Genomic DNA, 288,358 nt, shown 5'->3' on the forward strand with positions numbered 1-288,358 from the left:
CCAAATGTTTCAGGTCTGCTGGAGTCAAAAACCACCGCTAGAAATCCTACACAACCATTGCATAGTAAATCCCTAGCCCTTAATACAGAAATAAACGGGATCCGAGACCCCTGAACTGACCCAACATAAACAAATGGATCTTCACCTTCCGGCTGAAAAGTCACTATTTTTCGCCTACAATCTATACTGGCCGAATACTTGGATAGAAAATCCATTCCCAGTATAAGGTCAAACTCAATTAATTCAATTCTATGAGGTCAGTACTCAATTCCCTATCTTCGATCCTAATTGGCATAGACCTAATGCTCCTATTAGAGATAACCAATTCCCCGCTAGGCATTAGGGTTCCAAACCCTCTTTCTAAAATATCAAAAGGCCTACCCAAAAGATCAATTACTCTTGTAGCCACATATGAACGTGTAGCTCCCGAGTCAAATAATACTGTAAACAATAAGTTGTTGACGGGAAGCTGACATGTCACAACAGAAGGACTGACTGCAGCATCAGCTTGGGTAATGGCAAACACTCGAGCAGGAACCGGTTTCGCTTCTGCTTTCAGCTCCTCTTTCTTTGCCTGGGGACAATCTTTCTTGAAATGCCCCACCATGCCCCACAGGAAGCATGTCTTCCAGTTACACTCTCCCGGATGATGTTTCTGTTGGAATTTATTTTACCAGGATCTTAGATCTACTCACAAGTATGTTTATTAACATCCTAAATATGAACTTTCTAAAACGATGAAATAAACACATATAAAGTTTAGGAAACCTTACATTGGGTGCAGCGGAATAATATGACTCCTTCCGTTCAGATATCTAGCCCTTGATTCCTTTCTGTAGCAGAGCATTATCAATATCTGAACCTGGATCTCTTTCTCTGAATCTTTGATGCTGAATCTCCTTTGCTGATGATCTTTCTTCACGATCTTCCTCACTATGATTGAGGTATCACTTGATGTGTGTGGGCACTACTCTAATCACTAAGAGAGGTTCGAAATATTGAGGAAGAAAAGAGAGAGAGAGAGTGGCGGCTAGAGAAGAGAGTGGAGGCTCAGGTTTTTCTGATTCAGAAAGTGTGTTTTTCCTGAAGCCTTCACTATCTATTTATAGCATTCCTCTAGGGTTTGATTTGAATTATATGGCATTAAAATAATAAAAAAAAATCATTTAAAAAAGCTACAAAGGTGGCCGACCATACACTTAATGGATTGGGCCTTGGGCTTTGCAATTTTGCAATTTTAACACCTTTTGTATCTGATTTTCTCAAAAATGCCAATTTCCTAATTCAATCATTTAAATGCCAATTCTAACTATTTAATAACTATAAATAATTATTAAATAATATTGTCATTTATCATATTTATTAATTGAACCATACAAAGTATCATAATTAACAAATATGCCCCTATAAACTCTTTCTTTACAATTTCGCCCTTACTTAGTGAAAATTTCACAAATAGACATAGTCTAACTTGTGAATTATAATTGATTAATCAAAACCAATTACATGAGTCTTACAAGCAATATTATCTCAACTAGTGGGGGGACCATGGGTCTATATAACCGAGCTTCCAATAAGTAGATCAAGAATTTAGCACTAAAATTCACTAACTTATTAATTCTTCGTTGAATCCACGCATAGAACTTAGAATTGCACTCTCAGTATATAGAATGCTCTATATGTTCCACCATATAGACACATCATTAGTTATCCATTGTTATAATCCTAATGTGATCAATGATCCTCTATATGAATGATCTACACTGTAAAGGGATTAAATTACCGTTACACCCTACAATGTATTTATTCCTTAAAACACTTGACCCCGTATAAATGATATTTCAGCTAATGTGAAATGAGTACTCCACCATTTATGTTCGTTTGGTCAAGCTCGAAGGAGATCATCCTTTGCTTACTATTCGCCAGATAGAAGCTATAGATTCCATGTTTATGATAGCGCTCCCACTCAATTGCACTACCGTGTTCCCAAAATGTACGTATCACCCTGACCTAAAAGTAGGCTTAACTAACAAATCAAAGAACACGAATAGCCTTTCAAGATTGAGCCTAATCATATCAGAATTAAGATCATTTGATCTAGGATCAACTAGGCGATATTGACTTGAATAGATATTACGGTAAGTTTAATAAATCTAAGTCAAAGTTCAATATCGGTCCCTTCCGATGCATACTCCATGCATCCAACCTGAGCTTTACTTTAACCAATGTTCTGGAAAGAACATAGTATTTCTCCAAATACAAGTAAACTCTGTTGTAGATTATCATATCAGTAAAACCCTGTGTCTGATAAATCTAGGAAACTTTATTCACATAGTCATGTTTACTTTCCAATGTGTTGACGGCACAATAAACAGGATCAAGTATGTGAAAAGGGTTTCAGATGAATTTATACATTATGTACATATAATCATGAAATAAATCATGTGAACCATGCAACATTAAATGTTATTTCTGATCTATATTAATAAGTAAATCTGATTATATTGAAATGAGTTTTATTTAGGGCATAAAACCCAACAAACTCCCACTTGCACTAATATAAAACAAAAAGTGTGTTTCAAATAATCTCAACACCTTGATATACAAATCAAGTGTAGTAGTAGTAAACTCCTCGTAATAGGATCTGAAAGGTTGAATTAACCACAACCTTTTCTCCACCATTACTCTTCCTTTAATCACAAAATCATTGATAATGTGAAATTCCTCTCTATATGTTTACTCTCTTGGGATACTGGATTCTATACCTTTGGCAACTACTTTTGGTTAATCAGGAAATTAACACTAGTAGTTTAAGGCAATTTGGAATGGTGCCAAAGATGTATAGAACTTTCCTTAGACTGAATAAGTAACTTTCCTGCAGCTTTAACATTCAGTCCCTTTCTGGTAGACCTAGAGACTTCAGATAGGTTTTTACACTTCTCCAAAATCACTATTCCACCCCCGGAGTAACCACCATCTTATCAGAAAGATTTACTAGCACATAGGCAAATTTCGAAATCTGATATGGTGTAGTCTAAGAGTTTTAAACACACCCTTATAGACTAACATATAGTTCCTCTTCTTTATCTTAAGATTTACTTGATTGTCTTCCAATGTTCTTCTCCTGGATTAATCTGATACCTACTCATTACTCCCACTCAACAGCAGGTGTCTGGTCTAAGGCATACAAAAGCATATCTAAGACCTCTCACTGTTGATATAAGAAATTCTTTCATGGCTTTATCTTTTCTGGAATAGTTGAGACTTTTCCTTAGATAAATAAAATCTATGCCTAAGAAGTTGTGAAGCTTCTCTAGATTGCCATTAGAAAGAAAATGCTTCAGCATCTTACTAAAGTAAGTTGCTTGCATTAGAGTAAGTAATTACCAGGTATACCACAAGCCATAGGTTTAGATAAACTCAAACCTATAATACTAGGAACAGGAAGTTTTGTTAAGTCCATTGAATGGACTTATAAACGAAAATTTCCTTTTATGTCCTTGTAATAGAAAACTTTAGGTTACTCCATGTGAATGGATTAAACCATAGTTCTATTGGCTTTCTTCTTAGTTTCTTATCTTGACAATCCATTACTTGTTTAAACTCACAATGGATTTTAATCACTTGTGTCTCCCAAGTCATAAGAAGGTGAGTTCCTAGAAACTCTCCCACTACGACAAGGTACTGTGAATTATGTCGAAGAAAACTAAATGGTATTGATATCTTCGGTTGTGACAAGACAACAGAGGCAGTGGGATCATCATATGTTATATAAGATGATAGAACACTTTTGGAATCAAGAATAAATATCTCCTTTATTTGCTACTTGTGTTTCAGACTTAGTCATTTCCTTAGAAAAGTAGTATTTGTTTGAACAAACACTTTCTTATCTATTGACAATGGGATGGTCCACCCCTAATCACTTAGAAAAGCTAACAAACCATGGTTAATAGTTCTAGCTTTTCTTAAGATTTTGATTAGGTCATCCATGAATCTAGTAATGATTTACATTAAGTATAAAACCATTACATCATTCTGAAATTGTATTACCATAGAAGGATTTAGGTAACGACTAGTAACTAATCATCAACATGCAACTCGAAATTTCTGGGGAGGTAAGTTTGGATATAATTCAAAAATCAATTTAATGATCTTTGAACTGCATATCTACTAACTATTTCTCCACCCCTATCAGTTCGCAAGATCTTTAACCACTTACCTTAATGGTGTTTAACCATTGCTAGAAATTAATGAAATTTTTCAAACATTTCAAATTTCTTTGCATAAGGTATAATCTAGAGTTATCGTTTTAAGAATACAACGAAGAACTCATATCCACCCCTGAATGTACATTCATCTGCGAATGAGATGAACTACTTTCAGTGGATATAGGCATATTAACTCTTTGCAGAGATTGATCTTGTCAAATCCACTATGAACAAGATACAAATGCCATAGATTAAGAAAATGTGGTAAAGGTTCTATGATGACATAGGTTTAGTTACATCAAAGAGTTCTTAGAATACTTCAAGTGGATCCTGGTCACGTAATCACCTAACTCACATTCCATACGGTTTTTAATCCATTAATAAAAGATGGATATTAAACACTTGAGAAAGTGTAAGCTGTATTGTATTACGGAATTAGAAATTTAAGAAAATTTCTATTTGGAATCTAAAATTAAAGTCAAAGACTTAAATTCAACCAAATTTAATGAGTAATTCTTTCTTGGACCACCACTACTAATACAAACTCTAAGTCAGATTTGCCCATACAAGTAGGAAATTTCTAAGATTGAGGATTTATATCAATTGGGAATAGAATTTCGGGATTATAATCATATGCGTCATATAAAATGACATGAAATGATTTATAGACCATTCATCCAATGATATGTTTTGAAAGCTAATTCGAAATGAATAAGCTAAGAGGAATTAGGATAATTTCGTTTAAAATAAGAATCCAACGATGCTTCGATTAGCGAAAGTCAAAGTAATCTTATTTATATAATCTTCTTGTTTCATATCGTAAAAATACTAGTCTAAGGTGTCATCAATTGATGAACAGCTAGATGTCGCATGTACAATATTTATCTTTCGAAATCTAACACTATTATGTATGTCTAATGGTGAAAATCCACTAGGGATTTATCTCATTAGATAAACAAGCCAAGTTAGACCAACAATGAAGATTCGAAATTAAACTACAACTTAATAACAGAAAATAACATGGTTCAATATAAATTCATACACAATTCAGAAATTATAAGCATATAGCAAGTAGGAATGACAAGTGAAAATACTAAAACTTACAATCCTAAATAATTTCCAAGGTTTTCAACAAAGGCGATATCAGTGTCCCGTTTAGGCGAGAGTCAAAGCTACCATTCATTGAATAGAGTTGTCAGCTCGTCTAAAATGTTAAACATTCTAGCAACCTTTTATTCGATCAAGATTGGAATTCAGCGTTGTCCCGTTTAGGCGAGAGTCAAGGCAATTCTATCTTATGAGCTTCCACCATTGTTTCATAATTTGCAAGTCAAGTATGGTCGCCACCATTAGGGTGATCTATACCATACAAAACACTTACAAACTACTTATCATGCGAGGTTAAACGGTGCGAAATTGCTAATGAACGTTCCTCCATTAGGGAGGATTACTCACTAAAACAAACGCGGTGTAAAACCCACAATGGAGATCGAATGTCTCTATAATAAAGCTCATTATTTGAAAAGAGTTGTATTTTCTTTTATTCTCTTTATTTATTCTATTTATTTTAAAAATATATTTATTTAATTAAAATTTCCAATTTAGAATGAAAAATTCTAAATATAAATTTTAATTTAATATTTATAAATTTTACTTAGATGGATATGAAAATAACATGAATTATTTCCATCTTAGTAATAATTTCCAATAAATATTTAAAAAAAAATATTTAAGTTGTTACAAAATTAATTTAAATTAATTTACAACTCAAATTTAATTTTCTATAAATATATATTGCATTTCGAAAAATTAAAGTATATAAGAATACAATTTTCGAAAAATGCATATTAAAATAAAAAATAAATCCTGGAAAAATTATTCTAATTTAATGTTGGCCCAAAATTAATTAATAAAATTAATTTACAACAAAAAATATAATTTCCTATTTAATTAAATATATATAAGAAAAATTACAAATATTTAAGTATGATGATGAAAATCAACTTAAATATTAATTTTCTATTTAATTAAATACACTAGAAAAATACTTCAAGCAAAAATATCACCTATCTAGATTTTCCTTTGACTAATTAATTCTATTTCTAATAATATACTTTAATTCAATTTATTTTAAATTAATCAATAAATGAAAAAATCATTGATTTAAGTTGATCCAAGAATTAATTAAAATAATTAATTTACAACTTAATCTATTTTTCAAGATAAAATTCGAAATTCTAGCATTTAAGAAATACAATTTCGAAAATTGATTAATAAAATAAAGAAAAAATATATTTTGAAAATTATTTAAATTTAGTTGAAAAAAATAAATTTCAACTAAAAATAATTTTCTATTTAATTAAATGTCATGAAAAAGAAATATTTAAGTATGATGATGAAAATCAACTTAAATATTAATTTTCAAATTAATTAAATGTATTAAATTCAAGAAATAAATAATTAAGTGTAGAGAAGGCTTAATTATTAATCTCTAGTTTAATACTAGGAAAAAATATATTTAAAATAAATTGTACCAAAATTAATTAATAAATAATTAATTTTACAATTTATAATATTTTCCTATTTAATATTAGAAATAATAAGTAGTCTATAAATAACTATCTAGAAAATATCTTATTTGACTAAGTATCTTTTCCACAAAATTTGAAAAAATATCTAATTTAAGTTGTACTAGAAAAATCTAGAACTTAAATATTTTCAAATTTAAATTTAATTAAATATCAAAAATTAAGTTGTAACCACTTAATTTGAAAATATTCCATTTTAAGTTAATATTTGAAAAGATATTAACTTAAAAAAATATCTAAAGAATCTTAATAACCAATGCCTAAAATTCCTCAACTTAATTTTGAAATTTTGAATTCAAAAGATATTCAGATTTAAGTTGGTTAGTTGAAGATAACTAAATATCAACTTAAATAGGAATATTTAATGAAAAATTTAAATTAAGTTCCAGAAAGAATCTAGATGGTTATAATTCTATATTTAATTAAATACAAGAAAATACATATAGTTTAGCTTAGAATATAAAATTCCTTAAACTATATTTTTCTTAAATTAATTTCAAAATAAATGAAATTAATTATGTTGCTAATCAATTTTATTAGGTTAAACTAGTTTAATTAACCTAGTACGATCATTCAAATCGAGCAAATGGGCCTTCACAATTGGGGTGGTTTGTGTGAGGGGAGTCTTTGGGTTCGGTATGTCGTACCCACTTCTATGGCTCCCAACTCTCACACAAGGCCCAAAAGAGAGGAATTTAACCTTAATAAGAACAACTGTTATTAATTGAATAAGCCCAAAACTAAATGGGCCTAAATAAAATCTATCAATGACTATGACATTTTATTTAGCAACATTAACCTATATGCATCTATAATAAAATTAAACACATAGGCTCACACAGGCACACTTTGGATGGGTCCTATCATGTTGCTAGGTCATACACAGATGAAAGAAGATTGTAAAATTTACCTGTTACAAATTATTAACTTGACCAAGGGAGCCATCGGAATCATTAGATGCGGCAAAAAGTAACCATGGCTATTTGCAATCAAGTAATAATAGGTTTTAAAAACTTACACATAAGCTAAAACACATACTCCTGCAACAAGGTTAGTTGGATAGTTGGATGTAGGATTTATTTAATTTTAAATTAAATATTTAATTTCGAAAATAATTAATTAAATAAAAAAATAATTTTTCGAAAAATTTAAAAAAATTTGAAAAATTCGAAATTTTTTTTTTTTTTTTAAAAAAAATTAAAATTTAAAATTAAACCTACAATTTTTGAAAAATTAGGTTTCAACCAACCTAAATATCATTTCAAAAAAAATTTGCTAACTACTTTTAAATTTTAAATGTTATTTTATAAATAAAAATTAAATAAAAAATTAGAAAAGATAAATAAATATCTTTTTCAAATTTTAAATTTAATTTAAATAAATAAAATAACAAAATTTAAAAAAAAATTAGCAAAATATCTTATATCATTTAAAAATTACATAATTATAAATATCTTATTTTTAAATTTAAAATAAGATAAGATATAATCAAATTTTAAAATAAGATAGATTTTTAAGCAAAAAGATAAAAACTAATTCTATTCGAATTCAAATTACACTAATATCTTGAATTAATTTAAAAAAATTAAATTAATTCAAAATGATAATTAGAATTGAATTAGGAATAGTAATAGTATATATACAAAACCATACAAAAAATTGGAAGTTAATTCCATGAAAAAGTATGAAAAATTGAAGAAAAAGGAAAAAATCCGAAACTGTACGGACAGTTCTGCGATCGCAGTGAAACTATCGACAAAGCCGATTTTGTCAAATCTTCAAAAAAATCATAACTAATTCAAATAAAATCCAAATTGAGTTCTGTAAAAGGCTAACTTGCTTAATTTTTTCCATACTATCCAATAAAAATAATTCCAGAAACGAAATCACAATTATTTTTCACGAAAATTTCACAAACATCAATCAATCAACAAATAACACTCAATACAACATGATACCATCCAAAGAACATACAAACAATCGTTTTAAAGTCCAAATTTCTTGCAAGTAAATCAATTACCATGGCTCTGAGGCCAGTTGTTGGAATTTATTTTACTAGGATCTTAGATCTACTCACAAGTATGTTTATTAACATCCTAAATATGAACTTTCTAAAACGATGAAATAAACACATATAAAGTTTAGGAAACCTTACATTGGGTGCAGCGGAATAATATGACTCCTTCCGTTCAGATATCTAGCCCTTGATTCCTTTCTGTAGCAGAGCATTATCAATATCTGAACCTGGATCTCTTTCTCTGAATCTTTGATGCTGAATCTCCTTTGCTGATGATCTTTCTTCACGATCTTCCTCACTATGATTGAGGTATCACTTGATGTGTGTGGGCACTACTCTAATCACTAAGAGAGGTTCGAAATATTGAGGAAGAAAAGAGAGAGAGAGTGGCGGCTAGAGAAGAGAGTGGAGGCTCAGGTTTTTCTGATTCAGAAAGTGTGTTTTTCCTGAAGCCTTCACTATCTATTTATAGCATTCCTCTAGGGTTTGATTTGAATTATATGGCATTAAAATAATAAAAAAAAATCATTTAAAAAAGCTACAAAGGTGGCCGACCATACACTTAATGGATTGGGCCTTGGGCTTTGCAATTTTGCAATTTTAACACCTTTTGTATCTGATTTTCTCAAAAATGCCAATTTCCTAATTCAATCATTTAAATGCCAATTCTAACTATTTAATAACTATAAATAATTATTAAATAATATTGTCATTTATCATATTTATTAATTGAACCATACAAAGTATCATAATTAACAAATATGCCCCTATAAACTCTTTCTTTACAATTTCGCCCTTACTTAGTGAAAATTTCACAAATAGACATAGTCTAACTTGTGAATTATAATTGATTAATCAAAACCAATTACATGAGTCTTACAAGCAATATTATCTCAACTAGTGGGGGGACCATGGGTCTATATAACCGAGCTTCCAATAAGTAGATCAAGAATTTAGCACTAAAATTCACTAACTTATTAATTCTTCGTTGAATCCACGCATAGAACTTAGAATTGCACTCTCAGTATATAGAATGCTCTATATGTTCCACCATATAGACACATCATTAGTTATCCATTGTTATAATCCTAATGTGATCAATGATCCTCTATATGAATGATCTACACTGTAAAGGGATTAAATTACCGTTACACCCTACAATGTATTTATTCCTTAAAACACTTGACCCCGTATAAATGATATTTCAGCTAATGTGAAATGAGTACTCCACCATTTATGTTCGTTTGGTCAAGCTCGAAGGAGATCATCCTTTGCTTACTATTCGCCAGATAGAAGCTATAGATTCCATGTTTATGATAGCGCTCCCACTCAATTGCACTACCGTGTTCCCAAAATGTACGTATCACCCTGACCTAAAAGTAGGCTTAACTAACAAATCAAAGAACACGAATAGCCTTTCAAGATTGAGCCTAATCATATCAGATTTAAGATCATTTGATCTAGGATCAACTAGGCGATATTGACTTGAATAGATATTACGGTAAGTTTAATAAATCTAAGTCAAAGTTCAATATCGGTCCCTTCCGATGCATACTCCATGCATCCAACCTGAGCTTTACTTTAACCAATGTTCTGGAAAGAACATAGTATTTCTCCAAATACAAGTAAACTCTGTTGTAGATTATCATATCAGTAAAACCCTGTGTCTGATAAATCTAGGAAACTTTATTCACATAGTCATGTTTACTTTCCAATGTGTTGACGGCACAATAAACAGGATCAAGTATGTGAAAAGGGTTTCAGATGAATTTATACATTATGTACATATAATCATGAAATAAATCATGTGAACCATGCAACATTAAATGTTATTTCTGATCTATATTAATAAGTAAATCTGATTATATTGAAATGAGTTTTATTTAGGGCATAAAACCCAACAGTTTCTTGCACCGTGGACACTCAGGGTAAGAGTAACCCGGGCGTCCTCCTCTACCTTGGTTCCCACGGAACCGCTTATTTTGCCACGAGCCACCAGAAGCTGGAACAACTTTTCTTTTCTGCTCGGTGGTGGAGTCACCACCATCCCTACCAGAAACAGGAGTAGGAACAGTGGGGGTCCCACCAACACTCGGAGTCACCCGGGGCTCCTGAAGAAATTTCACTGCACCCTCGGCTCTCAGAGCCTTTTCAACCATCTCTGCATATGTTGTTGCTTCAGTGGTAGTAATCACTAGATCATGCCGAATCTTTGCACTCAAACCCGCCAAATATTTTTCTTTCTTACTGAAGTCGGTTGGCACAGTTCCCGCCGCAAGCTTGGCCAAACGGTCAAACTTTGTCGTATACTCTGTAACCGACATTCCATCGGTTTGAACTAGTTCAGTGAACTCCTTCCGCTTTGCACTGCGGACTGCTTCATTGTAATACTTGGAGTTAAACAACTCCTTGAATTCTTCCCAGGTCATCAGCGTGACGTCTCGAGTGAGGGTTATCAACTCCCACCACACGAGAGCGTCTTCCTGAAACTGAAAAGTGGCGCAGGTCACCCGGTCATTTCCAACCACTCCCATGAAATTGAGAATACGATCAATAACTGAAAGCCACTGCTCGCTCTCATCACATCAGGACCTCCCAGGAACACTGGAGGTGCCTGTTTCTAGAATCTTTCATACAACGGCTCCATACGGTTGCCAACAACAAGTTGTTCTACTGGCACCGCAGGCACTGCAACGGCCTGAACCACTTGAGGAGGCACGACAGGAGGACCCTGCTGCCTCAATCTTTGGATCTCTTCATCTTGCTGGCGGATTCTATCTTGCATTTCAACAAATTTTTGCTCCCAATCAGGAAGAGCTTGAGGTGGATTTACAGGGCGACCACCCTGAACTCTGCCACGGCCACGACCGCGACCACGAGGATTTTGAGGATTCCCCTGACCACCTCCGGTCTCAACCATGCCACCCTGACTTCTTGTATTTCGCGGGGCGTCCATTTAATAGGACTTAGCCTGCGAATCCATAAGCCAGGCAGGTTAGACAGCGATCAAAACTTAACACCGCTCTTAAAGACTTAAAGGCAACACTTTTTTTTTTATAATTAATTAATTAAAATCTAATATGCTTCCTAACATGCTTTCACATTCACATTTATTTAAAGTACTAAACAAGTACAGGCTTACTGAACCGTGAACCGAGCTTTCTCTGATGAAGATTGTACATGTCATAGCAAGCTTCGGTAGACAAACCTGGCGGCTCTGATACCAAAATTGTAACGCCCTAATGCTAAGGCACGCTACAGTACTTTTTCAATTATTGTGCAATCTTTGCTAATCAAAGAAATTTCTCGAAAAACGTGTCAAATTAAAACTTTTGCATTAAATACTAATGTAACACCCTAACTAACATAGGTGTATTACGTGATTTTTAAACATCCTGTGCAGCTCGTTGCTAATCAACGAGGTTTATGGAAAACGTGATTAATTAAAATTTTTGCTTTTTAATTAAACTTATAAAATATTTATACAAAAGACTCGAGATCCCGATTACAAAAACATTTACAAAAGTTTACTGTTCATACAAAATAATTGTCGCATAGCGACTAGTTACAAAAATTAGCCTTGCTGTCCTGAGGATCGTACGCTCCAGGCCTAAACGCCTCGATATGTACAATCTTCATAAGCTCGTTCACGGTCCATCAGCTTTAGCCTTGCCTTTACCTACACATAAACGTAGCACTGTGAGTCGACAGACTCAGTAAGAAAAGCATAATAATACTCATACATAAATCCCGGTCATGATCAGACGCCCATACCCCTGATCATAACCCTAACTGCCGTGTCCAACACGATACTGAGTCCCCCTAACTGTCGTGTCCAACACGGTACTGAATTCTGAACGTTCATAGGGACGGTACTATTGACAAGTAACAGCCTGATCGGTCGAACCGGTCAGACTCCGGCTGCTGGTCATACTCCAGCCTGTACTGACGTGTTACAGTATCCACCTGATCGGTGGAACAGATCATACTCCAGCTGCTGGTCATACTCCAGCCTGTACCGACGGGATACGTCAATAGTACGGAACCACCAACCTAAGTGTCAGCCTGATCGGTCGAACCGGTCATACTCCGGCTGCTGGTCATACTCCAGCCTGTACCGACGTGACAGGGTTGGATGGTTCGAAGCCAACATACATAACTAATGTAATCTAACAGGCTTCCTACATGCACGCTAAACATGTAATCTACATATGCATACTGTTATACTAATCTTACCTGGATTCCGAATTCAGGTGTGCCGGTCAACCTGACTGGAACTTAACTGCGCGGCGGAATACAGGCTCCTAAACCATAAAAATCACAACACTATAAGTGACACGCTAAATCACTTCCTGGGGACTTAAACTAGGAACTAAAAGTTTCCCTATCGATAAAAAGCATGGCAATACCCCCAAAAACATAAAATCGAGGAACTCTAGGGTTCCTGAATTTTCCCCAACAGGTAGACCGGTTGCCCAACCGGAATTCCAGTTCTGGGAAAATTTCAGAACCCCATCCGGAATTCCAGATGCACAACCGGAATTTCGGTTCCTCGCAGGCAGCAACAATCAAAATTTCATATCTTGCTCAAATCAACTCCAAATCACATGAAACCTTCCAGACATGTTCTATATATCCCCTAGAACATTTCTAAAGCTTCAAAACCACCCAGATTTCACATAATCAAAAATCACCATTAAAAGCTCAAGCTTTGAGTTCTAAACTCAAACTTGAGCAAACCTAGCTAACATGCAATCAAACCAACATAAATCTACTTAATCATGCATAATAAACCCTCTGAAAATGAAATCTACCAACTACAGCAAGCAAATAACAGATTCACACATTTCTTTAAAAATCAAAGCTTTTGCACAAAATTTCCCAAACTTAAACCAAGCAACTAGCATGCATGAAACCTACTTAATTCCATTCAATTCAAGCATAGAAAAACACAGAAAATAACCTAAAACTACAGCAGCAATAACATCAAAATTGAACATGCATAAGTCATATTTTCATCATTTTTTTCCAAGAAAACAAAGGAAGAAAGTTAGGGAGCACATACCACAACAAGAGATCACTAGAGTTTTGCAAAATAAAGCTTGAATCACCAAGGAAAATGGCTGGCTTTTGATGCCCCAAGAGAGCCGAAAAAGAGAGAGAGGTTTGAGAGAAAAGCTTTCTAATTTTTTCTATTTTTTAAACTTTGTAATTTTTTGTAAAATGAAATGAAAGCTATTTAACATATATCAATCTTATTTCAGCCAAATAATAATACCAAATAAACATATAATGCCACTAATAAAAACACTAGAAGACAAAATACTAATGGGGCAAAAAGACCATTTTGCCCCTCCACCCTAAAACCACATAAATAACACTAAAGGGGTATTTTTGGGAAATTCTAAATTCCCGGCCATTCCCGACATTCCCAATGTCTAATAAACCGTCCCAAACTACTAACATACTAAGTTGTGATTTCTACTGAGCCAAACACCGAGTTCCAAAATACCGGGCACCGGAAATGCAAAAATATGAAAACTACTGAATGACATAGAAATGCATCTCTGAATTCAATAATAACAGTATAAATAATTATTTAAATAACTATAAATAATTTCATAAATAAATGTGATTAACTGCTAATTTCCAAATTAAACTAAGCGGTCTTTACAACTATCCCCTTAAAAGGATTTCGTCCCCGAAATCTAACCTGAATAACTCTGGATATTGAGCTCTCATATCTGACTCTAGCTCCCAGGTGGCTTCCTCCACCTTCCTGTTTCTCCAGAGAACTTTGACCAATGCTATGGTCTTATTCCAAAGGACTTTATCCTTTCTATCCAGGATCTGCACTGGCTGTTCTTCATAAGTCATGTCTGGCTGCAGCTCAAGGCTCTCATAACTGAGTATATGAGAGGGATCTGAAACGTATTTTCTCAACATCGAGACATGGAATACGTTGTGAACTGCTGATAAAGCTGGAGGCAATGCTAACCGGTATGCCACTTGACCTATCTTCTCGAGAATCTCGAAAGGTCCTGTAAATCTAGGGCATAACTTGCCTCTTTTCCCGAAACGTTTGATCCCCTTCATCGGAGATACTCGTAAAAACACATGGTCCCCTACTTGGAACTCAACATCTCTGCATTTCGGATCTGCGTAACTCTTCTGTCTACTCTGTGAGGCAAGCATTCTAGCTTTTATCTTCTCTATTGCCTCATTGGCTCGCTGCACTGACTCTGGACCTAGGTATTTTCTCTCTCCTGTCTCATCCCAGTGAATGGGAGATCTACACTTTCTACCGTATAACAGTTCATAGGGAGCTATCCCTATCGTACTCTGATAAATGTTGTTGTAAGAAAATTCTATCAACGGTAGATATTTATTCCATGAGCCTTCAAAATCCATAACACAGGCTCGCAACATGACCTCCAATATCTGAATTGTCCTTTCGGACTGACCATCTGTCTGAGGATGGAATGCTGTACTAAATTTCAGCTTTGTACCCATTGCTCGTTGCAAACTCTGCCAAAATTTGGAAGTGAACTTCGGATCCCTGTCCGAAACTATAGACTTCGGTACCCCGTGAAGTCTTACTATCTCACGGACATACAACTCTGCCAACTGATCCACTGTAAATGTTGTTTTAACCGGCAGAAAATGAGCAGATTTCGTAAATCAATCCACCACTACCCAGATGGAATCAAACAAACCCGTGGTCCTAGGTAATCCGACCACAAAATCCATCTTTATATCTTCCCACTTCCATTCTGGTAGGGTTAAAGGCTGCAACAACCCTGCTGGTCTCTGATGTTCAGCCTTAATCTGCTGACAAGTGAGGCATCTCGATACGAATTCTACCAAATTCTTCTTCATACCGCCCCACCAGAAGTACGGTTTCAAATCTTGATACATCTTAGTGGTGCCGGGATGCAGAGAATACGGGGTAGAATGAGCCTCCTCAAAGATCTCATTCTTGAGTTCCACACTATTCGGAACACAAACCCTAGCTTTATACAGAAGCATCCCGCTGTCTGACACTGAAAAGTCCTTGGCTTGACCAGCCAACACCTCATCTCTAATCTTCACTAACTCTGGATCCGTCATCGGAGCGACTTTTATTCTTTCCAACAGATCAGATTGCAGCGTTAAGTTGTGAAGCTGACCTACCACAAACTCAATGCTGGATCTAACCATATCCTCTGCTAGCTGAGGTGAGATCTGAACCATACTAGCTACTTGCCCGGGACCCTTTCTGCTCAGGGCATCGGCCACTACATTGGCCTTCCCAGGGTGATAGAGGATCTCACAGTCGTAATCTTTCACTAATTCCAACCAACGTCTCTGTCTCATGTTCAAATCCTTCTGAGTAAAGAAATACTTGAGACTTTTATGGTCGGTATAGATTTCACACCTTTGTCCGTAAAGGTAATGCTGCCAAATCTTCAATGCGAAAACCACTGCGGCCAACTCTAGATCATGAGTCGGGTATCGCTGTTCATAATCCTTAACTGACGGGAGGCATAAGCGATAACCTGATCGGCTTGCATCAACACACACCCCAAACCCTGTTTGGATGCGTCACAATACACTACAAACTTCTCGTTGTCTGAAGGCAAAGCTAGCACTGGAGCGGTAATCAACCTTTGCTTCAGCTCCTGAAAACTAGCTTCGCACTTGTCTGACCAAATAAATCGCTGATTCTTCTTTGTAAGTTCGGTTAGGGGCACTGAAATTTTTGAAAACCCTTCCACGAACCTACGGTAGTACCCAGCTAAACCCAAGAAGCTTCTGATCTCTGTCACTGTCTTCGGTCTCGGCCAATCCCTGACGGATTCAATCTTCCCGGGATCCACCTTGATCCCATCTTTGCTCACAATGTGCCCTAGGAAGGACACCTGAGATAGCCAGAACTCACATTTCTTGAACTTGGCATAAAGCTTATGTTCCCGAAGCCGTTGCAGTACCATCTGAAGATGTAATTCATGATCCTCTTCTGATTGGGAGTACACGAGGATGTCGTCGATAAACACAATCACACAGATATCGAGGAAATCCTTGAATACTCTATTCATCAAGTCCATGAATGCTGCAGGAGCATTGGTTAGTCCGAACGACATAACCAGGAATTCGTAATGTCCATATGTAGTGCGGAAAGCCGTCTTCGGAATGTCCTCCTCTCGGATTCTCAACTGATGATAACCCGAACGGAGATCAATCTTAGAAAAGACCGTCTTTCCCTGAAGCTGATCGAACAAATCATCGATCCTAGGTAATGGATATTTATTCTTCACCGTCAGTTTGTTCAATTCTCTATAGTCGATGCACATCCTCATAGATCCATCTTTCTTCTTGACGAATAAAACCGGGGCTCCCCAGGGTGACACACTAGGCCGAATAAATCCTATGTCAAGCAACCCTTGGAGCTGAATCTTTAATTCCTTAAGTTCAGCTGGAGCCATTCTATATGGGGCTTTGTAAACCGGTTCCACCCCTGGTGCCAAATCTATCACAAAGTCAATCTCCCGCTGAGGTGGTAACCCTGGAAGTTCTTCGGGAAAAACATCTAAAAATTCCCGAACCACCTTAATGTCCTCTGGCCGAATGGTATCTGGCCGAGTGGTGTCCACCACCACGGCCAGAAACCCTAAACAACCGCCATGCAATAAATCTCTAGCTGACATGGCCGAAATCACCGGGATCCGAGATCCCCGAACTGAACCAACAAACACGAATGGTTCTTCACTTTCCGGTTGGAAGATCACCATCTTCCTTTTGCAATCAATACTCGCCGAATATTTAGATAGGAAATCCATTCCTAAAATAATATCAAACTCTACTAGACTCATCTCTATCAAGTCAGCACTTAACTCTCTACCATCTATCCTGATCGGCATAGACCTAATCCACCTGTTGGAGATAACCAACTCTCCGCCAGGTAATAGGGTTCCAAACCCTGATTCATATCTATCGTACGGTCTATCCAATTTACTAAAGACTCTGGCTGCCACATAAGAATGTGTAGCCCCAGAATCAAACAGCACTGAGTAAAGCGAGTTATTAACAGAAAGCTGACCTGTCACAACTGATGGGCTGGCATCTGCATCAGCCTGAGTGATGGCGAACACCCTGGCTGGAGTGGGTATCGCCGGAGCTCTCGGTGCCTCTGATCGGAGTTGGGGACAGTCCCTCTTGAAGTGTCCGGGCATGCCACAGTGAAAGCATCCCTGACCTTTGCACTCACCCCGATGGTGCCTTTTGCAGCTAGGGCACTCGGGATAGGAGAATCGGGTCTCAGTACCACTGGAACGACTACCTCTATTCTGGTTCCCCCGGAACCTCTTGTTCTGACTCGAGCCACCGGATGCAGTGGGTGCTCTCTTCCTCTGATCAATGGCCGAACCACTACTCCCCCTGCTAAAGCCTGATGCAGGAGGGGTAGGAGCCCCGCCACTCGCCGGAGTACTAGCTGACTCCGACATACACCCAACTGCGCCCTCAGCTCGCAGTGCCTTCTCCACCATCTCAGCATAGGTGGTGTGGTCGTCCGTGGTGATCATCAAATCGTGTTTGATCCTTGCATTCAACCCATCCAGGTACTTCTCTTTCTTGCTGAAGTTGGTTGGCACAATTCCCGAGGCTAACCTCGCCAACCGATCGAACTGAGTAGTATACTCAGTTACGCTCATATTCTCACGCTAGGTCAGGTGAGCGAACTCTTTCCTCTTGGCGCTTCTGACCGCCTCATTGTAATACTTGGCGAGACACCATGTCCCACCAGACCAGAGCGTCCTCCTGGAACTTGAAAGTGGCACACACCACTCTATCATTACCAGTGACACCCATGAAGTTCAGGATCTTGGTAATCACTGTCAGCCACTGTTCGGCCTTCATCACGTCTGGACCTCCCAAGAAAACCGGAGGTGCTTGCTTCCGGAACCGTTCATACAAAGGTTCCAATCTATTGGCCGACACCACTAACTCGGCCTGCGCAGCAGGGGCAGGTGCAACTGGAACTACTGGCACCGGAACTGCAGGAGCACCCTGCTGTCTCAACCTCTAAATCTCGAGGTCTTGCTCTTCTATCCGGGCTTGCATCTCAGCAAACCGAACCTCCCAATTCTGGGCTCCCTGATCGGCTGGGGGAGCCTGGGCAGCCTGTGGCGGGTTCTCATCACCCCGACCACGAGCCCTGCCCCGGGGACCTCTACCTCGGCCCCTAACTGGCGGGGGAAACTAAGCTCCCTGTCCTTGATTCGACCCCACTAAATTGCCCTGGCTCCTGGTAGTCCGCCTGGCGTCCATCTAGTCAGAACCGCCTGCGAAACCAAGAGTCGGCATATCAAGTCGTATTCAAGGAGAGCTTACTAATGCCGTTTAATTTGGAAATTAGAAACGAAACATGCGCCTACTCTACTATCAGGCTACTAACATGCTTCCTAACAGGCTTTTCTTATTCATAAATAAATATATAATCTACTAAAGCAATAAAGGCTTACTGAACCGTGAAACGAGCTAACTGCTGATGATGATTGTACATGTCGTGACGATCTTCGGAAGACAACCTGGCGGCTCTGATACCAAATTGTAACACCCTAACTAGCATAGGCGTATTACGTAATTTTTAAACATGCTGTGCAGCTCGTTGCTAATCAACGAGGTTTATGGAAAACGTGATTAATTAAAATTTTTGCTTTTTAATTAAACTTATAAAATATTTATACAAAAGACTCGGGATCCCGATTACAAAAACATTTACAAAAGTTTACTGTTCATACAAAATAATTGTCGCCTAGCGACTAGTTACAAAAATTAGCCTTGCTGTCCCGAGGATCGTACGCTCCAGGCCTAACCGCCCCGACATGTACAATCTTCATAAGCTCGTTCACGGTCCATCAGCTTTAGCCTTGCCTTTACCTACACATAAACGTAGCACTGTGAGTCGACAGACTCAGTAAGAAAAGCATAATAATGCTCATACATAAATCCCGATCATGATCAGACGCCCATACCCCTGATCATAACCCTAACTGCCGTGTCCAACACAATACTGAGTCCCCCTAACTGCCGTGTCCAACACAGTACTGAGTTCTGAACGTTCATAGGGACGGTACTATTGACAAGTAACAGCCTACTTGGTCGAACCGGTCATACTCCGGCTGCTGGTCATACTCCAGCCTGTACCAACGTGTTACAGTATCCACCTGATCGGTCGAACCGGTCATACTCCGGCTGCTGGTCATACTCCAGCCTGTACCGACGGGATACGTCAATAGTACGGAACCACCAACCTAAGTGTCAGCCTGATCGGTCGAACCGGTCATACTCCGGCTGCTGGTCATACTCCAGCCTGTACCGACGTGACAGGGTTGGATGGTTCAAAGCCAACATACATAACCAATGTAATCTAGCAGGCTTCCTACATGCACGCTAAACATGTAATCTACATATGCATACTGTTATACTAATCTTACCTGGATTCCGAATTCAGGTGTGCCGGTCAACCTGACTGGAACTTAACTGCGCGAACCATAAAAATCACAACACTATAAGTGACACGCTAAATCACTTCCCGGGGACTTAAACTAGGAACTAAAAGTTTCCCTATCGATAAAAAGCATGGCAATACCCCCAAAAAAATAAAATCAAGGAAATCTAGGGTTCCTGAATTTTCCCCAACCGGTAGACCGGTTGCCCAACCGGAATTCCGGTTCTGGGAAAATTTCAGAACCCCATCCGGAATTCCGGATGCACAACCGGAATTCCGGTTCCTCGCAGGCAGCAACAATCAAAATTTCATATCTTGCTCAAATCAACTCCAAATCACATGAAACCTTCCAGACCTGTTCTATATATCCCCTAGAACATTTCTAAAGCTTCAAAACCACCCAGATTGCACATAATCAAAAATCACCATTAAAGCTCAAGCTTTGAGTTTGAAACTCAAACTTGAGCAAACCTAGCTAACATGCAATCAAACCAACATAAATCTACTTAATCATGCATAATTAACCCTCTGAAAATGAAATCTACCAACTACAGCAAGCAAATAACAGATTCACACATTTCTTTAAAAATCAAAGCTTTTGCACAAAATTTCACAAACTTAAACTAAGCAACTAGCATGCATAAAACCTACTTAATTCCATTCAATTCAAGCATACAAAAACACAGAAAATAACCTAAAACTACAGCAGCAATAACATCAAAATTGAACATGCATAACTCATATTTTCATCATTTTTTTCCAAGAAAACAAAGGAAGAAAGCTAGGGAGAACATACCACAACAAGAGATCACTAGAGTTTTGCAAAATAAAGCTTGAATCAACAAGGAAAATGGTTGGCTTTTGATGCCCCAAGAGAGCCGAAAAAGAGAGAGAGGTTTGAGAGAAAAGCTTTCTAATTTTTTCTATTTTTTAAACTTTGTAATTTTTTGTAAAATGAAATGAAAGCTATTTAACATATATCAATCTTATTTCAGCCAAATAATAATACCAATAAACATATAATGCCACTAATAAAAACACTAGAAGACAAAATACTAATGGGGCAAAAAGACCATTTTGCCCCTCCACCCTAAAACCACATAAATTACACTAAAGAGGTATTTTTGGGAAATTCTAAATTCCCGGCCATTCCCGACATTCCCAATGTCTAATAAACCGTCCCAAACTACTAACATACTAAGTTGTGATTTCTACTGAGCCAAACACCGAGTTCCAAAATACCGGGCACCAGAAATGCAAAAATATGAAAACTACTGAATGACATAGAAATGCATTTCTGAATTCAATAATAACAGTATAAATAATTATTTAAATAGCTATAAATAATTTCATAAATAAACGTGATTAACTGCTAATTTCCAAATTAAACTAAGCGGTCTTTACAACTAAACTTTGTAATTTAATAAAATATTTACAAGTGCCGGGATCCCGTTTTTAAACTTTATAAAATTTACTTTTCAAAATATACATTCCAAAATACACAGATTTACAGGTCGCACAGCGACTTTCAAAATATAACTCCCAGATGTCCCGAGACCGAACACTCCAGGTCGCGCTGCTTGACATGTACAATCTCACCCGAGCTCAGATTCACTCCTGTTCAGCCTTCGCATTTCCTTACCTACACATAGAAGCAGAAACTGTGAGTCAACAGACTCAGTAAGAAATGCATATAACATACCATATAATTTCCGACCTGTAAATAGGTGCCCATACACCTATTTACAGAGCTTAACAGATGAGTATGAACGTTCAATACCAGGGTACAACCACTATACCACATACACATCGTACCTCACTGTACGAGTGTTGGTAGGGTTTACCCCAAACACTGAGTAATAGTGAGTGATGTACCACACACCTTAGTATTTTCCCGTGCCCGTGCTGGTATCACTGTAACGTACTCACAACCACAATAATCACTATACCAATGCACTCTATAACTTATTCATACAAGTGTTGGTAGTGCTTAACATAATTCAAGCATGCATATATAAACACATATACACACATTCATATAATCATATCATACATTATACACAGTTCTTACCTGTTTTCCAAATTCAAGTGTCTTTGGCCAGGCACGAATTCGAACGGAAATCACGTGCTAGATGGATGCCCTAATCACAATAATTGCAACACAGATGAGTGACTCGCTAAATCACTTTTCGGGACTTAAACTTGAAACTAAAAGTTTCCCTATCGATACACCTCATGGCAATACCCTAAATATCTCAAAATTGGTCCAAACTAGCGTTCTGGAAATTCCCCCAACAGGCAGACCGGTTCCCAACAAGAAATCCGGTTCTGGGTCATCAACCGGTCGACCGGTTGCCACAGGTCCCCCAGAACCGGTCGACCGGTTCTGTGCTGGGAACACAAAAATCAACCCCCTTAACTCAATTCAATCCCAAACCTTACCAAACTCTCCAGTATACCTATACAATGCATACACAATAAAATCCAGGCAGTAATTCGCAGAACAAACCAATAAATCAAATTATGCCATTAAAGCTGAAAGCTTGAGTTTCAAAACTCAAGCTTGCTTAGAACAAACATCAAGCATCAAAACCAGTTGCTAGGGACTTAGATTAACTCAAACTAACCCTAGAAATTGAACCCCAAACATTTCAAAACCCAATAGCCACTAAACCTAGAAATTTCATAGTGAAACTAAACTACAACTTCAAAAACTTAAGGGGAAAAGAAACTAGGGTTACCTTGTCTTGATTCCTCTTGAATCCTTTGCTGAAAAACACAGAATTTCAGCTCCCAAAACCCCTTGCCTCAGCTGGTTTCGAAGAGAGAGAGAGAGAGAGAAGGAAAAGAGAGTTCTTCAATTTTTTGATATTTCTTCTAATTTTCCAAAAATGAGATAAATGAGATAGCTAAATTGATTCTTTGCTGAAATAAAGGCCACTTGTCACCTCCCTAGGCAGCCACTACACCATTCCTTAAAAAGACTTAAATGCCCTTAAGGTTAAACTTAGGTATTTTCCAATATAGGGGTAAAATGGTCAAATTTCATAACCCCGCTCAACCCCGATAATTTATTTTCTCTAAAATATTTCCCACTATGAAATAAGGTTCTAAAATTATCCATGTGATCAATCTAACCATCCATCGCATTTTCCGTTGTCGCCGAGCAAAAATTACAAAAATAACATATTTCACATATAAGCTAAATAATACCCCTATAGTTTAATAAAATCTCCGGAATTGAGAAATTATAACTCTAATATTTATTTCTAAATATCGGGGTCCACAATTAAATTAATTCACAAATAATAATAAAATAATAAAAATTAGTGCTAATTGCCTTTACTAATCCACATTACTAGAGCGGTCATTACAAGCATCCCATAGTCATTAGATAAGAAAGTGTTTGTTTAAACAAGTACAACTTTTCTAAGAAAATGACTAAGTCTGAAAATAAAGTAACAAATAAAGGAGATATTTTTTCTTGATTCCATAAGTGTTCTATCATCTTATTCGTTGCAAGATGATCCCACTGCCTCTGTTATCTTAACACAACCGAAGAGGTCAATACCATTTAGTTTTCTTAGACATAATTCACGGTACCTTTTCGTAGTGGGAGAGTTTCAAGGAACTTTACCTTCTTATGACTTGGAAGACACTAGTGATTAAAATCCATTTTGAGTTTAAACAATTAATGGATTGTCAAGATAAGAAACTAAGAAGAAAGCCAATAAAACTATGGTTTGATCCATTCACATGGAGTAACCTAAAGTTTTCTATTACAAGGACATGAAAGGAAATTTTCGTTAATAATTCTATTCAATGGACTTAACAAAACTTCCTGTTTCTAGTATTATAGGTTTGAGTTTATCTAAATCTATGGCTTGTGGTATACCTGGAAATTACTTACTCTAATGCAAGCATGAGATGCTGATGCATTTTCTTTCCAATGGAAATCTATAGAAGCTTCACAACTTCTTAGATATAGATTTTATTTATCTAAGGAAGAGTCTCAACTATTCCAAAGAAGATAAAGCCATGAAAGAATTTCTTAAATTAATAGTGAGAGGTCTCAGATATGTTTTAGTATGCCTTAGACCAAACACCTGCTGTTGAGTGGGATTAATGAGTAAGTATCAGAGTAATCCAGGAGAGAAACATTGGAAGACAATCAAGTAAATTTTTAAGATTAAGATTAACATTGGAAGTCAATAAGGGTGGTTTGAAACTCTTAGACTACACCACATCAGATTTCGAGACTTGTGTTTGTGCTAGAAAGTCTGCTGATAAGATGGTGATTACTTTGGGGGTGGAGTAGTGATTTTGGAGAAGCGTAAAAACCTATCTGAAATCTCTTGGTCTACCAGAGAGAGACTGAATGTTAAAAGTTGCAGGAAAGATACTTATTCAGTCTAAGGAAAGTTGTATACTTTTGTGGCACTGTTCCAACTTGCCTTAACTACTAGGGTTACTTCCTGAATAACCAAAGAGTAGTTGCCCAAAAGTATAGAATCCAGTATCCCAAGAGAGTAAACATATAGAGAGGAATTTCACATTATCAAGGATTTTGTGATTAAGGAAGAGTAATGGTGGAGAAGAGGTTGTGTTTAATTCAACCTATCAGATCCTATTACGAGGAGTTTACTACTACTGCACTTGATTGGTATATCAAGGTGTTAATGATTATTTGAAATGCACTTTTTGTTTTATATTAGTGCAAGTGGGATTTTGTTGGGTTTTATGCCCTAAATAAAACTCATTTCATATAATCATATTTACTTATTAATAAAGATCAGAAATAACATTTTATGTTCCATGGTTCACATGATTTATTTCATGATTATATGTATATAATGTATGAATTCTTTTTAAGTCCAGAACATATGAGTTGGTTAAAGATTATAGAGCTGTCAGCATAGTGGAATATAATCTTTATTATATGTTCAAAAGTTTATTCCCTGATTTGTCAGAACACTGGATTTAGACTGACATGGTATAATCAGCGATAGGTATTCTTACACCTTGGAAAAGTGTTATGTCCTTTCCAGGACATTGGCAAAGTTTACCAGTATCGTATCGGATGTATGGAGTATACATCGGAAGGGACCGATATTGAACTTTGATTAGATATATTAAAACTTACCGTAATATCTATTCAATTCAATATCACCTGTTGATCCTAGATCAAATGATCTCAATCCTGATATGGTTAGGTTCAATCTCAAGAGTATTATTCGTGTTCTTTGATTTGTTAGTTAAGCCTAATTTTGTGTCAGGGTGATACGTACATTTTGGGAACATGGTAATGCAATTGAGTGGGAGCGCTAACATAAATATGGAATCTATAGCTTCTATTCAACAAATAGAAAGTAAAGGATGCTTTCCTTCGAGCTTAACCAAACGACGATAAATGGTGGAGATCTCATTTCACTTAGCTGAAATATCATTTATACAGGGTTAAGTGTTTTAAGGATAAAATACATTGAAGGTGTAGCGGTAACAGTATTGCCTTTTCAATGTAGATCATCTATATAGAGGATCATTGATCACATTAGGGTTATAACAATGGATAACTAATGACGTGTCTATATCGTGGAACATATAGAGCGTTCTATATGACTGAGAGTGCAATTCCAAGTTCTAAGTGTGGATTCAATGAGGAATTAATAAGTTAGGGAATTTACTTGGTAAATTTGGTTCGACTTATTGGAAGCTCGGGTATATAGACCCATGGTCCCCATACTAGTTGAGACCATAGTGCTTGTAAGACTCAGTTAATTGATTCTAATTAATCAATTATAATTCTAAAAGTTAGACTATGTCTACTTTATGAATTCTCACAGTTTAAGGATTAAATCGTAAAGAAAAGGGTTTCTAGGTTTAATTATTAATTGAGAGACTTTGCATGTCTAATTAATAATTATTTTAAATGACAATATTATTTAATAATCTATTTTAGTTGTTAAATAATTAGTTTTGGCATTTAAATGATTAGAATTGGGAAAATGGCACTTTTGGAGAAACTGAAATAAAATTGAGGAAACTGCAAAATCCAAGTGAGGCCCATTTCACCCTATGGCCGACACCTCTTTGTGTGTTTCCCAATTATTATTTTCAATTTTAATTGCCATGTAATTTCTAATCAAAGCCTAGCAATAATAGGAAAGTAGTGGATCACACTAAATAAGGCAGTTAATCAATTACACAGTAAAAGAGGAAACTGTTTATTTGGAAAGTTGTGCTCTCCCTTCTCCCTATATAAAGCAACCTTTGTTCTCTTCTCTTGTATGCTTCATAAGACCACGAAATTAAGAGAGAAAAAGAGAGAAAATTTCGAAATCCTTGTGTGATGAGTAGTGCCCACACACATCAAGTGGTATCTCAATCATAGTATGTAAGACTATGGAATTTCTGCATCAAAGAAGGAGAAAAGAAGATCCAGGTTCAAATCTTGGTGATGCTCTGCTACAGAAAGGAATCAAGGGCTAGAGATCTGAACGCAAGGAGTCATATTCTTCCACTGCACCCACTGTAAGGTTTTCTAACTTTATATGTGTTTATTTTCATTGTTTTAGAATTCATATTAGGTTGTTAATCCAACATACTTGTTATTAAATCTAGATCTCGGTAAAATAATTTCCAATAGCGAGCTGGGCCACGTGAGGATCAGATGCATTGACCTTTCGCATCATCAGCTTTGTCCAGGCCATCATCCGACTTCTGGACGAACACTGGTGTGAATGCCGGGCAACTGTAACAACAGGAACAACAATAGGGATGTTGAAGTTACCCGAACATGGACAGCCAACAGGAAGAGTGTCAGCAACACCTGGGCGGACAATATATGTCCAGTTGGACGGGAGATAATGCCTCCAACCTTTCTTCAATTCTAAAATGAAGCGGTCGTATCCCTCTCCGCCGATATGCTCGGAGTAACAATGGTGTTGAACTATGGGTTCTGTGTTGGAATTTATTTTACCAGGATCTTAGATCTACTCACAAGTATGTTGTTTAACACCCTAAATATGAACTTTCTAAAACGATAAATAAACACATATAAAGTTAAGAAAACCTTACATTGGTTGCAGCGGAATAATGTCTCCTTCCACTCAGATCTCTAACCCTTGTATCCTTTCTGTCGCAGAGTATTATCAAGATCTTAGCCCGAATGTCCTTCTCTTTGTGTGTGATCCTTCATAGTCTTCCAATCTATGATTGAGGTACCACTTGATGTGTGTGGGCACTTACTCTATCACTGAGTGTAACACCCTAACTAATTTAGGCGTATTACGTGATTTTTAAACGTACTGTGCAGCTCGTTGCTACTCAACGAGGTTTATGGAAAAACGTGATTAATTAAAATTTGCTTTTTCATTAAACTTATAAACCATTTTACCAAAAAGTCTCGGGATCCCGATTTATAAAAATATTTACAAACGTTTTTACTATTCAACTTTTACATCAAAATAAGGTCATCTAACGACCGTTACAAAAATCTCAGCCCTGCTGTCCCGAGGATCGTACGCTCCAGGCCTAACCGCCCCGACATGTACAATCCCATAAGCTCGCTCACGGTCCATCAGCAACTGCCTTGCCTTTACCTACACATGAACGTAAACTGTGAGTCGACAGACTCAGCAAGAAAAGCATACTAATATCATACATAAAACTGACTGCCGTGTCCAACACGATACTGAGTCCCGCTACTGCCATGTCCAACATGGTACTGAGCACTACTGCCATGTCCAACATGGTACTGAGTTTTGAACGTTCAGGGGACGGTACTATTGACAAGTATCCTCCTGATCGGTCGAACCGGTCATACTCCGGCTGCTGGTCATACTCCAGCCTGTACCGACGGGATAGGTCAATAGCACTGAACCACCAACCAGTGTCAGCCTGATCGGTCGAACCGGTCATACTCCGGCTGCTGGTCATACTCCAGCCTGTACCGACGTGACAGGGTTGGGTGGTTCGAAGCCTAAATACATATCTAATGTAAACTAACAGGCTTCCTACATGCACGCTAAACATGTAATCTACATATGCATACTGTTATACTAATCTTACCTGGATTCCGATTTCAGGTGTGCCGTCAACCTGACTGGAACCGAAGCTGAACGGCGGATTACTGGCTCCTAAACCATAAAAATCACAACGCTATAAGTGACACGCTAAATCACTTCCCGGGGACTAAAACTTGAAACTAAAAGTTTCCCTATCGATAAAAAGCATGGCAATACCCCTAAAAACCCAAAAACGAGGAAAACTAGGGTTCTGAAAAATCCCCAACCGGAAGACCGGTTGCCCAACCGGAATTCCGGTTCTGGGAAAATCTGAACCCCCATCCGGAATTCCGGATGCTCAACCGGAATTCCGGTTCCTCGCAGGCAGCAACCAAAAATTCACATATCTTGACCAATTCGAACTCAATTGATCCCAAACTTTCCAGACCTGCTCTATAGGTCCCAAATGACCATTCCAAGGCCTCAAACCTACCCAGAAACCTCACAAGCAAATTTCACCATTGAAGACCAAGCTTTGAGTTCAAGAACTCAAACTTGGTTAAACCCACTAGCATGCACCCTAGCCGAGTTAATTCTACTTAACTAAGCATTAAAACACCTCTGCAAACTAACAATAACATCCAAAGAAATATACAGAAACAAAACATGGCATTTTCTCACAAAAATCATCAATTTTCCCATATAAATTAAAAGCTTGAACAACCTAGCTACTCATGCTTCAAATAACTCATTTATCATCAAAAATCATGCTTTGAATCCATAAATTAACAACAAAATTACAGCAGCAAGAACATTTCACAATCACATGCATTTTCAACACTTTTCATCATTTTCTTGAATAAAACACAAAGTAAGGTTGAGAACCACTTACAAGCAACTAAGGATCACCAAAAATCAACACAAGGAAGACTTGAATCACCAAGAAAATTCCCCCTCCTTGCTGCTCAAAGATGGCCGAAAGAGAGAGAGTGTTTGTGTGTGAGTTTTTGGAATTTCTTTTTCAAAAAAACTAAGTGTTGAAAAAAAGAATAAAAGTCATAATATATCATCTTAATAAATCCATTTCAGCCAAAAAGGTTATTTAAAAAAATAACATTAAATTCTTTTATTAAATCAAATAAGACAAAACACTAATGGGGCAAAAAGACCATTTTGCCCCTCCACCATAAAATCACATAATTCATACTAAAGGGGTATTTTTGGGACATTCTAAATTCCCGGCCATTCCCGACATTCCCAATGTCTAAAACCCGTCCCCAAAATACTAACATACTAAGTTGTGATTTCTACTGAGCCAAACGCCGCGTTCCAAAATACCGGACACCGGAAATGCGAAATATAAAAAAAAAACTGCTGATGACATAATTATGCATATCTGAATTCCATAAATAACAATGATAAATTATTTAAATAGCTATAAATAATTTCCTGATTAACATAAATAACTGCTAATTTCCAAATTAACTAAGCGGGCTTTACAACTATTCCCCCCTTAAAAGGATTTCGTCCCCGAAATCTAACCTGAATAACTCTGGATATTGGGCTCGCATATCTGATTCTAGCTCCCAGGTGGCTTCTTCCACCTTACTGTTTCTCCAGAGAACCTTGACCAATGCTATGGTCTTATTCCGAAGGACTTTATCCTTTCTATCCAGGATCTGCACTGGCTGTTCCTCATAAGACATATCTGACTGAAGCTGAAGGCTCTCATAACTGAGTATATGAGAGGGGTCTGAAACGTATTTTCTCAACATTGAGACATGAAATACGTTGTGCACTGCTGATAAAGCTGGAGGCAATGCTAACCGATATGCCACTTGACCTATCTTCTCGAGAATCTCGAAAGGTCCTGTAAATCTAGGGCATAACTTGCCTCTTTTCCCGAAACGTTTAATCCCCTTCATCGGAGATACTCGCAAAAACACATGGTCCCCTACTCGGAACTCAACATCCCTACGTTTCGGATCTGCGTAACTCTTCTGTCTGCTCTGGGAGGCAAGCATTCTAGCTTTGATCTTTTCTATTGCCTCATTGGTCCGCTGAACTGACTCTGGACCTAGGTATTTCCTCTCCCCTGTCTCATCCCAGTGGATAGGGGATCTACATTTCCTACCGTACAACAGTTCGTAGGGTGCCATCCCTATCGTACTCTGGTAACTGTTGTTGTACGAGAACTCCACTAACGGTAGGTATTTACTCCATGAACCCTCAAAGTCCATAACACAGGCTCTCAGCATATCCTCCAATATCTGAATTGTCCTTTCGGACTGACCATCTGTCTGAGGATGGAATGCTGTACTGAATTTTAGCTTCGTACCCATTGCCCGTTGCAAACTTTGCCAAAATTTGGAGGTGAATTTCGGATCCCTGTCCGAAACTATAGACTTCGGTACCCCGTGAAGTCTCACTATTTCCCTGACGTACAGTTCTGCCAACTGATCCACTGAAAATGTTGTTCTGACCGGCAGAAAATGAGCAGATTTCGTAAATCGGTCCACCACTACCCAGATGGAATCATACATACCCGTGGTCCTAGGTAACCCGACCACAAAATCCATAGTAATATCCTCCCATTTCCATTCTGGTAGGGTTAGAGGCTGCAACAACCCTGCTGGTCTCTGATGTTCAGCCTTGATCTGCTGACACGTGAGGCATCTCGAAACGAATTCTACCAAATTCTTCTTCATACCGCTCCACCAGAAGTACGGTTTCAAATCTTGGTACATCTTGGTGGTGCCGGGATGTAGAGAATATGGAGTAGAATGAGCCTCCTCAAAGATCTCGTTCCTCAAGTCCACACTGTTCGGGACACAAACCCTGGCTTTATACAAAAGCACTCCACTAGCTGACACTGAAAAGTCCTTGGCTTGACCAGCCAATACCTCATCTCGGATCTTCACTAACTCCGGATCTGTCGTCTGAGCAACCTTTATTCTTTCTAACAGATCAGATTGCAGCGTTAAGTTGTGAAGCTGACCTACCACAAACTCAATGCTGGATCTAACCATATCCTCTGCTAGCTGAGGTGAGATCTGAACCATGCTAGCCACTTGCCCGGGACCCTTTCTGCTCAGGGCATCGGCCACTACATTGGCTTTCCCGGGATGGTAAAGAATCTCACAATCATAGTCCTTCACTAATTCCAACCAACGCCTTTGTCTCATGTTCAGATCTTTCTGAGTAAAGAAATACTTGAGACTTTTATGGTCGGTATAGATCTCGCACTTCTCACCATACAAGTAATGCCGCCAAATCTTCAGTGCAAAAACCACTGCGGCCAATTCTAAATCATGAGTCGGGTATCGCTGTTCATAATCCTTTAACTGACGGGAGGCATAAGCGATAACCCGATCGGCTTGCATCAATACGCACCCCAAACCCTGTTTGGATGCGTCACAGTAGACCACGAACTTCTCCTCGTCCGAAGGCAAAGCTAGTACCGGAGCAGTAATCAATCTCTGTTTCAGTTCCTGAAAACTAGCTTCGCATTTATCTGTCCAGATAAATCGCTGATTCTTCTTTGTAAGCTCGGTTAGGGGCATAGAAATTTTGGAGAACCCCTCCACGAACCTACGGTAATACCCAGCTAATCCCAAAAAGCTTCTGATCTCTGTCACTGTCTTCGGTCTCGGCCAATCCCTGACGGATTCAATCTTCCCGGGATCCACCTTGATCCCGTCCTTACCCACAATGTGTCCTAGGAAGGACACCTGAGACAACCAGAACTCACATTTCTTGAACTTGGCGTAGAGTCTATGTTCTCGAAGTCGTTGCAGTACCATCTGGAGATGTAACTCATGCTCCTCTTCTGACTGAGAGTACACGAGGATGTCGTCGATAAACACAATCACACAGATATCGAGGAAATCCTTGAATACTCTATTCATCAGGTCCATGAATGCTGCAGGAGCGTTGGTTAGTCCGAATGACATAACCAGAAACTCGTAGTGTCCATACCTAGTGCGGAAAGCCGTCTTTGGAATGTCCTCCTCTCGGATTCTCAACTGATGATAACCCGAACAGAGATCAATCTTAGAAAAGACCGTCTTCCCCTGAAGCTGATCGAACAAGTCATCGATCCTAGGTAATGGATATTTATTCTTCACCGTCAGCTTGTTCAACTCTCTGTAGTCGATGCACATCCTCATAGATCCATCCTTCTTCTTCACGAACAAAACCGGCTCCCCAGTGTGTCACACTGGGCCGAATGAACCCTATGTCAAGCAACCCTTGGAGCTGAATCTTTAACTCCTTAAGTTCAGCTGGAGCCATCCTATACGGGGCTTTAGAAACCGGATCCACCCCTGGTGCCAAGTCAATCACGAAGTCAATCTCCCGTTGAGGTGGTAACCCTGGAAGTTCTTCGGGAAACACGTCCAAAAATTCCCGAACCACACTGATGTCCTCTGGCCGAATGGTGTCTGGCCGAGTGGTGTCCACCACCACGGCCAGAAACCCTAAGCACCCACCGTGCAATAATTCTCTCGCTGACATAGCCGAGATCACCGGGATCCGAGATCCCTGAACCGAACCCACAAATACGAACGGTTCTTCACTTTCCGGTTGGAAGACCACCATCTTCCTCTTGCAATCAATGCTCGCCGAATATTTAGATAGGAAATCCATTCCTAAAATAATATCAAATTCGACTAAGCTCATCTCTATCAGATCAGCGCTCAACTCTCTACCATCTATCCTGATCGGCATAGACCTAATCCACCTATTGGAGATAACCAATTCTCCGCCAGGTAACAGGGTTCCAAACCCTGACTCATATCTATCAAAGGGTCTACCCAACTTACTAAAGACTCTGGCCGCCACATAAGAACGTGTAGCCCCAGAATCAAACAGCACTGAATAAAACGAGTCGTTAATAAGAATCTGACCTGTAACAACTGATGGGCTGGCATCTGCATCAGCCTGCGTGATCGCGAATACCCTGGCTGGAGTGGGTATCGCTGGAGCTCTCGGTGCCTCTGGCCGGAGCTGGGGACATTCCCTCTTGAAGTGCCCGGGCATGCCACAATGAAAGCATCCCTGCCCCTTGCACTCTCCCCGATGGTGCCTCTTGCAGCTAGGGCACTCGGGATAGGAGAAGCGAGTCTCATTACCACCAGGACGACTCCCTCTGTTCTGGTTCCCCCGGAACCTCTTGTTCTGACTCGAGCCGCCGGAAACAGTGGGTGCCCTCTTCCTCTGATCAATGGCCGAACCACTACTCCCCCTGCTAAATCCTGATGCAGGAGGGGTAGGAGCTCCGCCACCAACCGGAGTACTGGCTGAATCTGACATACATCCCACTGCGCCCTCAGCTCGCAGTGCCTTCTCCACCATCTGAGCGTAGGTGGTGCTGTCGTCAGTGGTAATCATCAGGTCATGCCTGATCTTGGGATTCAACCCGTCCAGATACTTCTCCTTTCTGCTGAAGTCGGTTGGCACAATTCCCGAGGCTAACCTCGCCAACCGGTCAAACTGAGTAGTATACTCAGTGACGCTCATGTTCTCCCGCTGGGTCAGGTGAACGAACTCTTTCCTCTTGGCGCTTCTAACCGCCTCATTGTAGTACTTCGCGTTGAAGAGTTCTTGGAACCTCTCCCAAGTCATGGTGGTGACGTCGTGAATCTGAGACACCATGTCCCACCATACCAGGGCATCCTCCTGGAACTGAAATGTGGCGCACACCACTCTGTCGTTGCCGGTGACACCCATAAAGTTCAAGATTCTGGTGATCACCGTAAGCCACTGCTCGGCTTTCGACACATCTGGACCTCCCAGGAATACCGGAGGTGCTTGCTTCCGGAACCTCTCATACAACGGTTCCAATCTATGGGCCGCCACCACTATCTCGGCCTGGGCAGCAGGGGCAGGTGCCACTGGAACTACTGGCACTGGAACTGCAGGAGCACCCTGCTGTCTCAACCTCTGAATCTCGAGGTCTTGTTCTTCGATCCGGGCTTGCATCTCCGCAAACCGCAACTCCCAGTTCGGGGCTCCCTGATCGGCTGGGGGAGCCTGAGCAGCCTGTGGCGGGTTCTCATCACCCCGACCACGAGCCCTGCCTCGGGGACCTCTACCTCGGCCCCTAGCAGGTGGGGGAAACCGAGCTCCCTCTCCCTGATTCGACCCCACTGAGTTGCCTCGACTCCTGGTAGTCCGCCTGGCGTCCATCTAGTTAGAACCGCCTGCGAAACCAAGAGTTGGCATATCAGGTCGTATTCAAGGCGAGCTTACTAATGCCGCTTAATTTGGAAATTAGAAATGAAACATGCGCCTATTCTACTATCAGGCTACTAACATGCTTCCTAACAGGCTTTTCTTTTTCATAACTGAATAAAATAAACTACTAAAGCAATAAAGGCTTACTGAACCGTGAACCGAGCTAACTGCTGATGATGATTGTACATGTCGTGACGATCTTCGGAAGACAACCTGGCGGCTCTGATACCAAGTTGTAACACCCTAACTAATTTAGGCGTATTACGTGATTTTTAAACGTACTGTGCAGCTCGTTGCTACTCAACGAGGTTTATGGAAAAACGTGATTAATTAAAATTTGCTTTTTCATTAAACTTATAAACCATTTTACCAAAAAGTCTCGGGATCCCGATTTATAAAAATATTTACAAACGTTTTTACTATTCAACTTTTACATCAAAATAAGGTCATCTAACGACCGTTACAAAAATCTCAGCCCTGCTGTCCCGAGGATCGTACGCTCCAGGCCTAACCGCCCCGACATGTACAATCCCATAAGCTCGCTCACGGTCCATCAGCAACTGCCTTGCCTTTACCTACACATGAACGTAAACTGTGAGTCGACAGACTCAGTAAGAAAAGCATACTAATATCATACATAAAACTGACTGCCGTGTCCAACACGATACTGAGTCCCGCTACTGCCATGTCCAACATGGTACTGAGCACTACTGCCATGTCCAACATGGTACTGAGTTTTGAACGTTCAGGGGACGGTACTATTGACAAGTATCCTCCTGATCGGTCGAACCGGTCATACTCCGGCTGCTGGTCATACTCCAGCCTGTACCGACGGGATAGGTCAATAGTACTGAACCACCAACCAGTGTCAGCCTGATCGGTCGAACCGGTCATACTCCGGCCGTCGGTCATACTCCACTCGTACCGACGTGACAGGGTTGGGTGGTTCGAAGCCTAAATACATATCTAATGTAATCTAACAGGCTTCCTACATGCACGCTAAACATGTAATCTATGCATACTGTTATACTAATCTTACCTGGATTCCGATTTCGGTGTGCTTGGTCAACTCGACCGGAACCGAAGCCGAACGGCGGATTACATCGGCTCCTAAACCATAAAAATCACAACACTATAAGTGACACGCTAAATCACTTCCCGGGGACTAAAACTTGAAAATAAAAGTTTCCCTATCGATAAAAAGCATGGCAATACCCCTAAAAACCCAAAAACGAGGAAAACTAGGGTTCTGAAAAATCCCCAACCGGAAGACCGGTTGCCCAACCGGAATTCCGGTTCTGGGAAAATCTGAACCCCCATCCGGAATTCCGGATGCTCAACCGGAATTCCGGTTCCTCGCAGGCAGCAACCAAAAATTCACATATCTTGACCAATTCGAACTCAATTGATCCCAAACTTTCCAGACCTGCTCTATAGGTCCCAAATGACCATTCCAAGGCCTCAAACCTACCCAGAAACCTCACAAGCAAATTTCACCATTGAAGACCAAGCTTTGAGTTCAAGAACTCAAACTTGGTTAAACCCACTAGCATGCACCCTAGCCTAGTTAATTCTACTTAACTAAGCATTAAAACACCTCTGCAAACTAACAATAACATCCAGCAAATATACAGAAACAAAACATGGCATTTTCTCACAAAAATCATCAATTTTCCCATATAAATTAAAAGCTTGAACAACCTAGCTACTCATGCTTCAAATAACTCATTTATCATCAAAAATCATGCTTTGAATCCATAAATTAACAACAAAATTACAGCAGCAAGGACATTTCACAATCACATGCATTTTCAACACTTTTCATCATTTTCTTGAATAAAACACAAAGTAAGGTTGAGAACCACTTACAAGCAACTAAGGATCACCAAAAATCAACACAAGGAAGACTTGAATCACCAAGAAAATTCCCCCTCCTTGCTGCTCAAAGATGGCCGAAAGAGAGAGAGTGTTTGTGTGTGAGTTTTTGGAATTTCTTTTTCAAAAAAACTAAGTGTTGAAAAAAAGAATAAAAGTCATAATATATCATCTTAATAAATCCATTTCAGCCAAAAAGGTTATTTAAAAAAATAACATTAAATTCTTTTATTAAATCAAATAAGACAAAACACTAATGGGGCAAAAAGACCATTTTGCCCCTCCACCATAAAATCACATAATTCATACTAAAGGGGTATTTTTGGGACATTCTAAATTCCCGGCCATTTCCGACATTCCCAATGTCTAAAACCCGTCCCCAAAATACTAACATACTAAGTTGTGATTTCTACTGAGCCAAACGCCGCGTTCCAAAATACCGGACACCGGAAATGCGAAATATAAAAAAAAACTGCTGATAACATAATTATGCATATCTGAATTCCATAAATAACAATGATAAATTATTTAAATAGCTATAAATAATTTCCTGATTAACATAAATAACTGCTAATTTCCAAATTAACTAAGCGGGCTTTACACTGAGAGTCGAAATTTAGAAGAGGAAAAGAGAGAGAGGTTTGTTCGGCTATAGAGAGAGAGGGAAGGCTCAGTTTTTCTGAAAAGTAATTTTCTGACAGAAAGCTTGTTGAAAACTTTTTATTTGACTGAGCCATCACTTTCTATTTATAGGCAACAACTAGGTTTAGGTTAGTAATTATTTGGCATTAAAATAATGAAAATATTAATTGGAAAATCTTGCTTAAGTGGCCGGCCAAGGTGTGTAACGGGCCCCACTTGGTTTTTGCAGTTTTCACCATTTTTATTTCTATTTTCTCAAAAACGCGAATTTTCCAATTTTCACCTTTTAAATGCCAAAACTAATTATTTAATAACTAAAATAGATTATTACAAAATATTGTCATTTAATTTAATTATTAATTAGACATATAAAGTCTATTAATAAATAAATAAACCTAGAATCTCTTTTCTTTACAATTTCGCCCTTGCTTAGTGAAAATTCACAAATTAGACATAGTCTAACTTTAGAATGATAATTGATTAATCATAAATCAATTATTGAGTCTTACAAGCAGTATAGTCTCAACTAGAATGGGGACCATGGATCTATATGCTGAGCTTCCAATAAGTGAACCGAATGTACTAAGTAAATCCCTACTTATTAATTCTTCGTTGAATCCACTCTTAGAACTTAGAATTGCACTCTCAGACTTATATAGTTCATATTATATGTTCCACGATATAGATTGATATGCTATCTCATTTAACCATTGTTATAATCTTATTGTGATCAAATATCCTCTATATAGATGATTTACATCGAGATGGGTTAATTTTACCGTTCTCACCCCTCAACGTATTTTGCCCCTTAAAACACTTAGCTACCTGTAAATGATGTTTAGTGATCTAAGTATTAGTCACTTAAACAAGAGCTCATCCATTTACTTTTATTTAACTAAGCTCGAGGGGAATACCCACTTGACTTCTATACACCAGTAGAAGCTATAGATTCCATATTTATGTTCAGCACTCCCACTCAATCGTACTATCACTTTCCCAAAATATACGTATCACCCTGACCCAAAAGTAGGCTTAACTAATAAATCAAAGAACATGAATAGTACTCCTGAGTTGAGCCTAAGCATATCAGGATTTAGATTCTTTTAATCTTATGATCAACTACTGATATTGACTTGGAAAGATATGACGGTAAGTTTATAATATCTTAACTAAGTTCAATATCGGTCCAGTCCAATGTATACTCTATACATTAGAAACTAGTATACTTTACCAATGTCTTGGAAAGAACATAACACTTACTCCAAGTGTAAGTACACATCATCGCTGATTATCATATTAGTGTAAATCCAAACACTGATGAAACAGGGACTTAGTCTTTTGATTCATATAATCACAATCACATTCCACTGTGTTGACGATACTGTAATTGTGAATAAACATATGATCTGGACTTAACAGATTTTGTGTGTAAATGTAATAAACATATTAAACCATTAGCATGTAAAATTCATGCAAACATAAATCACTTCAAATTTCTTATATTGATAACTAATCAGATTGTAAAGGGTTTTATTTAGGGCACAAAACCCAACAAACTACCACTTGCACAAACATAAAACAAACTGTGCAAATAAATTAATCTGATGTCTTGATCTTCAGATCAAGTGTAGTATATTTGAATCCACCCAAACTTCTGGAAACTAGTTCATAAATACATTTATGAAACATCCTTTACTATATGCTTTACTCATCAAGGGATACTGAAATCCTAACTGTTTTAAAGTACATCTGAATAAACGGAAGACATATCTCTCATATTTTAAAATATGAAATTGAGATAATACAGTGTAGACTTTTCTTCAGTAAAATAACGTTCTGGTAATTTCGAATTTACAAAGTTATAAATCTTCTCTGGTAGAGCTTGAATTATTATAGAATAACTCCTCCAGCCCCAGAGTAACCACCATCTCATAATCTGAATGAGTTGGGGTAGATACAAGGATAACTGATAAACAGTTCCTTAATATCTAACATATAGATCACTTTCATAAATCTTTCTTGAATATCTTCTAACGTTCCTTATTTGATTACATCTCAGATAGCTCCCACTCAATAGCAGATGTCTGGTTAAATAATACTTTTAACCTCTTTATTGTTTGGAGAGTTATCTAGTTGTGACTTATTGTATTAGTCTGAAACTTTAAGTTTCTTTTAAGACTAAATCATCAACATAGCAGACTAGTATTTGAAGTGAAAAATACTTGCCAGAGATTAAGTAATCAAAATTAAGATACCATAAAATGTTATGAGGATTAAGAATTCTTGGCTCAAGTCATTCGAATAGACTGAACTAGAGTTCTTTTATCTTATTCTCATAATTTTGATAAGTTATATTTATCCACATGAATTGTTAGATTTGCTTTTCAGTAGTGTTCTTAAGTTCCTATCACATGTGTCAACCTAATGAAGATGGGTAAAGAATTTTAAAATTATCCCACTCAATTAAGGTAGTGTGATACATTATCAAAGAACTTTTATAGGTATCATTATTTACTACAATAGTAAAGTTAAATTGGAACATACAATCAAGATCAAGGATTTATATTGATAATAACTAATTCATTATATTACTTTCATGTTTAAAGAAAATATGTGTTACATAGGGTATTTTGGATAAATTCCACCCCTAAGTTTATAGAGATTATGATCCACCCCTAAAGGTTATAAAGATCATGATTCTCTAAGTGTTATAGAGATTATGTGGACTTGAATACAATCCAGAGTTCATTAGATATAAAGGATCGTTGAACTGCATAGTTTTCTTAACTTTTCTCCACCCCTATCATATCAAAAGATCCTTTTATTAAACAAATTCTCAATAATTGTATTAGAATTAACAATTATTAATAAACATAGAAATAATGTCTAGTGTTTATTTAATATAACTCTATGAAGAGTTGTAAATATTATAGAATTTGTCTCAATAATAAAAACACTTACACATACAAATATATACATATAATGTGGTAATTGTGGTTTAACATAAAGTAAATGAAGTTGAATCTCATATATTGCAATTTGTTTGAATTAGAAAATAAAATATTATTAATAATAAATAATAATAAAAATATGTATTGCAACAATATGAGAAAAACAGGGATAAAAGTCCCTAACTAAAATTCGAAATCCAAATTGTCTTTAAACTAAAACAATTAATTCAAAAATAGATAAATGAGCTTCATCTTTATCTTGGACGATCTTCACCCTTTTGTCCAGCTTTCGGATCCAACTCATGAAGATAGCATCTGAGTTCAAGTAGCTTGGCCTATAAGAAGAAGAAAAAAATAAACAAAGTTAGTCCAGAATCAATAATCCAATTGGATAATAATTCACTAAAACTCTTAAAGTTTATAGAAAGAAATACCTTGTTTCTTTGCAAGAAGTTTAGGACATTGGGCTTTCCAATGACCTTTCTCATTGCAGTAGAAACACTTTCCTTTGAGTGCATCACCAGAAGTAGCAGCCTTTTTGTTTTTCATGGCTTTGGCACGCTTCTTGGTGTTTCTCCACTTCTTCTTAGATTTGGGTTTAGAAGTAGAGGCAACATTTGCCTCAGGCTTCACCGTCCCATTCCCATTCCCAGAATTTTGAGGTTTACTCCCTTTCTTCTTGGGGCCTCCAATTAAATTTTCATATGTCTGAAGGTCATTGACTAACTCATGAAAGTCTATGTCCTTTTTATTCATGATATAATTTGATGTATAGGACAGAAATGATGGAGTTAGACTATTCAAGATAAGGCTTACTTGAGTAGTGTGATCCATTTCAGCACCATGATCCTGGGCTTCTTGGAAATAACTTGCAATGAGGAGAACATGATCACGCACGTTTTAATGGGGTTCCATCCGTGCATTGATGTATTTCTTAGTCGCGTCAAAGCGAGACTGAAGAGATGCCCTACCGAATAGCTCAGTTAAATTCGTCACAACTTCAGCAGCCTTTTCGGTTTTAGAAAACCGAGTTTGAAGGGTGTCAACCATGTTGGAAAGCATGAAGTATAGAGCTTTGTCGTTAGCTTTCTGCCAACGCTCATACTCTTCTTTCACAGCTTTGGTTGCATTGTCCCCTGGCACTTCTGGACACGGCTCAGTTAACACAAATAAGGCACTTTCTCCGATGAGAGCAATATTAATGAGGCTTACTTGAGTAGTGTGATCCATTTCAGCACCATGATCCTGAGCTTCTTGGAAATAACTTGCCATGAGGAGAACATGATCACGCACGTTTTGATGGGGTTCCATCCGTGCATTGATGTATTTCTTAGTCGCGTCAAAGTGAGACTGAAGAGATGCCCTACCGAATAGCTCAGTTAAATTCGTCATAACTTCAGCAGCCTTTTCGGTTTTAGAAAACCGAGTTTTAAGGGTGTCAACCATGCTGGAAAGCATGAAGTATAGAGCTTTGTCGTTAGCTTTCTGCCAACGCTCATACTCTTCTTTCACAGCTTTGGTTGCATTGTCCCCTGGCACTTCTGGACACAGCTCAGTTAACACAAACAACGCACTTTCTCCTATGAGAGCAATATTAATGTTCTCATTCTATTTTGGAAAGTTAGATCCATTTAGCTTATTTTTGGTCAAGAGTCATAACATGGAATTCATCATGGTTATACAGGATACTACAAAATAATAAATAGAAATCAATAATGGTTTAACACAAAATCCAATTCAGAAATTATAAGCACATAGCATGTAGGAATGATAAGAGAAAATACCAAAAAAAATTCAATCCTAAATAATTTCCAAGGTTTTCAACAAACTGATATCAGTGTCCCGTTTAGGTGAGAGTCAAAGCTACCATCCATTGAATATATTTGTCAGCTCATCTAAAATATTAAACATTCTAGCAACCTTTTATTCGATCAAGATTGGAATCCAGCGTTGTCCCGTTTAGGCGAGAGTCAAGGCTATTCTATCTTATGAGCTTCTACCATTGTTTCATATTTTGTAAGTCAAATACAGTCACCACCATTAGGGTGATCCATACCATATAAAACACTTACAAAGCTACTTATCTTTCGAGATTGAACGATGCGAACTTGCTAATGAACGTTCCTCCATTAGGGAGGATTACTCACTAAAACAAACGTTATGTAAAACCAACAATGGAGATCGAATATCTTAATAATAATAAGCTCATTCTTTAAAATGTATTTTCTTTATTATTTATAATAAAATATATATTCATTAAATTTCGAATTTAGAATTAAAATTCTAAATTAGAATTTAATTTAATATTTATAAAATTATACTTAGATGGTGATTGAAATAAATTGAATTATTTCCATCTTAGTAGTAATTTTTATATATAAATATTAAGAAATTTATTTAAGTTGTATTAATTTAAATTAGTTTGCAACTCAAATTAAATTTTCATGAGAATATATTTAATGTATTTTGAAAAAAGAAAGTAAAAAATCTTTACTATTTCGAAATACTAAATAATAAATACTTAGAAAAAATACTTCAAGCAAAAATATCACCTATCTAGATTTTCATTTGACTAATTAATTCAATTTCTAATAATATATTTTAATTCATTTATTTTAAATTAATCAGTAAATAAAAAAATCATTCATTTAAGTTGGTCCAAGCATTAATTAAAACAAATAATTAATTTACAACTTAATCTATTTTTCAAGATCAATTCAAAATCATCTTGCATTATGAAATGTAATTTCGAAATTGATTAAAAAATAAACAAATATATATTTTGAAAATTATTTAAATTTAAGTTGAAAATATAAATTTCAACCAAAAAATAATTTTCTATTTAATTAAGTGTCATGTAAAATAAATATTTAAGTATCATGATTAAAATCAACTTAGATATTTAATTTTTCAATTTAATTAAATGTATTAAATTCAAGAAATAAATAATTAAGTGTAGAGAAGGCTTAATTATTAATTTGTAGTTTAATACTAGGAAAAATATACTTAAAATAAATTGCACCAAAATTAATTATTTAAATAATTAATTTCACAATGTATAATATTTTCCTATTTAATATTAGAAATAATAAGTAGTCTAGAAATAACTATCTTGAAAATATCTTATTTGACTAAATATCTTTTCCACAAAATTTGAAAAAATATCTAATTTAAGTTGTTATAGAAAAAATCTAGAACTTAAATATTTTCAAATTTAAATTTAACTAAATATCAAAAATTAAGTTGTAACCACTTAATTTGAAAAATATTACATTTTAAGTTTAAAACTAACTTAAAAAATATCTTAAGAATCTTTAATAACTAATGCCTAGAATTCCTCAACTTAATTTTAAATTTAAAAAAAAAAATTCAAATTTAACTTAGATAAGAAAAATCAGTTAAAGTAACTAATTTATAACTTAAATAGGAATATTTAATTAAATAAGCTTTAGAAAGAATCTAGTTAGTTAAAATTCTTTATTTAATTAAATACAAGAAAAATACAAATAGTTTGTCTAGAAATAATGTCTAAAAACTAAGAGTGTTTTTCTTAAAATTAACTTTAAAATATTAAAATGAAAATAAATTTTATATATTTTAAAAGTTAATTATGTTGCTAATCAATTTTATTAGGTTAAACTAATTTAATTAACCTAGCACAGTTATTCAAATCAGGAAAATGGGCCTTCACAATTGGGGTAGTTCATGTGAGGGGGAGCTGGGTTCAGTATGTCGTACACACTTCTAATGGCCCCCAACTCTCACACAAGGCACAAAAGAGAGGAATTTAACCTTCAAATAAATAACTGTTATTAATTGAATAGGTCCAAAAACTAAATGTGCCTAAATAAAATCTATCATGGTGTGACATTTTATTTAGCAACAACCTATATGCATCTATATAATAAAATAAGCATATAGGCTCACACATGCACACATTTGGATGGATCCTATCATGTTGCTAGGTCATACACAAATGAAAGAAGATTGTAAAATTTTACCTGTTACAAATTATTTACTTGACCTGTCGTCAATTGAACCATGGGTTAAAATCAAATCATTGGATCTATCAACAAGTTAACCATGACAATTCAGATCAAGCAATAATAGGTTTTATAAAACTTACAAACAAGCTAAAACACATACTCCTGCAACAAGGTTAGCTGGATAGTTGGAAGTAGGATTTATTTAATTTTAAATAATTAAATTTCAAAAAAAAATAATTAAATAACAAAAAATATTTATTTTTCGAATTTAATAAAATAATATTTAAAATTAAACCTACAATTTTTGAAAAATTAGGTTTCAACTAACCTAAATATCATTTCTAAAATTTGCTAACTACTTTTTAAAAAAATTAATGTTATTTTATAAATTAATTATTCAATAAAATTAAAATAGATAAATAAATATATTTTCCAGATTTTATAGTTTAATTTAAATAAATAAAATAACAAAATTTAAAAGTTAGCAAAATATCTTATTTCTATTCAAAATATCATGATTATAGTTATCTTATTTTAAATTTAAATAAGGTCAAATTACAAAAATATTTAAAATTTTAAAAAAAAATTTAATACCTGACCATAAATTTAAAAATAAGATAAGATATAATCAAATTTAAAAATAAGATAAAAAATCAAGCAAAACGATAGATATTTACTTGTTTTCAAATTCAAATTACATTAATATCATGAATTAATTAAAAAAAATTAATTAATTTAATTATGATATTTAGAATTGAAATAGGAATAGTAAATGTCTAAATACAAAACAACACAAAAAATTGGAAATTAAATCCATGAAATAACATGAAAAATCGAAGAAAAACGAAAAAATTGCGAGCTGTACGGACAGTATGCTGAGCATACTGCCCGCGCGCGCGCAGGGAGGTGCACTGCCGAGAAACCTCGGCGCAAGGGTGAAGCTGCAGCATATCCGCGCACGGAGAGGGGGTTTCACACACCCCTGGGCGTGTTGCTCGGACAAAACCTTGTCCGAACACGCGTCTGACCGAGGATCACTCGGTTCCGCGCGCGTGAGTGGGTGCATCATCCTGATATTTTTTCGAAACTTCAAAAAATCATAACTAATTCAAATTAAATCGATTCTGTAAAAAAGTAAATTGCTTAATTTTTTCCATACTACCTAATAAAAATAATTCCAGAAACAGAATTTCAATTATTTTTTACGAAAATTCACAAACATCAATCAATCATCATATAACACACAACACAACATGAAACCATCCAAAACACAAACAATCATTTTAAAGTCCAAATTTCTTGCAAGCAAATTAATTACCATGGCTCTGATACCAGTTGTTGGAATTTATTTGACCAGGATCTTAGATCTACTCACAAGTATGTTGTTTAACACCCTAAATATGAACTTTCTAAAACGATAAATAAACACATATAAAGTTAAGAAAACCTTACATTGGTTGCAGCGGAATAATGTCTCCTTCCACTCAGATCTCTAACCCTTGTATCCTTTATGTCGCAGAGTATTATCAAGATCTGAGCCCGAATGTCCTTCTCTTTGTGTGTGATCCTTCATAGTCTTCCAATCTATGATTGAGGTACCACTTGCTGTGTGTGGGCACTTACTCTATCACTAAGGGTTGAAATTTAGAAGAGGAAAAGAGAGAGAGGTTGGTTCGGCTATAGAGAGAGAGGGAAGGCTCAGTTTTTCTGAAAAGTAATTTTCTGACAAAAAGCTTGTTGAAAACTTTTTATTTGACTGAGCCATCACTTTCTATTTATAGGCAGCTACTAGGTTTAGGTTAGTAATTATTTGGTATTAAAATAATGAAAATATTCATTGGAAAATCTTGCTTAAGTGGCCGGCCAAGGTGTGTAATGGGCCCCACTTGGTTTTTGAAGTTTTCAAAATTTTTATTTCTATTTTCTCAAAAACGCCAATTTTCCAATTCTAATCTTTTAAATGCCAAAACTAATTATTTAATAACTAAGATAGATTATTAAATAATATTGTCATTTAATTTAATTATTAATTAGACATATAAAGTCTATTAATAAATAAATAAACCTAGAATCTCTTTTCTTTACAATTTCGCCCCTACTTAGTGAAAATTCAAAAATTAAACATAGTCTAACTTTAGAATTATAATTGATTAATCACAAATCAATTATTGAGTCTTACAAGATGGATCTATATGCTGAGCTTCCAATAAGTGAACCGAATTTACTAAGTAAATCCCTACTTATTAATTCTTCGTTGAATCCACTCTTAGAACTTAGAGTTGCACTCTAAGACTTGCATATTGTATGTTCCCCGATATAGATATGCTATCTCATTTAACCATTGTTATAATCTTATTGTGATCCAAGATCCTCTATATAGATGATTAACATCGAGATGGGTTAATTTTACCGTTCTCACCCCTCAACGTATTTTTCCCCTTAAAACACTTAGCTACCTGTAAATGATGTTTAGTGATCTAAGTATTAGTCACTTAAACAAGAGCTCATCCATTTACTTCTATTTAACTAAGCTCGAAGGGAATCATCACTTGACTTCTATACACCAGTAGAAGCTATAGATTCCATATTTATGTTCAGCACTCCCACTCAATCATACTATCATGTTCCCAAAATATACGTATCACCCTGACCCAAAAGTAGGCTTAGCTAATAAATCAAAGAACATGAATAGTACTCCTTAGTTGAGCCTAAGAATATCAAGATTTATATTCTTTTAATCTTAATATCAACTACTGATATTGACTTGAAAAGATATGACGGTAAGTTTATAATATCTTGACTAAGTTCAATATCGGTCCAGTCCAATGTATACTCCATACATTCGAAACTAGTATACTTTACCAATGTTCTTGAAAGAACATAACACTTACGCCAAGTGTAAGTACACATCATCGTTGATTATCACATTAGTGTAAATCCAAAACATTGATGAAACAGGGACTTAGTCTTTTGATTCATATAATCACTATCACATTCCACTGTGTTGACGATACTGTAATTGTGAATAAACATATGATCCGGACTTAACAGATTTTGTGTGTAAATGTAATAAACATATTAAACAATTAGCATGTAAAATTCATGCAAACATAAATCACTTCAAATTTCTTATATTGATAACTAATCAGATTGTAAAGGGTTTTATTTAGGGCACAAAATCCAACATTCTGGAGTAGGATAACGATCCCTACTCACCTCCCAATCTTCAAAGCTTGAGTTAGAAAGTCCGTCACTCGAAGAGGACGAACTGGCACAAAGACGAGGTTGATCTTCGTGCAAAAGTTGAAGCAAGTCCTAGTCGATTCGGTGTTCGTTTCCCCAAAACTCACCAGGGTTCATCTACAAAAGACAACACATGAGATTAGTGTTTGGTCGGGATATCGAACAATAAACAGGAAAATATGCCGACCAGAAGTACTCAATAGATTACAAGGATGAAATGTAGAAAAACAAGTCAAAACCCAGAAATTTGAAATTTTTTGGGTTTAGGGTTAAATTTCACGAAGCTTCAGATGAGCAAGGTCAAAGACGAACAATGTGCGATTAAAGGCAAATGTCGTGAACTGTGAAGCTATACACACTATTACAGAGAAAAATCACAAAGTTTTGAGCCTAGATTTACTAACTATCTTCTACAACAAGTCGAGAACGCATGTATGAAACCTAGAAATTAAACATGCAAAGTAAAAGTAAAAAAAAGAAGAGGGAGATTGAAAACTCACTCACTGTTCGACGTCTAGGTTCAGTCGAGACAAAGCTGCTCGGATACCTTTGGTAAGAATCGCACGACAGACTTGAAGTAAAAACCCTTTTTTGCTCTGAATTTGTTTGATAGAGAAATTAGTAAAAGAAAAGTTATGAGGAAGGCTCAGCCTTATTTATAGGCAGAGTGGTGAAAAAGGTAATCTTTTCAAAATGCCTTTAGACGCATCGGTTCCGTCCTAAAAGCAAATATTTGGAAATCAAATGCAATCATGTGTAAACGTCAAAATGTGATGTGAAATACTGGGTTTTGAGGCACTAATTAAGTCAGAGCATTAATTAGCCGAAAACTGAAGAGACGCCTGGTCAGCCTCATATGAAATCGCAAATAGACGCACCTAGCACGTGTCACCCATTCAAAGTGCAAAGGTAGTTCGGATGAAGTCTACACGCGACTTCAAAAGTCCCGTACAGATTTGGGGGCAAATGTTATCCCATTTTTGGCACTCTGACGAACAGAACACCACATATATTTGCACGAACAAAGCCTCCTTAACCAGGCAGTGGGAGTCTGAACAACATGCCAACACTTAGCAATTTCAACACTCGCATCGTGAATCACAGAAGAAATCCCTATAATTTTGGGATCATATCACAGAGATATGGTAAGCTGTCCAAATCCCCTAATCAATGTATTCTGTATTTAATGTGTAATCTTGCCAATTATATCCATTGTAAACAAAAGGGAAACTTTTCCCTCATAGCTTATAGCCCTATAAATAGTGATCTATTCTCACTGGGCAAAGGGTTGAAAATCTTGTCTAAGAATACATATTCATTCTTTGTATTCTTTGTAAAAGCTCTAAGAAAAGGAATCATTGCATTCTTTGTTCTTAAGTCAATACAAATTAAGGGGAGTAGGATATTACCGAACTTCTCGGGGCTGAACCTCTATAAAATTCTGTGTATTTATTTATTTCACTATATTACATATATATTATAGTACTTGTCGCTTACAATTAAGACTCATTGTCATTGGCTAAAAGTGAAGTCAACAAATATTATATCTATGTCTTATTAAAAATATGTTTTATAGAGATTCGGTGGTAGTAAATTCTGAATATGATCTAGAGTTCATTGTAAAAGATCTTTGAACTGGATAAATAAATTACCTCTCCACTCCTATCAGATCACAAGATCTTTTATTAAACAAAATCATAACAATTTCTTAAGAAAAGACAATTATTCATAAACATTGAATTTAGGTTCAAGTGTTTATGTGGTAGTCTGCAAATATCCTGTTCAAAACACCATATGAAAAAATGGGGCTCCAACTAAAAGATAAAACCCCCTGTCTTCAGCCCGTATACGGTTTCTCCGGCCAGAGTGTTGCAACTCTAGGGCAAATTCGGCTACCCTCACTGTTGGGAAAGCTCCGAAGAGCATAACTTTAATGGCACACTTTTGATATTGGATGTTCCATCAGCCTTTAATGTCATGTTGGGCCGACCAGCCTTATACGACCTAAAAGCTGTTACGTCGATATTTCATTCGTGCCTTAAGTTTCCAACGAAGAATGGGGTCTGTTGCCTGAGAGGAAATCAGCAAGTTGCACAGGAATGTTATAACCTTGCCCTAACTAAGGCTCGAAAGGAAGAATCCTCTAGTCATAGTTCAGGAAAGGAAAAAGACATTGCCAAATAGAGAACTGCCCAAGGTGGGGATGAAGATGTGGATCCCGGACTTGGGGAACCAAATACAAATGTTGGGCCAGTGGAAGAACAAGAAGAGATTTGAATCGACCCAAATGTTCCGACCAGGAAACTCAAAATTGGAAAAGGGTTGCTACTCGAAGTAAAATCAGCATTGATAAAATTTTTAAGAGCAAACCTAGACATTTTTGCATGGTCACATGAGGACATAATCGGAATCAATCCTTCTATAATTTCACACGCCCTAAATATTGATCCTAATATTCGTCCTGTTCAACAAAAAAGAAGAATGTTGGATAAGGAGCGATCCATAGCACTAAAAGAAGAGGTAGAAAAGTTGCATAACAACAATTTAATAATTGAAGTTTTCTACCCGACTTGGGTGGCTAATCCCGTACTAGTACCCAAGCCAAACAAAAAATGGCGAGTGTGTATCGATTTCACCGACCTCAATAAGGCGTGCCCCAAAGACTGCTTTCCACTTCCGAGGATAGATCAACTTGTGGATTCAACAGCAAGGCACGAGATTTTAAGCTTTGTGGATGCTTTTGGGGGTAAAATCAAATCAAGATGCATCCACTGGACGAAGAACATACAAGTTTCCAAATAGATATTGGTCTGTACTGTTATAAAGTCATGCTATTTGGTCTCAAGAATGCCGGAGCTTCATACCAAAGATTGGTAAATATAATGTTCAAAGACCAGATCGGAAGAAATATGGAAGTGTATGTGGATGACATGCTTGTCAAATCCAGGAAAGCTGAGGGGCATATAGATGACCTGGACGAATGCTTCAAAGTCCTCATGAGGTACAACATGAAATTCAATCCCCTAAAGTGCTCCTTTAGAGTCAGCTCGGGTAAGTTTCTAGGCTTTGTCATCAATGCCCGAGGAATGGAAGACAATCAAAAGAAAATTCAAGCTCTCCTGGATATGAAATTTCCAACAAAAACCAAGAAAGTTCAAAGTTTGACTGGTCGAATTGCCGCACTCAGCAGATTTTTTTCAAAGTCAACAGACAAGTGTGTCCCATTCCTCAACATCCTACGAGGAAATAAGCAATTTTAATGGACAGAAGAATGCAAAAAAGCCTTTCAAGAGCTAAAAATGCAACTCCTAGAACCTCCTATACTCTCAAAACCTCTTGATGGAGAAGAATTAGGTGTTGGGTTTTGTGCCCTAAATAAAACCCTTTACAATCTGATTAGTAATCAATATACGAAAATTGAAGTGATTTATGTTTGCATTCATTTTACATGCTAATGGTTTAATATGTTTATTACATTTATACACAAAATCAGTTACATCCAGATCATATGTTTATTCACAATTACAGTATCGTCAACACAGTGGAATGTGATTGTGATCATATGAATCAAAAGACTAAGTCCCTGTTTAATCAGTGTTTTGGATTTACACTAATGTGATAATCAGCAATGATGTGTACTTACACTTGGAGTAAATGTTATGTTCTTTCAAGGACATTAGTAAAGTATACTAGTTTCGAATGTATGGAGTATACATTGGACTGGACCGATATTGCAACTTAGTTAAGATATTATAAACTTACCGTCATATCTTTCGAAGTCAATATCAGTAGTTGATCTTAAGATTAAAAGAATCTAAATCCTGATATGCTTATGCTCAACTCAGAAATTCTATTCATGTTCTTTGATTTATTAGTTAAGCCTACTTTTGGGTGAGGGTGATACGTATATTTTGGGAACATGATAGTATGATTGAGTGGGAGTGCTGAACATAAATATGGAATCTATAGCTTCTACTGGTGTATAGAATTCAAGTGATGATGCCCTTGAAGCTTAGCTAAATAGAAGTAAATGGATGAGCTCTTGTTTAAGTGACTAATTCTTAGATCACTAAACATCATTTACAGGTAGCTAAGTGTTTTAAGGGGCAAAATACATTGATGGGTGAGAACGGTAAAATTATCTCATCTCGATGTAAACCATCTATATAGAGGATCTTTGATCACAATAAGATTATAACAATGGTTAAATGAGATAGCATATCTATATCGTGGAACATATAATATGCTCTATATAAGTCTGAGAGTGCAATTCTAAGTTCTAAGAGTGGATTCAACGAAGAATTAATAAGTAGGAATTTACTTAGTAAATTTGGTTCACTTATTGGAAGCTCAGCATATAGATCCATGGTCCCCATTCTAGTTGAGAATATACTGCTTGTAAGACTCAATAATTGATTTGTGATTAATCAATTATAATTCTAAAGTTAGACTATGTCTAGTTTGTGAATTTTCACTAAGTAGGGGCGAAATTGTAAAGAAAAGAGATTCTAGGTTTATTTATTTATTAATAGACTTTATATGTCTAATTAATAATTAAATTAAATGAAAATATTATTTAATAATCTATTTTAGTTATTAAATAATTAGTTTTGGCATTTAAATGGTTAGAATTGGAAAATTAGCGTTTTTGAGAAAATAGAAATAAAATTTGTGAAAACTGCACAACCAAGTGGGGCCCATTACACACACCATGGCCAGCCACTTAAAGTGGATTTTCAAATTGATATTTTCATTGTTTTAATGCCAAATAATTCCTAACCTAAACCTAGTAGTTGCCTATAAATAGAAAGTGATGGCTCAGTCAAAATTACACTTTTCATTAGTTTTCTGTCAGAAAATTTTCTCTTCAGAAAAACTGAGCCTTCCCTTTCTCTTCTTTGGCCGAAATCATTCTCTCTCTTTTTTTCTTCATAAATTTCGAACCTTAGTGATAGAGTAAGTGCCCACACACAGCAAGTGGTAACTCAATCATAGATTGGAAGACTGTGAAGGATCACACACAAAGAGAAGGACATTCGGGCTCAGATCTTGATAATACCCTGCGACAGAAAGGATACAAGGGTTAGATATCTGAGTGGAAGGAGACATTGATTCTGCTGCATCAATGTAAGGTTCTGTTAACTTTATATGTGTTTATTTATCGTTTTAGAAAGTTCATATTTAGGGTGTTAAACAACATACTTGTGAGTAGATCTAAGATCCTGGTAAAATAATTTCCAACATTAGGAATATACTTCGTTGTCACGGAACATGCAGTAAGTGTCGTACTGATTAGAGAGAAGAACAATATCCAACACCTGCTCTATTACATTAGCAAAAAACTCATTGAAGCTGAAGGCCGGTACCCATTGATAGAAAATCTCACCTATTGCCTAATCCTAGGAACAAGAAAGCCAAGGCCCTACTTTCAAGCTCATCCTATTCGGGTATACATTGACCAATTATTACGTCAAGTATTGCAAAAATCGGATGCCTCTTGACGGTTGCTCAAATGGGCAGTGGAGTTGGGCCAATATGAAATTATCTTTTAGCCCTGAACAGCGATTAAAGGTGAAGCCTTAGCAGATTTTGTGGTTGAATGTACGGGTAAAGAAAAGAGCACTCCAGAAAACAACCTAGAGCCAGTACATGTACCTCAGCCGAGCAATAGTGAAGACAAGCCAAGCTGGAAGCTGCATGTAGACGGGTCGGCTACGGATCAACTGTCCAGTGTAGGAATCACGCTAGTCACGCCTAGGGGGCAGCACCTGCACGACGCATTCAAATTTAGATTTAAGGCATCTAACAATGAAGTAGAATATGAAGCCCTTATTGCCAACCTAAAACTCGCTCAGGAATTTCATGCTGAAAAAAGGCATTAAAATTCGAAAGTCAAAGAGGAATAAAAGAAAAGAGTTAGAAAGGACATACCCATGAAAGTTCCTTTCGAACTCCTCTGAAGACCAACTCCAACGACAAGTCATTGTCTGCCTCAGTCAGCTACTCATTCACCTCTGGCTCACATAATGGTTGAGCATGTCTCTTCCTGTCTTAGTCTCCGTGCACAATACCAAAGGTGGGGCAGGGGCCCTAATTTGTTCAGATTCGCTCTTGAACAGCTCGTAGCCAGCCTTAGCTTGCTCAGGTCCATCTAAACTCCCTCCTCGGGAACTTTTGGACTTTGTGACTTTTAAGGCAAGAGGGTCCACAGCAGGTTGTTCCTCAGAGAGATTAATGACCTCTTTAGCTGCTGCCTTCTCTTTGGACAGAGTCTCACCGCCCTTAGACTTATTTGCCAAAGGGGATAAGCCTGAATTATCTTCTGAGACATTTCTGCACGGAATAAAAACAATACAGTAAGAAGAAGGTATAAAATATATGAAGGCATGAAAATCAAGAAAAATAAGTGCAAGATGAAGTACTCTACACACTGGCAGGAGCATTTTCCCGAACAAGCACAGATGGGGCGTCATCATCCAAAGAGTCTTCCTGCTCCTCTAGGACGGCTTTCCCTTTTCCCTCTACAAGGGTTGACGGGCGAGCAGGTACACCAGGCTCCCTTAATCGGATAGTATGTTCTATGGGCCTCTGCTCAGTCAAGAGGGTTTTCTTCTTCTTGATTGGCCTCACCTGCTCTGAATATTCTTGTGCCTCCTATTCCTGCTCAGAATATTCCTGAGCATACTGCTTGGCTCTAGCATCACCCTTCAACTTAGCCTCAAGCTTAAGTTGAATGAGCTCCTTCTCTTGCTCAACTCCCTCAACTCAGCCAGCCCTGGACAACTTCTTCCTCCCCTTCACAGGCTGGGGTATAAAGTCTGCCGGATAAAGCTTGTACTTCACAAAGTTGTCCTGCGAGGTCAATAAAGAGATATTCTGAGCAGCATCCGGTAGCTGGAGCATCTTTTGAGCCCTGTCCCTAAGTGCCAATGTGAAGGGTGGACATCATTACATTGGGATTTTTTGAAACCGAGTATAGATGGTATCCATGCCTTCCACGAAGTAGTACTCATCAACAAAACCCTTGATCTTGCTAACATCCTTGTCCACGGTGCCCGTCAGCCACTTGCAATCTGACTGAGAGAGGTAGAAGTATCCCGAGCTGCTCTACTTAGGGGTAGACTTCAAGTCAAAAAGCCTGTGAACCTCGTGGGGGGACGGCACACCCCATCCTTGAATGGCGTAGAGGACGAACAGGGCAGACAAGTACTTAATGCCCTTGCGAGTCAACTGGGTCGGACAAAGGCAAAAATAATCCACAACCTTCTTGAAGTACGGGTGCAAAGGCAGTATCGCCCCTTGCTTGGTGTGGGCACCAGAACAGGCACAAAACCCTTTCTTTGGGTTAGTTTCTCGGTCGTTCGAAGAAGGGACGTAACACTCAAGTCCGCCCAGATACCCAGCTTTATCCAGGCCCCTCATGCGTGCCTTGCTTATTTTGGACAGAGGGCACTCCATTAGGCCCCTAAAGCACTTTGCCTCCTTTGCAGGACTGCTTACGTAAACTCCTCCGTGACATAGTCTTCCCCTTCGACCAAGACGTCACCCTCTGCAGATACTGGCTCCCTGACCTCATTATACCCTCCAAAATTTGGAGGTTCGGCCACTCCTTCCTCCTCAACTTTGGAAGGGCTATTAGGACGGTCGTCGTCCTGCTCCTCTTTCTCTTGGACCTCAATGTCCCCCCTCACGATCCTCCTCATTCATAGCGGGCAGATCCTGCTCGACACTTGGCAATGTGGCAAGCTGGGCCACATGAGGGTAAGACGCACTAACTTTCCGCATTGTCTGCTTTGTGCGGGCCATCAACCTTCTCCTGGATGGATACTGATGTGTATGACGTGCAACAGTTACGGCAGGAATAGCTATTGGGCTACTAAAGTTACCAGAACTTGGACGGCCAACGGGAAGAGTATCAGCAACACCTGGTCGGACAATATACATCCACTTGCACAGAAGATAACGTCTCCAACCCTTCTTCAGCTCCCAAATGAAGCGACCGTACCCTTCTCCTGCAATCTATTCGGAGTAAGAGTGGTGTTGCACTTCAGGTTTTGGAGTAGGAGAAGGATCACTACTCACTTCCCAATCTTCAAAGCAAGAGTTAGAAAGCCTGTCACTCGAAGAGGACGGACTAGCGTGAAGATGAGGTTGATCCTCGTACAGAAATTGAAGCAGATCATGGTCAATTCAGTGTTCGCCTCCCCAAAACTCACCAGGGTTCATCTACAAAAGACAACACATTAAAAGGACAAAAAGCGCACACAAATTAAGTCATGACCTAGGAGTTTTAAATTTTTGGGTTAAGGGTTAAATTTCACAAAGCTTCGAATGAGCAAGGCAAAAATTGAATATTGCGAGATTAAAATCAAAATGTTGTAAACCACGAAGTTGTAAGAACTATTGTAGAGAAAACTACAAAGTTTTGAGCCCAGATCTTCTACAACAAGTCAAGAAAAAATGTATTTTCTACAATGGAAACCTAGAGATTAAAGATACAAAGTTAAAAGAGAAAAAGATTGAATATTTACTCACTGTTTGAAGTCTAAACATAGTCCACACAAAGCTGCTCGAATGCCTCTGCTAAAAATCTCACGACAGACTTGAAGGAAATTCCTTTTCTTCTCTGAGTTTTCTTTGTGGAGAAAATGGGGAAAGAGATTTCTGAAAAAGTTCCAGCCTTATTAATAGGTAGATTTGTGAAAAGAGGTAATCATTTCGAAATTCCTAAGACGTTTTGATTTCCCCCATAAAGTAAATATTGGGAAATAAAAGGCAATCAAGTTCCTCAAGGATAACCGCCAAAGCGTGCAAAGGAAATCGTGTATCGAGGAATTAATTAAATCAGAGCATTAATTAGCCGAAAACTGAAGAGACGCCTTGTTAGACTCACATCGAATTACAAATAGGTGCATTCGATACGTGTCACCCATTCAAATGTAAAGGCAACTAAGATGAAGTCTCCACGCAACTTAAGAAGTCTCGTACAGACTTGGGGGCAAATGTTATCCCAATGTTTGCACTCTGACGTGGCATCACATGCTGGTGACTCGTGGAAGTGATTCCCTACATCTGCTTGAAGGAGATGTTCTAAGCCGAGCACCACGTATACCTGTACGGACGAGGTCCTCTCAACCGAGCAGTAGACAATCTGAACAACATACCAACACTTAGCAAATTCAGTATTTGTATCGTGAAGCACAAGAGCAATCCCTATAAATTTGGGATTATATCACAGAGATATGGCAAGCTATCTAAATCCCTCAATCTGTGTACTTTATATATGTAATGGCTAATCTTACCAATTACAAACATTGTAAACTGTTGACTTCGATTTTAGCAAACGACAATGAGTCTATTTTATAAGCGATAAACGATATGTAGTAACAGATATATGATAAAACAATAATAAGACATAGGAATTTTATAGAGGTTCAACCCCGAGCAGTTCGGTAATAGCCTAATCCTTGTTATTTGTATTGACTTAAGATCAAGGAGAAAGATTCCTATTCTTATAGCTCTTACAACAGTATCTCTGAATATATAATTCTTGGACAATAGTATAGTCTTAGCTTAGTTGCTTTTTGACCGATCCAATGCCTAGTGAATATACATCACTATTTATAGGGCTAGGAAGCTTAAGGAGAAAAAGTTTCCTCTCTCATTACAATGCGTATAAACAGAAAGATCGTGGGATCAATGCTGAATGCAAGGATCGTGGGATTGAGGCTGAATACACTGATAATGGGATCGTGTGTATACCATATCCATGTAAATCGATCCCTGAGTTATAGGGATTGAGCTGATGACTCATGATGCGAAAGCTGAATTCGCTAAGTGTTGGTTGCCCTGCGCAGATCGTTGAATATCTTGCTCTGGGCATGCCAACGAGACATCCTGCTCGACCTATCTTTCCGAGCGGATGTTCCAAGTGGACTCCACGTGTGACCATTCTTGTGATGCCATGTCAGAGTGTAAAATTTGGGATAACATTTGCCCCCAAGTCTGTACGGGACTTCCAAAGTTGCGTGTAGACTTCATCCGAGCTGATTCTGCCTTTGGATGGGGACACGTGTCGAGTGTGACCGTTCGAGACTCGATGTGAAGCTGACTAGGCGTCCCTTCTGTTTTCTGCTAATAAATGCTCTGACAATTACTATTTCAAAATTTGACTTTCTCTCTCCACGGCTGACGGTTGCACTCGATTACTTTTGATATCCCATATTCGTTTTTAAGGCGGGAAGTTGAGGCGTCTAAGGATTCTTTGAGACAATTACCTATTTTCGTGACTTGCCTATAAATATCCACAGCAGTAGCACATAAACTCATTTCATCACCCTTCTTTACTAAGTAAACTTCAGAGCGAAAAGAAAATTTCTTGGCTTCAAAGTCGCCAAAGTGCCTTCGTACAATTGCTGGTTGGATACACGTTGCTCGAACCCAGACACTTGAATCTTGAGTAAGTTTTTGATTTTCTTTATGCTTATCTTTGCATGTTTACATATCGAATGCAACTTCTACTGTGCTGTAGAAAAATGTTTACGAAACCCTAGGGTTAGAAACCTCTGCGATTCTTCTTTATCATGTCTTCATGCGGGTTTACAGCCATAATGCTTGTTTTTGAACTACATAACGCCCGTCTTTCATCTTGCTCATTCTAAGCTTCATGAACTTTTTTGCCCTAACTCAAATTTTTTTTGACTTCTTGAGTTCTGACTTTTCTTTAAACATAGTCGTTCTTTAATCTGTTGAGTACTCCTGGTCGGCATATCTGCTTGTTTATTGTTTGATATTCTGACCAACACTCATCTCGTGTGTTGTCTTTTGTAGATGAACTCAGGCGAGTCTTGGGAACTCGAACATCGAATCGACCAGGATTTTCTTCAACTTCTGCACGAGGATCATCCTCGTCTTCGTTCTAGTCCTCCTTCTTCTAGTGAAGGACATTCTTTTGGCCTTGTACCCAGCCATAGGATGATGGCTTGTACAAAGAAAACCATGCGTCTGGCTGTCGCAATTGATCCTCGAGTGGCTCGGCTCGCCACTTTGCCCAACACTGAACAAGATCCGACTGTCCAGATGGAGGAGGATCGTGAAGGGGATGCTAAGGTCCAGGAGATCGAGGAGATGGACGATGTGCATCGTGGCAATCCCTCCGAGGTGGAGGAAGAGGAAGAGGTTGAACCCCGAAATTAAGGGGGTACAATGAAGCTGGGTAGCCAGTCGATGCTGACGGAGACGTCCTGGTTGAGGGCGTGGACTACGTCAGTGAGTAACTTGCCACGTCAGTTCCTCATAAAAGGCAGGGTGCCTTGGGTGCCAAGTGGGTAAGTCCTCCGTCCAAGATTACGGAGGCGCGCCTTCGAACTCTTGACCAGGGCGGATACCTGGGCGAGCTGGACTACTACATTCTCGCCCACAATAATCTTGCCACCAACCCTGACAAGGAGATGTGCACCTGGTCGGGAGCCTATGGTCAGCAAGGAGTGCTGATGCCCTTGCATAAGTACTTCAAGGATGTGGCGGACTTCTTCGGTCTCTGCCCACCCTAGTTCACTCCTAAGGGCATTGAGTATTTGTCTGCCCTCTTCGTCCTCTGTGCTTCCCAAGGATGGGGTACTCCTTCTCCTCACAAAGTTGCTTGGTTCTTCGATTTGAAGTCCACCCCCAAACAAGATAGGTCGGCGTACTTCTATTTCTCTCAACCAGGCTTCAAGTGGTTGACCGGCACGGATGACAAGGCCATCAACAAAATAGAGCATTTTGCTGATGAGTACTTCGTGGTAAAGGATGCGAGCATTACCCGGACTCGGTTTCAGCAGATTCTGACATATAACCGTCCTCCCCTCACTCTTGCTCTTAGCGATAGAGCTCAAAAACTTGTTCGGTTGCCAGGGGAAGACCGCAATATTATCCAGTTGACCTCTGATGATAATCTTGTGAGGTACAGGCTTTATCCCAAGGACTTTACTCCTAAGTCCGTGGCGGGGAAGAAGAGGAAATCTGATGCTGTCCGGACCGAATGAACTCATCCAGAGAATGAGTTGATTCAACTGAAGCATGAAGCTAAGTTGAAGGGAGGTTCCAAGGCCAAGCAATATGCTCAAGAGCCATTGGATCCTGAAGATGAAGGTGAGGAAGAGCAGGTGACTCCACTGAAGAGGAAGAAGAAACTCCCGACCTCGCCCAAGCCTTTTGAACATGCAATTCGCATAAGGGAGCCCATTTCACCTGCTCGGCCATCTCCTCCCGTGTTCGGAAAAGGGAAAGCTATCATGTCTGAGATAAGAACGATGTCAGGTGATGATGGACTTCTGAGTCTTGTGCAAGGTGGTCACCTTGCATTTTACTTTATCTTGCTCTTGAGCTTCTTGATTTTCATGCCATGTGTTTCTGATGGCTGTCTTGTAACCATACTGGTTTTGTTCTGTGCAGACATGTCTCGGCAGATGATAGATGTTCTGAGGAAGAGAATGGGCGAAAGCTCTAGCGCCTCTCCTCCGGCCAAGAAGTCTAAGGGCGGTAAGGGGTCTTCTTCAAAGGAAAAGAGACCTTTCGAGGAGGTTATTGATCTTTCCGAGGAGCTGACTGCTGCAAACTCCTCTGCCCTTAAAGCTGCCATGTCAAAGGAGTCTAGACCACCAAAGTCTGGGTCTGAATTGGTCAGGAGTGATCCAGAACGGGTGCAGGCACCAACTCCACCTTTGCTAGTGCTTCCAAAGGCCAAAAAGGGCAAGGAGATGCTGGCCCATTACATGAACCGGCTGGTTGCAGAGGTCAGTGAGCAACTGGCTGGTGTTGACAATCACTCTTATTTGTATGTGCTGGTGGGCGGAGTCTTGAAGGAGTTCACCAAGGTATGTGTTTTTTATACTTCCTTTTAATTTTCCACACATAGATTAATATGATAAAGTTTTTCCTCTGTGCAGGGAGGTCTAAAGTTGGCCTACACTTACTCCTGGGCTAAGTCTACTGCTTCCAAGAATGTGGCTTTGTTTGACACCTTGAAGGTGAAGGCGGACTTGGCCAAGAAGGAAGCTGAAGAAGCGAGGGCGAAAGCTGGAGCTGTTCAGTTGGAGTTGGGCGAAGCCAAGAAGAAGTTGTTTGCCGCTGAGAAGAAAATAACCGTGTTAACTAAGGATCTCGAGGTTGCTGACCATTTTGAGGAGACCATCAAGATTTTATCTGCTGAGGTAAACAGTCTTCCAGATGAGAGGACTTCTCTACGAGCAGTTCTTCATCAGATGAAGGAGGAGAAGGATGCCAAGGAGGGGGAGCTTTTGGCCGAGGTGGACAGGTTGAAGGAGAAGGTCAATGCCTTGGAGACAGCCGGTCTCGAGCTCTTTTTTTTTATTTTTGGAAGGCTAATCCCCGAGCCAACTTCGACTACTTGGGCGAGGCTAAGGACATGTACCTTGAGTACTGCGCGGCCCAAGTGGCTTATGGTGGAACCGAGGCGGCTGCTTCAACCTCCGATCAGGCTACTGATGCTCCTCCCATTTAAACAACGATTCCTCCTGCTCCAGTTGGCCCAAAAGAACCGAACTAAGAGCCTTGGACTCCAGCTGTTTAAAAACTTCTTTTTATATCATTTTTTTTATATATATCTTATTCGGCCTTAGGGACTTTTCTAAGACATCCTTAATGAATTTCATTCTCTGTTTATAATTGTCATGCAATTGTGATTGTTTTATTTTTACCAAATGCTTTGTACAGGTATAGGTGCCCCCTAAGTGACCGAGCAGACGTATGACTCTTGGTCACTTGTCTTGTACAAATATATTGTTTATCTGTTCGGTGTTTTGGGTTTGACCAAACCTTTTGTACACATTGTATGGTACATTATAAACATGCTAATTTTTTCGACTCAATTGAATTTTGAAATACTATCTTTATTCATTTATTGATCGAAAAGTGTATTTATTATCGTAGTAACTTGCATCAAAGCTATTTGATCTAATCTGATCTTTTAGCTTAACGTGAAATAAAACAAATTGCAGACATAAGAAAATGTACTTTCACATGGTCACTCGACTTCAGTACTTTGTTTCTTTTATCAAAACATTTGGGCGTAGTTCGCCCAGAAGGCCATTCACTTAAAAGCAAATGTTCATTTAGTACTTAAAGTGGTCACCCAACCTGGTACTTTATTGGTAGTATTTTCTTAAATGTTCTCCATTCCAGAACCGTTGTACTAGAAAGAGTTGCATTTTTTCGTCATACTTACCTAATTTGTATGCTCCGGAGTCGAGAACTTCGACCACTTGATATGGTCCTTCCCAATTAGGTCCTAGTACACCTACCATCCTGTCTTTGGTGTTTAGGAATACCCTTCTCAGGACCATATCTCTAACAAAGAATTTCCGAGCTTTCACTTGTTTGTTGAAATACCGAGCTACTTTTTGTTGATGGGCCATCAACTTTAAGTTTGTAGTTGCTTGTCTTTCTTCGATTTCATCAAGTGATTTTGCAAGGAGTATGTGATTGGTACCTTGATCGTACGTCAATCTTCTGTGGGAAGGTGGCTCGAGTTCAACGGGCAGCATAGCTTCATAACCGTACGCCATTGCAAATGGTGTCTGACCGATTGCTATTTTTTTCGTTGTAGGGTATGACCATAGAAGTTCGGGAAATTCTTTTGGCCAGTTTCCTTTGGCATCTTTGAGTTTCTTCTTTAGTGTATCCTTCAAGGTTTTGTTGACTGCTTCAACTTGGCCATTTGCATGAGGATGTGCCACGACAGAGAAACTTTTGATGATACCATGGTTCGCACAGAAATCAGTGAAGGATTGGCTGTCGAACTATTTGCCATTGTCTGAGACTATTTCGTACGGTAGTCCGAACCGACATATGATGTTCTTCACAATAAAGTCTTGAACTTTCTTTGATGTAATGGTTGCGAGTGGCTCGGCTTCAATCCACTTAGTAAAGTAGTCAATTGCTACCACTGCGTACTGCACTCCGCCTTTACCTTTAGGTAATTGCCCGATCAGGTCAATTCCCCAAATGGCAAAGGGCCACAGACTTTGCATCTGTGTTAACTCGTTGGGCGGTAAGAAAATAAAAAGAACATCTTATCACTACTAGAAAAATGGGTTTTAGTTACCCACATTGAGTAACTCTAAAACTGTATAGTGACACTTCAACGCGTGTCACTAATAAGGGTGACTGGAAAAACAGTTTTTAGTGACACTTCACACGTGTCACTGAACCCTTTTACATTTACTTTTTGCGTGTCACTATAGGCATATAGAGTCAAGTTTTGTCAGACTAAAAAAGTAACAGCAACACAAATAAAGTGTCACTATATCTTTTTTTTTTATTTTTTATTAATATTTTTAGAGATATAGGGACACACAAAAAGTTCCACTACATTAAATAATTTTCTAAAAAAATAATATTTAATTGTTTTAATTCAAATTTTTATATAACTGGTTATTTTTTATTATATTTTTTAAAAAAAATCAATTTGTTTTAATTTTATATATAGGGGTCACGGAAGCTACATACATATAAAATTAAATGGGTACATATATTTTTATATATAAAAATGATAATTTAATTTATATTACTGTAGCAAAAATAATATATTTAGATTAAAAAAATTGAAATAAATACATGATTTTATTTTTATAGTTTTCTTTTTTTTTATTTGAACTGGGATTAGATTAATAATCAAAAATTTAAAAGATAAACATAAAACTAAAATTATGTAGAAATCTGTGATTCTAACAGTACAAATCTTTTACCTAAAATATTCATAGAAAAATGTATTAACATTCATTTAACCCAAATAAATAAAAAAAAAAACCTGAATAAAAATCCAAAATGAGCATGAACACATCTGCAAAAAAAAATTACACATCTGTAAAAAAAAACACAAATATTTCATCACAAACAGAGAGCCGGCGTCAACCACAAAGCCATAGTCACTGGCGACCACCGACTCGGAACCAAGAACTCAATTCCATCTTCGACCACCAGCCCATAACCACGAATGAAGATCAAACAGGGAGATCCAGAGCCAGCACGTCAACCGCGAACCCAACGTCGTCGTCGACCGCTACATGCACAGATCAGAGAGAGAAAAACAACAATACATAAACAATGGACTGAATCACCTGTTTCGACGGAGGTGGTAGCTGATCCCAACTTCATCTCCACCACTAGCGTCGGCGTCAGCTTCGACAAAGGGAATCGACCAAGAGAGTAAGAGAAACTTAGAGAGAAAGAGGTGGATCTGAAGGTTTTTGGGGTAGGGATATCGATTTGGACCACCTGCCATTGGATTTTCTTAGGATAAAAGAGACAGCAAGAGGGAAGAAGGTGAGGAGGCTTAAATGAATAGAGAGAGAGCTGAGTATAATAGCTGATGAGAGGATTTTTAGGAGAGAGATTAGGTTTAGGAGGTTTTGAGACCCCCTGCCTGCAACCGGTGGTAGAGCCCAATCGGATGATGTAAGGCTGGATGGTCGGACTGCTGGTGGAGGCCAAGGCTGCGTATGAACTTCAGAGAGAATGAGAGGGAGGCGGAAGAGAAGAGAGATAGAGGAAAAGTGATTTTGATTAGGGTTTTTTTTTTCTTTCTTCTTATATTCATTTATTATATTTTATTATTTATTTATAATAATCAATTAAATTTTGTTTAATTAATGAATCAGAAACAAAATATAAGCAGGTTTTTTTTTAAAAAAAAAAAATATATACGAAACTTTTTGCATAATTAATGAAAAGATGTAGCTACTTTTTTTCTAAAAAATAAAATATATTTAATTATTACACAGAACTTTATTTGTTATTTTTTTAAAAAAAAAATAGTTATGATATAGTGACACGCTAGGAGTGTCGGTAAACATTTACCCAGTCACGCTTGGCACGTCACTATAAGTTAATATTTTTTTAAAAAAAAATTATAGAAATTGTATGATTTACCCTATAGTGATGTTGGGTTTTATGCCCTAAATAAAACTTATTTCAATATAATGAGATTTACTTATTAATATAGATCAGAAATAACATTTAATGTTGCATGGTTCACATGATTTATTTCATGATTATATGTACATACTGTATAAATTCATCTGAAACCCCTTTCACATACTTGATCCTGTTTATTGTGCCGTCAACACATTGGAAAGTAAACATGACTATGTGAATAAAGTTTCCTAGATTTATCAGACATAGGGTTTTACTGATATGATAATCTACAACAGAGTTTACTTGCATTTGGAGAAGAGCTATGTTCTTTCCAGAGCATTGGTTAAAGTAAAGCTCAGGTTGGATGCATGGAGTATGCATCGGAAGGGACCGATATTGAACTTTGACTTAGATTTATTAAACTTACCGTAATATCTATTCAAGTCAATATCACCTAGTTGATCCTAGATCAAATGTTCTTAATCCTGTTATGATTAGGCTCAATCTTGAAAGGCTATTCATGTTCTTTGATTTGTTAGTTAAGCCTACTTTTAGGTCAGGGTGATACGTACATTTTGGGAACACGGTAGTGCAATTGAGTGGGAGCGTTATCATAAACATGGAATCTATAGCTTCTATCTGGCGAATAGTAAGCAAAGGATGATCTCCTTCGAGCTTGACCAAACGAACATAAATGGTGGAATACTCATTTCACATAAGCTGAAATATCATTTATACGGGGTCAAGTGTTTTAAGGAATAAATACATTGTAGGGTGTAACGGTAATTTAATCCCTTTACAGTGTAGATCATTCATATAGAGGATCATTGATCAAATTAGGATTATAACAATGGATAACTAATGATGTGTCTATATGGTGGAACATATAGAGCATTCTATATACTGAGAGTGCAATTCTAAGTTCTATGCGTGCATTCAACGAAGAATTAATAAGTTAGTGAATTTTAGTGCTAAATTCTTGATCTACTTATTGGAAGCTCGGTTATATAGACCCATGGTCCCCCCACTAGTTGAGATAATATTGCTTGTAAGACTCATGTAATTGGTTTTGATTAATCAATTATAATTCTCAAATTAGACTATGTCTATTTGTGAATTTTTCACTAATTAAGGGCGAAATTGTAAAGAAAGAGTTTATAGGGGCATATTTGTTAATTATGATACTTTGTATGGTTCAATTAATAAATATGATAAATGAAAATATTATTTAATAATTATTTATAGTTATTAAATAGTTAGAATTGGCATTTAAATGGTTGAATTAGAAAATTGGCGTTTTTTGAGAAAATCAGATGCAGAAAAGATAAAACTGCAAAATTGCAAAAAGTGAGGCCCAAATCCACCTTGCATGTACGGCCACTTTTATAGGGTTTTTTCCTCTGATATTTTCAATATTTTAATGCCAAATAATTCAAACCTGACCCTAGTGGAATGCTATAAATAGATAGTGAAGGCTTCAGGAAAATCACACTTAAATTTTCTATTTTTCCTTCAGAGAAAAACCTGAGCCTTTCTCTCTCCCTATATTTAGCTGCCACTTCTTCTTTCTCTTCCCTCTTGAATTTCGAAATTCTTAGTGTATGAGTGGTGCCCACACACAGCAAGTGATACCTCAATCATAGTGAGGAAGATCGTGAAGAAAGACTTTCAGGAAGAAGGAGGTTTCAGCATCAAAGATTCAGAGAAAGAGATCCAGGTTCAGATATTGATAATGCTCTGCTACAGAAAGGAATCAAGGGCTAGATATCTGAACGGAAGGAGTCATATTATTCCGCTACACCCAATGTAAGGTTTCTTTAACTTTATATGTGTTTATTTCATCGTTTTAGAAAGTTCATATTTAGGATGTTAATAAACATACTTGTGAGTAGATCTAAGATCCTGGTAAAATAATTTCCAACAACTGGCCTCAGAGCCATGGTAATTGATTTACTTGCAAGAAATTTGGACTTTAAAACGATTGTTTGTTTGTTTGTTTTTGGATGGTATCATGTTGTATTGAGTGTTATTTGATGATTGATTGATGTTTTTAAATTTTCGTGAAAAATAATTGTGATTCTATTTCTGGAATTATTTTTATTGGATAGTATGGAAAAAATTAAGCAAGTTAGCCTTTTACAGAACTCAATTTCAATTTTATTTGAATTAGTTATGATTTTTTGAAGATTCGAAAAAAATCGGAGCTGTGCTGAAATTTTCCTGCGATCGCAAAAACTGTCCGTACAGCTCACAATTTTTTCGTTTTTCTTCGATTTTTCATGCTTTTTCATGGAATTAACTTCCGATTTTTTGTATAGTTTTGTATATATACTATTCAATTCTAATTATCATTTTGAATTAATTTAATATTTTTAAAATTTAATTCAAGATATTAGTGTAATTTGAATTTGAATAGAATTAGTATCTATCTTCTTGCTTAAAAATCTATCTTATTTTTAAATTTGATTATATCTTATCTTATTTTTAAATTTAAGGTCAGATTTTATATATATTTTTTAAATTAAATCTTTTTTAGATATTTTGACCTTATTTAAATTTAAAATAAGATAATTATAATCATGTAATTTTAAATAGATGTAAGATATTTTGCTAACTTTTAAATTTTGTTATTTTATTTATTTAAATTAAATTTAAAATCTGAAAAAGATATTTAACTTATCTTTTCTAATTTTTATTTATAAAATAACATTTAAATTTTAAAAGTAGTTAGCAAATTTTGAAATGATATTTAGGTTGGTTGAAACCTAATTTTTCAAAATTGTAGGTTTAATTTTAAATTTAATTTTTTTTTAAAATTTCGAATGATTCAAATATTTTTTAAAAATTTTCGAAAAATTATTTTTTTATTTAATTAATTATTTCGAAATTAATTATTTAATTTAAAATTAAATAAATCCTACATCCAACTATCCAGCTAACCTTGTTGCAGGAGTATGTGTTTTAGCTTGTTTGTAAGTTTTCAAAACCTATTATTACTTGATTGCAAATAGCCATGGTTACTTTTTGCCAGATCTTATGATCTGATGGCTCCCTTGGTCAAGTTAATAATTTGTAACAGGTATATTTACAATCTTCTTTCATCTGTGTATGACCTAGCAACATGATAGGACCCATCCAAAGTGTGCCTGTGTGAGCCTATGTGTTTAATTTTATTATAGATGCATATAGGTTGCTGTTGCTAAAATAAATTATCATAGTTCTTGATAGAATTTATTTAGGCCCATTTAGTTTTTGGGCCTATTCAATTAATAACAGTTGTTCTTATTAAGGTTAAATTCCTCTCTTTTGGGCCTTGTGTGAGAGTTGGGAGCCATAGTAGTGGGTACGACATTAGGAATGTCAGTCGGGCCGGGCCCGGCCCGGCCCGCCACAAACCCGGCCCGGCCCGACATCACTTTGGCCCGGCCCGGCCCGGCCCGACTCCTTCTTTTGGCCTAGAGGGTCAAGCCCGGCCGAGATAATTGGGCCGGTTAGGCCCGACCCGGTTTTTTTTTTTTTTTTTTTTTTTTTTAAGAATACTTATTATTTTGTTTTGTTTCATTTGGGTATTTAATTTTGGTGGTGGTTGAGACAATTCATTATAGACACCTTTTTTTATATATTATGTTATTTTAGAGAGAGAAAATTTGATGAGAAAATAGATAATGCATCAAAACCCACCATTGATTATTATTATTATTTGTCCTTTTTTTTTTTTTCTTTCTAAAAATTATTATTATTATTATTAGGAAGTGGTTAGTTATAACTATTATACTATTACAATATGACATGCCTTATTAAAAGGGATTTCTTTTTTCTTTGGTTTTGTCTTGTTTTGAGTCATGGGTAATGGGAGAACTATTATGTTGTTTGATTATGTTTTAAAATCAATATTATAATAATTATGTAAGTCAATTTATTTTTAATGAAGAGAATTATAAGGGTGTGATGGTAATGTTTTTTTTTCAATTTTACTTTAATAATAGATAAGGTTGGAAACTAAGGTTTTCAATGAATAATTGCATTTTTGTTATAATGAATAAATGAGTGATTCAATTATGCATAATAGAGGAAAGTTTGAGATTGTACTTTTGTTACTAACAATGTTTAATACATCAATAATAACTACCAACCATAAACTCAAATATAATAACTAGCAACCATAAGTACTAAACACTACAATTTGTTCTCATCCATGTCCTCACTCATATACTAAAAAGAACAATGTACTCTCTAATCATCAAGATCAACTACGTAAGGCTCCTGCAAAAAAATAAAAACAGAAAAAAGTATTAATAACAAAAATAAATAATTTATTTGATAAATTACAAAAACTTAACTAATTACCATTGTTGGATCAACATCATTATCTTCATCATTCACTGTTGCTGTTAAAAAAAATAAAATAAATATTAATTCTAATTAAGAAATAAAAAAATGTATATAAATATATATTTACAATTGTTAAATAATATCTACCTTTTTTGTCAGTCTTCAACCAATTTTGTGTACATACTAATGCTTCTAATGTAGAAGGATGAAGTCTCGATCGATGTGAACTCACGTGCCTACCACCAGTGCTGAATGTAGATTCCGAAGCAACAGTGCTAACAGGCACAGCAAATACATCCTTGGCAATCATACTCAACAAAGGGTATTTGAGGCCCGTCACCTTCCAATAGTTGCATATATCAAATGACTCTTCAGTCCTAGGTATCAAGTTCTCCTCTAAATATAAATCCAGTTCAGACTTCATATTCTCTACTCGATAGGAAGCTCTAACAAATCTATCAAAGTTAGAAAGGGCATCCAATCGGCGTGTTGAAGACGATGTTGATACATTTTCTTCTTGAACCCTTCTTTCTCTCAAATGAGGAAACTTAGACCCGTACTCCTCTAGTAGCTCGCAACAAAGCTCACGAACCTTCGCAATTTCAGTTACATATTGCTCATCTCCATAAATTACAGGGAAATAGTATTCGAGCAACATGAACTTGTACCTCGGGTCTAAAACAACCGCCACACACATAAGCCCGTGAATCTCTCGCCAATATTTCTGGAACTTGGACATCATTTGAGTTGCCATGTCCTTAATAAAAGGCACCTCTGATAACATCCATGATTGAATGTTGGTCTTAATTTCACATATTTTTGGAAAAAAATATTGGCGGTAGGGTACTTTGTTCCAGAAATTAATTTGGTTACTTCATGAAACAACTCTAACTTATCACACAATTGTTGAGCATTTTGCCAATCAATTTCTGAAGGGGCACACCTCAAACGCAACTCCCGCAGCCTTGCACGTTCAAATCCTGTATTGTAGGATAAAGCTGTGCTAAGCATTAGAAAAGTTGAATTCCACCTCGTTACACAATCAAGTGATATTTTTTTGGTGTATGGTACTCCAAGTTGACGAGCAGTGTCTTCAAATTTTTCATGTCTTTTTGGTGTGCCCGACCAATAAGCAACACTGTCTCGAATTTTGTCAACACTATCACCAATGACAGATAAGCCTTCTTTGACAATTAGATTTAAAATATGTGCACAACAACGCACATGTAGCAACTTTCCCTTCAAAATAAAAACTGTCAGGCTCAAATTGTCCTTTCAAAAGATCAATCATGGAATCATTGGCAGTACAGTTATCGAGAGTCACTGTACTGATCTTGTCTTCTATTTTCCAATCATTAAGACAAGATCTTAAGGCCTCAAGTAGTGCTGGAGCATCGTGAGGACACGGAACATACTTAAAACTCAATATCTGATTGTGTAAGTTCCAAGACTCATCAATAAAATGAGTCATCTGACCATATATCCCCTCTTCTGATGATTTGCAGTCCACAGGTCCCTGGTTATGGCTATTCTGCTCCTACTTTTTTCCAAATTGTGCACACTTTTCTTTCTCAGTTTTATACATTTTCATAATGTCTGACCTAATTGTATTCCTTGACACCATTTGAAACATGGGACATAAAGTGCTTGAATATTCTATAAACCCGCTATGCTCAACCATAGACAAGGGATATTCGTGCTTAACGATCATTTGAGCCAATTTGGTCCTTGCTAAATCAGGATCAAAATTAAAAGAAACCGAAGGGCTTGCAGTTGCACTAGGATTGGCGGCAAGTTGGGCCTTTCTTACAGGACACGTTTTCACGTGAGAATTTAAATGCCTAGTCCCACTAGAACTTTCTCCCACCAGCTTACGCTCGCAATACTTGCAAACTGCTTTAATTTTTCCATCAATTTTTTCCCGTGTGAAATGATCCCATGCACGAGAAGTTCTTTTTCTCTGATTCTGAGTTTCATCTATTGTATTGCTAACAGATTGTACTTCATTTGTAGTTGATGGCACAAAATCAACATCATCCTCAAAATTAGAATCAATTTGACCAGACATTCTATTTTAACCTACATTAACACCATATTCTCATATCTATCAATTAATCCATGCAATTGCTTTAAAACCATGATAAACATATCTACGAAAAATCGGGCAGCATTTTCCCTATTTTATTAACCTAACCATCTATCAATTTTAACTATAAATAATCAGATAACACACAATTTATCATCCTTATATCACCGCAGCACACAAATTTCGCAGAACCTACTTCACTATGGATGAATATATAAGATATTCAAACTCTTCTATAAAATTATATGTAATATAATAAAGCAATTATAAAAAAAAAATATATACCTCCGATGAATCGAGATTGAAAGTTCCACTTGACTCAAATTCTTTTCAAACACTTGCAAAACGCCAAAACCTATAAAAAAAATATAAAACAGAGTAAATCAAATGGAGCCAATAATTGATGTTTGAAGACCACATAATATAGTCAGATTGCAAAAGTAAAATATAATTAAGGTCATATCCTTTACTAAAACACTAAGATGCAGTACTAGACTGATGATATAAAATGTTTGAGGATTAAGACGAAAAGTTATTTAATAAATAAGTGAAGCCAAGAACAGAAACTGTGAAATTTTATTTGAATATGTATAAAAACCAGAATAAATCGTCAACACATTGTTCCAACCAGAAATAAATCAATTTAATTATTTTATTTTATTTTTCAGTTAGCAAGTCAACAAGTGGGGAAAATTTTTCGCCATAACACTGGAGTGCACGACTCAATCACTAAGAATCAAATACATATAACTATATATACATGTATATATATTAAGCAAGTTGATTCCAACCATGAAAAACAGTGCTATTGGCAGTTACACACCCTTACCAACGTATGCATAATCTCCTTAGTACATAGGTTTAGATATTTATATATGTATATATGCACAAGAAGTTACTCATTTGAGTATTAAAACAGACAAGGAATTGAACACACGAAATTGCATAGAAAAATTCATGTTCCCTAAATCTAAACTCAAAGATATAAAATTGACCCATATGGTACTCCGATGTTTTTTTCAAAAAAATCAATGATACTTCTAAATCCAAATTGAAGCAGAAATCTATTTGAAAACAGAATATAGAAAGACCTGTGAATTGAATATTGATTCAGCAAAAGAAACCATACCAAGAAGATGATGCTCGAGGTCTTCAGAGTCGCCAAGAGAAAGCACATAAACCCAGCCCCAAGACGCCTGTGTTGCGGAGCAGTAGAGAGATACACGACCACGCCGCTAGTGCGAATCGCCGGGTCCTCTGCTCCAGTCGTGGCAGAGTTCTTCCAAAGCTTGGGCTCTGTCGTCGGAGAGAGAGAAGTCGAAGGTGAGAGTCTGAGATTTAGGGATTTTTTTAGAATTTGGGATTTTTTTTTAGGGTTTTAGGTTTTTTTTTTTAATATTTAAAACCGGGCCGGGCCGGGCCCGACCCGAAATAATATATACCGGGCCGGGCCGGGCCGGGCCATAAGCCCGATAAGAGCCCGAATAATTCGGGCCGCGGTCGGCCCGTCGGGCCGGGGGCCCGGCCCGGCCCGCGAAAATAGTCCAGATTGACATTCCTATACGACATACTGAACCCAGCACCCCCTCACATGAACCACCCCAATTGTGAAGGCCCATTTGTCTGATTTGAATAACTGTACTAGGTTAATTAAACTAGTTTAACCTAATAAAATTGATTAGCAACATAATTAATTTCATTTATTTTGAAATTAATTTAAGAAAAATATAGTTTAAAGAATTTTTTTATTCTAAGCTAAACTATATGTATTTTCTTGTATTTAATTAAATATAGAATTATAACCATCTAGATTCTTTCTGGAGCTTAATTTAAATTTTTCATTAAATATTCCTATTTAAGTTGATATCTAGTTATCTCTAACTAATCAATTTAAATCTGAATATCTTTTGAATTTCAAATTTCAAAATTAAGTTGAGGAATTTTAGGCATTGGTTATTAAGATTCTTTAGATTTTTTTTAAGTTGATATCTTTTTGAATATTAACTTAAAATGGAATATTTTCAAATTAAGTGGTTACAACTTAATTTTTGATATTTAATTAAATTTAAATTTGAAAAATATTTAGGTTCTAGATTTTTTCTAATACAACCTAAATTAGATATTTCTTTCAAATTTTGTGGAAAAGATACTTAGTCAAATAAGATATTTTCTAGATAGTTATTTCTAGACTACTTATTATTTCTAATATTAAATAGGAAAATATTATACATTGTGAAATTAATTATTTATATAATTAATTTTGGTACAATTTATTTTAAGTATATTTTTCCTAGTATTAAACTAGAGATTAATAATTAAGCCTTCCCTACACTTAATTATTTATTTCTTGAATTTAATACATTTAATTAATTTGAAAATTAAATATCTAAGTTGATTTTTTATCATCATACTTAAATATTTTTTTTCATGACATTTAATTAAATAGAAAATTACTTTTAGTTGAAATTTATTTTTTTCAACTAAATTTAAATAATTTTCAAAATATATTTTTTCTTTATTTTATTAATCAATTTTCGAAATTGCATTTCTTAAATGCTAGAATTTCGAATTTTATCTTGAAAAATAGATTAAGTTATAAATTAATTATTTATTTTAATTAATTCTTGGATCAACTTAAATCAATGATTTTTTCATTTATTGATTAATTTAAAATAAATTGAATTAAAATATATTATTAGAAATTGAGTTAATTAGTCAAATGAAAATCTAGATAGGTGATATTTTTGCTTGAAGTATTTTTCTAGTGTATTTAATTAAATAGAAAATTAATATTTAAGTTGATTTTCATCATCATACTTAAATATTTGAAATTTTTCTTATATATATTTAATTAAATAGGAAAATTATATCTTTTGTTGTAAATTAATTTTATTAATTAATTTTGGGCCAACATTAAATTAGAATGATTTTTCCAAGATTTATTTTTTATTTTAATATGCATTTTTCGAAAATTGTATTCTTAAATACTATAATTTTTCGAAATGCAATATATATTTATAGAAAATTAAATTTGAGTTGTAAATTAATTTAAATTAATTTTGTAACTACTTAAATTGAATATTTTTCTAAATATTTATTGGAAATTATTACTGAGATGAAAATAATTCATGTTATTTTCATATCCATCTAAGTAAAATTTATAAATATTAAATTAAAATTTATATTTAGAATTTTTCATTCTAAATTGGAAATTTTAATTAAATAAATATATATTTAAAATGAATAGAATAAATAAAGAGAATCAAAGAAAATACAACTCTTTTTAAATAATGAGCTTTATTATTAAGATATTCGATCTCCATTGTGGGTTTTACACCGCGTTTGTTTTAGTGAGTAATCCTCCCTAATGGAGGAACGTTCATTAGCAATTTCGCACCGTTTAACCTCGCATGATAAGTAGTTTGTAAGTGTTTTGTATGGTATGGATCACCCTAATGGTGGCGACCATACTTGACTTGCAAATTATGAAACAATGGTGGAAGCTCATAAGATAGAATTGCCTTGACTCTCGCCTAAACGGGACAACGCTGAATTCCAAACTTGATCGAATAAAAGGTTGCTAGAATGGTTATCATTTTAGATGAGCTGACAACTCTATTCAATGGATGATGCTTTGACTCTCGCCTAAACGGGACACTGTATCAGTTTGTTGAAAAACCTTGGAAATTATTTAGGATTGTAAGTTTTAGTATTTTCACTTGTCATTCCTACTTGCTATATGTTTATAATTTCTGAATTGTGTATGAATTTATATTGAACCATGTTATTTTCTGTTATTAAGTTGTAGTTTAATTTCGAATCTTCATTGTTGGTCTAACTTGGCTTGTTTATCTAATGAGATAAATCCCTAGTGGATTTTCACCATTAGACATACATAATAGTGTTAGATATCGAAAGATAAATATTGTGTATGCGACATCTAGCTGTTCATCAATTGATGACACCTTAGACTAGTATTTTTACGATATGAAACAAGAAGATTATATAAATAAGATTACTTTGACTTTGGCTAATCGAAGCATCGTTGGATTCTTATTTTAAACGAAATTATCCTAATTCCTCTTAGCTTATTCATTTCGAATTAGCTTCAATAACATATCATTGGATGAATGGTCTATAAATCATTTCATGTCATTATATTTTCTTAAGAAATTAATGACGCATATGATTATAATCCCGAAATTCTATTCCCAATTGATATAAATCCTCAATCTTAGAAATCTCCTACTTGTATGGGCAAATCAGACTTAGAGTTATATTAGTAGTGCTGGTCCAAGATAGAATTACTCATTATATTTGGTATAAATTTTAAGTCTTTGACTTTAATTTTAGATTCCAAATAGAAATTTTCTTATATTTCTAGTTCCAGAATACAATACAGTTACACTTTCTCAAGTGTTTAATATCCATCTTCTATTAATGGATTCAAACTGTATGGAATATGAGTTAGGTATTCTGTGACCAGGATCCACTTGCAGAACTCTTTGATGTAACTAAACCTATGTCATCAAAAGACACTACCACATTTTTTTTTAATCTATGGCATTTGTATCTTGTTCATAGTAGATTTGACAAGATCAATCTCTGCAAAGAGTTATTATGCCTATATCCACTGAAAAATAGTTCATCTCATTCGCAGATGGATGTACATTCAGGGGTGGATATGAGTTTTTCGTTGTATTCTTAAAACGATAACTCTAGATTATACCTTTTAGCAAGAAATTTGAAATGTTTGAAAATTTTCATTAATTTCTAGCAATGGTTAAAACCATTAAGGTAAGTGGTTAAAAATCTTGCGAACTGATAGGGGTGGAGAAATAGTTAGTAGATATGCAGTTCAAAGATCATTAATTTGATTTTTGAATTGTATCCAAACTTACCTCCCCAGAAATTTCGATTTGCACATTGATGATTAGTTACTAGTCGTTGCCTAATTCCTTCTATGGTAATACAATTTCAGAATGATGTAATGGTTGTATACTTAATGTAAATCATTACTAGATTCATGGATGACCTAATCAAAATCTTAAGAAAAGCTAGAACTGTAAACCATGGTTTGTTAGCTATTCTAAGTGATTAGGGGTGGACCATCCCATAGTCAATAGATAAGAAAGTGTTTGTTCAAACAAATACTACTTTTCTAAGATAATGACTAAGTCTGAAAACAAGTAGCATTAAAGGAGATATTTTTCTTGATTCCAAAAGTGTTCTATCATCTTATATAACATATGATGATCCCACTGCCTCTGTTGTCTTGTCACAACCGAAGAGATCAATACCATTTAGTTTTCTTCGACATAATTCACGGTACCTTGTCGTAGTGGGAGAGTTTCTAGGAACTCACCTTCTTATGACTTGGGAGACACTAGTGATTAAAATCCATTGTGAGTTTAAACAAGTAATGGATTGTCAAGATAAGAAACTAAGAAGAAAGCCAATAGAACTATGGTTTAATCCATTCACATGGAGTAACCTAAAGTTTTCTATTACAAGGAAATAAAAGGAAATTTTCGTTTATAAGTCTATTCAATGGACTTAACAAAACTTCCTGTTCCTAGTATTATAGGTTTGAGTTTATCTAAACCTATGGCTTGTGGTATACCTGGTAATTACTTACTCTAATGCAAGCAACTTACTTTAGTAAGATGCTGAAGCATTTTCTTTCTAATGGCAATCTATAGAAGCTTCACAACTTCTAAGGTATAGATTTTATTTATCTAAGGAAAAGTTTCAACTATTCCAGAAAAGATAAAGCCATGAAAGAATTTCTTAAATAAACAGTGAGAGGTCTTAGATATGCTTTTGTATGCCTTAGACCAGACACCTGCTGTTGAGTGGGAGTAATGAGTAGGTATCAGATTAATCCAGGAGAAGAACATTGGAAGACAATCAAGTAAATCTTAAGATAAAGAAGAGGAACTATATGTTAGTCTATAAGGGTGTGTTTAAAACTCTTAGACTACACCATATCAGATTTCGAAATTTTCCTTTGTGCTAGTAAATCTTTCTGATAAGATGGTGGTTACTCTGGAGGTGGAATAGTGATTTTGGAGAAGTGTAAAAACCTATCTAAAGTCTCTAGGTCTACCAGAAAGGGACTGAATGTTAAGGTTGCAGGAAAGGTACTTATTCAGTCTAAGGAAAGTTCTATACATTTTTGGCATCATTCCAAATTGCCTTAAACTACTAGTGTTAATTTCCTGATTAACCAAAAGTAGTTGCCAAATATATAGAATCCAGTATCCCAAGAGAGTAGACATATAGAGAGGAATTTCACATTATCAATGATTTTGTGATTAAGGAAGAGTAATGGTGGAGAAAAGGTTGTGGTTAATTCAACCTTTCAGATCCTATTACGAGGAGTTTACTACTACTACACTTGATTTGTATATCAAGGTGTTGAGATTATTTGAAACACACTTTTTGTTTTATATTAGTGCAAGTGGGAGTTTGTTGGGTTTTATGCCCTAAATAAAACTCATTTCAATATAATCAGATTTACTTATTAATATAGATCAGAAATAACATTTAATGTTACATGGTTCACATGATTTATTTCATGATTATATGTACATAATGTATAAATTCATCTGAAACACTTTTCACATACTTGATCCTGTTTATTGTGCCGTCAACACATTGGAAAGTAAACATGACTATGTGAATAAAGTTTCCTAGATTTATCAGACATAGGGTTTTACTGATATGATAATCTACAACAGAGTTTACTTGCATTTGGAGAAGTGCTATGTTCTTTCCAGAGCATTGGTTAAAGTAAAGCTCAGGTTGGATGCATGGAGTATGCATCGGAAGGGACCGATATTGAACTTTGACTTAGATTTATTAAACTTACCGTAATATCTATTCAAGTCAATATCACCTAGTTGATCCTAGATCAAATGTTCTTAATCCTGTTATGATTAGGCTCAATCTAGAAAGGCTATTCGTGTTCTTTGATTTGTTAGTTAAGCCTACTTTTAGGTCAGGGTGATACGTACATTTTGGGAACACGGTAGTGCAATTCAGTGGGAGCGCTATCATAAACATGGAATCTATAGCTTCTATCTGGCGAATAGTAAGCAAAGGATGATCTCCTTCGAGCTTGACCAAACGAACATAAATGGTGGAGTACTCATTTCACATAAGCTGAAATATCATTTATACGGGGTCAAATGTTTTAAGGAATAAATACATTGTAGGGTGTAACGGTAATTTAATCCTATTACAGTGTAGATCATTCATATAGAGGATCATTGATCAAATTAGGATTATAACAATGGATAACTAATGATGTGTCTATATGGTGGAACATATAGAGCATTCTATATACTGAGAGTGCAATTCTTAGTTCTATGCGTGGATTCAACGAAGAATTAATAAGTTAGTGAATTTTAGTGCTAAATTCTTGATCTACTTATTGGAAGCTCGGTTATATAGACCCATGGTCCCCCCACTAGTTGAGATAATATTGCTTGTAAGACTCATGTAATTGGTTTTGATTAATCAATTATAATTCTCAAATTAGACTATGTCTATTTGTGAATTTTTCACTAAGTAAGGGCGAAATTGTAAAGAAAGAGTTTTAGGGGCATATTTGTTAATTATGATACTTTGTATGGTTCAATTAATAATATGATAAATGACAATATTATTTAATAATTATTTATAGTTATTAAATAGTTAGAATTGGCATTTAAATGGTTGAATTAGAAAATTGGCGTTTTTGAGAAAATCAGATGCAGAAAAGATAAAACTGCAAAATTGCAAAAAGTGAGGCCCAAATCCACCTTGCATGGCCGGCCACTTTTATAGGGCTTTTCCCTCTGATATTTTCATTATTTTAATGCCAAATAATTCAAACCTGACCCTAGTGGAATGCTATAAATAGATAGTGAAGGCTTCAGGAAAAACACACTTAAATTTTCTATTTTTCCTTCAGAGAAAAACCTGAGCCTTTCTCTCTCCCTATCTTTAGCTGCCACTTCTTCTTTCTCTTCCCTCTTGAATTTCGAAATTCTTAGTGTATGAGTAGTGCCCACACACAACAACTGATACCTCAATCATAGTGAGGAAGATCGTGAAGAAAGACTTTCAGCAAAAAGGAGGTTTCAGCATCAAAGATTCAGAGAAAGAGATCCAGGTTCAGATATTGATAATGCTCTGCTAGAGAAAGGAATCAAGGGCTAGATATCTGAACGGAAGGAGTCATATTATTCCGCTGCACCCAATGTAAGGTTTCTTTAACTTTATATGTGTTTATTTCATCGTTTTAGGAAGTTCATATTTAGGATATTAATAAACATACTTGTGAGTAGATCTAAGATCCTGGTAAAATAATTTCCAATAAGTGACACTTCATATCTTTAGTGACTCAGGTTATAGGACACTAATACTAAATTTTGAGTCTTTTTATGTATGTCACTAAGCTTACTCCTAACCTTTTAGCGACCCACACTTTTTGTGCATGTCACTAAATAATGTCACTAAAAGGTAAGTTTGTGGTAGTGTATTATAAGGGGCTATTTACAAAAATATGGAAAAAAAAAATATAAGTTATGATATATATGGCATAAAAACTTAATTATACTAAATATGGCATTCTTCTAAAAAAAACGTTAAAATATGGGAAAAAATATGGAGGAATGCCATACAAAAACTATAAATTGTGTTTCCCTTTTTTTGTTTATTTTTTTTTCTTTTCTTTCAATAAAAAATAAAACATTGTAATAAAGAAAAAAATTATCTCACCTGAGGTTTTTTCTTTATAGAAACTCAAATAATATTAAAATAATTTTATTAAGACATTAAATTAATTAACTAATTAATTCTATATAATTAAAAATTAATTTTTGAACGAAAAAAACTAGTTACAAATACTAAAAGTCATATATAAATTTTACATGTTTCTTAGAAGCTCTAAGACTTGACCTCCAAGCCACTACCAAAACTAAAATAAATACAAGACCAAATTTAAAACCAGTTACAAGTTTTCGAGAAACTCCAAGACTCGACCATCAACCCACTACACAAAACAATCACTGTCTACAAAAACAAAATATTTGCCACAATAAAAGTAGAAAATAAAATGAGAACATTCGATAAAATTGCTATCATCGTTACCAAAAAGTCATCGTAGTTAGACATCGAAGTTGTCACCAATGTTGGACGTTTGAGTTGTCATCGGAGTTGGACCTTTGAATTTGACAATGAAAAATTTTATCAGCTAATTAAAAATATGACACCAAGAAACTAGTTATGTAGATTAACCAAATTAAAAACTAAACCTTAGAATCAGTTATGTATTATAACAAAAATAATAATTTAATACAGAAACCAATTTCATATTACAATTAAGTAAAAGGTGAACAAACATATGAAGCCTAAAGTAATAAAAAGATATATTAATTATAAAAATCAGTTACTTAAAAAAGAAAAAATACATACCATAAAATAATTTTTAACGATAACTTATAAACTAAATAACAAAAATCTGTTACAATAAACAATTTAGCAAAAATCTAATATAGAGAAACCAGTTACGTAAAATAATTAAATTAAAAATTAATTCATATAAACCAATTACCTAAATAACTAAAATCAAAATTAAATATAGAAACCAGTTACTTAAAAATACGCTAATAAAGAAAAATAAGCAATAAAAATACAAAAGCTCAAAATGATTACACAAAACAAAAATAACTTACGAACGATAAAACTATAAACAGAAAACCTAAAAACAAGAAAAATCATAGAGGAAGAAACCAGTTTCTTTTGATAAGAAAAATTACCAAGGGAGCAGCATCAACTTGAGTCTCACTCTTCTTCTTGCCATGGGATTTAGAAACTGGTTTCTTTTTATCTTTCTTAATGACATTAACCAGTTTCTCATCATCAGCAACATTAGATTCGCGCACTTTTTCCTAACAAATATAAAACACAATTCAATTAAAGGAAATGCAAAAAAAAAAAAAAACTATTAAAACAAACAAAGAGATCAAAATTCATACAACTAAAAAATAAAATTTATTTAAACAATACAATACACATATCAATCAAAAAATATAAGAAAACAACAAGACATACCGAATTAAAATCCTTCATAGCGGCCTTAGTTTTACTCTTTTTTGACGCACTAGCGTCATCATTACCATACTTCTTTTTTTTGGTTGCAACAACTTCCGAGACAACCTTCTCAGTGTAAAAATTATCATCATCGTCCGCTTGATGGACATTAGAAGCCTTCTTACTATGGTGTTTCTCAGTAACAAAATCTGGATCATCAACTTTAACTTCTTGTTTATCATCCTGAAAAAATAAATAAAAACAAAATAGAACAAATTAATAAATCATAAACAAAAACAAAGAAAAAGAATAACAAATTACTGAACACAAAAAACTGGTTTCACATAACATACTCAAAAACAAGAACTAACATATAAAAGATAAAAACCAATTTTGGTGGAACAAAGACTTGGAAAATTTAAACAAAATACAATTAGGAAACAATAATGAAACATAAAAAAATGCAAAACCGGTTTCAGTAAAAATTTAAAACATACATTAAGTTTCCAGGGAGATTTCTTTGTTGCTGCTTTAATGGCAATTTCTTCTTCAACAATAGCACCCTTAAACAAACCAAGAAAAAATCAGTTTCGTCCAAAAAAATTCATAAAGGAATAAATGAATAAACAACAAAAACCAGATTCAATAGAAACATAGAACATACTTTAGATTTACGGGGATATTTCCTCGTTTGAACTTTATAGTGTTTTCTTCTTCAACAGAAGCATCCTAATAAAAAAATTTAAAACTAGGTTTCATGAGAATCAATAAAAAGAAATCAAAATAAAACTTAAGATTAAAAACCAATTTTATTAAAAACATAAAACATACTTTAGCTTGCCGTGAAGATTTTCTCGGTCCACCTTTAGCCTTGATAGAAGAACAAAGGAAACTTTTGATTTTAATTTACTTTCCATTTGATAGAGAATCAAAGTACAAAAAAAATATTAGACACAAAGAACTTATCAATCATGATAACAAACATAAAAACCAGTTTCACAAAAAACCGAAACAAATCAAACCAACAAAACTAAAACATAACACATGATTTGGGCAAAAAACAAAATGATAAAATAACAAAAATTAAAACCAATTTGAAAAACAACCTAAAAAATGAAAATCATAAATATGGGCTAAAGAGGGATACTAATAATAAAGTCTACTAATGAAACTTGAATGAAAAATTAAAATAAAAATAACACATAATGAAAATGTCCAAAAATAAACAAACAATGAACACAAAAAAATTCGAAAAAATCGAAACTACCTAAATCAACAAATAAAACACAAATTGAAAACTAGTTTCTAGTATTTACAAAAAGTTTATACCTAATACCAGCACAAATCATACCCAAAATAAAAAAAAAAAAAAAGTTAAAAAAAGACAACAACAACCTGATGCTTAACAAAAATTAAAAAAAATTAAAACTAAACAACAAAATACTAAAACATAAAACCAAACTCAAAACAAAAAATACTCAAAAAATCCATTATGAACAAATACAACAACACACAACTCACTTCGGATGAAACATTTTTTTAAAAAAACAACAACAAACTAAACACATTGAAATACTAATCACTTAAAAGACATACAAAAATGAACTAGGGAAAATTGTATAACAACAATGAAAACTTCAAAAAAAACAAAAAAATGAAGATGAAAATAAAACCTAAAATCAGTGAATATAAAAAGGAAAAGAAAGCATAAATACCTTGAAGAACACACGAGAACTGCCCACTCTTACTCGAAGCACAATGTCACCATTGTCGTCCAAAAACCGAGAGCAGAAAAAAAAACAGAGCAAGAACAAAGAATGGAGGAAGAAAGGGAAAAAAAAAAGAAAAAACAATGAAATGAGAATAGAGAGAGAGAGAGAGAGAGAGAGAGAGAGAGAGAGAGAGAGAGAGAGAGAGAGAGAGAGAGAGAGAGAGAGAGAGAGAGAGAGAGAGAGAGAGAGAAGTATTTAGACGGTTTAGTATGAAATTAAAACTGAAAAAGTAAGTGTAGAGGGAGAAGCAACTATCAAATCGTAATGATTACATGCAAAACCATAAAAAAAAAAATAGTTATGTAAAAAAACTGATACAAAAATTTGAAAACATAAAATAACTAAAATAACCTACAGAAACTACAAACAATAAAATATGAGCTCTTTAAACATACATTTCATATTTATGGGCTTTAAAAGCCCATAAAACATGCCCAAAGTTTAAAATAAGCATAAAAAGTATTCAAACTAAACTATGTCATATTTATCATAAAACATTTTAAAAAAACCATAACGTAATTTTCACTATTATAAGAAGTGGGTTGGGCTTATTGGGCTTGAGTCCATCATCCTTTTTCAATATTAACATACATGACATTTTGTTTAGCAAAAAAAAAAACATACATGACATTTTAACATCGGAGGGAGGGAGAAATGCAAACAACTTGTCCAAGTGAAATCTTTGGTGAATTATACTTCCATGATTAATCTGCCAATGTTGCTAAAACTATATAAACACCTGGTACGGACACGTGGTAATGATCAAAAGGTTGAGAGGGGATTTGGTGTGAAATGGACGGAGGATTGGGGATTAGGAATGAGGAAAGGGGACATAGACTGAGTCCGCTTGTGGCGGATCTGATCTGATCAAAGTGAGTGCAGTTGTGAATACACAGTGTGGTGGCACATTTGGTGGAAAAAGGCTGACACGGACGTTGACCTTATTGTACGGAGTGTCTACATTATAGTCAGAGACATTAATCATTTTCTTTCTCATTCTTATGATAATGTTTGTCACAAATTTTTTAAAAAAATATAATAATATATACTTTTCCTGTTTTCACATAAAAGGGAGAGAAACCCCTGATACGATTTGGTTTGATGTATTTTTTTGTTAACAGCAAATTTGATTTGATATTAATATATTATTATTTTATTTTAATTTTATTTTATGGCTGACAAAAAGATACCAAATCTCCAGTGTAGTAAGAGGCTTGATGAAGCCCTTTTCAAGACTTGGGCAACCACCAACATTTTCTTGTTAGACCTTTATTTGTATAGACTAAAACATACATGATTATGAATAAAGTGCAGAATTAATAAATCATATATGCACTATAATTTAAGGATCGAAATACCTCCAGTCATTGAATCTTTAAGCTTTAGTCCCACATAAGCATGATCTGCAAAAGAAACCGATTGATGTGGGTAATCGGGCTTCCTCGCTCTCTCAACTCTCTTTAGATGGAATTTTGCTGTTATGAACAGAGTGAGTCAGGAGCTCGGGGACCGAGACCCTATATTTATAGGTGAGATACTCCATCAGTATCTGCGCCACATTAATTGTCAGAATATTTTGACAATTAATTTAAGAAATCAAATCAGGTAATGAATATAGAAATCTGACCATATATAGAATATTACATAATTGATTTTGTCTAGATTCAATGAATATAAAATATTCATTTATCAGAAAATCAATTATTTATTTATTTCCTTAAATAGAAATTTATTTCTTAAATAGAAATATATTTCTTTAAATAAAAATATTCTTATATTCTCCCACTTGGTCAGCATTTAGACTAAAACATTCAAACCCAAACGTTCCTCATTATATAATAAACATACGAATCATAGCGACATGTCCTCATTATAAGTCGAGTATTATCTTCCATGTATTACGATATATTTATTATATAAAATGTACTTTATGTGGCAATGTACTTAAGTGAATAAACCCTAACCCTTATGTTTATTCAGGTCCTCTTACGATAATTTTCTCAGATGAAATTAAGGTGCACATAAATATGAGAAAATATCGAAATTAGAGTTTCATTGAATAATTTTTGGTTGCACAAATATAAAAACTGCATATAGGTTAACTGAATCCCATATTTACTTTATGATCCTGAATTTGTGTTGCGGCATGCCTTTAGTCAAGGATATATGTGATCACCCAATTCAATTTGCGTGATTAATGACCACTTATCACGCCTTTTTATGGCTAAATACTTAATGTCGATATGCTAGCTTCGACCAGTACTCTTAGAGTTATTAGCCATAAATATTGTAGCTGAATTTATCGCAAAATTTTCTTAATGGCCTAATGAACCGTAATTCGAACTCTAGGCCTACTATGAAACTCTATAATACATCATACGAGATGTATCCTCAAAACAATAAATGAATCTGACTTCTATAGTGGAAATAACAATCAAGATTCTCTACAATATAACTTACTGGTAATCTTAAGGACGTAATAAAATATTGATTTACGTGAATCAATACAACCAGTGAAGTATGTTAGAATCTAATTGGTTAACTATATTTTCAGATGGTCAATTCATCTTAAAATATGTATGAATATAATTTTTAGTATCTTAAAGACACCTCATCACTTTGTATGAAAAATAGAGTGGTCTTAACTTTAGTTATTCTGATACTACTTAACGATCCTGAAACAAATGTAATGCAAAGTCTTATTCAGACTCTTAGGCATACATTAGGCTTCTAAAATAGAAGCAAATGAATGTTCTTAATTTATTCTCACTCCAGATCATTTTTCGAATCTTTGGTTCGAGTTGAATTTATCACACTTAAAGATAAAAGTTATATCAGATGAATAATACATAATTTTATTTAATCAGAGATGCTGTGGCTACTCTCTAATTAATTAAAATTATATATATTATTTATATGCATTATCTCAAAATAATAATTTGAGATATGAATTATTTCAACTTATATAGAAAACTTTTATCATCATTTGCAAGTAACATATTGTCTACGTATAAAACAAATATTACTCCCACTAACCTTCTGGTATATAATTATTTCCATAATTCTCTTTTCAAACCTAATAAAGGAAGATGATATAATACCAATTTGTGAGATGTTTGTTTTAATCTATAGGTAGACATCTTAAGCTTGCATATGTTCACCACTATTAGAGAAAAATCTTTATGGCAGCTGTATACCTTCTTCTCTAGTTCACTGTTTGGAATTGATTAATGAATTGAAACGACCAACAAATGCCAAGGTCTATAATAGAATCTTTTATAAAAACAAGTGAGAATGTAAATCTCCTTTGTTATTGATTCTTAGTTCAAAATGAACTTCTTAGCAATGAATATTCTTTTATATCTTTATGTTTCTCAATGTTGCCTAATGAATATTATTGGTGAAAAAAACCTATGCTTAATTAATGTTTTCCACCCCATTAGGCAACTTTACTAAAGATAAACTTTATTGCTCTCTAAGATATTCATTTCTTCATACATGGCATATTGTACTACAACTTCAATTCTTTATCATTTTATAATTTAATCTGTGTCTCAAATTAATATTGTAGTTGAACTCTTATTGTACAAAATGTAATCACTAGAAAATATTGATCTTATTATTCTAATAAGTCATCTTAAGGATGGACCAACAAACTCTTAAAAGAGCAAATGTTTCAATATGCATGTTATTTTAGAAATTATAAGCAATTACTAAATAACATAACTTATTAGAATTTTATCAATGACTTGTAGATTATTAAGTTATGAATTCTCAATAACCATTAACCTTAAGGGTTGTTGTGAATCATAATTAATCTAACACTTGAGGTGGAAGTTTGAGAGAATATGAATGATCTTTCTCAGAAACTAGGTTCCTAGATAGATCACTCCCACTGATCAAGTCAATTCTTAATTCTACAGTTCTAGTGTTGTGAGATAGATAATAAAATATGTAACCCTTAAACGTTATAGCTTTTCAAATGAAATATGCTCATTTATGGTTTTGGGCCCAGATCTTTTCTTTGACAATTGTACTCTAACTATATATGGGTATTTATAAAATGTCTACATGTCATCAAGTCGGTTTTCAACCTTATCACAACTCAAAATATGTTTGAGAAACAACTTTGGTTAGAACACGATTCGATATGTACACCCCATTGAAGAGTATCAATAGACAAAGATTTAGGAAAGATTGGAATTTGCTATGTAGGCTCCACCCCATGTCCAAAAAATACTTAGTTTCTTAAATCTGTCACACACTATGATTTAGGTGTACCAGGCATATGTATCGGGCAATGAACCCATGCTTTTAAAGAAACTTTGCAAATAGACTGGGAGTTTATCCATACTCACAAATTTTAATGTAGTATTCTCCATTTTATATTTGATCTCACTATCTTAATATGCAAAATGCACCATTTCTCTACTTAAGATTTAAATGTCTTTGAAACATATAAATCTATACTTTTGTAGAAAAATTATTTATGTGAGTAATCGTTAAAAATGAGATGCAAAATTTGAGTCCATGTCTTCAAAATTAATTGACTTGTATGATTTCTAATATGATAGAATTCTAGTATGCACCGATTTTGACTTGTTGGAATACATATTCTTAATGAAATTCACACAAGTTCTAAATAAAGTTAGTAAAATTAAGTGTAATGAATATCCCCACCATTTACTAACATTTATTCTATTTATGGAGATATGTTCCATAATCTTTGGTGCTATAATGTAGAAGAATTCTTATTGATAACACATTTCTTATTGTCAGATTGAACTTGCATATCTTTATGAGTGACATCATTTTGTAGTAAAGACCTCTAAATGTGTCTAAATCAAGTTTCAATAGAATCTTGGAACATAAAGGTCTTTGCCAATTTTAAAACAAAGTCACTACTATATTGCTTGTTCCTTAAACTTCTAAATGTGAGAACTTATCTTGTCTATGGATAAGATTTGCTCACAGTTACTGACTTTTTGAGGTTTATTTGTAAACCTTGGAAGAAATTATGAATGTGGAATAACAATTTAAAATAATCCACTATGTGTTAATAATCACATTAACTATATTAGAATGAATTCATACACAATAAATTAAAATTTATTGGTGATAATAAAGTGTGATTTATTTTTCTTAATTATACAGTAAAAACTGTACATTTTAGATGAAGTTATCAGAATAAATTTTTGAAATTTCTACTCGTATAGAAGAAATTTATGAATAGTGATGTAATAAAATTACAGATAAAGTTTTGAGGTTTAAATGAATCATGTTTTTACCAATGAATAAACATGCTTAAATATGAAATCTTATTAAACAAAATTGCCTGTGGGCTAAATTTTAATTTAATAAGATTAGATTTAGATGTAGATTATGATAGATTTACACAATTTATGAGAAAACTTTAAGTTTAATATTTCTATCTCAATGAAAGGTGTGAAACACTTAATTATTTATAAATGTTTTAAAATTTTATACTTTATGATAAAATTATTAAATTAAATCTACATAATTTCCTGTGGGATAAATTAAGAGAATTTAATTTAACATATTAATCGTGTAAATATAATAAAATCCTTGTAGGGTAAGATTATTATGTTCACATAATTCATGTCCATTATGTGATCTTAATTCACTTAATATATATAATTTTATATAATTAAGGATGCTGTGGCTACTCCCTAATTATTTAAAATTATGTGGTTCACTAGACACCAAAGTATAAACTGAAGATTAAAATTTTACTAAATCTAAAATTGCCTGTGGGCTAAATTTTAAATTTAATAAAATTAGATGAACCTTATGATAGATTTAATTAAACAATTAGTTTAGGAAAATGAAGGTTTACTATCTATCTTTAATTAAATTTGTGATAACACTATTAAATTAAATCCCCATAACTCCCTGTGGGGTAAATTAAGAGAATTTAATTTAACATATCATCCTAATTAATTATACAAATATAATAAAATTCCTGTAGGGTAAAATTATTATACCTATATAATTAATTACAAGTTATGTCCATTAAGGTGAATTTTAATTAATATATAATTTTATACAAATAAGGATGCTGTGTCTACTCCCTAATTATATAAAATTATATTTTCACTTTGACATTAGGTATTGGGCTCTACCTAAAAGTAATTTCGTTATTAACATAATAAACAATCACTGAGATTAGTGCTCCTAGTGTGGTCGTCCGAAGATCATTAAAAACCGTTCTAGATATGAGCATTTGTCCAAAGTTCATGTTTTCTTATGTCAAATCACAAAATTACTTACATTTTATTCATATTTTATTCATGTTAGGAAGTTTTATGAATATTTTATGAATAATTTTATGAAGTTTTATGAAACTTAATGTGCTATAATAAAATATTCAACCTATCTTAATGTTTGAATATTGCTAAATATATCTAGCACTATAAAAGGAATTTATGTATAGCATTTAAATCATACAAATAATATTTAATTGTATTAAAAATAAATTTACCAAATAAATACAAATTAAAACAATTATTGTATGATAATAAATTAAATGCTTAATTCCATGACATGTAATTAATTATGCATTTATAACCATATAATATCTTAAATATTTGTACTAATAATCAATTTGTATAAATAAGGTAAATATACAAATTAGTACAATTAATTATATGATATGAATTAAATGCAAAATTAAAGAATATACTTAATGGCTGATTTTTTTCAACTTTTATTAATTTAAACAATAAATTATATAAATTTGGTAATAAATAATTAAATGCACAATTATTACATGCCTAAATAAATCATGTAATTAATTACCAATTTAAAACAAATTTCCATTTTCAATTTATACTAAATAACATATTAATTCTAAATATATGTATTAAATTAAAAATGGAAATTGAATGAATGTAATTTATTGACTAAATTAATACAAAATAGGAAAATAATTAATATTCCAAATAAATAAAAATTTATAAAAATTTGGAATTTTCCCTTTTTTTTTTGAAAAAACTGCCCCGACCCAAACCCGAACAGGAAAACGAATTCCAACGATAAAAATTCATGGAATCACTCCCATTTGAATCTCCATGCATAAATAAAGAGATTCATGTCGGTTTTAGGCAATTAAAACACGTAAAAATTGGACTTTAATTTTAATAAAACATTTCTAGTCCGTATGAGTTCTTAAAAAATAAATTTTTAAATTTCAATGATTTTTCACATGTTTAGATCGATCTATAATACTATATGAATATAGTGATGTATATAGAATTTGAAATAAACACCGAAAAAAGAAAAATGAAATAAAACAACCAACGGACCAAAAACTCTAATTTTTTTTTATGTTTATATATACATGTATATAATGTATATACCGCATAAAAACATCATAAACATATCACATACAATTTTTATGCAATAAAATCATATATCGTACAATATATATAAACATATATAAAAAAATACATACGTATATATATACAACAATACTTACGTATATATAATATATATAAACAAAATTAAAATATGAATATATATATATATATATGTATATACGTAGATTGAATTAAATGTATATATATGATCGGAATTATATGAATATGAACATATATATAAATTAAGAACCGATCATATACATATATATATTATATATATGAAGATGTATATGAATATGAATGTATATATATGTATAGATAAAAAATTGAGTATGAATATATATATATATATAATCGGGATTATATAATATGAAAGTATATATATATAAAATATATATTATATTATAAATGACAAACCCCGTAAATGTATGTATATATATGAAACTCAAAATAAATCAAGGCAGAGATATATAATCCGCTCTGATACCAACTGTTAGACCTTTATTTGTATAGACTAAAACATACATGATTATGAATAAAGTGCGGAATTAATAAATTATATATGCACTATAATTTAAGGATCGAAATACCTCCAGTCATTGAATCTTTGAGCTTTAGTCCCACATAAGCATGATCTGCAAAAGAAACCGATTGATGTGGGTAATCGGGCTTCCTCGCTCTCTCAACTCTCTTTAGATGGAATTTTGCTGTTATGAACAGAATGAGTCAGGAGCTCGGGGACCGAGACCCTATATTTATAGGTGAGATACTCCATCAGTATCTACGGCACATTAATTGTCAGAATATTTTGACAATTAATTCAGGAAATCAAATCAGGTAATGAATATAGAAATATGACTATATATAGAATATTACATAATTGATTTTGTCTAAATTTAATGAATATAAAATATTCATTTATCAGAAAATCAATTATTTATTTATTTCCTTAAATAGAAATTTATTTCTTTAAATAGAAATATATTTCCTTAAATAAAAATATTTATATATTTCTCTCTTCGTTATATGATTAGCAATGAGAGAGGAGAACCGCACTTCATATTTTACAAGTGGACACGAGAAATGAATTATGTTGTAGTTTGGACAAATAAAAGGCTGTCAAAATTTATTTTGCTTGTTGGAAAAACAAGTAAATGTCAACTTGACTCTGTCTTGCTAGGTTTGCTCAAAAAGATTTTACACTTCGCTTTATATATATATATATATATATATATATATATATATATATATATATATATTATATAATATATATTTTTGGAGGGCTGAAGCTGATCTACATATACATTTGTCAGATGGAGATTTGAATTTAAAGCATGGAAGGAATGTAATATCTTTTTTCCAGCTGTTTGATTAAAGATGGAAAACCCTGATTCGATAATGCATCAAACATCTTTTGTTTGATCCTCTTCTCTGTTTCCTTTTTTGTAAAAAGGCTGTTTGGAGATCAAACAAATGTTCAGTGTTCTAATAAATGAGTTAATGGACAATTTTTACATAGCAAACAAAAAGGTTCATTATTACACTCACACAGGATACTCCTACACATAAATAACAGCCCTTAATTATCATACTTGCAAGTTGCAACTTGCAACAATATGAACATCAATTGCAATTCTTTAAAGTAAATAGGTGAAACTGGAATCTACAGTCAAGGCGGCAGCAATGATTGGAAGGTGATATTGCTCATCTTACAAACGTTACATACCTAAATTCTCTACTTGCTAACTATACACACAAAATTTAAAATTGTACACGTGGTGGTTTAGTTCGATCGTTCTAACTAAGCAAAAGGAAATAGGTAAGAGAAATGGCTCATATAATCTGTAGATTATATTCTATAAGGACATGTTAAATGTCAAGGAGAGGAAAATAAATGGAGGGCAAAAGAGACAACGGGGTTAGAATTGTCTTGAAGTTGTACTGGCTGTCCCGGAAGCCTCCACATCTCAACTGATTGAATATATACATGGATGAGGGAAGTAGGAACGAAGATGGTCCAAAAACTTGCACCAACCTTTTCTGATCTCAAGTTGGTGAGCTGTGGGTAGATAGATAGAGAGCACAAAAGAGAAATGACAATGCAAAAAGCCAAAATTATATATTTGTGTGGTCCCAAAAAATCGACTCCTACATAAAACAGAAGGGTTTAACTCCGTAACTCAACTATGAAGCATCCTGCGGAACTAATACATACATCAATGCAATATTGTACAAAAATAAAGAGTTCTGTCTTGAAGAGTGTTGTGACAATTTTTTTTTTTCTTTATAAAAAAAAGTACGCATTTATATATATGGTTAACTATTTGATGGTTATATTTTGATTGTAACCATTATGGTTACATTTTTTTTTGACTTGTAATAGCAGTTTACTAATAGGTAAACATTTTTTTTTTTTAGAATTAATTAGTTATAATTAACTATTTTCTTAAAATAATTAATTAAATATTTAACAAGACATCTTTTAGCAATTAATATTTATATATATTTTTTTATTTATAGTTAAATTCCTATTATAATTATTTTAACAATTAAGTCATTTAATTATAATATTTACAATAACATTTTATTTTTTTATAAAAATTAAAACTTTTTTACACAAATTAAAATTCTCTTCTTATAATAAATTTTTAAATAATTAATTATTTTTAAATGATATTTAACTTTTTTTGTTACAATTAAATGAACTCACTACAACAGTTTTGGTCATTAGCGGCGGGCCACAATGTCCACCGCTAATGGTGGCCGTTCATATTTTTTTTTTATAAAAATATTATTAGCGGCGGGCTGTCCGCCGCTAATGCCCGCCGCTAATACCCCGCCGCTAATACCATGCCGCTAATAAACGGGCGGAATTTTTCCCGCCCATACAATTTGAATACTATTAGTGGCGGGGCATTAGCGGTGGACCCTGCCGCTAATGGTATTATATAAACCCCATCCGAACCCTTTCCCCCATTTTCTCTTTCTTCTCTTCAAAATCCAAAATTTCATTTCCCCCCATTTCTCCACCACCCCGACCCACAGCGCCACCATCCCGACCCGTTGACGACGCCACCACCCCGACCTCTGACGGTACCACCACCGCGACCCACCGCGCCACCATCCCAACCTGTTGAGCGGCCATTAAAGGTAATTTTTCTCCAGTTTTTGTAAGTTTTAAATTTTTATTTTACATTTGGGATTATATAGTTTTTAGGTTTTAGATTGATATATATATATATTACGTTTTATATAAAAACCTATATTTAAGGTTTTAAATATTTTTATAGTTGTATAAATTATATATTCTGCATAAATCATTAAATATACAGATAATATTAAGGTTTATAAATTAATTTGGGTATTTATTTTGAAATATCTGTGTATATATATTAATTTGTGTATGTTATAATATAATAATATAAATATAGAGGAAATTAGTATACATTTGTGTTTATTAAAATATATATATATATATATATATTTGGGTACAAATTTATATATATTTGTGTATAAATATATATATTTATATAGATAATTTTAGGGTTTATATGTTTAGGTATTTTTTTTTTATTTGTGCGTATAGAAATTTTTAATTTGTACATATATATGTTTTATTTATATATATGTGTATTATTAATGTGTAGATGTTCTAAATATATATATATAAGATTGATATTTTTTTTTTATTTATGTATGTATATGTATATATAAAATATATAGTATATATTAATGTGTATATAATTTATATATATTGTATACAGTGATATATATATTGTATTGTGTTTATTTGTAGCTTTTTTAATTAATTTTAGTAATTGATAATGTGGTATACTCTTTGTTTTTCAGATTAAAGAAATTTTTTTAGCACTTTGGAGAAGGTGTACACAAAAGTTCTTTTGTGAAATGTGTATTTGTTTGTTTTATATTAGATTTTATTTAAATTAAATAAGTTTGTTGGTAAGTTTAGTAAAAAATTGAAAAGTAAGTTTAGTAAATTTAGAATGATGAAAAAATTTTAAAAATTAGAAAAAGAAATATATTAGTTTATAGTTTAATATGTAAAATGAATTTTTTAATAATAATAATTGTTTTCATTAAATTATTAATTTATATTTATATAATTTTAAAAAGTATAGTAATTTTTTAGTTTTTGAATAAATTATTAAATAATTTAAATATTAAAAATTAAAAAGATTAATTAGAAGAATTTATTTATTTTTTTTAATTAAAATAAAAATTGCAATTAAATGAATACAACTTTTATTTAAATTTTTAAAAAATAATTGTTATTGTATTTTTAAGGTGGTATAAAAAAATTAAAAATAATGAATAAATAAGAAAATGGTAACTTTTAATGAATTTGTTTTATAAAGATAAATTTATAAATTTAGGAATTAAGTATAAAATTAGTTTAAATTTTAATAACTAATATAAAGTTTTTAAATAATAATAATTCATTTAAAAAAACTAATTATTTTATATTTATTTAAATTTAAAAATTAAATTTGTTTTTATATAAATAATAAATAACTCAAAAATTAAAAAATTAAAATTAAAAAATTAGTAATTTAATGAATAAAATTTTTATTTAAATATATTTTAATTCATAAAATATTCATAAAATTTTATAATTATAAATAATTATAAATGGTTGAAAAGAATATATCAATGCTTTGGTATACTTATAAATATATACCATAGCTTTGTTATATTTAAAAATTATCATAGCTTTTGTATAGTTACAAATAAAGTCTAGAACAAAATTGTTCTTCCCTTTTTTTCAATATGCAAGAGCGATGGATATACATGGCAAAATTTTTATTCATAAAATTTCATAACACTTTACAAATCATTCAAACTTTTAATACTTCATTTGTCGCCTACATTGTAGATGTCGACAATCGATAAGTCTTGGACCAAAATAAAAAATCGTGGTTGTCATGAATTTTGGAATGGTCTACATGGCTTTTTTAGCAATGGCATCAGAACATAAGGATTGTGACGGAAGAATTCGATGTCCTTGTGTGAGATGTATAAATAATAGGTTTGAAAAAATAGATAGGGTTAGAGCACGTGTATTTGATCGAGGTTTTATGCAAGGATATAAGAAGTGGACTTATCACGGGGAGCCTAAGGATGCTGTCGATGATGTAGCAGTTGGCGATGTTGAATCAGAGGATGAAATGATTCCTATTCTAGAATACTTCTTTCCTTCGACAACAAAGGATATACAAGGAGAAGATGAGCAACCAACCACAAACCCACATTTTGATGACTTATTTGAGGAAATTGAAGCTGAATTGTATCCCGGTTGTGATTGGATTTTGTCTCTCAACTTTTTAGCAAAGCTATTGCATTTAAAAGTTAGAGGAGAGAAGCAAACACTAACCTTGAAAAAAAAAAGGAGAGAAGCTGGTAAGCCGTTAGCGGTTGAGGTGGATCTTGAAACTGGCAAAGTTGTTGGCACTGAAGCAAGCAATTATCTTCGATTTATGGGCCAGCAAGTAACCATGTTGTGCTCAGGGCATCATTTAAATTTTTCTGATGTACCCCAACAATGTAAGGATCAAGTGCTCAATCGAATAAGAGTGAGTGATTTTTAATTATTCATGGTTGTAATTATTGTATATCCTTATTTGTAAATTAATATAATTTTTAAATTATTTTATTACACAATACTATTTTGATATCGATGGGAATCCCCACCGAGACCTACTTATGTTCGGAGATGGCGGAGAGGTATAGTGAGCAAAAGACATTCACACACAGGCATTTTAAACAACATTACAAAAAACCAGAAGACTGGAAGCAAGTTCTGGGATTCCCTCCTGACCACTTGAATACCGAGACTTGGAAGCCGATTTGTTAATTTTTGTTAGCGAAATTTTTTTGAATCCCTCAAGTAAAAATAAAGCGAATCAGCATCAAATAAAATATCCAACAACGTAAGACACAAAATTGTTGGCTTCCATACGCCACGGAATGGTATATATTAATTCTTTAATTGTTAATTATATTTTTTATTTATAATAAACTAACTTAATTGTTTATGTTCGTATAGGGGGGTCCTCCCGGAGAGCATGTAGTTGACGCATGGAAGGAGGTTCATGTGAAAAAGCCATCTGGCACTTTCGTTAATGAAGTTGCTGCAAAAGATTATGTAAGTGAATAAAATGATTTATTATTAAAATTTATAGTTTATATTTATTATATAATAATTTTTATTTAAATAGGAGGAATTGTTGAAGGAGCTTGATAGGAAAAGACTTAAACGACAATCCCAGAGCGATCCGTCTGGTACTGAATCTGATACTGGTTATCAGTTTGACGTTTTGAAAACAGTTCTAAGCGAAAGATTTGACTATCAAAGAGGCGTGGGTAAAAGGCTCAAGGGCAAAGGAAAGAAGTCATTCACTCAAAGTCAATCGACGGTGCCTCCTCCACCAACTCCTGAAATGATGAGCACTGTGGCAGAAATATTCTCAACTATGCGTGCCACTTGGGGGGTAATTTGACGCCTGAACAACGTGCTCATTTATATAACCCACGATTTGAGAACTTTATTCAAACGTATAGTCAGTCGTAGTCGCCTGGTGGTTCGTCTTCTCAGAGTTATGCCGCTCCTCCACAACAACAACAACAACCTCCTCAACCACAACAGTCGTCTTCGCAACAACAATTCTAAAATTTATTACAGCAGCAATTTGAAATTTTTTTGCAGCAGCAACTCCGATCTTTTACTCAGCAGTAACCCCAATCTTTTCCCCAGCAGCAACCCCAATCTTTTTCTCAACAGCAACAACAGTCTGGTCCGCCATTGGGAAATCAGTTCTTATACCGAACACCATTAGAGTCTCCTCCGCTCGGCTCAAATTTTGCTGATTTTTGATTATTTGGGAGTTCATCGCAGGAGAACAAATTTTATTCGACTCCCATTTTTAACCAAGCTGAGCTCGGTAATTTAACACTGGGTTTATCATCAGACCAAGCATATGTGCCTTCTCCGCCACGGGCTTCGGGGACTCGTAACGATAATAATCTGGATCAAGATTTTATAATTGGAGACCTTAATGAAGATGTTAATGAATAATTTATTTATGTTTATTAATAATTTAGTTTAACTTTGAGACAATATTGTATTAGGATTAATGTTAAAGTTATTTACTTTGAGACATTTTTAAATTATTAATAAATTTTAGTGAATTATTATAATTATATTAATTGGAATTTTATTTATTATATATTTATATATAAATAATTATTTATATATTTAATATTAGGAAAATATTTTATTTTTGTTTTTATACCTTTTAGCGGCGGAGCATTAGCGGCGGGACCCGCTAATAATATTAATAGCTCCGGACCCCATTTTCGGCCGCTAATAATATTAATAGCGGTCAAGCATTAGCGGCGGACCAATAGCGGCCGATTTCCGCAGCTGATACCCTATAGCGGCGAAGAGAGAGGGTATTAGCGGCGGATTTGTCCCCCGCTAATGCTATCAAATGTTGTAGTGACTAAGTATGAGGCCTCAAGCTAGTCAATCGATAACAAAATTTGTATATCTATCCATCAATCTATATATCTATATATCGATATAATTTTAATTTTCTAACATCTCATTTTTTCTCCTTTTAAACTTAATACATACATTCATTGCCTAGTTTATCATTAATGGTTAATCTATTCGGTAATTTAATCTTATCAGCTCCCTAGCTAGATGTTATTCTTACTAAATCTTTTACAGTTTGAAAGATTTGTCAAGTTTTCACTTGACCATAATTTACAAAAGTTTGAAATGATATTACTTTAAATTTATTTATTTATTTAAAGATTATTGAGTATTTTTCTTTCTCACATCATATGTCTAGACAAAATCTCTTCTAAGCACAATGTAGTTGAACCATCACTCTCACATTATTTTCTTCATGCTTTATGCTAACTTTAAGATTAATTCAAATATATATTGAAATACATAATTTTATTATATACTTGATTTAATTCAAGATTTTCACCTTGTTAGAAAAGTTTATTAGTTATTTTTTTAAAATACTATATACTTACTGACATATTATGGGGAAAGCTTTTGTGAAGCTATGGTTTACTTTTTCCAAGTAGAATATATGCGTAAAGGCTTCAATTCTCAAAGAATTTTGTAACACCCTAACTACCATAGGCGTATTACGTGAGTTTTAAACATACTGTGCAGCTCGTTGCTAATCAACGAGGTTTATGGAAAATCGTGATTAATTAAAATTTTGCTTTTTAATTAAACTTATAAACAATATTACAAAAGACTCGGGATCCCGATTATAAAAATCATTTACAAAAAGATTTAACTGATTAACTGTTACAAAAATAAAAGTCGTCTAACGACCAGTTACAAAATCAGCCTCGCTGTCCCGATGATCGTACGCTCCAGGCCTAACCGCCCCGACATGTACAACCTTCATAAGCTCGCTCACGGTCCATCAGCACTAGCCTTGCCTTTACCTACACATCAACGTAGAACTGTGAGTCGACAGACTCAGTAAGAAAAGCATAATAATACTCATACATAATTCTAACTGCCGTGTCCAACACGATACTGAGTCCCGCTACTGCCATGTCCAACATGGTGCGAGCCACTACCGCCATGTCCAACATGGTACCGAGTTACGAACGTTCATAGGGACGGTACTATTGACACGTAACAACACGATCGGTCAAACCGGTCATACTCATGTTGGTCATACTCCGGCACTGTACCGACGTGTTACTATATCCTCCTGATCGGTCGAACCGGTCATACTCCGGCTGCTGGTCATACTCCAGCCTGTACCGACGGGATACGTCAATAGCACGGAACCACCAACCAAGTGTCAGCCTGATCGGTCGAACCGGTCATACTCCGGCTGCTGGTCATACTCCAGCCTGTACCGACGTGACAGGGTTGGATGGTTCGAAGCCAACATACAACTAATGTAATCTAATAGGCTTCCTACATGCACGCTAAACATGTAATCTACATATGCATACTGTTATACTAATCTTACCTGGATTCCGAATTCAGGTGTGCCGGTCAACCTGACTGGAACTGAAGCTGAGCGGCGGATTACTGGCTCCTAAACCATAAAAATCACAACGCTATAAGTGACACGCTAAATCACTTCCCGGGGACTTAAACTAGGAACTAAAAGTTTCCCTATCGATAAAAAGCATGGCAATACCCCTTAAAACACAAAAACGAGGAAAAACACGGGTTCTGAAAAATCCCCAACCGGTAGACCGGTTGCCCAACCGGAATTCCGGTTCTGGGAAATTCAGGACCCTCATCCGGAATTCCGGATGCACAACCGGAATTCCGGTTCCTCGCAGGCAGCAACATCAAATATTCATATCTTGCTCAAATCAACCCCAAATCACCTCAAACTTTCCAGACCTGTTCTATACCTTCCCTAGAACATATCCAAGGCATCAAAACAACCCAGAAACCTCAAACACGAAAAATGCCATTGGAGCTCAAGCTTTGAGTTCTAAACTCAAACTTGAGCAAAACCACCTAATCATGCATTTCACTAGCTTAATTCTACTTAATCAAGCTTATCTAAGCCTCTGAAAACAATTAAAAACAACAGCAACATCACAGAAACAGATTCACACTATTTTCACCAAAAATCACATTTTTGCATAGAAAACTCAAAGCTTTGAACAAGGTAGCCTATATGCATTTCTAACAGCTTGAATCACCTCAAATTAACATGCTTACAATCCAGAAATTAATACAAAATCACAGCAGCAACCATATATCAAAATCATGCATGCATTTCATCAATTTTACTTAAAATTCAAGAAAACACAAAGGCAAATTAAAAGTGATCAAACCTTGGCTAAGATTACACAAATATGAGTTGAAATTCACAAGGATTTGAGGAGAAAAACCCAGCTTTTGAATCCCATGCACAGCCGAAATAGAGAGAGAGAAAAGAGAGTGTTTCCTTTTCAAGATTTTCTATTTTATTTTTCTAAGTGTTGAAATGAGAAAGAAAAGAGTAAATGCCACATATATCATATTATTTCAGCCATCAAATAACACTTAAACATTTATTTTTCCATTTAATAAACTCACATAAGACAAAACACTAATGGGGCAAAAAGACCATTTTGCCCCTCCTCCATAAAACCACATAAATCAAACTAAAGGGGTATTTTTGGGACATTCTAAATTCCCGGCCATTCCCGACATTCCCAATGTCTAAAACCCGTCCCCAAACTACTAACATACTAAGTTGTGATTTCTACTGAGCCAAACGCCGAGTTCCAAAATACCGGGCACCGGAAATGCAAAATATGCAACTACTGAATAACATAACCATGCATTTCAGAATTCCATAAATAACAGTAATAAATTATTTAAATAGCTATAAATAATTTCTTAATTAATCATAACTAACTGATAATTTCCAAATTAACTAAGCGGGCTTTACAACTATCCCCCCCTTAAAAGGATTTCGTCCTCGAAATCTAACCTGAATAACTCTGGATATTGAGCTCTCATATCTGACTCTAGCTCCCAGGTGGCTTCTTCCACCTTACTGTTTCTCCAGAGAACCTTGACCAAAGCTATGGTCTTATTCCGAAGGACTTTATCCTTTCTATCCAGGATCTGCACTGGTTGTTCCTCATATGACATGTCTGGCTGAAGCTGAAGACTCTCATAACTGAGTATATGAGAGGGGTCTGAAACGTATTTTCTCAACATTGAGACATGGAATACGTTGTGCACTACTGATAAGGCTAGAGGCAATGCTAACTGATATGCCACTTGACCTATCTTCTCGAGAATCTCGAAAGGTCCTGCAAATCTAGGGCATAACTTGCCTCTTTTCCCGAAACGTTTAATCCCCTTCATCGGAGATACCCGTAAAAATACATGTTCCCCTACTTGGAACTCAACATCCCTGCGTTTCGGATCTGCGTAACTCTTCTGTCTGCTCTGTGAGGCAAGCATTCAAGCTTTTATCTTCTCTATCGCCTCATTGGTCCGCTGAACTGACTCTGAACCTAAGTATTTCCTCTCCCCTGTCTCATCCCAGTGGATAGGGGATCTACATTTCCTACCGTACAACAGTTCACATGGAGCCATCCCTATCGTACTCTGATAACTGTTGTTGTAAGAAAATTCTATCAACGGTAGATACTTACTCCATGAGCCTTCAAAGTCCATAACACAGGCTCTCAGCATGTCCTCCAATATCTGAATTGTCCTTTCGGACTGACCATCTGTCTGAGGATGGAATGCTGTACTGAATTTCAGCTTTGTACCCATTGCCTGTTGCAAACTTTGCCAAAATTTGGAGGTGAACTTCGGATCCCTATCCGAAACTATAGACTTCGGTACCCCGTGAAGTCTCACTATCTCCCTGACATATAACTCTGCCAACTGATCCACTGTAAATGTTGTTCTGACCGGCAGAAAATGAGCAGATTTCGTAAATCGGTCCACCACTACCCAGATGGAATCATGCAAACCCGTGGTCCTAGGTAACCCGACCACAAAATCCATCGTAATATCCTCCCATTTCCATTCTGGTAGGGTTAGAGGCTGCAACAACCCTGCTGGTCTCTGATGTTCAGCCTTGATCTGCTGACACGTGAGGCATCTCGAAACGAATTCTACCAAATTCTTCTTCATACCGCTCCACCAGAAGTACGGTTTCAAATCTTGGTACATCTTGGTGGTGCCGGGATGCAGAGAATATGGAGTAGAATGAGCCTCCTCAAAGATCTCATTTCTAAGTTCCACACTGTTCGGAACACAAACCCTGGCTTTATACAAAAGCATCCCACTGTCTGACACTGAAAAGTCTTTGGCTTGACCAGCCAATACCTCAACTCGGATCTTCACTAACTCCGGATTTGTCATCTGAGCGACTTTTATTCTTTCTAACAGATTAGATTGCAGCGTCAAGTTGTGAAGCTGACCTACCACAAACTCAATGCTGGATCTAACCATATCCTCTGCTAGCTGAGGTGAGATCTGAATCATACTAGCTACTTGCCCGGGACCCTTTCTGCTCAGGGCATCAGCCACTACATTGGCTTTTCCGGGATGATAGAGGATCTCACAATCATAATCCTTCACTAATTCCAACCAACGCCTTTGTCTCATGTTCAAATCTTTCTGAGTAAAGAAATACTTGAGACTTTTATGGTCGGTAAAGATCTCACACTTCTCCCCATAAAGGTAATGCCGCCAAATCTTCAGTGCAAAAACCACTGCGGCCAATTCTAGATCATGAGTCGGGTATCGCTGTTCATAATCCTTTAACTGACGGGAGGCATAAGCGATAACCCGATCGGCTTGCATCAATACACACCCCAAACCCTGTTTGGATGCGTCACAAAGAGACTACGAACTTCTCCTTGTCCGAAGGCAAAGCTAGTACCGGAGCAGTAATCAACCTCTGTTTCAGCTCCTGAAAACTAGCTTCACATTTATCTGACCAGATAAACCGCTGATTCTTCTTTGTAAGCTCGGTTAGGGGCATTGAAATTTTGGAGAACCCCTCCACGAACCTACGGTAGTACCCAACTAATCCCAAGAAGCTTCTGATCTCGGTCACTGTCTTCGGTCTCGGCCAATCCCTGACGGATTCAATCTTCCCGGGATCCACCTTGATCCCATCTTTACTCACAATGTGCCCTAGGAAGAACACCTGAGACAACCAGAACTCACATTTCTTGAACTTGGCGTAGAGCTTATGTTCTCGAAGTCGTTGCAGTACCATCTGAAGATGTAACTCATGCTCCTCTTCTGATTGAGAGTACACGAGGATGTCGTCGATAAACACAATCACACAGATATCGAGGAAATCCTTGAATACTCTATTCATCAGGTCCATGAATGCTGCAGGAGCATTGGTTAGTCCGAATGACATAACCAGAAACTCGTAATGTCCATACCTAGGGCGGAAAGCCGTCTTTGGAATGTCCTCCTCTCGGATTTTCAACTGATGATAACCCGAACAGAGATCAATCTTAGAAAAGACCGTCTTCCCCTGAAGCTGATCGAACAAGTCATCGATCCTAGGTAATGGATATTTATTCTTCACCGTCAGCTTGTTCAACTCCCTGTAGTCGATGCACATCCTCATAGATCCATCCTTCTCCTTGACGAACAAAACCGGGGCTCCCTAGGGTGATACACTGGGCCGAATGAATCCTATGTCAAGCAACCCTTGGAGCTGAATCTTTAATTCCTTAAGTTCAGCTGGAGCCATCCTATACGGGGCTTTGGAAACCGGATCCACCCCTGGTGCCAAGTCAATCACGAAATCAATCTCCCGCTGAGGTGGTAACCCTGGAAGTTCATCGGGAAAAACGTCCAAAAATTCCCGAACCACTCTGATGTCCTCTGGCCGAATGGTGTCTGGCCGAGTGGTGTCCACCACCACGGCCAGAAACCCTAAGCAACCGCCGTGCAATAATTCTCTCGCTGACATAGCCGAGATCACCGGGATCCGAGATCCCTGAACTGAACCAACAAATACAAATGGTTCTTCACTTTCCGGTTGGAAGACCACCATCTTCCTTTTACAGTCAAAGCTCGCCGAATATTTAGATAGGAAATCCATTCCTACATTAATATCGAACTCGACTAAACTCATCTCTATCAAATCAGCTCTTAACTCTCTACCATCTATCCTGATCGGCATAGACCTAATCCACCTATTGGAGATAACCAATTCTCGCGAGTAACGGGGTTCCAAACCCACGATTCATATCTATCATATAGTCTTTCCAATTTTCTAAAAACTCGTCCGCATACATCAGACATCCTTGACCTAAACACTCATCCATAGGATGCCTCTTACTAATGAGACACTCCAGTAGGAATAACGGGTCTCAATACTACCCTGACGACTGTCTTGATTCTGGTTCCCTCGGAACCTCTTGTTCTGCCTCGAGCCACCGGATGCAGTGGATGATTTCCTCCTCCAGTCCATGGCCGAACCACTACCTCCCCTGCTGAAACCTGACGCAGAAGGGGTAGGAGCCCCGCCACATTCCGAAGTCCTAGCGATTCCACATACATCTAGTTGCGCCCTCAGCTCACCATGCTTTCTTCGCCATCTCAGCTTAGATGGTCTTATCGTCGGTAGTGATCAAAAAGTCATACTTGATCTTCACCTTAAGTCCATCGAGATATTTTCTTTCTTACTGAAATCGGTTGGCGCAAATCCCGAGGCTAACCTCGCCAACCGGCCGAACTGAGTAATATATTCCGTCATGCTCATATTCTCTCGCTGGGTCAGGTGGGCGAACTCTTTCCTCTTGGCGCTTCTGACCGCCTCGTTATAACATTTAACGCTGAAGAGTTCCTAAAACCTTTCCCAGGTCATAGAGATGACGTCATGGATCTGAGACACCATGTCCCACCAGAACAGAGCGTCTTCTTAAAACTGAAAAGTGGCACTCACCACTCTGTCATTCCCGGTGACACCCATAAAGTTCAGAATCTTGGTGATCACCGTCAGCCACTGCTCGGCTTTCATCACGTCCGGACCTCCCAGGAAAACCGGAGGTGCTTGCTTCCGGAACCGTTCGTACAAAGGTTCCAATCTATGGGCCGCCACCACTATCTCGGCACAGGCGGCGAGGGCGGGTGCCACTTTGGAACTACGGGCACGAGGCTGCGGGGAGCACCCTGCTGTCTCAACCTCTGAATCTCGAGGTCTTGTTCTTCTATCCGGGCTTGCATTTCCGCAAACCGTAACTTCCCAATTCTGGGCTTCCTGATTGACTTGGGCAGCCTGCGGCGAGTTAACATTACTCCAACCGCGAACCCTGCCCCTGGGACCTCTACCTCGGCCCAAAACACTTGAGGGGAACTGAGCTCCTCAACCTTGATCTGACCCGACTGAGATGCCCTGACTCCTAGTATTTCATCTGGCGTCCATCTAGTCTGAACCGCCTCGAAATCCCGAGTTGGCACTTCAGGTCACGATCATCGAGAGCTTACTAATGCCGCTTAATTTGGAAATTAAAAACGAAACATGCGCCTATTCTACTATCAGGCTACTAACATGCTTCCTAATAGGCTTTTCTTTTTCATAACTGAATAAAATAAACTACTAAAGCAATAAAGGCTTACTGAACCGTGAAACGAGCTAACTGATGATGATGATTGTACACGTCGTGACGATCTTCGGAAGACAACCTGGCGGCTCTGATACCAAATTGTAACACCCTAACTACCATAGGCGTATTACGTGAGTTTTAAACATACTGTGCAGCTCGTTGCTAATCAACGAGGTTTATGGAAAATCGTGATTAATTAAAATTTTGCTTTTTAATTAAACTTATAAAAAATATTACAAAAGACTCGGGATCCCGATTATAAAAATCATTTACAAAAAGATTTAACTGATTAACTGTTACAAAAATAAAAGTCATCTAACGACCAGTTACAAAATCAGCCTCGCTGTCCCGATGATCGTACGCTCCAGGCCTAACCGCCCCGACATGTACAACCTTCATAAGCTCGCTCACGGTCCATCAGCACTAGCCTTGCCTTTACCTACACATCAACGTAGAACTGTGAGTCGACAGACTCAGTAAGAAAAGCATAATAATACTCATACATAATTCTAACTGCCGTGTCCAACACGATACTGAGTCCCGCTACTGCCATGTCCAACATGGTACTGAGCCACTACTGCCATGTCCAACATGGTACTGAGTTCTGAACGTTCATAGGGACGGTACTATTGACACGTAACAACCTGATCGGTCAAACCGGTCATACTCCGGCTGCTGGTCATACTCCAACCTGTACCGACGTGTTACTATATCCTCCTGATCGGTCGAACCGGTCATACTCCGGCTGCTGGTCATACTCCAGCCTGTACCGACGGGATACGTCAATAGCACGGAACCACCAACCAAGTGTCAGCCTGATCGGTCAAACCGGTCATACTCGGGCTGCTGGTCATACTCCAGCCTGTACCGACGTGACAGGGTTGGATGGTTCGAAGCCAACATACAACTAATGTAATCTAATAGGCTTCCTACATGCACGCTAAACATGTAATCTACATATGCATACTGTTATACTAATCTTACCTGGATTCCGAATTCAGGTGTGCCGGTCAACCTGACTGGAACTGAAGCTGAGCGGCGGATTACTGGCTCCTAAACCATAAAAATCACAACGCTATAAGTGACACGCTAAATCACTTCCCGGGGACTTAAACTAGGAACTAAAAGTTTCCCTATCGATAAAAAGCATGGCAATACCCCTTAAAACACAAAAACGAGGAAAAACACGGGTTCTGAAAAATCCCCAACCGGTAGACCGGTTGCCCAACCGGAATTCCGGTTCTGGGAAATTCAGGACCCTCATCCGGAATTCCGGATGCACAACCGGAATTCCGGTTCCTCGCAGGCAGCAACATCAAATATTCATATCTTGCTCAAATCAACCCCAAATCACCTCAAACTTTCCAGACCTGTTCTATACCTTCCCTAGAACATATCCAAGGCATCAAAACAACCCAGAAACCTCAAACACGAAAAATGCCATTGGAGCTCAAGCTTTGAGTTCTAAACTCAAACTTGAGCAAAACCACCTAATCATGCATTTCACTAGCTTAATTCTACTTAATCAAGCTTATCTAAGCCTCTGAAAACAATTAAAAACAACAGCAACATCACAGAAACAGATTCACACTATTTTCACCAAAAATCACATTTTTGCATAGAAAACTCAAAGCTTTGAACAAGGTAGCCTATATGCATTTCTAACAGCTTGAATCACCTCAAATTAACATGCTTACAATCCAGAAATTAATACAAAATCACAGCAGCAACCATATATCAAAATCATGCATGCATTTCATCAATTTTACTTAAAATTCAAGAAAACACAAAGGCAAATTAAAAGTGATCAAACCTTGGCTAAGATTACACAAATATGAGTTGAAATTCACAAGGATTTGAGGAGAAAAACCCAGCTTTTGAATCCCATGCACAGCCGAAATAGAGAGAGAGAAAAGAGAGTGTTTCCTTTTCAAGATTTTCTATTTTATTTTTCTAAGTGTTGAAATGAGAAAGAAAAGAGTAAATGCCACATATATCATATTATTTCAGCCATCAAATAACACTTAAACATTTATTTTTCCATTTAATAAACTCACATAAGACAAAACACTAATGGGGCAAAAAGACCATTTTGCCCCTCCTCCATAAAACCACATAAATCAAACTAAAGGGGTATTTTTGGGACATTCTAAATTCCCGGCCATTCCCGACATTCCCAATGTCTAAAACCCGTCCCCAAACTACTAACATACTAAGTTGTGATTTCTACTGAGCCAAACGCCGAGTTCCAAAATACCGGGCACCGGAAATGCAAAATATGCAACTACTGAATAACATAACCATGCATTTCAGAATTCCATAAATAACAGTAATAAATTATTTAAATAGCTATAAATAATTTCTTAATTAATCATAACTAACTGATAATTTCCAAATTAACTAAGCGGGCTTTACAACTATCCCCCCCTTAAAAGGATTTCGTCCTCGAAATCTAACCTGAATAACTCTGGATATTGAGCTCTCATATCTGACTCTAGCTCCCAGGTGGCTTCTTCCACCTTACTGTTTCTCCAGAGAACCTTGACCAAAGCTATGGTCTTATTCCGAAGGACTTTATCCTTTCTATCCAGGATCTGCACTGGTTGTTCCTCATATGACATGTCTGGCTGAAGCTGAAGACTCTCATAACTGAGTATATGAGAGGGGTCTGAAACGTATTTTCTCAACATTGAGACATGGAATACGTTGTGCACTACTGATAAGGCTAGAGGCAATGCTAACTGATATGCCACTTGACCTATCTTCTCGAGAATCTCGAAAGGTCCTGCAAATCTAGGGCATAACTTGCCTCTTTTCCCGAAACGTTTAATCCCCTTCATCGGAGATACCCGTAAAAATACATGTTCCCCTACTTGGAACTCAACATCCCTGCGTTTCGGATCTGCATAACTCTTCTGTCTGCTCTGTGAGGCAAGCATTCAAGCTTTTATCTTCTCTATCGCCTCATTGGTCCGCTGAACTGACTCTGAACCTAAGTATTTCCTCTCCCCTGTCTCATCCCAGTGGATAGGGGATCTACATTTCCTACCGTACAACAGTTCACATGGAGCCATCCCTATCGTACTCTGATAACTGTTGTTGTAAGAAAATTCTATCAACGGTAGATACTTACTCCATGAGCCTTCAAAGTCCATAACACAGGCTCTCAGCATGTCCTCCAATATCTGAATTGTCCTTTCGGACTGACCATCTGTCTGAGGATGGAATGCTGTACAGAATTTAAGCTTTGTACCCATTGCCTGTTGCAAACTTTGCCAAAATTTGGAGGTGAACTTCGGATCCCTATCCGAAACTATAGACTTCGGTACCCCGTGAAGTCTCACTATCTCCCTGACATATAACTCTGCCAACTGATCCACTGTAAATGTTGTTCGGCCGTGAGAAAATGAGCGATTTCGTAAATCGGTCCACCACTACCCGGATGGAATCATGCAAACCCGTGGTCCTAGGTAACCCGACCACAAAATCCATCGTAATATCCTCCCATTTCCATTACCTAGGGTTAGAGGCTGCAACAACCCTGCTGGTCTCTGATGTTCAGCCTTGATCTGCTGACACGTGAGGCATCTCGAAACGAATTCTACCAAATTCTTCTTCATACCGCTCCACCAGAAGTACGGTTTCAAATCTTGGTACATCTTGGTGGTGCCGGGATGCAGAGAATATGGAGTAGAATGAGCCTCCTCAAAGATCTCATTTCTAAGTTCCACACTGTTCGGAACACAAACCACGGCTTTATACAAAAGCATCCCAGCATCGACAACGAAAAGTCTTTGGCTTGACCAGCCAATACCTCAACTCGGATCTTCACTAACTCCGGATTTGTCATCTGAGCGACTTTTATTCTTTCTAACAGATCAGATTGCAGCGTCAAGTTGTGAAGCTGACCTACCACAAACTCAATGCTGGATCTAACCATATCCTCTGCTAGCTGAGGTGAGATCTGAATCATACTAGCTACTTGCCCGGGACCCTTTACGCTCGGGGCATCGGCCACTACATTGGCTTTTCGGGATGATAGAGGATCTCACAATCATAATCCTTCACTAATTCCAACCAACGCCTTTGTCTCATGTTCAAATCTTTCTGAGTAAAGAAATACTTGAGACTTTTATGGTCGGTAAAGATCTCACACTTCTCCCCATAAAGGTAATGCCGCCAAATCTTCAGTGCAAAAACCACTGCGGCCAATTCTAGATCATGAGTCGGGTATCGCTGTTCATAATCCTTTAACTGACGGGAGGCATAAGCGATAACCCGATCGGCTTGCATCAATACACACCCCAAACCCTGTTTGGATGCGTCACAGTAGACTACGAACTTTTCCTTGTCCGAAGGCAAAGCTAGTACCGGAGCAGTAATCAACCTCTGTTTCAGCTCCTGAAAACTAGCTTCACATTTATCTGACCAGATAAACCGCTGATTCTTCTTTGTAAGCTCGGTTAGGGGCATTGAAATTTTGGAGAACCCCTCCACGAACCTACGGTAGTACCCAACTAATCCCAAGAAGCTTCTGATCTCGGTCACTGTCTTCGGTCTCGGCCAATCCCTGACGGATTCAATCTTCCCGGGATCCACCTTGATCCCATCTTTACTCACAATGTGCCCTAGGAAGAACACCTGAGACAACCAGAACTCACATTTCTTGAACTTGGCGTAGAGCTTATGTTCTCGAAGTCGTTGCAGTACCATCTGAAGATGTAACTCATGCTCCTCTTCTGATTGAGAGTACACGAGGATGTCGTCGATAAACACAATCACACAGATATCGAGGAAATCCTTGAATACTCTATTCATCAGGTCCATGAATGCTGCAGGAGCATTGGTTAGTCCGAATGACATAACCAGAAACTCGTAATGTCCATACCTAGGGCGGAAAGCCGTCTTTGGAATGTCCTCCTCTCGGATTTTCAACTGATGATAACCCGAACGGAGATCAATCTTAGAAAAGACCGTCTTCCCCTGAAGCTGATCGAACAAGTCATCGATCCTAGGTAATGGATATTTATTCTTCACCGTCAGCTTGTTCAACTCCCTGTAGTCGATGCACATCCTCATAGATCCATCCTTCTCCTTGACGAACAAAACCGGGGCTCCCTAGGGTGATACACTGGGCCGAATGAATCCTATGTCAAGCAACCCTTGGAGCTGAATCTTTAATTCCTTAAGTTCAGCTGGAGCCATCCTATACGGGGCTTTGGAAACCGGATCCACCCCTGGTGCCAAGTCAATCACGAAATCAATCTCCCGCTGAGGTGGTAACCCTGGAAGTTCTTCGGGAAAAACGTCCAAAAATTCCCGAACCACTCTGATGTCCTCTGGCCGAATGGTGTCTGGCCGAGTGGTGTCCACCACCACGGCCAGAAACCCTAAGCAACCGCCGTGCAATAATTCTCTCGCTGACATAGCCGAGATCACCGGGATCCGAGATCCCTGAACTGAACCAACAAATACAAATGGTTCTTCACTTTCCGGTTGGAAGACCACCATCTTCCTTTTACAGTCAAAGCTTGCCGAATATTTAGATAGGAAATCCATTCCTACATTAATATCGAACTCGACTAAACTCATCTTTATCAAATCAGCTCTTAACTCTCTACCATCTATCCTGATCGGCATAGACCTAATCCACCTATTGGAGATAACCAATTCTCCGCCAGGTAACAGGGTTCCAAACCCTGATTCATATCTATCATATAGTCTTTCCAATTTTCTAAAAACTCTGTCTGCCACATCAGACATCCTTGACCTAAACACTCATCCATAGGATGCCTCTTACTAATGAGACACTCCAGTAGGAATAACGGGTCTCAATACTACCCTGACGACCGTCTTGATTCTGGTTCCCTCGGAACCTCTTGTTCTGCCTCGAGCCACTGGATGCAGTGGATGATTTCCTCCTCCAGTCCATGGCCGAACCACTACCTCCCCTGCTGAAACCTGACGCAGAAGGGGTAGGAGCCCCGCCACATTCCGAAGTCCTAACTGATTCCACATACATCTAGTTGCGCCCTCAGCTCACCATGCTTTCTTCGCCATCTCAGCTTAGATGGTCTTATCGTCGGTAGTGATCAAAAAGTCATACTTGATCTTCACCTTAAGTCCATCGAGATATTTTCTTTCTTACTGAAATCGGTTGGCGCAAATCCCGAGGCTAACCTCGCCAACCGGCCGAACTGAGTAATATATTCCGTCATGCTCATATTCTCTCGCTGGGTCAGGTGGGCGAACTCTTTCCTCTTGGCGCTTCTGACCGCCTCGTTATAACATTTAACGCTGAAGAGTTCCTAAAACCTTTCCCAGGTCATAGAGATGACGTCATGGATCTGAGACACCATGTCCCACCAGACCAGAGTGTCTTCTTAAAACTGAAAAGTGGCACTCACCACTCTGTCATTCCCGGTGACACCCATAAAGTTCAGAATCTTGGTGATCACCGTCAGCCACTGCTCGGCTTTCATCACGTCCGGACCTCCCAGGAAAACCGAAGGTGCTTGCTTCCGGAACCGTTCGTACAAAGGTTCCAATCTATGGGCCGCCACCACTATCTCGGCACAGGCGGCGGGGGGCGGTGCCCACGGAACTACGGAGCACAGAGGCTGCAGGAGCACCCTGCTGTCTCAACCTCTGAATCTCGAGGTCTTGTTCTTCTATCCGGGCTTGCATTTCCGCAAACCGTAACTTCCCAATTCTGGGCTTCCTGATTGACTTGGGCAGCCTGCGGCGAGTTAACATTACTCCAACCGCGAACCCTGCCCCTGGGACCTCTACCTCGGCCCAAAACACTTGAGGGGAACTGAGCTCCTCAACCTTGATCTGACCCGACTGAGATGCCCTGACTCCTAGTATTTCATCTGGCGTCCATCTAGTCTGAACCGCCTCGAAATCCCGAGTTGGCACTTCAGGTCACGATCATCGAGAGCTTACTAATGCCGCTTAATTTGGAAATTAAAAACGAAACATGCGCCTATTCTACTATCAGGCTACTAACATGCTTCCTAATAGGCTTTTCTTTTTCATAACTGAATAAAATAAACTACTAAAGCAATAAAGGCTTACTGAACCGTGAAACGAGCTAACTGATGATGATGATTGTACATGTCGTGACGATCTTCGGAAGACAACACAGCGGCTACGATACCAAATTGTAACACCCTAACTACCATAGGCGTATTACGTGAGTTTTAAACATACTGTGCAGCTCGTTGCTAATCAACGAGGTTTATGGAAAATCGTGATTAATTAAAATTTTGCTTTTTAATTAAACTTATAAAAAATATTACAAAAGACTCGGGATCCCGATTATAAAAATCATTTACAAAAAGATTTAACTGATTAAGCACATTACAAAAATAAAAGTCATCTAACGACCGATTACAAAATCGGCCTCGGTCCCGATGATCGTACGCTCCGGGCCTAACCGCCCCGAGCATGTACAACCTTCATAAGCTCGCTCACGGTCCATCGGCACTAGCCTTGCCTTTACCTACACATCAACGTAGAGCGTGAGTCGACGGACTTAGTAAGAAAAGCATAATAATACTCATACATAATTCTAACCGCCGTGTCCAACACGATGCGAGTCCCGCTTGCCATGTCCAACATGGTGCGAGCCACTACTTGCCATGTCCAACATGGTGCGAGTTACGAACGTTCATAGGGACGGTACTATTGACACGTAACAACCTGATCGGTCAAACCGGTCATACTCCATTCTTGGTCATACTCCGGCCTATGCGACGTGTTACTATATCCTCCGATCGGTCGAGCCGGTCATACTCCGCCGCGGTCATACTCCAGCTGTACCGACGGGATACGTCAATAGCACGGAACCACCAACCAAGTGTCGGCTGATCGGTCAAACCGGTCATACTCCGGGCTAGCTGGTCATACTCCGGCTGTACCGACGTGACAGGGTTGGATGGTTCGAAGCCAACATACAACTAATGTAATCTAATAGGCTTCCTACATGCACGCTAAACATGTAATCTACATATGAATACTGTTATACTAATCTTACGGATTCTGAATTCGGTGTGTAGGTCAACTTGACCGGAACCGAAGCCGAGCGGCGGATTGCGGCTCCTAAACCATAAAAATCACAACGCTATAAGTGACACGCTAAATCACTTCCGGGGACTTAAACTAGGAACTAAAAGTTTCCCTATCGATAAAAAGCATGGCAATACCCCTTAAAACACAAACACGAGGAAAAACACGGGTTCTGAAAAATCCCCAACCGGTAGACCGGTTGCCCAACCGGAATTCCGGTTCTGGGAAATTCAGGACCCTCATCCGGAATTCGGATGCACAACCGAATTCCGGTTCCTCGCAGCAGCAACATCAAATATTCATATCTTGCTCAAATCAACCCCAAATCACCTCAAACTTTCCAGACCTGTTCTATACCTTCCCTAGAACATATCTAAGGCATCAAAACAACCCAGAAACCTCAAACACGAAAAATGCCATTGGAGCTCAAGCTTTGAGTTCTAAACTCAAACTTGAGCAAAACCACCTAATCATGCATTTCACTAGCTTAATTCTACTTAATCAAGCTTATCTAAGCCTCTGAAAACAATTAAAAACAACAGCAACATCACAGAAACAGATTCACACTATTTTCACCAAAAATCACATTTTTGCATAGAAAACTCAAAGCTTTGAACAAGGTAGCCTATATGCATTTCTAACAGCTTGAATCACCTCAAATTAACATGCTTACAATCCGAGAAATTAATACAAAATCACAGCAGCAACCATATATCAAAATCATGCATGCATTTCATCAATTTTACTTAAAATTCAAGAAAACACAAAGACAAATTAAAAGTGATCAAACCTTGGCTAAGATTACACAAATATGAGTTGAAATTCACAAGGATTTGAGGAGAAAAACCCAGCTTTTGAATCCCATGCACAGCCGAAATAGAGAGAGAGAAAAGAGAGTGTTTCCTTTTCAAGATTTTCTATTTTATTTTTCTAAGTGTTGAAATGAGAAAGAAAAGAGTAAATGCCACATATATCATATTATTTCAGCCATCAAATAACACTTAAACATTTATTTTTTCCATTTAATAAACTCACATAAGACAAAACACTAATGGGGCAAAAAGACCATTTTGCCCCTCCTCCATAAAACCACATAAATCAAACTAAAGGGGTAATTTTGGGACATTCTAAATTCCCGGCCATTCCCGACATTCCCAATGTCTAAAACCCGTCCCCAAACTACTAACATACTAAGTTGTGATTTCTACTGAGCCAAACGCCGAGTTCCAAAATACCGGGCACCGGAAATGCAAAATATGCAACTACTGAATAACATAACCATGCATTTCAGAATTCCATAAATAACAGTAATAAATTATTTAAATAGCTATAAATAATTTCTTAATTAATCATAACTAACTGATAATTTCCAAATTAACTAAGCGGGCTTTACAACTATCCCCCCCTTAAAAGGATTTCGTCCTCGAAATCTAACACGAATAACTACTGGATATTGAGCTCTCATATCGACTCTAGCTCCCAGGTGGCTTCTTCCACCTTCTTGTTTCTCCGAGAGAACCTTGACCAAAGCTATGGTCTTATTCCGAAGGACTTTATCCTTTCTATCCGGGATGCTGCCGGTTGTTCCTCATATGACATGTCCGGCCGAAGGCGAAGACTCTCATAGCGAGTATATGAGAGGGGTACGAAACGTATTTTCTCAACATTGAGACATGGAATACGTTGTGCACTGCTGATAAGGCTGGAGGCAATGCTAACTGATATGCCACTTGACCTATCTTCTCGAGAATCTCGAAAGGTCCTGCAAATCTAGGGCATAACTTGCCTCTTTTCCCGAAACGTTTAATCCCCTTCATCGGAGATACCCGTAAAAATACATGTTCCCCTACTTGGAACTCAACATCCCTGCGTTTCGGATCTGCGTAACTCTTCTGTCTGCTCTGTGAGGCAAGCATTCAAGCTTTTATCTTCTCTATCGCCTCATTGGTCCGCTGAACTGACTCTGAACCTAAGTATTTCCTCTCCCCTGTCTCATCCCAGTGGATAGGGGATCTACATTTCCTGCAGGTACAACGGTTCACGGGGAGCCATCCCTATCGTACTACGATAGCTGTTGTTGTAAGAAAATTCTATCAACGGTAGATACTTACTCCATGAGCCTTCAAAGTCCATAACACAGGCTCTCAGCATGTCCTCCAATATCTGAATTGTCCTTTCGGACTGACCATCTGTCTGAGGATGGAATGCCGTCTTGAATTTCGGCTTTGTACCCATTGCACATTTGCAAACTTTGCCAAAATTTGGAGGTGAACTTCGGATCCCTATCCGAAACTATAGACTTCGGTGCCCCGTGAAGTCTCACTATCTCCCTGACATATAACTCTGCCAACTGATCCACTGTAAATGTTGTTCTGACCGGCAGAAAATGAGCAGATTTCGTAAATCGGTCCACCACTACCCAGATGGAATCATGCAAACCCGTGGTCCTAGGTAACCCGACCACAAAATCCATCGTAATATCCTCCCATTTCCATTCTGGTAGGGTTAGAGGCTGCAACAACCCTGCTGGTCTCTGATGTTCAGCCTTGATCTGCTGACACGTGAGGCATCTCGAAACGAATTCTACCAAATTCTTCTTCATACCGCTCCACCAGAAGTACGGTTTCAAATCTTGGTACATCTTGGTGGTGCCGGGATGCAGAGAATATGGAGTAGAATGAGCCTCCTCAAAGATCTCATTTCTAAGTTCCACACTGTTCGGAACACAAACCCTGGCTTTATACAAAAGCATCCCACTGTCTGACACTGAAAAGTCTTTGGCTTGACCAGCCAATACCTCAACTCGGATCTTCACTAACTCCGGATTTGTCATCTGAGCGACTTTTATTCTTTCTAACAGATTAGATTGCAGCGTCAAGTTGTGAAGCTGACCTACCACAAACTCAATGCTGGATCTAACCATATCCTCTGCTAGCTGAGGTGAGATCTGAATCATACTAGCTACTTGCCCGGGACCCTTTCTGCTCAGGGCATCAGCCACTACATTGGCTTTTCCGGGATGATAGAGGATCTCACAATCATAATCCTTCACTAATTCCAACCAACGCCTTTGTCTCATGTTCAAATCTTTCTGAGTAAAGAAATACTTGAGACTTTTATGGTCGGTAAAGATCTCACACTTCTCCCCATAAAGGTAATGCCGCCAAATCTTCAGTGCAAAAACCACTGCGGCCAATTCTAGATCATGAGTCGGGTATCGCTGTTCATAATCCTTTAACTGACGGGAGGCATAAGCGATAACCCGATCGTCTTGCATCAATACACACCCCAAACCCTGTTTGGATGCGTCACAGTAGACTACGAACTTTTCCTTGTCCGAAGGCAAAGCTAGTACCGGAGCAGTAATCAACCTCTGTTTCAGCTCCTGAAAACTAGCTTCACATTTATCTGACCAGATAAACCGCTGATTCTTCTTTGTAAGCTCGGTTAGGGGCATTGAAATTTTGGAGAACCCCTCCACGAACCTACGGTAGTACCCAACTAATCCCAAGAAGCTTCTGATCTCGGTCACTGTCTTCGGTCTCGGCCAATCCCTGACGGATTCAATCTTCCCGGGATCCACCTTGATCCCATCTTTACTCACAATGTGCCCTAGGAAGAACACCTGAGACAACCAGAACTCACATTTCTTGAACTTGGCGTAGAGCTTATGTTCTCGAAGTCGTTGCAGTACCATCTGAAGATGTAACTCATGCTCCTCTTCTGATTGAGAGTACACGAGGATGTCGTCGATAAACACAATCACACAGATATCGAGGAAATCCTTGAATACTCTATTCATCAGGTCCATGAATGCTGCAGGAGCATTGGTTAGTCCGAATGACATAACCAGAAACTCGTAATGTCCATACCTAGGGCGGAAAGCCGTCTTTGGAATGTCCTCCTCTCGGATTTTCAACTGATGATAACCCGAACAGAGATCAATCTTAGAAAAGACCGTCTTCCCCTGAAGCTGATCGAACAAGTCATCGATCCTAGGTAATGGATATTTATTCTTCACCGTCAGCTTGTTCAACTCCCTGTAGTCGATGCACATCCTCATAGATCCATCCTTCTCCTTGACGAACAAAACCGGGGCTCCCTAGGGTGATACACTGGGCCGAATGAATCCTATGTCAAGCAACCCTTGGAGCTGAATCTTTAATTCCTTAAGTTCAGCTGGAGCCATCCTATACGGGGCTTTGGAAACCGGATCCACCCACAGTGCCAAGTCAATCACGAAATCAATCTCCCGTGAGGTGGTAACCACAGAAGTTCTTCGGGAAAAACGTCCAAAAATTCCCGAACCACTCTGATGTCCTCTGGCCGAATGGTGTCTGGCCGAGTGGTGTCCACCACCACGGCCAGAAACCCTAAGCAACCGCCGTGCAATAATTCTCTCGCTGACATAGCCGAGATCCCTGAACTGAACCAACAAATACAAATGGTTCTTCACTTTCCGGTTGGAAGACCACCATCTTCCTTTTACAGTCAAAGCTCGCCGAATATTTAGATAGGAAATCCATTCCTACATTAATATCGAACTCGACTAAACTCATCTTTATCAAATCAGCTCTTAACTCTCTACCATCTATCCTGATCGGCATAGACCTAATCCACCTATTGGAGATAACCAATTCTCCGCCAGGTAACAGGGTTCCAAACCCCGATTCATATCTATCATATAGTCTTTCCAATTTTCTAAAAACTCTGTCTGCCACATCAGACATCCTTGACCTAAACACTCATCCATAGGATGCCTCTTACTAATGAGACACTCCAGTAGGAATAACGGGTCTCAATACTACCCTGACGACCGTCTTGATTCTGGTTCCCTCGGAACCTCTTGTTCTGCCTCGAGCCACCGGATGCAGTGGATGATTTCCTCCTCCAGTCCATGGCCGAACCACTACCTCCCCTGCTGAAACCTGACGCAGAAGGGGTAGGAGCCCCGCCACATTCCGAAGTCCTAACTGATTCCACATACATCTAGTTGCGCCCTCAGCTCACCATGCTTTCTTCGCCATCTCAGCTTAGATGGTCTTATCGTCGGTAGTGATCAAAAAGTCATACTTGATCTTCACCTTAAGTCCATCGAGATATTTTCTTTCTTACTGAAATCGGTTGGCGCAAATCCCGAGGCTAACCTCGCCAACCGGCCGAACTGAGTAATATATTCCGTCATGCTCATATTCTCTCGCTGGGTCAGGTGGGCGAACTCTTTCCTCTTGGCGCTTCTGACCGCCTCGTTATAACATTTAACGCTGAAGAGTTCCTAAAACCTTTCCCAGGTCATAGAGATGACGTCATGGATCTGAGACACCATGTCCCACCAGACCAGAGCGTCTTCTTAAAACTGAAAAGTGGCACTCACCACTCTGTCATTCCCGGTGACACCCATAAAGTTCAGAATCTTGGTGATCACCGTCAGCCACTGCTCGGCTTTCATCACGTCCGGACCTCCCAGGAAAACCGGAGGTGCTTGCTTCCGGAACCGTTCGTACAAAGGTTCCAATCTATGGGCCGCCACCACTATCTCGGCCTGGGCAGCAGGGGCAGGTGCCACTGGAACTACGGGCACAGGAACTGCAGGAGCACCCTGCTGTCTCAACCTCTGAATCTCGAGGTCTTGTTCTTCTATCCGGGCTTGCATTTCCGCAAACCGTAACTTCCCAATTCTGGGCTTCCTGATTGACTTGGGCAGCCTGCGGCGAGTTAACATTACTCCAACCGCGAACCCTGCCCCTGGGACCTCTACCTCGGCCCAAAACACTTGAGGGGAACTGAGCTCCTCAACCTTGATCTGACCCGACTGAGATGCCCTGACTCCTAGTATTTCATCTGGCGTCCATCTAGTCTGAACCGCCTCGAAATCCCGAGTTGGCACTTCAGGTCACGATCATCGAGAGCTTACTAATGCCGCTTAATTTGGAAATTAAAAACGAAACATGCGCCTATTCTACTATCAGGCTACTAACATGCTTCCTAATAGGCTTTTCTTTTTCATAACTGAATAAAATAAACTACTAAAGCAATAAAGGCTTACTGAACCGTGAAACGAGCTAACTGATGATGATGATTGTACATGTCGTGACGATCTTCGGAAGACAACCTGGCGGCTCTGATACCAAATTGTAACACCCTAACTACCATAGGCGTATTACGTGAGTTTTAAACATACTGTGCAGCTCGTTGCTAATCAACGAGGTTTATGGAAAATCGTGATTAATTAAAATTTTGCTTTTTAATTAAACTTATAAACAATATTACAAAAGACTCGGGATCCCGATTATAAAAATCATTTACAAAAAGATTTAACTGATTAACTGTTACAAAAATAAAAGTCGTCTAACGACCAGTTACAAAAACAGCCTCGCTGTCCCGATGATCGTACGCTCCAGGCCTAACCGCCCCGACATGTACAACCTTCATAAGCTCGCTCACGGTCCATCAGCACTAGCCTTGCCTTTACCTATACATCAACGTAGAACTGTGAGTCGACAGACTCAGTAAGAAAAGCATAATAATACTCATACATAATTCTAACTGCCGTGTCCAACACGATACTGAGTCCCGCTACTGCCATGTCCAACATGGTGCCGAGCCACTTCTTGCCATGTCCAACATGGTACTGAGTTCTGAACGTTCATAGGGACGGTACTATTGACACGTAACAACCTGATCGGTCAAACCGGTCATACTCCGGCTGCTGGTCATACTCCAGCCTGTACCGACGTGTTACTATATCCTCCTGATCGGTCGAACCGGTCATACTCCGGCTGCTGGTCATACTCCAGCCTGTACCGACGGGATACGTCAATAGCACGGAACCACCAACCAAGTGTCAGCCTGATCGGTCAAACCAGTCATACTCCGCCTGCTGGTCATACTCCAGCCTGTACCGACGTGACAGGGTTGGATGGTTCGAAGCCAACATACAACTAATGTAATCTAATAGGCTTCCTACATGCACGCTAAACATGTAATCTACATATGCATACTGTTATACTAATCTTACCTGGATTCCGAATTCAGGTGTGCCGGTCAACCCGACCGGAACCGAAGCCGAGCGACGGCGGATTACTGGCTCCTAAACCATAAAAATCACAACGCTATAAGTGACATGCTAAATCACTTCCCGGGGACTTAAACTAGGAACTAAAAGTTTCCCTATCGATAAAAAGCATGGCAATACCCCTTAAAACACAAAAACGAGGAAAAACACGGGTTCTGAAAAATCCCCAACCGGTAGACCGGTTGCCCAACCGGAATTCCGGTTCGGGAAAGTCGGGACCCTCATCCGAATTCCGGATGCACAACCGAATTCCGGTTCCTCGCAGCGACAACATCAAATATTCATATCTTGCTCAAATCAACCCCAAATCACCTCAAACTTTCCAGACCTGTTCTATACCTTCCCTAGAACATATCCAAGGCATCAAAACAACCCAGAAACCTCAAACACGAAAAATGCCATTGGAGCTCAAGCTTTGAGTTCTAAACTCAAACTTGAGCAAAACCACCTAATCATGCATTTCACTAGCTTAATTCTACTTAATCAAGCTTATCTAAGCCTCTGAAAACAATTAAAAACAACAGCAACATCACAGAAACAGATTCACACTATTTTCACCAAAAATCACATTTTTGCATAGAAAACTCAAAGCTTTGAACAAGGTAGCCTATATGCATTTCTAACAGCTTGAATCACCTCAAATTAACATGCTTACAATCCAGAAATTAATACAAAATCACAGCAGCAACCATATATCAAAATCATGCATGCATTTCATCAATTTTACTTAAAATTCAAGAAAACACAAAGGCAAATTAAAAGTGATCAAACCTTGGCTAAGATTACACAAATATGAGTTGAAATTCACAAGGATTTGAGGAGAAAAACCCAGCTTTTGAATCCCATGCACAGCCGAAATAGAGAGAGAGAAAAGAGAGTGTTTCCTTTTCAAGATTTTCTATTTTATTTTTCTAAGTGTTGAAATGAGAAAGAAAAGAGTAAATGCCACATATATCATATTATTTCAGCCATCAAATAACACTTAAACATTTATTTTTCCATTTAATAAACTCACATAAGACAAAACACTAATGGGGCAAAAAGACCATTTTGCCCCTCCTCCATAAAACCACATAAATCAAACTAAAGGGGTATTTTTGGGACATTCTAAATTCCCGACCATTCCCGACATTCCCAATGTCTAAAACCCGTCCCCAAACTACTAACATACTAAGTTGTGATTTCTACTGAGCCAAACGCCGAGTTCCAAAATACCGGGCACCGGAAATGCAAAATATGCAACTACTGAATAACATAACCATGCATTTCAGAATTCCATAAATAACAGTAATAAATTATTTAAATAGCTATAAATAATTTCTTAATTAATCATAACTAACTGATAATTTCCAAATTAACTAAGCGGGCTTTACAAATTTTGTCGGACAACTCAAGGCCCAGACAAGTCTCAAAGGTCTTTGCCCAACAACAAAATATTCCCTCTACAACACTATGAGAACACTCTAGAAGAAAGTGACCACTTTTTATAGAGTTCAAATACTCCTTTGAATATTTGAAAATTATCCACCAATATTCCATGGCTATCACAAAATATTTTATTGGATGTTTATGAACACAAATAAAAAGATCATACGACTAATTAGAACGAGCAATAAGTTGCAAAATAACTCCAAAATAGAGTTATTATATACGTGATGACGACACATCGTCTGATGCACACTATAGGCGCTTTTGTAAATTCTGAGTAAAGGGAAGAAGTAGCGAGCTACTTTAAATATTTAATTCTTCAACGAGTGTAGCTATTTTTTTTTCTGGAAAATCCTTTAATTTATTTCTCTTTTTACTTTTTAAATATTTAAATAAAAATTAAATAACTAAGTAATAATTTTAAATTAAGATTACAAGTATGATAAACTTTAAATTATGAAATTATATGTGTATAATTTTAAATTATAAAAAGTTTTGCAATTGCAAAAAAATTAATTAATAATTATAATTAATTTAATTTTAAAATATAATTAATCTTAATTAAAGTTTCATAAGTAAACAAATTATCAGGTTTCTTTCAGGTTACAAGTTATTTATTATTTATTTTTATTTAATTTCCAAACATAAATCACTTCAAATTTCTTATATTGATTACTAATCAGATTGTAAAGGGTTTTATTTAGGGCATAAAACCCAACAAACTCCCACTTGCACTAACATAAAACAAAGTGTGCAAATAAATCAATCTGATGTCTTGATCTACAGATCAGGTATAGTATATTTGAATCCACCCAAACTTCTGGAAACTAGTTCATAAATACATTTATGAAACATCCTTTACTATATGCTTTACTCATCAAGGGATACTGAAATCCTTACTGTTTTAAAGTACATCTGAATAAACTAAAGACATATATCTCATATTTTAAAATATGAAATTGAGATAATACAGTGTAGACTTTTCTTCAATAATATAACTTTCTGGTAATTTCGAATTTACAAAGTTATAAGTTTTCTCTGGTAGAGCTTGAATTATTATAGAATAATTCCTCCACCCCCAAAGTAACCACCATCTCATAATTTCGAATGAGTTGGTAAAGATACAAGGATAACTGATATACAGTTCCTTAATATCTAACATATAGATCACTTTCATAAACCTTTCTTGAATATCTTATAATGTTCCATATTTGATTACATCTCAGATAGCTCCCACTCAATAGCAGATGTCTCGTTAAATAATGCATATAACCTCTTTATTGTTTGAAGAGTTATCTAGTTGTGACTTTTGTATTAGTCTGAAACTTTAAGTTAAGACTAAGTCATCAACTTAGCAGACTAGTATTTGAAGTGGAAAATACTTACTAGAGATTAAGTAATCAAAATTAAGATACCATAAAATTTTATGAGGATTAAGAATTCTTGGTTCAAGTCATTCGAATAGATTGAACTAGAGTTCTTGTATCTTATTCTCATAATTCTGATAAGTTATATCTATCCACATGAATGGTTAGATTTGCTTTTCAATAGTGTTCTTAAGTACCTATCACAAATGTCAACCTAATGAAGATGGGTAAAGAATTTTAAAATTCTCCCACTCAATTAAGGTAGTGTGAAACATTATCAAAGAACTTTTATAGGTATCATTATTTACTACAAAGTAAAACGAATTGGAACATACAATCAAGATCAAGGATTTATATTGATAATAGCTAAGTCATTATATTACTTTCATGTTTAAAGAAAATATGTGTTACATAGGGTATTGTGGATAAACTCCACCCCTAAGTATATAGAGATTATGATCCACCCCAAAAGGTTGTAAAGATCATGATTCTCTAAGTGTGATAGAGATTATGTGGAGTTGAATACAATCTAGAGTTCATTAGATATAAAAGATCGTTGAACTGTATAGTTTTCTTAACTTTTCTCCACCCCTATCAGATCAAAAGATCCTTTTATTAAACAAATTCTTAATAATTGTATTAGAATTAACAATTATTAATAAACATAAAAATAATTTCTAGTGTTTATTTAATATAACTCTATGAAGAGTTGTAAATATTATAGAATTTGCATCAATAATAAAAATACTTACACATACAAACAGATAAATATAATGTGGTAATTGTGGTTTAAGATAAAGTAAATGAAGCTCAATCTCATAAATTGCAATCGGTTTGAAATAGAAAATAAACTTTATTATTAATAATAAAAAAAATGCATTGCAACAATATGAGAAAAACAGGGATAAAAATCCCTAATTAAAATTCTAAATCCAAATTGTCTTTAAACTAAAACAATTAATTCAAAGAATAGATTAAAAGAGCTTCATATCATCTTGGACGACTTCACCCTTGGTCCAGCTTTCCGATCCAACTCATGAAGATAATATCTGAGTTCAAGTAGCTTGGCTTATAAGAAAAAGAAACAAATAAACAAAGTTAGTCCAGAATCATAAATCCAATTGGATAATAATTCACTAAAACTCTTAAAGTTTATAAAAAGAAACACTTTCCTTTGAGTGTAGCATCACCAGAAGCAGCAGGCTTTTTGTTTTTCATGGCTTTTGCACGCTTCTTGGTGTTTTTCCACTTCTTCTTCGATTTGGGTTTAGAAGCAGAGGCAACATTTGCTTCAGGTTTGACCGTCCCATTACCATTCCCAGAATTTTGAGGCTTACTCCCTTTCTTCTTGGGTCCTCAAATCAAATTTTCATAAGTCTGAAGGTCATTGACTAACTCATGAAAGTCTATGTCCTTCTTATTCATGACATAATTTGATGTACAGGGCAGAAATGCTGGAGTCAGACTATTCAAGATAAGGCTTACTTGAGTAGTATGATCCATTTCAGCACCATGATCCTGGGCTTCTTGGAAATAACTTGCCATGAGGAGAACATGATCACGCACGTTTTGATGGGGTTCCATCCGTGCATTGATATACTTCTTAGTCGCGTCAAAGCGAGACTGAAGAGATGCCCTACCGAATAACTCAGTTAACTTCGTCATTATTTCAGCAGCCTTTTCGGTTTTAGAAAACCGAGTTTTAAGGGTGTCAACCATGCTGGAAAGCATAAAGTATAGAGCTTTGTCATTTGCTTTCTGCCATCGCTCATACTTTTCTTTCACAGCTTTGGATGCATTATCCCCCGGCACTTCAGGAGACGGCTCAGTTAACACAAACAAGGCACTTTCTCCCATGAGAGCAATATTAATGTTCTCATTCCATTTAGGAAAGTTAGATCCATTTAGCTTATTTTCAGTCAAGAGTGATAACATGGAATTCATCATGATTAAACAGGATACTACAAAATAATAGAAATCAATAAATAGAAATCAATAATGGTTTGACACAAAATACAATTCAGAAATTATGAGCACATAGCATGTAGGAATGATAAGAGAAAATACTAAAAAAATACAATCCTAAATAATTTCCAAGGTTTTTCAACAAACTGATATCAGTGTCCCGTTTAGGCGAGAGTCAAAGCTACCATCCATTGAATAGAGTTGTCTGCTCATCTAAAATGTTAAACATTCTAGCAACCTTTTATTCGATCAAGATTGGAATCCAGCGTTGTCCCGTTTAGGCGAGAGTCAAGGCTATTCTATCTTATGAGCTTCTACCATTGTTTCATAATTTGTAAGTCAAATATGGTCGCCACCATTAGGGTGATCCATACCATATAAAACACTTACAAACTACTTATCTTTCGAGATTAAACAGTGCGAAATTGCTAATGAACGTTCCTCCATTAGGGAGGATTACTCACTAAAACAAACGCGATGTAAAACCAACAAGGGAGACCGAATATCTTAATAATAATAAAGCTCATTCTTTAAAATATATTTTCTTTATTATTCTAATAAAATATATTCATTAAATTCGAATTTAGAATTTAATTTAATATTTATAAAATTATACTTAGATGGTGACTAAAATAAAATGAATTATTTCCATCTTAGTAGTAATTTTGAAATATAAATATTAAGAAAAATTAATTTAAGTTGTATTAATTTAAATTAATTAGCAACTTAAAATAAATTTTCATAAGAATATATTTATTGTATTTTGAAAAAATAAAGTATAAAATTATACTATTTTTCGAAAATACTTAAATAATAAATACTTAGAAAAAATACTTCAAGCAAAAATATCACCTATCTAGATTTTCCTTTGACTAATTAATTCAATTTGTAATAATATACTTTAATTTATTTATTTTAAATTAATCAATAAATGAAAAAATCATTGATTTAAGTTGGTCCAAGAATTAATTAAAATAAATAATTAATTTACAACTTAATCTATTTTTCAAGATAAATTCAAAATCATCTTGCATAATTAAAATGCAATTTCGAAAGTGATTAATAAAATAAAGAAATACATATTTTGAAAGTTATTTAATTTTAAGTTGAAAAATTAAATTTCAAACTAAAAATAATTTTCTATTTAATTAAGTGTCATGAAAAATAAATATTTAAGTATCATGATGAAAATCAACTTAGATATTTAATTTTTCGATTTAATTAAATGTATTAAATTCAAGAAATAAATAATTAAGTGTAGAGAAAGCTTAATTATTATCTCTAGTTTAATACTAGGAAAAAAATATACTTAAACAAAATTATACCAAAATTAATTATTTAAATAATTAATTTCATAATGTATAATATTTTCCTATTTAAATATTAGAAATAATAAGTAGTCTAGAAATAACTATCTAGAAAATATCTGATTTGACTAAGTATCTTTTCAAGAAAAATTTGAAAAATATCTAATTTAAGTGGTATAGAAAAAATCTAGTACTTAAATATTTTCAAATTTAGTGTAAAGCCCGCTTAGTTAATTTGGAAATTAGCAGTTAATCATGATTATTTATGAAATTATTTATAGCTATTTAAATAATTTATTATACTGTTATTTATGGAATTCAGAAATGCATGGTTATGTTATTCAGTAGTTTTCATATTTTGCATTTTCGGTGCCCGGTATTTTGGAACTCGGCGTTTGGCTCAGTAGAAATCACAATTTAGTATGTTAGTAATTTGGGACTGGTTTTAGACATTGGGAATGTCGGGAATGGTCGGGAATTTAGAATTTCCCAAAATACCCCCTTTAGTATGATTTATGTGGTTTTATGGTGGAGGGGCAAAATGGTCTTTTTGCCCCATTAGTGTTTTGTCTTTTGTGAGTTTATTAAATGAAATAAATGTTTATTTTTTTATCTAATTATTGGCTGAAATGTAAAAGGATACTAGTGGCTTTTATTTGTTATTCCCTTCATTTTTACAAAAAATACTAAGTTAGGAAAATAGAATTTTCAACTCTCTCTCAAGCCTCTCTCTTTTCGGCCCTCTTTGAGCAACAAGGAGGAGGAGTTTTCCTTGGTGATTCTAGCCCATCTTGTGTAGATTTTGTGATCCTTAGTTGCTAGTTAAAATGAATGGTAGTTTGTATGGTTGTATGTTGCTGTGTTTAATTGTTGTTTACAGAAGCTTAATTAGGTTTAAAATGAATGGATTATCTAGGTTTTATTGCAAGCTTGCTACTTTGTTTAAAGCCATGATTTTTCTAAGCAAAAGTTATGATTTTTGAAAGAAATGGTTTAATTTGTTGCTGTGAAGTTGCTGGATGTTCTTAGTTGTTTTCTGAGGGTTAGATATGCTTGTTTATGTGGATTTAAGCTAGTGGAATGCATGATTAGGTGGTTTTGCTCAAGTTTGAGTTTGGAACTCAAAGCTTGAGCTCCAATGGCATTTTTCGTGTTTGAGGTTTCTGGGTTGTTTTGATGCCTTGGATATGTTCTAGGGAAGGTATAGAACAGGTCTGGAAAGTTTGAATCAATTTGGGGTTGATTTGAGCAAGATATGAAAATTTGATTGTTGCTGCCTGCGAGGAACCGGAATTCCGGTTGTGCATCCGGAATTCCGGATGGGCTTCGAAAATTCCCAGAACCGGAATTCCGGTTGGGCAACCGGTCTGCCGGTTGGGGAATTTTCAGAACCCGTGTTTTTCCTCGTTTTTATGTTTTAAGGGGTATTGCCATGCTTTTTATCGATAGGGAAACTTTTAGTTCCTAGTTTAAGTCCCCGGGAAGTGATTTAGTGTGTCACTTATAGCGTTGTGATTTTTATGGTTTAGGAGCCTGTAATCCGCCGCTCAGCTAAAAGTTCCAGTCAGGTTGACCGGCACACCTGAATTCAGAATCCAAGTAAGATTAGTATAACAGTATGCATATGTAGATTACATGTTTAGCGTGCATGTAGGAAGCCTGTTAGATTACATTAGATATGTATGTTGGCTTCGAACCATCCAACCCTGTCACGTCGGTACAGGCTGGAGTATGACCAGCAGCCGGAGTATGACCGGTTTGACCGATCAGGCTGACACTTGGTTGGTGGTTCCGTACTATTGACGTATCCCGTCGGTACAGGCTGGAGTATGACCAGCAGCCGGAGTATGACCGGTTCGACCGATCAGGAGGATATAGTAACACGTCGGTACAGGCTGGAGTATGACCAGCAGCCGGAGTATGACCGGTTCGACCGATCAGGTTGTTACGTGTCAATAGTACCGTCCCTATGAACGTTCAGAACTCAGTACCATGTTGGACATGGCAGTAGTGGCTCAGTATCGTGTTGGACACGGCAGTAGCGGGACTCAGTATCGTGTTGGACACGGCAGTTAGAATTATGTATGAGTATTATTATGCTTTTCTTACTGAGTCTGTCGACTCACAGTTCTACGTTTATGTGTAGGTAAAGGCAAGGCTAAAGCTGATGGACCGTGAGCGAGCTTATGAAGATTGTACATGTCGGGGCGGTTAGGCCTAGAGCGTACGATCATCGGGACAGCGAGGCTGAATTTTGTAACTGGTCGTTAGACGACCTTTATTTTGTGTATCAGTTAAACAGTTAAATCTTTTTGTAAATGATTTTATAATCGGGATCCCGAGTCTTTTGTAATATTGTTTTATAAGTTTAATTAAAAAGCAAAATTTTAATTAATCACGTTTTTCCATAAACCTCGTTCATTAGCAACGAGCTGCACAACATGTTTAAAACTCACGTAATACGCCTATGTTAGTTAGGGTGTTACAATTTGGTATCAGAGGCGCCAGGTTGTCTTCCGAAGATCGTCACGACATGTACAATCATCATCAGCAGTTAGCTCGGTTCACGGTTCAGTAAGCCTTTATTGCTTTAGTAGTTTATTTTATTCAGTTATGAAAAAGAAAAGCCTGTTAGGAAGCATGTTAGTAGCCTGATAGTAGAATAGGCGCATGTTTGTTTTTAATTTCCAAATGAAGCGGCATTAGTAAGCTCTCGATGATCGTGACCTGAAGTGCCAACTCGGGATTTCGAGGCGGTTCAGACTAGATGGACGCCAGACGAAATATTAGGAGTCAGGGCATCTCAGTCGGGTCAGATCAAGGTTGAGGAGCTCAGTTCCCCTCAAGTGTTATGGGCCGAGGTAGAGGTCCCAGGGGCAGGGCTCGCGGTCGGGGTGATGTTAACTCGCCGCAGGCTGCCCAAGTCAATCAGGAAGCCCAGAATTGGGAAGTTAGGTTTGCTGAAATGCAAGCCAGAATAGAGGAGCAAGATAATGAGATTTAGAGATTGAGGCAGCAAGGTGCTTCTGCAGAGCCGGTGCCAGAAGTTCCAGTGGCACCCGCCCCTACTGCTCAGGCCGAGGTAGTGGTAGCGGCAAGGTGAATGGAACCCTTGTATGAACGGTTCCGGGAGCAAGCACCTCCGATCTTTCTGGGAGGTCCAGATGTGGTGAAGGCCGAGCAGTAGCTAACGGTGATCACCAAAATTCTGAATTTTATGGGTGTCACCGGGAACGACAGAGTGGTGTGTGCCACCTTCCAGTTTCAAGAAGACGCTCTGGTCTGGTGGGACATGGTGTCTCAGATCCATGACGTCATCACTATGACCTGGGAAAGGTTCCAGGAACTCTTTAACGCAAAGTACTACAATGAGGCGGTTAGAAGCGCCAAGAGGAAAGAGTTCGCTCACCTGACCCAGCGTGAGAATATGAGCGTCACCGAGTATACGACTCAGTTTGATCGGTTGGCGAGGTTAGCCTCGGGAATTGTGCCGACCGACTTCAGCAAGAAGGAGAAGTATCTGGACGGGTTGAATGCCAGGATCAGGCATGATTTGATGATTACCACGGACGACAGCACCACCTATGCTCAGATGGTGGAGAAGGCACTGCGAGCTGAGGGCGCAGTTGGGTGTATGTCAGAATCAGCCAGTACTCTGGTGAGTGGCGGGGCTCCTACCCCTCCTGCATCAGGCTTTAGCAGGGGGAGTAGTGGTTCGGCCATTGATCAGAGGAAGAGAGCACCCACTGCTTCCGGTGGCTCGAGTCAGAACAAGAGGTTCCGGGGGAACCAGAACAGAGGGAGTCGTCCTGGTGGTATTGAGACCCGATTCTCCTATTCCGAGTGCCATAGCTGCAAGAGGCACCATCGGGGTGAGTGCAAAGGTCAGGGATGCTTTCACTGTGGCATGCCCGGACACTTCAAGAGGGACTGTCCCCAGCTCCAATCAGAGACACCGAGAGCTCCAGCGATACCCACTCCAGCCAGGGTGTTCGCTATCACTCAGGCTGATGCAGATGCCAGCCCATCAGTCGTCACAGGTCAGCTTTCTATTAACAACTCGCTATATTCAGTGCTGTTTGATTCTGGGGCTACACATTCTTTTGTGGCGGCCAGAGTCTTTAGTAAATTGGGTAGACCGCATGATAGATATGAATCAGGGTTTGGAACCCTGTTACCTGGCGGAGAATTGGTTATCTCCAATAGGTGGATTAGGTCTATGCCGATCAGGATAGATGGTAGAGAGTTAAGTGCTGATCTGATAGAGATGAGTTTAGTCGAATTCGATATTATTTTAGGAATGGATTTCCTATCTAAATATTCGGCGAGCATTGATTGTAAAAGGAAGATGGTGGTCTTCCAACCGGAAAGTGAAGAACCATTCGTGTTTATTGGTTCAGTTCAGGGATCTCGGATCTCGGTGATCTCGGCTATGTCAGCTAGAGAATTGTTGCACGGCGGTTGCTTAGGGTTTCTGGCCGTGGTGGTGGACACCACCCGACCAGATACCATTTGGCCAGAGGACATTAAAGTGGTTCGGGAATTTTTGGATGTTTTTCCCGAAGAACTTCCAGGGTTACCACCTCAGCGGGAGACTGATTTCGTAATAGACTTGGCACCAGGGGTGGAACCGGTTTCCAAAGCCCCGTATAGAATGGCTCCAGCTGAACTTAAGGAATTAAAGATTCAGCTCCAAGGGTTGCTTGACATAGGGTTCATTCGGCCCAGTGTGTCACCCTGGGGAGCCCCGGTTTTATTCGTCAAGAAGAAGGATGGATCTATGAGGATGTGCATCGACTGCAGGGAGTTGAACAAGCTAACGGTGAAGAATAAATGTCCATTACCTAGGATCGATGACTTGTTCGATCAGCTTCAGGGGAAGACGGTCTTTTCTAAGATTGATCTCCGTTCGGGTTATCATCAGTTGAGAATCCGAGAGGAGGACATTCCGAAGACGGCTTTCCGCACTAGGTATGGACATTACGAGTTTCTGGTTATGTCGTTCGGACTAACCAATGCTCCTGCAGCATTCATGGACCTGATGAATAGAGTATTCAAGGATTTCCTTGATATTTGTGTGATTGTGTTTATCGACGACATCCTCGTGTACTCTCAATCAGAAGAGGAGCATGAGTTACATCTTCAGATGGTACTGCAACGACTTCGAGAACATAAACTTTATGCCAAGTTCAAGAAATGTGAGTTTTGGCTATCTCAGGTGTCCTTCCTAGGGCACATTGTTAGCAAAGATGGGATCAAGGTAGATCCCGAGAAGATTGAATCCGTCAGGGATTGGCCGAGACTGAAGACAGTGACAGAGATCAGAAGCTTCTTGGGTTTAGCTGGGTACTACCGTAGGTTCGTCGAAGGGTTCTCTAAAATTTCAATGCCCCTAACCGAGCTTACAAAGAAGAATCAGCGATTTATTTGGTCAGGCAAGTGCGAAGCTAGTTTTCAGGAGCTAAAACAGAGGTTGATTACCGCTCCAGTGCTAGCTTTGCCCTCGGATAAAGAGAAGTTCGTGGTTTATTGCGACGCATCCAAACAGGGTTTGGGATGTGTATTGATGCAAGCCGATCGGGTCATCGCTTATGCCTCCCGTCAGTTAAAGGATTATGAACAGCGATACCCAACTCATGATCTAGAGTTGGCCGCAGTGGTTTTTGCATTGAAGATTTGGCGGCATTACCTTTACGGGGGGAAGTGTGAGATCTATACCGACCATAAAAGTCTCAAGTATTTCTTTACTCAGAAGGATTTGAATATGAGACAAAGGCGTTGGTTAGAATTAGTAAAGGATTACGATTGTGAGATCCTCTATCACCCCGGAAAAGCCAATGTAGTGGCTGATGCCCTGAGCAGAAAGGGTCCCGGGCAAGTAGCTAGTATGATTCAGATCTCACCTCAGCTAGCAGAGGATATAGTTAGATCCAGTATTGAGTTTGTGGTAGGTCAGCTTCACAACTTAACGCTGCAATTTGATCTGTTGGAAAGAATAAAAGTCGCTCAGATGACGGATCCAGAGTTAGTGAAGATCCGAGATGAGGTGTTGGCTGGTCAAGCCAAGGAGTTTTCAGTGTCAGACAGTGGGATGCTTTTGTATAAAGCCAGGGTTTGTGTTTCGAATAGTGTGGAACTTAGGAATGAGATCTTTGAGGAGGCTCATTCTACCCCGTATTCTCTGCATCCCGGCTCCACTAAGATGTACCAAGATTTGAAACCGTACTTCTGGTGGAACGGTATGAAGAAGAATTTGGTAGAATTCGTATCGAGATGCCTCACTTGTCAGCAGATTAAGGCTGAACATCAGAGACCAGCAGGGTTGTTGCAGCCTCTAACCCTACCAGAATGGAAATGGGAGGATATTACGATGGATTTTGTGGTCGGGTTACCTAGGACCACGGGTTTATTTGATTCCATCTGGGTAGTGGTGGATCGATTTACAAAATCTGCTCATTTTCTGCCGGTTAGAACAACATTTTCAGTGGATCAGTTGGCAGAACTGTATGTCAGAGAGATAGTAAGACTTCACGGGGTACCGAAGTCTATAGTTTCGGACAGGGATCCGAAGTTCACCTCCAAATTTTGGCAAAGTTTGCAACGGGAAATGGGTACAAAGCTGAAATTTAGTGCAGCATTCCATCCTCAGACAGATGGTCAGTCCGAAAGGACAATTCAGATATTGGAGGACATGTTGAGAGCCTGTGTTATGGACTTTGAAGGCTCATGGAATAAGTATCTACCGTTGATAGAATTTTCTTACAACAACAGTTATCAGAGTACGATAGGGATGGCTCCCTATGAACTGTTATACGGTAGGAAATATAGATCCCCTATCCATTGGGATGAGACAGGGGAGAGGAAATATCTAGGTCCAGAGTCAGTGCAGCGGACCAATGAGGCAATAGAGAAGATAAAAGCTAGAATATTTGCCTCACAGAGCAGACAGAAGAGTTACGCAGATCCGAAACGCAGAGATATTGAGTTCCAAGTAGGGACCATGTGTTTTTACGGGTATCTCCGATGAAGGGGATTAAACGTTTCGGGAAAAGAGGCAAGTTATGCCCTAGATTTACATGACCTTTTGAGATTCTCGAGAAGATAGGTCAAGTGGCATATCGGTTAGCATTGCCTCCAGCCTTATCAGCAGTTCACAACGTATTCCATGTCTCGATGTTGAGAAAATACGTTTCAGATCCCTCTCATATACTCAGTTATGAGAGTCTTGAGCTACAGCCAGACATGACTTATGAGGAACAGCCAGTGCAGATCCTGGATAGAAAGGATAAAGTCCTTTGGAATAAGACCATAGCATTGGTCAAAGTCCTCTGGAGAAACAGTAAGGTGGAAGAAGCCACCTGGGAGCTAGAGTCAGATATGAGAGCTCAATATCCAGAGTTATTCAGGTTAGATTTCGGGGACGAAATCCTTTTAAGGGGGGGATAGTTGTAAAGCCCGCTTAGTTAATTTGGAAATTAGCAGTTAATCATGATTATTTATGAAATTATTTATAGTTATTTAAATAATTTATTATACTGTTATTTATGGAATTCAGAAATGCATGGTTATGTTATTCAGTAGTTTTCATATTTTGCATTTCCGGTGCCCGGTATTTTGGAACTCGGCGTTTGGCTCAGTAGAAATCACAATTTAGTATGTTAGTAATTTGGGACTGGTTTTAGACATTGAGAATGTCGGGAATGGTCGGGAATTTAGATTTTCCCAAAAATACCCCCTTTAGTATGATTTATGTGGTTTTATGGTGGAGGGGCAAAATGGTCTTTTTGCCCCATTAGTGTTTTGTCTTTTGTGAGTTTATTAAATGAAATAAATGTTTATTTTTTTATCTAATTATTGGCTGAAATGTAAAAGGATATTAGTGGCTTTTATTTGTTGTTCCCTTCATTTTTACAAAAAATACTAAGTTAGGAAAATAGAATTTTCAACTCTCTCTCAAGCCTCTCTCTTTTCGGCCCTCTTTGAGCAACAAGGAGGAGGAGTTTTCCTTGGTGATTCTAGCCCATCTTGTGTAGATTTTGTGATCCTTAGTTGCTAGTAAGTTGTTCTCAACCTTTCTTTTTGTTCTTGATGTTTTTGAGGTGAAAATGGTAGGTTGCATGTTAGTTTGTATGGTTGTATGTTGCTGTGTTTAATTGTTGTTTACAGAAGCTTAATTAGGTTTAAAATGAATGGATTATCTAGGTTTTATTGCAAGCTTGCTACTTTGTTTAAAGCCATGATTTTTCTAAGCAAAAGTTATGATTTTTGAAAGAAATGGTTTAATTTGTTCTTTGTGAAGTTCTTTGGATGTTCTTAGTTGTTTTCTGAGGGTTAGATATGCTTGTTTATGTGGATTTAAGCTAGTGGAATGCATGATTAGGTGGTTTTGCTCAAGTTTGAGTTTGGAACTCAAAGCTTGAGCTCCAATGGCATTTTTCGTGTTTGAGGTTTCTGGGTTGTTTTGATGCCTTGGATATGTTCTAGGGAAGGTATAGAACAGGTCTGGAAAGTTTGAATCAATTTGGGGTTGATTTGAGCAAGATATGAAAATTTGATTGTTGCTGCCTGCGAGGAACCGGAATTCCGGTTGTGCATCCGGAATTCCGGATGGGCTTCGAAAATTCTAAGAACCGGAACTCCGGTTGGGCAACCGGTCTGCCGGTTGGGGAATTTTCAGAACCCGTGTTTTTCCTCGTTTTTATGTTTTAAGGGGTATTGCCATGCTTTTTATCGATAGGGAAACTTTTAGTTCCTAGTTTAAGTCCCCGGGAAGTGATTTAGCGTGTCACTTATAGCGTTGTGATTTTTATGGTTTAGGAGCCTGTAATCCGCCGCTCAGCTAAAAGTTCCAGTCAGGTTGACCGGCACACCTGAATTCGGAATCCAGGTAAGATTAGTATAACAGTATGCATATGTAGATTACATGTTTAGCGTGCATGTAGGAAGCCTGTTAGATTACATTAGATATGTATGTTGGCTTCGAACCATCCAACCCTGTCACGTCGGTACGGCCGGAGTATGACCGACGGCGGAGTATGACCGGTTTGACCGATCAGTGACACTTGGTTTGTGGTTCCGTGCTATTGACGTATCCGTCGGTACGAGCCGGAGTATGACTCGGGCGGAGTATGACCGGTTCGACCGATCAGGAGGATATAGTAACACGTCGGTACAGGATGGAGTATGACCAGCAGCCGGAGTATGAACGGTTCGACCGATCAGGTTGTTACGTGTCAATAGTACCGTCCCTATGAACGTTCAGAACTCAGTACCATGTTGGACATGGCAGTAGTGGCTCAGTATCGTGTTGGACACGGCAGTAGCGGGACTCAGTATCGTGTTGGACACGGCAGTTAGAATTATGTATGAGTATTATTATGCTTTTCTTATTGAGTCTGTCGACTCACAGTTCTACGTTTATGTGTAGGTAAAGGCAAGGCTAAAGCTGATGGACCGTGAGCGAGCTTATGAAGATTGTACATGTCGGGGCGGTTAGGCCTGGAGCGTACGATCATCGGGACAGCGAGGCTGATTTTTGTAACTGGTCGTTAGACGACCTTTATTTTGTGTATCAGTTAAACAGTTAAATCTTTTTGTAAATGATTTATAATCGGGATCCCGAGTCTTTTGTAATATTGTTTTATAAGTTTAATTAAAAAGCAAAATTTTAATTAATCACGTTTTTCTATAAACCTCGTTGATTAGCAATGAGCTGCACAGCATGTTTAAAACTCACGTAATACGCCTATGTTAGTTAGGGTGTTACATTTAGATTTAATTAAATATCAAAAATTAAGTTGTAACCACTTAATTTGAAAAATATTCCATTTTAAGTTTAAAACTAACTTAAAAAATATCTTAAGAATCTTTAATAACTAATGCCTAGATTCCTCAACTTAATTTTAAATTTAAATAAAATATTCAAATTTAAGTTAGATATTAAAAATCAGTTATAATAACTAATTTATAACTTAAATAGGTTTATTTAATTAAATAAGTTCCAGAAAGAATCTATTTAGTTAAAATTCTTTATTTAATTAAATACAAGAAAAATACAAATAGTTTGTCTAGAAATAATATCTAAAACTAAAAGTGTTTTTCTTAAAATTAACTTTAAAACATTAAAATGAAAATAAATTTCATATATTTTAAAAGTTAATTATGTTGCTAATTCAATTTTATTAGGTTAAACTAATTTAATTAACCCAGCACAATTATTCAAATCAGGCAAATGGACCTTCACAATTGGGGTAGTTCATGTGAGGGGGTGCTGGGTTCCAAATGTCGTACCAACTTCTATGGCTCCCAACTCTCACACAAGGCCCAAAAGAGAGGAATTTAACCTTAAAATGAATAACTGTTATTAATTGAATAGGTCCAAAAACTAAATGGACCCAAATAAGATCTATCAGGGTGTGACATTTTATTTAGCAACAACCTATATGCATCTATATAATAAAATAAACATATAGGCTCACACAGGTACACATTTGGATGGATCCTATCATGTTGCTAGGTCATACACAGATGAAAGAAGATTGTAAAATTTACCTGTGACAAATTATTTACTTAACCAAGGGAGCCATGAGTTAAAGTCAGATTATTGGATCTGTCAACAAGTTAACCATGGCTATTTGCAATCAAGCAATAATAGGTTTTAAAAAGTTACAAACAAGCTAAAACCACATACTCCTGCAACAAGGTTAGCTGGATAGTTGGATGTAGGATTTATTTAATTTTAAATAAATAAATTTCGAAAAATAATTAAATAATAATAAAAAAAATTAATTTTCGAATTTAAAAAAAAATATTTATTTTCGAAATTAATAATAAAATAATATTTAAAATTAAACTTACAATAACAAAATTAAATAAATAAAAATTAAAAAAAATAAATAAATATCTTAAAATTTAATGTTATTTTATAAATAAAATTAAATAAAAAAAATTAAAAAAAATAAATAAATATCTTTTTCAGATTTTATGATTTAATTAAATACATAAAATAACAAAATTTAAAAGTTAGCAAAATATCTTACATCTATTTAAAATATCATGATTATAGTTATCTTATTTTAAATTTAAATAAGGTCAAATAATTAAAAAAAAAATAATTTGAAAAATTTAATATCTGACCTTAAATTTAAAAATAAGATAAAATATAATCAAATTTAAAAATAAGATAGATAATTAAGCAAAAAGATAGATATTTACTATTTTCAAATTCAAATTACACTAATATCATGAATTAAATTAAAAAAAATATTAATTAATTTAATTATGATAATTAGAATTGAAATAGGAATAGTAAATGTCTAAATACAAAACTACACAAAAAATCGGAAGTTAAATCCATGAAAAAGCATGAAAAATCGAAGAAAAACGAAAAGAATGCGAGCTGTACGGACAGTATGCTGAGCATACTGTCCGCGCGCGCTCATTGAGGTTGCCTGCCTAGAAAACTCGGTGTAGGGGGGAGATTGCAGGGTTTTCGCGCGCGGATGGGGAGGGTTCAGACAAGCAACTCGGTCAAGCCGTGTTTGAATGCGTGCTGTCCGAGGGTGTCACCCTCGTCCGCGCGCGTATGTAAGTTCATCACCCCTGATTTTTTTTTGAATCTTCAAAAAATCATAACTAATTCAAATTAAATCGAAATTGAGTTCTGTACCAAAGTAACTTGCTTAATTTTTTCCATACTATCCAATAAAAATAATTGCAGAAACAAAATTTCAATTATTTTTCACGAAAATTCTCAAACATCAATCAATCATCATATAACACTCAATACAACATGAAACCATGCAAATAACAAACAATTGTTTTAAAGTTCAAATTTCTTGCAAGAAAATCAATTACCATGGCTCTGAGGCCAGTTGTTGGAATTTATTTTACCAGGATCTTAGATCTACTCACAAGTATGTTGTTTAACACCCTAAATATGAACTTTCTAAAACGATAAATTAAACACATATAAAGTTAAGAAAACCTTACATTGATGGAGCGGAATTAATGTCTCCTTCCACTCAGATCTCTAACCCTTGTATCCTTTTTGTCGCAGAGTATTATCAAGATCTGAGCCCGAATGTCCTTCTCTTTGTGTATCTGATCCTTCACAGTCTTCCAATCTATGATTGAGTTACCACTTGCTGTGTGTGGGCACTTACTCTATCACTAAGGTTCGAAATTTATGAGGAAGAAAAGAGAGAGAGTGATTTCAGCAAAATAAGAGAAAGGGAAGGCTCAATTTTTCTAAAGAGAAATATTCTGACAGAAAAGGTTATTCAAAACATGTGTGATTTGACTGAGCCATCACTTTCTATTTATAGGCAACTACTAGGTTTAGGTTAGGAATTATTTGGCATTAAAATAATGAAAATATCAATTTGAAAATCCACTTTAAGTGGCCGGCCATGGTGTGTGTAATGGGCCCCACTTGGTTTTTCAGTTTTCACAAATTTTATTTCTATTTTCTCAAAAACGCCAATTTTCCAATTCTAACCATTTAAATGCCAAAACTAATTCTTTAATAACTAAAATAGATTATTAAATAATATTGTCATTTAATTTAATTATTAATTAGACATATAAATTCTATTAATAAATAAATAAACCTATAATCTCTTTTCTTTACAATTTCGACCCTCCTTAGTGAAAAATCACAAATTAGACATAGTCTAACTTTAGAATTATAATTGATTAATCACAAATCAATTATTGAGTCTTACAAGCAGTATGTTCTCAACTAGAATGGGGACCATGAATCTATATGCTGAGCTTCCAATAAGTGAACCGAATTTACTAGGTAAATTCCTACTTATTAATTCTTTGTTGAATCCACTCTTAGAACTTAGAATTGCACTCTCAAACTTATATAGAGCATATTATATGTTCCATGATATAAATATGCTATCTCATTTAACCATTGTTATGATCTTATTCTGATCAAAGATCCTCTATATAGATGATTTACATCGAGATGGGATAATTTTACCGTTCTCGCCCCTCAATGTATTTTGCCCCTTAAAACACTTAGCTACCTGTAAATGATGTTTAGTGATATAAGAATTAGTCACTTAAACAAGAGCTCATCCATTTACTTCTATTTGCTAAGCTCGAAGGGAATCATCACTTGACTTCTATACACCAGTAGAAGCTATAGATTCCATATTTATGTTCAACACTCCCACTCAATCATACTATCATGTTCCCAAAATATACGTATCACCCTGACCCAAAAGTAGGCTTAACTAATAAATCAAAGAACATGAATAGTACTCCTCAGTTGAGCCCAAACATATCAGGATTTAGATTCTTTTAATCTTAAGATCAACTACTGATATTGACTTGGAAAGATATAACAGTAAGTTTGTAATATCTTAACTAAGTTGCAATATCGGTCCAGTCCAATGTATACTCCATACATTCGAAACTAGTATACTTTACTAATGTCCTGGAAAGAACATAACACTTACTCCAAGTGTAAGTACACATCATCGCTGATTATCACATTAGTGTAAATCCAAAACACTGATGAAACAGGGACTTAGTCTTTTGATTCATATGATCACAATCACATTCCACTGTGTTGACGATACTGTAATTGTGAATAAACATATGATCTGGATGTAACTGATTTTGTGTGTAAATGTAATAAACATATTAAACCATTAGCATGTAAAATTCATGCAAACATAAATCACTTCAAATTTCTTATATTGATTACTAATCAGATTGTAAACGGTTTTATTTAGGGCATAAAACCCAACACCTTCCGGCTAAGGGCATCGGCCAATACATTGGCCTTCCCGGGGTGATAAAGAATCTCACAATTGCATTCCTTTACTAACTCCAACCAATGCCTCTGTCTCATATTCAAATCTTTCTGAGTAAAGAAATATTTGAGACTTTTATGGTCGGTATAAATTTCACACCTTTCTCCATAAAGGTAATGCCGCCAGATTTTCAAAGCAAATACTACTACGGCCAATTCTAGGTCATGAGGTTGGTATCGTTGCTCATAATCCTTCAACTGACAGGAGGCATAAGCGATAACCCGGTCGGCTTGCATCAGTACACACCCCAGACCCTGTCTGGATGCCTCACAATAAACCATGAACTTTTCTTTGTCAGAAGGTAAAGCTAGCACTGGAGCTGTAATCAACCTCTGCTTCAGCTCTTGAAAACTAGCTTCACATTTATCTGACCATAAAAACCGCTAATTCTTTTTGGTAAGCTCGGTTAAGGGTGTTGAGATTTTAGAGAACCCTTCTACGAACGGACGATAATAACCAGCTAGACCCAAGAAACTTCTAATTTTTGTTGGTGTTTTTGGTCTAGGCCAATCCTTGACGGATTCTATCTTTCCTGGAACCACCTTGATCCCATCCTTACTAACAATGTGCCCTAAGAAGGACACCTGAGATAGCCAAAACTCACATTTCTTGAACTTGGCATAAAGCTTGTGTTCCCGAAGCCGTTGAAGAACCATTGAAAGATGTAACTCATGCTCCTCTTCTGATTGAGAGTACACAAGGATGTCGTCGATAAACACAATTACACAGATATCGAGGAAATCCCTGAATACTCTATTCATCAGGTCCATAAATGCTGCAGGAGCATTGGTTAGTCCAAACGACATAACCAAAAATTCATAATGTCCATACCTAGTACAGAAAGCTGTCTTCGGAATGTCCTCCTCTCAGATTCTCAACTGATGATAGCCCGACGGAGATAATTCTTGGAGAAGACCGTCTTCCCCTGGAGTTGATCAAAAAGATCATCAATCCGAGGTAATGGATATTTATTCTTAACTCTTAGCTTGTTTAACTCCCGATAGTCGATGCACATTCTCATAGACCCATCCTTCTTCTTGACAAATAATACTGGAGCTCCCCAGGGTGACACACTAGGCCGAATAAACCCTATGTCAAGTAACCCTTGAAGTTGAATTTTTAATTCTTTAAGCTCAGTTGGAGCCATTCTATAAGGAGCCTTGGAAAACGGTTCCACTCTGGGTGCCAAATCAATAACAAAATCAATTTCCCGCTGAGGTGGTAAACCAGGAAGTTCTTCGGGAAAAACATTTAAAAATTCTCGAACCACCTTAATATCATCTGGCCGAACAGAGTCTAGCCGAGTGGTGTCTAACACCACGGCCAGAAACCCTAGGCATCCATCACACAATAATTCTCTAGCTGACAGGGTTGAAATCACCGGGATCCGAGATCCCTGAACCGAACCGACAAAAACAAACGGTTCTTCTCCTTCAGGTGTGAAGATTACCATCTTTCTCTTACAGTCAATACCTGCTGAATATTTAGATAGGAAATCCATCCCTAGTATGATATCAAAATCTGCTAAGCTCATCTCTATTAGGTCAGCACTTAACTCCCTATCGTCAATTCTGATCGGCATAGACCTAATCCACCTTTTGGAGATAACTAACTCTCCGCTAGGTACTAGGGTTCCGAACCCTGATTCATATCTATCATGCGGTCTATCCAATTTACTAAAGATTCTGGCTGCCACATAAGAATGTGTTGCCCCAGAGTCAAACAATACTGAGTAAAAAGAGTTGTTGACCGAGAGCTGACCTGCCACCACTAAAGGGCTGGCTTCTTCATCAACCTGAGTAATGGCGAACACCCTAGCTAGAGTGGGTCCGCCGGAGCCTTTGGTGCTTCGGTTCTAAGTTGAGGGCACTCCCTCTTGTAATGTCCTGGCATGCCACACTAAAAGCACGCTTGACCTCTACACTCCCCCAGATGGTGCCTTTTGCAACTGGGGCACTCTGGGTAAGTATAACAGGTCTCACAACTACCTTGACGACTGCCTCGACCCTGGTTCCCCTGGAACCCTTGTTCTGACCTGAGCCACCGGTTGTAGTGGATGCCCTCCTTTTCTGATCCATGGCCAAGCCACTACCTCCCCTGCTAAAGCCTAATGCAGGAGGGGTGGGAGCCCCGACACCCACTAGAGTCCTAGCAGACTCAGTCATACAACCAACTGCGCCCTCAGCCCGTAGTGCTTTTTCCAGCATTTCAGCATAGGTGGTTTTGTCGTCGGTAGTAATCATCAGGTCATGTTTAATCTTCACATTCAATCCATCCAGATACTTTTCCTTTTTACTGAAATCGATTGGCACAATTGCCGAGGTCAACCTCGCCAACCGATCAAATTGCGTTGTGTACTCAGTAACGCTCATGTTTTCTTTCTGGGTCAGGTGAGTAAACTCTTTTCTCTTGGCACTTCTGACGGCCTCATTGTAGTACTTGGCATTGAAAAGTTCTTGGAACTTCTCCCAGGTCATCGTTGTGACATCGTGTATCATGGACACCATGTCCCACCATACTAATGCGTCTTCTTGAAACTGAAAAGTTGTACAGACCACTCTATCATTCCCGGTGACGCCCATTAAATTCAAAATCTTAGTAATCACTGTTTGCCACTGCTTGGCTTTCATAACATCTGGACCTCCCAGAAAAACTGGAGGTGCCTCCTTGCGGAACCTTTCATATAGAGGTTCCATCTGATTCACCGCTATCACTAGTTCGGCCTGGACAACAAAGGCAGGTGCCACTGGAATTTTACGGAACGGCCTTTGCGGGAGCACCTTGCTGTCTTAGTCTCTTAACTTCACTGTCTTGTTCCTCAATTCTGGCTTGCATTTCTGCAAACATATTTTCCCAATTTTGGGCTTCCTGAGTAGCTTGGGCAGCCTGTAGCGTGTTAGTATCACCCCGGCCACGAGCCCTGCCCCTTGGACCTCTACCTCGGCCCCGAGCATTTTGGGGGAAACTAAGCTCCCTGACCATCATTTGACCCGACCGAATTGCCCTGACTCCTGGTATTTCGCCTGGTGTCCATCTAGTCTGAACAACTTGCGTAACTAAGAGTTGGCATATCAGATTATGATCAACGAGAGCTTACTAACGCTGCTTATTTGGAAATTAAAAACATGCGCCTATTCTACTATCTGGCTACTAACATGCTTCCTAACAGGCTTTTCTTAAATCATACTATTCAAAGTAAACTACTAAAGTAATAAAAGCTTACTGAACCGTAGAACGAGCTAACTGCTGATGATGATTGTACATGTCGTGACGATCTTCGGAAGACAACCTGGCGGCTCTGATACCAAATTGTAACACCCTAACTAGCATAGGCGTGTTGACATGATTTTAAACGTACTGTGCAGCTCGTTGCTAATCAACGAGGTTAATAAAAATTGTGATTAATTAAAATTTTGTTATTGAATTAAAACTTATATATATTTCATACAAGATATTTCGGGATCCCGATTACAAAACACTTTACAAAAGTTTACTAGTTCCTTCCAAAATATTTGTCGCCCATCGACTAACTACAAAAGCACTGTTATCCCAAAGATCGTATGCTCCAGGCCTATCAGCCCCGACATGTACAATCTTCATTGGCTCGTCCTCATGGTTCCTCAGCTTTTGCCTTGCCCTTACCTACACATAAACATAGCACTGTGAGTCGACAGACTCAGTCAGAAAAGCATAATATCATAAACATACTAAATCCCGGGTTATAACCAAGCGCCCATACATCTGACCATAACCCTAACTAAATTAGGGACGTCCATGACAACGTATGATTAACCGCGAATCCAGCCTACACTCAGTACTCTAGTCGTACCGATGTGGTAACAGTTAACCCATACTAACTGATAGCCTAGCATATATCTGTTGGCATCTCTGTGCAACTCTATGTACACCTCACTATTGCCCTGATATGCTAATCTGACGGCTATATAAAATTTGCCTAACATATATCTAATATGTTGATCTGATGGCAACTGACACATATGCTAAACATGTATAAGCATTGTTGGAATTTATTTTACCAGGATCTTAGATCTACTCACAAGTATGTTATTTAAACACCCTAAATATGAACTTTCTAAAACGATAAATTAAACACATATAAAGTTAAGAAAACCTTACATTGATGCAGCGGAATTAATGTCTCCTTCCACTCAGATCTCTAACCCTTGTATCCTTTCTGTAGCAGAGTATAATCAAGATCTGAGCCCGAATGTCCTTCTTCTTCAAGTTTGATCCTTCACAGTCTTCCAATCTATGATTGAGTTACTGCTTGCTGTGTGTGGGCACTTACTCTTTCACTAGGGTCGAAATTGATGAAGGAGAAAAGAGGAGAGAGGTTCCGGCCAAGTATAGAAAGTGGGGAAGGCTCAGTTTTTCTGAAGAGAGAAATTTCTGTCAGAAAGCTAATGAAAGCATGTGAAAAACTTGTTATTTGACTGAGCCATCACTTTCTATTTATAGGCAACTACTAGGTTTAGGTTAGAAATTATTTGGCATTAAAATAATAAAAAAAAACAATTTGAAAACTCCTCATGAAGTGGTCGGCCATGGTGTTGTAGTGGGCCCCACTTGATTTTGCAGTTTTATCAAACTTTATTTATATTTTCTCAAAAATACCAATTTTCCAATTCTAACCTTTTAAATGCCAAAACTAATTATTTAATAACTAAAATAGATTATTAAATAATATTGTCATTTAATTTAATTATTAATTAGACATATAAAGTCCATTAATAAATAAATAAACCTAGAAACTCTTTTCTTTACAATTTCACCCCTGCTTAGTAAAAATTCACAAAATTAGACTTAGTCTAACTTTAGAATTATAATTGATCAATCACGAATCAATTAATGAGTCTTACAAGCAGAATGTTCTCCACTAGAATGGGGACGATGGATCTATATGCTGAGCTTCCAATAAGTGAACCAAATTTACCAAGTAAATTCCTACTTATTAATTCTTCGTTGAATCCACTCTTAGAACTTAGAATTGCACTCTCAGACTTATATAGAGCATATTGTATGTTCCACGATATCAATATGCTATCTCATTTAACCATTGTTATAATCTTATAGTGATTTAAAGATCCTCTATATAGATGATCTACATCGAGATGAGATTTCTTTACCGTTCTCACCCCTGAATGTATTTTGCCCCTTAAAACACTTAGCTACCTGTAAATGGTGTTTAGTGATCTAATGATTAGTCAGTTAAACAAGAGCTCATCCATTTACTTCTATTTGCTAAGCTCGAAGGGAATCATCACTTGACTTCTATACACCAATAGAAGCTATAGATTCCATATTTATGTTCAGCACTCCCACTCAATCATACTATCATGTTCCCAAAATATACGTATCACCCTGACCTCAAAGTAGGCTTAACTAATAAATCAAAGAACATGAATAGCACTCTTGAGTTGAGCCTAAGCATATCAGGATTTAGATTCTTTTAATCTTAAGATCAACTACTGATATTGACTTGGAAAGATATATATAACGGTAAGTTTGTAATATCTTAACTTAGTTGCAATATCGGTCCAGTCCAATGTATATTTCATACATTCGAAACTAGTATACTTTACTAATGTCCTGAAAAGAACATAACACTTACTCCAAGTGTAAGTATACATCATCGCTGATTATCATATTAGTGTAAATCACATAACAATGATGAAACAGGGACCAAGACTTTTGATTCATATGATCACAATCACATTCCACTGTGTTGACAATACTATAATTGTGAATAAACATATGATCTGGATTTAACTGATTCTGTGTGTAAATGTAATAAACATATTTAAACCATTAGCATGTAGAATTCATGCAAACATCAATCACTTCAAATTTCTTATATTGATAACTAATCAGATTGTAAAGAGTTTTATTTAGGGCATAAAACCCAACAAACTCCCACTTGCACTAATATAAAACAAACTGTGCAAATAGGTCAATCTGATATCTTGATCTTCAGATCAAGTGTAGTATATTTGAATCCACCCAAACTTCTGGAAACTAGTTTATAAATACTCTTATGAAACATCCTTTATTATATGCTTTACTCATCAAGGGTTACTAAAATCTTTACTGTTTTAAAAGTACATCTGAATTAACAGAAGACATATCTCTCATATTTTAAAATATGTAATTGGGATAATAAAGTGTAGACTTTTCTTCAGCAATATAACTTTCTGGTATTTTCGAAAAGACAAAGTTATAATTCTTCTCTGGTAGAGCTTGAATTATTATACAATAATTCCTCCACCCCAAAGTAAGCACCATCTCATAGATCTCGAAATAAGTTGGTGAGATACAAGGACAACTGATACACAATTCCTTAATATCTGACATATAAATCTTTCTTGAATATCTTCTAATGTTCCCTATTTGATTACATCTCAGATAGCTGCCACTCAATAGCAGATGTCTGGTTAAATAATACTTTTAACCTCTTATTGTTTGGAGAGTTACCTAGTTGTGACTTTTATATTAGTCTGAAACTTTAAGTTAAGACTAAGTCATCAACATAGCAGACCAGTATTTGAAGTGAAAAATACATGCCAGAGATAAAGTAATCAAAATTAAGATACCATCAAATTTAATGAGGATTTAGAATTCTAGCTTCAAGTCATTCGAATGGACTGAACTAGAGTTCTTTATCTTATTCTCATAATTCTGATAAGCTATTCCTGTCCATGCGAATGGTTAGGTTTGCTTTTCAGTAGTGTTCTTAAGTACCTATCACAAGTATCAACCTAATGAAGATGGGTATAGAATTTTAAAATTCTCCCACTCAATTAAGGTAGTGTGAAACTTTTTCAAAGAACTTTTATAGGTATCAAACTTTTACTTACAATAGTAAAAACGAAATGGAACATACAATCAAGATCAAGAATTTATATTGATAATAGCTGACTCATTATATTACTTCTATGTTTTAAGAAAATATGTGTTATATAGGGAATTGTGAAATAGACTCCACCCCTAAGTATATATACATATAGGGTACTATGGATAACCTCCACCCCTAAGTATATAGAGATTATGATCCACCTTTAAAGGTTGTAAAGATCATAATTCTCTAAGTGTGATAGAGTTTATATGGAGTTGCATACTATCCAGAGTTCATTAGATATAAAAGATCGTTGAACTACATAGTTTTCTTAACTTTTCTCCACCCCTATCAGATCAAAAGATCCTTTTATTAAACAAATTCTTAATAATTGTATAAGAATGAACAATTATTAATAAACATAGAAATAGTTTCTAGTGTTTATTTAATATAACTCTATGAAGAGTTGTAAATATTATAGAATTTGCATCAATAATAAAAACACTTACACATACAAACATACAAATATAATGTGGTAATAGTTGATGAAGATAAATTAAATGAAGCTCAATCTCATAAATTGCAATGTTGAATTTCGAAAAGTAAAGTAAACTTTATTAATAATAAATTTTAAAAAAGTATTGCAACAATATGAGAAAAACAGGGATAAATATCCCTAACTAAAATTTGAAATCCAAATTGTCTTTAAACTAAAACAATTAATTCAAAAAATAAATTGAAGAGTTTCATCTTCATCTAGACGATTTCACCCTTGGTCCAGCTTTCTGATCCAACTCAAATGAGTTCAAGTAGCTTGGCCTATAAGAAGAAGAAAACAAATAAACAAAGTTAGTCCAGAATCATAAATCCAAGTGGATAATAATTCAATAAAACTCTTAAAGTTTATAAATAGAAATACCTTGTTTCTTTTCAAGAAGTTTAGGACATTGGGGTTTCCAATGACCTTTTTCATTGTAGTAGAAACACTTTCCCTTAAGTATAGCATCACGAGAAGGAGCAGCCTTTTTATTCTTCATGGCTTTTGTTCGCTTCTTGGTGTTCTTCCACTTCTTCTTCGATTTGGGCTTTGAAGCAGAGGAAACATTTGCTTCAGGTTTCATCGACCCATTACCATTCCCAGGATTGTGAGGTTTACTCCCTTTCTTCTTGGGTCCTCCAATCAAATTTTCATAAGTTTGAAGGTCATTGACTAATTCATGAAAGTCAATTTCCTTCTTATTAATGACATAATTTGAAGTGTATGGTAGAAATGCTGGAGTTAGGCTATTCAAGATAAGACTTACTTGAGTAGCACTATCCATTTCAGCACCATGATCCTGGGGTTCTTGGAAATAACTTGACATAAGGAGAACATGGTCACGCACGTTTTGATGAGGTTCCATCCGTGCATTAATGTACTTCTTAGTCGCGTCAAAGCGTGACTGAAGTGATGCCTTACCGAATAGCTCATTTAACTTGGTCATAACTTCAGCAGCCTTCTCGGTTTTAGAAAACCGAGTTTTGAGGGTGTCAACCATGCTAGAAAGCATAAAGTATAGAGCTTTGTCATATGCTTTCTGCCAACGCTCATACTTTTCTTTCACAGCTTTGGAAGCATTGTCCCCAGGCACTTCAGGTGACGGCTCAGTTAAAACAAACAAGGCACTTTCTCCTATGAGAGCAATATTAATGTTCTAATTCATTTTGATAATACAGGATACTACAAAATAATAGAAATCAATCGATAATGGTTTAACACAAAATCAATTCAGGAATTATAAGCACATAACAAGTAGATATGATATGAGAAAATACTTAAAAAATTCAATCCTAAATAATTTCCAAGGTTTTTCCACAAACTGATATCAGAGTCCCGTTTAGTCGAGAGTCAAAGCTACCATCCATTGAATAGAGTTGTCAGCTCATCTAAAATGTTAAACATTCTAGCAACCTTTTATTTGATCAAGATTGGAATCCAGCGTTGTCCCGTTTAGGCGAGAGTCAAGGCTATTCTATCTCATGAGCTTCTACCATTGTTTCGCAATTTGCAAGTCAAATATGGTCGCCACCATTAGGGTGATCTATACCATATACAACACTTACAAACTACTTATCATTCGAGATTAAACGGTGCGAAATTGCTAATGAACGTTCCTCCATTAGGGAGGATTACTCACTAAAACAAAGGCGGTGTAAAACCCACAATGGAGATCGAATATCTTAATAATAATATAAGCTCATTCTTTAAAATGTATTTTTTTTATTATTCTAATAAATAAATTCTCATTAAATTCGAAGTTTAGAATTAAAATTCAAAAATAAGAATTCAATATAATATTTATAAATTTATACTTAGATGGTGATTGAAATAAAATTAATTATTTCCATCTTAGTAATAATCTTAAATATAAACATTAAGGAAATTAATTTAAGTTGAATTAAATTAGATTAATTAGCAACTTAAAAATTTCCTTGAGAATATATATTTATTGAGTTCGAAAATTTAAAGTATAAAAACTATACAATTTTCGAAAAATAATAAAAATTAGAAAAGAAATACTTCAAGCAAAAATATCACCTATCTAGATTTTCTTTTGACTAGTTAATTCAATTTCTAATAATATATATATATACAATTTAAATTCATTTATTTTAAATTAATCAATTAAATGAAAAAATCATTGATTGAAGTTGGCCCAAGAATTAATTAAAATAAATAATTAATTTACAACTCAATCTATTTTTCAAAATAAAAAAAAAATTCAAAAATATTGCATGATTAAAATGCAAATTTCGAAATTGATTAAGAAAATAAAGAAAAGAATATATATATTTTGAAAATTATTTAAATTTAGGTTGAAAAAAATAAATTTCATCCCTAAAAATAATTTTCTATTTAATTAAGTGTCATGAAAAATAAATATTTAAGTATCATGATGAAAATCAACTTAGATATTTAAATTTTCCAAGTTAATTAAATGTATTAAATTCAAGAAATAATAATTAAGAGTAGTGAAGGCTTAATTATTAATTTCTATTTAATACTAGGAAAAATATACTTAATAAAATTGTACCAAAATTAATTATTTAAATAATTAATTTCACAAAGTATAATATTTTCCTATTTAAATATTAGAAATAATAAGTAGTCTAGAATTTACTATCTAGAAAATATCTTATTTGACTAAGTATCTTTTCAAAAATTTGAAAAATATCTAATTTAAGTTATATAGAAATAATCTAAAACTTAAATAATTTCAAATTTAGATTTAATTAAATATCAAAAATTAAGTTATAACCACTTAATTTGAAGATATCTTTTTAAGTTAATATTCGAAAAGATATTAACGTAAAAAAAATATCTAAAATATTCCATTTTAAGTTAATATTCGAGAAGATATTAACTTAAAAAAATATCTTAAGAATCTTTAATAACTAATGCCTAGGATTTCTCAACTTGATTTAAAATTTAAATCAAATATTCAAATTTAAGTTAGATGAGAAAAATTAGTTGATACAACTAATTTATAACTTAAATAGGAATATTTAATTAAATAAACTCCAGAAAGAATCTTAGTTAGTTAAAATTCTATATTTAATTAAATACAAGAAAAATACAAATAGTTTGTCTAGAAATAATATCTAAAACTAAAAGTGTTTTTATTAAAATTAACTTTAAAATATTAAAATGAAAATAAATTTTCATATATTTTAAAAGTTAATTATGTTGCTAATTCAATTTTATTAGGTCGAACTAATATAATTAACCTAGTACAGTTATTCAAATCAGGCAAATGGGCCTTCACAATTGGGGTAGTTCATGTGAGGGGGTGCTGGGTTCAGTATGTCGTACCCACTTTTATTGCTCCCAACTCTCGCACAAGGCCCAAAAGAGAGGAATTTAACCTTAAAATGAATAACTGTTATTAATTGAATAGGTCCAACAACTAAATGGACCTAAATAAAATCTATCATGGTGTGACATTTTATTTAGCAACAGCCTATATGCATAATAAAATAAACACAAAGGCTCACACATGTACACACTTGGATGGATCCTATCATGTTGCTAGGTCATACACATATGAAAGAAGATTCTAAAATTTACCTGTTACAAATTATTAACTTGACCTAGGGAGCCATCAAATCATTAGATCTGGCAAAAAGTAACCATGGCTATTTGCAATCAAGTAATAATAGGTTTTGAAAACTTACACACAAGCTAAAACAATATACTCCTGCAACAAGGTTAGCTGGATAGTTGGAAGTAGGATTTATTTAATTTTAAATAAATAAATTTCGAAAATTAAAGTAATTAAATAAATAAAATAAAATAAATATTTTATTTTGAAAAATACATAATAATATTAATTTGTTTTTCGAAAATAAAAAAATTTAACTTTCGAAAATAAAAAATATTTATTTAAATTTCAAAATTATAAAAAAAATTAAAATTAAAACTACAATTTTGAAAAATTAGGTTTCAACCAACGTAAATATCATTTCAAAAATTTGCTAACTACTTTTAAAAATTAAATGTTATTTTATAAATAAAAATTAAATAAAAATTAGAAAAGATAAATTAAATATCTTTTTTCAGATTTTAAATTTAATTTTAAATAAATAAAATAACAAAATTTAAAAGTTAGCAAAATATCTTACATCTATTTAAAATTACATGATTATAGTTATCTTATTTTAAATTTAAATAAGGTCAAAATATTTAAAAAAAAATTAATTTAAAAAATTTAATATCTGACATTAAATTTAAAAATAAGATAAGATATAATCAAATTTAAAAATAAGATAAATAATTAAGCAGAAAGATAGATATTTACTAATTTCAAATTCAAATAACACTAATATCTTGAATTAAATTAAAAAATATTAAATTAGTTCATTATGATAATTAGAGTTGAATTTGGAATAGTAAATCTATAAATACAAACTACACAAAAAATCGGAAGTTAATTCCATGAAAAAGCATGAAATAACAAAGAAAAACGAAAAAATTGCGAGCTGTACGGACGGGATGCTGTGCATACCCGTCTGCGCTCGCATGGGGAGTGACAGCCGAGAAACCTCGGCGGAACAGGGGAAGTTGCAGCCTTCCCGCGCGCAGAATGAGGTGTCACCAGGCGTCCGCGCGCGTTTTCAGACAAAATCTTGTCTGAATGCGCGTGTTGTCCGAGGCTGACTCGGATCCGCGCGCGCGTGAAGGTGCACAATCACCTTATCTTTTTTTTGAATCTTCAAAAAATCATAACTAATTCAAATTAAATCGAAATTGAGTTCTGTAAAAAAGTAACTTGCTTCATTTTTTCCATACTATCCAATAAAAATCATTCCAGAAACAGATATTCAATTATGTTTCACGAAAATTCACAAACATCAGTCAATCATCATATAACACTCAATACAACATGAAACCATCCAAATAACAAACAATCGTTTTAAAGTCAAAATTTCATGAAAGTAAATCAATTACCATGGCTCTGGGGCCATTTGTTGGAATTTATTTTACCAGAATCTTAGATCTACTCACAAGTATGTTATTTAAACACCCTAAATATGAACTTTCTAAAACGATAAATTAAACACATATAAAGTTAAGAAAACCTTACATTGATGCAGCAGAATTAATGTCTCCTTATACTCAGATCTCTAACCCTTGTATCCTTTCTGTAGCAGAGTATAATCAAGATCTGAGCCCGAATCTCCTTCTTCTTCAAGTTTGATCCTTCACAGTCTTCCAATCTATGATTGAGTTACTGCTTGCTGTGTGTGGGCACTTACTCTTTCACTAGGGTCGAAATTGAGGAAGGAGAAAAGAGGAGAGAGGTTTCGGCCAGGTATAGAAAGTGGTTAAGGCTCAGTTTTTCTGAAGAGAGAAATTTCTGTCAGAAAGTTAATGAAAGCATGTGAAAAACTTGTTATTTGACTGAGCCATCACTTTCTATTTATAGGCAACTACTAGGTTTAGGTTAGAAATTATTTGGCATTAAAATAATTAAAAAAAAACAATTTAAAAACTCCTCATTAAGTGGCTGGCCATGGTGTTGTAGTGGGCCCCACTTGATTTTGCAATTTTATCAAATTTTATTTCTATTTTATCAAAAACGCCAATTTTCTAATTCTAACCTTTTAAATACCAAAACTAATTATTTAATAACTAAAATAGATTATTAAATAATATTTTCATTTAATTTAATTATTAATTAGACATATAAAGTCCATTAATAAATAAATAAACCTAGAAACTCTTTTCTTTACAATTTCACCCCTGCTTAGTGAAAATTCATAAAATTAGACATAGTCTAACTTTAAAATTATAATTGATCAATCACGAATCAATTAATGAGTCTTACAAGCAGAATGCTCTCAAGTAGAATGGGGACCATGGATGTAACACCCTAACTAGCATAGGCGTATCACGTGATTTTTAAACATACTGTGCAGCTCGTTGCTAATCAACGAGGTTTACGGAAAACGTGATTAATTAAAATTTTTGCTTTTTAATTAAACTTGTAAAATATTTATACAAAAGACTTGGGATCCCGATTACAAAATCATTTACAAAAGTTTACTGCTTATATAAAATATTTGTCGCGTAGCGACTAGTTACAAAAATAGCCTCGCTGTCCCGATGATCGTACGCTCCAGGCCTAACCTCCCCGACATGTACAATCTTCATAGGCTCGTTCACGGTCCATCAGCTTTATCCTTGCCTTTACCTACACATAAACATAGCACTGTGAGTCGACAGACTTAGTAAGAAAAGCATAATAATATTCAAACATAAATCCCGGTCATGATCAGACGCCCATACCCCTGACCATAACCCGAACTGCCGTGTCCAACACGATACTGAGTCCCCCTAACTGCCGTGTCCAACACGGTACTGAGTTTTGAACGTTCATAGGGATTGTACTATTGACAAGTAACACCCTGATCGGTCGAACCGGTCATACTCCGGCTGCTGGTCATACTCTAGCCTGTACCGACGTGTTACAGTATCAGCCTGATCGGTCGAACCGGTCATACTTCGGCTGCTGGTCATACTCCAGCCTGTACCGACGTGATACGTGAAATAGTACGGAACCACCAACCTAAGTATCAGCCTGATCGGTTGAACCGGTCATACTCCATTCTTGGTCATACTCCGGCTGTCTGCAGACGTGATACAGTGTCAGCCTAATCGGTCGAACCGGTCATACTCCGGCTGCTGGTCATACTCAAGCCTGTACCGACGTGACACAGTTGGATTGTTCGAAGCCAACATACATATCTTATGTAATCTAACAGGCTTCATACATGCACGCTAAACATGTAATCTACATATGCATACTGTTATACTAATCTTACCTGGATTCCGAATTCAGGTGTCTTTGGTCAACTTTGACCGGAACTATACGCGGCGGATTACAGGCTCCTAAACCATAAAAATCACAACAGTATAAGTGATACGCTAAATCACTTCTCGGGGACATAAACTAGGAACTAAAAGTTCCCTATCGATAAAAAGCATGGCAATACCCCAAGAAACATAAAGACGAGGAAAACTAGGATTTCTGAAATTTCCCTGACCGGTAGACCGGTTGCCCAACCGGAATTCAAGTTCTGGGAATTTTCGAAACCCATCCGGAATTCCGGATGCACAACCGGAATTCCGGTTCCTCGCAGGCAGAAATTCAAAATTTCATAACTCATTCAAATCAACTCCAAATCACACAAAACCTTCCAGACCTGTTCTATATATCCCCTAGAACATTTCTAAAGCATCAAACTCACCCAGAATGCACATAAACAAAAAGTGCCATTAAAGCCCAAGCTTTGAGTTTTAAACTCAAACTTGATCAAACACTACCAACATGCAATCAAACTATGATTCAAACTCATAATCAAGCATATAAAAACTGCAGAAACTAAAACCTAACTCGTGCAACAACTACAGCAACAATTCACCCAATTTCACTTTGAAAACTCAAGCTTTTTAACAAGAAAAACCATAACTCAAGCAACCTAACTATTATGCATCACTAACAGCTCAAAATATCCTTAATTTAACATGCTTAAATCTATGAAAATATCAACAAAATACAGTAGCAACAACATCCATTTATCATGCATGCAATACACCATTTTCATCAAAAATTCAACAAACTTAAAGAGGAATTTCTTAGAAGCTAACCTAGCTTGAATTGAACACCAAAGAGGGATGAAATCACAAGAAAAAATCCCAAGTCCCTTGCTGCACCAAGAGGCCGAAAGAGAGAGGAAAAGAGAGAGAGAGAGTTTTGAAATTTCTATTTTTCTTTTCTAACTTTGATTTTTGAAATGAAAATGAATTAAATGTCACTTACTCCTATTTTACTTTAGCGAAAACATAATAAAATAAACATATAATTCAACTATTAAAATCACTAGAAGACAAAATAATAATGGGGCAAAAAGACCAATTTGCCCCTCCACACTAAAATAACATAAATAACACTAAAGGGGTATTTTTGGGAAATTCTAAATTCTCGGCCATTCCCGACATTCCCAATGTCTAATAAACCGTCCCAAACTACTAACATACTAAGTTGTGATTTTATTGAGCCAAACACCGAGTTCCAAAATACCGGGCACCGGAAATGCAAAATTATGAAAACTACTAAATGACATAAAAATGCATCTCTGAATTCAAAAATAACAGTATAAATAATTATTTAAATAGCTATAAATAATTTCATAATTAATCATGATTAACTGCTAATTTCCAAATTAAACTAAGCAGTCTTTACAACTATTCCCCCCTTAAAAGGATTTCGTCCCCGAAATCTAACTTGAATAACTCTGGATATTGAGCTCTCATATCTGACTCTAGCTCCCAGGTGGCTTCCTCCACCTTGTTGTTTCTCCAGAGAACTTCGACCAATGCTATGGTCTTATTCCGAAGGACTTTATCCTTTCTATCCAGGATCTGCACCGGCTGCTCTTCATAAGTCATATCTGACTGCAGTTCTAGGCTCTCATAACTAAGTATATGAGAGGGATCAGAAACGTATTTTCTCAACATCGAGACATGGAATACGTTATGAACTGCTGATAAAGGTGGAGGCAACGCTAACCGGTATGCCACTTGACCTATCTTCTCGAGAATCTCGAAAGGTCCTGTAAATCTAGGGCATAACTTGCCTCTTTTCCCGAAACGTTTGATCCCCTTCATTGGAGATACCCGTAAAAACACATGGTCCCCTACTTGGAACTTAACATCTCTGCGTTTCGGATCGGCGTAACTCTTCTGTCTACTCTGTGAGGCAAGCATTCTAGCTTTTATCTTTTCTATTGCCTCATTGGTCCGCTGCACTGATTCTGGACCTAAGTATTTTCTCTCCCCTGTCTCATCCCAGTGGATGGGAGATCTACACTTCCTACCGTATAACAGTTCATAGGGAGCCATCCCTATCGTACTCTGATAACTGTTGTTGTAAGAAAATTCTATCAACGGTAGATATTTATTCCACGAGCCTTCAAAATCCATAACACAGGCTCGCAACATGTCCTCCAATATCTGAATTGTCCTTTCGGACTGACCATCTGTCTGAGGATGGAATGCTGTACTGAATTTTAGCTTTGTACCCATTGCTCGTTGCAAACTCTGCCAAAATTTGGAGGTGAATTTCGGATCCCTATCAGAAACTATAGACTTCGGTACCCCATGAAGTCTTACAATTTCTCTGACATACAATTCTGCCAACTGATCCACTGTAAATGTCGTTCTAACAGGCAGAAAATGAGCAGATTTCGTAAATCGATGCACCACTACCCAGATGGAATCAAACAAACCCGTTGTCCTAGGTAACCCGACCACAAAATCCATCGTGATATCTTCCCACTTCCATTTTGGTAGGGTTAGAGGCTGCAACAACCCTACCGGTGTCTGATGTTCAGCCTTAATCTGTTGACAAGTGAGGCATCTCGATACGAATTCTACCAAATTCTTCTTCATACCGCTCCACCAGAAGTACAGTTTAAGATCTTGGTACATCTTAGTGGTGCCGGGATGCAGAGAATACGGGGTAGAATGACCCTCCTCAAAGATCTCATTCCTGAGTTCCACACTGTTCGGAACACAAACCCTAGCTTTATACAGAAGCATCCCGTTGTCTGACACTGAAAAGTCCCTGGCTTGACCAGCCAAAACCTCATCTCTGATCTTCACTAACTCTCGATCCGTCATCTGAGCGGCTTTAATTCTTTCCAACAGATCAGATTGCAGCGTTAAGTTGTGAAGCTGACCTACCACAAACTCAATGCTGGATCTAACCATATCCTCTGCTAGCTGAGGTGAAATCTGAACCATGCTAGTTACTTGCCCGGGACCCTTTCTTCTCAGGGCATCGGCCACTACATTGGCCTTCCCAGGGTGATAGAGAATCTCACAGTCGTAATCTTTCACTAATTCCAACCAACGTCTCTGTCTCATGTTCAAATCTTTCTGAGTAAAGAAATACTTGAGACTTTTATGGTCGGTATAGATTTCACACCTTTCTAAGTAAAGGTAATGCCGCCAAATCTTCAAAGCAAAAACCACCGCGGCCAACTCTAGATCATGAGTCGGGTATCGCTGTTCATAATCCTTTAACTGACGGGAAGCATAAGCGATAACTCGATCGGCTTGCATCAACACACACCCCAAACCCTGTCTGGATGCATCACAATAAACAACAAATTTCTCGTTGTCTGAAGGCAACGCTAGCACTGGAGCGGTAATCTGTTGGAAATTATTTTACCAGGATCTAGATTTACTAATAAGTATGTTGGATTAACAACCTAATATGAATTCTAAAACAATGAAAATAAACACATATAAAGTTAGAAAACCTTACAGTGGGTGCAGCGGAATAATATGACTCCTTCCGTTCAGATCTCTAGCCCTTGATTCCTTTCTGTAGAAGAGCATCACCAAGATCTGAACCTGGATCTTCTTTTCTCCTTCTTTGATGCAGAAATTCCATAGTCTTCCATACTATGATTGAGATACCATTTGATGTGTGTGGGCACTACTCATCTCACAATGATTTTGAAATTTTCTCTCTTTTTCTCTCTTAATTTCGTGGCTTATGGCTTACAAGAGAAGAGAACAAAGGTTTCTTTATATAGGGAGAAGGGAGAGCACAACTTTCCAAATAAAACAGTTTCCTTAATTACTGTGTAATCAATTAACTGCCTTATTTAGTGTGATCCACCACTTTCCTATTTTTGCTAGGCTTTGATTAGCAATTACATGGCAATTAAAATTGAAAATAATAATTGGGAAACAAGCAAAGAGGTGGCCGGACATAGGGTGAAATGGGCCTCACTTGGATTTTGCAGTTTCCTCAATTTTATTTATATTTCTCCAAAAATGCCACTTTTCCAATTCTAATCATTTAAATGTCAAAACTAATTTTTTAATAACTCAAAAAGATTATTAAATAATATTGTCATTTAAAATAATTATTAATTAGACATACAAAGTCTCTTAATTAATAATTAAACCTAGAAACCCTTTTCTTTACAATTTCATCCTTAAACTGTGAGAATTCATAAAGTAGACATAGTCTAACTTTTAGAATTATAATTGATTAATTAAAATCAATTAATTGAGTCTCACAAGCAGTATGGTCTCAACAAGTATGGGGACCATGGGTCTATATAAACGAGCTTCCAATTAGTCGAACCGAATTTACCAAGTAAATTCCCTAACTTATCAATTCCTCATTGAATCTACACTTAGAACTTGGAATTGCACTCTCAGTCATATAGAAACGCTCTATATGTTCCACGATATAGACACGTCATTAGTTATCCATTGTTATAACCCTAATGTGATCAATGATCCTCTATATAGATGATTTACACTGTAAAGGGATTAAATTACCGTAACACCCTACAATGTATTTTATCCTTAAAACACTTAACCCTGTATAAATGATATTTTACCTAAGTGAAATGAGATCTCCACCATTTATCTTTGTTTGGTTAAGCTCGAAGGAAATCATCCTTTACTTCTATTTGCCAAATAGAAGCTATAGATTCCATATTTATGTTAGCGCTCCCACTCAATTGCACTACCGTGTTCCCAAAATGTAAGTATCACCCTAACCCAAAAGTAGGCTTAACTTAACAAATCAAAGAACAAGAATAACACTCTTGAGATTGAACCTAACCATATCAGGATTTCGATCATGTGATCTAGGATCAACAGGTGATATTGAATTGAATGAATATTACGGTATATTTTAACATATCTAATCAAAATTCAATATCGGTCCCTTCCGATGTATACTCCATACATCCGATACTAGTAAACTTTGCCAATGTCCTGGAAAGGACATAACACTTTTCCAAGGTGTAAGAATACCTATCGCTGATTATACCATGTCAGTCTAAATCCAGTGTTCTGAGAAATCAGGGAATAAACTTTTGAACATATAATAAAGATTATATTCCACTGTGCTGACAACACTATAATCTTTAACAAACACATATGTTCTGGACTTAAAAGGAATTCATACATTATATACATATAATCATGAAATAAATCATGTGAACCATGCAACATAAAATGTTATTTCTGATCTTTATTAATGAGTAAATCTGATTATATGAAATGATCGACCCCACTGAATTGCCCTGGCTCCTGGTAGTCCGCCTGGCGTCCATCTAGTCAGAGCCGCCTGCGAAACCAAGAGTTGGCATATCAGGTCGTATTCAAGGAAGGCTTACTAATGCCGCTTAATTTGGAAATTAAAAACAAAACATGCGCCTATTCTACTATTAGGCTACTAACATGCTTCCTATCAGGCTTTTCTTATTCATAAAATAAATAAATAAACTACTAAAGCAATAAAGGCTTACTGAACCGTGGAACGAGCTAACTGCTGATGATGATTGTACATGTCGTGACGATCTTCGGAAGACAACCTGGCAGCTCTGATACCAAATTGTAACACCCTAACTAGCATAGGCGTATTACGTGATTTTTAAACATACTGTGCAACTCGTTGCTAATCAACGAGGTTTACAGAAAACGTGATTAATTAAAATTTTTGCTTTTTAATTAAACTTGTAAAATATTTATACAAAAGACTCGGGATCCGGACTACAAAATCATTTACAAAAGCTTACTGTTTATACAAAATATTTGTCGCCTAGCGACTAGTTACAAAAATAGCCTCGCTGTCCCGATGATCGTACGCTCCAGGCCTAACCGCCCCGACATGTACAATCTTCATAGGCTCGTTCACGGTCCATCAGCTTTAGCCTTGCCTTTACCTACACATAAACATAGCACTGTGAGTCGACAGACTCAGTAAGAAAAGCATAATAATATTCAAACATAAATCCCGGTCATGAGCAGACGCCCATACCCCTGACCATAACCCTAACTGCCGTGTCCAACACGATACTGAGTCCCCCTAACTGCCGTGTCCAACACGGTACTGAGTTCTGAACGTTCATAGGGACGGTATTATTGACAAGTAACAGCCTGATCGGTCGAACCGGTCATACTCCGGCTGCTGGTCATACTCCAGCATGTACCGACGTGTTACAGTATCAGCCTGATCGGTCGAACCGGTCATACTCCGGCTGCTAGTCATACTCCTGTTGGGAATTATTTTACCAGGATCTTAGATCTACTCACAAGTATGTTTATTAACATCCTAAATATGAACTTTCTAAAACGATAAAATAAACACATATAAAGTTAAGAAAACCTTACATTGATGCAGCGGAATAAATGTCTCCTTCCACTCAGATCTCTAACCCTTGATTCCTTTACGTAGCGAGTATAATCAAGATCTGAGCCCGAATCTCCTTCTTCTTCAAGCTTTGATCCTTCACAGTCTTCCAATCTATGATTGAGTTACTGCTTGCTGTGTGTGGGCACTTACTCTTTCACTAGGGTCACGAAAAAGATGAAGGGAAAAGAGAGAGAGGTATTTCGGTCAAGGATAGAAAGTGAGGAAGGCTCAGTTTTCTGAAGAGAGAAATTTCTGTCAGAAAGGCTTGTTGAAAAACTTGTGATTTGACTGAGCCATCACTTTCTATTTATAGGCAACTACTAGGTCTAGGTTTAGAATTATTTGGCATTAAAATAATGAAAATAATAATTTGAAAAATCATCATTAAGTGGCCGGCCATATGGTGTTAATGGGCCTCACTTAATTTTGCAATTTTATCAAATTTTATCTCTATTTTCTCAAAAATGCCAACTTTCCAATTCTAACCTTTTAAATGCGAAAACTAATTATTTAATAACTAAAATAGATTATTAAATAATATTGTCATTTAATTTAATTATTAATTAGACATATAAAGTCCATTAATAAATAAATAAACCCAGAAAACTCTTTTCCTTACAATTTCACCCCTGCTTAGTGAAAATTCATAAAATTAGACATAGTCTAACTTTAGAATTATAATTGATCAATCACGAATCAATTAATGAGTCTTACAAGCAGAATGTTCTCAACTAGAATGGGGACCATGGATCTATATGCTGAGCTTCCAATAAGTGAACCAAATTTACCAAGTAAATTCCTACTTATTAATTCTTCGTTGAATCCACTCTTAGAACTTAGAATTGCACTCTCAGACTTATATAGAGCATATTGTATGTTTCACGATACCAATATACTATCTCATTTAACCATTGTTATAATCTTATTGTGATTTAAAGATCCTCTATATAGATGATTTACATCGAGATGGGATTTCTTTACCGTTCTCACCCCTCAATGTATTTTGCCCCTTAAAACACTTAGCTACATGTAAATGGTGTTTAGTGATCTAATAATTAGTCAGTTAAACAAGAGCTCATCCATTTACTTCTATTTGCTAAGGTCGAAGGGAATCATCACTTAACTTCTATACACCAGTAGAAGCTATAGATTCCATATTTATGTTCAGCACTCCCACTCAATCATACTATCATGTTCCCAAAATATACGTATCACCCTGACCAAAAAGTAGGCTTAACTAATAAATCAAAGAACATGAATAGCACTCCTGAGTTGAGCCCAAGCATATCAGGATTTAGATTCTTTTTTAATCTTAAGATCAACTACTGATATTGACTTGGAAAGATATGTATAACGGTAAGTTTGTAATATCTTAACTTAGTTGCAATATCGGTCCAGTCCAATGTATACTCCATACATTCGAAACTAGTATACTTTACTAATGTCCTGGAAAGAACATAACACTTACTCCAAGTGTAAGTACACATCATTGCTGATTATCACATTAGTGTAAATCCAATAACACTGATGAAACAGGGACCAAAACTTTTGATTCATATGATCACAATCACATTCCACTGTGTTGACGATACTGTAATTGTGAATAAACATATGATCTGGATTTAACTGATTTTGTGTGTATGAATGTAATAAACATATTAAACATGTTAAACATATTAAACCATTAGCATTTAAAATTCATGCAAACATCAATCACTTCAAATTTCTTATATTGATAACTAATCAGATTGTAAAGAGTTTTATTTAGGGCATAAAACCCAACAAACTCCCACTTGCACTAATATAAAACAAACTGCGCAAATAGGTCAATCTGATGTCTTGATCTTCAGATCAAGTGTAGTATATTTGAATCCACCCAAACTTCTGCAAACTAGTTCATAAATACTCTTATGAAACATCCTTTACTATATGCTTTACTCATCAAGGGATACTGAAATCTTTACTGTTTTAAATGTACATCTGAATTAACAGAAGACATATCTCTCATATTTTAAAAAATGTAATTGAGATAATACAATGTAGACTTTTCTTCAGTGATATAACTTTCTGGTATTTTCGAATAGACCAAGTTATAGTTCTTCTCTGGTAGAGCTTGAATTATTATACAATAATTCCTCCACCCCCAAAGTAAGCACCATCTTATAGAATTTCGAAATTAGATGGTGAGATACAAAGACAACTGATACACAGGTCCTTAATATCTGACATATAGATCACTTACATAAATCCTTCTTGAATACCTTCTAATGTTCCCTATTTGATTACATCTCAGATAGCTCCCACTCAATAGCAGATGTCTGGTTAAATAATACTTTTAACCTCTGATTGTTTAGAGATTTACCTAGTTGTGACTTTTGTGTTAGTCTGAAACTTTAAGTTAAGACTAAGTCATCAACATAGCAGACTAGTATTTGAAGTGAAAAATACATGCCAGAGATAAAGTAATCAAAATTAAGATACCATAAAATTTTATGAGGATTAAGAATTCTTGGTTCAAGTCATTCGAATGGATTGAACTAGAGTTCTTTATCTTATTCTCATAATTCTGATAAGCTATACCTATCCATGTGAATGGTTAGATTTGCTTTTCAGTAGTGTTCTTAAGTACCTATCACAATTATCAACCTAATGAAGATGTGTATAGAATTTTAAAATTCTCCCACTCAATTAAGGTAGTGTGAAACTTTAACAAAGAACTTTCAAAGGTATCATACTTTTACTTACAACAGTAAAAACGAAATGGAACATACAATCAAGATCAAGATATGTGTTTCATAGGGAATTGTGGAATTTACTCCACCACTAAGAATATACATATAGGGTACTATGGATAACCTCCACCCCTAAGTATATAGAGATTATGATCCACCCCTAAAGGTTGTAAAGATCATGATTCTCTAAGTGTGATAGAGTTTATGTGGAGTTGAATACTATCCAGAGTTCATTAGATATAAAAGATCGTTGAACTGCATAGTTTTCTTAACTTTTCTCCACCCCTATCAGATCATAAGATGCTTTTATTAAACAAATTCTTAATAATTGTATGAGAATTAACAATTATTGATAAACATAGAAATAATTTCTAGTGTTTATATAATATAACTCTATGAAGAGTTGAAAATATTATAGAATTTGCATCAATAATAAAAACACTTACACATACAAACATACAAATATAATGTGGTAATTGTTGATGAAGATAAAATAAATGAAGCTCAATCTCATAATTTGCAATATTGAATTTCGAAAATTATAAACTTTATTAAAAAAAAAAATGTATTGCAACAATATGAGAGAAACATGGATAAATATCCCTAACTAAAATTTGAAATCCAAATTGTCTTTAAACTAAAACAATTAATTCAAAAAATTGAAGAGCTTCATTTTCATCTGGACGATTTCACCCTTGGTCCAGCTTTCTGATCCAACTCAATTGAGTTCAAGTAGCTGGGCCTATAAGAAGAAGAAAACAAATAAACAAAGTTTAGTCCAGAATCATAAATCCAATTAGATAATAATTCACTAAAACTCTTAAAGTTTATTAATGGAAATACCTTGTTTGTTTGCAAGAAGTTTAGGACACTGGGGTTTCCAATGACCTTTTTCATTGCAGTGGAAACACTTTCCTTTAAGTGTAGCATCACCAGAAGGAGCAGCCTTTTTCATGGCTTTGGCTCGCTTCTTGGTGTTCTTCCACTTCTTCTTCGATTTGGGCTTTGAAGCAGAGGCGACATTTGCTTCAGGTTTCATCGTCCCATTACCATTACCAGGATTATGAGGTTTACTCCCTTTCTTCTTGGGTCCTCCAATAAAATTTTCATAAGTTTGAAGGTCATTGACTAATTCATGAAAGTCAATTTCCTTTTTATTCATGACATAATTTGATGTGTATGGTAGAAATGCTGGAGTCAGGCTATTCAAGATAAGACTAACTTGAGTAGCATTGTCCATTTCAGCACCATGATCCTGGGCTTCTTGGAAATAACTGGACATGAGGAGGACATGATCACGCACATTTTGATGAGGTTCCATCCGTGCATTGATGTACTTCTTAGTCGCGTCAAAGCGTGACTGAAGTGATGCCTTACCGAATAGCTCATTTAACTTCGTCATAACTTCAGCAGCCTTCTCAGTTTTAGAAAATCGAGTTTTGAGGGTGTCAACCATGCTAGAAAGCATACAGTATAGAGCTTTGTCATTTTCCTTCTGCCAACGCTCATACTTTTCTTTCACAGCTTTGGATGCATTATCCCCAGGCACTTCAGGTGACGGCTCAGTTAAAACAAACAAGGCATTTTCTCCTATGAGAGCAATATTAATGTTGTCATTCCATTTATTAAAGTTAGATCCATTGAGCTTATTATCAGTCAACAGTGATAACATGGGATTCATTTTGACAAAACAGGATACTACAAAATAATAGAAATCAATAAATAGAAATTAAATAATGGTTTAACACACAAAATCAATTCAGAAATTATAAGCACATAGCAAGTAGGAATGATATGAGAAAATACTTAAAAAATTCAATCCTAAATAATTTCCAAGGTTTTCAACAAACTGATATCAGTGTCCCGTTTAGGCGAGAGTCAATGCTATCATCCATTGAATAGAGTTGTCAGCTCATCTAAAATGTTAAACATTCTAGCAACCTTTTATTCGATCAAGATCAGAATCCAGCGTTGTCCCGTTTAGGCGAGAGTCAAGGCTATTCTATCTCATGAGCTTCTACCATTGTTTCGCAATTTGCAAGTCAAATATGGTCGCCACCATTAGGGTGATCTATACCATATAAAACACTTACAAACCACTTATCATGCGAGATTAAACGGTGCGAAATTGCTAATGAACGTTCCTCCATTAGGGAGGATTACTCACTAAAACAAACGCGGTGTAAAACCCACAATGGAGATCGAATATCTTAATAATAATAAAGCTCATTGTTTAAAATGTATTTTCTTTATTATTCTAATAAATAAATCTCATTAAATTCTATTTAAGAATTAAAATTCAAAAATAAGAATTTAATATAATATTTATAAAATTATACTTAGATGGTGATTGAAATAAAATTAATTATTTCCATCTTAGTAATAATCTTAAATATAAATATTAAGGAAATTAATTTAAGTTGAATTAAATAAATAATTAGCAACTTAAAAATTTCCTTTGAGAATATATTTATTGGATTCAAAAATTTAAAGTATATAAAAATACAATTTTCGAAAATAATAAAAAAAATAGAAAAGAAATACTTCAAGCAAAAATATCACCTATCTAGATATTCTTTTGACTAGTTAATTCAATTTCTAATAATATATATATTTTAAATTCATTTATTTTAAATTAATCAATTAAATGAAAAAATCATTGACTTGAGTTGGTCCAAGAATTAATTAAAATAAATAATTAATTTACAACTCAATCTATTTTTCAAAAAAAAAAAAAACAAAATTCGAAAAATATTGCATAAAATGCAAATTTCGAAATTGATTAATAAAATAAAGAAAAATATATATATTGAAAATTATTTAAATTTAAGTTGAAAAATTAAATTTCAACCTAAAAAATAATTTTCTATTTAATTAAGTGTCATGAAAGATCAATAAATATTTAAGTATCATGATGAAAATCAACTTAGATATTTAGATTTTTCAACTTAATTAAATGTATTAAATTCAAGAAATAAATAATTAAGTGTAGAGAAGCCTTAATTATTAATTTCTATTTAATACTAGGAAAAATATACTTAATAAAATTGTACCAAAATTAATTATTTAAATAATTAATTTCACAAAGTATAATTTTTCTATAGAAATAATAAGTAGTCTAGAAATTACTATCTAGAAAATATCTTATTTGACTAAGTATCTTTTCAAAATTTAAAAAATATCTAATTTAAGTTATATAGAAAAAATCTAAAACTTAAATAATTTCAAATCTAGATTTAATTAAATATCACAAATTAAGTTGTAACCACTTAATTTGAAGATATCTTTTTAAAGTTAATATTTGAAAAGATATTAACCAAAAAATATCTAAGATATTCCATTTCAAGTTAATATTTGAAGAGATATTAACTTAAAAAATATCTTAAGAATCTTTAATAACTAATGCCTAAGATTCCTCAACTTGATTTAAAATTTAAATCAAATATTCAAATTTAAGTTAGTTAAGAAAAATCAGTTGATACAACTAATTTATAACTTAAATAGGAATATTTAATTAAATAAGCTCCAGAAAGAATCTTAGTTAGTTAAAATTCTATATTTAATGAAATACAAGAAAAATAAAAATAGTTTATCTAGAAATAATATCTAAACTAAAAGTGTTTTTCTTAAAATTAACTTTAAAATATTAAAATGAAAATAAATTTTCATATATTTTAAAAGTTAATTATGTTGCTAATTCAATTTTATTAGGTCAAACTAATATAATTAACCTAGTACAATTATTCAAATCAGGCAAATGGGCCTTCACAATTGGGGTAGATCATGTGAGGGGGTGCTGGGTTCAGTATGTCGTACCCACTTCTATGGCTCCCAACTCTCACACAAGGCCCAAAAGAGAGGAATTTAACCTTAAAATGAATAACTATTATTAATTGAATAGGTCCAATAACTAAATGGACCTAAATAAAATCTATCATGGTGTGACATTTTATTTATCAACAACCTATATGCATCTATATAATAAAATAAACATATAGGCTCACACAGGCACACTTTGGATGGATCCTATCATGTTGCTAGGTCATACACAGATGAAAGAAGATTGTAAAATTTACCTGTTACAAATTATTAACTTGACCAAGGGAGCCATCAGATCATTAGATCTGGCAAAAGGTAACCATGGCTATTTGCAATCAAGTAATAATAGGTTTTTTAAAACTTACACACAAGCTAAAAACACATACTCCTGCAACAATGTTAGCTGGATAGTTGGAAGTAGGATTTATTTAATTTTAAATAAATAATTTCGAAAAATAAATAATTAAATAATTAAAAAAAATATTTTAATTAATTTCGAAAAAAAATAAAATTAAAAAAAAAATAAATTTAAATTTCGAATTTATTAAAAAAATAAATATTTAAAATTAAACCTACTACTTTGAAAAATTAGGTTTCAACCAACCTAAATATCATTTCAAAATTTGCTAACTACTTTTAAAAATTAAATGTTATTTTAAAAATAAAAATTAAATAAAAATTAGAAAAGATAAATGAAATATCTTTTCAGATTTTTAAATTTAATTTAAATAAATAAAATAACAAAATTTAAAAGTTAGCAAAATATCTTATATCTATTTAAAATTACATGATTATAAATATCTTATTTTAAATTTAAATAAGGTCAAAATATCTAAAAAGATTTAATTAAAAAATCTTAATAGATAAGATATTTTTAAAATATCTTAAAAGATATTATAAATATCTTATAAAATCTTACCTTAAATTTAAAAAAAAATATATAATCAAATTTAAAAATAAGATAGATTTTTAAGCAAAAAGATAAATACTAATTCTATTCAAATTCAAATTACACTAATCTCTTGAATTAAATTAAAAAAAAATATTAAATTAATTCAAAATGATAATTAGAATTGAATTAGGAATAGTAATAGTATATATACAAAACCATACAAAAAATTGGAAGTTAATTCCATGAAAAAGTATGAAAAATTGAAGAAAAAAGGAGAAAATTCGAAACTGTACGGACAGTTCTGCGATCGCAGGAAAGTATCAGCACAGCCCCGATTTTGTCAAATCTTCAAAAAATCATAACTAATTCAAATAAAATCCAAATTGAGTTCTGTAAAAGGCTAACTTGCTTAATTTTTTCCATACTATCCAATAAAAATAATTACAGAAACGAAATCACAATTATTTCTCACGAAAATTTCACCAACTTCAATCAATCATCAAATAACACTCAATACAACATGATACCATCCAAAGAACATACAAACAATCGTTTTAAAGTCCAAATTACATGCAAGTAAATCAATTACCATGGCTCTGAGGCCAGTTGTTGGGAATTATTTTACCAGGATCTTAGATCTACTCACAAGTATGTTTATTAACATCCTAAATATGAACTTTCTAAAACGATAAAATAAACACATATAAAGTTAAGAAAACCTTACATTGATGCAGCGGAATAAATGTCTCCTTCCACTCAGATCTCTAACCCTTGATTCCTTTCTGTAGCAGAGTATAATCAAGATCTGAGCCCGAATCTCCTTCTTCTTCAAGCTTTGATCCTTCACAGTCTTCCAATCTATGATTGAGTTACTGCTTGCTGTGTGTGGGCACTTACTCTTTCACTAGGGTCACGAAAAAGATGAAGGGAAAAGAGAGAGAGGTATTTCGGGCAAGGATAGAAAGTGAGGAAGGCTCAGTTTTCTGAAGAGAGAAATTTCTGTCAGAAAGGCTTGTTGAAAAACTTGTGATTTGACTGAGCCATAACTTTCTATTTATAGGCAACTACTAGGTCTAGTTTTAGAATTATTTGGCATTAAAATAATGAAAATAATAATTTGAAAAATCATCATTAAGTGGCCGGCCATATGGTGTTAATGGGCCTCACTTAATTTTGCAATTTTATCAAATTTTATCTCTATTTTCTCAAAAATGCCAATTTTCCAATTCTAACCTTTTAAATGCCAAAACTAATTATTTAATAACTAAAATAGATTATTAAATAATATTGTCATTTAACTTAATTATTAATTAGACATATAAAGTCCATTAATAAATAAATAAACCCAGAAAACTCTTTTCCTTACAATTTCACCCCTGCTTAGTGAAAATTCATAAAATTAGACATAGTCTAACTTTAGAATTATAATTGATCAATCACGAATCAATTAATGAGTCTTACAAGCAGAATGTTCTCAACTAGAATGGGGACCATGGATCTATATGCTGAGCTTCCAATAAGTGAACCAAATTTACCAAGTAAATTCCTACTTATTAATTCTTCGTTGAATCCACTCTTAGAACTTAGAATTGCACTCTCAGACTTATATAGAGCATATTGTATGTTTCACGATACCAATATACTATCTCATTTAACCATTTTTATAATCTTATTGTGATTTAAAGATCCTCTATATAGATGTTTTACATCGAGATGGGATTTCTTTACCGTTCTCACCCCTCAATGTATTTTGCCCCTTAAAACACTTAGCTACATGTAAATGGTGTTTAGTGATCTAATAATTAGTCAGTTAAACAAGAGCTCATCCATTTACTTCTATTTTCTAAGCTCGAAGGGAATCATCACTTAACTTCTATACACGAGTAGAAGCTATAGATTCCATATTTATGTTCAGCACTCCCACTCAATCATACTATCATGTTCCCAAAATATACGTATCGCCCTGACCCAAAAGTAGGCTTAACTAATAAATCAAAGAACATGAATAACACTCCTGAGTTGAGCCCAAGCATATCAGGATTTAGATTCTTTTTTAATCTTAAGATCAACTACTGATATTGACTTGGAAAGATATGTATAACGGTAAGTTTGTAATATCTTAACTTAGTTGCAATATCGGTCCAGTCCAATGTATACTCCATACATTCGAAACTAGTATACTTTACTAATGTCCTGGAAAGAACATAACACTTACTCCAAGTGTAAGTACACATCATCGCTGATTATCACATTAGTGTACATCCAATAACACTGATGAAACAAGGACCAAAACTTTTGATTCATATGATCACAATCACATTCCACTGTGTTGACGATACTGTAATTGTGAATAAACATATGATCTGGATTTAACTGATTTTGTGTGTATGAATGTAATAAACATATTAAACATGTTAAACATATTAAACCATTAGCATGTAAAATTCATGCAAACATCAATCACTTCAAATTTCTTATATTGATAACTAATCAGATTGTAAAGAGTTTTATTTAGGGCATAAAACCCAACAACTCCAGCCCGTACCGACGTGATACGTCAAATAGTACGGAACCACCAACCTAAGTATCAGCCTGATCGGTGGAACCCATCATACTCCGGCTGCTGGTCATACTCCAGCCTGTACCGACGTGATACAGTGTCAGTCTAATCGGTCGAACCGGTCATACTCCGGCTGCTAGTCATACTCCAGCCTGTACCGACGTGACACAGTTGGATGGTTCGAAGCCAACATACATATCTAATGTAATCTAACAGGCTTCCTACATGCACGCTAAACATGTAATCTACATATGCATACTGTTATACTAATCTTACCTGGATTCCGAATTCAGGTGTGTCGGTCAACCTGACTGGAACTATCTGCGCGACGGATTACAGGCTCCTAAACCATAAAAATCACAACACTATAAGTGATACGCTAAATCACTTCCCGGGGACTTAAACTAGGAACTAAAAGTTCCCTATCGATATAAAGCATGACAATACCCCAAGAAACATAAAAACGAGGAAAACTAGGGTTTCTAAAATTTCCCCAACCGGTAGACCGGTTGCCCAACCGGAATTTCAGTTCTGGGAATTCTCGAAACCCATCCGAAATTCCGGATGCACAACCAGAATTCTGGTTCCTCGTAGGCAGAAATTCAAAATTTCATAACTCATTCAAATCAACTCCAAATCACACAAAACCTTCCAGACCTGTTCTATATATCCCCTAGAACATTTCTAAAGCATCAAACTCACCCAGAATGCACATAAACAAAAAGTGCCATTATAGCCCAAGCTTTGAGTTTTAAACTCAAACTTGATCAAACACTACCAACATGCAATCAAACCATGTTTCAAACTCATAATCAAGCATATAAAAACTGCAGAAACTAAAACCTAACTCATGCAACAACTACAGCAACAATTCACCCAATTTCACTTTGAAAACTCAAGCTTTTTAACAAGAAAAACCATAACTCAAGAAACTTAACTATTATGCATCACTAACAGCTCAAATATCCTTAATTTAACATGCTTAAATCTCTGAAAATATCAACAAAATACAGCACCAACAACATCCATTTATCATGCATGCAATACACCATTTTCATCAAAAATTCAACAAACTTAAAGAGGAATTGCTTAGAAGCTAACCTAGCTTGAATTGAACACCAAAGAGGGATGAAATAACAAGGAAAAATCCCAAGTCCCTTGCTGCACCAAGAGGCCGAAAGAGAGAGGAAAAGAGAGAGAGAGTTTTGAAATTTCTATTTTTCTTTTCTAACTTTGATTTTTGAAATGAAAATGAATTAAATGTCACTTACTCCTATTTTACTTCAGCCAAAACATAATAAAATAAACATATAATTCAACTATTAAAATCACTAGAAGACAAAATAATAATGGGACAAATAGACCAATTTGCCCCTCCACACTAAAATAACATAAATAACACTAAAGGGGTATTTTTGGGAAATTCTAAATTCCCGGCCATTCCCGACATTCCAAATGTCTAATAAACCGTGCCAAACTACTAACATACTAAGTTGTGATTTTACTAAGCCAAACACCGAGTTCCAAAATACCGGGCACCGGAACTGCAAAATTATGAAAACTACTAAATGAGATAAAAGTGCATCTCTGAATTCAAAAATAACAGTATAAATAATTATTTAAATAGCTATAAATAATTTCATAATTAATCATGATTAACTGCTAATTTCCAAATTAAACTAAGCGGTCTTTACAATGGATCTATATGCTGAGCTTCCAATACGTGAACCAAATTTACCAAGTAAATTCCTACTTATTAATTCTTTGTTGAATCCACTCTTAGAACTTAGAATTGCACTCTCAGACTTATATAGAGCATATTGTATGTTCCACGATATCAATATGCTATCTCATTTAACCATTGTTATAATCTTATTGTGATTTAAAGATCCTCTATATAGATGATCTACATCGAGATGGGATTTCTTTACCGTTCTCACCCCTCAATGTATTTTGCCCCTTAAAACACTTAGCTACCTGTAAATGGTATTTAGTGATATAATGATTAGTCAGTTAAACAAGAGCTCATCCATTTACTTCTATTTGCTAAGCTCGAAGGGAATCATCACTTGACTTCTATACACCAGTAGAAGCTATAGATTCCATATTTATGTTCAGCACTCCCACTCAATCACACTATCATGTTCCCACAATATACGTATCACCCTGACCTAAAAGTAGGCTTAACTAATAAATCAAAGAACATGAATAGCACTCCTGAGTTGAGCCTAAGCATATCACGATTTAGATTCTTTTAATCTTAAGATCAACTACTGATATTGACTTGGAAAGATATATATAAAGACCGCTTAGTTTAATTTGGAAATTAGCAGTTAATCACGTTTAATTATGAAAACTATTTATAGCTATTTAAATAATTATTATACTGTTAATATTGAATTCAGAGATGCATTTTCATGTCATTTAGTAGTTTTCATAATTTTGCATTTCCGGTGCCCGGTATTTTGGAACTCGGGGTTTGGCTCAGTAAAATCACAACTTAGTATGTTAGTAGTTTGGGACGGTTTATTAGACATTAGGAATGTCGGGAGTGGCCCGGAATTTAGAATTTCCCAAAAATACCCCTTTAGTGTTATTTTTGTGGTTTTTGTGTGGAGGGGCAAATTGATCATTTTGCCCCATTATTATTTTGTCTTCTAGTGATTTTAATAGTTGAGTTATATGTTTATTTTATTATGTTTTGGCTGAAGTAAAAAGGTGTATGTGACATTTAATTTCTTTTTTCATTTCAAAAATCAAAGTTAGAAAATTTGAAAGAAAAATCAAAGCTCTCTTTTCCTCTCTCTCTCTCTCTCTCGGCTGGTAGGGTGTTTCTAGGGCTGGGATTTTTGATTTTCAAGCTATTTTTCCTTCAATCTAAGTATTCTTCAAGCCTTGGTAAAGTTTCAAAACCTTTTCCTTTCATAATTTTTAGAAAATGTGTAAATAGATGATGATGCATGCTTGATTTTTGATATATTCTTGCTGCTGTGAATTGTTGTTATTTTCAGTGGTTTAATCTTGTTATTTTAAGTAGTTTAGAGTTAGTGAATGCATGATATTTGCTTTGATTTCAAGCTTGGAAGTTTTTAGCTCAAAACCTTGGTTTTCAAAGAGAAATGATTAAAATTTGTTGCTGTGATTTTGTTGATGTTTGTAGTAGTTTTCAGAAGCTTTTATATGCATGATTAAATAGATTAGGGCTGATTTGAATGCTTGTTAGAGGGGTTTGACCAAGTTTGAGTTTGGAACTCAAAGCTTGGGCTTTAATGGTGATTTTGATTTCTTTGCATTCTGGGGGAATTTGATGCTTTAGAAATGTTCTAGGGGATATTTAGAACAAGTCTGGGAGTTTTGGGTTGGTTTGGAATTTATTTGAGCATTGTGTGAATTTTTGAAAAATTCCTGCGAGGAACCGGAATTCCGGTTGTGCAACCGGAATTCCAAATGAGGGTCCAGGAATTCTCAGAACCGTAATTCCGGTTGCAGAACCGGTCTACCGGTTGGGGAATTTTCAGAAACCCTAGATTTCCTCATTTTTATGTTATTTGGGGTATTGCCATGCTTTTTATCGATAGGGTAACTTTTAGTTCCTAGTTTAAGTCCCCGGGAAGTGATTTAGCGTATCACTTATAGTGTTGTGATTTTTATGGTTTAGGAGCCTGTAATCCGCCGCGCAGATAGTTCCCGTCAGGTTGACCAGCACACCTGAATTCGGAATCCAGGTAAGATTAGTATAACAGTATGCATATGTAGATTACATGTTTAGCGTGCATGTAAGAAGTCTATTAGATTACATTAGATATGTATGTTGGCTTCGAACCATCCAACTGTGTCACGTCGGTACAGGCTGGAGTATGACCAGCAGCCGGAGTATGACCGGTTCGACCGATTAGGCTGACACTGTATCACGTCGGTACAGGCTTGAGTATGACCATCAGCCGGAGTATGACCGGTTCGACCGATTAGGCTGATACTTAGGTTGGCGGTTCCGTACTATTTGACGTATCATGTCGGTACAGGCTGGAGTATGACCAGCAGCCGGAGTATGACTGGTTTGACCGATCAGGCTGATACTGTAACACGTCGGTACAGGCTAGAGTATGACCAGTAGCCGGAGTATGACTGGTTCGACCGATCAGACTGTTACTTATCAATAGTACTGTCCCTATGAACGTTCAGAACTCAGTACCGTGTTGGGCACGACAGTTAAGGGGACTCAGTATCGTGTTGGACACGGCAGTTAGGGTTATGATCAGGGGTATGGGCGTCTGATCATGACCGGGATTTATGAATGAGTATTATTATGCTTTTCTTACTGAGTCTGTCGACTCACAGTGCTATGTTTATGTGTAGGTAAAGGCAAGGCTAGAGCTGATGGACCGTGAACGAGCCTATGAAGATTGTACATGTCGGGGCGGTTAGGCCTAGAGCGTACGATCCTCGGGACAACAAGGCTATTTTTGTGATTAGTCGCTAGGCGACAAGTATTTTATATAGACAGTAAATTTTTGTAAATGATATTGTAATCGGGATCCTGAGTCTTTTGTATAAATATTTTATAAGTTTAATTAAAAAGCAAAAATTTTAATTAATCACGTTTTCCATAAACCTCGTTGATTAGGAACGAGCTGCACAACATGTTTAAAAATCACGTAATACACCTATGCTAGTTAGGGTGTTACAATTTGGTATTAGAGCCGCCAGGTTGACTTCCGAAGATCGTGACGACATGTACAATCATCATCAGCAGTTAGCTCGTTCCACGGTTCAGTAAGCCTTTATTGCTTTAGTAGTTTATTTCTTTATTTTATGAAATGAGAAAAGCCTGATAGGAAGCATGTTAGTAGCCTGATAGTAGAATAGGCGCATATTTCGTTTTAATTTCCAAATTAAGCGGCATTAGTAAGCTCTCGATGATCGTGACCTGAAGTGCCAACTCGGGATTTCGAGGCTGTTCAGACTAGATGGACGCCAGACGAAATATTAGGAGTCAGGGCATCTCAATCGGGTCTGATCAGGGTTAGGGAGCCCAGTTTCCCCCGCAAGCTAGGGGCCGTGGTAGAGGTCCCAGGGGCAGGGCTCATGGTCGGGGTGATGAGAACTCGCCACAAGCTGCCCAGGTCAATCAGGAAGCCCATAATTGGGAAGTTAGGTTTACTGAAATGCAAGCTAGAATAGAGGAGCAAGATAATGAGATTCAGAGATTGCGGCAGCAGGGTGCTCCTGCAGTGCGGTGCCAGAAGTTCCAGTGGCACCCGCCCCTGCTGCCCAAGCCGAGATAGTAATAGCGGCAATTAGAATGGAACCCCTGTATGAAAGGTTCCACGAATAGTTACCCCCGGTTTTCCTGGGAGGTCCGGACCTCATGGAAGCCGAGTAGTGGCTATCAGTAATTACAAGAATATAGGATTTTATGAGTGTAACGGAATACACTACGCAGTTTGATCGGTTGGCGAGGTTGGCCTCGGGAATTGTGCCAACCGATTTGAGTAAGAAAGAAAAATATCTTGATGGACTTAATGTGAAGATCAAGTATGACCTTATGATCACTAGCGACGACAAGATCACCTATGTTGAGATGGTGGAGAAGGCAGTGTGAGCTAAGGGCGCAGTTTGATGCATGTTGGAGTGAGCTAGGACTCCAGTAAGTGGCGGGGCTCCTACCCCTCCTGCATCAGGTTTCAGCAGGGGAGGTAGTGGTTCGGCCATGGACCAGAGGAGGAAATCATCCACTGCATCCGGTGGCTGAGGGCAGAACAAGAGGTTCCACGGGAACCAGAATCGAGGCGGTTGTCAGGATAGTGTTGAGACCCGTTATTCCTACTGGAGTGTCTCATTAGTAAGAGGCATCCTCTAGGTGAGTGTTTAGGTCAAGGATGTTCTTATGTGGCAGCCAGAGTCTTTAGAAAATTGGAAAGACCGTATGATAGATATGAATCAGGGTTTGGAACCCTTTTACCTGGCGGAGAGTTGGTTATCTCCAACAGGTGGATCAGGTCTATGCCGATCAGAATAGATGGTAGAGAGTTAAGTGCTGACTTGATAGAGATGAGCTTAGTAGAGTTCGATATTATTTTAGGAATGGATTTCCTATCTAAATATTCGGCGAGTATGGATTTCAAAAGGAAGATGGTGATCTTCCAACCAGAAAGCGAAGAACCATTCGTGTTTGTTGGTTCAGTTCGGGGAGCTCGGATCCCGGTGATTTAAGCCATGTCAGCTAGAGAATTATTACATGGCGGTTGTTTAGGGTTTCTGGCCGTGGTGGTGGACACCACTCGGCCAGATACCATTCAGCCAGAAGACATCAAGGTGGTTCGGGAATTTTTAGATGTTTTTCCCGAAGAACTTCCAAGGTTACCACCTCAGCGGGAGATTGACTTCGTGATAAATTTGGCACCAGGGGTGGAACCGGTTTCCAAAGCTCCATATAGAATGGCTCCAGCTGAACTTAAGGAGTTAAAGATTCTGCTCCAGGGGTTGCTTGACATAGGGTTTATTCGGCCTAGTGTCTCACCCTGGGGAGCCCCGGTTTTATTCGTCAAGAAAAAAGATGGAACTATGAGGATGTGCATCGATTACAGAGAATTGAACAAGCTAACAGTGAAGAATAAATATACGTTACCTAGGATCGATGATTTGTTCGATCAGCTTCAGGGGAAGACGGTCTTTTCTAAGATTGATCTCCGTTCGGGTTATCATCAGTTGAGAATCCGAGAGGAGGACATTCCGAAGACGGCTTTCCGCACTAGGTATGGACATTATGAATTCCTGGTTATGTCATTTGGACTAACCAAAGCTCCTGCAGCATTCATGGATTTGATGAATAGAGTATTCAAGGATTTCCTCGATATCTGTGTGATTGTGTTTATCGACGACATCCTCGTGTACTCTCAGTCAGAAGAGGAGCATGGGTTACATCTTCAGATGGTACTACAACGGCTTTGGGAACACAAGATTTATGCCAAGTTCAAGAAATGTGAATTCTGGCTATCCCAGTGGTCCTTCTTAGGGCACATTGTGAGTAAAGATGGGATCAAGGTGGATCCCGGGAAGATAGAATCCGTAAGGGATTGGCCGAGACCGAAGACAGTGACAGAGATTAGAAGCTTCTTGGGTTTAGATGGGTACTACTGTAAGTTCGTGGAAGGGTTCTCAAAAATTTCGATGCCCTTAACCGAACTTACAAAGAAGAATCAGCGGTTTGTCTGGTCAGACAAGTGCGAAGCTAGTTTTCAGGAGCTGAAGCAGAGATTGATTACCGCTCCAGTGCTAGCTTTGCCTTTAGACAACAAGAAGTTTGTAGTATATTGTGATGCATCCAGACAGGGTTTGGGGTGTGTGTTGTTGCAAGCCGATCGGGTTATCGCTTATGCTTCCCGTCAGTTAAAGGATTATGAACAGCGATACCCGACTCATGATCTAGAGTTGGCCGCGGTGGTATTTGCGTTGAAGATTTGGCGGCATTACCTTTACGGAGAAAGGTGTGAAATCTATACCAACCATAAAAGTCTCAAGTATTTCTTTACTCAGAAAGATTTGAACATGAGATAGAGACGTTGGTTGGAATTAGTGAAACATTATGACTGGGAGATTCTTTATCACCCTGGGAAGGCCAATGTAGTGGTCGATGCCCTGAGTAGAAAGGGTCGCAGGCAAGTAGCTAGTATGGTTCAGATCTCGCCTTAGCTAGCAGAGGATATGGTTAGATCAAGCATTGAGTTTGTGGTAGGTCAGCTTCACAACTTAACGCTGCAATCGGATCTGTTGGAAAGAATTAAAGTCGCTCAGATGACTGATCCAGAGTTAATGAAGATCAGAGATGAGGTTTTGGCTGGTCAAGCCAAGGAATTTTCAGTGTCAGACAACGGGATGCTTCTGTATAAAGCTAGGGTTTGTGTTCCGAATAGTATGGAACTCATGAATGAGATCTTTGAGGAGGCTCATTCTACCCCGTATTCTCTGCATCCCGGCACCACTAAGATGTACCAAGATCTTAAACCATACTTCTGGTGGAGCGGTATGAAGAAGAATTTGGTAGAATTCGTATCGAGATGCCTCACTTGTCAGCAAATTAAGGCTGAACATCAGAGACCAGCAGGGTTCTTGCAGCCTCTAACCCTACCAGAATGGAAGTGGGAAGATATCACGATGGAATTTGTGGTCGGGTTACCTAGGACCACGGGTTCGTTTGATTCCATCTGGGTAGTGGTGGATCGTTTTACAAAATCTGCTCATTTTCTGCCGGTTAGAACAACATTTACAGTGGATCAGTTGGCAGAAGTGTATGTCAGAGAGATTGTAAGACTTCACGGGGTACCGAAGTCTATAGTTTCGGATAGGGATCCGAAGTTCACCTCCAAATTTTGGCAAAGTTTGCAACGAGCAATGGGTACAAAGCTGAAATTCAGTACCCCATTCCATCCTCAGACAGATGGTCAGTCCGAAAGGACAATTCAGATATTGGAGGACATGTTACGAGCCTGTGTTATGGATTTTGAAGGCTCTTGGAATAAATATCTACCGTTGATAGAATTTTCTTACAACAACAGTTATCAGAGTACGATAGGGATGGCTCCCTATGAACTGTTATACGATAGGAAGTGTAGATCTCCCATTCACTGGGATGAGACAGGGGAGAGAAAATACCTAGGTCCAGAGTCAGTGCAGCGGACCAATGAGGCAATAGAGAAGATAAAAGCTAGAATGCTTGCCTCAAAGAGTAGACAAAAAAGTTATGCAGATCCGAAACGCAGAGATGTTGAGTTCCAAGTAGGGGACCATGTGTTTTTACGGGTATCTCGAATGAAGGGGATCAAACGTTTCGGGAAAAGAGGCAAGTTATGCCCTAGATTTACAGGACCTTTCGAGATTCTCGAGAAGATAGGTCAAGTGGCATACCGGTTAGCGTTGCCTCTAGCTTTATCAGCAGTTCACAACGTATTCCATGTCTCGATGTTGAGAAAATATGTTTCAGATCCTTCTCATATACTCAATTATGAGAGCCTAGAACTGCAGCCAGATATGACTTACGAAGAACACCCAGTGCAGATCCTGGATAGAAAGGATAAAGTCCTTCGGAATAAGACCATAGCATTGGTCAAAGTTCTCTGGAGAAACAGCAAGGTGGAGGAAGCCACCTGGGAGCTGGAATCAGATATGAGAGCTCAATATCCCGAGTTATTCAGGTTAGATTTCGGGGACAAAATCCTTTTAAGGGGGGAATAGTTGTAAAGACCGCTTAGTTTAATTTGGAAATTAGCAGTTAATCACGTTTAATTATGAAAATTATTTATAGCTATTTAAATAATTATTATACTGTTAATATTGAATTCAGAGATGCATTTTTATGTCATTTAGTAGTTTTCATAATTTTGCATTTCCGGTGCCCGGTATTTTGGAACTCGGTGTTTGGCTCAGTAAAATCACAACTTAGTATGTTAGTTGTTTGGGACGGTTTATTAGACATTGGGAATGTCAGGAGTGGCCGGGAATTTAGAATTTCCCAAAAATACCCCTTTAGTGTTATTTTTGTGGTTTTTGTGTGGAGGGGCAAATTGGTCATTTTGCCCCATTATTATTTTGTCTTCTAGTGATTTTAATAGTTGAGTTATATGTTTATTTTATTACGTTTTGGCTGAAGTAAAAAGGTGTATGTGACATTTAATTTCATTTTTCATTTCAAAAATCAAAGTTAGAAAATTTGAAAGAAAAATCAAAGCTCTCTTTTCCTCTCTCTCTCTCTCTCTCTCGGCTGGTAGGGTGTTTCTAGGCTGGAATTTTTGATTTTCAAGCTATTTTTCCTTCAATCTAAGTATTATTCAAGCCTTGGTAAAGTTTCAAAACCTTTTCCTTATATATTTTTTAGAAAATGTGTAAATAGATGATGATGCATGCTTGATTTTTTATATGTTCTTGCTGCTGTGAATTGTTGTTATTTTCAGTTGTTTAATCTTGTTATTTAAAGTAGTTTAGAGTTAGTGAATGCATGATATTTGCTTTGATTTCAGGCTTGGAAGTTTTTAGCTCAAAACCTTGGTTTTCAAAGAGAAATGATTAAAATCTGTTGTTGTGATTTTGTTGATGTTGTAGTAGTTTTCAGAAGCTTTTATATGCATGATTAAATAGATTAGGGCTGATTTGAATGCTTGTTAGAGGGGTTTGACCAAGTTTGAGTTTGGAACTCAAAGCTTGGGCTTTAATGGTGATTTTCATTTCTGTGCATTCTGGGGGAATTTAATGCTTTAGAAATGTTCTAGGGGATATTTAGAACAAGTCTGGGAGTTTTGGGGTGGTTTGGAATTGATTTGAGCATTGTGTGAATTTTTGAAAAATTCCTGCGTGGAACCGGAATTCTGGTTGTGCAACCGGAATTCCGGATGAGGGTCCAGGAATTCTCAGAACCGGAATTCCAGTTGCAGAACCGGTCTACCGGTTGGGGAATTTTCAGAAACCCTAGATTTCCTCATTTTTATGTTATTTGGGGTATTCCATGCTTTTTATCGATAGGGTAACTTTTAGTTCCTAGTTTAAGTCCCTGGGAAGTGATTTAGCGTATCACTTATAGTGTTGTGATTTTTATGGTTTAGGAGCCTGTAATCCGCCGCGCAGATAGTTCCCGTCAGGTTGACCGGCACACCTGAAATCGGAATCCAGGTAAGATTAGTATAACAGTATGCATATGTAGATTACATGTTTAGCGTGCATGTAGGAAGTCTATTAGATTACATTAGATATGTATGTTGGCTTCGAACCATCCAACTGTGTCACGTCGGTACAGGCTGGAGTATGACCAGCAGCCGGAGTATGACCGGTTCGACCGATTAGGCTGACACTGTATCACGTCAGTACAGGCTGGAGTATGACCAGCAGCCGGAGTATGACCAGTTCGACCGATTAGGCTGATACTTAGGTTGGTGGTTCCGTACTATTTGACGTATCACGTCGGTACAGGCTGGAGTATGACCAGCAGCCGGAGTATGACCGGTTCGACCGATCAGGCTGATACTGTAACACGTCGGTACAGGCTGGAGTATGACCAGCAGCCGGAGTATGACCGGTTCGACCGATCAGGCTGTTACTTGTCAATAGTACTGTCCCTATGAACGTTCAGAACTCAGTACCGTGTTGGACACGGCAGTTAGGGAGACTCAGTATCGTGTTGGACACGACAGTTAGGGTTATGATCACGGGTATGGGCGTCTGATCATGACCGGGATTTATGTATGAGTATTATTATGCTTTTCTTACTGAGTCTGTCGACTCACAGTGCTATGTTTAGGTGTAGGTAAAGGCAAGGCTAGAGCTGATGGATCGTGAACGAGCCTATGAAGATTGTACAAGTCGGGGCGGTTAGGCCTGGAGCGTACGATCCTCGGGACAGCAAGGCTATTTTTGTGATTAGTCGCTAGGCGACAAGTATTTTATATAGACAGTAAACTTTTGTAAATGATTTTGTAATCGGAATCCCGAGTCTTTTGTATAAATATTTTATAAGTTTAATTAAAAAGCAAAAATTTTAATTAATCACGTTTTTCATAAACCTCGTTGATTAGCAACGAGCTGCACAGCATGTTTAAAAATCACGTAATACGCCTATGCTAGTTAGGGTGTTACAATATATATAACGGGAAGTTTGTAATATCTTAACTTAGTTGCAATATCGGTCCAGTCCAATGTATACTCCATACATTCGAAACTAATATATTTTACTAATGTCCTGGAAAGAACATAATACTTACTCCAAGTGTAAGTATACATCATCGCTGATTATCAGATTACTGTAAATCCAATAACACTGATGAAACAGGGACCAAGACTTTTGATTCATATGATCACAATCACATTCCACTGTGTTGACAATACTGTAATTGTGAATAAACATATGATTTGGATTTAACTGATTCTTTGTCTAAATGTAATAAACATATTTAAACCATTAGCATGTAGAATTCATGCAAACATCAATCACTTCAAATTTCTTATATTGATAACTAATCAGATTGTAAAGAGTTTTATTTAGGGCATAAAACCCAACAAGCATATGCATGACATTATACTAATCTTACCTCGATTCCAAATTCAGGTGTGCCGGTCAACCTGAGTGGAACAATCTGCTCGGCGAATTACAGGCTCCTAAATCATAATAATCACAACACTGTTAAGTGACACGCTAACTCACTTCCCTGGAACTTAAATTCAAAACTAGAAGTTTCCCTATCGATAAACGACATGGCAATACCCTAAATAACACAAAAATGAGAAAAACTAGGGTTCCCAAATTTTCCCCGAACTGATAGACCGGTTCCTCAACCGGAATTCCGGTTCTGGGAGGAAATCTTGGAAGCCAACCGGAATTCCGGTTCCTAAAGGCCTCTCTGAACCGGAATTCCGGTTCAGTGCAGGAAACCATAAAAATTCCATATCTCAACCAATTCAACCTCAAATCACACCAAACTTTCCAGACCTGCTGATTAGACCCCAAAGATTATTTCCAAAGCAATAAAACAAAGCTTCATGCACAAATACAAAAATTGCCATTAATGAGTCAAGCTTGAGTTCAAAACTCAAAGCTTGCTCATCCAACTAATTGGTAATCAAAACCTGCCTAAATCACTTCAATTAACTATAATATAACACCAGAAAACAAATCCAAGCACAGCAACAACTACAGCAACTAATTCATCAATTTACCATAAAAACTAAGATTTTGAGTTCAAAGCTTTACGTAAGGTTAAATCCAACTATCTACCAACAAAATCAGTTTAAATTCACTCAAATAAACATATATAAACCTCTGAATGCAACAACAACTAACAACAGCCATTAAAACAACAAAGACACCAAGCATGCAACTATTTTTACTAACTTACAAACCAAGAAACTCAAGAACACAAAGTCAAGAGCTTACCTAGAGCTCAAGCAGTCCAAATCCTTGAGGAATCTTGCTGGAAAAGCAGAAAAAACCCCCAAACCCTAGCTGTTCTAAGGGTGGTCGAAAGAGAGAGAATGCAATTCTCTTGAATTTTCTAAGTTTTAATTTTTTTGAACAAATGAGCAAAAATGCATAAATCTTACCTTTATTTCAGCTAACATATATTAAATAAATCAAATAATTACATAACATTAAGTCCACAAAAGGACAAAAGCTTATGGGGCAAAATGACAATTTTGCCCCTCCCACACTAAAAGGATTAAAAGGCACTTAAGGGTATTTTTGGGAAATTCTAAATTCCCGACCAATCCCAACATTCCCAATGTCTAAATAAATCGTCCCACTATACTAAAATATTAGATTGCAATTCTACTGAGCCATACACCGCGTTCCGTGTTGCCGGGCACCGAAAAAGCAAAATTATGAAATTCCACTATATTACATAAAAATACATTCTGAATTCAAATAAATCAACATAAATAATTATTTAAATAGCAATAAATAATTTTCATAATTAAACCCTATTTATCTGCTAATTTCCGAATTTAAATTAAGGGGTCTTTACAAAATAGATATGAGTTTGTATTAAGGTTCATATCAGTTATAATTTGAGTGTAAAATTGTGTGTAAAGATTGTATTATTTTAGTTAATAATCTTAATAAATATAAATATTTTCAGCTTTGTATTTTTTTTTAGGTTTTTAGTTATATTATTTTAATTGAAATTTAGTATTGTTTATATTTAGTTAATTTAAATTATTATTTATATTGTTATCCCAAAATTGGCACTCTGACGTGGCATCACGAGAATGGTGACACGTGGACTCTACTTAGGGCATCTGGTCGGATCAACATGTCGAGCAGGATGCCTCGATAGCATGTCCATAATGGAATACTCAACGAGTCGTGCAGAATGAGCAAACCTTAGCGAATTCAGCCAAACTCATCGTGAGTCACCAGCTCAATCCTTACAACTTAGGGATCAACTTGCATGGATGTGGCATACACACGATCCCACTATCAGTGTATTCAGCCTCAATCCCACGATCCTAGCATTCAGTATTGATCACATAATCTTTCTGTTTATGCGTATTGTAACGTGAGAGGAAACTCTTCCTCCTTAAGTTTCCTACCCTATAAATAGTGAGGAATGTTCACTGGGCAAAGGACGGAGATATTGTATGCTGAAACCCTATAAGCTAAGGCTATCTAAGAATTATATATTTAGAGATATTATTGTAAGAGCTATAAGAAAAAGAATCTTATTCCTTATTCTTAAGTCAATACAACTAACGAGGATTAGGCTATTACCGAACTGCTCGGGGCTGAACCTCTATAAAATTTCTGTGTCTTATTATTGCTTTACTACATATTCTTATTACGACATATTGTTTATCGCTTATCAAAAAGACTCATTGTTGTTGGCTAAAAGCGAAGTTAACATATATATTTAATTGTATTAATATATAATTAATTAAATTATCATTTATATTATATTAAATTTGAATTACAAAAAATAAATATTATATTCTTTTAGAAAAATATTAAATATAGTGGCACTTTTTGTGTGTCACTATATCTCCAAAAATAATTACAAAAAATAAAAAAAAAAGATATAGTGACACTTTTTGTGTGTTGCCGTTAATTTTGCAGTCTGACAAAATCTGACTCTATACACCTATAGTGACACGCCAAAAGTGAATGCAAAAGGTTTCAGTGACACGTGTGAAGTGTCACTAAAAATTGTCTTTCCAGTCACCCTCATTAGTGATGCGCGTTGAAGTGTCACTATACACTTTTAGAGTTACTCAATGTGTGTCACTAAAACCTAATTTTCTAGTAGTGGTAGTTTCCAGGTCGGTTTGTGTTCATAATTACTTGGCTGAGGTGCTGGCTCGGGGTTGCTTTCTGGTATGCTTTCTTCTTTGCCTGTGCATTCTAGCACAAAGTCGGCCAATGCCTGGCGTTTGATTGTTGTTCGGGGTTGGAAGTTGATTTCGTACTGACCCAATTCTACCGCCCACTTGAGTAACCATCCATAAGCATTTGGCTTTTGCAGTATTTTTCGTAAGGCTGGTCGGTATATACCTGAACAGGATGAGCTTGGAAATAAGGCCTCAACTTCCTTATTGTTAGAATAAGGCAGTAGGCGAGTTTTTCTATCAACGGATATCGACCCTCGGCCTCGATGAGTCTCTTACTAATGTAACAGACTGGGTGCTGTATGTTGTTCTCTTCTTTGATCAGCATGGCACTCACGACATGTTCCGTGACAGCTAGGTATATTCCCAGCTCCTCAGCGTCCAGAGGTTTTGCAAGTTGTGCCTTTAGATCTTGGAAAGCTTTTTTACATTCTTCTGTCCATTCGAACTTTTTGTTTCCTCGCAGGATGTTGAAGAATGGAACACATTTGTCCGTTTATTTTGACACGAATATGCTGAGTGCGGCAATTCGTGCAGTTAAGCTTTGCACTTCTCTGGTTTTTGTTGGCGAGTTCATATCCAGGAGGGCTTGAATTTTTTTTGAGTTGGCTTCAATTCCTCGGGCATTGACGATGAAGCCTAGAAACTTTCCCGAACTGACTCCAAAGGAGCATTTTAAGGGATTTAGTTTCATGTTGTACTTTCTGAGGACTTAGAAGCATTCGTTCAGGTCGTCTATGTGCCCCGGCCCTTCTAGATTTGATGAGCATGTGATCCACGTACACTTCCATATTTCGCCGGATTTGGTCTTTAAACATCTTGTTTACCAATTTTTGGTACGTAGCTCCAACATTTTTTAGACCAAACAGCATGACTTTGTAACAATAGAGACCCATATCTATTCAGAAACTTGTATGTTCTTGGTCTGGCGAATGCATTTTGATTTGATTGTAGCCTGAATAAGCGTCCATGAAGCTTAAAATTTCGGCCCTACTGTTGCGTCTACGAGCTGATTGATTCTTGGAAGTGGAAAACAGTCTTTAGGACATGCTTTGTTAAGGTCTGTGAAATCAATACAGACCCGCCATTTCTTGTTGGCTTGGGCACGAGTACGGGATCCGCGACCCAAGCCGGGTAAAAAGCTTTGATAATGAAGTTGTTGTTGTGCAGCTTTTCAACTTCATCCTTCAGGGCTACTGCTCGTTCTTTATCCAACAGCCTTCATTTTTGTTGAACTGGCCGGATGTTAGGATCGATATTTAGAACATGTGAAATAATAGAAGGGTCAATTCCGACCATATCCACATGTGACCAGGCAAAAACATCTAGGTTTGCTCTCAGAAAGTTTATCAACTCGGATTTTAGTTTGAGTAACAAACCCTTTCCAATTTTTAGCTTTCTGGTCGGGATAGTTGGATCGATCTCGATGTCTTCTAATTCCTCCAGAGGTCTAACATTGCTGCTTGGGTCCCCAAGTCGAGGATCCACATCTTCATCCTCGCCTTGGGAAGTTTCCTACTTGGGAATGTTTTTTCCCTTGTTTGGGCTCTGGCTGGAGGATAATTCCTTCTTAGACTTGGCCACTGCAAGGTTGTAACATTGCCGAGTAGACTGCTTGTTCCCTCTAAGACACCCTACCCCATCCTTTGTTGGGAACTTCAGGCACGAGTGAAATATTGATGTGACAGCTTTTAAGTCATACAAGGCTGGTCGGCCAAGAATTACGTTAAAGGCTGAATGAACATCCAATATTAAGAATTGTGCCATGATAGTTATGCTCGTCGGAGCTTGTACAACAGTAAGGGGTAGCCAGATTTGTCCTAGAGGTGCAACTCCTTGCCCGGAGAAACCATAGACAGGCTGGAGGCATGGAGTTAGATCCTTGAGTTGGAGTCCCATCTTTTCGTAAGCAGCCTTGAACAAAATGTTTGAAGAAGCTCCATTATCGATCATGGTTCTGGCCACCATTTTATTGGCAATCTGGACATCCACGACCAGCGGGTCGTTGTGCGAAAATCTAATTTTGAGAGCGTCTTCATCGTTGAAAGTTATGGTTGGCTCTCTTGCTCGTGGAACTTTAGGCTTTCGTTCTTCCACGGCTAGGATGACTTCTTCTTGCTCATGCTGTGCTGTCAGGGCATACCTCTCCTGAGCTTTGCCCAAATCTCTATCAATGTACGGGCCTCCAATAATTACTTGTAAGTGTCCATCTACTGGTGGAGGTAGAAAATCTTGCTTGTTCTGACCTTGGTTGGTCTTGACATACTTCTACAAGTGAGGATTGTTTTTCTTTATTAGAAATTCAATTTCCCGCTTCAGATTATAACATTCGTTAGTGTCGTGGCCATAGTCTCCGTGGAACCAACAAAACTTCGTCATGTCCCTTTTGTTGGTATGTTTCTTCATGGGCCCGGGCTTCTTATACGAGATCAACGACTGAGTTGCCATATTTAGACTCTCTATATCTTCAGTCAGAATAGTGAATGCAGTGTATTTGGCATGATACTCCGGGGTAGTCTGTCCAGATTTATCGGTGAACTTTCCTTTCTTCCCGTTTCCTTGCTTGTGGTTGTTGCTTGAACGCTTGCCACTTGAGCTTGAATTATTGGAATAGTTGGGAAGTTGGGCGGATATTCCAGTGGAAGGAGCCTTCATTTTGCCCGGCTTTTTTTCACCTTCTGCTCGTAGAATGGCTTCTTCGAGCTTGATGAAGCCTTCGGCTCGGTCAAGGAAATCACTCATTGAGTCTACAGGCCCGTTCTTCCTTATATCTTTCCAAAGTTCACCGAGGACTTCCATGCCCCCCAGTATCGCGGATAACTTTCCATCCTCAGTTACCCGCAAAACTTTTGTTGCTTCCGTCATGAATCTGCTGATGTATGCCCGGAGTGGCTCGCCTGGTCGTTGCTTTACTTTGACCAGATCTCCCAAATGCAATGGGAGCTGGCACGAGGAGGAGAATTGTGCATGGAATTCTGAAGAGTAGGTTTTCCATGAACTAAACTTTCCAGGAGCCAACTTGAAATACCATTGCTGTGCGGCTTCCGACAGAGTGGCGGGGAAGATTCTGCAGCACACATCCCCCTGTACTCCTTGCAAATCCATTTGCATCTCAAAGTACTTGAGATGGGAAAGAGAATCTTCTCTCCCAGGCCTGGAGTGACTCGGTCTAACTCAAGATCATTATTACGCTGTCTAGCCATGCCATGAAACATATTTTTCAATTCGTCAAGCTGGGCCTGTACGGCTCGGCTGACCTGCTCGGCATTCTGGTCGATTTGGATTACGTCAGCGTCTTTCTGAGCGGGGATTTGAGTATGGGCTCTAGGCTGCACGATCATTTTATTATTCTATTCGTCTGTTCCCCTTCTTCTATTTAGATCGTTCCTTAGGTCATGAGTTGCTCCCAACTTTTCGAACACAGAAGAGCCGGGTTGCCTTAGTGATTGATTCACTTGGTTGACAGGTGGAATAGCACCATTAGTCTGGTTGGAACCGTCAGGTATGACTCCTCCTGATGAATTACCGAACAAGGTCTGCTCGCCTACCACTTGGCCCACGAGCGGAACTCGTAACTGGGGATTGGGCGGCTGACCATTAGTAGTCTAGGAAGTATTCATCGTTGGGTCCTCTTCGGTTTCTCCTAGGGGAATGACGTTTGGCGATTGCTGACCTACAGTTTGGTAGGCTCTTCGTATCAGCACGGTGGCTTGCCGACTATGATCTTCGATCTCTTCATGGTGAGCCCTTAATGCCTCCATCTCTTTATCTCTCCATTCAGCGAACATACGCCTTTGTTCATCAAATGCAATATTTACTGCATCGCGTAGTTCATCCTGATCATGATGTAGAGTGTTGTTATGAACCTGCATGAGTCCGAGCGCGTCACGGAGATTTTGCAATTCGGTTGCGTCTCCGATGGTCGTCTGGGCATTGGTTCGAAGCGGAATAGTCGTATTATGAATGCCCTGCTTGGGTGCAGAACTGTTACTCCCAGTCTCTTGCACACCAGGCACAACTCCAGTAATAGGAATTGTTTCACCATTCACCATGCTACCCGTCTGTCTGGGATTAACAGCAGGCGGAACCCTTGAACTCCCTGGGTCCTGTAATGTAGGATCAAGCGTCTTTGAATTTTCTAGGTCAGACTGACCTCTACGAGTTTGCACCATCGTGGTGGCGGTTGAGTATCGAATAAAGATCGATTTGTGATCCTTATCTTAATGAAAGCACCAAAATATTGACTTCGCTTTTAGCCAACGACAATGAGTCTATTTTATAAGCGATAAACGATATGTAGTCACAGATATATGATAAAGCAATAATAAGACACATGAATTTTATAGAGGTTCAGCCCCGAGCAGTTCGGTAATAGCCTAATCCTCGTTATTTGTATTAACTTAAGATCAAGGAAGAAGATTCCTTTTCTTATAGCTCTTACAACAGTATCTCTGAATATATAATTCTTAGATAATAATATAGTCTTAGCTTAGCTGCTTTTCGACCCATCCTCTGCCCTGTGAATATGCATCACTATTTATAGGGCTGGGAAACTTAGGGAGGAAGAGTTTCCTCTCTCGTTACAATGCGCATAAACAGAAAGATCATGGGATCAATGCTGAATGTAAGGATCGTGGGATTGAGGCTGAATACACTGGTAGTGGGATCTTGTGTATGTCGTATCCAGGTAAACTAATCCGTGAGTTATAGGGATTGAGCTGATGACTCATGATGCGAAAGCTAAATTCACTAAGTGTTGATTGCTTTTGCACGGATCGTTGAATATCTTACTCTGGACATGCCAGTGAGGCATCCTGGTCGGCCTATCTTCCCAAGCAAATGTTCCAAGTGGACTCCACGTGTCACCATTCTCGTGATGCCACGTAAGAGTGCAAAATTTGGGATAACAAGTGGATATAGGCATATTGACTCTTTACAAAGAATGATCTTGTCAAAAGCACTATGAACAAGATACAAATGCCATAGATTTATAAAATATGTTGTTGTGGTCTTCTGATGACTTAGGTCTAGTTACATTAAAGAGTTCTTAGAATAGTGCAAGTGGATCCTGGTCACAGAATACTAAACTCACATTCAATACATTAACATACAGTTTGAATCCATTGACTTGTGAAAGTCATACATTGTAACACCCTAACTACCTTAGGCGTATTACGTGATTTTTAAACGTACTGTGCGGCTCGTTGCTAATCAACGAGGTTTATGGAAAAACGTGATTAATTAAAATTTTGCTTTTTAATTAAACTTATAAACCATATTACAAAAGACTCGGGATCCCGATTATAAAATCATTTACGAAAAGGTTTAACTGTTTAACCATTACATAAAATAAAAGTCGTCTAACGACCAGTTACAAAAATTCAGCCTTGCTGTCCCGAGGATCGTACGCTCCAGGCCTAACCGCCCCGACATGTACAATCTCATAAGCTCGCTCACGGTCCATCAGCTATAGCCTTGCCTTTACCTACACATGAACGTAAACTGTGAGTCGACAGACTCAGTAAGAAAAGCATAAAATATCATACATAATTCTAACTGCCGTGTCCAACACGATACTGAGTCCCGCTACTGCCATGTCCAACATGGTACTGAGCCACTACTGCCATGTCCAACATGGTACTGAGTTCTGAACGTTCATAGGGACGGTACTATTGACACGTAACAACCTGATCGGTCGAACCGGTCATACTCCGGCTGCTGGTCATACTCCAGCCTGTACCGACGTGTTACTATATCCTCCTGATCGGTCGAACCGGTCATACTCCGGCTGCTGGTCATACTCCAGCCTGTACCGACGGGATACGTCAATAGCACGGAACCACCAACCAAGTGTCAGCCTGATCGGTCAAACCGGTCATACTCCGGCTGCTGGTCATACTCCAGCCTGTACCGACGTGACAGGGTTGGATGGTTCGAAGCCAACATACAACTAATGTAATCTAATAGGCTTCCTACATGCACGCTAAACATGTAATCTACATATGCATACTGTTATACTAATCTTACCTGGATTCCGATTTCAGGTGTGCCGGTCAACCTGACTGGAACTGAAGCTGAGCGGCGGATTACTGGCTCCTAAACCATAAAAATCACAACGCTATAAGTGACACGCTAAATCACTTCCCGGGGACTAAAACTAGGAACTAAAAGTTTCCCTATCGATAAAAAGCATGGCAATACCCCTAAAAACATAAAAACGAGGAAAACTAGGGTTTCTGAAAATTCCCCAACCGGTAGACCGGTTGCCCAACCGGAATTCCGGTTCTGGGAATTACTGGACACCCATCCGGAATTCCGGTTGCACAACCGGAATTCCGGTTCCTCGCAGGAATTTTTCAAAAATTCCAAACTTGATCAATTCTTACCCAAATCAATCCAAACCTTCCAGACCTGCTCTAAATACCCCAAAGAACAAAACCTAGGCATCAAACTAACCTAGAATTCACAGATGCAAAAATTACCATTAAAGCTCAAGCTTTGAGTTCTAAACTCAAACTTGAGCAATTCTCACAATCATGCATTCAAACAAGCTAGAATCTACTAAATCATGCATAATTAAGCCTCTGAAAACAACTAAGAATATCCAGCAACTTCACAGCAACAATTTGAACCATTTCTTTCAAAAATTCATAACTTTTTCACATAAACATCTAACCAACTAGAACAAGAACTTAAGCATGCAATTCAATCTCATCAAACCTACTGAATTCAACACTTTAAACACAGAAACAACAACAACAATAACCAGCAGCAACAACATCAAAACCTCAAGCATGCATCACCATTTTCATCATTTTATTCAAGAAATTACAACAAGAAAAGGTTAGAAACTTTACCAAAGATTTGAAGAACACTTAGATTGGATGAAACTAGCTTGAAAATTGAAGAAAAATCAGCCCTTGAACCCCAAGCTTTCAGCCGAAATAGAGAGGAAAAAGAGAGAGTGTTTGAAAATTCTATTTTCTTTTCTAAGTGTTTTTTTGTAAAAAATGAAATAAATGAAAACAAGTCACATATATTATCTCATTTCAGCCATAAATAATCCATTAAATTAACATTTATTCCATTTAACAAATTCACATAAGACAAAACACTAATGGGGCAAAAAGACCATTTTGCCCCTCCACCATAAAATCACATAAATCATACTAAAGGGGTATTTTTGGGACATTCTAAATTCCCGGCCATTCCCGACATTCCCAATGTCTAAAACCCGTCCCCAAACTACTAACATACTAAGTTGTGATTTCTACTGAGCCAAACGCCGAGTTCCAAAATACCGGACACCGGAAATGCAAAATATGCAAGCTACTGAATAACATAAATAACAGTATAATAAATTATTTAAATAGCTATAAATAATTTCATAATTAATCATAAACAACTGCTAATTTCCAAATTAACTAAGCGGGCTTTACAACTATCCCCCCCTTAAAAGGATTTCGTCCCCGAAATCTAACCTGAATAACTCTGGATATTGAGCTCTCATGTCTGTCTCTAGCTCCCAGGTGGCTTCTTCCACCTTACTGTTTCTCCAGAGAACCTTGACCAAAACTATGGTCTTATTTCGAAGGATTTTATCCTTTCTATCTAGGATCTGCACTGGCTGTTCCTCATAAGTCATGTCTGGCTGAAGCTGAAGACTCTCATCACTGAGTATATGAGAGAGGTCTGAAACGTATTTTCTAAACATTGAGACATGGAATACGTTGTGCACTGCTGATAAGGCTGGAGGCAATGCTAACCGATATGCCACTTGACCTATCTTCTCGAGAATCTCGAAAGGTCCTGTAAATCTAGGGCATAACTTGCCTCTTTTCCCGAAACGTTTAACCCCCTTCATCGGAGATACCCGTAAAAACACATGTTCCCCTACCTGGAACTCATCATCTCTGCGTTTCGGATCTGCGTAACTCTTCTGTCTGCTCTGTGAGGCAAGCATTCTAGCTTTTATCTTTTCTATCGCCTCATTGGTCCGCTGTACTGACTCTGGACCTAGGTATTTCCTCTCCCCTGTCTCATCCCAGTGGATAGGGGATCTGCATTTCCTACCGTACAACAGTTCATAGGGAGCCATCCCTATCGTACTCTGATAACTGTTGTTGTAAGAAAATTCTATCAACGGTAGATACTTACTCCATGAGCCCTCAAAGTCCATAACACAGGCTCTCAACATATCCTCTAATTTCTGAATTGTCCTTTCGGACTGACCATCTGTCTGAGGATGGAATGCTGTACTGAATTTTAGCTTTGTACCCATTGCCTGTTGCAAACTTTGCCAAAATTTGGAGGTAAACTTAGGATCCCTGTCCGAAACTATAGACTTCGGTACCCCGTGAAGTCTCACTATGTCTCTGACATATAACTCTGCCAACTGATCCACTGAAAATGTTGTTCTAACCAGCAGAAAATGAGCAGATTTCGTAAATCGGTCCACCACTACCCAGATGGAATCAAATAAACCCGTGGTCCTAGGTAACCCGACCACAAAATCCATCGTGATATCTTCCCATTTCCATTCTGGTAGGGTTAGAGGCTGCAACAACCCAGCTGGTCTCTGATGTTCAGCCTTAATCTGCTGACAAGTGAGGCATCTCGACACAAATTCTACCAAATTCTTCTTCATACCGCTCCACCAGAAGTACGGTTTCAAATCTTGGTACATCTTAGTGGTGCCGGGATGCAGAGAATACGGGGTAGAATGAGCCTCCTCAGAGATCTCATTTCTAAGTTCCACACTGTTCGGAACACAAACCCTGGCTTTATACAAAAGCATCCCACTGTCTGACACTGAAAAGCCTTTGGCTTGACCAGCCAACACCTCATCTCGGATTTTCACTAACTCCGGATCTGTCATCTGAGCGACTTTTATTCTTTCCAACAGATCAGATTGTAGCGTTGAGTTGTGAAGCTGACCTACCACAAACTCAATGCTGGATCTAACCATATCCTCTGCTAGCTGAGGTGAGATCTGAACCATACTAGCTACTTGCCCGGGACCCTTTCTGCTCAGGGCATCGGCCACTACATTGGCTTTTCCGGGATGATAGAGGATCTCACAATCGTAGTCCTTCACTAGTTCCAACCAACGCCTTTGTCTCATGTTCAAATCTTTCTGAGTAAAGAAATACTTGAGACTTTTATGGTCGGTATAGATCTCACACTTCTCCCCATAAAGGTAATGCCGCCAAATCTTCAGTGCAAAAACCACTGCGGCCAATTCTAGATCATGAGTCGGGTATCGCTGTTCATAATCCTTTAACTGACGGGAGGCATAAGCGATGACCCGATCGGCTTGCATCAATACACACCCCAAACCCTGTTTGGATGCGTCACAGTAGACTACGAACTTCTCCTTGTCCGAAGGCAAAGCTAGCACCGGAGCAGTAATCAACCTCTGCTTTAGCTCCTGAAAGCTAGCTTCGCATTTATCTGACCAAATAAATCTCTGATGTTTCTTTGTAAGCTCGGTTAGGGGCATTGAGATTTTGGAGAACCCCTCCACGAACCTACGATAGTACCCAGCTAATCCCAAGAAGCTTCTGATCTCTGTCACTGTCTTCGGTCTCGGCCAATCCCTGACGGATTCAATCTTCCCGGGATCCACCTTGATCCCATCTTTACTCACAATGTGCCCTAGGAAGGACACCTGAGATAGCCAGAACTCACATTTCTTGAACTTGGCGTAAAGCTTATGTTCTCGAAGTCGTTGCAGTACCATTTGAAGATGTAACTCATGCTCCTCTTCTGATTGAGAGTACACGAGGATGTCGTCGATAAACACAATCACACAGATATCGAGGAAATCCTTGAATACTCTATTCATCAGGTCCATGAATGCTGCAGGAGCATTGGTTAGTCCGAATGACATAACCAGAAACTCGTAATGTCCATACCTAGTGCGGAAAGCCGTCTTTGGAATGTCCTCCTCTCGGATTCTCAACTGATGATAACCCGAACGGAGATCAATCTTAGAAAAGACCGTCTTCCCCTGAAGCTGATCGAACAAGTCATCGATCCTAGGTAATGGATATTTATTCTTCAACGTCAGCTTGTTCAACTCCCTGTAGTCGATGCACATCCTCATAGATCCATCCTTCTTCTTGACGAACAAAACCGGGGCTCCCCAGGGTGACACACTGGGCCGAATGAACCCTATGTCAAGCAACCCTTGGAGCTGAATCTTTAATTCCTTAAGTTCAGCTGGACCCATCCTATACGGGGCTTTGGAAACCGGATCCACCCCTGGTGCCAAGTCAATCACAAAATCAATCTCCCGCTGAGGTGGTAACTCTGGAAGTTCTTCGGGAAAAACGTCCAAAAATTCCCGAACCACTCTAATGTTCCCTGGCCGAATGGTATCTGGCCGAGTGGTGTCCACCACCACGGCCAGAAACCCTAAGCAACCGCCGTGCAACAATTCTCTCGCTGACATAGCCGAGATCACCGGGATCCGAGATCCCTGAACCGAACCAACGAATACAAATGGTTCTTCACTTTCCGGTTGGAAGACCACCATCTTCCTTTTACAGTCAATGCTCGCCGAATATTTAGATAGGAAATCCATTCCTAAAATAATATCAAATTCGACTAAGCTCATCTCTATCGATCGCCGCTTAACTCTCTACCATCTATCCTGATCGGCATAGACCTAATCCACCTATTGGAGATAACCAATTCTCCGCCAGGTAACAGGGTTCCAAACCCTGATTCATATCTATCATAGGGTCTACCCAATTTACTAAAGACTCTGGCCGCCACATAAGAATGTGTAGCCCCAGAATCAAACAGCACTGAATATAGCGAGTTGTTAGTAGAAAGCTGACCTGTGACTACTGATGGGCTGGCATCTGCATCAGCCTGCGTGATAGCGAACACCCTGGCTGGAGTGGGTATCGCTGGAGCTCTCGGTGCCTCTGGTCGAAGCTGGGGACATTCCCTCTTGAAGTGTCCGGGCATGCCACAATGAAAGCATCCCTGACCTTTGCAATCACCCCGATGGTGCCTCTTGCAGCTAGGGCACTCGGGATAGGAGAATCGGGTCTCAGTACCACCAGGACGACTCCCTCTGTTCTGGTTCCCTCGGAACCTCTTGTTCTGACTCGAGCCACCGGAAGCAGTGGGTGCCCTCTTCCTCTGGTCAATGGCCGAACCACTACTCCCCCTGCTATAGCCTAATGCAGGAGGGGTAGGAGCTCCGCCACTCACCGGAGTACTGGCTGATTCTGACATACACCCCACTGCGCCCTCAGCTCGCAGTGCCTTCTCCACCATCTGAGCATAAGTGGTGCTGTCATCGGTGGTGATCATCAGGTCATGTCTGATCTTGGGATTCAACCCGTCCAGATACTTCTCCTTCTTGCTGAAGTCGGTCGGCACAATTCCCGAGGCTAACCTCGCCAACCGATCAAACTGAGTAGTATACTCAGTGACGCTCATGTTCTCCCGCTGGGTCAGGTGAGCGAACTCTTTCCTCTTGGCGCTTCTGACCGCCTCATTGTAGTATTTCGCATTAAAGAGTTCCTGGAACCTTTCCCAGGTCATGGTGGTGACGTCATGGATCTGAGACACCATGTCCCACCATACCAAAGCGTCCTCCTGGAACTGAAACGTGGCGCACACCACTCTGTCGTTACCGGTGACACCCATGAAATTCAGTATCTTGGTGATCACCGTCAGCCATTGCTCGGCTTTCATTACATCCGGACCTCCCAGGAATACCGGAGGTGCTTGCTTCCGGAACCGCTCATACAATGGTTCCAATCTATGGGCCGCCACCACTATCTCGGCCTGGGCAGCAGGGGCAGGTGCCACTGGAACTATGGGCACTGGAACTACAGGAGCACCCTGCTGCCTCAACCTCTGAATCTCGAGGTCTTGCTCTTCGATCTGGGCTTGCATCTCCGCAAACCGCAACTCCCAATTCGGGGCTCCCTGATCGGCTGGGGGAGCCTGGGCAGCCTGTGGCGGGTTCTCATCTCCCCGACCACGAGCCCTGCCTCGGGGACCTCTACCTCGGCCCCTAGCAGGTGGGGGAAACTGAGCTCCCTGTCCTTGATTCGACCCCACGGAGTTGCCCTGACTCCTGGTAGTCCGCCTGGCGTCCATCTGATTAGAACCGCCTGCGAAACCAAGAGTTGGCATATCAGGTCGTATTCAAGGCGAGCTTACTAATGCCGCTTAATTTGGAAATTAGAAACGAAACATGCGCCTATTCTACTATCAGGCTACTAACATGCTTCCTAACAGGCTTTTCTTTTTTTTTTTCATAACTGAATAAAATAAACTACTAAAGCAATAAAGGCTTACTGAACCGTGAACCGAGCTAACTGCTGATGATGATTGTACATGTCGTGACGATCTTCTAAGACAACTCCGGCTCGATACCAAATTGTAACACCCTAACTACCTTAGGCGTATTACGTGATTTTTAAACGTACTGTGCAGCTCGTTGCTAATCAACGAGGTTTATGGAAAAACGTGATTAATTAAAATTTTGCTTTTTAATTAAACTTATAAAACATATTACAAAAGACTCGGGATCCCGATTATAAAATCATTTACAAAAAGGTTTAACTGTTTAACCATTACATAAAATAAAAGTCGTCTAACGACCAGTTACAAAAATTCAGCCTTGCTGTCCCGAGGATCGTACGCTCCAGGCCTAACCGCCCCGACATGTACAATCTCAGAAGCTCGCTCACGGTCCATCAGCTATAGCCTTGCCTTTACCTACACATGAACGTAAACTGTGAGTCGACAGACTCAGTAAGAAAAGCATAAAATATCATACATAATTCTAACTGCCGTGTCCAACACGATACTGAGTCCCGCTACTGCCATGTCCAACATGGTACTGGGCCACTACTGCCATGTCCAACATGGTACTGAGTTCTGAACGTTCATAGGGACGGTACTATTGACACGTACCAACCTGATCGGTCGAACCGGTCATACTCCGGCTGCTGGTCATACTCCAGCCTATACCGACGTGTCACTATATCCTCCTGATCGGTCGAACCGGTCATACTCCGGCTGCTGGTCATACTCCAGCCTGTACCGACGGGATACGTCAATAGCACGGAACCACCAACCAAGTGTCAGCCTGATCGGTCAAACCGGTCATACTCCGGCTGCTGGTCATACTCCAGCCTGTACCGACGTGACAGGGTTGGATGGTTCGAAGCCAACATACAACTAATGTAATTTAATAGGCTTCATACATGCACGCTAAACATGTAATCTACATATGCATACTGTTATACTAATCTTACCTGGATTCCGATTTCAGGTGTGCCGGTCAACCTGACTGGAACTGAAGCTGAGCGGCGGATTACTGGCTCCTAAACCATAAAAATCACAACGCTATAAGTGACACGCTAAATCACTTCCCGGGGACTAAAACTAGGAACTAAAAGTTTCCCTATCGATAAAAAGCATGGCAATACCCCTAAAAACATAAAAACGAGGAAAACTAGGGTTTCTGAAAATTCCCCAACCGGTAGACCGGTTGCCCAACCGGAATTCCGGTTCTGGGAATTACTGGACACCCATCCGGAATTCCGGTTGCACAACCGGAATTCCGGTTCCTCGCAGGAATTTTTCAAAAATTCAAAACTTGATCAATTCTTACCCAAATCAATCCAAACCTTCCAGACCTGCTCTAAATACCCCAAAGAACAAATCCTAGGCATCAAACTAACCCAGAATTCACAGATGCAAAAATCACCATTAAAGCTCAAGCTTTGAGTTCTAAACTCAAACTTGAGCAATTCCCACAATCATGCATTCAAACAAGCTAGAATCTACTAAATCATGCATAATTAAGCCTCTGAAAATAACTAAGAATATCCAGCAACTTCACAGCAACAATTTGAACCATTTCTTTCAAAAATTCATAACTTTTTCACATAAACATCTAACCAACTAGAACAAGAACTTAAGCATGCAATTCAATCTCATCAAACCTACTGAATTCAACACTTTAAACACAGAAACAACAACAACAATAACCAGCAGCAACAACATCAAAACCTCAAGCATGCATCACCATTTTCATCATTTTATTCAAGAAATTACAACAAGAAAAGGTTAGAAACTTTACCAAAGATTTGAAGAACACTTAGATTGGATGAAACTAGCTTGAAAATTGAAGAAAAATCAGCCCTTGAACCCCAAGCTTTCAGCCGAAATAGAGAGGAAAAAGAGAGAGAGTGTTTGAAAATTCTATTTTCTTTTCTAAGTGTTTTTTTGTAAAAAATGAAATAAATGAAAACAAGTCACATATATTATCTCATTTCAGCCATAAATAATCCATTAAATTAACATTTATTCCATTTAACAAATTCACATAAGACAAAACACTAATGGGGCAAAAAGACCATTTTGCCCCTCCACCATAAAATCACATAAATCATACTAAAGGGGTATTTTTGGGACATTCTAAATTCCCGGCCATTCCCGACATTCCCAATGTCTAAAACCCGTCCCCAAACTACTAACATACTAAGTTGTGATTTCTACTGAGCCAAACGCCGAGTTCCAAAATACCGGACACCGGAAATGCAAAATATGCAAGCTACTGAATAACATAAATAACAGTATAATAAATTATTTAAATAACTATAAATAATTTCATAATTAATCATAAACAACTGCTAATTTCCAAATTAACTAAGCGGGCTTTACATACATTAAAATGGATGTATTAAAAAAAACTTGTGAAAGTCATACTGTAATGTGTAATGTGTTCTAGGAAATAGAAATATAAAATTTCTATTTGGAATCTAAAATTTAAAGTCAAAGACTTAAATTTAACCAAATATACATGAGCAATTTTTCTCTCTTGGACCACCACTACTAATCTAACTCTAAGATTAATTTGCCTAAAGTAAACATATACAAGTACGAGATTTCTAAGATCGATGATTTCTATCAGTTTGGGATAAAATATCGAGAATATAGTCATTTGCGTACTTTACTTTCATAAGAGAAAACAGAATGACATCATAAGCAAATGATTTATAAACCATTCATTCATTGATATATTATTTAAGTTAATTCATCGAGGATTTCTATCATTTTGGGATAGAATATCGAGAATATAGTCATTTGCGTTATTTACTTTCATAAGAGAAAATAGAATGACATCATAAGCAAATAATTTATAAATCATTCACTCAATGATATATTATTTGAGCTAATTCGAAATGAATAAGCTAAGAGGAAAAATTAAAGGATAATTTCGAATTTAAAATAAGAATTCAACCATGTCCCGATTGGCGAGAGTCAAAGTTATTCTTATTTTTATAAACTTCTGTTGGAATTTGTTTTACCAGGATCTAGATTTACTACCATGTATGTTATTTAACATCCTAAATATGAATTTCTAAAACAATGTAAATAAACACATATAAAGTTTAAGAAACCTTACAGTGGGTGGAGCGGAATAATAATGGCTCCTTCCACTCACATCTCTAACCCTTGTATCCTGTCTGTAGCAGGGTATCACCAAGATCTGAGCCTGAATGTCCTTCTCTTGAATATGGATTCTTCACAGCCTTACACACTATGATTGAGTACCACTTGATGTGTGTGGGCACTTACTCTATCACTAAAGGGTATTAAAATATGAAGAGAGAAAGAGAACAATAGTGGTTCAAAAATAGAAGGAAAGATGACTCAAGAAAATTTGAGTGAAGGTGAATTTTCATCATCCTTTAGTGTGAGCCATCACTAACTATTTATAGGCAACCACCTAGGTTTAGCTTAGGATTTATTAGACATTAAAATATTGAAGAAATTAAATGGAAAATCCCTCCCTAGTGGCCGGCCATAGGATGTGGGGCCCCACTTTGGAATTTTACAATTTTACAACAATTTTTCCTTACTTTCTCAAAAATGCCATTTTTCCAATTTAACCACTTAAATGCCAAACCTATTTATTTAATAATTAAAATTAATTATCAAATAAAATTTCCATTTAATATATTTATTAATTAGGCTTAATAAAATCTCTTAATTAATAAATAAGCCCTAGAATCTATTTTCTTCACAATTAAGCCCTTACTTAGTGAAAATTCATAAACTAGACATAGTCTAATTTTGAAATTATAATTGATTAATTAAAATCAATTAACTGAGTCTTACAAGCAGTATGTGTTGGATTTTATGCCCTAAATAAAACATTTTACAATCTGATTAGTTGTCAATATAAGAAATTTGAAGTGATTTATGAATTTTACATGCTAATGGTTTAATATGTTTACACACAAAATCAGATAAGTCCAGATCATATGTTTATTCACAATTACAGTATCGTCAACACAGTGGAATGTGATTGTGATCATATGAATCAAAAGACTAAGTCCCTGTTTCATCAGTGTTTTGGATTTACACTAATGTGATAATCAGCGATGATGTGTACTTACACTTGGAGTAAGTGTTATGTTCTTTCCAGGACATTAGTAAAGTATACTAGTTTCGAATGTATGGAGTATACATTGGACTAGACCGATATTGCAACTTAGTTAAGATATTATAAACTTACCGTCATATCTTTCCAAGTCAATATCAGTAGTTGATGTTAAGATTAAAAGAATCTAAATCCTGATACGCTTAGGCTCAACTCAAGAGTACTATTCAGGTTCTTTGATTTATTAGTTAAGCCTACTTCTGGGTCAGGGTGATACGTATATTTTGGGAACATGATAGTATGATTGAGTGGGAGTGCTGAACATAAATATGGAATCTTTAGTTTCTACTGGTGTATAGAAGTTAAGTGATGATTCCCTTCGAGCTTAGCTAAATAGAAGTAAATGGGTGAGCTCTTGTTTAAGTGACTAATTCTTAGATCACTAAACATCATTTACAGGTAGCTAAGTGTTTTAAGGGGAAAAATACATTGAGGGGTGAGAACGGTAAAATTATCCCATCTCAATGTAAATCATCTATATAGAGGATCTTTGATCACAATAAGATTATAACAATGGTTAAATGAGATAGCATATCTATATCGTGGAACATATAATATGCTATATATAAGTCTAAGAGTGAAATTCTAAGTTCTAAGAGTTGATTCAACGAAGAATTAATAAGTAGAAATTTACTCAGTAAATTCGGTTCACTTATTGGAAGCTCAGCATATAGATCCATGGTCCCCATTCTAGTTGAGACTATACTGCTTGTAAGACTCAATAATTGATTTGTGATTTATCAATTATAATTCTAAAGTTAGACTGTGTTTGATTTGTGAATTTTCACTAAGTAGGGGCAAAATTGTAAAGAAAAGAGATTCTAGGTTTATTTATGTATTAATAGAGTTTATATGTCTAATTAATAATTAAATTAAATGACAATATTATTTAATAATCTATTTTAGTTATTAAATAATTAGTTTTGGCATTTAAATGGTTAGAATTGGAAAATTGGCGTTTTTGAGAAAATAGAAATAAAATTTGTAAAAATTGCAAAAACCAAGTGGGGCCCATTACACACCATGGCCGGCCACTTAAAGTGGTTTTTCAAATTGATATTTTTATTATTTTAATGCCAAATAATTCCTAACCTAAACCTAGTAGTTGCCTATAAATAGAAAGTGATGGCTCAGTCAAATCACATGTTTTTCAAGTATTCTGTCAGAAAATTTTCTTCAGAAAAACTGAGCCTTCCCTTTTCTCTCTATTGCTGAAATCAACTCTCTCTCTCTTTTCCTCTTCATAAATTTCGAACCTTAGTGATAGAGTAAGTGCCCACACACAGCAAGTGGTTCCTCAATCATAGATTGGAAGACTGTGAAGGATCACACACAAAGAGAAGGACATTCGGGCTCAGATCTTGATAATACTCTGCGACAGAAAGGATACAAGGGTTAGAGTCTGAGTGGAAGGAGACATTATTCCGCTGCCATCAATGTAAGGTTTTCTTAACTTTATATGGGTTTATTTATCGGTCATGCAACCAAAGACGCGCAGCTCGCATTTTTTTCGTTTTCGATTTTTCATGCTATTTCATGGATTTAACTTCCGATTTTTTGTGTAGTTTTGTATTTAGACATTTACTATTCCTATTTCAAATCTAAATATCATAATTAAATTAATTAATATTTTTTTTTAATTTAATTCATGATATTAGTGTAATTTGAATTTGAAAATAGTAAATATCTGTTTTTTTTCTTAATTATCTATCTTATTTTTTAAATTTTATTAGATCTTATATTATTTTAAAATTTAAGGTCAGATATTAAATTTTTTTTGAATTAATTTTTTTTAAAAAATAATTTGACCTTATTTAAATTTAAAATAAGATAACTATAATCATGATATTTTAAATAGATGTAAGATATTTTGCTAACTTTTAAATTTTGTTATTTTATTTATTTAAATTAAATCATAAAATCTGAAAAAGATATTTCTTTATCTTTTTAATTTTTTTATTTAATTTTTATTTATAAAATAATATTTTTTTTAAAAAAAAATAGTTAGCAAATTTTGAAATGATGTTTAGGTTAGTTGAAACCTAATTTTTCATAATTGTAGGTTTAGTTTTAAATATTATTTTATTATTAATTTCGAAAATATATATATTATTTTTTTAAAATTTGTCGAAAATTAAATATTATTTTTATTATTATTTAATTATATTTTTCGAAATTTAATTATTTAAAATTAAATAAATCCTACATCCAACTATCCAGCTAACCTTGTTGCAGGAGTATGTGTTTTAGCTTATTTGTAAGTTTTATAAAACCTATTATTGCTTGATTGCAAATAGCCATGGTTAACTTGTTGACAGATCCAATGATATGATTTTAACTCATGGTTCCCTTGGTCAAGTAAATAATTTGTAACAGGTAAATTTTACAATCTTCTTTCATCTGTGTATGACCTAGCAACATGATATGATCCATCCAAATGTGTGCCTGTGTGAGCCTATATGTTTATTTTATTATATAGAAGCATATAGGTTGTTGCTAAATAAAATGTCACACCATGATAGATTTTATTTAGGTCCATTTAGTTCTTGGACCTATTCAATTAATAACAGTTATTTATTTTAAGGTTAAATTCCTCTCTTTTGGGTCTTGTGTGAGAGTTGGGGGCCAATAGAAGTTGGTACGACATACTGAACTCAGCTCCCCCTCACATGAACTACCCCAATTGTGAAGGCCCATTTGCCTGATTTGAATAACTGTGCTAGGTTAATTAAATTAGTTTAACCTAATAAAATTGATTAGCAACATAATTAACTTTTAAAATCTATGAAATTTATTTTCATTTTAATATTTTAAAGTTAATTTTAAGAAAAACACTTTTAGTTTTAAATATTATTTCTAGACAAACTATTTGTATTTTTCTTGTATTTAATTAAATAAAGAATTTTAACTAACTAGATTCTTTTTGGTGCTTATTTAATTAAATATTCCTATTTAAGTTATAAATTAGTTATTTTAATTAATTTTTCATATCTAACTTAAATTTGAATATTTTATTTAAATTTAAAATTAAGTTGAGGAATTCTAGACATTGGTTATTAAATATTCTTAAGATATTTTTTAAGTTAGTTTTAAACTTAAAATGGAATATTTTTCAAATTAAGTGGTTACAACTTAATTTTTGACATTTAATTAAATTTAAATTTTAAAATATTTAAGTTCTAGATTTTATTCTAACAACTTAAATTAGATACTTTTTCAAATTTTTGTTGAAAAGATACTTAGTCAAATAAGATATTTTATAGATAGTTATTTCTAGACTACTTATTATTTCTAATATTAACATAGGAAAATATTATACATTGTGAAATTAATTATTTAAATAATTAATTTTGGTACAATTTATTTAAGTATATTTTTCCTAGTATTAAACTAGAGATTCATAATTAAGTCTTCTCTACACTTAATTATTTATTTCTTTAATTTAATACATTTAATTAAATTAAAAAATTAAATATCCAAGTTGATTTTCATCATGATACTTAAATATTTATTTTTCATGACACTTAATTAAATAGAAAATTATTTTTGGGTTGAAATTTAATTTTTCAACTTAAATTTAAATAATTTTCAATATATATTTTTTTTCTTTATTTTATTAATCAATTTCAAAATGGCATTTTAATTATGCAAGATGATTTTGAATTTATCTTGAAAAATACATTAAGTTGTAAATTAATTATTTATTTTAATTAATTCTTGGATCAACTTAAATCAATGATTTTTTCATTTATTAATTAATTTAAAGTAAATGAATTAAAATATATTATTAGAAATTCAATTAATTAGTCAAAGAAAATCTAGATAGGTGATTTTTGCTTGAAGTATTTTTTTTAAGTATTTATTATTTAGTATTTTTGAAAATTAAGTTAATATACTTTCTTTTTCAAAATACAATAAATATATTCTTATGAAAATTTATTTTAAGTTGCAAATTAATTTAAACTAATACAACTTAAATTAATTTTTCTTAATATTTATATATAAAAAATTACTACTAAGATGGCAATAATTCAATTTATTTCAATCATCATCTAAGTATAATTTTATAAATATTAAATTAAATTCTAATTTATAATTTTTAATTCTAAGTTCGATATTTAATGAATATATTTTATTAGAAGAATAAAGAAAATACATTTTAAAGAATGAGCTTTATTATTATTAAGATATTCGATCTCCATTGTTGGTTTTACATAGCGTTTGTTTTAGTGAGTAATCCTCCCTAATGGAGGAACGTGCTGGGTTTTATGCCCTAAATAAAACTCTTTACAATCTGATTAGTTATCAACATAAGAAATTTGAAGTGATTTATGTTTGCATGAATTTTACATGCTAATGGTTTAATACGTTTATTACATTTACACACAAAATCAGTTAAATCCAGATCATATGTTTATTCACAATTACGGTATCGTCAACACAGTGGAATGTGATTGTGATCATATGAATCAAAAGACTAAGTCCCTATTTCATCAGTGTTTTAGATTTACACTAATGTGATAATCAGCGATGATGTGTACTTACACTTGGAGTAAGTGTTATGTTCTTTCCAGGACATTAGTAAAGTATACTAGTTTCGAATGTATGGAGTATACATTGGACTGGATCGATATTGCAACTTAGTTAAGATATTACAAACTTACCGTTATATCTTTCCAAGTCAATATCAGTAGTTGATCTTAAGATTAAAAGAATCTAAATCCTGATATGCTTAGGCTGAACTCAGAAGTACTATTCATGTTCTTTGATTTATTACTTAAGCCTACTTTTGGGTCAGGGTGATACGTATATTTTGGGAACATGATAGTATGATTGAGTGGGAGTGCTGAACATAAATATGGAATCTATAGCTTCTACTGGTGTATAGAAGTCAAGTGATGATTCCCTTCGAGCTTAGCAAATAGATGTAAATGGATGAGCTCTTGTTTAAGTGACTAATTATTAGATCACTAAACACCATTTTCAGGTAGCTAAGTGTTTTAAGGAGCAAAATACATTGAGGGGTAAGAACGGTAAAATTATCCCATCTCAATGTAAATCATCTATATAGAGGATCTTTGATCACAATAAGAATATAACAATGGTTACATGAGATAGCATATCTATATTGTGGAACATATAATATGCTCTATATAAGTCTGAGAGCGCAATTCTAAGTTCTAAGAGTGGATTCAACGAAGAATTAATAAGTAGGAATTTACTTGGTAAATTCGGTTCACTTATTGGAAGCTCAACATATATATCCATGGTCCCCATTCTAGTTGAGAACATAGTGCTTGTAAGACTCTATAATTGATTCGTGATTAGTCAATTATAATTCTAAAGTTAGACTATGTCTAATTTGTGAATTTTCACTTAGCAGGGGCGACATTGTAAAGAAAAGAGATTCTAGGTTTATTTATTTATTAATGGACTTTATATGTCTAGTTAATAATTAAATTAAATGACAATATTATTTAATAATCTATTTTAGTTATTAAATAATTAGTTTTGGCATTGAAATGGTTAGAAATGGAAAATTTGCGTTTTTGAGAAAATAGAAATAAAATTTGTTAAAACTGCAAAATCAAGTGGGGCCCATTATCTACACCTAGGCCGGCCACTTGTTCAAGTTTTTCAAATTGATATTTTCATTATTTTAATGCCAAATAATTCCTAACCTAAACCTTGTAGTTGCCTATAAATAGAAACTGATGGCTCAGTCAAAATAATAACTTTGAATAACCTTTTCTGTCAGAAAATTCTCTCTTTAGAAAAACAGAGCCTTCCCTTTTCTCTTCCTTGGCCGAAATCTCTCTCTCTCTCTTTTCTTCTTCTATATTTCGAACCCTAGTGAAAGAGTGAGTGCCCACACACAGCAAGTAGTAACTCAATCATAGATTGGAAGACTGTGAAGGATCAAACTCAAAGAGAAGGACATTCGGGCTCAGATCTTGATTATACTCTGCGACAGAAAGGATACAAGGGTTAGAGATCTGAGTGGAAGGAGACATTAATTCTGCTGCATCAATGTATGGTTTTCTTAACTTTATATGTGTTTATTTTATCGTTTTAGAAAGTTCATATTTAGGGTGTCAAAGAACATACTTGTGAGTAGAGTAGATCTAAGATCCTGGTAAAATAATTTCCAACAACTGGCCTCAGAGCCATGGTAATTGATTTGCTTGCAAGAAATTTGGAATTTAAAACGATTGTTTGTTATTTGGATGGTTTCATGTTGTATTGAGTGTTATATGATGATTGATTAATGTTTGTGAATTTTCGTGAAAAATAATTGAATATCTGTTTCTGGAATTATTTTTGTTGGATAATATGGAAAAAATTAAGCAAGTTACTTTTTTTACAGAACTCAATTTCGATTTAATTTGAATTAGTTATGATTTTTTGAAGATTCGAAAAAAGATAGGGATGTTGCATCACCCACGCGCGCGCGGAATCGAGTGCACCTCGGTCACACGCGTGTTCGGACAACATTTTGTCCGAGCAACACGCGCGGGTGTCTGAAGACACCCCCCTCCGCGTGCAGAAATCCTGCACATTCCCCCCAGCACCGAGGTTTCTCGGCAGGCTACACCCCATGCGCGCGCGGACGTGTACGCAACGCATACCATCCGTACAGCTCAGAATTTTTTTCGTTTTTCTTCATTTTTTCATGCTTTTTCATGGATTTAACTTCCGATTTTTTGTGTAGTTTTGTATTTAGAAATTTACTATTCCTATTTCAATTCTAATTGTAATGACCGCTCTAGTAATGTGGATTAGTAAAGGCAATTAGCACTAATTTTTATTATTTTATTATTATTTGTGAATTAATTTAATTGTGGACCCCAATATTTAGAAATAAATATTAGAGTTATAATTTCTCAATTCCGGAGATTTTATTAAACTCTAGGGGTATTATTTAGCTTATATGTGAAATATGTTATTTTTGTAATTTTTGCTCGGCGACAACGGAAAATGCGATGGATGGCTAGATTGATCACATGGGTAAGTTTAGAACCTTACTTCATAGTGGGAAATATTTTAGAGAAAATAAATTATCGGGGTTGAGCGGGATTATGGGATTTGACCATTCTACCCCTAATCTTAGAAAATACCTAAGTTTAACCTTAAGGGCATTTAAGTCTTTTTAAGGAATGGTGTAGTGGCTGCCTAGGGAGGTGACAAGTGGCTTTTATTTCAGAAAAGAATCAACTTTGTTAACTCATTTATCTCATTTTTGGAAAATTAAAAGAAATATCTAAAAATTGAAGAACTCTCTTTTCCTTCCCTCTCTCTCTTCGAAACCAGCTGAGGCAAAGGGATTTTGGAGCTGAAATTCTGTGTTTTCAGGAAGGGATTCAAGAGGAATCAAGACAAGGTAACCCTAGTTTCTTTTCCCCTTAAGTTTTTGAAGTTGTAGTTTAGTTTCATTATGAAATGCTTAGGGTTCAATTTCTAGGGTTAGTTTGAGTTAATCTAAGTCCCTAGCAACTTGTTTTGGATGCTTGATGTTCGTCCTAAGCAAGCTTGAGTTTTGAAACTCAAGCTTTGAGCTTTAATGGCATAATTTGATTTATTGGTTTGTTCTGTGAATTATTGGTTGGAAATGGTTGTTATTGCATTGTATAGGTGTACTGGAGAGTTTGATAAAGTTTGGTTGGGTTTTGAGGTCATGGGGGAAATTTTGGGGTTCCCAGCACAGAACCGGAATTCCGGTTCTGGGGGACCTGTGCCAACCGGTCGACCGGATGGTGACCCAGAACTGGATTTTCGGTTGGGAACCGGTCTGCCTGTTGTGGGAATTTCCAGAACCCTAGTTTTGGCCAATTTTGAGATATTTAGGGTATTGCCATGAGGTTTATCGATAGGGAAACTTTTAGTTTCAAGTTTAAGTCCCGGAAAGTGATTTAGCGAGTCACTCATCTGTGTTACAATTATTGTGATTAGGGCATCCATCTAGCACGTGATTTCCGTTCAGGTCGGCCAGCACACTTGAATTCGGAAAACAGGTAAGAATTGTGTATAGTGTATGATGTGATTATCTGAATGTGTATATATGTGTTTGTATATGCATGCTTAAATTATGTTAAGCACTACCAACACTTGTATGAATAAGTTATAGAGTGCATTGGTATAGTGATTATTGTGGTTGTGAGTACGGTACGGTGATACCAACACGGGCACGGGAAAATACGAAGGTGTGTGGTACATCACTCAGTGTTACTCAGCGTTCGGGGTAAACCCTACCAACACTCGTACAGTGAGGTACGATGTGTATGTGGTATAGTGGTTGTACCCTGGTATTGAACGTTCATACTCATCTGTTAAGCTCTGTAAATAGGTGTATGGGCGCCTATTTACAGGTCGGAAATTATACGGTATGTTATAGGCATTTCTTACTCAGTCTGTTGACTCACAGTTTCTGCTTCTATGTGTAGGTAAAGGAAAGGCGAAGGCTGAACTAGAATGAACCTGAGCTCGGGTGAGATTGTACATGTCAAGCAGCGCAACCTGGAGTGTTCGGTCTCGGGACATCTGGGAGCTGTATTTTGAAAGTCGTTGTGTGACCTGGAAATTATGTATTTTGAAATGTATAGTGTGAAAAGTATATTTTACAAAATTTGAAAACGGGATCCCGGAATTTGTAAATATTATATTATATTACAAAGTTTAGTATTTAAAGTAAAAGTTTTAATTTGACACATTTTTCGAGAAATTTCTTTGATTAGCAAAGATTTCACAATAATTGAAAAAGCACTGTAGCGTGCCTTAGCATTAGGGCGTTACACTAATTATCATAATTAAATTATTTAATATTTTTTTAATTTAATTAATGATATTGGTGTAATTTGAATTTAAAAATAGTAAATATCTATCTTTTTGCTTAATTATCTATCTTATTTTTAAATTTGATTATATCTTATCTTAATTTTAAATTGAAGGTCAGATATTAAAATTTTTTAAATTAAATTTTTTTTGAAATTATTTGACCTTATTTAAATTTAAAATAAGATAACTATAATCATGAAATTTTAAATAGATGTAAGATATTTTTGCTAACTTATAAATTTTGTTATTTTATTTATTAAAATTCAATTTAAAATCTAAAAAAGATATTTCATTTATCTTTTTTTAATTTTTATTTAATTTTTTATTTATAAAATAACATTTAATTTTTAAAAGTAGTTAGCAAATTTTGAAATAATATTTAGGTTAGTTGAAACCTAATTTTTCAAAATTTTGAAATTAAATTTATATTTTTTTCATTTTCGAAAATAAACAAATATTTTTTTTTATTTTTCCGAAAAATTAAATATTAATTTTAATTATTTATTTAACTGTTTTATTTTCGAAATTTATTTATTTAAAATTAAATAAATCCTACTTCCAACTATCCAGCTAACCTTGTTGCAGGAGTATGTGGTTTTAGCTTGTTTGTAAGTTTTCAAAACCTATTATTACTTGATTGTAAATAGCCATGGTTAACTTGTTGACAGATCCAATGATCTGATTTTAACTCATGGCTCCCTTGATCAAGTTAATAATTTGTAACAGGTAAATTTTACAATCTTCTTTCATCTGTGTATGACCTAGCAACATGATAGGATCCATCCAAATTTGTGCATGTGTAAGCCTATATGTTTATTTTATTATATAGATGCATATAGGTTGTTGCTAAATAAAATGTCACACCATGATAGATTTTATTTAGGTCCATTTAGTTTTTGGACCTATTCAATTAATAACAGTTATTTATTTTAAGGTTAAATTACTCTCTTTTGGGCCCTGTGTGAGAGTTGGGAGGCATAGAAGTGGGTACGACATACTGAACCCAGCACCCCCTCACATGAACCACCCCAATTGTGAAGGCCCATTTGCCTGATTTGAATAACTGTACTAGGTTAATTATATTAATTTGACCTAATAAAATTGAATTACCAACATAATTAAATGTTAAAATATATGAAAATTTATTTTCATTTTAATATTTTAAAGTTAATTTTAAGAAAAACACTTCTAGTTTTAGATATTATTTCTAGACAATCTATTTGTATTTTTCTTGTATTTAATTAAATAAAGAATTTTAACTAACTAGATTCTTTCTGGAGCTTATTTAATTAAATATTCCTATTTAAGTTATAAATCAGTTATATTACTGATCTTTTATATCTAACTTAAATTTGAATATTTTATTTAAATTTATAATCAAGTTGAGGAATCCTAGGCATTAGTTATTAAAGATTCTTAAGATATTTTTTAAGTTAGTTTTACACTTAAAATGGAATATTTTTCAAACTAAGTGGTTACAACTTAATTTTTGATATTTAATTAAATCTAAATTTGAAATTATTTAAGTTCTAGATTTTTTTTCCTAAACAACTTAAATTAGATATTTTTCAAATTTTTGTTGAAAAGATACTTAGTCAAATAAGATATTTTCTAGATAGTTATACTACTTATTATTTCTAATATTTAAATAGGAAAATATTATACATTGTGAAATGAATTATTTAAATAATTAATTTTGGTACAATTTTATTTAAGTATATTTTTCCTAGTATTAAACTAGAAATTAATAATTAAGCCTTCTCTACACTTAGTTATTTATTTCTTGAATTTAATACATTTGATTAGATTTAAAAATTTAAATATCTAAGTTGATTCTCATCATGATACTTAAATATTTATTTTTCATGACACTTAATTAAATAGAAAATTATTTTTAGGTTGAAATTTAATTTTTCAACTTAAATTTAAATAATTTTCAAAATATATTTTTTTTTATTTTATTAATCAATTTTGAAAATTGCATTTTAATTAGGCAATATTTTTGAATTTATCTTGAAAAATAGATTAAGTTGTAAATTAATTATTTATTTTAATTAATTCGTGGACCAACTTAAATCAATGATTTTTTCATCTATTGATTAATTTAAAATAAATGAAATAAAATATATTATTAGAAATTGAATTAACTAGTCAAAAGAAAATCTAGATAGGTGATATTTTGCTTGAAGTATTTTTTTTAAGTATTTATTATTTAAGTATTTTCAAAAATTTGTATAGTTTTATACTTTATTTTTCGAATACAATAAATATATTCTTATGAAATTTTTTAAGTTGCTAATTAATTTAAATTAATAAAACTTAAATTAATTTTCTTAATATTTACATTTAAAATTCCTACTAAGATGGAAATAATTAATTTTATTTCAATCACCATCTAAGTATAATTTTATAAATATTATATTAAATTCTTATTTTTGAATTTTTTAATTCTAAATTTGATATTTAATGAATATATTTATTAGAATAATAAAGAAAATACATTTTAAAGAATGAGCTTTATTATTATTCAGATATTCGATCTCCATTGTTGGTTTTACATCGCGTTTGTTTTAGTGAGTAATCCTCCCTAATGGGGGAACGTTCATTAGCAATTTCGCACCGTTTAATCTCGAAAGATAAGTAGTTTGTAAGTGTTTTATATGGTATGGATCACCCTAATTGTGGCGACCATATTTGACTTGCAAATTGCGAAACAATGGTAGAAGCTCATAAGATAGAATAGCCTTGACTCTCGCCTAAACGGGACAACGCTGGATTCCAATCTTGATCGAATAAAAGGTTGCTAGAATGTTTACCATTTTAGAAGAGCTGACAACTCTATTCAATGGCTGGTAGCTTTGACTCTCGCCTAAACGGGACACTGATATAAGTTTGTTGAAGAACCTTGGAAATTATTTAGGATTGAATTTTTTTTAAGTATTTTCTCATATCATTCCTACGTGTTGTGCTTATAATTTCTGAATTGATTTTGTGTTAAACCATTATTGATTTCTATTTGTTTATTTCTATTATTTTGTAGTATCCTGTATTATCATGATAAATTCCATGTTATCACTGTTGACCGAAAATAAGCTAAATGGATCTAACTTTCCCAAATAGAAGGAGATTATTAACATTGCTCTCATAGGAGAAAGTGCCTTGTGTGTTTTAATTGAGCCGTCACCTAAAGTGCTTGGGGATAATGCATCCAAAGCTGTGAAAGAAAAGTATGAGCGTTGGCAGAAAGCAAATGACAAAGCTCTATACTTTATGCTTTCCAGCATGGTTGACACCCTCAAAACTCAGTTTTTTAAAATTGAAAAAGCTGCTGAAGTAATGACAAAGTTAAATTAGCTATTCGGTAAGGGATCATTTCAGTCTCGCTTTGACGCGACTAAGAAGTACATGAATGCACGGATGGAACCCCATCAAACGTGCGTGATCATGTTCTCCTCATGGCAAGTTATTTCCAAGAAGCCTAGGATCATGGTGCTGAAATGGATAGTACTACTCAAGTAAGCCTTATCTTGAATAGTCTAACTCCAGCATTTCTACCATACACATCAAATTATGTCATGAATAAGAAGGACATAGACTTTCATGAGTTAGTCAATGACCTTCAAACTTATGAAAATTTGATTGGAGGACCCAAGAAGAAAGGCAGTAAACCTCACAATCCTGGGAATGGTAACGGGACAGTAAAACCTGAAGCAAATATTGCATCTGCTTCAAAATCCAAATCGAAGAAGAAGTGGAAGAACACCAAGAAGCGTGTAAAAGTCATGAAAAACAAAAAGGCTGATGCTTCTGGTGATGCTACACTTAAAGGAAAGTGTTTCTACTGCAATGAAAAAGGTCATTGGAAACCCCAATGGCCTAAACTTCTTGCAAAGAAACAAGGTATTTTTATTTATAAACTTTAAGAGTTTTAGTGAATTATTATCCAATTGGATTTATGATTTTGGACTAACTTTGTTTATTTGTTTTCTTCTTCTTATAGGCCAAGCTACTTGAACTCAGATGAGTTGGACAAGGGGTGAAATCGTCCAAATGAAGATGAAGCTCTTCTATCTATTTTTTGAATTAATTGTTTTAGTTTAAAGACAATTTGGATTTCGAATTTTAGTTAGGGATATTTATCCCTGTTTTTCACATATTGTTGCAATATTTTTTTTTAATAATAAAGTTTATTTTTGATTTTCGAATTCAAAACCAATTGCAATTTATGAGATTGAGCTTCATTTACTTTATCTTAATCAACAATTACCACATTATATTTATATGTTTGTATGTGTAAGTGTTTTTATTATTGACGCAAATTCTATAATATTTACAACTCTTCATAGAGTTATATTAAATAAACACTAGAAACTAATTCTATATTTATTAATAATTGTTAATTCTAATACAATTATTAAGAATTTCTTTAATAAAAGGATCTTTTGATCTAATAGGGGTGGAGAAAAGTTAAGAAAACTATCTATGCAGTTCAACAATCTTTTATATCTAATGAACTCTGGATAGTATTCAACTCCACATAAACTCTATCACACTTAGAGAATCATGATCTTTACAACCTTTAGGGGTGGATCATAATCTCCATATACTTAGGGGTGGAGTTTATCCACAATACCCTATATGTATATACTTAGGGGTGGAGTCTATTCCACAATTCCCTATGTAGCACATATCTTCTTTAAACATGGAAGTAATATAATGACTTAGCTATTATCAATATAAATCCTTGATCTTGATTGTATGTTCCAATTTAGTTTTACTATTGTAGTAAAAGTTTGATACCTATAAAAGTTCTTTGATAAAGTTTCACACTACCTTAATTGAGTGGGAGAATTTTAAAAATTCTATACCCATATTCATTAGGTTGATACTTGTGATAGGTACTTAAGAACACTACTGAAAAGCAAATCTAACCATACACATGGATAGGTATAACGTATCAGAATTATGAGAATAAGATAAAGAACTCTAGTTCAGTCTATTCGAATGACTTGAACCAAGAATTCTTAATCCTCATAAAATTTTATGGTATCTTAATTTTGATTACTTAATCTCTGGCATGTATTTTTCACTTCAAATACTAGTCTGCTATGTTGATGACTTAGTCTTAACTTAAAGTTTCAGACTAATACAAAAGTCACAACTAGATAACTCTCCAAACAATAAGAGGTTAAAAGTATTATTTAACCAGACATCTGTTATTGAGTGGGTGCTATCTGAGATGTAATCAAATAGGGAACATTAGAAGATATTCAAGAAAGATTTATGAAAGTGATCTATATGTTAGATATTAAGGAACTGTGTATCAGTTGTCCTTGTATCTCACCATCTCATTTCGAAATTCTTGAGATGGTGCTTAATTTGGGGATGGAGGAGTTATTCTTATAATAATTCAAGCTCTACCAAAGAAGAATTATAACTTTATAAATTCGAAAATACCAAGAAAGTTATATTACTTAAGAAAAGTCTACACTGTATTATCTCAATTACATATTTTAAAATATGAGAGATATGTCTTCTGTTTATTCAGTTGTACTTTAAAATAGTAAAGATTTCAGTATCCCTTGTACTTTTAAACAGTAAAGATTTCAGTATCAAGACATCAGATTGACCTATTTGCACACTTTGTTTTATATTAGTGCAAGAGGGAGTTTGTTGGGTTTTATGCCCTAAATAAAACTCTTTACAATCTAATTAGTTATCAACATAAGACATTTGAAGTTATTTATGTTTGCATGAATTTTACATGCTAATGGTTTAATACGTTTACACACAAAATCATTTAAGTCCAGATCATATGTTTATTCACAATTACAGTATCGTCAACATAGTGGAATGTGATTGTGATCATATGAATCAAAAGACTAAGTCCCTGTTTCATCATTGTTTTGTATTTACACTAATGTGATAATCAGTGATGATGTGTACTTACACTTGGAGTAAGTGTTATGTTCTTTCCAGGACATTAGTAAAGTATACTAGTTTCGAATGAATGGAGTATACATTGGACTGGACCGATATTGCAACTTAGTTAAGATATTATAAACTTACCGTCATATCTTTCCAAGTCAATATCAATAGTTGATCTTAAGATTAAAAGAATCTAAATTGCTTAGGCTCAACTCAGGAGTACTATTCATGTTCTTCGATGTATTAGTTAAGCCTACTTTTGGGTCAGGGTGATACGTATATTTTGGGAACATGATAGTATGATTGAGTGGGAGTGCTGAACATAAATATGGAATCTATAGCTTCTACTGGTGTATAGAAGTGAAGTGATGATTCTCTTCGAGCTTAGCTAAATAGAAGTAAATGGATTAGCTCTTGTTTAAGTGACTAATTCTTAGATCACTAAACATCATTTACAGGTAGCTAAGTGTTTTAAGGGGCAAAATACATTGAGGGGTGAGAACGGTAAAATTATCCCATCTCAATGTAAATCATCTATATAGAGGATCTTTGATCACAATAAGATTATAACAATGGTTAAATGAGATAGCATATCTATATCGTGGAACATATAATATGCTCTATATAAGTCTGAGAGTGCAATTCTAAGTTCTAAGAGTGGATTCCACGAAGAATTAGTAAGTAAGAATTTACTCAGTAAATTCGGTTCACTTATTGGAAGCTCAGCATATAGATCCATGGTCCCCATTCTAGTTGAGACTATACTGCTTGTAAGACTCAATAATTGATTTGTGATTAATCAATTATAATTCTAAAGTTAGACTATGTCTGATTTGTTGGGTTTTATGCCCTAAATAAAACTCATTTCAATATAATCAGATTTACTTATTAATATAGATAAGAAATAACATTTAATGTTGCATGGTTCACATGATTTATTTCATGATTATATGTACATAATGTATAAATTCATCTGAAACCCTTTTCACATACTTGATCCTGTTTATTGTGCTGTCAACACATTGGAAAGTAAACATGACTATGTGAATAAAGTTTCCTAGATTTATTAGACAGAGTGTTTTACTGATATGATAATTTACAACAGAGTTTACTTGCATTTGGAGAAAAGCTATGTTCTTTCCAGAGCATTGGTTAAACTAAAGCTTAGGTTGGATGCATGGAGTATGCATCGGAAGGGACCGATATTGAACTTTGACTTAGATTTATTAAACTTACCGTAATATCTATTCAAGTCAATATCGCCTAGTTGATCCTAGATAAAATGATCTTAATCCTGTTATGATTAGGCTCGATCTCAAGAGGCTATTCGTGTTCTTTGATTTGTTAGTTCAGCCTACTTTTGGGTCAGGGTGATACGTACTTTTTGGGAACACACTAGTGCAATTGAGTGGAAGCGCTAACATAAACATGGAATCTATAGCTTCTATCTAGCGAATAGTAAGTAAAGGATGATCTCCTTCGAGCTTGACCAAACGAAAATAAATGGTGGAGATCTCATTTCACATAAGCTGAAATATCATTTATACGGGGTTAAGTGTTTTAAGGATTAAATACATTGTAGGGTGTAACGGTAATCCAATCCCTTTACAGTGTACATCATTCATATAGAGAATCATTGATCAAATTAGGATTATAACAATGGATAACTAATGATGTGTCTATATGGTGGAACATATAGAGCATTCTATATACTGAGAGCGCAATTCTAAGTTCTATGCGTGGATTCAACGAAGACTTAATAAGTTAGTGAATTTAAGTAATAAATTCTTGATCTACTTATTGGAAGCTCGATTATATAGACCCATGGTCCCCCCACTAGTTGAGATAATATTGCTTGTAAGACTCATATAATTGGTTTTGATTAATCAATTATAATTCTCAAATTGGACTATGTCTATTTGTGAATTTTTTCACTAAGTAAGGGCGAAATTGTAAAGAAAGAGTTTTAGGGGCATATTTGTTAATTATGATACTTTGTATGGTTCAATTAATAAATATGATAAATGACAATATTATTTAATAATTATTTATAGTTATTAAATAGTTATAATTGGCATTTAAATGGTTGAATTAGAAAAATTGGCGTTTTTGAGAAAATCAAATGCAGAATTGAGAAAACTGCAAAATCCAAGTAAGGCCCATTACACTACATGGTCGGCCACTTTTATAGGATTTATCATCTGATATTTCATTATTTTAATGCCAAATAATTCAAACCTAACCCTAGTGGAATGCTATAAATAGATAGTGAAGGCTTCAGGAAATTTACACTTAAATTTTCTACTTTTTCATTCAGAAAAAACTAAGCCTCTCTCTCTCCCTAACTTTGGCCGACCACTCCCTCTCTCTCTTCTTCCTAAGATTTCGAAATTCTTAGTGTTAGAGTAGTGCCCACACACAGCATGTGATACCTCAATCATAGTGAGGAAGATCGTGAAGAAAGACTTTCAGCAAGAAGGAGTTTCAGCACTAAAGAATCAGAGAAAGAGATCTAGGTTCAGATATTGATAATGCTCTGTTGGAAATTATTTTACCAGGATCTTAGATCTACTCACAAGTATGTTTATTAACATCCTAAATAAGAACTTTCTAAAACGATAAATTAAACACATATAAAGTTTAAGAAACCTTACATTGGTTGCAGCGGAATTAAATGACTCCTTCCGTTCAGATATCTAGCCCTTGATTCCTTTCTGTAGCAGAGCATTATCAATATCTGAACCTGGATCTCTTTCTCTGAATCTTTGATGCTGAAACTCCTTTGCTGATGATCTTTCTTCACGATCTTCCTCACTATGATTGAGGTATCACTTGATGTGTGTGGGCACTACTCATACACTAAGGATTTCGAAATTATCAAGGAAGAAGAGAGAGAGTGGTCAGCTAAAGATAGGGAGAGAGAAGGCTCAGGTTTTTCTCTGAAGGAAAAATAGAAAATTTAAGTGTAAATTTCCTGAAGCCTTCACTATCTATTTATAGCATTCCACTAGGGTTAGGTTTGAATTATTTGGCATTAAAATAATGAAAAAATCAGTTTAAATTTCCTACAAAAGTGGCTGGCCCTATATAAGTGGATTGGGCCTTGGGCTTTGCAATTTTGCAATTTTAACACCTTTTGTATCTGATTTTCTCAAAAATACCGATTTCCTAATTCAACCATTTAAATGCCAATTCTAACTATTTAATAACTATAAATAATTATTAAATAATATTGTCATTTATCATATTTATTAATTGAACCATACAAAGTATCATAATTAACAAATATGCCCCTATAAACTCTTTCTTTACAATTTCGCCCTTACTTAGTGAAAAATTCACAAATAGACATAGTCTAATTTGAGAATTATAATTGATTAATCAAAACCAATTACATGAGTCTTACAAGCAATATTATCTCAACTAGTGGGGGGACCATGGGTCTATATAACCGAGCTTCCAATAAGTAGATCAAGAATTTAGCACTAAAATTCACTAACTTATTAATTCTTCGTTGAATCCACGCATAGAACTTAGAATTGCACTCTCAGTATATAGAATGCTCTATATGTTCCACCATATAGACACATCATTAGTTATCCATTGTTATAATCCTAATTTGATCAATGATCCTCTATATGAATGATCTACACTGTAAAGGGATTAAATTACCGTTACACCCTACAATGTATTTATTCCTTAAAACACTTGACCCCGTATAAATGATATTTCAGCTTATGTGAAATGAGTACTCCACCATTTATGTTCGTTTGGTCAAGCTCGAAGGAGATCATCCTTTGCTTACTATTCGCCAGATAGAAGCTATAGATTCCATGTTTATGATAGCGCTCCCACTCAATTGCACTACCGTGTTCCCAAAATGTACGTATCACCCTGACCTAAAAGTAGGCTTAACTAACAAATCAAAGAACACGAATAGCCTTTCAAGATTGAGCCTAATCATATCTGGATTAAGATCATTTGATCTAGGATCAACTAGGCGATATTGACTTGAATAGATTTTACGGTAAGTTTAATTAAATCTAAGTCAAAGTTCAATATCGGTCCCTTCCGATGCATACTCCATGCATCCAACCTGAGCTTTACTTTAACCAATGTTCTGGAAAGAACATAGTATTTCTCCAAATACAAGTAAACTCTTGTTGTAGATTATCATATCAGTAAAACCCTATGTCTGATAAATCTAGGAAACTTTATTCACATAGTTATGTTTACTTTCCAATGTGTTGACGACACAATAAACAGGATCAAGTATGTGAAAAGGGTTTCAGATGAATTTATACATTATGTACATATAATCATGAAATAAATCATGTGAACCATGCAACATTAAATGTTATTTCTGATCTATATTAATAAACAAATCTGATTATATTGAAATGAGTTTTATTTAGGGCATAAAACCCTACAAACTCCCACTTGCACTAATATAAAACAAAAAGTGCGTTTCAAATAATCTCAACACATTGATATGCAAATCAAGTGTAGTAGTAGTAAACTCCTCGTAATAGGATCTGAAAGGTTGAATTAACCACAACCTTTTCTCCACCATTACTCTTCCTTTAATCACAAAATCATTGATAATGTGAAATTCCTCTCTATATGTTTACTCTCTTGGGATACTGGATTCTATATCTTTGGCAACTACTTTTGGTTAATCAGGAAATTAACACTAGCAGTTTAAGGCAATTTGGAATGATGCCAAAAATGTATAGAACTTTCCTTAGACTGAATAAGTACCTTTCCTGCAACCTTAACATTCAGTCCCTCTCTGGTAGACTTAGAGAATTCAGATAGGTTTTTACACTTCTCCAAAATCACTATTCCACCCCCAGAGTAACCACCATCTTATCAGAAAAATTTACTAGCACAAAGGCAAATTTTTTTTGAAATCTGATATGGTGTAGTCTAAGAGTTTTAAACACACCCTTATAGACTAACATATAGTTCCACTTCTTAATCTTAGGATTTACTTGATTGTCTTCCAATGTTCTTCTCCTGGATTAATCTGATACCTACTCATTACTCCCACTCAACAGCAAATGTCTGGTCTAAGGCATACAAAAGCATATCTAAGACCTCTCACTGTTGATATAAGAAATTCTTTCATGGCTTTATCTTTTCTGGAATAGTTAAGACCTTTCCTTAGATAAATAAAATCTATACCTAAGAAGTTGTGAAGCTTCTATAGATTGCCATTAGAAAGAAAATGCTTCAGCATCTTACTAAAGTAAGTTGCTTGCATTAGAGTAAGTAATTACCAAGTATACCACAAGCCATAGGTTTAGATAAACTCAAACCTATAATACTAGGAACAGGAAGTTTGTTAAGTCCATTGAATAGACTTATAAACGAAAATTTCCTTTTATGTCCTTGTAATAGAAAACTTTAGGTTACTCCATGTGAATGGATTAAACCATAGTTCTATTGGCTTTTCTTCTTAGTTTCTTATCTTGACAATCCATTACTTGTTTAAACTCACAATGGATTTTAATCACTAGTGTCTCCCAAGTCATAAGAAGGTGAGTTCCTAGAAACTCTCCCACTACGACAAGGTACCGTGAATTATGTCAAAGAAAACTAAATGGTATTGATCTCTTCGGTTGTGACAAGACAACAGAGGCAGTGGGATCATCATATGTTATATAAGATGATAGAACACTTTTGGAATCAAGAATTAAATATCTCCTTTATTTGCTACTTGTTTTTCAGACTTAGTCATTTTCTTAGAAAAGTAGTATTTATTTGAACAAACACTTTCTTATCTATTGACAATGGGATGGTCCACCCCTAATCACTTAGAATAGCTAAGAAACCATGGTTAACAGTTCTAGCTTTTCTTAAGATTTTGATTAGGTCATCCATGAATCTAGTAATGATTTACATTAAGTATAGAATCATTACATCATTCTGAAATCGTATTACCATAGAAGGAATTAGGCAACGACTAGTAACTAATCATCAACATGCAACTCGAAATTTCTGGGGAAGTAAGTTTGGATATAATTCAAAAATCAAATTAATGATCTTTGAACTGCATATCTACTAACTATTTCTCCACCCCTATCAGTTCGCAAGATCTTTAACCACTTACCTTAATGGTTTTAACCATCGCTAGAAATTAATGAAATTTTTCAAACATTTCAAATTTCTTGCAAAAAGGTATAATCTAGAGTTATCGTTTGAAGAATACAACGAAAAACTCATATCCACCCCTGAATGTATATCCATCTGCGAATGAGATGAATTACTTTCAGTGGATATAGGCATATTAACTCTTTGCAGAGATTGATCTTGTCAAATCCACTATGAACAAGATATAAATGCCATAGATTAAAAAAAATGTGGTAGTGTCTTTTGATGACATAGGTTTAGTTACATCAAAGAGTTCTTAGAATAGTGCAAGTGGATCCTGGTCACAGAATACCTAACTCATATTCCATACAGTTTTAATCCATTAATAGAAGATGGATATTAAACACTTGAGAAAAGTGTAACTGTATTGTATCTGGAATTAGAAATATAAGAAAATTTCTGTTTGGATTCTAAAATTAAAGTCAAAGACTTAAATTCAACCAAATATAATGAGTAATTCTTTCTTGGACCACCACTACTAATACAAACTCTAAGTCAGATTTGCCCATACAAGTAGGAGATTTCTAAGATTGAGGATTTATATCAATTGGGAATAGAATTTCGGGATTATAATCATATGCGTCATTTAATTTCTTAAGAGAAAATATAATGACATGAAATGATTTATAGACCATTCATCCAATGATATATTATTGAGCTAATTCGAAATGAATAAGCTAAGAGGAATTAGGATAATTTCGTTTATAAATAAGAATGCAACGATGCTTCGATTAGCGAAAGACAAAGTAATCTTATTTATGTAATCTTCTTGTTTCATATTGTAAAAATACTAGTCTAAGGTGTCATCAATTGATGAACAGTTAGATGTCGCATATACAATACTTATCTTTCGAGATCTTACACTATTATGTATGTCTAATGGTGAAAATCCATTAGGGATTTATCTCATTAGAAAAACAAACATGTTAGACCAACAATGAAGATTCGAAATTAAACTACAACTTAATAACAGAAAATAACATGGTTCAATATAAATTCATACACAATTCAGAAATTATAAACATATAGCAAGTAGGAATGACTAGTGAAAATACTAAAACATACAATCCTTAATAATTTCCAAGGTTTTCAACAACCGATACAAAGGTCCCGTAGGCGAGAGTCAAAGCATCATTTATTGAATAGAGTTGTCAGCTCATCTAAAATAAAAACCATTCTAGCAACCTTTTATTCGATCAAAATAAGAATCCAACGTTGTCCCGGTAGGCGAGAGTCAAGGTTATTCTCATTTTATGAGCTTCTACCATTGTTTCATGTTTCATAAGTTTATCTCTAAGTAGTCACCGTAGGGGAGAGTCTAATAGAGACGAAAACTTACAAAACACTTATCAAATGAAATCTTACGGTGTTAAATGCGTTCAACGAATAACCATCCATAGGGGGACGAAGTCTAGCGTCTCGAGGTTATATTGAAAACATTTAACTTTTGTAAGACCAACAATGGAGATCGAATATCTTAATAATAATCAAGCTCATTATTTAAAGTGAGTTGTATTTTCTTTGATTCTCTTTATTTAATTTATTTATTTTAAATATATATTTATTTAAAATTTCCAATTTAGAATGAAAAATTCTAAATATAAATTTTAATTTAATATTTATAAATTTTACTTAGATGGATATGAAAATAACATGAATTATTTCCATCTTAGTAATAATTTCCAATAAATATTTAGAAAAATATTCAATTTAAGTTGTTACAAAATTAATTTAAATTAATTTACAACTCAAATTTAATTTTCTATAAATATATATTGCATTTCGAAAAATTAAAGTATATAAGAATACAATTTTCGAAAAATGCATATTAAAATAAAAAATAAATCCTGGAAAAATTATTCTAATTTAATGTTGGCCCAAAATTAATTAATAAAATTAATTTACAACAAAAAATATAATTTTCCTATTTAATTAAATATATAAGAAAAATTTCAAATATTTAAGTATGATGATGAAAATCAACTTAAATATTAATTTTCTATTTAATTAAATACACTAGAAAAATACTTCAAGCAAAAATATCATCTATCTAGATTTTCCTTTGACTAATTATTTCAATTTCTAATAATATACTTTAATTCAATTTATTTTAAATTAATCAATAAATGAAAAAATCATTGATTTAAGTTGATCCAAGAATTAATTAAAATAATTAATTTACAACTTAATCTATTTTTCAAGATAAAAATTCGAAAATCTAGCATTTAAGAAATGCAATTTCGAAAATTGATTAATAAAATAAAGAAAAAATATATTTTGAAAATTATTTAAATTTAGTTGAAAAATTAAATTTCAACTAAAAATAATTTTCTTTTTAATTAAATGTCATGAAAAAGAAATATTTAAGTATGATGATTAAATCAACTTAGATATTTTATTTTCAAATTAATTAAATGTATTAAATTCAAGAAATAAATAATTAAGTGTAGAGAAGGCTTAATTATTAATCTCTAGTTTAATACTAGGAAAAATATACTTAAAATAAATTGTACCAAAATTAATTATATAAATAATTAATTTCACAATGTATAATATTTTCCTATTTAATATTAGAAATAATAAGTAGTCTAGAAATAACTATCTAGAAAATATCTTATTTAACTAAGTATCTTTTCCACAAAATTTGAAAAAATATCTAATTTAAGTTGTATTAGAAAAATCTAGAACTTAAATATTTTCAAATTTAAATTTAATTAAATATCAAAAATTAAGTTGTAACCACTTAATTTGAAAATATTCCATTTTAAGTTAATATTCGAAAAGATATTAACTTAAAAAAATATCTAAAGAATCTTAATAACCAATGCCTAAAATTCCTCAACTTAATTTTGAAATTTGAAATTCAAAAGATATTCAGATTTAAGTTGGTTAGTTGTAGATAACTAAATATCAACTTAAATAAGAAAATTTAATGAAAAATTTAAATTAAGTTCCAGAAAGAATCTAGATGGTTATAATTCTATATTTAATTAAATACAAGAAAATACATATAGTTTAGCTTAGAATATAAAATTCCTTAAACTATATTTTTCTTAAATTAATTTCAAAATAAATGAAATTAATTATGTTGCTAATCAATTTTATTAGGTTAAACTAGTTTAATTAACCTAGTACAGTCATTCAAATCAGGCAAATGGGCCTTCACAATTGGGGTGGTTTGTGTGAGGGGGTGCTGGGTTCAGTATGTCGTACCCACTTCTATGGCTCCCAACTCTCACACAAGGCCCAAAAGAGAGGAATTTAACCTTAATAAGAACAACTGTTATTAATTGAATAAGCCCAAAACTAAATGGGCCTAAATAAAATCTATCAATGACTATGACATTTTATTTAGCAACATTAACCTATATGCATCTATAATAAAATTAAACACATAGGCTCACACAGGCACACTTTGGATGGGTCCTATCATGTTGCTAGGTCATACACAGATGAAAGAAGATTGTAAATATACCTGTTACAAATTATTATCTTGACCAAGGGAGCCATCAGATCATTAGATCTGGCAAAAGGTAACCATGGCTATTTGCAATCAAGTAATAATAGGTTTTGAAAACTTACAAACAAGCTAAAACCACATACTCCTGCAACAAGGTTAGCTGGATAGTTGGATGTAGGATTTATTTAATTTTAAATTAAATAATTAATTTCGAAATATTATTAAAATGGATTTTCGAAAAAAAAATTTTAAAAAAATTTCAAAAATTAATTATATATTTAAATTTAAAATCAAACCTACAATTTTGAAAAATTAGGTTTGAACCAACCTAAATATCATTTCAAAAATTTGCTAACTACTTTTAAATTTTAAATATTATTTTATAAATAAAAATTAAATAAAAAATTAGAAAAGATAAATAAATATCTTTTTCAAATTTTAAATGTAATTTAAATAAATAAAATAACAAAATTTAAAAAATTAGCAAAATATCTTATATCTATTTAAAATTACATGATTATAAATATCTTATTTTAAATTTAAATATGGTCAAAATATCTAAAAAGATTTAATTAAAAAATCTTAAAAGATAAGATATTTTTAAAATATCTTAAAAGATATTATAAATATCTTTAAAAGATATTATAAATATCTTAAAAGATAAGATATTTTTAAATATCTTAAAAGATATTATAAATATTTTAAAAGATATTATAAATATCTTAAAATATCTGACCTTAAATTTAAAAAAAATATAATCAAATTTAAAAATAAGATAGATTTTTAAGCAAAAAGATAAATACTAATTCTATTGAAATTCAAATTACACTAATATCTTGAATTAAATTAAAAAAAATTTAAATTAATTCAAAATGATAATTAGAATTGAATTAGGAATAGTAATAGTATATATACAAAACCATACAAAAAATTGGAAGCTAATTCCATGAAAAAGTATGAAAAATTGAAGAAAAAAGGAAAAAATCGAAACTGTACGGACAGTTCTGCGATCGTAGGAAACTATCAGCACAGCCCCGATTTTGTCAAATCTTCAAAAAATCATAACTAATTCAAATAAAATCCAAATTGAGTTCTGTAAAAGGCTAACTTGCTTAATTTTTTCCATACTATCCAATAAAAATAATTCCAGAAACGAAATCACAATTATTTTTCACGAAAATTTCACAAACATCAATCAATCATCAAATAACACTCAATACAACATGATACCATCCAAAGAACATACAAACAATCGTTTTAAAGTCCAAATTTCTTGCAAGTAAATCAATTACCATGGCTCTGAGGCCAGTTGTTGGAAATTATTTTACCAGGATCTTAGATCTACTCACAAGTATGTTTATTAACATCCTAAATAAGAACTTTCTAAAACGATAAATTAAACACATATAAAGTTTAAGAAACCTTACATTGGTTGCAGCGGAATTAAATGACTCCTTCCGTTCAGATATCTAGCCCTTGATTCCTTTCTGTAGCAGAGCATTATCAATATCTGAACCTGGATCTCTTTCTCTGAATCTTTGATGCTGAAACTCCTTTGCTGATGATCTTTCTTCACGATCTTCCTCACTATGATTGAGGTATCACTTGATGTGTGTGGGCACTACTCATACACTAAGGATTTCGAAATTATCAAGGAAGAAGAGAGAGAGTGGTCAGCTAAAGATAGGGAGAGAGAAGGCTCAGGTTTTTCTCTGAAGGAAAAATAGAAAATTTAAGTGTTAATTTCCTGAAGCCTTCACTATCTATTTATAGCATTCCACTAGGGTTAGGTTTGAATTATTTGGCATTAAAATAATGAAAAAATCAGTTTAAATTTCCTACAAAAGTGGCTGGCCCTATATAAGTGGATTGGGCCTTGGGCTTTGCAATTTTGCAATTTTAACACCTTTTGTATCTGATTTTCTCAAAAATACCGATTTCCTAATTCAACCATTTAAATGCCAATTCTAACTATTTAATAACTATAAATAATTATTAAATAATATTGTCATTTATCATATTTATTAATTGAACCATACAAAGTATCATAATTAACAAATATGCCCCTATAAACTCTTTCTTTACAATTTCGCCCTTACTTAGTGAAAAATTCACAAATAGACATAGTCTAATTTGAGAATTATAATTGATTAATCAAAACCAATTACATGAGTCTTACAAGCAATATTATCTCAACTAGTGGGGGGACCATGGGTCTATATAACCGAGCTTCCAATAAGTAGATCAAGAATTTAGCACTAAAATTCACTAACTTATTAATTCTTCGTTGAATCCACGCATAGAACTTAGAATTGCACTCTCAGTATATAGAATGCTCTATATGTTCCACCATATAGACACATCATTAGTTATCCATTGTTATAATCCTAATTTGATCAATGATCCTCTATATGAATGATCTACACTGTAAAGGGATTAAATTACCGTTACACCCTACAATGTATTTATTCCTTAAAACACTTGACCCCGTATAAATGATATTTCAGCTTATGTGAAATGAGTACTCCACCATTTATGTTCGTTTGGTCAAGCTCGAAGGAGATCATCCTTTGCTTACTATTCGCCAGATAGAAGCTATAGATTCCATGTTTATGATAGCGCTCCCACTCAATTGCACTACCGTGTTCCCAAAATGTACGTATCACCCTGACCTAAAAGTAGGCTTAACTAACAAATCAAAGAACACGAATAGCCTTTCAAGATTGAGCCTAATCATATCTGGATTAAGATCATTTGATCTAGGATCAACTAGGCGATATTGACTTGAATAGATTTTACGGTAAGTTTAATTAAATCTAAGTCAAAGTTCAATATCGGTCCCTTCCGATGCATACTCCATGCATCCAACCTGAGCTTTACTTTAACCAATGTTCTGGAAAGAACATAGTATTTCTCCAAATACAAGTAAACTCTTGTTGTAGATTATCATATCAGTAAAACCCTATGTCTGATAAATCTAGGAAACTTTATTCACATAGTTATGTTTACTTTCCAATGTGTTGACGACACAATAAACAGGATCAAGTATGTGAAAAGGGTTTCAGATGAATTTATACATTATGTACATATAATCATGAAATAAATCATGTGAACCATGCAACATTAAATGTTATTTCTGATCTATATTAATAAACAAATCTGATTATATTGAAATGAGTTTTATTTAGGGCATAAAACCCTACATGCTCTGCTACAGAAAGGAATCAAGGGCTAGATATCTGAACGGAAGGAGTCATATTATTCCGTTGCACCCAATGTAAGGTTTACTAAACTTTATATGTGTTTATTTCATCGTTATAGAAAGTTCATATTTAGGGTGTTAATCAACATACTTGTGAGTAGATCTAAGATCCTGGTAAAATAATTTCCAACAACTGGTATCAGAGCCATGGTAATTGATTTGCTTGCAAGAAATTTTGACTTTAAAACGATTGTTTGATGTTTTGGATGGTATCATGTTGTATTGAGTGTTATTTGATGATTGATTGATGTTTGTGAATTTTTGTGAAAAATAATTGAATATCTGTTTCTGGAATTATTTTTATTGGATAGTATGGAAAAAATTAAGCAATTTACTTTTTTACAGAACTCAATTTCAATTTAATTTGAATTAGTTATGATTTTTTGAAGTTTCAAAAAAATCAAGAATCGAGCAACCAGTTTCCGCACGCGGAAATCATGCTGGTGACCCTCCTGCATCGAGAAACCACGCCCATGCACTCCCCATGCGCGAGACGAGTATGCATAGCATACTGTCCGTACAACTCGAATTTTTTCGTTTTTCTTCGATTTTTCATGCTTTTTCATGGATTTAACTTCCGATTTTTTGTGTAGTTCTGTATTTATGCATTGACTAATCCTAATTCAATTCTAATTATCATAATTAAATTAATTAATATTTTTTATATTTAATTCATGATATTAGTGTAATTTGAATTTGAAAATAGTAAATATCTATCTTTTTTGCTTAATTATCTATCTTATTTTTAAATTTGATTATATCTTATCTTATTTTTAAATTTAAGGTCAGATATGAAAATTTTTTAAATTAAATATTTTTTAAAATAATTTGACCTTATTTAAATTTAAAATAAGATAACTATAATCATGTAATTTTAAATAGATGTAAGATATTTTGCTAACTTTTAAATTTTGTTATTTTATTTATTTAAATTATATTTAAAATCTGAAAAAGATATTTATTTATCTTTTTTAATTTTTTATTTAATTTTTATTTATAAAATAACATTAAATTTTTAAAAGTAGTGAGCAAATTTTGAAATGATATTTAGGTTGGTTGAAACCTAATTTTTCAAAATTGTAGGTTTAATTTTAAATATTTTTTTTATTTTAATTTCGAAAATTTTTTAAATTTTATTTTATTATTTTTCGAAAATAATTTTTTTTTTATTTAATTATTTTTCGAAATTTAATTATTTAAAATTAAATAAATCCTACATCCAACTATCTAGCTAACCTTGTTGCAGGAGTATATGTTTTAGCTTGTTTGTAAGTTTTTAAAACCTATTATTGCTTGATTGCAAATAACCATGGTTAACTTGTTGACAGATCCAATGATCTGATTTTAACTCATGGCTCCCTTGGTCAAGTAAATAATTTGTAACATGTATATTTACAATCTTCTTTCATCTTTGTATGACCTAGCAACATGATAGGATCCATCCAAATTGTGTGCTTGTGTGAGCCTATGTGTTTAATTTCATTATAGATGCATATAGGTTGTTGTTGCTAAATAAAATATCATAGTTCTTGATAGATTTTATTTAGGCCCATTTAGTTTTTGGGCCTATTCAATTAATAACAGTTGTTCATTTAAAGGTTAAATTCCTCTCTTTTGGGCCTTGTGTGAGAGTTGGGAGCCATAATAGTGGGTACGACATACTGAACCCAGCACCCTCTCACATGAACTACCCCAATTGTGAAGGCCCATTTGCCTGATTTGAATAACTGTACTTGGTTAATTAAACTAGTTTAACCTAATAAAATTGATTAGCAACATAATTAATTTCATTTATTATGAAATTAATTTAAGAAAATCATCGTTTAAAGAATTTTATTCTAAGCTAAACTATATGTATTTTCTTGTATTTAATTAAATATAGAATTATAACCATCTAGATTCTTTCTGAAGCTTAATTTAAATTTTTCATTAAATATTCCTATTTAAGTTGATATTTAGTTATCTATAACTAATCAACTTAAATCTGAATATCTTTCAATTTCAAATTTCAAAATTAAGTTGAGGAATTTTAGGAATTGGTTATTAAGATTCTTTGGATATTTTTTTTAAGTTGATATTTTTTTCAAATATTAACTTAAAATGGAATATTTTCAAATTAAGTGGTTACAACTTAATTTTTTTTATATTTAATTAAATTTAAATTTGGAAATATTTAAGTTCTAGATTTTTTCCTAATACAACTTAAATTAGATATTTTTTCAAATTTTGTGGAAAAGATACTTAGCCAAATAAGATATTTTCTAGATAGTTATTTCTAGACTACTTATTATTTCTAATATTAAAATAGGAAAATATTATACATTGTGAAATTAATTATTTAAATAATTAATTTTGGTACAATTTATTTTAAGTATATTTTTTCCTAGTATTAAACTAGAGATTAATAATTAAGCCTTCTCTACACTTAATATTTATTTCTTGAATTTAATACATTTAATTAAATTGAAAATTAAATATCTAAGTTGATTTTCATCATGATACTTAAATATTTCTTTTTCATGACATTTAATTAAATAAAAAATTATTTTAAGTTGAAATTTATTTTTCAACTTAAATTTAAATAATTTTCAAAATATATTTTATTTCTTAATTTATTAATCAAATTTAGAAATTGCATTTCTTAAATGGTGGAATTTCAAATTTTATTTGAAAAATAGATTAAAGTTGTAAATTATTTATTTTAGTTTTGGACCAACTTAAATCAATGATTTTTTCATTTAATGATTAATTAAAATAAATGAAGTAAAATATATTTTATTAGAAATTTAATTAATTAGTCAAAGAAAAATCTAGATAGGTGATATTTTTGCTTGAAGTATTTTTCTAGTGTATTTAATTAAATAGAAAATTAATATTTAAGTTGATTTTCATCATCATACTTAAATATTTGAAATTTTTTATATATATTTAGGGTGCGTTTGGAAAGCCACAATGTAATTGGATTTGTGTGTAATTGGAGGTAATTACACAATTTGGCATGTTTGTCTGACCATGTAATTACACTGTAACTGTGTAATTGGAAGTAATTGAGGGGTTCCAATTACACTCTCCAATTCTCATGGCCCCCCATGAGAATTGGATGTAATTACACTGTGTAATTACTAAAAACTTTCCATATTAAACATTAGCTCCTAAAAAATATTATTTTTTTCATGTAATTACTAACTATTTGCCAAACAAGATATTAAGAATTCATATGTAATTATCACCTCATATCCAAACACACCTTGCATTTTAAAATATAGTGTAATTACTACACTAGTAATTACCCTACCTAGTAATTACACAGTTACTTCCAAACACACCCTTAATTAAATAGGAAAATTATATTTTTTTGTTGTAAATTAATTTTATTAATTAATTTTGGGCCAACATTAAATTAGAATAATTTTTCTAGAATTTATTTTTTATTTTAACATGCATTTTCGAAAATTGTATCCTTAAATACTATAATTTTTCAAAATGCAATATATATTTATAGAAAATTAAATTTGAGTTGTAAATTAATTTAAATTAATTTTGTAACAACTTAAATTGAATATTTTTCTAAATATTTATTGGAAATTATTACTAAGATGGAAATAATTCATGTTATTTTCATATCCATCTAAGTAAAATTTATAAATATTAAATTAAAATTTATATTTAGAATTTTTCATTCTAAATTGGAAATTTTAATTAAATAAATATATATTTAAAATAAAAGATTAAATAAAGAGAATCAAAGAAAATACAACTCTCTTTAAATAATGAGCTTTATTATTAAGATATTCGATCTCCATTGTTGGGTTTACATCGCGTTTGTTTTAGTGAGTAATCCTCCCTAATGGAGGAGCGTTCATTAGCAATTTCACACCGTTTAATCTCGAAAGATAAGTAGTTTGTAAGTTTTTTATATGGTATGGATCACCTTAATGGTGGCGACCATATTTGACTTGCAAATTATGAAACAATGGTGGAAGCTCATAAGATAGAATTGCCCTGACTCTCGCCTAAACGGGACAACGCTGAATTCCAATCTTGATCGAATAAAAGGTTGCTAGAATGATTAACATTTTAGATGAGCTGACAACTCTATTCAATGGATGGTAGCTTTGACTCTCGCCTAAATGGGACACTAATATAAGTTTGTTGAAAACCTTGGAAATTATTTAGGATTGTATGTTTTAGTATTTTCACTTGTCATTCCTACTTGCTATATGTTTAATAATTTCTGAATTGTGTATGAATTTATATTGAACCATGTTATTTTTTGTTATTAAGTTGTAGTTTAATTTCGAATCTTCATTGTTGGTCTAACTTAGTTTGTTTATCTAATGAGATAAATCCCTAGTGGATTTTCACCATTAGACATACATAATAGTGTTAGATCTCGAAAGATAAATATTGTATATGCAACATCTAGCTGTTCATCAATTGATGACACCTTAGACTAGTATTTTTACAATATGAAACAAGAAGATTACATAATAAGATTACTTTGACTCTCGTTAATCGAAGCATCGTCAGATTCTTATTTATAAACGAAATTATCCTAATTCCTCTTAGCTTATTCATTGCGAATTAGCTCAATAACATATCATTGGATGAATGGTCTATAAATCATTTCATTCTATTTTCTCTTAAGAAATTAAATGACATATGATTATAATCCCGAAATTCTATTCCAAATTGATATAAATCCTCAATCTTAGAAATCTCCTACTTGTATGGGCAAATCTAACTTAGAGTTTAAATTAGTAGTGGTGGTCCAACAAAGAATTACTCATTATATTTGGTATAAATTTAAGTCTTTGACTTTAATTTTAGAATCCAAAAAGAAAATTTTCTTATATTTCTAATTCCAGGAAACAAGACAGTTACACTTTCACAAGTATTTAATATCCATCTTTTATCAATGAATTCAAACTGTATGGAATTTGAGTTTAATATTCTGTGACAAGGATCCACTTGCACTATTCTATGAACTCATTGAAATAACTAAACCTAAGTCATCAAAAGACATACCCACAATTTTATCTATGGCATTGGTATCTTGTTCATAGTGGTTTTGACAAGATCAATCTTTGCAAAGAGTTAATATGCCTATATATCCACTGAAAATAGTTCATCTCATTTGTAGATGGATGTACATTCAGGGGTGGATATGAGTTTTTCGTTGTATTCTTAAAACGATCAATCTAGATTATACCTTGTGCAAAGAAATTTGAAATGTTTGAAAAATTTCATTAATTTCTAGCAATGGTTAACACCATTAAGGTAAGTGGTTAAAGATCTTACAAACTGATAGGGGTGGAGAAATAGTTAGTAGATATGCAGTTCAAAGATCATTAAATTGATTTTTGAATTATATCCAAACTTACCTCCCTAGAAATTTCGAGTTGCATATTGATGATTAGTTACTAGTCGTTGCCTAATTCCTTCTATGGAAATACAATTTCAGAATGATGTAACGGTTGTATACTTAATGTAAATTATTACTAGATTCATGGATGACCTAATCAAAATCTTAAGAAAAGCTAGAACTGTTAACCATGTTTTGTTAGCTATTCTAAGTGATTAGGGGTGGACCATCCCATAGTAAATAGATAAGAAAGTGTTTGTTCAAACAAATACTACTTTTCTAAGATAATGACTAAGTCTGAAAATAAAGTAACAAATAAAGGAGATATTTATTTCTTGATTCCAAAAGTGTTCTATCATCTTATTTGACATATGATGATCTCACTGCCTCTGTTGTCTTGTCACAACCAAAAGAGGTTAATACCATTTAGTTTTCTTAGACATATTTCACGATACCTTGTTGTAGTGGGAGAGTTTCTAGGAACTCACCTTCTTATGACTTGGAAGACACTAGTGATTAAAATCAATTGTGAGTTTAAACAAGTAATGGATTGTCAAGATAAGAAACTAAGAAGAAAAGCCAATAGAACTATAGTTTAATCCATTCACATGGAGTAACCTAAAGTTTTCTATTACAAGGACATAAAAGGAAATTTTTGTTTATAAGTCTATTCAATGGACTTAACAAAACTTCCTGTTCCTAGTATTATAGGTTTGAGTTTATCTAAACCTATGGCTTGTGGTATACCTGGTAATTACTTACTGTAATGCAAGCAACTTACTTTAATAAGATGCTGAAGCATTTTCTTTCTAATGGAAATCTATAGAAGCTTCACAACTTCTTAGGCATAGATTTTATTTATCAAAGGAAAAGTCTCAACTATTCCAAAAAAGATAAAGCCATGAAAGAATTTCTTAAATCAACAGTGAGAAGTCTTAGATATGCTTTTGTATGCCTTAGACCAGACACCTGCTGTTGAGTGGGAGTAATAAGTAGGTATCAGATTAATCCAGGAGAAGAACATTGGAAGACAATCAAGTAAATCTTAAGATAAAGAAGAGGAACTATATGTTAGTCTATAAGGGTGTGTTTAAAACTCTTAGACTACACCACATCAGATTTCGAAATTTACCTTTGTGCTAGAAAATCTTTTTGATAATATGGTGATTACTGTGGGGGTGGAATAGTGATTATTGGAGAAGTGTAAAAACCTATCTGAAGTCTCTAGGTCTACCAGAAAGGGACTGAATGTTAAAGTTGCAGGAAAGGTACTTATTCAGTCTAAGGAAAGTTCTATACATCTTTGGCACCATTCCAAATTGCCTTAACTACTAGTGTTAATTTCCTGATTAACCAAAACTAGTTGCCAAAGGTATAGAATCCAGTATCCCAAGAAGAGTAGACATATAGAGAGGAATTTAACATTATTAAGGATTTTGTGATTAAGGAAGAGTAATGGTGGAGAAAAGGTTGTGTTTAATTCAACCTTTCAGATCCTATTACGAGGAGTTTACTACTACTACACCTGATTTGTATATCAAGGTGTTGAGATTATTTGAAATGCACATTTTGTTTTATATTAGTGCAAGTGGGAGTTTGTTGGGTTTTATGCCCTAAATAAAACTCATTTCAATATAATCAGATTTACTTATTAATATAGATCAGAAATAACATTTAATGTTGCATGATTCACATGATTTATTTCATGATTATATGCACATAATGTATAAATTTATCTGAAACCCTTTTCACATACTTGATCCTGTTTATTGTGCTGTCAACACATTGGAAAGTAAGGTTTCCTAGATTTATCAGACACAGGGTTTTACTGATATGATAATCTACAACAGAGTTTACTTGCATTTGGAGAAATGCTATGTTCTTTTCAGAGCATTGGTTAAAGTAAAGCTCAGGTTGGATGCATGGAGTATGCATCGGAAGGGACCGATATTGAACTTTGACATAGATTTATTAAACTTACCGTAATATCTATTCAAGTCAATATCGCCTAGTTGATCCTCGATCAAATGATCTTAATTCTGTTATAATTAGGCTCGATCTCGAGAGGCTATTCGTGTTCTTTGATTTGTTAGTTAAGCCTACTTTTGGGTCTGGGTGATACGTACATTTTGGGAACACGGTAGTGCAATTGAGTGGGAGCGCTAACATAAACATGGAATCTATAGCTTCTATCTGACGAATAGTAAGTAAAGGATGATCTTTTTCGAGCTTGACCAAACGAAAATAAATAGTGGAGATCTCATTTCACATAAGCTGAAATATCATTTATACGGGGTTAAGTTTTTTAAGGATTAAATACATTGTAGGGTGTAACGGTAATCTAATCCCTCTACAGTGTAGATCATTCATATAGAGGATCATTGATCAAATTAGGATTATAACAATGGATAACTAATGATGTGTCTATATGGTGGAACATATAGAGCATTCTATATACTGAGAGTGCAATTCTAAGTTCTATGCGTGGATTCAACGAAGAATTAATAAGTTAGTGAATTTAAGTAATAAATTCTTGATCTACTTATTGGAAGCTCGGTTATATAGACCCATGGTCCCCCTACTAGTTGAGATAATACTGCTTGTAAGACTCATATAATTTGTTTTGATTAATCAATTATAACTCTCAAATTAGACTTTGTCTATTTGTGAATTTTTTCACTAAGTAAGAGTGAAATTGTAAAGAAAGAGTTTTAGGGGCATATTTGTTAATTATGATACTTTGTATGGTTCAATTAATAAATATGATAAATGACAATATTATTTAATAATTATTTATAGTTATTAAATTGTTAGAATTGGCATTTAAATCGTTGAATTAGAAAAATTGGCGTTTTTGAGAAAATCAGATGCAGAATTGAGAAAACTGTAAAATCCAAGTAAGGCCCATTACACTACATGGCCGGCCACTTGGAATGATTTTTCAAACTGATTTTTTCATTATTTTAATGCCAAATAATTCAAACCTAACCCTAGTGGAATGCTATAAATAGATAGTGAAGGATTCAAGAAATTTACACTTAAATTTTCTACTTTTACATTCAGAAAAAACTGAGCCCCTCTCTCTCCATGTCTTTGGCCGACCACTTCCTCTCTCTCTTCTTCCTAAAGATTTCGAAATTCTTAGTGTTAGAGTAGTGCCCACACACAGCATGTGATACCTCAATCATAGTGAGGAAGATCTTGAAGAAAGACTTTTAGAAAGAAGGAGTTTCAGCACTAAAGAATCAGAGAAAGAGATCCAGGTTGAGATATTGATAATGCTCTACTACAGAAAGGAATCAAGGGCTAGATATCTGAACGAAAGGAGTCATATTATTCCGCTGCACCCACTGTAAGGTTTACTAAACTTTATATGTGTTTATTTCATCGTTTTAGAAAGTTCATATTTAGGGTGTTAATCAACATACTTGTGAGTAGATCTAAGATCCTGGTAAAATAATTTCCAACCTGATTTGTGAATTTTCACTAAGCAGGGGCGAAATTGTAAAGAAAAGAGATTCTAGGTTTATTTATTTATTAATAGACTATATATGTCTAATTAATATTTAAACTAAATGACAATATTATTTAATAATCTATTTTAGTTATTAAATAATTAGTTTTGGCATTTAAATGGTTAGAATTGGAAAATTAGCGTTTTTGAGAAAATAGAAATAAAATTTGTGAAAACTGCAAAAACCAAGTGGGGCCCATTACACACCATGGCCGGCCACTTAAAGTGGTTTTTCAAATTGATATTTTCCTTATTTTAATTACAAATAATTCCTAACCTAAACCTAGTAGTTTCCTATAAATAGAAAGTGATGGCTCAGTCAAATCACATATTTTTCAAGTATTCTGATAAAAAATTTTCTTCAAAAAAATTGAGCCTTCCCTTTTCTCTCTATAGCCGAAATCAACTCTCTCTCTTTTCCTCTTCATAAATTTCGAACCTTAGTGATAGAGTAAGTGCCCACACACAGCAAGTGGTTCCTCAATCATAGATTGGAAGACTGTGAAGGATCACACACAAAGAGAAGGACATTCGGGCTCAGATCTTGATAATACTCTGCGACAGAAAGGATACAAGGGTTAGAAATCTGAATGGAAGGAGACATTATTCCGCTGCCATCAATGTAAGATTTTCTTAACTTTATATGTGTTTATTTATCGTTTTAGAAAGTTCATATTTAGGGTGTTAAACAACATACTTGTGAGTAGATCTAAGATCCTGTTAAAATAAATTCCAACAGTATGGTCTCAACTAGTATGGGGACCATGTGTTGGGATTTTATGCCCTAAATAAAACCCATTTTAATCTAATCTGATTTGTTATCAATGAAAGATTGGAAGTCATTTAAGGTTACATTTAGTTTTCATGTTTATGGTTTAATATATACAAAATCTGTTAAGTTCAGAACATATAGTCATTCACAATTACAGTGAGATCAACACAATGGAATGTGATTGTGATTAATGCTTCAAAAGACGAACTCCCTGATTCAACAGTGCACTGGATTTACAGTGATGTGATAATTAGCGATGAAGTGTACTTACACTTTGCATAAGTGTTATGTTCTTTCTAGAATATTGGTAAAGTATGCGACTTTCTGATGTATGGAGTATACATTGGACTGGGGCGGATATTGATCTTGGTTAAGATATTATAATCTTACGGTTGTATCTTTCTAAGTCAATATCACTAGTTGATCTTAGATCAAAAGATCTTAATCCTGACATGCTTAGGTTAAAGAGTGCTATTCATGTTCTTTGATTTGTTAGTTAAGGCTACTTTCTGGTCAGGGTGATACGTACATTTTGGGAACATGATAGTACAATTGAGTGGGAGCGCTAAACATAGATATGGTATCTATAACTTCTATCAGTACATAAAAGTGAAACAATGATTTCCTTCGAGCTTGGCTTAATATATGTAAATGGAAGAGCTCTTGTTTCAGTGATTATGTTTTGGTTCACTGAAATATCATTTACAGGAAGCTAAGGGTTTTAAGGATAAAATACATTGAGGAGTGAAATGGTAAATTCATCCCTACTTGGTGTAAATCATCTATAGAGGATCTTTGATTATTGAGATTAGAACGATGGTTAAATGTTTATAGCATATCTATATCGTGGAACATATAGAGCGTTCTATATGACTGAGAGTGCAATTCCAAGTTCTGCTTATTGGAAGCTCGGTTGTATAGGCCCATGGTCCCCATACTAGTTGAGACCATACTACTTGTAAGACACAGATAATTGATTTTAATTAATCAATTATAATTCTAAAATTAGACTATGTCTAGTTTATGAATTTTCACTAAGCAAGGGCTTAATTGTGAAGAAAAGAGATTCTAGGTCTTATTTATTAATTGAGAGACTTTATTATGTCTAATTAATAAATATATTAAATGACAATTTTATTTGATAATTAATTTTAATTATTAAATAATTTGTTTTGGCATTCAAATGGTTAGAATTGGAAAAAATGCATTTTTGAGAAAATAAAGGAAAGATTGTCAAAAGTGGAAAAATTCCAAAGTGGGGCCCATTAGTATGGCCGACCACTTGGTTGGTAATTTATACTTAATTTTTCTATTATTTTAATGCCTAATAAATCCTAACCTAAACCTAGGTGGTTGCCTATAAATAGATAGTGATGGGTCAAACTAAAAGATGATGAAATTTCGTGCCTTCAGAAAATTTCCTAAACCATCTATTCCTTCTATATTCGAACCACCTCTCTCTTCCTTCTTCTTCATAATTTTCATACCTTGAGTGAAGAATGTAGAATCAAGAGAAGGACATTCGGGCTCAGATCTTGGTGATACTCTGCTACAAACAGGATACAAGGGTTAGAGATCTGAGTGGAAGGAGCCATTAATATTCCGCTGCACCCAATGTAAGGTTTTCTGAAACTTTATATGTGTTTATTTATATTGTTTTAGAAATTCATATTTAGGATGTTAAATAACATACATGGTAGTAAATCTAGATCATGGGAAAACATATTCCAACAACTGGCCTCAGAGCCATGGTAATGATTTACATTCATGAAATATGAATTAAAATGATGTTTTTGTGTTGATTTGGATGGTTTCAAGATGGTTTATGTGCTTATTTGATGATAGTTTAGAAATCACAGTATATGCTGTAAAAGTATTTTTTATTTCGATCTGAAAATATTTTATATGAAAAGTAGATGAAAAATAAATGAATTTTGGCTTTTACAGAACCTAATTTGGATTTTTTATGAATTAGTTATTATTTTTTGAATTTGGATGAAAATATCTCAAGTTGAGCACATACACGCGCGCGCACCTAGGGACCGCCGACATTTCCACGCGTTTTCAGACAGCCTAACCGAGGAAACTTAGACACAGGCTGTCTGAAGCCGTGTCACGTCGAGCTCCCTCGGTCAAGTAGGCTGCATTCAGCCTACTATCTCGGCCATTCCCTTGCTTCCGCGCTCGCAGGGGTATGCATCGCATACCCCTGAGCACGAAACTTGTTTTCTTCATATCTTTTGATTAAAAAATCATTTTTCATTGAAACAAAAGTCAAATTTAAGTAGAATTTTGTGTAGAATCTGAATTTTTAATTAAAAATCTAATTGTCAGAATAAATTAATTTTTATTAATTTTTTTTAATTAATTAAAATTAGTTTTAAACATTAATAGGCTTTGAATTTTGAAATTTGATTTCTCACAAAAATAGCCTTATGGTTAATTTTTGAAATTTTAGATTATTTTGTTTATTTTAATTATAAGATTAGATATTACATATTTTTTATTAAATTTGAATAATTTTATTTTGATATTAAAATATATTTCTTTTAAAATAATCTTGTTCAAATTTGAAAATTTGCTAACCATGTCATTTTTTTTTCAAATTTGTTATTTTTTGAAATATATTTTATTAATTAAAATTAGAAGATTAGGAATATGTTAGTTTTAACATTTTATAGTATTAGATATTTTTTTTATTAAAATTATATTTTGGCAAAAATAACATGAAATTTGAAAAATTAGTTAGTTTAGGTTTGAATAGAAATTTTAGGGTTTCGAACCATAAATTTTTTAAACTTATTCTATTTTATTATTTTTAATAAAATTAAAAAAATATCCTACCCATAAAAATATCTTATTTTTCAAATAGTTTATTTTGAATTTATTGAATTATAAGACTAAGAATATAATATTACGAATATCTAAATTTAAAATTCAAGATATTATATTATATTATCTTGTTAGAAATTTAAATAATTTAAATTTTTGAATGAACTTGAAATTTGAAAAATTGGTTAGATATTGAAATTTAGTTAAAATTTAGGGAATGTACGGTTTCTTAGTTTTTTACTTGATTTTTTTTTTCAAATATTCTCTAAAAACCTAAATTTAAATTCTAGTTAAGATTTTATTTTAAATTTTAATTTTTTTTTAGATTTCAAAATAGAGAAATTTTAGCCTACTTTCCAGATTTTTCGAATTATCTGTTACTTGTTTGTTTGTATTGTTTGATTATTTTATTATATATTCAATTTTTTTTTTTACAAACCTATTATTTATTTGATCTAAATTGCAATGATTAACTTGTTGACAAATCCAATGATTTTATTTTAATCATAGTTCAATTGTCAATAGATCTTATAAATAATTTGTAACATGTAATTTTGCAATTTCTTTCATCTGCGTAAACCTAGTAACGTGATAGAGCCCATCCAAATTATTTGACCTGTGTGAGCTTGTATGTGTTTTCTTTTGGGCTTAGATGCATATAGGAAGCCAATTTAAGTTTCATTAATTAAATGGACTAGGTTGCTAAAATAAAATTTCACTTAAGTAATTTTATTGAGGCCCAATTAGAATTGGACTCATTCAATTAATAACAATTATTTATGTAATGGTCAAAGTCCTCTCCTTTGGGCCTTGTGTGAGAGTTAGGGGACCAATAGTAGTGGGTACGACATACTGAACCCAACACTCACTCACATGAACCACCGCAATTGTGAAAGCCCATTTGCCTTATTTAAATAATTGTATTAGGTTAATTATATTAGTCTAACCTAATTAAAATTGAATTGGCAACATAATTAACTTTTAAAATATGTGAAATTTAGTTTTCATTTAATATTTTTAAAGTTAATTTTAGAAAAACACTTAGTTAATTGAAATATATTCTAGATAGTAATTTCTAGTGACTAGTTATATTTTCTAATATTTAATTAGGAAAATATTTTAAGTTAAAAATTAATTATTTATTAATTAATTTTGGATCAACTTAATTAAAAATATTTTTCCTTGTATTAAATTATAATTAATAATAAAGTTTCTTTTATACTTGATTATTTAATTCTTGTATTCAATACATTTAATTAAATTAAAAATTAAATATTTAAGTTGATTCCTTTCTTGATACTTAAATATTATTATTTTCATAATATTTAATTAAATAGAAAATTATTTGAAGTTCGAAATTTTACTTTCAGAAGAACTTAAATTTGAATTATTTTCAAAATATATTTTATTAATCATTTTTTTTTACAATTCGAAAATGCATTTTATTTAAATGCAGAAAATTTTAAAATTTTTAAAAATAGATTAAAGTTGAAAATTAATTATTATTTAATTAATTTTGGACCAACGTAAATCAAAGATTTTTTTATTTAATGATTAATTAAAATAAATAAACTAAAATATATTATAATTAGAAATAAATTAATTAGTCAATGAAAGTCTACATAGTTATTATCTGTTTTGCTTGAAGTATTTTTCTAGTGATATTTAATTAAATAGAAAGTTAATATTTAAGTTGATTTTAATCATGATACTTTAATATTTGAAAATTTTTATTAATATTCAATTAAATAGGAAAATTATATTTATGTTCACCATTAATTTTTATTAATTAATTTTGGACCAACATAAAGTTAGAATAATTTTTTCAAGGTTTATTTTATTTATTTTATTTTAGAGCATTTTCGAAAATTTTATTTATTTTTTAAATACATTAATTTTCGAAATCCAATATATATTTATAGAAAATTAAATTTGAGTTGTAAATTAATTTAAATTAATACAACATAAATTGAATAATAAACTAAATATTTATTGAAAACTATTACTAAGATGGAAAATAATTCATTTTATTTTTCAAATCCATCTAAGTATAATTTTATAAATATTAAATTAAAATTTATATTGAGAACTTTATTCTAAATTGAAAATTTTAATTAAATAAATATATATTTAAAATAAATATTAGAAGAAAATACATTTTAGATAATGAGCTTTATTTATTAGGATATTCGATCTCCATTATTGGTTCTACATAGTTCTTGTTTTAGTGAGTAATCCTCCCTAATGGAAGAACGTTCATTAGCAATTTAACGCCGTAGAATCTCGAAAGATAAGTATTATTTGTAAGTGTTATATTTTTAGTATGGATCACTCTAATGGTGGCGACTATTACTACGATTTACAAAAGTATGAAACAATGGTAGAAGCTCACAAGATAGATAGAATAGCCTTGACTCTCGCCTAAACGGGACAACGCTGGATTCTGATCATGATCGAATAAAAAGTTGCTAGAATGTTTATCATTTTAGATGGGCTGACAACTCTATTCAATGGATGGTATTTTTGACTCTCACCTAGACGGGACACTGATATCAGTTTGTTGAAGACCTTGGGAATTATTTAGGATTGTATGTTTTAGTATTTTCACTTGTCATTCCTACTTGCTATGTGCTTATAATTTATGAATGAGATTTTGTGTTGAACCTTACTTGATTTCTATTTATTGTTATTTGTAGTATCCAACATGACAATGACCAACCCCATGGTGTCACTGTTGACTGATAATAAGCTGAATGGATCTAACTTTCTCAAATGGAAAGAGAACATTAACATTGCTCTCATTGGTGAAAATGCCCTGTTTGTGTTAACTGAAGCATGTCCTGAGCAGCTAGGTGAGAATGCAACCAAAGCAGTGAAGGAGAAGTTTGAGCGTTGGCAAAATGCCAAAAACAAAGCTCGATACTTCATGCTTTCTAGCATGGTTGACACCTTAAAACAAGGTTTGCTAACACTCTCATGGCTGCAGAAATCTTGAACCAGTTGACTGAACTATTTGGACAGGCATCAATTCAAGCTCGTTTTGAAGTGACAAAGAATTTCATCTATACACGGATGAAACCTCATCAGAACGTGCGTGATCACCTTCTCCAAATGGCGAGTTACTTCCAAGAAGCTCAGAATCATGGAGTTGTTATGGATCAGACCACTCAAGTGAGTCTGATCTTGAACAGTTTGACTCCAGCCTTTCTACCTTATACTTCAAATTCTGTCATGAACAAGTTGGAACTTGACTTTTACGAGTTAGTAAACAACCTTCAGACATTTGAAAATTAGATTGGAGGACTACATAAAGGAGGATCTAAAACTTCTAATTATGGAAATGCTAATGGGGCGGCTAAGGCTGAGGCAAACTTTGCCTCTACTTCCAAACCCAAGAACAAGAAGAAGTGGAAGAATAGCAAGAAGCCTGTTCAAGCTGTGAAAACAGTTAAAAAGAAAAAGGCTCCTACTCCTGGTGATAAGCCAAAAGGAAAATCCTTCTATTGCAATGAAAAAGGCCACTGGAAATCCCAATGCCCTAAGTTTCTAGCAAAGAAATAACGTATTTCTTTCTATTCTATAAACTCATGTGTTTTAGAGAATTATTATCCACTTGGATTATTAATTCTGGACCTACTAACCATGTTTTTTTTTCTTCTTATTTCAGCTCCAGCTGCTTGAACTCGGATGCTATCCTAGCGAGTAGAATCGGATGGTTGGACAGATGTGTGGAGATAGTCCAAGATTGAAGATGAAGCTCGGAATCTTCTACCTTTTTTTTTTAATTTTTGAATTAGTTGTTTCTTTTTCAGAATAATTTGGATTTCAATTATTGGTTTGGGATTTTACTCCCTATTTTTCATATTATTGCAGACAATTCATTTTTTTGAGAATATTATTTTAATAAAATTTCTCTTTTGCTAATGAATTGCATTTATGAATTGAGCTTTGTTTACTTTATCTTGAGTATGCCAATATCAATTATATTTAATGTTTATAATGTTTATACGTGTATGTATTTTATTGTTGATACAAATTCTATGGTATATTAAACTCTGCAAAGATTTAATACTACATAAACACTTAGAATTTCAATTCTATGTTTATGAATAATTGTTAATTCTAAAACAATTATTAAGAATTAATTTAATAAAAAGATCTTTTGATCTGATAGGGGTGGAAAAAGTTAAGAATAATATGCAGTTTGACGATTTTTTATATCTATTGAACTCTGGATTACATTCATAACTCCACATGATCTCTATATCACTTAGGGATTGACCTGTTGGGTTTTATGCCCTAAATAAAACTCTTTACAATCTGATTAGTAATCAATACAAGAAATTTGAAGTGATTTATGTTTGCATGAATTTTACATGCTAATGGTTTAATATGTTCATTACTTTTAAACACAAAATCAGTTAAATCCAGATCATATGTTTATTCACAATTACAGTATCGTCAACACAGTGGAATGTGATTGTGATCATATGAATCAAAAGACTAAGTCCGTGTTTCATCAGTGTTTTGGATTTACACTAATGTGATAATCAGCGATGATGTGTACTTACACTTGAAGTAAGTGTTATGTTCTTTCTAGGACATTAGTAAAGTATACTAGTTTCGAATGTATGGAGTATACATTGGACTGGATCGATATTGCAACTTAGTTAAGATATTACAAACTTACCGTTATATCTTTCCAAGTCAATATCAGTAGTTGATCTTAAGATTAAAAGAATCTAAATCCTGATATGCTTAGGCTGAACTCAGAAGTACTATTCATGTTCTTTGATTTATTACTTAAGCCTACTTTTGGGTCAGGGTGATACGTATATTTTGGGAACATGATAGTATGATTGAGTGGGAGTGCTGAACATAAATATGGAATCTATAGCTTCTACTGGTGTATAGAAGTCAAGTGATGATTCCCTTCGAGCTTAGCAAATAGATGTAAATGGATGAGCTCTTGTTTAAGTGACTAATTATTAGATCACTAAACACAATTTACAGGTAGCTAAGTGTTTTAAGGGGCAAAATACATTGAGGGGTGAGAACGGTAAAATTATACCATCTCGATGTAAATCATCTATATAGAGGATCTTTAAATCACAATAAGATTATAACAATGGTTAAATGAGATAGCATATCTATATCGTGGAACATATAATATGCTCTACATAAGTCTGAGAGTGCAATTCTAAGTTCTAAGAGTGGATTCAACGAAGAATTAATAAGTAGCAATTTACTTGGTAAATTTGGTTCACTTATTGGAAGCTCAGCATATAGATCCATGGTCCCCATTCTAGTTGAGAATATTCTGCTTGTAAGACTCAATAATTGATTCGTGATTAGTCAATTATAATTCTAAAGTTAGACTATGTCTAATTTTTGAATTTTCACTAAGCAGGGGTGAAATTGTAAATAATAGAGATTCTAGGTTTATTTATTTATTAATGGACTTTATATGTCTAGTTAATAATTAAATTAAATGACAATATTATTTAATAATCTATTTTAGTTATTAAATAATTAGTTTTGGCATTTAAAAGGTTAGAATTGGAAAATTGGCGTTTTTAAGAAAATAGGAATAAAATTTGTTAAAACTTCAAAATCAAGTGGGGCCCACTACTACACCTTGGCCGGCCACTTATTGTGGAGTTTCAAATTGATATTTTCATTATTTTAAATGCCAAATAATTCCTAACCTAAACCTAGTAGTTGCTTATAAATAGAAAGTGATGGCTCAGTCAAAATTACACTTTCATTAGTTATCTGACAGAAATTTCTCTCTTTAGAAAAACTGAGCCTTCCCTTTTCTATACCTTGGCCGAAATCCCTCTCTCTCTCTTTTTTCTTCCTAAATTTCGACCCTAGTGAAAGAGTGAGTGCCCACACACAGCAAGCAGTAACTCAATCATAGGTTGGAAGACTGTGAAGGATCAAACTCAAAGAGAAGGACATTCGGGCTCAGATCTTGATTATACTCTGCGACAGAAAGGATACAAGGGTTAGAGATTTGAGTGGAAGGAGACATTAATTCCGCTACATCAATGTAAGGTTTTCTTAACTTTATATGTGTTTATTATATCGTTTTAGAAAGTTCATATGTAGGGTGTTAAACAACATACTGGTGAGTAGATCTAAGATCCTGGTAAAATAATATCCAACAACTGGTATCAGAGCCATGGTAATTGATTTGCTTGCAAGAAATTTGGACTTTAAAACGATTGTTTGTTATTTGGATGGTTTCATGTTGTATTGAGTGTTATATGATGATTGATTGATGTTTGTAAATTTTCGTGAAAAATAATAAAAATTTTGTTTCTGGAATTATTTTTATTGGATAGTATGGAAAAAATTAAGCAAGTTACTTTTTTAGAGAACTCAATTTCAATTTAATTTTAATTAGTTATGATTTTTTGAAGATTCGAAAAAAGATAGGGCTGCTGCACTCACCCACGCGCGCGGACAGCATCGACCGAGCTTGCTGTCTGAATCAGCCCTGCACGCGCAGAAATCCTGCCAATCACCCCTTGCGCCGAGTTTTCTCGGCCCAGCACCCATCTTGCGCGCGCGGACGAGTATGCACTGCATCCCGTCCGTACAACTCGTAATTTTTTCATTTTTCTTCGTTTTTTCATGCTTTTTCATGGATTTAACTTCCGATTTTTTGTGTAGTTCTGTATTTATACATTTACTATTCATAATTCAATTCTAATTATCATAATTAAATTATTTAATATTTTTTAATTTAATTAATGATATTAGTGTAATTTGAATTTAAAAATAGTAAATATCTATCTTTTTGCTTAATTATTTATCTTATTTTTAAATTTGATTATATCTTATCTGTTATAAATATTAATAATTATGTGAATGTCCAAATCTTTCATTTATTACCATTAATTGTAATCAACATTCTTCTTTTTCTTAGTTTCCCTTTTTCTTAGTTTCTTATTATTTCACTCTTGTATTTGTATAAATAGGGGTTCACCCCATTGGAATAAACAACTCAAAAATTCTCATTGACTTTCTCTTTCTCTCTTCATCTTATTCTTCTTTCTTCTCATCTATTTTATATTATGTTATATTATTTTATAACACGTTATCAGCACAAGTCTCTGCGCAGGCTCTAGCATGAGTCTCTGCCTAAGACCCAATGTAAGCATTTTGTTAAAGTTCTTGAATTGTTTCAAAATCACGATACACTAAATATATATTTATATATATATATACTCATCTGACTGAAATAATTTCAAGAATCTTTTTATTTATTTTATTTTTATCTATATACCTATATATTATATATGTATGTATATGCTTTTATATGTTTATTATTGATTTCATATATATATATCATGTTCTTATCATTTATAATATTTACAATATATGTGTGTCAATGATACGATAGAAAAAATCTGTATAAATTATACATATATCTAAAAGATTATGTATTATCGATAAAATATTGCATATATCCTGAAGATTATGCATTATCGATAAAATATTGCAATATCCTGAAGATTATGCATCCTCGATAAAATATTGCATATATCCTGAAGATTATGCGTCCTCAATAAAATCTTGCATATATGCTGAAGATTATGCAAACGTAATATTCATTATATAGTTGATGGATATATAATGAAAGAGATGAATACATATTTATATATATGTTCTTGTATTCTTTGAGGACAATGAAAAGTAATCTAATATCGATATAGATTTTGACAAACATTTCCTGAAGTAAATGTTTTATATTTATCGAAGAAAACAATAATTGTATATAAGTGAATACAACTAAAGAATTCTTAAAATGATTATTATTGATGCAATTTTATAGTGGGTTTTGAATACCCAAAAAGAATGTTATGAAAATTGCATTGAAACATTAAAGTATAAGAATAACAATGAGCATGACTAATGTTATTTAAATGCATGATGTATTTATTGTTCATCATTCCCTGCAGAGAATGATACGAATTGAATTCAATTACTTTTAAAGATTGTTCGAGTCATGTTATTATACATTGTTATTACTTGCAATGTTAGAAATTATTGCATGAGACATATATTAAAGATCAAATTTTGCATACATCTTGGAGACTATGCAAAAATTGTATTCATATAATCTTTGAAATATCGTAAAAGAAATTGATGAATAATTTCTTATATTTTTAAAGATGAACAAGTAATAAATTTTTAAGAAATTTATAATAATGTTCTCCTTGTTCAATGTCATTCCCCGAAGTGAATGTAATGATTATAAATAATCAATGACATTGTTTGCTACTCAAATATTTCCAGAAGAAATTGGAAACAACCAAAAGATGAAATACCACACACAATCAAAGTGCATGAAATCTATATATCATGTGTGGAATTGAATAATAGTAGTCGCGTACCTATAGTACGAACACACTTATAATCAAGATATATAAAAGTATATTTAATTATTGAATAAGTGTGAATTGTACAAATTTATTGTACATTTAGAATATTTAAATATCATTCCCTAAAGAGAATGAATAGACATGAAATTCTATTTTAAAGAATATAGATTTCACATATATTGGAAATGCCAGAAGCAAATTAATGTATACATATTTTATTATTTCTTGAAATCAATAGTTTCAAACTATTGTTGGTACAAGATATGTATATATGGAGTTATATATATAATTCAGTTTACATATTCTCAAAAGTGGATATATAATTTACTAATATTTGTTAGTGATCCAATATAATCAAAGTGATAAAGAATCACAAAATGATTATTTGAAAAGCTTCCTGAAGAAGTCTTACATACAATTGCTCTTTGAGTAGTAAAATATCTTTATATGTACCTAGATGTATAACTTTTATCTAGTTATGAAAGTGATAATAAATAACTTAATATATGTACTTGTTGTACATTTAAATATATAATATATCAAGTCATGATAATTAGACTGATGAATAGTCTATTAATAAATTAGACGACTTGTTAAAAAGATACCAGGAAAAATGAATGATATATTATGGTTATATCTATTTGACCATTACAATAACATGATGAAGTTGTCATGTATCTTTTAAATTATACACATCATTGAACTAATGATAGTGATTCCTGAAGAAATATAAAGTTTGATAAACATAATAGTGACTCCTTAAGAGAGTATATGTTTTGGAGAACAATATAATTATATTATTGGTGTATATAAAAATTAAACTTGTAATGATTATGTTGTAGTGATTTTACATTACCTTATGAAAGTTTCATTGAAATACAAATTATAGTGAACCTGAAGTTCATGAATTGAATTATTTGGACATGATCAACCATATGCAATAAATTGTCAAAGAATTTGACTAAATTTTGTTGAAGAACCAGAAGATTCTTCTCTTTGTTAATTCATAAGGCTCGAAAGAAGAATGTGCATATATTTGCACATAAAAAATATTTAAATTATATTTCTTTAACAATCTTGAGCCATTGTTAGATTTTTATTGCATAGTTTCTTATCGATGTGATAAGATTATATGATCATGCATTTACAAAATGTGTAAATTTATGTATTTCTAATTATACACGTATGGCTCATTCTTAGAAATAAATTAAGTTCATAAGAATTGAACTTGAAACTGAAGTTTATTGAACCTGAAGTTCAATGTCATATAGTATATATGAGTTTAAATAAATATTGATTCATTGTGATATATTGAAGTCCCTACAGGTATATTAATATTATTAGATATCACAATTTTTAAAAATTCTCTGGATCAGGGGGTGAGAAGCAGTTGGGATCGATGATAATTTTTGAAAAATGATCCTTGCATAAAGTATATAAGAACAATATAGTTCAAAATGATGTATACCAACTGCAAATCAATATTATTCAAAGTTGAGATAGAATGAGTTAAAAATGCCTGAAGCGTAAATGAACAATATAGAAATTATTAATAAATTAATGTTCATTTGATTTATCCTGAAGTTGTTATATCTAGAGGTACTCATGGAGATACCTTAATGTTATAAAGTATTGATGATTTAAAAATGATAACCGTGATGGAAACGGTACTCTAGAAGAGACTCCCAAGAAAAGTTAGACATAATACATTTGATCATAATTGAATCCCTGAAGTGATTCTATATAGGTACCTATAAATGATAAACATATTTGAAAAATATGTAATTTAAAGAGATCTCTATAAATTATGTCAATATGGGAGGAAATTATCATTTATTGAAATTTTTGTCGACAATAAATATTGAATGTGTGCATATACAATAAACTAACATGAGATAGCAAGGATCATGGTATTAGATTTGTCGAGAATTATCGACAGACATTTTGATTTTTGGCCAAAATATTATGACGTTAGCCTTGTGCAAATTTACTCACATAAAGTGAAGTAAGACCTGTAGGGTGTGCAAATAAATATTTCTAATGAGAAATTTGCATATATGTATCTGTACATAATGAATTGTTGTACAAAGTTTGCATAGACATGAGATTGATTAAAATAAGGCTTAAATATTGAGAAAATATAATCATGATTTGATTATAGCCTGGAATATATTTTATGAGGATTTATAAGCGTCACATAAATGTTGCAACAAAAGGTTATTTATTTGGAGCTCCTAATATAGTGAGAATTTGAAATAAGCCTTATCTAAAAATTCTAGAAGAATTTAATACATGTCTTAAGTGATATAAATTCAAAGTCGCGCGCACTATATGACAAAGATCTTTGTATGAAATAAAGACATGTAAGTAAATTATTATTTGAAAAATACCTATAGTTTTCTATGCAATATAAATTCGTAAATTATACGTTGTGATAGACTCTTGAAGAGTTTTTGATTAATTGAAGAACAAACTTTTATTTCTTTTGTATATCGAGAAATATTATATGTATAAAATTTGTTCATTAGTATTGAAGTCTTGAAGTACTTCATATGTATCAAGAATTCTATATATATGATCATTTGATATGGAAATTAAGATCATACAACAAGATGGAACAAATATATGGTCTTGGAGTACCATCATTGTCACAAATGAAAATTTATAGTACCATTAATGTGTTATGTTCATATCTACTTGAAATTTTAAATTTTAGTATGAACAAAGTTGTGTACACACATGAATGATACAATTAGTTGGATAAAGACTAATGTTCCACGAACCCCTCATCTATAATTTAGAAGTCCATACATACTCTGAAACAGTGAATTATGGATCATATCTGCATGAGGGGAAGACATATTCATGTTGCCGTCTTTTTCCCTTAGCTCAGGTTTTGTTCCACTGGGTTTTCCTGGCAAGGTTTTTAACGAGGCAACCTGCAAATAGTTATGAATATGAAATATATAATGTACTCTTTTTCCCTAGCTCAGATTTTGTCCCACTGGGTTTTTCTAGCAAGGTTTTTAACGAGGCAACTATAAATCATGTTAACATACTTGTATTTTATGAAGCAAGTAGAGAATGTGTGGGAGTGAGATCATTGACATAGCATATTCGGGAAACATATGGATTGCACTCAATAAAGAAGTATCAACCCAAGAAATTCTCTATGGATAATACTGCTTGCATCGCTCAACTAAAAGGATGGTACATTGAAGGAGATAGAGTTAGAACACATTTCACCAAATTCTTCTTTATACGCTTCAAGAAAATGCATATTGGTGTTCAACATATTCAATCAAGTGTCAATCTTGCAAACTTATTCACAAAGTTATTACCAACATCAACATTTGAGAAGACGACACAGGAGATCGAAATTCGTCGATTAGAAGATCTCCACGAATGCCTAAATGAGGGGGACTTAGTTTACACTATACTCTTTTTCCTTTGATCAAGTTTTCAGCAAGATTTTTAATAAGGCAGTTATTATGGACATCCAAGGGGGAGTGTTATAAATATTAATAATTACGTGAATGTCCAAATCTTTTATTTATTACCATTAATTGTAATCAACATTCTTCTTTTTCTTAGTTTCCCTTTTTCTTAGTTTCTTAATATTTCACTCTTGTATTTGTATAAATAGGGGTTCACCCCATTGGAATAAACAACTCAGAAATTCTCATTCACTTTCTCTTTCTCTCTTCATCTTATTCTTCTTTCTTCTCATCTATTTTATATTATGTTATATTATTTTATAACATTATCTTATTTTTTAAAATTTAAGGTCAGATTTAAATTTTTTAAATTAAATCTTTTTTTTTAATAATTTTACCTTATTTAAATTTAAAATAAGATAACTATAATCATGTAATTTTAAATAAATGTAAGATATTTTGCTAACTTTTAAATTTTGTTATTTTATTTATTTAAGTTACATTTAAAATCTGAAAAAGATATTCATTTATTTTTTTAATTTTTTATTTAATTTTTATTTATAAAATAACATTTAATTTTTTAAAATTAGTTAGCAAATTTTGAAATGATATTTAGGTTAGTTGAAACCTAATTTTTCAAAATTGTAGGTTTAATTTTAAATATTTATTTTAAATAATTTCGAAATTAAATTTATATTATATTATTTTTGTTATTATTTTCGAAAATAAATAAATATTTTTTTATTTTTTTTCGAAAAATTAAATATTAATTTTATTTATTTATTTAATTATTTTATTTTCAAAATTTATTTATTTAAAATTAAATAAATCCTACTTCCAACTATCCAGCTAACTTTGTTGCAGGAGTATGTGGTTTTAGCTTGTGTGTAAGTTTTCAAAACCTATTATTACTTGATTGCAAATAGTCATGGTTAACTGGTTGACAGATCCAATGATCTGATTTTAACTCATGGCTCCCTTGGTCAAGTTAATAATTTGTAACAGGTAAATTTTACAATCTTCTTTCATCTGTGTATGACCTAGCAACATGATAGGACCCATCCAAATGTGTGCCTGTGTGAGCCTATATGTTTATTTTATTATATAGATGCATATAGGTTGTTGCTAAATAAAATGTCACACCATGATAGATTTTATTTAGGTCCATTTAGTTTTTGGGCCTATTCAATTAATAACAGTTGTTCATTTTAATGTTAAATTCCTCTCTTTTGGGCCTTGTGTGAGAGTTGGGAGCCATAGAAGTGGGTACGACATACTGAACCCAGCACCCGCTCACATGAACTACCCCAATTGTGAAGGCCCATTTGCCTGATTTGAATAACTGTACTTGGTTAATTATATTAGTTTGACCTAATAAAATTGAATTACCAACATAATTCACTTTTAAAATATATGAATTTTTTTTTCATTTTAATATTTTAAAGTTAATTTTAAGAAAAACACTTTTAGTTTTAGATATTTTTTCTAGACAAACTATTTGTATTTTTCTTGCATTTAATTAAATAAAGAATTTTAACTAACTAGATTCTTTCTGGAACTTATTTAATTAAATATTCCTATTTAAGTTATAAATTAGTTGTATCAACTAATTTTTCTTATCTAACTTTAATTTGATTATTTTATTTAAATTTTAAATTAAGTTGAGGAATCCTAGGCATTAGTTATTAAAGATTCTTAAGATATTTTTTAAGTTAGTTTTAAACTTAAAATGGAATATTTTTCAAATTAAGTGGTTACAACTTAATTTTTTATATAACAACTTAAATTAGATATTTTTCAAATTTTTGTTGAAAAGATACTTAGTCAAATAAGATATTTTCTAGATAGTTATTTCTAGACTACTTATTATTTCTAATATTTAAATAGGAAAATATTGTACATTGTGAAATTAATTATTTAAATAATTAATTTTGGTAAAATTTTATTCAAGTATATTTTTCCTAGTATTAAACTAGAAATTAATAATTAAGCCTTCTCTTCACTTAATTATTTATTTCTTGAATTTAATACATTTAATTAAATTGAAAAATTTAAATATCTAAGTTGATTCTTATCATGATACTTAAATATTTATTTTTCTTGACACTTAATTAAATAGAAAATTATTTTTAGGTACTTAAATTTAAATAATTTTCAATATATATATATTTTTTATTAATCAATTTCGAAAAATTGCATTTTAATTATGCAATATTTTTTGAATTTATCTTGAAAATAGATTGAGTTGTAAATTAATTATTAATTTTAATTAATTCTTGGACCAACTTAAATCAATGATTTTTTCATTTAATTGATTAATTTAAAATAAATGAATTAAAATATATAATATTAGAAATTGAATTAACTAGTCAAAAAAAATCTAGATAGGTGATATTTTTGCTTGAAGTATTTTTCTAAGAATTTATTATTTTCGAAAATTTGTATAATTTTTATACTTTATTTTTTCGAATACAATAAATATATTCTTATGGAAATTTTAAGTTGCTAATTCATTTAAATTAATACAACTTAAATTAATTTCCTTAATATTTATATTTAAAATTACTACTAAGATGGAAATAATTAATTTTATTTCAATCATCATCTAAGTATAATTTTATAAATATTATATTCAATTCTTATTTTTTTGAATTTTTTAATTCTCAATTTCGAATTTAATGAATATATTTATTAGAATAATAAAGAAAATACATTTGAAAGAATGAGCTTTATTATTATTAAGATATTCGATCTCCATTGTTGGTTTTACATCACGTTTGTTTTAGTGAGTAATCCTCCCTAATGGAGGAACGTTCATTAGCAATTTCACACCGTTTAATCTCGAAAGATAAGTAGTTTGTAAGTGTTTTATATGGTATGGATCACCCTAATGGTGGCGACCATATTTGACTTGCAAATTGCAAAACAATTGTAGTAGCTCATAAGATAGAATAGCCTTGACTCTCGCCTAAACGGGACAACGCTGGATTCCAATCTTGATCGAATAAAAGGCTGCTAGAATGTTTAACATTTTAGATGAGCTGACAACTCTATTCAATAGATGGTAGCTTTGACTCTCGCCTAAATGAGACACTGATATCAGTTTGTTGAAAAACCTTGGAAATTATTTAGGATTGAATTTTTTTTTTTAAGTATTTTCTCATATCATTCCTACTTGCTATTACTTATAATTTCTGAATTGATTTTTTGTTAAACCATTATTAATTTCTATTTGTTGATTTCTATTATTTTGTATTATCATAATGAATCCCATGTTATCACCGTTGACTGAAAATAAGCTGAATTGATCTAACTTTCCTAAATGGAATGAGAACATTAATATTGCTCTCATAGGAGAAAGTGCCTTGTTTGTTTTAACTGAGCCGTCACCTGAAGTGCCTGGGGATAATGCATCCAAAGCTGTGAAAGAAAAGTATGAGCGTTGGCAGAAAGCAAATGACAAAGCTCTATACTTTATTCTTTCAAGCATGGTAGACACCCTCAAAACTCGGTTTTCTAAAACCGAAAAGGCTGCTGAAGTAATGACGAAGTTAAATGAGCTATTCGGTAAGGCATCACTTCAGTCTCTCTTTGACGCGACTAAGAAGTACATTAATGCACGGATGGAACCTCATCAAAACGTGCGTGACCATGTTCTCCTCATGGCAAGTTATTTCCAAGAAGCCCAGGATCATGGTGCTGAAATGGACAGCGCTACTCAAGTAAGCCTTATCTTGAATAGTCTGACTCCAGCATTTCTACCGTACACATCAAATTATGTCATGAATAAGAAGGAAATAGATTTTCATGAGTTAGTCAATGACCTTCAAACTTATGAAAATTTTATTGGAGGACCCAAGAAGAAAAGGAGTAAACCTCACAATCCTAGGAATGGTAATGGAACGATAAAACCTGAAGCAAATATTGCATCTGCTTCTAAGCCCAAATCGAAGAAGAAGTGGAAGAACACCAAGAAGCGTGCAAAAGCCATGAAACACACAAAAAGGCTGCAGCTTCTGGTGATGCTACACTTAAAGGAAAGTGTTTCTACTGCAATGAGAAAGGTCATTGGAAACCCCAATGTCCTAAACTTCTTGCAAAGAAACAAGGTATTTCTATTTATAAACTTTAAGAGTTTTAGTGAATTATTATCCAATTAGATTTATGATTCTGGACTTACTTTGTTTATTTGTTTTCTTCTTCTTATAGGCCAAGCTACTTGAACTCAAATGAGTTGGATCGGAAAGCTGGACCAAGGGTGAAATCGTCCAGATGAAGATGAAGCTCTTCAATTTTTTGAATTAATTGTTTTAGTTTAAAGACAATTTGGATTTCAAATTTTAGTTAGGGATATTTATCCCTATTTTTCTCTTATTGTTGCAATATTTTTTTTATTATTAATAAAGTTTATATTAATTTTCGAATTCAAACCATTGCAATTTATGAGATTGAGCTTCATTTACTTTATCTTCATCAATAATTACCACATTATATTTATATGTTTGTATGTGTAAGTGTTTTTATTATTGATGCAAATTCTATAATATTTACAACTCTTCATAGAGTTATATTAAATAAACACTAGAAACTAATTCTATGTTTATTAATAATTGTTCATTCTAATACAATTATTAAGAATTTGTTTAATAAAAGGATCTTTTGATTTGATAGGGGTGGAGAAAAGTTAAGAAAACTATGCAGTTCAACGATCTTTTATATCTAATGAACTCTGGATAGTATTCAACTCCACATAAACTCTATCACACTTAGAAAATCATGATCTTTACAACCTTTAGGGGTGGTGTTGAGTTTTATGCCCTAAATAAAACTCATTTAAATATAATCAGATTTACTTATTAATATAGATCAGAAATAACATTTAATGTTGCATGGTTCACATGATTTATTTCATGATTATATGTACATAATGTATAAATTCATCTGAAACCCTTTTCACATACTTGATCCTGTTTATTGTGCTGTCAACACATTGGAAAGTAAACATGACTATGTGTATAAAGTTTCCTAGATTTATCAGACATAGGGTTTTACTGATATGATAATCTACAACAGAGTTTACTTGCATTTGGAAAAATGCTATGTTCTTTCCAGAGCATTGGTTAAAGTAAAACTCAGGTTGGATGCATGGAGTATGCATCGGAAGGGACCGATATTGAACTTTGACTTAGATTTATTAAACTTACCGTAATATCTATTCAAGTCAATATCGCCTAGTTGATCCTAGATCAAATGATCTGAATCCTGTTATGATTAGGGTCAATCTCAAGAGGCTATTCGTGTTCTTTGATTTGTTAGTTAATCCTACTTTTAGGTCAGGGTGATACGTACATTTTGGGAACACGGTAGTGCAATTGAGTGGGAGCGCTAACATAAACATGGAATCTATAGCTTCTATCTGGCGAATAGTAAGTAAAGGATGATCTCCTTCGAGCTTGACCAAACGAAAATAAATGGTGGAGATCACATAAGCTGAAATACCATATATACAGGGTTAAGTGTTTTAAGGACTAAATACATTGTAGGGTGTAACGGTAATCTAATCCCTTTACAGTGTAGATCATTCATATGGAGGATCATTGATCAAATTAGGATTAAAAAATTGGATAACTAATGTGTCTATATGGTGGAACATATAGAGCATTCTATATACTGAGAGTGCAATTCTAAGTTCTATGCGTGGATTCAACGAAGAATTAATAAGTTAGTGAATTTGAGTAATAAATTCTTGATCTACTTATTGGAAGCTCGGTTATATAGACCCATGGTCCCCGCACTAGTTGAGATAATATTTCTTGTAAGACTCATGTAATTGGTTTTGATTAATCAATTATAATTCTCAATTTAAACTATGTCTATTTGTGAATTTTTCACTAAGTAAGGGCGAAATTGTAAAGAAAGAGTTTTAGGGGCATATTTATTAATTATGATACTTTGTATGGTTCAATTAATAAATATGATAAATGACAATATTATTTAATAATTATTTATATTTATTAAATAGTTAGAATTGGCATTTAAATGGTTGAATTAGAAAATTGGCGTTTTTGAGAAAATCAGATGTAGAAAAGATAAAACTGCAAAATTGCAAAAGTCAGGCCCAAATCCACATGTATAGGGCCGGCAACTTTTGTAGGGTTTTCCCTCTGATATTTTCATTATTTTAATGCCAAATAATTCAAACCTAACCCTAGTGGAATGCTATAAATAGATAGTGAAGGCTTCAGGAAAATAACACTTAAATTTTCTACTTTTTCATTCAGAAAAAACTAAGCCTCCCTCTCTTGCTATCTTTGGCCGACCACTCCCTCTCCCTCTTCCTCCTTGAGATTTTGAAATACTTAGTGTTAGAGTAGTGCCCACACACAGCAAGTGATACCTCAATCATAGTGAGGAAGATCGTGAAGAAAGACTTTCAACAAGAAGGAGTTTCAGCACTAAGGAATCAGAGAAAGAGATCCAGGTTCAGATATTGATAATGCTCTGCTACAGAAAGGAATCAAGGGCTAGATATCTGAACGGAAGGAGTCATATTATTCCGCTGCACCCAATGTAAGGTTTACTAAACTTTATATCTGTTTATTTTATTGTTTTAGAAAGTTCATATTTAGGGTGTTAATCAACATACTTGTGAGTAGATCTAAGATCCTGGTAAAATAATTTCCAACAACTGGCCTCAGAGCCATGATAATTGATTTACTTGCAAGAAATTTGGACTTTAAAACGATTGTTTGATGTTTTGGATGGTATCATGTTGTATTGAGTGTTATTTGATGATTGATTGATGTTTGTGAATTTTCTTGAAAAATAATTGAATATCGGTTTCTGGAATTATTTTTGTTGGATAGTATGGAAACAAATTAATCAAGTTTCTTTTTTACAGAACTCAATTTCGATTTAATTTGAATTAGTTATGATTTTTTGAAGTTTCGAAAAAAATCGGGGTTGAGCAGCAGGGCTCCTTCGCGCGCGGAAATCATGCTGATTTCCCCTCGCGCCGAGAAACCATGCCCAAACAACCCTTGTGCGCGCGCGGACGAGTATGCACAACATACCGTCCATACAACTCGCATATTTTTCGTTTTTCTTCGATTTTTCATGCTTTTTCATGGATTTAACTTCCGATTTTTTATGTAGTTCTGTATTTATACATTTAGTATTCCTAATTCAATTCTAATTATCATAATTAAATTAATTAATATTTTTTAAATTTAATTCATGATATTAGTGTAATTTGAATTTAAAAATAGTAAATATCTATCTTTTTGCTTAATTATCTATCTTATTTTTAAATTTGATTATATCTTATCTTATTTTTAAATTTAAGGTCTGATATTAAATTTTTTAAATTAATTTTTTTTTTAAAATAATTTGACCTTATTTAAATTTAAAATAAGATAACTATAATCATGTAATTTTAAATAGATGTAAGATATTTTGCTAACTTTTAAATTTAGTTATGTTATTTATTTAAATTACATTTAAAATCTGAAAAAGATATCATTTATCTTTTTTTAATTTTTTATAATTTTTATTTATAAAATAACATTAAATTTTTAAAAGTAGTTAGCAAATTTTGAAATGATATTTAGGTTGGTTGAAACCTAATTTTTTTTTTTCAAAATTGTAGGTTTAATTTTAAATATTTATTTTAAAATTTCTATTTTTTTTTTAATTTTTTTTAAATTTTCGAAAATAAATTTTTTATTTATTTAATTAATTATTTTTGGAAATTGTTTATTTAAAATTAAATAGATCCTACATCCAACTATCCAGCTAACCTTGTTACAGGAGTATGTGTTTTAGCTTGTTTGTAAGTTTTTGAAAACCTATTATTGCTTGATTGTAAATAGCCACGGTTAACTTGTTGACAGATCCAATGATCTGATTTTAACTCATGGCTCCCTTGGTCAAGTAAATAATTTGTAACAGGTAATTTTCACAATCTTCTTTCATCTGTGTATGACCTAGCAACATGATAGGATCCATCCAAATTGTGTGCCTGTGTGAGCCTATGTGTTTAATTTCATTATAGATGCATATAGGTTGTTGTGGCTAAATAAAATATCATAGTTTTTGATAGATTTTATTTAGGCCCATTTAGTTTTGGGCCTATTCAATAAAAAACTATTGTTCATTTTAAGGTTAAATTCCTCTCTTTTGGGCCTTGTGTGAGAGTTGGGAGCCATAGTAGTGGGTACGACATACTGAACCCAGCACCCCCTCATATGAACTACCCCAATTGTGAAGGCCCATTTTCCTGATTTGAATAACTGTACTAGGTTAATTAAATTAGTTTAACCTAATAAAATTGATGAGCAACGAAATTAATTTCATTTATTTTGAAATTAATTTAAGAAAACCATAGTTTAAAGAATTTTATTCTAAGCTAAACTATATGTATTTTCTTGTATTTAATTAAATATAGAATTATAACCATCTAGATTCTTTATGAAGCTTAATTTAAATTTTTCATTAAATATTCCTATTTAAGTTGATATTTAGTTATCTATAACTAATCAACTTAAATCTGAATATCTTTTGGATTTAAAATTTCAAAATTAAGTTGAGGAATTTTAGGAATTGGTTATTAAGATTCTTTAGATATTTTTTTAAGTTGATATCTTTTCGAATATTAACTTAAAATAGAATATTTTCAAATTAAGTGGTTATATGTAACACCCTAACTAATTTAGGCGTATTACGTGATTTTTAAACGTACTGTGCAGCTCGTTGCTAATCAACGAGGTTTATGGAAAAACGTGATTAATTAAAATTTTGCTTTTTCATTAAACTTATAAACCATTTTAACAAAAAGTCTCGGGATCCCGATTTATAAAAATATTTACAAATGTATTTACTATTCAACTTTTACATCAAAATAAGGTCATCTAACGACCGTTACAAAAATCCCACTTCGTCGTCCCGAGGATCGTACGCTCCAGGCCTAACCGCCCCGACATGTACAATCCCATAAGCTCGCTCACGGTCCATCAGCAACTGCCTTGCCTTTACCTACACATGAACGTAAACTGTGAGTCGACAGACTCAGTAAGAAAAGCATACTAATATCATACATAAAACTGACTGCCGTGTCCAACACGATACTGAGTCCCGCTACTGCCATGTCCAACATGGTACTGAGCACTACTGCCATGTCCAACATGGTACTGAGTTTTGAACGTTCAGGGGACGGTACTATTGACAAGTATCCTCCTGATCGGTCGAACCGGTCATACTCCGGCTGCTGGTCATACTCCAGCCTGTACCGACGGGATAGGTCAATAGCACTGAACCACCAACCAGTGTCAGCCTGATCGGTCGAACCGGTCATACTCCGGCTGCTGGTCATACTCCAGCCTGTACCGACGTGACAGGGTTGGGTGGTTCGAAGCCTAAATACATATCTAATGTAATCTAACAGGCTTCCTACATGCACGCTAAACATGTAATCTACATATGCATACTGTTATACTAATCTTACCTGGATTCCGATTTCAGGTGTGCCGGTCAACCTGACTGGAACTGAAGCTGAACGGCGGATTACTGGCTCCTAAACCATAAAAACCACAACGCTATAAGTGACACGCTAAATCACTTCCCGGGGACTAAAACTTGAAACTAAAAGTTTCCCTATCGATAAAAAGCATGGCAATACGCCTAAAAACCCCAAAACGAGGAAAACTAGGGTTCTGAAAAATCCCCCATCCGGAAGTCCGGTTGCCCAACCGGAATTCCGGTTCTGGGAAAATCTGAACCCCCATCCGGAATTCCGGATGCTCAACCGGAATTCCGGTTCCTCGCAGGCAGCAACCAAAAATTCACATATCTTGACCAATTCGAACCCAATTGATCCCAAACTTTCCAGACCTCCTCTATAGGTCCCAAATAACAATTCTAGAGCATCAAACCTACCCAGAAATCCCACATGCAAAATTCACCATTGGAGCTCAAGCTTTGAGTTCCAAACTCAAGCTTGAGCAAAACCACTTAAACAAGCAATCCAGTAGCTTAATTCTACATCACTAAGCATAAAATAACCTCTGCAAACTAACAATAACATCCAGCAACATCACAGCACATAATCACAACATTTTCCTTCAAAAATCATACTTTTTCACATAAAAACTAAGAGCTTGAACAACCTAACTAATCATGCCTCAAACATCTCAATTTATATCAAATAAACATGCTTTGAACCTCAGAACACAATAATCAAACACAAAGAACAAGAACAACCTACAAAATCTAACATGCAACCTACTATTTTCACATTAAAAACATCAAAAACACAAAGAGAGGTTGAGAACCACTTACAAGCAACTAAGGATCACAAAATCTACACAAGAAGGACTTGAATCACCAAGAAAAATCCTTCCTCCTAGCTGCTCAAAGATGGCCGAAAAGAGAGGGGCTTGAGAGAGTTTCTTTTTGAAATTTTCTATTTTTTTCTAAGTGTTTGAAAAGTGAGAGAAATAAAAGAGAATTGCCATATAACTAAACTTATTTCAGCCAATTCAAAATAACCAAATAATATTTAATTTCCATTTAAAAATCACATAAGACAAAAATATCATTGGGGCAAAAAGACCATTTTGCCCCTCCATACTAAAACCACATAATAACCACTAAAGGGGTATTTTTGGGACATTCTAAATTCCTGGCCATTCCCGACATTCCCAATGTCTAAATCCCGCCCCCAAAATACTAACATACTAAGTTGTGATTTCTACTGAGCCAAACGCCGCGTTCCAAAATACAGGACACCGGAAATGCGAAACATAAAAGCTACTGATGACATAATTATGCATATCTGAATTCCATAAATAACAATGATAAATTATTTAAATAGCTATAAATAATTTCCTGATTAACATAAATAACTGCTAATTTCCAAATTAACTAAGCGGGCTTTACAACTATCCCCCTTTAAAAGGATTTCGTCCCCGAAATCTAACTCCGAATAACTCGGATATTGAGCTCGCATATCCGATTCTAGCTCCCTGTGTGGCTTCTTCCACCTTACCGTTTCTCCAGAGAACCTTGACCAATGCTATGGTCTTATTCCGAAGGACTTTATCCTTTCTATCCGGGATCCGCACCGGCCGTTCCTCATAAGACATATCCGACCGAAAGCCGAAGGCTCTCATAACTGAGTATATGAGAGGGGTCTGAAACGTATTTTCTCAACATTGAGACATGAAATACGTTGTGCACTGCTGATAAAGCTGGAGGCAATGCTAACCGATATGCCACTTGACCTATCTTCTCGAGAATCTCGAAAGGTCCTGTAAATCTAGGGCATAACTTGCCTCTTTTCCCGAAACGTTTAATCCCCTTCATCGGAGATACTCGCAAAAACACGTGGTCCCCTACTCGGAACTCAACATCCCTACGTTTCGGACCGCGTAACTCTTACGTCCGCTCCGGGAGGCAAGCATTCTAGCTTTGATCTTTTCTATTGCCTCATTGGTCCGCTGAACTGACTCTGGACCTAGGTATTTCCTCTCCCCTGTCTCATCCCAGTGGATAGGGGATCTACATTTCCTACCGTACAACAGTTCGTAGGGTGCAATCCCTATCGTATTCGGTAATCGTTGTTGTACGAGAACTCCACTAACGGTAGGTATTTACTCCATGAACCCTCAAAGTCCATAACACAAAGCATCGCATATCCTCTAATATCCGAATTGTCCTTTCTGGACCGACCATCTGTCTGAGGATGGAATGCTGTGCTGAATTTTAGCTTCGTACCCATTGCCCGTTGCAAACTTTGCCAAAATTTAGAGGTGAATTTCGGATCCCTGTCCGAAACTATAGACTTCGGTACCCCGTGAAGTCTCACTATCTCCCTGACATATAACTCTGCCAACTGATCCACTGTAAACGTTGTTCTAACCGGCAGAAAATGAGCAGATTTCGTAAATCGATCCACCACTACCCAGATGGAGTCATACATACCCGTGGTCCTAGGTAACCCGACCACAAAATCCATCGCAATATCCTCCCATTTCCACTCTGGTAGGGTTAGAGGCTGCAACAACCCTGCTGGTGTCTGATGTTCAGCCTTGATCTGCTGACAAGTGAGGCATCTCGAAACGAATTCTACCAAATTCTTCTTCATACCGCTCCACCAGAAGTACGGTTTCAAATCTTGGTACATCTTGGTGGTGCCGGGATGTAGAGAATATGGAGTAGAATGAGCCTCCTCAAAGATCTCGTTCCTCAAGTCCACACTGTTCGGGACACAAACCCTGGCTTTATACAAAAGCATCCCACTGTCTGTCACTGAAAAGTCTTTGGCTTGACCAGCCAATACCTCATCTCGGATCTTCACTAACTCCGGATCTGTCGTCTGAGCAACCTTTATTCTTTCTAACAGATCAGATTGCAGCGTTAAGTTGTGAAGCTGACCTACCACAAACTCAATGCTGGATCTAACCATATCCTCCGCTAGCTGAGGTGAGATCTGAACCATGCTAGCTACTTGCCCGGGACCCTTTCTGCTCAGGGCATCGGCCACTACATTGGCTTTCCCGGGATGGTAAAGAATCTCACAATCATAGTCCTTCACTAATTCCAACCAACGCCTTTGTCTCATGTTCAAATCTTTCTGAGTAAAGAAATACTTGAGACTTTTATGGTCGGTATAGATCTCGCACTTCTCACCATACAAGTAATGCCGCCAAATCTTCAGTGCAAAAACCACTGCGGCCAATTCTAAATCATGAGTCGGGTATCGCTGTTCATAATCCTTTAACTGACGGGAGGCATAAGCGATAACCCGATCGGCTTGCATCAATACGCACCCCAAACCCTGTTTGGATGCGTCACAATAGACCACGAACTTCTCCTCGTCCGAAGGCAAAGCTAGTACCGGTGCAGTAATCAATCTCTGTTTCAGTTCCTGAAAACTAGCTTCGCATTTATCTGTCCAGATAAATCGCTGATTCTTCTTTGTAAGCTCCTTGTTAGGGGCATTGAAATTTTGGAGAACCCCTCCACGAACCTACGGTAATACCCAGCTAATCCCAAAAAGCTTCTGATCTCTGTCACTGTCTTCGGTCTCGGCCAATCCCTGACGGATTCGATCTTCCCGGGATCCACCTTGATCCCGTCCTTACCCACAATGTGTCCTAGGAAGGACACCTGAGACAACCAAAACTCACATTTCTTGAACTTGGCGTAGAGTCTATGTTCTCGAAGTCGTTGCAGTACCATCTGAAGATGTAACTCATGCTCCTCTTCTGATTGAGAGTACACGAGGATGTCGTCGATAAACACAATCACGCAGATATCGAGGAAATCCTTGAATACTCTGTTCATCAGGTCCATGAATGCTGCAGGAGCATTGGTTAGTCCGAATGACATAACCAGGAACTCGTAGTGTCCATACCTAGTGCGGAAAGCCGTCTTTGGAATGTCCTCCTCTCGGATCCTCAACTGATGACAACCCGAACGGAGATCAATCTTAGAAAAGACCGTCTTCCCCTGAAGCTGATCGAACAAGTCATCGATCCTAGGTAATGGATATTTGTTCTTCACCGTCAGCTTGTTCAACTCTCTGTAGTCGATGCACATCCTCATAGATCCATCCTTCTTCTTCACGAACAAAACCGGGGCTCCCCAAGGTGACACACTGGGCCGAATGAACCCGAGGTCAAGCACCCTTGGAGCTGAATCTTCAATTCCTTAAGTTCAGCTGGAGCCATCCTATACGGGGCTTTAGAAACCGGATCCACCCCTGGTGCCAAGTCAATCACGAAGTCAATCTCCCGCTGAGGTGGTAACCCTGGAAGTTCTTCGGGAAAAACGTCCAAAAATTCCTGAACCACGCTGATGTCCTCTGGCCGAATGGTGTCTGGCCGAGTGGTGTCCACCACCACGGCCAGAAACCCTAAGCACCCACCGTGCAATAATTCTCTCGCTGACATAGCCGAGATCACCGGGATCCGAGATCCCCGAACCGAACCCACAAATACGAACGGTTCTTCACTTTCCGGTTGGAAGACCACCATCTTCCTCTTACAGTCAATGCTCGCCGAATACTTAGATAGGAAATCCATTCCTAAAATAATATCAAATTCGACTAAGCTCATCTCTATCAGATCAGCGCTCAACTCTCTACCATCTATCCTGATCGGCATAGACCTAATCCACCTATTGGAGATAACCAATTCTCCGCCAGGTAACAGGGTTCCAAACCCTGATTCATATCTAACAAAGGGTCTACCCAACTTACTAAAGACTCTGGCCGCCACATAAGAACGTGTAGCCCCGTAATCAAACAAAGACCGAATAAAGCGAGTCGTTAATAAGAATCTGACCTGTAACAACTGATGGGCTGGCATCTGCATCAGCCTGCGTGATCGCGAATACCCTGGCTGGAGTGGGCATCGCTGGAGCTCTCGGTGCTTCTGGCCGGAGCTGGGGACATTCCCTCTTGAAGTGCCCGGGCATGCCACAATGAAAGCATCCCTGCCCCTTGCACTCTCCCCGATGGTGCCTCTTGCAGCTAGGGCACTCGGGGTAGGAGAAGCGAGTCTCATTACCACCAGGACGACTCCCTCTGTTCTGGTTCCCCCGGAACCTCTTGTTCTGACTCGAGCCGCCGGAAGCAGTGGGTGCCCTCTTCCTCTGATCAATGGCCGAACCACTACTCCCCCTGCTGAAGCCTGATGCAGGAGGGGTAGGAGCTCCGCCACCAACCGGAGTACTAGCTGACTCTGACATGCACCCCACTGCGCCCTCAGCTCGCAGTGCCTTCTCCACCATCTGAGCGTAGGTGGTGCTGTCGTCTGTGGTAATCATCAGGTCATGCCTGATCTTGGGATGCAACCCGTCCAGATACTTCTCCTTTCTGCTGAAGTCGGTCGGCACGATTCCCGAGGCTAACCTCGCCAACCGGTCAAACTGAGTAGTATACTCAGTGACACTCATGTTCTCCCGCTGGGTCAGGTGAACGAATTCCTTTCTCTTGGCGCTTCTAACCGCCTCGTTGTAGTACTTCGCGTTGAAGAGTTCCTGGAACCTCTCCCAAGTCATGGTGGTGACATCGTGAATCTGAGACACCATGTCCCACCATACCAGGGCATCCTCCTGGAACTGAAATGTGGCGCACACCACTCTGTCGTTGCCGGTGACACCCATAAAGTTCAGAATTCTGGTGATCACCGTAAGCCACTGCTCGGCTTTCGACACATCTGGACCTCCCAGGAATACCGGAGGTGCTTGTTTCCGGAACCTCTCATACAAAGGCTCCAATCTATGGGCCGCCACTACCATCTCGACCTGGGCAGCAGGGGCAGGTGCCACTGGAACTACTGGCACTGGAACTGCAGGGGCACCCTGCTGTCTCAACCTCTGAATCTCGAGGTCTTGCTCTTCGATCCTGGCTTGCATTTCCGCAAACCGCAACTCCCAGTTCGGGGCTCCCTGATCGGCCGGGAGCTCGGCAGCCTGTGGCGGGTTCTCATCACCCCGACCACGAGCCCTGCCTCGGGGACCTCTACCTCGGCCCCTAGCAGGTGGGGGAAACCGAGCTCCCTCTCCCTGATTCGACCCCACTGAGTTGCCTCGACTCCTGGTAGTCCGCCTGGCGTCCATCTAGTTAGAACCGCCTGCGAAACCAAGAGTTGGCATATCAGGTCGTATTCAAGGCGAGCTTACTAATGCCGCTTAATTTGGAAATTAGAAATGAAACATGCGCCTATTCTACTATCAGGCTACTAACATGCTTCCTAACAGGCTTTTCTTTTCATAACTGAATAAAATAAACTACTAAAGCAATAAAGGCTTACTGAACCGTGAACCGAGCTAACTGCTGATGATGATTGTACATGTCGTGACGATCTTCGGAAGACAACCTGGCGGCTCTGATACCAAGTTGTAACACCCTAACTAATTTAGGCGTATTACGTGATTTTTAAACGTACTGTGCAGCTCGTTGCTAATCAACGAGGTTTATGGAAAAACGTGATTAATTAAAATTTTGCTTTTTCATTAAACTTATAAACCATTTTAACAAAAAGTCTCGGGATCCCGATTTATAAAAATATTTACAAATGTATTTACTATTCAACTTTTACATCAAAATAAGGTCATCTAACGACCGTTACAAAAATCCCAGCCCTGCTGTCCCGAGGATCGTACGCTCCAGGCCTAACCGCCCCGACATGTACAATCCCATAAGCTCGCTCACGGTCCATCAGCAACTGCCTTGCCTTTACCTACACATGAACGTAAACTGTGAGTCGACAGACTCAGTAAGAAAAGCATACTAATATCATACATAAAACTGACTGCCGTGTCCAACACGATACTGAGTCCCGCTACTGCCATGTCCAACATGGTACTGAGCACTACTGCCATGTCCAACATGGTGCGAGTTTTGAACGTTCGGGGGGACGGTACTATTGACAAGTATCCTCCGATCGGCCGAACCGGTCATACTCCGGCCGCTGGTCATACTCCAGACTGTACCGACGGGATAGGTCAATAGCACTGAACCACCAACCAGTGTCAGCCTGATCGGTCGAACCGGTCATACTCCGGCTGCTGGTCATACTCCAGCCTGTACCGACGTGACAGGGTTGGGTGGTTCGAAGCCTAAATACATATCTAATGTAATCTAACAGGCTTCCTACATGCACGCTAAACATGTAATCTACATATGCATACTGTTATACTAATCTTACCTGGATTCCGATTTCAGGTGTGCCGGTCAACCCGACCGGAACTCGAAGCCGAACGGCGGACATCGGCTCCTAAACCATAAAAACCACAACGCTATAAGTGACACGCTAAATCACTTCCCGGACTAAAAGTTGAAACTAAAAGTTTCTATCGATAAAAAGCATGGCAATACCCCTAAAAACCCAAAAACGAGGAAAACTAGGGTTCGAAAAATCCCCCATCCGGAAGTCCGGTTGCCCAACCTAATTCCGGTTCTGGGAAAATCTGAACCCCCATCCGAATTCCGGATGCTGAACCGGAATTCCGGTTCCTCGCAGGAAGCAACCAAAAATTCACATATCTTGACCAATTCGAACCCAATTGATCCCAAACTTTCCAGACCTCCTCTATAGGTCCCAAATAACAATTCTAGAGCATCAAACCTACCCAGAAATCCCACATGCAAAATTCACCATTGGAGCTCAAGCTTTGAGTTCCAAACTCAAGCTTGAGCAAAACCACTTAAACAAGCAATCCAGTAGCTTAATTCTACATCACTAAGCATAAAATAACCTCTGCAAACTAACAATAACATCCAGCAACATCACAGCACATAATCACAACATTTTCCTTCAAAAATCATACTTTTTCACATAAAAACTAAGAGCTTGAACAACCTAACTAATCATGCCTCAAACATCTCAATTTATATCAAATAAACATGCTTTGAACCTCAGAACACAATAATCAAACACAGCAACAAGAACAGCCACAAAATCTAACATGCAACCTACTATTTTCACATTAAAAACATCAAAAACACAAAGAGAGGTTGAGAACCACTTACAAGCAACTAAGGATCACAAAATCTACACAAGAAGGACTTGAATCACCAAGAAAAATCCTTCCTCCTAGCTGCTCAAAGATGGCCGAAAAGAGAGGGGCTTGAGAGAGTTTCTTTTTTGAAATTTTCTATTTTTTTCTAAGTGTTTGAAAAGTGAGAGAAATAAAAGAGAATTGCCATATAACTAAACTTATTTCAGCCAATTCAAAATAACCAAATAATATTTAATTTCCATTTAAAAATCACATAAGACAAAAATATCATTGGGGCAAAAAGATCATTTTGCCCCTCCATACTAAAACCACATAATAACCACTAAAGGGGTATTTTTGGGACATTCTAAATTCCCGGCCATTCCCGACATTCCCAATGTCTAAATCCCGCCCCCAAAATACTAACATACTAAGTTGTGATTTCTACTGAGCCAAACGCCGCGTTCCAAAATACCGGACACCGGAAATGCGAAACATAAAAGCTACTGATGACATAATTATGCATATCTGAATTCCATAAATAACAATGATAAATTATTTAAATAGCTATAAATAATTTCCTGATTAACATAAATAACTGCTAATTTCCAAATTAACTAAGCGGGCTTTACATTATAACTTAATTTTTGATATTTAATTAAATTTAAATTTGAAAAAATATTTAAGTTCTAGATTTTTTCTATTACAACTTAAATTAGATATTTTTTTTTTTCAAATTTTGTGAAAAAAATACTTAGTCAAATAAGATATTTTCTACATAGTTATTTCTAGACTACTTATTATTTCTAATATTAAATAGGAAAATATTATACATTGTGAAATTAATTATTTAAATAATTAATTTTGGTACAATTTATTTTAAGTATATTTTTCCTAGTATTAAACTAGAAATTAATAATTAAGCCTTTTCTACACTTAATTATTTATTTCTTGAATTTAATACATTTAATTAATTTGAAAATTTAATATCTAAGTTGATTTTCATCATGATACTTAAATATTTCTTTTTCATGACACTTAATTAAATAGAAAATTATTTTTTAGTTGAAATTTATTTTTTCTACCAAATTCAAATAATTTTCAAAATATTTTTTTTTTATTTTATTAATCAAATTTCGAAATTGCATTTCTTAAATGATGGAATTTCGAATTTTATTTGAAAAATAGATTAAGTTGTAAATTAATTATTTATTTTAATTAATTCTTGGACCAACTGAAATCAATGATTTTTTCATTTATTGATTAATTTAAAATAAATGAATTAAATTATATTATTAGAAATTGAATTAATTTGGCAAATGAAAATCTAGATAGATATTATCTGTTTTTGCTTGAAGTATTTCTGTAGTGTATTTAATTAAATAGAAAATTTATATTTAAGTTGATTTTTATCATCATACTTAAATATTTGAAATTTTTCTTATATATTTAATTAAATAGGAAAATTATATTTTTTGCTGTAAATAAATTTTGTTAATTAATTTTGGGCCAACATTAAATTAGAATAATTTTTCCAGGATTTATTTTTTATTTTAACATGCATTTTCGAAAATTGTATCTTTAAATACTTTAATTTTTCGAAATGCAATATATATTTATAGAAAATTAAATTTGAGTTGTAAATTAATTTAAATTAATTTTGTAACAACTTAAATTGAATATTTTTCTAAATATTTATTGGAAATTATTACTAAGATGGAAATAATTCATGTTATTTTCATATCCATCTAAGTAAAATTTATAAATATTAAATTAAAATTTATATTTAGAATTTTTCATTCTAAATTGGAAATTTTAATTAAATAAATATATATTTAAAATAAATAGATTAAATATAGAGAATCAAAGAAAATACAACTCTCTTTAAATAATGAGCTTTATTATTAAGATATCGATCTCCATTGTTGGTTTTACATCGCGTTTGTTTTAGTGAGTAATCCTCCCTAATGGAGGAACATTCATTAGCAATTTCGCACCGTTTAATCTCAAAAGATAAGTAGTTTGTAAGTGTTTTATATGGTATGGATCACCCTAATGGTGGCGACCATATTTGACTTGCAAATTGCGAAACAATGGTGGAAGCTCATAAGATAGAATTGCCTTGACTCTCGCCTAAACGGGACAACGCTGAATTCCAATCTTGCTCGAATAAAAGGTTGCTAGAATGTTCAACATTTTAGATGAGCTGACAACTCTATTCAATGGATGGTAGCTTTGACTCTCGCCTAAACGGGACACTGATATCAGTTTGTTGAAAACCTTGGAAATTATTTAGGATTGTATATTTTAGTATTTTCACTGGTCATTCCTACTTGCTATATGTTTAATAATTTCTGAATTGTGTATGAATTTATATTGAACCATGTTATTTTCTTTTATTAAGTTGTAGTTTAATTTCGAATCTTCATTGTTGGTCTAACTTGGTTTGTTTATCTAATGAGATAAATCCCTAGTGGATTTTCACCATTAGACATACATAATAGTGTTAGATCTCGAAAGGTAAATATTGTATATGCAACATCTAGCTGTTCATCAATTGATGACACCTTAGACTAGAATTTTTACGATATGAAACAAGAAGATTGTATAAATAAGATTACTTTGACTCTCACTAATTGAAGCATCGTTGGATTCTTATTTATAAACGAAATTATCCTAATTCCTCTTAGCTTATTCATTTCGAATTAGCTCAATAACATATCATTGGATGAATGGTCTATAAATCATTTCATGTCATTCTATATTTTCTCTTAAGAAATTAAATGACGCATATGATTATACTCCCGAAATTCTATTCCCAATTGATATAAATCCTCAATCTTAGAAATCTCCTACTTGTTTGGGCAAATCAGATTTAGAGTTAAATTAGTAGTGGTGGTCCAAGATAGAATTACTCATTATATTTGGTATAAATTTAAGTCTTTGACTTTAATTTTAGATTCCAAACAGAAATTTTCTTATATTTCTAATTCCAGAATACAATACAGTTACACTTTCTCAAGTGTTTAATATCCATCTTCTATTAATGGATTCAAACTGTATGGAATATGAGTTTGGTATTTTGTGACCAGGATCCACTTGCAGTATTCTAAGAACTCTTTGATGTAACTAAACCTAAGTCATCAAAATACACTACCACATTTTTTTAATCTATGGCATTTGTATCTTGTTCATAGTGGATTTGACAAGATCAATCTCTACAAAGAGTTAATATGCCTATATCCACTGAAAGTAGTTCATCTCATTCCCAGATGGATGTACATTCAGGGGTGGATATGAGTTTTTTCGTTGTAATCTTAAACGATCACTCTAGATTATACCTTATGCAAAGAAATTTGAAATGTTTGAAAATTTCTTAAATTTCTAGCAATGGTTAAATCCATTAAGGTAAGTGGTTAAAGATCTTGTGAACTAATAGGGGTGGAGAAATAGTTAGTAGACATCCAGTTCAAAGATCATTAAATTGATTTTTGAATTATATCCAAACTTACCTCCCCAGAAATTTTAGTTGCATATTGATGATTAGTTACTAGTCGTTGCCTAATTCCTTCTATGGTAATACAATTTCAGAATGATGTAATGGTTGGGTAGTTAATGTAAATCATTACTAGATTCATGGATGACTTAATCAAAATCTTAAGAAAAGCTAGAACTGTTAACCATGGTTTGTTAGCTATTCTAAGTGATTAGGGGTGGACCATCCCATAGTCAATTGATAAGAAAGTGTTTGTTTAAACAAATACTACTTTCCTAAGAAAATGACTAAGTTTGAAAATAAAGTAGAAAATAAAGGAGATATTTTTTTCTTGATTCCAAAAGTGTTCTATCATCTTATTTGACATATGATGATCCCACTGCCTCTGTTGTTTTGTCACAACTGAAGAGATCAATACCATTTAGTTTTCTTAGACATAATTCACGGTACCTTGTCGTAGTGGGAGAGTTTCTAGGAACTCACCTTCTTACGACTTGGGAGACACTAGTGATTTAAAATCCATTGTGAGTTTAAACTAGTAATGGATTGTCAAGATAAGAAACTAAGAAGAAAGCCAAAAGAATTATACTTTAATCCATTCACATGGAGTAACCTAAAGTTTTCTATTACAAGGACATAAAAGGAAATTTTTGTTTATAAGTCTATTCAATGGACTTAACAAAACTTCCTGTTCCTAGTATTATAGGTTTGAGTTAATGTAAACCTGTGGCTTGTGGTATACCTGGTAATTACTTACTCTATTCGTGTTACTTTAGTAAGATGCTGGAAGCATTTTCTTTCTAATGACAATCTATAGAAGCTTCACAACTTCTTAGGCATAGATTTTATTTATCTAAGGAAAAGTCTCAACTATTCCAGAAAAGATAAAGCCATGAAAGAATTTCTTATATCAATAGTGAGACATCTTAGATATGCTTTTGTATGCCTTAGACCAGACACCTGCTCTTGAGTGGGAGTAATGAGTACGTATCAGATTAATCAAGGAGAAGAACATTGGAAGACAATCAAGTAAATCTTAAGATTAAGAAGAGGAACTATATGTTAGTCTATAAGGGTGTGTTTAAAACTCTTAGACTACACCACATCAGATTTTGAAATTTGCCTTTGTGCTAGAAAATCTTTCTGATAAGATGGTGATTACTCTGGGGGTGGAATAGTGATTTTGGAGAAGTGTAAAAACCTATCTGAAGTCTCTAGGTCTACTAGGAAGGGACTGAATGTTAAAGTTGCAGGAAAGGTACTTATTCAGTCTAAGGATAGTTCTATACATCTTTAGCACCATTCCAAATTGCCTTAACTACTAGTGTTGCTTCCTGAATAACCAAGAAGTAGTTGCCAAAGGTATAGAATCCAGTATCCCAAGAGAGTAGACATATAGAGAGGAATTTCACATTATCAATGATTTTGTGATTAAGGAAGAGTAATAGTGGAGGAAAGGTTGTGTTTAATTCAACCTTTCAGATCCTATTACGAGGAATTTACTACTACTACACTTGATTTGTATATCGAGGTGTTGAGATTATTTGAAACGCACTTTTTGTTTTATATTAGTGCAAGTGGGAGTTTGTTGGGTTTTATGCCCTAAATAAAACTCATTTCAATATAATAGAATTTACTTATTAATATAGATAAGAAATAACATTTAATGTTGCATGGTTCACATGATTTATTTCATGATTATATGTACATAATGTATAAATTCATCTGAAACCCTTTTCAAATACTTGATCCTGTTTATTGTGCTGTCAACACATTGGAAAGTAAACATGACTATCTGAATAAAGTTTCCTAGATTTATCAGACATTGGGTATTACTGATATGATAATCTACAACAGAGTTTACTTGCATTTGGAGAAATGCTATGTTCTTTCCAGAGCATTGGTTAGAGTAAAGCTCAGGTTGGATGGATGGAGTATGCATCGGAAGGGACCGATATTGAACTTTGACTTAGATTTATTAAACTTACCGTAATATCTATACAAGTCAATATCGCCTAGTGGATCCTAGATCAAATGATCTTAATCCAGTTATGATTAGGCTCAATCTCAAGAGGCTATTCGTGTTTTTGATATGTTAGTTAAGCCTACTTTTAGGTCAGGGTGATACGTACATTTTGGGAACACTGTAGTGCAATTGAGTGGGAGCGCCAACATAAACATGGAATCTATAGCTTCTGTCTGGCGAATAGTAAGTAAAGGATGATCTCCTTCGAGCTTGACCAAACAAAAATAAATGGTGGAGATCTCATTTCACATAAGCTGAAATACCATTTATACGGGGTTAAGTGTTTTAAGGATTAAATACATTGTAGGGTGTAACGGTAATCTAATCCCTTTACAGTGTAGATCATTCATATGGAGGATCATTGATCAAATTAGGATTATAACAATGGATAACTAATGATGTGTCTATATGGTGGAACATATAGAGCATTCTATATACTGAGAGTGCAATTCTAAGTTCTATGCGTGGATTCAACGAAGAATTAATAAGTTAGTGAATTTGAGTAATAAATTCTTGATCTACTTATTGGAAGCTCGGTTATATAGACCCATGGTCCCCGCACTAGTTGAGATAATATTTCTTGTAAGACTCATGTAATTGGTTTTGATTAATCAATTATAATTCTCAATTTAAATTATGTCTATTTGTGAATTTTTCACTAAGTAAGGGCGAAATTGTAAAGAAAGAGTTTTAGGGGCATATTTGTTAATTATGATACTTTTTATGGTTCAATTAATAAATATGATAAATGACAATATTATTTAATAATTATTTATATTTATTAAATAGTTAGAATTGGCATTTAAATGGTTGAATTAGAAAATTGGCGTTTTTGAGAAAATCAGATGTAGAAAAGATAAAACTGCAAAATTGCAAAAGTCAGGCCCAAATCCACATGTATAGGGCCGGCCACTTTTGTAGGGTTTTCCCTCTGATATTTTCATTATTTTAATGCCAAATAATTCAAACCTAACCCTAGTGGAATGCTATAAATAGATAGTGAAGGCTTCAGGAAAATAACACTTAAATTTTCTACTTTTTCATTCAGAAAAAACTGAGCCTCTCTCTCTCCCTATCTTTGGCCGACCACTCCCTCTCTCTCTTCCTCGAGATTTCGAAATACTTAGTGTTAGAGTAGTGCCCACACACAGCAAGTGATACCTCAATCATAGTGAGGAAGATCGTGAAGAAAGACTTTCAGCAAGAAGGAGTTTCAGCACTAAAGAATCAGAGAAAGAGATCCAGGTTCAGATATTGATAATGCCCTGCTACAGAAAGGAATCAAGGGCTAGATATCTCAACGGAAGGAGTCACATTATTCCGCTGCACCCAATGTAAGGTTTACTAAACTTTATATGTGTTTATTTCATCGTTTTAGAAAGTTCATATTTAGGGTGTTAATCAACATACTTGTGAGTAGATCTAAGATCCTGGTAAAATAATTTCCAACAGGTGGATCATAATCTCTATATACTTAGGGGTGGAGTCTACTCCATAATTCCCTATGTAACACATATCTTCTTTAAACATGGAAGTAATATAATGACTTAGCTATTATCAATATAAATCCATTGTATGTTCCATTTTGATTTACTATTGTAAGTAAAAGTTTGATACCTATGAAAGTTCTTTGATAAAGTTTCACACTACCTTAATTGAGTGGGAGAATTTTAAAATTCTTTACCCATCTTCATTAGGTTGATACTTGTGATAGGTACTTAAGAACACTACTGAAAAGCAAATCTAACCATACACATGGATAGGTATAACTTATCAGAATTATGAGAATAAGATAAAGAACTCTAGTTCAGTCCATTCGAATGACTTGAACCAAGAATTCTTAATCCTCATAAAATTTTATGGTATCTTAATTTTGATTACTTAATCTCTGGCATGTATTTTTCACTTCAAATACTAGTCTGCTATGTTGATGACTTAGTCTCAACTTAAAGTTTCAGACTAATACAAAAGTCACAACTAGGTAACTCTCCAAACAATAAGAGGTTAAAAGTATTATTTAACCAGACATCTGCTATTGAGTGGGAGCTATCTGAGATGTAATTAAATAGGGAACATTAGAAGATATTCAAGAAAGATTTATGAAAGTGATCTATATGTTAGATATTAAGGAACTATGTATCAGTTGTCCTTGTATCTCACCATCTCATTTCGAAATTCATGAGATGGTGCTTACTTTGGGGGTGGAGGAGTTATTCTATAATAATTCAAGCTCTACCAGAGAAGAGTTATAACTTTGTAAATTTGAAATTACCAAAAAGTTATATTGCTAAAGAAAAGTCTACGCTGTATTATCTCAATTCCATATTTTAAATATGAGAGATATGTCTTCTGTTAATTCAGATGTACTTTTAAAACAATAAAGATTTCAGTATCCCTTGATGAGTAAAGCATATAGTAAAGGATGTTTCATAAGTGTATTTATGAACTAGTTTCCAGAAGTTTGGGTGGATTCAAATATACTACACTTGATCTGAAGATCAAGACATCAGATTGACCTATTTGCACACTTTGTTTTATATTAGTGCAAGTGGGAGTTTGTTGGGTTTTATGCCCTAAATAAAACTCTTTACAATCTGATTAGTAATCAATACAAGAAATTTGAAGTGATTTATGTTTGCATGAATTTTACATGCTAATGGTTTAATATGTTTATTACTTTTACACACAAAATATGTTAAATCCAGATCATATGTTTATTCACAATTACAGTATCGTCAACACAGTGGAATGTGATTGTGATCATATGAATCAAAAGACTAAGTCCCTGTTTCATCAGTGTTTTGGATTTACACTAATGTGATAATCAGCGATGATTTTTACTTACACTTGGAGTAAGTGTTATGTTCTTTCCAGGACATTATTAAAGTATACTAGTTTTGAATGTATGGAGTATACATTGGACTGGACCGATATTGCAACTAAGTTAAGATATTACAAACTTACCGTTACATATCTTTCCAAGTCAATATCAGTAGTTGATCTTAAGATTAAAAGAATCTAAAGCCTGATATGCTTAGGCTCAACTCAGGAGTGCTATTCATGTTCTTTGATTTATTAGTTAAGCCTATTTTTGGGTCAGGGTGATACGTATATTTTGGGAACATGATAGTATGATTGAGTGGGAGTGCTAAACATAAATATTGAATCTATAGCTTCTACTGGTGTATAGAAGTCAAGTGATGATTCCCTTCGAGCTTAGCAAATAGAAGTAAATGGATGAGCTCTTGTTTAACTAACTAATTATTAGATCACTAAACACCATTTACAGGTAGCTAAGTGTTTTAAGGAGAAAAGTACATTGAGGGTTGAGAACGGTAAAATTATCCCATCTCGATGTAAATCATCTATATAGAGTATCTTTAAATCACAATAAGATTATAACAATGGTTAAATGAGATAGCATATCTATATCGTGGAACATATAATACGCTCTATATAAGTCTGAGAGTGCAATTCTAAGTTCTAAGAGTGGATTCAACGAAGAATTAATAAGTAGCAATTTACTTGGTAAATTTGGTTCACTTATTGGAAGCTCAGCATATAGATCCATGGTCCCCATTCTAGTTGAGAACATTCTGCTTGTAAGACTCAATAATTGATTCGTGATTAGTCAATTATAATTCTAAAGTTAGACTATGTCTAATTTGTGAATTTTCACTAAGCAGGGGTGAAATTGTAATGAAAAGAGATTCTAGGTTTATTTATTTATTAATGGACTTTATATGTCTAGTTAATAATTAAATTAAATGACAATATTATTTAATAATCTATTTTAGTTATTAAATAATTAGTTTTGATAGTTAAAAGGTTAGAATTGGAAAATTGGCGTTTTTGAGAAAATAGGAATAAAATTTGTTAAAACTGCAAAACCAAGTGGGGCCCATTCAACACACCATGGCCGGCCACTTTATGTGGTATTTCAAATTAATATTTTCATTATTTTAAATGCCAAATAATTCCTAACCTAAACCTAGTAGTTGCCTAACAGAAATTTCTCTCTTCAGAAAAACTGAGCCTTTCCTTTTCTATACCTTGGTCGAAATCCCTCTCTCTCTCTTTTTTCTTCCTAAATTTCAACCCTAGTGAAAGAGTGAGTGCCCACACACAGCAAGCAGTAACTCAATAATAGATTGGAAGACTGTGAAGGATCAAACTCAAAGAGAAGGACATTCGGGCTCAGATCTTGATTATACTCTGTGACAGAAAGGATACAAGGGTTAGAGATCTGAGTGGAAGGAGACATTAATTCCGCTGCATCAATGTAAGGTTTTCTTAACTTTATATGTGTTTATTTATCGTTTTAGAAAGTTCATATTTAGGGTGTTAAACAACATACTTGTGAGTAGATCTAAGATCCTGGTAAAATAATATCCAACAGGACCATGTCTCTATATCTCTTATGGGTGGATGATAATCTTGTTGGGTTTTGTGCCCTAAATAAAACCCATTACAATATGATTAGTTATCAATTTAAGAGTTTTGAAGTGATTATGTTAACATGTATTTTACATGCTTATGGTTTAATATATATATTTAATATATGCACAAAATCAGTTAAGTCCAGAACATATATTTATTCATAATTACAGTATTGTCAACACAATGAAATGTGATTGTGATTATATGATTCAAAAGACTAAGTCCCTGTTCATCAGTGTTTTGGATTTACACTTATATGATAATCAGCGATGAAGTATACTTACACTTGGAGTAAGTGTTATGTTATTTCCAGGACATTGGTAAAGTATACTAGTTTCGAATGTATGGAGTATGCATTGGACTGGACCGATATTGAACTTGGTCAAGATATTATAAACTTACCGTTGTATCTTTCCAAATCAATATCAATTTTTGATCTTAGATTAAAAGAATCTAAATCCTGATATGCTTAGGCTCAATCTCAGGAGTGCTATTCATGTTCTTTAATTTATTAGTTAAGCCTACTTTTGGGTCAGGGTGATACGTATATTTTGGGAACATGATAGTATGATTGAGTGGGAGCGCTGAACATAAATATGGAATCTATAGCTTCTACTAGTGTATAGAAGTCAAGTGATGATGCCCTTCGAGCTTAGCTAAATAGAAGTAAATGGATGAGGTCTTGTTTCAGTGACTATATCTTAGATCACTAAAACATCATTTACAGGTAGCTAAGTGTTTTAAGGGGCCAAATACATTGAGGGGTGAAAACGGTAAATTTATCCCATCTCGATGTAAATCATTTATATAGAGGATCTTTGATCACATTAAGATTATAACAGTGGTTAAATGAGATAGCATATCTATATCGTGGAACATATAGAACGCTCTATATAAGTCTGAGAGTGCAATTCCAAGTTCTAAGAGTGGATTCAACAAGGAATTAATTAGCTAGGGATTTACTTGGTAAATTCGGTTCAACTTATTGGAAGCTCAGCAATATAGATCCATGGTCCCCATTCTAGTTGAGACCATACTGTTTGTAAGACTCAATAATTGATTTATGTTTAATCAATTATAATTCTAAAAGTTAGACTATGTCTAATTTGTGAATTTTCACTAAGCAGGGGTGAAATTGTAAAGAAAAGAGATTCTAGGTTTATTTATTAATTAAGAGACTCTATATGTATAATTAATAATTATATTAAATGACAATATTATTTTATAATCTATTTTAGTTGTTAAATAATTAGTTTTGGCATTTAAATGGTTAGAATTAGAAAATTGACATTTTGGGGAAAATAGAAATAAAATTGTAGAAACTGCAAAATCCAAGTGAGGTCCATCACACCTATGGTCGGCCACTTGAGTATGTTTCCCAATTATTATTTTCAAGTTTTAAATGCCAAATAATTACTAACCTAAACCTAGCAGTTATCTATAAGTGGAAAGTGGTGGCTCACACTAAATAAGGCAATTAAGCAATTACTCTATAATTCAGGAAACTGCCTCTTTTAGAAAGTTGAGCTTCCCTTTTCTCTATATATAGCTGCCCTCTCCTCTTCCTCTTGTGACACACGAAATCAACACAACACACAAGAGAGAGAGATACAATTTTGAATTCCCTAGTGAGAGAGTAGTGCCCACACACAGCAAACAGTACCTCAATCAAAGATTGGAAGACTGTGAAGGATCACATCCAACTGAAGGACATTCGACCTCAGATCTTGATAATACTCTGCAACAGAAAGGAATCAAGGGTTAGAGATCTGAGTGGAAGGAGACATATTATTTCGCTGCACCCACTGTAAGGTTTCTCATACTTTATATGTGTTTATTTATTATTATTTTAGAAGTTCATATTTAGGTTGTTAATCAACATACTTGTGAGTAGATCTAAGATCCTGGTAAAATTATTTCTAACAGATCTCTATATATACTTAGGGGTGGACTAAACTATTGAAATATGTAGTTCATTTTGAACTGTAGACTATACTCAATACACCACAGTACTCTATGGCACACATATTTTCAATTAAACATGGATGTAATATAATAAATTAGCAAATTATCAGAATATATTCTTGATCTTAATTTATGTTCCAATTAATATATTACTGTTGTAATGGAAATTGATACCAATAAAAGTTCTTGTACACATAATCACAATACCTTATTTGAGTGGGTCCTAAGCCCATCTTCATTTGGATGACACTTGTGATAGAACTTTAAAATACAGCTGAGAAAGTAAATATAACCATTCACATGGATAGAAATAACTTGTCAGTTTTTTGAGAATAAGATAGTAGAATTCTTGCATAGTCTATTCAAATGACTTAGGCAAAAAATTCCTAATCCTCATGAAATGTTTTATGGTATCTGTAATGATTACTTAATCTTAAGCAAGTATTTTACATTAATGTTAATACTAGATTGCTATGTTGTTGACTTAGTCACAACAAGATATCCCTCAAAAATAATTGTAAGAGGTTAAATGTAACACCCTAACTAGCATAGGTGTATTAATTTGATTTTAAACAAACTGTGCAGCTCGTTGCTAATCAAATAGGTTATTGAAAATCGTGAATAATTAAAATTTTCTTATTTGATTAAAAAATTAAAGTATTACATACAAAATATTTCGGGATCCCGTTTACAAAATACTTTATAAAAGTTTGCTATACACATATACAAAAGTTTGTCACATAGCGACGATGCAGCAAAAGCCTCGAAGTCCCAAAGATCGTACGCTCTAGGGCTAACCGCCCTGAAATGTACAATCTTCATCTGCTCGTCCTCACGATTCCTCAGCTTTGGCCTTGCCCTTACCTACACACGGAAATAACACTGTGAGTCGACAGACCCCGTAAGAAAAGCATAATTGAACATACAACTAACCTGAGTTATAACCTGGCCCCCATACACCCGATAATAACCCTAATCCCCGTGTCCCACACGGTACTGATTCTAGAACGTTCATACAACAATACTATTAACCATAATGTCAACCTATACTCAATATGCTAGTCATACTCTAGCCATATTGATGTGACAACATCGATCAATATTTTAGCCAACATACATCTATCAGTCATCAGTACAACTCTATGTATACTATTACTGCTGTCAATGTAATCTAACAGGCAATAACAATATGTACGCTAAACATGTAATAACATATGTATGATATTATACTAGTCTTACCTTAATTCCGAATTCAGGTGTGTCGGTCAACCTGAGTGGAACAACTGCTTGGCAAATTATAGGCTCCTAAATCGCATCGATAATAACTCACATAAGTGACTCGCTAAATCACAATCGGGACTAAGGTTTAAAACCAAAACCGTATCTACTGCAACTTAATATGGTAATATCCCAAACTAGGAGGGAATCAACCAACTAGAAACCAGAAACTGACACGAAACGACAATCTGAAAAACCGGTATTCCCCCTGCTGCAAAATATGCAGGTCTGGAAGGTTTTCCTCCCTGCAGCAAAATTTGGGAACCGGTTTTGCAAGCATTGTAAAACAGGTTAATCGGTTTTACCCAGAAAACCAACAAAAATTCATACCCTAACCAAATCGTTTCCAAACTCAGTCAAACCTTCCAGACCTGCATATTATGCCCCAATAAACTATTTCTAAGCAACAAAACAACAATCAAAGCCCATAATTAATATTCACCATTAAAGCTTCAATCTTGAGTTCTAAAAGTCAAAGCTTGCTAAAACCTTCAAAAAACTACTAATTCATGCTTAACTCAACATAATAAATCATATTCTAACTACAGAAACATGATTCAAACATCAGCAATAATCACAACAGCTACCAACTCAAAATCATGCAAAATCCATTTCTTAAAATTCAAGAAAACCTAACTAGAAATTGCTAGAAACTTACCTTGGCTTGGATTCACACTAAAACTTGCTGCAACTTGCTTGAATTGGGAAGAAAAACCAGAACCCTAAATGGTTCTCTAGTGTTCGAAAAGAGAGAGAGAGAGAGAGAGAGAGAGAGAGAGAGAGAGAGAGAGAGAGAGAGAGAGAGAGAGAGAGAGAGAGAGAGAGAGAGAGAGAGAGAGAGAGAGAGCTTGAGAGAAAAGTTTGCTTTCTTTTGAATTTTCTTATTTTTAGAAAATAAATGAGATAACACTTGTTTTATTAAATATTTCAGCTAATTAAACTTTAACAATCAGATTGCTCATCAACATAAAGTCCACTAAAGGACAAAAATACAAATGGTCAAAAAGACCATTTTTCCCTTCCACACTAAAAGTCACAAAATGGCACCAAAGGGGTATTTTGGGAAATTCTAAAATCCCGACTATTCCCAACATTCCCAATGTCTAAAATATTGTCCCGTTAAACTAAAAATACTAAGATGTGATTCTAATAGCCATACACCGCATTCCAATGTTGTGGGGCACTAAAAATATGCAAAATTATGAAATTTCTATATGTAACATAAAAATGCATTCTGAATTCAAACAAATCATCATAAATAATTAATTCAATACTAATAAATGATTTTCATAATTAAACCCAAATTATCTGCTAATTTCCAAATTAAAGCTAAGCGGTCTTTACAACTATCCCCCCCTTAATAGGATTTCCTCGTCGAAATCTAACCTGAACAACTCTGGATATTGAGCTCTCATGTCCGATTCTAACTCCCAGGTGGCTTCCTCCACCTTGCTATTTCTCCAGAGTACTTTGACCAGAGCTATGGTCTTGTTTCGAAGAACCTTATCCTTTCTGTCAAGGATCTGAGCTGCTTATTCTTCATAAGACATGTGTGGTTGCAGCTCAAGATTCTCATAGCTAAGTACATGAGCAAGGTATGAAACGTATTTTCTCAACATCGAGACATGGAATACGTTGTGAACTGCTGAAAGAGCTGGAGTTAAAGCTAATCGATATGCCACTTGTCCAACCTTCTCGAGAATCTCGAAAGGTCCTATAAATCTAGAGCATAACTTGCCTCTCTTCCCGAAATGCTTGATCCCTTTCATAGGAGACACATGTAGGAACATAAGATCCCCTACTTGAAATTCAAAATTTCTTCGTTTCGGATGTGCATAACTCTTTTGCCTGCTTTGAGAAGTAAGTATTCTGGCTTTAATCTTCTCAATTGCTTCATTAGTCTGTTGTACTGATTCCAGACCTAGATATTTCCTCTCCCCTGTCTCATCCCATTGAATGGGAGACCTACACTTTCTGCCATATAACAGTTCATAGGGAGTAATCCCTATCGTACTTTGGTAACTGTTATTGTACAAAAATTTTATCAACGGTAGGTACTTACTCAAGGAGACTTCAAAATCCATAACACAGGCTCGTAACATATCTTCCAGTATCTGAATCGTCCTTTCGGACTATCCATCTGTCTGAGGATGGAAAGCTGTACTGAACTTCAGTTTGGTACCCATAGCTCGTTGTAAACTCTGCCAAAATTTTGAAGTAAACTATGGATCTCTATCTGAAACTATGGATATTGGCACACCATACAATCTTACAATCTCTTTTACGTACAGATCCGCATACTGATCCACTGACAAGTTTGTCTTAACTGGTAGAAAATGAGCAGATTTCGTAAACCGATCTACCACAACCCAAATTGAATCAAATAATCTCGTGGTTCTGGGTAATCCAACCACAATGTCCATTGTGATATCCTCCCATTTCCACTCAGGTAAAGTTAAAGGCTGGAACAGTCTTGCTGGTTTCTGATGTTCAGCCTTAATCTGCTGACAAGTTAGGCATCTCGCTACAAATTCTACCACATTCTTCTTCATTCTGTTCCACCAGAAGTAGGCTTTAAGATCTTGATACATCTTGGTGATGCCGGGATGCAGGGAATATGGAGTAGTATGAACCTCTTCAAGAATCTCATTTCTAAGTTCCATACTATTAGGAACACAGACCCTAGTCTTAAACAACAGCATTCCACTATCTGACTTTCATTAGCTCTGGATCGGTTAGCTCAGCAACTTTAATACGTTCTAACAAATCTGACTGCAGCGTCAAGTTATGAAGTTTGCCTACAACAAACTCGATGCTTGATCTGACCATATCCTCTGCTAACTGAGGTGAAATTTGAATCATGCTAGCTACCTTCCCGGGACCCTTTCTGCTCAAGGCATCAGCCACTACATTAGCTTTCCCAAGATGGTAAAGGATTTCACAATCGTAATCTTTAACCACCTCTAACCAACACCTCTGTCTCATATTCAAATCTTTCTGAGTAAAGAAATATTTGAGACTTTTATGGTCAGTAAAAATTTCACATCTCTCTCCATAGAGATAATGCCGCCAAATCTTTAGAGAAAACACTACTGCGGCAAGTTCTAGGTCATGAGTTGGGTATCACTGTTCATAATCTTTCAATTGACGAGAGGCATAAGGAATAACCCTATCAGCCTGCATCAAAACACAACCCAGATCCTATCTGGATGCATCACAATAAACCACGAACTTTTCTCTGTCAGAAGGCAGAGCTAACACTGGAGTTGTAATTAGCCTCTGCTTCAGCTCTAGAAAACTTGATTCACACTTATCTATCCATATAACGCTGATTCTTTCTTGTGAGCTCAGTTAAGGGTGTTGATATTTTAGAGAACACTTCTACAAACCGACGATAATAACCATCCAGACCCAAGAAACTTCTAACTTCAGTCACTGTTTTCGGTCTTGGCCAATCCCTGACAGATTCTATCTTTCCCGGATCCACTTTGATCCCATTTTTGCTAACAATGTGTCCAAGAAAAGACACGTGAGATAGCCAAAATTCGCACTTCTTGACTTTGGCATATAACTTATGTTCCCGAAGTCGTTGCAGAACCATCCAGAGATGTTGCTCATGCTCCTCTTCTGACTAAGAGTACACAAGGATGTCTTCGATAAATACAATAACACAAATATTGAGGAAATTGTTGAATACCCTATTCATCAAATCCATAAAAG

General features: G+C 34.9%; 1 protein-coding gene and 1 long non-coding RNA gene across 2 annotated transcripts; both read right to left on the reverse strand.

The window, feature by feature from the left end:
- Nucleotides 1-67,892: 67,892 nt before the first annotated feature.
- Nucleotides 67,893-69,451, reverse strand: LOC115718864 (zinc finger BED domain-containing protein DAYSLEEPER-like). Its single transcript, XM_061115673.1, has 3 exons — nt 68,641-69,451; nt 68,509-68,549; nt 67,893-68,424 (listed from the first exon to the last, which is right to left on the reverse strand). The coding sequence occupies exons 1-3, from the start codon at nt 69,275-69,277 to the stop codon at nt 68,395-68,397; spliced, it is 708 nt and encodes a 235-aa protein (XP_060971656.1). The 5' UTR covers nt 69,278-69,451; the 3' UTR covers nt 67,893-68,394.
- Nucleotides 69,452-70,060: 609 nt separating this feature from the next.
- LOC115715932 (uncharacterized) lies at nt 70,061-72,021 on the reverse strand. Its single transcript, XR_004011483.2, has 3 exons — nt 71,709-72,021; nt 70,865-70,934; nt 70,061-70,572 (listed from the first exon to the last, which is right to left on the reverse strand). It is a non-coding gene; the product is annotated as an uncharacterized LOC115715932 (long non-coding RNA).
- Nucleotides 72,022-288,358: the final 216,337 nt, after the last annotated feature.

The sequence above is a fragment of the Cannabis sativa genome, chromosome 5 (assembly GCF_029168945.1).
Source record: "Cannabis sativa cultivar Pink pepper isolate KNU-18-1 chromosome 5, ASM2916894v1, whole genome shotgun sequence".
NCBI classification, from domain to species: Eukaryota; Viridiplantae; Streptophyta; class Magnoliopsida; order Rosales; family Cannabaceae; genus Cannabis; species Cannabis sativa.

Excerpts from the sequence above, each read along its gene's own strand:
- LOC115718864 (XM_061115673.1), bottom strand. The coding sequence starts at position 69,277 with ATGTTATCAGAGGTGCCTTTTATTAAGGACATGGCAACTCAAATGATG. Across the intron at positions 68,550-68,640 it reads GTTGAAGACTGACAAAAAAG|CAACAGTGAATGATGAAGAT; the intron begins GTAGATATTATT and ends TTTTTTTAACAG. Across the intron at positions 68,425-68,508 it reads ATGATGTTGATCCAACAATG|GAGCCTTACGTAGTTGATCT; the intron begins GTAATTAGTTAA and ends ATTTTTTTGCAG.